A 258,897-nucleotide genomic window follows, 5' to 3' on the forward strand; every position below is an offset into this window, starting at 1 on the left:
GACTGTTCTCTTGAAGTTGCTAATTGACACCCGCAAAGCAAAAAAAACCAACCTCCTAGCAATATTTTATTAGTTGTGTAAGCTCCAGTGCCACAAGACATGATTGGGCACAACTCCCTCTTTTCCTCTATAGATGAGAAGGGGAAAGCCAGCACTGTCCAGCTTCAATTACATAGAGACTATACTTTTGTTTACCCATAATTCCACCTACAGAGTTTTTATTGCTTTGATTGGAATTTGTTTGTTTTGATTGTATAAATGATAAGATGATTATTATTACTGTATTTATGAAAAGGTAAAGGAATTGTGCAGTATATGTCCTGGAATGAGGTGACCACCCTGAAGGTGACTTTGGTTTGGTAATGGAGTCCAGGCTCTACAGAGAGGTAGAGGAAAAGGGCTGTGTCCCAGGAGCAGGGACTCTGTTTAAAAATCCAATTTAAAGAACCCAGTTTTGCTCTGGGTTCCCCTCTTGGAGATTCTGCACTTTCTGTGGAATGAATCTGTGGGACTGGACCAGATCACAGTGGAAGCAGCGATGCACAGTTGACTTTGCAGTTAAGTCTAACTGGGATGTGCGTATTTGATTTCATGGTGAGGTCTGACAAATGGCGGCAGCACTGAAATGCCTTATCAGTGCCCCAGCCCACCAGAAGCAGAAATGATATCATAAATTGGACCAGGAAGCTGCACATAAGAGCAGGTCTTGGCAGTGTGGTTCTTTCTGGACTAGAGCATACTGGCAGAGGAAAGCCATCCCTTGATGCTCTTTTACTACCACTGAATTTAAGTGGACTCATGGGTGGGATTTTAGGTGAGTGGAGGTTGTGGTGGGACTAAGAATGGTAATCTTCATAAACTGGAAAACAATTATTTGGAACTGTGGGGATGATCAAACTGTTGATGCTGGATTTGGGTTGCCCACTTTCTTGTATGTCAATATATCAGGGTTTTGATGTTCCTTGGATTTCCCCTCTTCCCCAAATAAGTTACTTGAGTTTCATGTTCCCAAGGGATTGCTGCATGCTTGTGAGTGGGGTAGAACTACTTGCAAAGGTGACTAGCCAGGTTTTATTTTAATTTCCCAGAGTCTGAAATTAGAGTATCATGCTAGGTAGGGACTCCAGCCATAGGTTTACTTATTTTTAGAGAAAGAACCACTAGACAGAACAAATCCAGCCCTTGTTGCTGCCATGGGCACCCTGTGGAAGGATTACATTTTGGGGATCTCTGAGTTAGTACCCCTTGCAAGCAGAGTCTTGGGCTAGCCCACTAATTAGGGAAAGGATCATTTTGTTGTATTTTGGGAAATTTATATTGGCATTATGGCAGAGTAGGTGTTAGAAGATTGATACAGAAGAATGCATAGACCCAAGCAAGCCCTTTAGCCTGCGTGTGGCTGAAACTTACAATGAGGGCACTGCTGAGACCACCTTGCAGGTAGCTGTAAGGTACCTGGGCAAGTGCAAGGTGTGTGGGTTCATCTTTAGAAGGGAGGAGGAGGATTATACAGCATTGTGTGAGCTGCCAGCATTAATGGAGCACCCATGGGTTTCCACTGAGAAAACAGCTTGTGGAAATCTGTAACCTCTGGATGCCACCCCCTTTCCTCCCTCCTTCCCAGCCCCCCATTTATCCGGGTATAGAGTTTTTAAAGAAAACGTCAGCTTTCTTGGAGAAAGAGAGGCAAAGATTCTGAGATTCTGGCAGTTATGAAGGGCTTGTTGAGCTTTAATTCTCAGACCCATCCATGGGTGCTACTCTGTCACCTGATGAGTTGGCAAAGGCTCTGGAGAAAGCATTAGAGAAGATTATGCAGACCCATTCAGAGATTGTGCCTTATCACAGCAAAGGATATTTACAGCGGATGCTATTGCATTGCCTGGTGAAGAGGGCTTTGACACATGGCTTGAACATGTCTTTAAAAGATTACATCAGTGGCACATGCCAGATGAAGAGAAAAGAAAGCTCCTAGCACAGTGGTTTTCAAACTGCAGGTCGCGACCCAGTACTGGGTCGCAGAATGTAAGGCACTGGGTCGTGGCAGCTCTGGTCAGCGCCGCCGACTGGGCCATTAAAAGTCCCATTGGCGGTGCTGTCCGGCTAAGGCAGACTAGTTCCTACCTGTTCTGACACCGCGCTATGCCCCGGAAGTGGTCAGCAGCAGGTCTGGCTCCTAGGCCGGGGGGCCACGGGGCTCCACACGCTGCCCCCGCCCCAAACACCGGTTCCACACTCCCATTGTGAGCTGGTGGGGGCAGTGCCTGTGGGCGAGAGCCATGCAGAGTGGTTTGCGTGCACCTCTGCCTAGGAGCCAGACCTGCTGCTGGCCGCTTCTGGGGCACAGCACAGTCCGCGGTGCCAGGACAGGCAGGAAGCCTGCCTTAGCACCCGCGCTGCGCCGCTGACCGGGAGCTGCTCAAGGTAAGCCTGTGCCCCAATCCCCTGCCCCAGCTCTAAGCCCCCCAAACCCAAAGGCCCCTCCTACACCCCAAAACCCTCATCCCCAGCCCCACTCCAGAGCCCACACCCCCAGCCCAGAGCCCTGACCCCCTCCCACACCCACACCCCTTGCCCTGCCCTGACACCGCACCATAACAACTCTTACTCAGGAACTAATCCATGCAACAAACCTTGATGCCAACTCTGCCCACATATTTACACCAACAACACCATCACAGGACCTAACCAGATCAGCTACAACATCACTGGTTCATTCACCTGCACGTCCACCAATGTTATACACGCCATCATGTGCCAGCAATGCCCCTCTGCTATGTACATTGGCCAAACTGGACAGTCCCTACGTAAAAGGATAAATGGACACAAGTCAGATATTAGGAATGGCAATATACAAAAACCTGTAGGAGAACACTTCAACCTCCCTGGACGCACAATAGCAGATGTAAAGGTAGCCATCTTACAGCAAAAAAACTTCAGGACCAGACTTCAAAGAGAAAGTTCATTTGCAAATTTGACACCATCAGATCAGGATTAAACAAAGACTGTGAATGGCTAGCCAACTACAAAAGCAGTTTCTCCTCCCTTGGTGTTCACACCTCAACTGCTAGAAGAGGGCCTCACCCTCCCTGATTGAACTAACCTCGTTATCTCCAGACTGATTCTTGCCTGCATATTTATACCTGCCTCTGGAAATTTCCATTACATGAGTCTGACGAAGTGGGCATTCACCCACGAAAGCTTATGCTCCAATACATCTTTAAGGTGCCACAGGACTCTTTGTTGCTTTTTGGTGGACCAAGTTGCTGAACTCCAAAGTCCTGTTATTGCCTCTCAACCTTCAATGTATAGGGAGCCATAAGCTATAGTTACTAGGAAGAAACTACCTGAAAACTTTGTCCTTTGTCCTTCAAGTGTGGCCAATATAAACATATTGTTTTGAGGTGCAAAGATACAGTGAATTCCACCCTGGTATATCAAGGACAAAAGTTTAACTCATCCTGTTAAAACTGGTGTTTGGGCTCCCCAAAGAACCTTTAAGGCTATCTGCTCTCTTTTCATTTTTTTTTTCATTTTCTCTTGATAACCATTAAGTGTAAACAGTTAGCTGACTATTAGAAAGGGCCTCCTCCCTCTTTCCCTAGGTAAGCAGGCTCTGTGGCCCAGTTAGACCCAAAGATTGAAATATTCAGCCCATTTACAGTACAGAAACACCATCCTAGTGACAGATCCAGATATAGCATTAATAGTTACGGGTATTAAAGAACACTTCTGCATTTGTCACAGTCAGATTTTTGTTCAGTGCCATTAGAAGACAACATAAACTTTGGTAAAAACAAATTAAATTATGGCACCTGAATCCTGAACAGAGAGAACTGGTTGCAATGATTTCAGATTTTCCCAACATTCCAAGACATGCTAAAAACCAGCATATTTGATCTTATAAAGAAATGTTGTCATATCAAGAAATAATAAAATTTAACCATTAAAATATTGATTTACTTCCTGACAACTCAGGGGGGAGCATGATTTTAAGTATACTTTCTCAGCTGAGATGAAATGATGTAATAGTTACTGTCGTTGTATGTGTGTATGTGTGTGAGAGAGAGAGAGGGTGTTGTTGAGTCTTTGCAAAAAGAATGTCCAGAGCATTAGTCCAGTAAGGCCACAGCCTCTTAGTCCTTGTAGTGGGCCCCACCCATGTGGACCTGTCTACTTGGTTTATTGGTGGGGGGGAATAAAGGTGCATGTTCAACACAAAACAAGACCATCCTGGGCTCAATAAAAAGCAAAAATGTCTGAGGCACTACCTTAATTCAGAGGTGCCTAGATAGCTGCTTGGTTGGAGTCCTTACTGCTGAGTAGCCAACTCAGTCTTTACCTATTGGGCTTGCCGCTAAGGTTTGCTGGATTCCTCGCAAAGCGAGGGGGGTTCTGGCATGAAGATTCCTTCTGATATTTCAGGAGCCACTCCAATCACTCCCTTCTCAGAGCTCCCCCCTTGCAGACTGCAGCTTCCTCCTTTGAAATCCCTCCTCTCTACCATGCATACTTGGCAGGGCTGGAGGGGCAGGGCTACCTTAGCACACAGAGCCTCCCAAGCTCCTTCCCTGTCAATGTGAGATTCAATACACCCCATTACAGTCCTCTTTTCAAACAAGAATATATTCTGTTCTATAGACGCTCTTGTTTTGCTTTCATCATGGACCTTTTTTCTAACATGAAAGACAAATACATTCTTCATGATAAAAATGTAACAGTGAATAAGGTAGTTATTTTATTTTTCTGTCCTGATGATTGAGAGGAATTTTCAACATGTGCCTATGTTAGTGTCCAAAGGATGAAGGGAATTTATGGGGTGAAGGTTAAGTATTTTCTCTTCTCTGCTATTTCCAACACTCTTTAAAAAAAAAAAAAGGCAGTGTTTGCATACCTCTCAGAAGTCCCAGGTTTTGAACATTTGATCAGATGAGCTAAGAATTGTGGATTCCAAATTTAGATTTTACAGCACAACAGTTTTTGTGTTCTGCAGAACTTAAGCTTTTCATTTAAAAACAAACATAAACAAACAAACAAACAAACAAACACAATCTACTCAACCTTTCTAATTTTTCCTCTCACTGCAAAAAGCTTTTATAATGTAAACTGATGCATTGCTGCCTTGCTAAGCCTTCCTTGCTGGGGAAAAACAAGATCAATTTCCAGTAAAGTCTTACTAGACTGTTACCCTATGTACGTTCCCAGGCCAACAGTACAACCTGTACAGTGGACACTTCTTATAGCAGTGCCCTTCAGAGTGCTCTCATGCAGCCTCTGCCTCTTCCTTCACTATTCCCGAATGTTCCAAGTGAGAGTCTATAAAAAGGGGTGGAGTGCTTTGGCTACCTCAGTTCCTTCCAACCATGGTAGCAGACAGATCAGAAACCTTACCGGGTCAATCCAACACAGATTCATCAGAGTGGATTGTTCTCAATGTCACTTTAGTAAGCTAGTTTTTCCATTTGTTTAGATTATAAAATGTTCTAAAATCTAATCTTATTGTACTTATTACCTTTTGGATTAATTTAACTAGTAAGAATATTGGATCTCGTGCTTCAGCATGGATCCATGGTTTCCATGGTAGAACTGGAGGAAGAGAAGCCAGGGTTCAAGAGGTATACCTCTTGCCCTGCTGTATTCCCTGCCTCAGACACTCATGTACAGTGTCTGGCCTGCTTGGAGGAAGGCTGTTTTCCATCACTCAGCTCCATATGCAGCACTTTGACCTCTAGATCCAGAAAGGAGCAACAGAACTGACTCCAGGCCCTTCTGCTACAAGATGTATGTTCCCAATCTGCCTTTCATCAGGGAAGGGGAAGATACAAAGTCAGGTCAGTCTTGACCTGATTTAGCATTGCATTGTGTATCCAACAGCAGATCTTGCAGGGGAAGGGGGGTCTGAATGGGAGACACTACTGGCCTTGGTAAACAAAGGACTGAGAAGGGTGACAGATATCCATGTACACCTGTACTTAGATAATTGTCTCATTGAGGCATCCTCACAGAAGGAACTAATAAGAGGTATGCTACAAACATGTACCATATTCCAAGAAATAGGGCTCAAGATAAACTTGAAGAAGTTGCATATAGTCCTTACCCATATTATACCTTTTATGCAGGCAGATCTGGATTCTCAACAAGGCAGAGTTTTTCTCTCGCAAGTAAGGTTTCTAAGAATCCTTACAGCAGTAGCAGTATTACAGGAGAAGTTTGCCAAACAGTGATGTTCTTCTTCAAGCTGATGGACCTCATACCTTTGGCCACTTATGAAACCCCATGTGCTTGCCCTAAGATGAGAACTCTTCAGCACTGGCTAGCAAAACACTACCTGCCAAATACACAGAATGTTTATGAAATTGATACTGTGGGTCAGGTGGTGGAGATAGGGGGAGTGCATCTATTCCTCACATGGTAGACTCTAAACGTCATTAGAGGGATAGCATTCAACTCTCCAGCTTTGTTGGCTACCATCCAGCTTCACTGGCTACTAATGCTTCCAATTTGGACTGGGGGAGCTCACTACAAGAACCTGACAATTCATGGTCCTTGGAATCACTGGGATTAAAGTCTGCATATCAATGTACTAGAATCAACAGCTATTTGTTGGGCTTTCTCCCTCATCTGCATAGTCATTTCTCACTCATCTGCACAGCAGAGTGGTACAGCTAGAATCACAGACAATACACTAGCAATGTTCTTTGTGATCAAGCAAGGGGGAATTCTTTTCAGCCACCTAAACAAAGAAGTTATGGCATTGTGGGACTGGTGCAATCAGCATTAAATTAATCCTATAGCTTTCCATATTGAAGTCAAAGGCAAAATTTGTGTGGAACAACTGAGTGAGGATGTTTGAGATCAGCATGAAAAGTGAAGGAAGAACTCTGTGGCAGACAAGATCTTCTCTTTCTGGAACTATCAGAAGATAGAGCTATTTGCAATAAGACATAATTTCAAATGTTGAAGGTTTTGCTCAAAAGCAGGAGCACACAGCCAGTCAATACCAGATGCATTTCTACTGCAGTAAGAGGATAAGTCTTTGTTTATGCATTCTCCCCATATCTTTTCAGAGATTCATCAAGAAGATAACACAAGATGGGCGAAGATTGTTTTGATTGCTCCCATCTAGATGAGACAACAATGGTTTTCAGACCTTCTACAGTTATCACAAGGGATATATCAATCTAGCCTAGTAATCATAGATGTATTGACACAGCAGAACACATACCCACACTCTCTTCACTTGACAGCACAGGCCATAGGACTCTGACTGACCTGGAAATGTCCTGTACAAAAGAAGTTCAGGAGAGTCTTAAACTCCAGGAAACAGTCAACCCACAGATCTCATGATGTTAAGTGGAAAATGCTTTCTCTATGGGCTAATAATATTAACTCACTGTCACCTCCTATTCAATCTATATTGGCATGCCTATTTCATTTAAAATCCTTAGGGCTCTCTATAATGTACATAAGAGTGCATCTTGTAGCTGCCTCAATTCACCACATATGAATTGACTATAAGACTACATTTAGTCATGACAGAAAAAAAGATTCCTGAACTGACTAATAAACATCTATCCTCTAGTCAAAGAACCTACACCAACATGAGATCTCTTACTTGTACCTACTCAGCTGATACCTCCCTTTGAAACTTTGTGAGAATGTTCCCTATTTCACCTTTCAGGTAAGACAGGCCATTACATCTGCTAGAAAAGTAAGCGAGCTACAAGCTTGTCTGGCTAACCTGCCATTTACAGTGTTCCACAAGGATAAAGTGGCCCTCTACCTGCACCCTAAATTCTTCCCATGACGGTAACAGAATTCCATCTCAATCAGTCCATTAACTTGCCAATATCTTTCCCCCAACCTCATTCTCTCCCAGGTGAAGGAAGTTATACATTTTAGAGGCTAAGAGAGCATTAGCATTTATATGAATAGGTATAAGAAATTCAGGAAATCATTGAGGCTGTTTATCTTTTATGTGGACAATAAAAAGAGAGAGGCAACTATATCGAGCTCAATTCATACTGTTTCAAAACACTATTTCCTGGATCTGGTATCCAGAGTAGATGCTCATTTTGGTAAAGCAGTATTACAATTGCTGTTTAACTAGACCCTGGCATCCGTAGACAGGAGTGCTGCTAATCAAACTATCCCAAGAGTGAGAATATGCAGATGCCACTCAAAGAAGAAATGACTATTTGCAAATGGAATTTTTCAAAATGGACTCTGCACATTCACACTCCCCACCCTCCTTTCCTTTTTCCTCATCAGAGTCATAATTTCCATTTTTGGACCTGCGAAGGTCGTGAAAGGAACTGAGGATGCCAAAGCACAGGATCATGTTACAGTCTTGCCTTCAGAATGTGCAGTAAGGGAAGCACAGGAGAGGGCATGCGAAAATTAGGAGTAATGATACTGACCTCCTTTGTAAAATGCTTTGAGATCTACTGATGACAAATGCTATATGAGAGCTAGGTATTATTCTTATTATTTTATTTTGCCCAGGTTAAACAATTAAAAACCATTTAATGGACAGACTTTAGGACCTCCATGCTTTGGAGCAGGGACTTGAGAAGGCAGAAGAGACATCATAGTATCATGGCTGTGGCTTTTGCTGTCCCTGTGAAAATGTGCCCCAATTAGGCCAATTCATAAGTGTCTGAGAAATCTGTTTGCACTTGCTCACTAGAGACTTGTCAGTATGGCAGCTAAATTCTCTGTAGATTTTGTTGGCACTGAGTGTACTCCAATACCTGGCAGCTCCTATATGGTGGCAGACTGTACATGCACTGTCCCCACAGAACAAATAAGCAGGCTCAAGTCCAGGGTTGCAGGGACTTAGCAAGACTTTCCTTCCAGTTGCTGTTCACAGCTGTTGCAGGCCACTGTGGCACCAGGCCCTGAACTGAGAGATTCTCTCCTGTGACCTCAGTGCTCTTGTCAGCCAGGCAACATGTAGGAGAAGGAGGAAGTTGCCTGATTTCAATGCAGAGGAGTGAGGAGTGGGTGCATGAAGGGGAAGAGATGGTGGGCAGGGTCACAGGGGTAGAAGCATGGAGAAGAGAGGGTTTAAGAGTCTAGGAGCGTGGAGAGTTAGAAGCAGGAGCTAGGAGAGGGGTGGCAGTAGCACAGGTTGTGGGGCAGAAGATGTGGGGGGAAGAAAGGAAGGAGAGAGGGGCAGGAGCCAGGGATAGAGGAGGATGGGGGAACATGGAACAGGGAAAACTAAGTAGATAGAGGATGGATAGCAGCAGGAAAGGGGACAAAGAGGAGCTGTGGAAATGGAGATAGGAACAGAAGGTGACAGGAAGACAAGGACAGAAGGGTCTGTAACAACTACAGATCACTTCCCTCCAGAGCCTAGAGTGACCAGATGTCCCGATTTTATAGGGACAGTCCCGATTTTGGGGTCTTTTTCAAATATAGGCTCCTATTACCCCCCGCCCCGTCCTGATTTTTCACACTTGCTGTCTGGTCACCCTACCAGAGCCTGGCATTGAACCCATTATTTCTGAGTCTCCACTTCCCTTTGCTGTCTAGCTAATAGCTGTGGAAACCCATTGGCAAAGTGTCTCATCCCCTTCTAGTGGTTGGTCTGCATAGTAGATAGCCTGATACTCTATCAGTTACTCCATTAGCTCAGGTGGTAGAGGACTGTGGTCTGGATCTAAAGATTCCAATCCTGCCAATGACCCATGTGGAGTGAGGCAATATGATCCCACTGGATGAAATTTTTGTGGTTTTTTTTTCCAATGTTTTTTAAAAACTTAGGAAATTACACACAATAAACTGTCTAAAAAGAACATTATTACGGTTGCAAAGTCAATCCCTGAAAAGTTAGTAAATACCAGAATTAAGGTTGCCTGTGCAACCTGAATTTGGTCTCCTTGTGCATATGTATTATGATTCAGTCTTTAATTACATGATTACATACTGATTTTTCCACAAGTCATCTGCCTCATTCAGTGCACCTACTCTGGGGATGAATCAAGGTTGTGTTATGGAGGATACTGTTGTCTGTAGGACCTCTGTTTCATTTATTGCTATAGACTGCCAAGTACTTTGAAAATCATGCCCTAGGCTTCTTATATTGGGCAGACAAAATTAGTTGACACTTCTTACTTGAGTCTTTGTGTCTCAGTTCCTCTTGTGGTAACGTGGTATTATCCCCATATTATCTTACAGGCATGTTGTGAAGACACATTAATTAATGTTTGTAAAGAAATCAGGACTCATCTGTATGGGGTACAGTCAGGAAAGTTAATCCAAAGTAACTTTCAAAGTGTATTAGTTAAACCACATTAATTCTCTGCGTAGATGCTTTTATTCAGAATTAAAGTTGTCTTGGTTCTGTTTAGCTTAATTCAATGTGATTTTAATTTTAAATAAGAGCATCCACAAAGGGATTTAGTGAGGCGTGGAGAATGTTAGGGTATGGTGTTGTGTTTTATACCATTTTGGGTATATGGGAGGTAAAATATGTGGGTGGAAGTGAGATAGTGGTTTGAAACCTAAAGACACTGTGAGGGCCCAGGGGGTTGCTAGGAGCCATCTGGAATTTTTGTTCAACAGTCAGCGGCTGGTGGGGTGAGGATGGACACTGAAGGTGCTTTGGTCTGGGCTGGCTGATCTTGCTAAGAAAGGTCTCTCCAGACCCCCGAGACTGGTCCATCAGGGATGATCGAGGTCTGGGCTGCTGAGAGAGTGAGACCGGAGTGGGAGAACATCAGACCCTGTGGCTTCTGAAAATGAAGCCTGAACCGGGTAGGAAATAAGACTTTCCAGGGCTTGAAAAGGATAGTGAGCACTCCCAGTGGATCAGTACTGGAGTTCATTCATATGTTAATTGTAAATAATAAATTACAAGTTTATTAATTCAGTCCAGAGTAGACCTGTGGTGAATGGGGATTTCTGCAGTGGCTTGGGGATAAGGTCCTTGCAACAAGGGAGCAAAGGGAGGGGGTGTCCCGAGAGAGAAAATTTCCAGTGAAAAGCTTAGTGTTGGCAGCAGGTAGCAAAGACCAGGTTGTAGTAAACCTGGGGTTGTGACATAAGGTTTAATTAATCCATTCTAAATTCACACCTTTAGTCCATTTGAATTAATTTTCTTGAGTGTCCCTAGATAGCCAAGCTGTAAAATACTACAAGGAGAGTGCTTGGGAAAAGCCCACGAGGAAATCAGTAATTCTTTATGGAGTCTAAGGCTTGGATGCTGTGCAGTAAATGAGGCATGAGACCACACACTAAATGATGGGGATAAAAGATATACATAAAAGATAAAAGAAACAATATATAGTTATCCCTCAGTAATCCAGGTTCCTATGGAAAAAATACTGTTCGGTCATATTATTGATGACTGTATCATACTACTCATGCACAATGGGGCTAAATTTTAAGATGCACAGGCAACCTTATTCTGGCATTTCCTAACTTTTCAGTGCTTGACTCTGCACCCTTAATGTTCTTTGAAAGTAGTTTTTTCGATGTAATGTGATTGTACAGTCCTTGGTTGAGGAACCACATCTTTATCTATAAAGCAAAAAGCATAATGGTGGCACTCCACAAAAATTACCAGAATATATTCTGCACTCTGTAAACAGAATTACCATTCTTTTATTTTCAGTTTCTTAAACCTACATCCTGATTATGCTGCCAGATTAACATATTACTTTCGGGTCAGATTTATGCAGTTCTACTCAAACGTTATCTGACTCACTCATTTGGAGATTCATTTTCAGGGCAATGTTCAAAAGTCTCCCCATCTGATGATGAAAATTTTTGCTATATGAGTAAAAGAACCATTTACAAACTCGCTAACTGTTTTTACTTCAAAGGTCCCCTGCTGAAGCTGCACCCAGAGCATCTTAAAACACACAGCCCTTGTTACTGTGTTGGAAAGATATTGGCAGTGTTATGAAAAATATTTTCTCCTTCATTTTTAACTTTAAATATCTCCTGACCATTGAGAGAAGGTGTGAGGTGAGAGAATGAGAAGAATTTAGGAGGAGACAGAGCACAAGAGGAATATGAAGAAGAGGCGGAGGGGGAGGATGAAGAGAAAGACCAAGAGAAGTTAGAGGGGGAGTCAGACTAAGAGTCAGAAAAATGAGTAAATTGAGGAGCATGAGGATGAGGAAGGAGAGACACAAAAGAATGAGGGGCAAAGGGATAGGAAGTAGGGGAGGGGATCAGAGTAATAATTTTATAAGAGGAGTAGGAGAATGAGGAGGTGGAGGGGAATCACAATGGGGATGAGTGGGAGAAGCTGGAAGATGAGTAGATGGAGAGGATCATGGCGGGGTTGGATAGGAGGAGAAGGACAAGGTGAAGGGGGATGGTAGTGGGGATGGGTACAAGGAGCAGGAGGAGGATGGGTAGGAGGACCAGGAGGGTGGGGAGATGAAGGGGGATCATGGATAATAGCACAGAGAGTACACTTATAAAGTCTGCAGACGATACCAAGCTGGGAGGGGTTGCAACTGCTTTGGAGGACAGGATTAGAACTCAAAATTATCTTGACAAACTGGAGAAATGGTCTGAATTAAATAGAATGAAATTCAATAAGGACAAATGCAAAGTCCTACACTTAGGAAAGAATAATCAATTGCACAAATACAAAATGTGAAATGACTGCCTAGGGAAGTATCAGAGGGGTAGCCGTGTTAGTCTGAATCTGTAAAAAGCAACAGAGGGTCCTGTGGCACCTTTAAGACTAACAGAAGTATTGGGAGCATAAGCTTTCGTGGGTAAGAACCTCACTTCTTCAGATGCAAGCCTTGCAAGCCCTACAAGGCTTGCATCTGAAGAAGTGAGGTTCTTACCCACGAAAGCTTATGCTCCCAATACTTCTGTTAGTCTTAAAGGTGCCACAGGACCCTCTGTTGCTTGCCTAGGGAAGAATATTAAAGAAAAGGATCTGGAGGTTATAGTGGATCACAAACTAAATATGAGTCAACAGTGTAACACTGTCACAAAAAAAGTGAATATCATTCAGGGATGTATTAGTAGGAGTGTTGTAAGCAAGACATGAGAAGTAATTCTTCCACTCTACTTAGCACGGATAAGGCCTCAACTGGAGTATTGTGTCCAGTTCTCGGCACCACACTTCAGGAAAGATGAGGACAAATTGGAGAAAATGCAGAGGCAAGCATCAAAAATGATTAAAGGTCTAGAAAACATGATGTGTAAGGAAAGATTTCAAAAACTGGGTTTGTTTAGTCTGGAGAACACTGAGGGGGGACATACCAGTCTTCAAGTAGGTAACAGGTTGTTATAAAGAGGAAGGTGAAAAGTTGTTCTTATCCATTGAGAACAGGACAAGAGTAATAAGCTTAAATTGCAGCACGGGATATTTAGATTAGACATTAGAAAAAAATTCCTAACTGTAAGGGTAGTTAAGCACCAGAACTTCATCATTGGCAGATTTAAGAACATATTAGACAAACACCTGTCAGACTCTAGATAATACTTAGTCTTGCCTCAATGCAGGGGACTGGACTTGATGGCCTGTCTAGGTCCCTTTCAGTCCTACATTTCTATGCTTTTATGTGCAGATGGGGAGGAGGAGCAGGATAATGAATAGGTGGAGGGGTTCATGGCAGGGAGGGGAAGGAGGAACAGTGGGACCATGGTGTCGATGGATAGGAGGAGCAGGAGGAGGAGGTGGAGAGAGATTGTGGTTGGAATGAGTAGGAGAAGCAGAAAAATGATGAGTGGATAAGGGGGCTTGTGGTAGGGATGAATAGGAAGAGCAGGATGATGATGAGTAGGTGGATGGGGATCCTGGTGGGGATGGGGAGGAGGTAGGGCTGTCAAATGATTAAAAAAAATAATCGCGATTAATCACGCTGTTAAACAACAATAGAATACCATTTATTTTAAATATTTTTGGATGTTAACTACATTTTCAAATATATTAGTTTAAATTACAACACAAAATAGAAAGTGCTCCGTGTTCACTTTATATTTATTTTTTATTACAAATATTTGCACTGTAAAAAAAAATTATTTTTCAATTCACCTCATACAAGTACTGTACTGCAATTTCTTTATCATTAAAGTTGAACTTACAAATGTAGAATTATGTGCAAAAAAACCTACATTCAAAAATAAAACAATGTAAAACTTTAGAGCCTACAGGTCGACTCAGTCCTACTTCTTGATCAGCCAATCACTCAGACAAACAAGGTTGGTTACAATTTGCAGGAGATGCCTACTTCTTGTCTACAATGTCACCTGAACGTAAGAACGGGGGTTTGCATGGCACTGTTGTAGCTGGCGTTGCAAGATATTTACATGCCAGATGCGCTAAAGATTCATCTGTCCCTTCATGCTTCAACCACCATTCCAGAGGACATGCATCCATGCTGATGATGGGTTCTGCTCGATAACGATCCAAAGCAGTGCAGACTGACACATGTTCATTTTCATCAACTGAGTCAGATGCCACCAGCAGAAGGTTGATTTTCTTTTTTGGTGGTTTGGGTTCTGTAGTTTCCGCATCAGAGTGTTGCTCTTTTAAGACTTCTAAAAGCAAGTTCCACACCTCGTCCCTCTCAAATTTTGGACGGCACTTCAGATTCTTAAACCTTGGGTCGAGTGCTGTAGCTATTTTTAGAAATCTCACATTGGTACCTTCTTGCATTTTGTCAAACATGCTGTGAAAGTGTTCTTAAAACGAACATGTGCTGCGTCATCATCTGAGACTGCTATAACATAAAATATATGCAGAATGTGGGTAAAACAGAGCAGGAGACATACAATTCTCCCCCCAAGGAGTGCAGTCAGAAATGTAATTGATGCATTATTTTTTTAACTAGCATCGTCAGCATGAAAGCATGTCCTCTCAAATGGTGGCCAAAGCATGAAGGGGCATACTAATGTTTAGCATATCCGGCATCTAAATATCTTGCAACGCCAGCTACAAAAGTGCCGTGTGAATTCCTGTACTCACTTTCAGGTGACATTGTAAATAAAAAGGCAGCATTGTCTCCTGTCAATGTAAATAAACTTGTTTATCTTAGCGATTGACAGAATAAGAAGTAAGACTAAGTGGACTTGTAGGCTCTAAAGTTTTACACAGTTTCATTTTTGAGTAGTTATGTAATAAAAAAAAATCTACATTTGTAAGTTACACTTTCACGATAAAGAGATTGCACTTCAGTACTTCTATGAGGTGAATTGAAAAATACAATGTTTTTGTTTTTTACAGTGCAAATATTTGTAATCAAAAATAAATATAAAGTGAGCCCTATGCACTTTGTATTCTGTGTTGTAACTGAAATTAATATTGAAAATATAGAAAAATATCCAAAAATATTTAATAAATTTAAATTGGTATTCAATTGTTATAAGTGCAATTAATCACAATTCGTTTTTTTAATCACGATTAATTTTTTTTAGTGAATCGCATGAGTTAACTGCGATTAATTGACAGCCCTAGTAGGAGGAGAAGAAGCATGATGAATAGGTGGATGGGGATCACAGTGGGGATTGGTAGGAGGAGCAGAGGGATGATGAGTAGGTGGATGGGGATCCTGGTAGGGTTGGGTAGGAGGACCAGGAGCATGATGAGTAGCTGGATTGGGAACAAGGTGGGGATGGGTAGAAGGAGCAGGAGGAGGAGGATGAGAAGGTGGATGGGGATCACAGTAGGCATCGGTAGGAGCAGCAGGAGGATGATGAGTAGGTGGATGGGGATCCTTTTGGGGATGGGTAGGAGAAACAGGAGGATGAAGAGTTGGTGGATGGGGATCATGCTGGGGATGGGTAGGAGCAGAAGGATGTGGAGTAGATGGATGGGGATGATGGTGGGGATGGGTAGAAGGAGCAGGAGGAGGATGAGTACGTGGATGGGGATCATGCTGGGGATGGGTAGGAGGAGCAGAAGGATGTGGAGTAGATGGATGGGGATGATGGTGGGGATGGGTAGAAGGAGGAGGAGGAGGAGGAGGATGAGTACGTGGATGGGGATCATGCTGGGGATTGGTAGGAGAAGCAGAGGGATGATGAGTAGGTGGGTGGGGATCCTGGTAGGGATGGGTAAAAGCAGCAGAAAGATGATGAGTAGCTGGTTGGGGATCACGGTGGGGATGGGTAGAAGGAGCAGGAGGAGGAGGATGAGAAGGTGGATGTGGATCATGGTCAGGATGGGTAGGAGGAGCAGGAGGACGATGAGTAGGAAGAGTAGGAGGAGGATGAGTAGGTGGATGGGGATCATGGTGGGGATGAGGAGAATGATGATGATGAGTATGTGTATGAAGATCATGGTGGGGATGGGTAGAAGAAGCAGAAGGAGCATGATGAATAGGTGGATGGGGATCCTAGCGGGGATGAGTAGGAGGAGGAGGGGTAGGTGGATGCGGGTCATAGCGGGGATGAGGAAGTGGATGGGGATCAGTGTGGAGATGGGTAGGAGGAGCAGGAGGAAGATGAGTAGGTGGATGAGGATCATGGTCAGGATGAGTAGGAGGAGCAGGAGTATAATGAATATGTGGATGGAGATCAGTGTGGGGATGGGTAGGAGGAGTAGGAGGAGGATGAATAGGTGGATGAGGATCATGGTGGGAATGAGTAGAAGGAGCAGGCAAATGATGAGTAGGTGAATGGGGATTATGGTGGGGATGGGGAGGAGGAGCAGGAGGAGCATGCTGAGTAGGTGGATGGGGATTACGGTGGGGATGAGTAAGTGGATGGGGATCACTGTCGAGATGGGGAGGAGGAGGATGAGTAGGTGGATGAGGATTATGGTGGGGATGGGTAGTAGGAGCAGAATGATGAGGAGTGGGTGAATGGGGATCATGGTGGGGATGGGTAGGAGGAGCACGAGTATGATGAGTACGTGGTTGCGGATCACGGTGGGGATGGATAGGAGGAGCAGGAGGAGGATGAATAGATGGATGGGTATCATGGTGGGAATGGGTAGGAACAACAGAAGTATGAAGAGTTGGTGGATGGGGATCATGGTCAGGATGGGTAGGAGGAGCAGGAGGATGATGAATAGGTGGATGGGGATCATGGTTTGGATGCGTTGGGGGAGCAGGAGGATGATGAATAGATGGATGGAGATTATGGTGGGATGGGTAGGAAAAACAGGAGCATGAAGACTTGGTGGATGGCAATCATGGTGGGGATGGGTAGGAGGAGCAGAAGGAGGATGAATAGGTGGATTGGGATTATCGTGGGTATAGGTAGGAGTAGCAGGAGGAGGATGAGTAGGTGGATGCGTATGAGGGTGGGGATGAGCAGGAGGATGATGAGTAAAGGGATGGGGGATCATGGTGGGGATGGGTAGGAGGAACAGGAGGATGTTGAATAGGTGGATGGGGATCGTTGTTTGAATTGGTAGGAGGAGCAGGATGATGAATAGGTGGATGGGGATCATGGTGGGGATGTATAGGAGGAACAGGAGGAGGATGGGTAGTTGGATAGGGATCATGGTTGGGATGGGGAGGAGGAGAATGATGAGTAGATGGATGGGGATCATTGTGGGGATGAGTAGGAAGAACAGGAGGAGGATGAATAGGGGGACAGGGATTATGGTGGGGATGAGTAGAAAGAACAGGAGGATGATGAGTAGGTGGATGGGGATTATGGTGGGGATGGGTAGGAGGAGGAGGAGGAGTAGGTGGATGGGGATCATGGTGGGGATGGGGAGAAGGAGGAGGATGAGTAGGTGGATGGGGATCATGGTGGGGATGGGTAGGAGGAGGAGGAGGAGGAGGTGGATGGGGATCATGGTGGGGAAGGGTAGGAGGAGGAGGATGAGTAGGTGGATGGGGATCATGGTGGGGATGGGGAGAAGGAGGAGGATGAGTAGGTGGATTGGGATCATGGTGGGGATGGGTAGGAGAAGGAGGAGGATGAGTAGGTGGATGGAGATCATGGTAGGGAAGGGTAGGAGGAGGGGGATCATGGTGGGGATGGGTAGGAGAAGGATGGTGAGTAGGTGGATGGAGCTCATGGTGGGGATAGGAGGGCGAGAGGGTTTAGCAGGGATCCCGTCTCCTGTGAACTCTGGGACTCCCCACATGGCTTTGCCTCATCTCCCAGGTTGGCTGAGTGTGGCGGCCCCTTTGCCCGGCCCGTCCCTTCCTCCCCAGGACGGTGCCAGTGGGGCACACACATTTTTTCCAGGGCTGGAGCCAGGCAGGCGCCTCAAAGCGCGGAGCCAGCCTATGGCCGCTCTGCCAGGACGTGCCGCGCCCGGCCAGGGAGCTCGCGCGCCTCTCGCCCGCCGCCGCCTCGCGGTGCCCTCCGCCGCGCAGACAATGGGAGATCAAAGGGGGGAGGAGGAGGAGGATGGTGCGAGAGGCGGCTGAAGTCGAGCCGGAGCGGGTTGCGTGTGGCGCTCTCTCTGCGCTCGATTAGTGATCCTGGGGAGCGAGCCGGGGACAGAGGGGTGGGGGTGCGGGGAGCCGCCGTGTGGGTGAGTGTGTGTGAGTGTGACCGGGTGAGTGTGCGAGCGAGTTGCGCAGCTGCTCTGCGCGCAGCCCCCGCCGCCGCAGCAGCGCTGGCATTTCGTGCGGGGAGCGGCGGCCAGTTGCACCGGGGAGCGAGAGGCAGCAGCGCGCAGGAGGAGGAGGAGGAAGAAGAAGGAGGAGGAGGAGGGAGGCCACACAGACACCAACTGAAACAAAGTATCTCCAAACCAGCCCCCAACTCCACCTTGTGAGACTCCCCAGCATGGCTTCCGAGGAACTCTACGAGGTAATGACCCAGAGCACCAGCCCTGCCCCCCACCCCGTCCGTACACACACTGCCCGACCCCCCGCCCTTATTTCGGGGCTGTTTGAAACACTGCAGGCTTGTCACCACACTTGCTCCTGCTGCTGCCCCTTCTCTGCAGGGCCCGGCGGGTGCAGGGTTCCCCCACCCGCCGCCTTCCTCCCCAGTTTTGCTGGAGGAGGACGGAAATATGACTGAAAGGAGGAGACGGTAGAGTGTTACCATTGGCCTGTGCTCCCCCAACAACACTTTGACTCCAGCGGGAGGACGGGGCGGGGGTTGCTGGATGGTGGGGAGTCGCGCTGACAGCAGCGCCCTGTTTAGAGTGCAACACAAAAGTGTGCCGCTTGGTAGTGTGCAAAAATGTGTGCAAAGCCGAGTTATGGCATGTGTTGGGGGAGGAGGGGGTTTCCTTCTGTGTGTATGTGTGTATCGAAGTACCACCCTGTGCCTTGGCCATGCAGCAAGCTCAGGTGATGCAAAATATTAAAATTTAAACTGCTCATCCCAACATGCTTTAACAAGAAGGTTAAAGGTTGTAAGAGAAGCCATGAGAGCCAAAGTTAAGCCTCTGACACACCATCATTCACCGGGTTCTTGAGAAGTGCTTGAAGGGAGCAGTCATGGCATGAGTTGGGGGCTTGGGGTGAGGAGAGGATGAGATGAGATGATAGCCTTAACTTTAAATTTCCTGTCTTTTGATGTTACATCCTTAACACTAATTGAAAAGCAGTATGGTTTCTCTTGGATTTAACTTCCTTGTTTTTATTTTTACAAGAAGCCATCCTTGGGAGTGTAGAACAGTCATTATTCTGGAGCCATTCTGATTTCTTTGATAAATATGTATTCACCTGAGACAACAATGGTTTTGTCTCTTGGGAGAATACATTTTAAGGCAGGTTTAAAAAAAAAAAGACTATTTGTAACCAGAGGTTGGAATTTTGTGTCATTGAGATCAGTTGTAGAAGAGTGCACAGAAAGACATTTTTTTCTCCTGCTGGTGTATATATAAAAATTGCCCGTTAATAGAATTACATATATGCAATGATGGAAGAATAGACACACAGAAACCAATGAAAAGTATCTTGTGTCCACTTAAATTTATAAGTGAGCTTTAGTGGTGCTGAATTGGTAGACCAGAAAACCAAAGGCCTCTATTCCCAAGTCAGATAAATCATAGTTAATAGCTTTTGCAAGTTTTTCCACCTTATTAATGTGGCTCAACTGAGACTTGAAGGGGTCATTTCTAGAAGTAAGAAGATAAATTTAGGGATCAATTTGGGAAATCCTCTATGTGCAAAACTTGCATTGATTTTTGGTGGGTGTTCTGCTGGTAAAAGGATTTGCGGAATTGGGCCCTTAGACTCTATTCTCATTACAGTATTTGTCCTCTTTGGAGCATAAGCATTTCTAATCTGGTATCCTGTCTGATACCAATATCTGATGTCTGAGACTGTCATATAGAGTACCAGTTTTAATAGGTGTCAAAATCAACCAACCTCCCCTGCTCCTTCCATTGCATTCTACTAAGAATTGCATCCAGTCTACAAATTCATACCAAGTGGGCCACTGAGCTCCACTATGATAGTAATACATTTTGGTCACTAGACAATGTGTTTGAAATGGTGTCTTAAGTGAAAGACTCTGTATCTCATTGCCAGTCCTCTGAGCAGTCTAGTTATTCCACCTGTTACTCAAAAGCCTGCTTTTTTCAAAGCACCAAAAGTGGTTGGACCATATCATTATGGATTACTTTTTGTCATTCTTAATCTAAAAATAAAATTAATTCTTTAATTATACAAGTGCAGAGTATCCATAAGGCAACTAAACTTTTATTTTAAAGCTTGTATGACTTATAAATGGACAAACTGTCACTGATTTTTGTAATTTAAAAACAAAATTGCTGTTCAATTTTGCCAAGTTTCTTCTGGAGGAGGAATTTGCATGGCTGTGCCACCAGTCCCTGATGCTGAACCATCAGAAGAGATGAGATGTTGAATGGAACTCATTAAACTACAATGAGTACTTCTAACTCTGCTTCTAATTTTTGTTTTTTGCTTTTTTTGTGAGTTATCTTTTAATTAAGGCGCTATATGATTCTTTGCATTCAGTAATAAGAAGTCCAAAATCATGCTCTATGAAGTGTGATTACAGCCCTGTTTTTCCAGTCTAATCCTGTGTTTTGGTCAAGAGATGATACTCAAATATCTGAGAATGTTAATCAGTCTAACAATGACAGTTAAACATGCTGGTGTCAAAAGACCTCGGTTCTTCTAAAATAGAAACCTGAATTGAGAATTTTGTTGCAAGTAAGATTAAAAATTCAGAAGCATTGGCCATTCAGTCACTGTATTGGAGGATCTTTTTATTTATTTATTTTTTTACTCTTGTTATTGAGAATATTTTCTCTGGTGACCGGAAGAATGGTTATAGGTCAAGATTTGTAATTCAAACGCAGACAACTTGAAAGACCCCAAAACTTTGGAAGAATTACTTTGGATAAGCTGTGGATCCTATCTATTGTTAGTTCATGAGCTTTTATAGGGGCCTTTTTAATGGTAACTAATTGCTCAAGAAAGAATGCATGATCAGAAGAAAATCTTAAGCATTCATTGAGGAGAGACCTCAGAGATCAGTTGTGTTTTGTTTTGGTTTTTTTGCTTTATTTTTTCTCTTCTCTTCTGGACAATAAACCAAAGATGTGATCTTGACTGTATCCATGGTCGCGACAAGTGAGTGTTTTTCCTTCTAAAAGCCTTACCTAATTTTTCAAGTGATATTACAGTTGGGGATGGACCTGGGGCACTTGGTGGACAAGACAAGTGACGGAAAGGTTCCTCTCACTTTTTCCCAAATTTGTCCACATGGGAGGGTTTGACTTGCTCTTTTTTATGGCATCTCCCCTGCCCACCACCCTCCCAATGCACTTACCTTTTAGAAACTCCTGTGCATATTTGCAGCTGTTTAAGCAAAGATTAGGGCTAGTTTCTCCTCTAGTTTGGTTTATTTCACTCTCATCTCTTCAATGTTTATGAAAGACCTTGACCAACTTTCATTGCTTTACTGACACCTGCCTATTGCAAGATGATAATCAGTAGTTTTTGTTGGGTCAGCATGGGAACTAGTGATCCCAAATTATCCAGACAGCTCAACTGCAAAGCAAGTTGCAAGTACTTCATAGTGGTTTGCCTAACCGCTTCTGGCAGAGCTCTGTAGTGGTGATTGGGATTAAAATAATTCCAAATAGTTGGTGGTGTGAGAGATTTGTTTTTGAAACATGAAGGTTATCCCATTTAAATGTTTCGGGTACAATTGCATATTAACAGCTAGCTTAATAACAACAACAAAAGTCTGGCATTTAGTAGGCAGTCCCCCCCCCCCCCCCCCCCCCCGTCCCCCCCCCCACTTGTTGCAATGGGTTTGGAAAACACTGTTTCTAAATTTTTGTGCAGTGGACTTTGTGCAGTGGAAGTGATGTGAATTATTTTGTGGCTTTTGGAGACTGTAGTGTGATTAGATACAAATTGTTTCTATTCTGCCTATAAACATTTCTGTTGATGTTACAGCTCTTTGATTTGTCCCATCGGATGAATTTCTCTTAATGAGTAAACATGGTCCAGGTCTGATTTTGCTTTTGTTAAGCCAATGCTTTTGGGTTTTATCAGGAAGCAACAGAAACCAAATCCACCCGAATTTAACCAATGTGTAACATTCCTGCTTTTCATTTTGTATTTCACTTTGTCATTGTTCGTAAACCTGATCGTCATATGTCTTAACATCTATCAAGTCTTTTTCCATTAAAAATATTAAAGCTTTACATATTTCTGCCAGTGCAGTCCACATTTTCAGACTGACTTTCATGCTTATAGTAAGGAAAGAACAATATTCAGGAGCCTTTTAAAATTATGTTTTCATCCTTAATATATTTCTTGAACATATGTAAGACTTCGCTTAAAAAGACAATATGTAATCTTAAAAAAAAAAAAAAAAAAAAAAAAAAGTAAAAATCTGCACAGGCTTAGTGAAATCACAAGTTGGGGCTCATTACATGAGTAACTGGATGAAATTCTATGGCCTGTGTTATATAAGGGGTCAGACTATATGATTTCTTATCGTTCTAGCCTTAAAATCTCTGAAAAATCACACACTGCATACAATTTTGGTCCTAAGCATAAAATATACTTGGACTACAGAGGACTACTGCTCATATGCTTATTTCCAAAATAGTGTTTTCAAATTTTTTTCTCCTCCATGGGAAATACCTACTTCAACACATGGGGCTTTCCATATATTGTGGTGCATTGGTATCTGGACCATAGTCCAAGTCGATCTGTTTTATCAGGAAATTTAAACCTCTTATATTATTAAAAAATCTCATGAAAATGGCAAAAACCAAAACACACAATATAAACTTTGAGTACTACTGACATTTTTCTTGGTGGTTTGATGAAAAATGAATTGATAGTGAGAATGAGTTACAATCCCCCATTTGGGTGATTTTTTTTTTTCTTCAATGGAGTGTCTCTCACTTTTTTCTCTGCACCCCTCTAGCAAGCAGTATTCTGGCACCTGTCCTTTCGCCACATTGTTGCTCCACATCTGCTGATTCCTAGAATATCAGTTAGGTATTGTTTGTCTGTAAAGTGGTTTACAACCTTCTAGCCATACTGGCAAAATGGTGCACCACGACAGACCAGTCAAATGTTATTTGACAACAAATGTGCTGTGATGGAATTGCCATTTCTCACTTCCAAGGGGGGCAGAGACTTGTTTTCCCATCCTCCAACTAATCAGATACCACTGTAGCCTAGCGGAACAATTCCCAAGCTTGCAAAGAAGACACAAGGTGTTCAAATTTCACCTCTAAGTGCTGTTTAAATTCTTATGTAATTAACTACCCTTATTGTAGATAGCCAACCTAAAAAATAGTTATGGAAGAGCCACTCCTCCCTCCCATTTGTTTAAAGTAAGTTAACAAATAACTACACAATGTGGGTTCTGTGTATACAGTAACATCTCTAACATGACAAACCTGCATCTTATCTACTGCACCACACAGTGGCTAAACCAGTTTGGGTTATCCAATCTCTAACCACTATAATTCACACTCCTCCTCTCCCAGAACAAAGCATGGAATCTAGGATTCCTCTTCCCCAATATTCTACTGCTGACTACTAAATTGTTTTGCAACCCACTGTGAAAGTGTGCCATGCTCTCAAGTAGCTAGCCCAGAAAGGCACTAGCAGTTACTTCTGTGGCTCAAATAGTAAGGGCCTAAGCTAGGATTCTGAAGGTCGAGGGATTCAAATCCTGCTGTTGCTCTGTGGGAGGGTGGTATAGTTACATATGAATCACAAAATGGAAAAACCATGTTAAAACAGTTTTTGTACTTGAAAACAATGTTAATCTGTACATGATATGTATAGCCAAAGTACACATTTCACATTTTATTATTTTGTCACACATTTTCCTTTAGTTACCCCCTAATTTGTATTATGTGCCTCTCTTTGTGCCCAGTCCACAGGGCATGTGAGCCTGTGACTGTTCATGCTCTTTAGCTCAAGTTGTAAGGGCTCCATGTTTTTTGTTCTAGAGGTCACTGGTTCAGTGTTGGTCAAGATGGTGGCCATGATGCTTGCAGATTACATAGACTCTTCACAGAAGTTCATTCCAGCTGATAGGTTATTTTATCATGGAGAGTTGCTGTGGCTATACTTACTTGCATTAACTTTTCAATGAGAATAAAATATTAGAGACACACTATTTACTAAAGCACATCACATCCTGTCATGGTCTTCAGGAGGGTTAGTCAGGAGCAGTTTCAGCAGCTCAGTTTCTTTCTCTGATTACGAGACAGATGCAGCTCTGCTTCTCCCTGACTCTTGGGAGCTATCGATTGAGATACACCAAAGGTGTACCTAAAACCAAACAACCCCTAGGAAATTAGGGGTGGGGAAAAAAACCCTATGTTTAGTGATAGTTAAGGTTGCAGCTGGACATACCCCATCTTCACTGAACATTTTCCCATGCTTTTAAGGTGAAGGGGAAAGACTTGTGTGTTTCTTTCCACGCCCACCCCCCCAGTTGCCTGCAGCACTGTTGATGATACACTCCAAGGCTCCGTAAGACTTTCACTTCCATCGTAAATAGATATCCAAAAGCACAACATACCCAAACCTCAGCAAATTTGCACTCAAACAAAACCTTAAGATTTACCTCAACGGTGTTAAGACAAAATAACTTTCTGAATGTGTGGCAGTCAGATGTGCTGATCTGTTGATATAAAAGCATATAAGGTCACTCTTAAGGTTTTATGTTAGAATGCAAATTGATGGGATGGGGGGGTTATGTATTGCTTTTGGATATCTTGTCAAGATGGAAGTGAAAACCTTATGGAGTGTTGGTATGTTGCCTACCACACTGCCAATAATATGAGGGTGGAAAGGAATGCACAGACCTTTCCCCTTAATGTCTTATTTTCTGTGCTTTTAAGATTTTGGGTGAATGAGATGTCTTGCCACAACCTTAACTGTCACTTTTTCTCTTCTTTCTCTTTCTTTGCTTCCTGTCCATCAATTCCACAGCGACGATGGGTCCGAACAAGGTTATTCTCTGTAAATCCTCCTTGGTCAATGCTATGAGGTCAATATCAACTGTGAATCTAAGGTTATTCACTGTCCTCCCTCCTAGCCTAACTCGTCTCGTTTCATCTCTCAGTGCTACAGACAGTAGTGCTTCCAATACCAAGTTGAATAAATCTGGCGATAATATGCATCCTTGTCTCACTCCTTACTGTCATTCTAAACCAATCCTTCAGCTTCTTGTTTACTCTTGCCACACTCCTGGTCTTGCTGTAGATGTTTTCTATTGACTTGATCAATTTCAGCTCAGGGATGCCATACATTCTTAAGATTTGCCATTACCCTTTCTACAAAATGCTACCAAAAGCCTGTTTGAAGTCTTATAGAATTGTTGTAACAGGTTTGGTTGTGTTCTATATATTTCTCCAATATATGTCTTATCAAAAATAGCTGATCTGTTATACTTCATTCTGGTCTGAATCCTACCTGTTCCTCTGTAAGTCCTGCTTCCACATACCTCTTCACCAGGGCGTTGCAGAGGGGAATGAATGCTTTTTCCTGGAATGCACAATCAGATGATTCCTCTGTGGTTCTTGTGCTCACTCGTATCTCCTTTTTTATAGGTTGGTTCTATTATCACTCCCTCCACCCCCGTTCACTTGGCACTTGCTGTTGCATGTAAATCTTGTCGAATAGCTTGTGCGTTGCCTTAACTGTGTAAAATGTCACTAAACATTTTTTTTGTTTGCTAATTAATACTAAAGATGGACCAGTGTTTCCCTTTGGTATATAGTCTTAAATTTTGTACACACTTTATCTTGTCCTAGAATATTGTTAGTCATTTATGTATCTTTCATGATCAAATGTAGTTTCAGTAGCCATAACACTTAATTTTATGTGTAAATTTTTTTCTTGATGGACTTTTCTTAATATTTACAGAACAATTTGGTATTCTTTGATCTGTTTTCAGTATTAATAGAAAAACAAAACTAGCATAAGACTTTCCGATGCAGGTTGGGCCAATATACTATGAAGACAACAGTATTTACTGTTTTGGTAAACATTCTCAATACACTTGCATGTGCCTCTTTAGAGGTGATCTACTGTAGCTCTTTTGCATTAGATGTTTGTAAAGATGGATTAATACATATGGATATTAATGAAAACTATTCTCTTAACCTAAGGTAGGTTTCTGTTTTTAATGATTTTTATAGCCATTTTGTTAGTATAAAATGTGAAAGAAAATCACTTGCATATTCACTCAATACCTTTTTTAAGTGTCTACTTCTCTTGAATAATGAAACAAAGTAATTACTGTAACTATCAATTTGTTTGTGATGTTTCAGTGACACTTTGTACATTTTAAAACCCGTTGTATAAAATATAATGATAAAATGAGTTAATGACTGTCAGGGTTCTCCTTGCCTCAAGGCCATGTTGCTTTGAATTTAAGTGGCCCAGCCACATTTACGTAGTACACAGCTATGCAGTCCCTTTTAAAAAAACAAACAAACAAAACTCAAAATAAGAAACATCTTAACTTCCAGATTTCCCTGCTTTTGAGACACACATTGAGACCATTTAAGTTTTTCTCAGGACTATTCTGAAATATTGTGTGGGGAAAACGCTAATTTTTTTAACCACATGACTTCTTTTATGCTTCTGGTATCCAGAATTGTGTGTTTTGTTTTGTTTGTTTTTTGCAGACAAGGTAAATTCTTTTTACTATTTTAGTAATCAACAGTTGTACAAGCGGTTGTTTTCTGGAATAAGACTAGCTTGTGTAAATCACTTATTTAATGGCATATTTCAGATTTGGCTTTTGTAGAGAGTGTCATGATTTAAAGTCCAGTTAAAACACCTTTTATAAGATATTTGATGGATCTCGGCAAAAATTTGTCCATAAAAATATTATATAGGTATGCATTTGAGATTACATTAAGCCTAAATTATAAAAACGTTTTAAAACAAAGACTCTGGAGTTGTAATGTGCTGACTGTAGTGAAACAAGGTTCTGTGGCTTTAGATGTGTGTTTTGTTTGTTTTTAAAAGTGTTGTTCTCCTATGAAAAGTAGTTACATAAGTTAATATGATAAAACCTTCATAACAGATATGTTGTCTATTGAAGTAATAGCTGCTTGCTTTAGTGGCAGGAATAACTTTTCCTCCAGTTAGCCCTACAGAATCAAAACAGCTGCAAGAGAGTGAGCTGGATTTTATTCTGGCCTGCTGCTTGTTAAAGTTGTTAACTACATGCAACTGCAGAAGCTGATCCTGCACAATTGTATTCAATGCTAATAACACTTGTCCACCTCTAGACTAGACCACATATAGGTTTGTGTGTCTGTTACTGCTTCTGAGCTAATAGATCTGGGATAAAATTCTGGATCTAATGAAGTCATTGGGATTTTTGTCATTGTCTTCAATGGAACCAAGATTTCATCCTTGCTCCTTTAGCTGAAGCAGTAGAGGTTCACACTTTTAGATGCAGATGTTCTCGGTTCATTCCCGGCCAGTGACCTAGTCAGGGGCAGAGCTTCACAATCCCAGTGAAGACTTGTAAAATTTGCAATTGAGACAAGATTAGTATATGTGATCCGTATAGCAAAATAAGATCTAGCTGTCTTGTATGACCAGACTTTTGGTGTAGCACATACAAATGTCTATCAGAAAATGAAAGAAAAAGGTCATGGGGTTACAGTAAAGCAAATTGTAGTAATGAATTCCAGAATCTATTACTGGGTATTTGAAACTGCCAACCACTATAGTAGATAACCATAAACTTCGATTTTATTATTTATATTTCAGTAAATTAGTCTTCCTTACCTACAATGATAAATGAAAAATTAACTTTGTTTGTTATAGTTTGGGTTTTAAAAAGAAAAAAAGTCATGTCATTTTTTTTTGCCATACAGAAGCCAGGACTTGGAACACATTGGCAGACCAGTACAAATGTTTTCAGGGCCAGTGTGTTTTTTCAAGTGCTTGTCTTGGATCACTGATCAGGAAAGAATTTGATTTCTGATTGGAAACATGTTTTAAAAACAAAACAAACTAGATGCAGTGAAATTTTCATCCTCACGGTTCATTGTATGCTTTTTTTGTGTAGTATGGGAAATACTTGGATAAGACACTAGCTGTGGGCTTCTAAAAATTTTGTAACGTCTTCTGGTTTTCTGGAGGCATGGCTTCAGAATAAATATGTTGAAAAGCTGTATTTTTATCCAAGCTACAGATGATCAATATGAACAAGGGAATTGCATTCCAAGGTACAAATTGCAAATAATTATCTTTTTGTTCTGAAGGATCAGTATAAAAATGTATTTTACTCATGTAAGAGAAATGTCTCTTGGCAAAACTTATGTGAGAAAGATAGCCTTTTACTTCATATTGCAGGATTTTGTTTTTATTTTGTTGTCTGTCATGTTGTGCTCATTGTATCTCTCAAGGTATGCTCTTATTTGGCTTCAATTTCTTAACAAAATATTTGATTTTAAGAAATAAGATATAAATTCAAGTGTTGAAGGACTTTTCTTTGGGACGTGGTGTTCTAAGGCTGTTGACAGAAAGATTGTTGAAATATGGAAGTCGGTGCATCAAGAAGTTGTTTGCTTTGGCAGTTTATGTCCATGACTGCAGAAAAATAGTGATATTAAAGACCTACTATTTCATGTTTTCAAAACCATACACCTAAAACCTGTTTATCAAGTATAGTAGAGTAAAATCTTGCCAATTTGCACATAATTAATCCACCCCTTCCTGGCTTCTTGTCCCAGTTTCCTTGTCCAGCCAATTCTCCCCCTTCCTCCCCCCACCCCCAATTCGGGTCTGACTCTTGTCTTCTCTGCAGTTGATTCAGGCAGCTACCTCCTCCATGCTACCTGGTCATCAACAGGAGGAGGTCATTGAGAGCACAAGAGAGACAGGCTCCCTGTTCTCATTTCTTGGGCTTGGACTTGCCCTGGTGTAATCAGGAACTGTAATTATAGGGAAAGTCCTGCTAGGCCTCCTACAGCCATTGGTTGGAGCATGCTTGGTGGGGATGGAATCTGTGGGAAATGAGGCTACAAAGCTCTATCAAGTCTCTATGGAGTAAGTGCAAATTGCAGTTTTTCAGAAAATTATAAGTTGGCCAAATTTGGGTGGAATTTCATGGGGATGGCAAAAGGTACATCCTTGCTCCACAGGCTATCCCACTGCCAAATTTCAAGTTCTTGTTCCAATGCTTGGGGTTACTAGAGCTTTTCAAAGAAAACCTCACCAGAACAAAACAATATATTTTTCCTCAGACTCATTCTTGGAAGTAGCTGAGCTGTTTTGTCTGAAATTTCCCCCCTCAAATCAGTCTGATGTAGATGCCTTGCCTGGAATGTCTCAGTCCAATAGTTAAAGTTATCAGCAACTGAAAACGGTCTAATAATGGGAAGTGTTGGGCAACCTTATAGGCAGTGCTACCAGTCACATTTATAATAATAATATGGTATATGTATGCACGTGTACAGAGGCAGATTGACTGGGTCACATGCAAGGAAACTGTATCCCAAGCACAAGCCACAACAGAAATTCCTCCTCCCTACCTTTCTCTCTCTCCTCCCCCTCTGCCACTGAGAAATTAGGTATTTGCCATGAAGGCAAATGACCATGCCTTCTATTTCACTCATCTGGTGCAGGATGATCCACCCTTCTATCCACTGCTGGCATGGTCCTGGAGACTGTGGGTGATATTAGTGGATGAATGCAATTGAGTAGAGCTGGTGGTGCTGAAACTTACTGAAAAATTAATGGATCATGAATGCATTCATCCTAATCCCACCAAAATGTTTCCTTGCCTTGGGAAGAGATAAAAAATCTTAACTGATATTTTTAAATCTTTCTTTGTAGTTGAATGTTGGTTAAACTTCAATAGTTTTGGGAAACTTTAAGAAAAGTTAGTATTTGTCCCTCAACTAGTTCTAACTCCCAACAAAATCTGAGAGGACATTGAGTCCCATGTTGATGGTGCCATCACAAGTAGCAGTGCACGTTCAAGAGGAACTACACATCCCAGTGAAGTGGACTTGTATTTTCCCCCTTAAGTCTGATTTTTTTCTTTCACTATAACTTCACTCTTTCATGTGACAGTGGGAAATTTTCAGCAACTTTCAGGACTCATGTGTCTCTGACTCTTTCAGAGCTAAGATGTATAAATGTTAACATTTCCCTGAATTTTGTGTGAAACTATTGAGATACACATAATTAATATTAATTCACCATAAACATTTTAGAAAATAAAGTTTAAAGCATGGTAATCATGTAGTTTATTAAAAGTTCTGGATTTTCCCCATCTTGGAGAACATTACCAGAAATATAAATTTTGCAGATCTGTGAAATCCTACTATATTCCAGTTATGAACTCAGAAACCTCTGCAAACCCAAGGTGAAAACTGTTGGATTGCACAGGTGTAACTAATGGTGCAGTTTGCCCGATAGAGTCTCTGTTACAGGTGGTGATATGCAAGATGGAAAGTACCCAGCTTGGTTTTCCAAGCCGAAGCTGAATTGGCCATGGTGACAGTTTTTCAAAACACATTTTTACTTAAATGCTAGGCATGCTTAGATATGGAAATCATTGATAAATACTGAAGGTGGAATCCCATGATGCGCTTTTTTTTTTTTTACTCACTTTTCAGGGTAGATCCACATTCTAAAAACAAGTAGCTCTAATTACCATCTTGTGTTTTCCCCTCCAATTCATTTCCAGCATCATTTTGGTAGTTTGAGCTTCGGATTATTGTATTCAGAATGTGATTTGAAGTTCTGATTTTTCATGAAGCCCCAGAATAAAAAATATGTTAAACCCAGCTTTCCAGCGATATTCAACTTTCCAGTGTTGTGTAGAACTAATTTCTGGATCTGTGGTCTTGAAATGGTCACTGCTGTGTCACACCAGGCAAAAATATAATTCAGGCTCAAGGTTTCATGAATGGAAAGAATCAAGGTTTCAAGGGATGTAGAGAAAAGAAATTCCTTAATTGCCAGTGTACCAATGATAGAAGCCTGAGTAATGAATACAAAGAATTTCAAGTGCTCATTTATTAAAAAAATAAATTTGACACAATAGATATTACTGAAACATGGTGGGAGGATTCACATGATTGGGATGTTAAAATCTCTGACTACACACCCTATTTAAGAAGACAGAAGACAGAAACAGAGCAGGTGGTATTCTATATCAAAACTACCATTACGTGCTTTAGAATAATTGACAGTTCAGAAATGCAGGAGCTGGCCTGCTTATAGATCAGTGTTCTGACAAATCACACGATGGGGTCCTGTTTGGAATCCATTATAGACTACCAAATCAAACTAGCAAACAGGATGAACCACAAGTAGTAGTAGTAAAACTTCTGTGGAGTTTCTAAAATTTTGATGATTTTCTATCACAAAAAGTATTACATCCTACTTGAGGTAATTCTATATTAGATCTCATTTTGACAAAGATGAAATCTAATGAGAAATTACTGAATGAAAAATTAGTGATTGCCTAGATAAAAGTGATCATGACCTAGTTACATTTGTTATGTCCAAAGAGAAACTAGTCCTGACTAATTTTATATATATATATATATATATATATATATATATATATATATATATATATATATATATATATATATATATATATATATATATATATATATATATAATACACACACACCTGGCATTTTTTAAAAAAGGGTCAACTTCCAGAAGCTGACAATACAACAATGGACAAAATTGATTTTATTTAAATTTTAAATGTGGATGATTGGGAGATTTAAAAAAAAATCTTTATAAGAGGTCCCAAAACCACGATTCTGCTATCAGAACAGAAGTCTTCACCCTGAGTAAGAAGCGAAGTGAAAACAGCAATGAAAAATAAAATCATCTATAACAAATACAAACCGTGTAGGTGACAACAATGGCTATAAATGAGCAGTCATGAATTGGAGACGGTTGATAAGGGAAGTGAAAGGAATTATTGAAAAATCCATGGCCAATAGGGTAAAGGACAATATGAGGGCTTTTTAAAAACTATATCAAGAATAGAAGAAATCCTAGTAATGGTGTAGGTCTGTTGCTAGAAAGGGATGATAAAATTGTCAGTGATGCAGAAAAAGCAGAAGTAGTCAATAAATATTTTTGTTTTGCATTAAGAAAGAAGCTAGATGTATTCAGTTTACAGTGGTAAGGAAATAATTTATATTCCAACAGTAATTAGGGAGGATGGTAAACGGCAATTGCTAAAGATTAACACTTTAAAATCTACGGGACCAGACAGCTTGCATTCAAAAGTTTTAAAAATTGGCTGAGGAGCAGTCTGAAGCTCTGATTGTTGATATTTAACAAAATTTGAAATATTCGGGAAAGTTCCAGAGAACTGGAAAAAAGCAATCTGCGCTCATTCAAATGTGTGTTTTAATACAGCTAAAGGGAAGGTCATGTGTCCAGGAACCAAGATTGTAGGGCACACTTATAAAATGAGGGATTGTATTTGGAAATCCCTAACTCAAAAAAGAATTGAGGGGTCATGATGGAAACCCAACTGAATGTGAGGTTGCCATGTGATTTGGTGGGTAAGAGCGCATGTGCAATCCTTCGATGCATAAGCAGGGATTTTTTAAATTAGAAATGGGGAGATGATGTTATTACTCAGTCTACAGCATTAGTCTGACCATTGTTAGACTGTTGTGTCCAGTCCTGGTGACACAATCTAAAAGGGATGTCGACAAATTGGAAAGGATTCAGAAAAGAACTAGAAGAAGAATCTGAAAAATCTGCCTTACACTGAGAGACTGAAGAAGAAGCTTCCTCTATTTAGCTTAACAAAGAGAAAGTTAAGAGGTGACTAGATCATGGCCTATACGTGGGGACATGATTTCTGATACCAGAGAGCCCTTTAATACAGCAGACAAAGGCATAACATAATCCAGTGGCTGGAAGCGGAACATAGACAAATTCAGACTAGAAATATGGTGAAAATGTTTAACAAGAAGGGTAATTGGCCATTGGAACAGTATACCTGGGGACGTGGTTCTCTAGATTCTCTATTGCTTGAAATCTTGATTTAAATATTGGCTGTGGGTTTGATGCAGGGATTACTGGGTGAAAATCTGTATCCTTTGTTATGCAGAAGGACAGATTGGGTGATCATAATAGTCCCTTCTGGCATTAAAATTTATGAGCCTATGAAAAATACAGGCTGTCTACCAACACTGGCCAAGGTGCTTTCAGCATCTAACACATCCAGGTTTAGTCAAGGGGTGTATATGTGTAAAATATATTTGAATATAGCATTCTATATACACAGCAATCACATAAGATAGAGAAAGGAAAAACTTGGGTGTGCATTTTATAGTGTGTGTGTATTCAAATGAAAGAAAATGTAATACCCCAACCAAAGTGTACATCTTCTGCACATCATTTAGAAAACATTTTCTCATAACAATTGCATAAATTAGTAACCAGCTGGGAACAATATGGTGCTATTTGTTAAGGGAGATGACAATACATTTCTTCCAGACAGGAAAGAATCCACATTGTTAGCAGGTGACCTGATAGTTCAGCTAATTGAAAAGGCAAATATTTTGACCAGGAGAGGAATTCTTCCTGTGTAGCAATGTGAGCGGCAGTATTTAAGTTGTATAGCTAATTTTAACCACCTCAGTTTTTGCATCTAGCCTTATTTACTTTATAAGCAGTGTAAAAAGTTCAAAGTAGGTCTTAATATTTTAGTTGTAGATGTGTCTGCCAAAGGATTTTAGGAAGACAAAGTGGGTGAGGTAATACCTTTTATTAGGCCAACTTCTGTTAGTGAAAGAGACATGCTTTCGAGCTGCACAGAGCTTTTCTTCACAGGATTGTCAGAATCTGTTTTGGTTGCATTTTCTGTGCAGAATCCCACAGAAAGCATAGTGTGTTCTGCTACTTACTCATTTTTAATTGGAATAGACATCCTTTTTATGTCTTATTGCTGGGCATAGGCCATATTCTGTTCTGTTACACTCGAGAAACTTTATTCAAGTCAATGAGTTTACATGGGTGTAACTAAAGGCAAGATTTGGCTCTACATGTGGAGTGAGCAAAGCTTTTTTTGGAGTCAGAGGTTAGTTCTAGTAGTAACTGTACCTTTCTGTTTTAAGTTTAACCCCTGTTTTCTTGGATGTGCAGGGGTCCATGCCTCCAGAAGGAATTTGTAGTTTGGAATTTATACATAGGTTTCAAATATTTTCCTCCCAGTTTCAGATAGTAGCTTACTGAAAAATAGAATTTAAATAGAGTCCTCCTTTTTGCTAAGATGTTCTGCTATATATAGCATTTGAACATCTTATTTTCTTCTTATATGCACTACCTTAGACATCTAAAATGTATATAAGCTTTATTCTAATATTTTGAACTTCTGGGTTTAATTTTTTAGTTTAAGTGACTCGCACTTTGGCTTGGAAAGCTAATAAAGTTTTATATTTGAGTTTTGGACAGATGGATTTTGGACACTGGTATAGCTCTTCTCACTTCTCTTTAGTACCGTTTTCTTTCAATTTAACGTTTTGTAAAATTCTTTATATTATCTTCCATGTTAACGTTATTCAAATTACTAGGGTGCTTGTTAACATACACCTCTACCTCGATATAACGCTGTCCTTGGGAGCCAAAAAATCTTACCGCGTTATAGGTCAAACTGCGTTATATTTAACTTGCTTTGATCCACCGGAGTGCACAGCCCCCCCCCCCTCCCCCGGAGCACTGCTTTACCGTGTTATATCCAAATTCATGTTATATCGGGTCGCGTTATATCGAGGGAGCGGTGTAATTGTTACAAGTTTAAAAAAATTAACAAACTTTAGACAGATGAGGCTCTATTTTCAAGAGGTATGTTTGCCATGTTTTGACACAACCTCAAAGGCTATGTATGGTATTAAAAGGAAACTGTTCATCCTAGCATTTAAAATTGCATATATTAGTAGACAGCATTATGGATTTAGATGATTCTTTGATATTATTGCAAGGTGCAATGTGACTACAAAATGACATTTTAAGTGGTGGTGATTGTGTACTGTTGTGATTGGTGCTTATTGAGGTCTGATTGTGTACTGTTGCTATAATCTAATCTTAATATGATTTATTTGGAATTGTTTCTTACAGTGCACTATAAAATGAATGCTTCTTCCTGTGTATGCATGCATGTGTATATAACTCAGCCCATTGGAAGAAAGTGAGACAAGATGATTTGTTTAATTGCCTCTTAATGAGGTTGAAATTTGTCTCCCTTTCTTGTGCTGTGGGTTTAGTGCACCTTTCCTTCCTTGGTAAGGCCCAGATGGTGTTCTGCACTTCTTTTTTTCCCGAACATCTGTATCTATCAATATGGATAATTTTGTAGTGTACAATTATTTAATTAAGGTAATTACAATCACTAAATAATAAGGTGTGCTCAGCCCTCTGCACCATTCCCCTGCCTTTAAAAGCACATACTAAAGTAGTTGGGGAAACTTAGTGTCTGGAAACATAGAAGGTTAACGTCTTCTTAGGGCTTCTCTACACGTAGAGTGCTTCAGCAGCGCAGCTGCAGTGCTTAGTGAAGATGCTACCTATGCCACTGGGAGAGCTTCTCCCATCGGTGTAAATACTCCACCTCCTCAAGTATCAGGGGGTAGCCGTGTTAGTCTGTATCTACAAAAACAACAAGGAGTCTGGTGGCACCTTAAAGACTAACAGAGTTATTTGGGCATAAGCTTTCGCGGGTAAAAACCTCACTTCTTCAGATGCATAGAGTGAAAGTTACAGATGCAGGCATTATATACTGACACATGGAGAGCAGGGAGTTACTTCGCAAGTGGAGAACCAGTGTTGACAGGGCCAATTCAATCAGGGTGGATGTAGTCCACTCCCAATAATAGATGAGGAGGTGTCAATTCCAGGAGAGGAAAAGCTGCTTCTGTAATTAGCCAGCCACTCCCAGTCCCTATTCAAGCCCAGATTAATGGTGTTAAATTTGCAAATGAATTTTAGTTCTGCTGTTTCTCTTTGAAGTCTGTTTCTGAAGTTTTTTTGTTCAATGATAGTGACTTTTAAATCTGTAATAGAATGACCAGGGAGATTGAAGTATTCACTTACTGGCTTATGTATGTTACCATTCCTGATGTCCGATTTGTGTCCATTTATTCTTTTGCGGAGGGACTGTCCGGTTTGGCCAATGTACATGGCAGAGGGGCATTGCTAGCACATGATGGCATATATAACATTAGTAGATGTGCAGGTGAATGAGCCCTTGATGGTGTGGCTGATGTGGTTGGGTCCTCTGATGGTGTTGCCAGAGTAGATATGGGGACAGAGTAGGCAACGAGGTTTGCTACAGGGATTGGTTCCTGGGTTGGTGTTTCTGTGGTGTGGTGTGTAGTTGCTGGTGAGTATTTGCTTCAGGTTGGGGGGTTGTCTGTAAGCGAGGACTAGCCTGCTTCCCAAGGTCTGTGAGAGTGAGGGATCATTTTCCAGGATAGGTTGTAGATTGTGGATAATGCGCTGGAGAGGTTTTAGCTGGGGGCTGTATGTGATGGCCAGTGGTGTTCTGTTACTCTTCTCCTCAAGAGTCGGCAGCTTTGGTGACAGGAGAAGCGCAACATAGTGCTTTTTACACCGGGAGTCCGTACCCCTGAGCGACATAGTGATACCATCATAAATTGGTAGTGTAGACCAAGCCTTAGTATCTACCTGTATTAAATTTGGTGATATTTTGTTTTAATTATTCATATTTCAGTGGGAAGGTTGAAGATTAGATGTGTGTTATCTCTAATATTCAAGGAAGTCAACTGAAAATTTTAACTTATTCTGAATGTTACTAATGTTGGAGAAACATCTCAGGAGATCATATTAAAACAATTTAAACAATAGTTTCCTTGACACTGTGTATCTGACATTTTTTTTAGTCATTATAAACATAAAAAGTAATTCAGTGCAATTGAAACTGCTGTTAGTCTCTTGTGACATGGTTATTCTATAATGTTTACTCTGCAGTAGTTCAGAGGTTTTGTTCAAGAATACAACACAAAAAAAACCTTTTATGTTTAGATACTTATAACTCAAACAGCACTAAAACTAAGGGATTGATATTTTCAACATGGGTGATTTCCAGTTGTTGCCTACAAGTCAACCACATTTACTAAGGGTATGTCTACACTAGGAAATTTATTGAAATGGTTATTCCAGAGGAAAAGTTGCCCCCTCCCCCAATTTAACTTAATCCATTACCAAAGTGGAATGAGATTGTCCACACTAGAATTCATACCAAAATCATTATTCTGGAATTCTATTTCAGTTAATTTCCAAGTGTAGACAAGCCCTAAGCTACTGCAGAGCAACATAGTCTGACTGCATTGCTTCTGCAGTATAATTTTGAAACTGACATGCCTGTGAATTTCAGAATTATGAGCTTTTCAGAAGAGTCCTCATGCAAGTCTGTCTGTCATTCTCAGTCCCCCTCACTCTTGAAATTACATTAAAAAATATATATATGTTAAAAGACCATTACTTAGGTTGCAGAGTCAAGCATTCAAAAGTCATAGGTTCATAGATTGAGACCGGGAGGGACCATTGTCATCCTCTAGTCTAGTCTAACCTCCTGCATATCACAGGCCAAAGAACTTCCCTGAATTATATCCTGTTTTGAATTACAGCATATCTTCTAGAAAAACATCCTGTCTTGATTTTAATAATTGCCAGTGATGGAGAATCCAACACAAACCTTAGTAAATTTTTCCAGTGGTTAATTACCCTCCATTAAAAATTTGTACCTTATTTCTAATTTGAACTTGTCTAGCTTCAACTTTCAGCAGTTGGATCATGTTATACCTTTTTGCTAGATTGAACAACTCATTTTCAAACTTTTGTTCCCACCTAGGTACCTACCTGCTCTGTAGGGTTAGGTTGATGTAAGCTGCCTTGCGTCAACCTAGCTGTGGAAATGTCTTCACTTAAATTTGGCTCCCACCAGCGTAAATGCCTCTTTACGTCCACTTAATAACACCACCTCCCCGAGCAGCATAGAGGTGTGGTCGATGTAAGTAGGTGGATGCAGTGTCAGTATAGACACTGCATTGCTTACATTGACTGTTACTGGTTTTCAGGAGTCATCCCACAATGCCCCACACTGACAATACAATTGATACAAGTGCTCCTGGTGAGCATGTGCATTTCTGACAAAAGGAGCCAAGTGTGTGCACACACACAAGCGATTTAATAACTGCGGTGGCTGTATGCTGACTTAAGTTGGGTCGACATAATTTTGTAGTGTAGACATGACCTAAGACTGATCAAATTGACCCGCAACCTTCTCTTTGTTAAACTGAATAGATTAAGCTCCTTCAGTTTTTCACTATAAAGTGTGTTTTCTAATCCTTTAATCATTCTGATGGCTCTTCTCTCAACCCTCTCCAATTTATCAACATCTCCCTTGAATTATGGACACCAGAACTGGACACAGTATTCTAGTAGAAGATGCACCAGTGCCAAATATAGAGGTAATATAATCTCCCTACTCCTATTTGATATTCTCCTGTTTATAAATCCAAGGATCACATTTGCCCTTTTGACCACTGCATCGCATTGAGAACTCAGGTTCAATTGATATTCCATGTTCCCAAGTCTTTTTTCTGAGTGGCTGATTGCCAGGATAGAGGCTGCTATCTTGGAAGTGTGGCCTACATTCTTTATTCTTAAATGTATATTTTAACATTTGGCTATATTAAAACACATATTGTTTGCTTGTGCCTAGTTTGTCAAATGATCCAGATCACTCTGTATCTCTTAGCTGTCCTCTTGATTTTTTTTATCCCGCACACATTCTTTGTGTTATGTGCAGACTTTATCACTGATAATTTTATGTTTTCTTCCAGGTCATAATAAAAATGTAAAATAGCATAGAGTCAAGGACTAATCCCTTCAGGACCCTATTAGAAACACACTTTTTTTTATGATGATTCCCCATTTACAATTATATTTTGAGACCTATCAGTTTTTATCCATTTAATATGTGCCATGTTAATTTTATATTGTAGTTTTTAAATCCAAAATGTCATGCATCATCAAATCAAATGCCTGACTGAAGTCTAAGTATATTACATGAACTCTATTACCTGTATCAACCAAAAATGTAATCTCATTTGAGGGGAAAAAAGTTTGACTGGATCTATTTTCCATAAACTCATGTTGATTGGCATTAATTATATTATCCTCCATTAATTCTTTGTTGATCAAGTCCTGTATCTATTTTAAATAAATTTAAATTAATGGAGATATCCTATCTCCTAGAACTGGAAGGGACCTTGAAAGGTCATCGAGTCCAGCCCCCTGCCTTCACTAGCAGGACCAAGTACTGATTTTTTGCTCAAATTCCCTAAGTGGCCCCCTCAAGGATTGAACTCACAACCCTGGGTTTAGCAGGCCAGTGCTCAAACCACTGAGCTATCCCTCCCCCCATTGTCTCCATTATCTTGTCTAGGGTCTGGGCTACACTATGACTTTAATTCGGATTTAGCAGCGTTAAATCGAATTAACCCTGCACCCGTCCACACAACGAAGCCATTTATTTCGAAATAAAGGGCTCTTTAAATTGATTTCTGTACTCCACCTCGATGAGCGGAGTAGCGCCAAAATCGATATTGTCATTTCGAATGAGGGTTAGCGTGGCTGCAATTTGATGATATTGGTCTCCGGGAGCTGTCCCACAGTGCACCATTGTGACCGCTCTGGACAGCAATCTGAACTCGGATGCACTAGCCAGGTAGACAGGAAAAGCCCCACGAACATTTGAATTTCATTTCCTGTTTGCCCAGCGTGGAGAGCACAGGTGACCACAGATAGCTCAGCTCATCAGCACAGGAACCCACGCAGGCCGATAATCGAAAAAGAGCACCAGCATGGACCGTACAGGAGGTACTGGATCTGATCGCTATATGGGGAGAGGATTCAGTGCTAGCAGAACTTCGTTCGAAAAGACGAAATGCCAAAACTTTTGAAAAAATCTCCAAGGGCATGATGGAGAGAGGCCACAATAGGGACTCAGATCAGTGCCACGTGAAAGTCAAGGAACTCAGACAAGCCTATCAAAAAACAAACGAGGCAAATGGTCGCTCTGGGTCAGAGCCGCTGGCATGCCGCTTCTACGCTGAGCTGCATGCAATTCTAGGGGGGGGGGGCCGCCACCACTACCCCACCTCTGACCGTGGATTCCGAGGTGGGGATAATCTCATCAGCTACACCTGAGGATTCTACGGACGGGGAAGAGGCGGAGGAGGAGGACGAGCTTGCGGAGAGCACCCAGCACTCCGTTCTCCCCAAGAGCCAGGATCTTTTTCTCAGCCTGACTGAAGTACCCTCCCAACCCTCCCAAGCCAGTATCCAAGACCACGACCCCATGGAAGGGACCTCAGGTGAGTTTACCTTTTAAAATATAAAACTTGCTTTTAAAACAAGCGTTTTTTAATGATTACTTTCCCCTGAGGACTTGGGATGCATTTGTGGCCAGTACAGCTACTGGAAAAGTCTGTTAACGTGTCTGGAGATGGAGCGGAAATCCTCCAGGGACATCTCCATGAAGCTCTCCTGGAGGTACTCCAAAAGCCTTGCCACAAGGTTTCTGGGCAGTGCAGCCTTATTCCGTCCTCCATGGTACACTTGATCATGCCATGCTTGCAGCAAGTAATCTGGTATCATTGCATTACAAAGCCTGGCAGCGTATAGTCCCGGTGTTTGCTGGCATTCAAGCAACATCCGTTCTTTATCTCGCTGTGTAATCCTCAGGAGAGTGATATCGCTCATGGTAACCTGGTTGAAATATGGGAATTTAATTAAGGGGACAGAGGTGGCCGTTCCTACTGGTCTGTTTGCCTGTGGCTGAAAAGAAATCCTTCCCTGCAGTTAGCCAAGCGCCGGGGGGGGAATTAGCCCTGAGCTTTTTGCGTTTGGCTAGCAGGGATCTTCCCTGTTACCAGCCACGCGGTGGGGGGGGGTACAGCAATCATCCCAGAGAATTGGATGGGGGGCGGGTTAGTTTGTTTGCTGTTGCTGAAGGTTAACAGGAAAACTGCAGCAGTCAACGGGCTTTGCTTGGCATGTGGGAAAGGAGAGCGCAGAAGCCGAAAGACAATGGCTTACCATGGCTGCATGCAAGCTGAATTCTGTTGCCCGGATCTGCGTCTGTAATCTCTAACACCAAAGCCACAGGCACTCAATATTAAGATGGAATATGCGACCTTATACTGAAATCACATGTGCTATGTAATGTGAATAGTGTTGTTCACTATGAAAGTTATAAGCATTGTTCTGTAAAATGTATCATTTAAAAAACTTCTCTCCTTTTTTTCAACCCTCCCTCCAGCAGCTGCAAATTTTTCAAGCCTCCCTCCTCCATCCCGAAGGCTATCTCAGATAAGGCGGCGGAGAAAGAGGACGCGAGACGAGATGTTCACGGAAATAATGGAATGCACCCGCAATGAAAGAGCTCATTTGAATGAGTGGAAGGACACGGTATCTAAATTTAGGAAAGATGCCAGTGAACGTGAGGTCATGAGGGACGTTTGAGATGAGAAGTGGCAGGCTGCAACGCTGGGGCTGCTGCGTGAGCAAACAGACATGCTCCGGCGTCTGGTGGAGCTTCAGGAACGGCAGCAGGATAACAGACTACCACTGCAGCCGCTGTATAACCTCCCTCCCCCCTCACCATGTTCCATATCCTCCTCACCCAGACGTGTAAGAACACTGGGTGGGAGGCTCCGTGCACCCTCCCACTCCACCCCAGTGGACAGCCCAACCAAAAGGCTGTCATTATATTGAATTTTTTCAGTGGCCTTTTACTTCCCTCCTATCCTCCTCCCAAACCTCACCCAGATTACCTTGTCGGTTCTCTCCCTATGTTTATAATCAATTAATAAAGAAAACAGATTTTTAAATGATAGTGACTTTATTTCCTTTGAAAGCAAGCTGTGGGAAGGGGGAGGGTGGGTTCCTTACAGAGAATGAGTCAATAAAGGGGGCGGGTTTTCATCAAGGAGAAAGAAACAGAAATTTCACACTGTAGCCTGGCCAGTCATGAAACTGGTTTTCAAAGCTTCTCTGATGCACAGCGCTTCCTGGTGTGCTCTTCTAATCGCCCTGGTGTCTGGCTGCGCGTAATCAGCAGCCAGGCGATTTGCCTCAGCCTCCCACCCTGCCATAAAGGTCTCCCCCTTACTTTCACAGAGATTGTGGAGCACACAGCAAGCGGAAATAACAATGGGGATATTGGTTTGGCTGAGGTCTGAGCGAGTCAATAACGATCGCCAGCGACCTTTTAAACGGACAAATGCACATTCTACCACCATTGTGCACTTGCTCAGCCTGTAGTTGAACAGCTCCTGACTCCTGTCCAGGCTGCCTGTGTATGGCTTCATGAGCCATGGCATTAAGGGGTAGGCTGGGTCCCCAAGAATAACTATTGGCATTTCAACATCCCCAACGGTCATTTTCTGGTCCAGGAAGTAAGTCCCTTGCTGCAGCCGTTTAAACAGATTAGTGTTCCTGAAGACACGAGCGTCATGAACCCTTCCCGGCCAGCCCACGTTGATGTTGGTGAAACGTCCCTTGTGATCCACAAGTGCTTGCAGCACCATTGAAAAGTACCCCTTGCGGTTTATGTACTGGGTACCCTGGTGCTCCGGTGCCAAGATAGGGATATGGGTTCCATCTATCGCCCCACCACAGTTAGGGAATCCCATTGCAGCAAAGCCATCCGCTATGACCTGCACATTTCCCAGAGTCACTACCTTTCGTAGCAGCACCTCAGTGATTGCTTTGGCTATTTGCATCACAGCAGCCCCCACAGTAGATTTGCCCACTCCAAATTGATTCCCGACTGACCGGTAGCTGTCTGGCGTTGCAAGCTTCCAGAGAGCTATCGCCGCTCGCTTCTCAACTGTGAGGGCTGCTCTCATCTTGGTATTCTGGCGCTTCAGGGCAGGGGAAAGCAAGTCACAAAGTTCCATGAAGGTGCCCTTACGCATGCAAAAGTTTCGCAGCCACTGGGAATCGTCCCACACCTGCAACACTATGCGGTCCCACCAGTCTGTGCTTGTTTCCCGGGCCCAGAATTGGCGCTCCACGGCTATAACCTGCCCCATTAACAGCATGATCTCCAAAGCACCGGGTCCCACGGTTTGATAGAATTCCATGTCCATATCCTCATCACTCTCGCTGCCGTAGCCTACTCCTCACCGCCTGGTTTTGCAGGTTCTGGTTCAGCATAAACTGCATGATAACGCGCGAGGTGTTTACAATGTTCTTGACTGCTGTCTTGAGCTGAGCAGGCTCTATGCTTGCCGTGGTATTGCATCTGCACTATTCACCGAGGAAAAAGGCGCGAAACGGTTGTCTGCCGTTGCTTCCCTGGAGAGGGGGGAGGATATGCCCAGAACCACCCGTGACAATGTTTTTGGCCCCATCAGGCATTGGGATCTCAACCCAGAATTCCAATGGGTGGAGGAGACTGCGGGAACTATGGGATAGCTATGGGATAGCTACCCACAATGCAGTGCTCTAGTACATGGACGCTCACCACCGAATTAATGTGCTTAGCGTGGCCGCATACATTCGACTTTATACAATCTGTTTCCAAAATTCGAATTATATAAATTCGGATTAATCCCGTAGTGTAGACATACCCTAGGATTGATGTCATGCTGACTCGCCTATAATTACCCTGGTCATCCTGTTTACCTTTATAAATATTGGCAGGACATTAGCTTTCTTCCAGTGTTTTGGGATGTCCCAATTTTTCCAAGAGTTATTATAAATCAACACTAATGGTTTAGTGAGTTTCTTGGCCATTTCTTTTAAAACTCCTGGGTGGAAGTTATCTGGAGCTGTTGCTTCAAAAAATCTCACTTTATTAACTGCTGTTTAACATTCTCCTGAGTTACTATTAGAATGGAAAGTGTTTCATCATTTTCATATGACATGATATCATTTGTCCCCCCCCCAACACATAATAAAAATATTTATTAAACACATCTGCCTTTTCTGTGTTGTTATTGACAAATCTCTCATTTCCATCTAGTAATGGACCAATACCATTTCTAGGATTCTTTTTGTTCCTAATATACTTAAAACTTATTCTTATTATAGTTAAGTCTGCTGCCTCTTTGTGTCCTTTTGCTCTTTGTGTTCTTTTGCTTCCCTTATCAATTTTCTACAATTGCTATCAATTTCTCCTTTCTTCCATTTGTCGTATAGTGGGTTTTGATTTTGGGTTGGATTTTTTTTATCACCTCCTTCACTTCTCCTTTAAGCCAGTTTTTTTTTTTTTTTTAACCTGTGAGATCTTCTTTCTCAATTGCTGGACTGTGGTTTTCTGGGCATCTGATAAAATGTTCTTTTTTTAGATCATCCCAATTATCCTTTGTATTTTTCTATTTAAATTATTTCTCCCAACTGATTTGACTCATAATTGTTTCAGCTTTGTAAAATTGGCTCTTTTAAGACACCAAGTATATAAGTTACTGGTTTGGACTTTATTCTGTTTGAACATACAAATGTGGTCAAGTCATGATCATTTATGCATAAGCTACCCCTAATATTTAGTTCTGTGATCATTTCCTCTGTTCATCAAGACAAGGTCTAATGTAGAATTCCCTTGTGTTGGGAAATGCCATGTTGAAGGTTGCCTGTGCAACCTTAATTCTGCCTCTTTGTATACCCATCTTGTGCACTGAATGAGGTCAGAGTCTGGGGGTGGGGGAGAAATACTATATTATCATTAGGGCCCTACCAAATTCACAGTCTGTTTTGGTCAAGTTCAAGGTTATAGGATTTTAAAAATTGTAAATTTCATGATTTCAGCTATTTAAATCTGAAATTTCGTGGTTTTGTAACTGTAGGGTCCTGACCAAAAAGGAGGTTGGGGGGAGGGGGTGTCACAAGGTTATTGTAGGAGGCTTGTAGTATTGCCATCTTTCCTTCTGCACTACTGCTGGCTACAGCGCTGCCTTCAGATCTGGGTAGCCAAAGACCAGTGACTGCTGGCCGGGAGCCCAGCTCTGAAGGTAGCACTACCTCCATCTGCAGCAAGAAGTAAGGGTGGCATGGTATGGTATTGCCAACCTTACTTCTGCACTGCTGCTGGTGAGGTGCTGCCTTCAGAGCTGGGCGCCTGGCCAGCAGCCGCCACTCTCTGGCCACCCAGTCCTGATGGTAGTTCAGAAGTAAAGGTGGCAATATTGTGACCCCTTCCCCATTACCCTGTTTTGGATCAGGACCTCCAGTTTGAGAAACAGTGGTCTCCGCTGTGAAATCTGTATAGTATAGGGTAAAAGTGCACAAAAGACCAGATATCATGGGGGAGACCAGATTTCATGGTCCATGACGCGTTTTACGTGGCTGCGAATTTGGTAGGGCCCTAATTATCACATAAGTAAAGACCATATCATAATGCATTGCACAAGGGGGTTAGAGAAAGCCAAGCCCAGTCAGGCTCTTTCTCTCTGCCCCCTCTCTCATGAGTTGGGGGGCACTCCACAGTGTGGTGCTCCAGAGGGGAGAATGTGTGGCTGAGGCCATTAGCTGAGTGTGGGCTGGGGAGTTTGGCTTGAGTCTGTTCTCCACTCCATTCTCCCTAGCCACTGCAAATGCTCTGACAACTCCCAGGCATTCCCCGTATTATGTGTGCTGCTGCTGTTTTGCTGCTGCTGCTTTTGGCAGTAATATGGGCCTGGCTCTTCAGAATGTTCACACCCAGGTGTCATTTTGACATACTGCCAGAATTTAGAATCATAGAACTATGGGGTTAGAAGGGACCGCAAGGGTCATCTAATCTAACCCCCTGCCAAGATGCAGGATTTGTTGTGTCTAAACCATCCAAGACAGATGGCTATCTAGCCTCTTTTTGAAACCCTACAGTGAAGGAGCATCCACGACTTCCTTAGGCAGTTTGTTCCATGGTCCTACTGTTCTTACAGCTAGGAAGTTTTTCCTGAGATTTACTCTAAATCTGCTATGCTGTAGTTTGAACCCATTGCCTCGTGGCAAGAGAGAACAATTTTTCTCCATCTTTTTAATGGCAGCCTTTCAATTATTTGAAGAGTATCCTGTCCCCCTTTTACTCTACTCTTTCTCCGATCCTTCTCAGCAGTGCATATGCCAAGCCTATTATCTCCCATTCTGTATTTGTGCATTTCGTTTTTTCTTCCCTAAGTGTAGCATCTCACATTTGTCTTTGTTGAATTTAATTTTGTTGTCTATAGCCCAGTTCTCCAATTTATCAAGCACCCTTTGAATTTTAGCTCTATCCTTCAAAGTGTTTGCAACTCCCTTTAGCGTTGTGTCATCAGCAAATTTGATTATTCTTTCTATTCCTACATACAGGTGATTAATAAAGATGTTAAATAACACCGGACCCAGAACAGATCCCTGTGGAACCCCTCTTGTGATACCATTCCATTAATAGTTACTCTTAATTTGCAGTTGTTTAACCACTCATGTATCCATTTAATGGTAGTATTACCGAGCCCACATTTCTCCAGCTTACTTATGAGAAGGTTATGTGGCACTGTGTGAAAAGTCTTGCTAAAGTCCAGGTATATTATGTCCACCGCATTTCCCCTATCCACCAAACCAGTTACCTTGTCAAAGAAGGAAATCAAGCTAGTTTGGCATGATTTGTTCTTACATCGTCAATACCAGGATGGATGTGCTGGAGTGCCGATGAGAAGCGCAGTCAGGAAAGTAACTGAAATACTATCCTCATGGACTGTATTTTCTAAATGGACAACCTACTTAATTCTCAATTACTGAGGGACAATCTCCACTCATTGATATATTTTGCTTTCCACAATCAAATCTCTGTACAACTTTTCATGAGTGATGTACTCAAGTATTCGGATTCTCATATCGAAACTGTATTGTTAAATCTATTCACCTTTGAGTTATTGCGGATTACTGTATGTATCAAAAGACTTTTAAAAAGAAACTTAGTATTTGTGGATAATCTAAACACTATACCCAGATGTACAGGCACTGTTTTCTCAACCTATGTATTATATAATTTTTTTAACATTAGCTTTAATAAAAATTTTATATCCATGCTGGCTGCTAGTGATCACCCCTTCATCCTCCAGGTATTTGCAAATTGAATATTTTATACATTGCTCTAGTAGCTTCCCAGGTATCGAAGTCAGTCTGACTAGTCTGTAGGTCCCCAGCTCTTCCTTTTCCCCCTCTTTAAAAGATGGGCATTACGTTAGCTCTTTTCCAGTCTTCCAGGATATCTCCTGTCATCCATGAGTTTGCAAATCATAGAATCATAGGACTGGAAGGGACCTCGATCGGTCATCTAGCCCAGCCCCCTGCATTCATGGCAGGACTAAGTATTATCTAGACCATCCCTGGCAGGTGTTTGGCTAACCTGCTCTTAAAAATCTCCAAAGATGAAGATTCCGCAACCTCCCAAGGCAGACTGCTTAACCACTCCGACAGGAAGTTTTTCCTAATGTCCAACCTAAACCGCCCTTGCTGCAATTTAAGCCCATCGCTTCTTGTCTTATCCTCAGAAGTTAAGGGAAAAAAATTTCTCCCTCCTCCTTGGAACAGCCTGTTGTGTACTTGAAAACTGTTATGTCTCCTCTCAATCTTCTCTTCTCCAGACTAAACAAACACTTTTTTTTTTCAAACTTTCCTCATAGGTCATGTTTTCTAGACTTTTTAAATCATTTTTGTTGCTCTCCTCTGGGGTTTCTTGAATTTGCCCACATCTTTCCTGAAATGTGGCACCCAGACCTGGACACAATATTCCAGTTGAGGCCTAATCAGCATGCAGTAGAGTGGAAGAATTCCTCTCATGTCTTGCTTACAACACTCCTGCTAGTACAGCCCAGAATGATGTTTGCTATTTTTGCAACAGTGTTACACTGTTGACTCATATTTAGCTTGTGATCCACTATAACCACCAGATCCCTTTCCTCAATATTCCTCCCGAGGCAGGCATTTCCCATTTTGTATGTGTGCAACTGATTGTTCCTTCCTAACTGGAGTACTTTGCATTTGTCCTTATTGAATTTCATCTCATTTACTTCAGACCATTTCTCAAGTTTGTCCAGATCATTTTGAATTTTAATCCTATCCTCCAAAGCATTTGCAACTCCTCCTAGCTTGGTATAGTCCACAAACTTTGAGTCATTGATGAAGATATTGAACAGAACTGGACCCAGAACTGATCCCTGTGGGACCCCACTCGATATGCCCTTCCAGCTTGACTGTGAATCACTGATAACTACTTTTTGGGAATGGTTTTCCAACCAGTTATGCACCCACCTTATAGTAGCTCCATCTAGGTTGTATTTCCCTATTATTGCCAGTGACTCTGAGATTTCTTCAGCTAATTCCTTCAGCACCCTAGGGTGAATAGCATCAGGCCCTGCTCACCTGAATTCATTCAAATTAGTCAGAAGATCTCTGACATGTTCTTTACTTATCCTGATCTGCATCCCTTCCCCTTTAATATCTATGATAACTTTGCTAGTCATCTGGTCACATGTTATTTTTTGTGTGAAAACTGAAGCAAAGTAGGCATTCAGCAGCTCTGCCTTCTTACCGTCTTCCGTTACCAGCTCACCTTCTTTATTGAGCAGTGGACCCACACAGTTTTTGTCTGACACATTTATAGAACCCCTTCATGTTGTCTCTAACATGTCTTTTCAGTTGTAACTCCATTATTTACCTCAGCTTTCCTGATTTTGTCCCTACACATTTGTGCTAATCCCATGCATAATTCAATTTTCTATATGGATCCCTTTTGTTTTTAGATAGCTAAAAAGCTCTTTGTGTAGCCACATTGGTCTCCTGTGACTCTTCTTATGTTTCCTCTGCACTAGAATAGCTTAATGTTGAGCCTCCAGTATTACATCTTTTAGGAACTGCCAGTCCCCTTTGACTCCTTTTCTTCCTAATTAGTTTCTCCATGGGACCTTTCCTACTATTCCTCTGAGTTGGTTGAAATCTGCCTTTTTCGAAGTCTAGTGTCCTTGTTTTGCTGTTCTTGTGTCCTCTTTTCCTTGGGATCTTGAATTCTATCAGATCATGATCACTTCCTCCCAAGTTCCCTACCACCTTCATGTTCTCAACTAATTCATCCCTTTTGGTCAAAACCAGATCCAAAATGGATGACCCCCTAGTTGTTTTCTGAATCAGAAAGTTGTCCCCTACCAATGCTAAAAACTTGTAGGACATATGTTTTGCTATATTAGTCTTCAAACAGATATGAGGGAAGTTAAAATCCCCTATTAATACTAGCTCATGTGTGGTAGCTAATCTTGTTACCTGCTTGAAGAATGACTTATCTACTTTCTCTTCTTGATTTGGTGGTCTATAATAGACCCCAATCATAACATCACTGCTATTCTTTTTCCTTTTGATCCTCACCTAGATACTCTCAGTAGGTCTGCCACTCCCTTCCTCTTGAATCTCAGAGCAAATGTTTATATTCTTGACATACAGTGCAATGTCTCCTTTTTTTCCATACCTATCCTTCTGGAATAACTATATCCCTCAATGCGGGTACTCCAATAATGGGTGTTGTCCCACCAAGTCTCTGTAATTACAATTAAGTCATAACTTTCATGAGTAATGCAAGCAAGAGTAGAGAAATGGTGACTCTTAAGTTTACAATTCAGCCAAACCTGAATAGAAGTACATGAGACAAGTGAAAGGCATGTCTCTATCCCCAGGGCTGTCCTCCTCCCCAAAAAGGCAATATAAACCAACGCAGCCAGGTCAGCTAGTGCAGCCTCAGATCCTCGAAGGGCAGAAGGAGGAAAGGGATGAGAAAGAACAACTTGTTCCCACTACAATCTCCTCATCGTCTCCTGATGAGGAAGTACATCCCTCAATACCTTCAAGGCATTCCAGAGCCCCTACAAGAACACGGCAGAGACTCAAGATATACCTCTTGAAGTGGTTCAGAGGAAACCTCACAAACTGTGCCTGGTAGCATCGTCATGCCTATGAATAAGGGACTTTTGGAGCCTACCAAAGAGCTGTGGCATGTCAGGGTCCATTACAACTACATCCAAGTGAGCTAACAGGATATATCAAGTCCTTCCCAAGGAAGCTGAGTACTTTTATTCCCGCCCAGTACCACGGTCACTTCTGGTAGCTATGGTCCAAGAGAGGTCAAAGCAGCATAGGTCTCCCAATTCTATACGTTGGGAGAAAAATCCCAAAGAGACTGGACTTTTTCGGGTGCAAAGTCTGTTCATCTGCCCACCTCCAGATATGTGTAGCTAATTATTCAGTTCTTCTGTGCAAATACATTTATTTGCATATGACAAACTGTCTCAGTTTGACAGGTTAGCTTCTCTTGGTGGTGTTGAGGTAAAGATTGTCATGTCTAAATGCCATCTGATAGCCTGCATGGTTTGTACATGTCCGAAACAGTGGTGAATATTATGGCTACATCGGTGGCTCTGAGAAGATCTACCTGGTTCTAGTGTTCAGAGGAGTCCAAACAACAAATGAGGACCGTCCCTTTTTGAGGGCAATGAACATTTGATTCAAAGACAGGTAAGGCCCACTCTCTTCCTTTAGGACTTGAGGGTGACTCTACATTCTCTGGACCTCTGTGCTCCGGACACAAGAAGGAAATAAAAGAGATTGTAGATTGCTTTCAGCAGTATTCCTCTACCTAGTACTATTAGACTGGGTCTACACTACCCGCCGGAATCGGCGGGTAGAAATCGACCTCTCGGGGATCGATTTATCGCGTCCCGACGGAACGCGACAATTGATCCCCGAATCGACGCTCTTACTCCACCAGCGGAGGTGGGAGTAAGCGCCGTCGACGGGAAGCCACAGAAGTTGATTTTGCCGCTGTCCCTACAGCGGGGTAAGTCGGCTGCGATACGTCGAATTCAGCTACGCTATTTGCGTAGCTGAATTTGCGTATCTTAAATCGACCCCTCCCGTAGTGTAGATGTAGCCTTAGCAGCCTCCAAAGGACTTTTGAGCCCCTGAGACAGAAACAGATTCCAGCGATGACGACTCTCTGCCTCTTCTTCTTCTGTTGTATAGTCTGTCTTCCACCAAAGCTTTGTGGAACCTCCTAGATGATCTCTTCCCTCCAACCCCTCCCTCCCACTTTGGGAAGCCTGGACTCAGACTTGGATTCAGTAGGTCTTGGAAAATGTAAACAAAGAGAGGATCCTATCTAATTACAGTCTACTCTTTACCCTGCCTTTTACTGTCTCTTTTCAGGGATCCGTGTCATGAGATACTGTGAAGTGGACTCCCTTATACAAGTTGGAGTAATGGAGAAGGTGCTCGGGGAGTTCAGGGTCAGGGATATTTATTCACATTACTTTCTCATCCCAAAGGAGAAAGGGGGTTTGGTCTCCCATGCTGGACTTGACATTTCAAGAAGTTTATCTGTCATTTTAGGTTCAGGATTGTGTCGCTTGCATCCATAATTCCTTTGTTAGATCCTCAAGACTGGTTTGCAACTCTTGACCTCCATGCTGTCTCCCCACCCCCAGCAATGACAAAGGGGGATTTTTGCCTGCTCACCCCCTAAAAGAAGAAAATAGGACTGAACTGTACTCCTGCTATGACATTTTCCCAGGCACATCAGAGATCCACATCGTTATAGGGTCGAATCAAAGCTCCAGGCTACTTCTCCCCTTTATACTGGCCAGCAGATCCTTAGATGTCTGCAGCCAAAGGCACAGCATCCCCTAAAAGGAAGCCTTTAGATTAAGAGTTTGGCAACAGATAAGGATGGGGACATGGCAAAGGCTGATTTCCAGGGCCCTCTCCCCTCCCTCCCTCCAAGTTTGGGTAAGGAGTATTTTTCCCTTAAAGTAACTTCATGGCTCAACCAGATGTTTGTAAGGCTGGCTCTGAGTCTTAGGGTATGTCTACACTACGGGATTAATCCGAATTTATATAATTCGGATTTGAAAAACAGGTTGTATAAAGTCGAAATGTATGCGGCCACACTAAGCACATTAATTCGGTGGTGTGCGTCCAAGTACCGGGGCTAGCGTCGATTTCTGCAGCGTTGCACTGTGGGTAGCTATCCCATAGCTATCCCATAGTTCCCGCAGTCTCCCGCGCCCATTGGAATTGTGGGTTAAGATCCCAGTGCCTGATGGGACAAAAAACATCGTCGCAGGTGGTTCTGGGTACAGCCTCACCTCCTTCCTCCCTCCCTCCCTCACAGCATGAAAGCAACGGACGGCAGACAACCATTTCGCGCCTTTTTTCCTGGGTGGGTGAACACTGCAGACTCCATACCACGGCAAGCATGGAGCCCGCTCAGCTCAAGACAGCAGTCATGAACATTGTAAACACCTCGCGTGTTCTCGTGGAGTTTATGCTCAGCCAGGACCAGAAAAACGAGGCGAGGAGGCAGCGGCGGCGGCAGCGCAGCGACAAGCATGATGAGGACATTGACATGGACATGGACACGGACACGGATACAGAATTCTGTGAAACCACGGGCCCTGGTGCTTTGGAGATCATGTTGTTAATGGGGCAGATTCTATCCATGGAACGCCGATTCTGGGCAAGGGAAACAAGCACAGACTGGTGTGACCGCATAGTGTTGCAGGTGTGGGACGATTCCCAGTGGCTGCGGAACTTTCGCATGCGTAAGGGCACTTTCATGGAACTTTGTGACTTGCTGTCCCCTGCCCTGAAATGCCAGAATACCAAGATGAGAGCAGCCCTCACAGTTGAGAAGCGCGTGGCGATAGCCCTGTGGAAGCTTGCAATGCCAGACAGCTACCGGTCAGTCGGGAATCAATTTGGAGTGGGCAAATCTACTGTGGGGGCTGCTGTGATGCAAGTAGCCAAAGCAATCACTCAGGTGCTGCTACGAAAGTTAGTGACTCTGGGAAATGTGCAGGCCATAGTGGATGGTTTTGCTGCAATGGGATTCCCTAACTGTGGTGGGGCGATAGACGGAACCCATATCCCTATCTTGGCACCGGAGCACCAAGCCACCGAGTACATAAACCGCAAGGGGTACTTTTCAATGGTGCTGCAAGCACTTGTGGATCACAAGGGACGTTTCACCAACATCAACGCGGGCTGGGCGGGAAGGGTTCATGACGCTCGCGTCTTCAGGAACACTACTCTGTTTAAAGGGCTGCAGCAAGGGACTTACTTTCCGGACCAGAAAATAACCGTTGGGGATGTTGAAATGCCAATAGTTATTCTTGGGGACCCAGCCTACCCCTTAATGCCATGGCTCATGAAGCCGTACACAGGCAGCCTGGACAGGAGTCAGGAGCTGTTTAACTACAGGCTAAGCAAGTGCAGAATGGTGGTAGAATGTGCATTTGGCCGTTTAAAAGGTCGCTGGCGATCATTATTGACTCGCTCTGACCTAAGCCAAAGAAATCTCCCGATTGTTATTTCTGCTTGCTGTGTGCTCCACAGTCTCTGTGAAAGTAAGGGGGAGACCTTTATGGCGGGGTGGGAGGCTGAGGCAAATCGCCTGGCTGCTGATTACGCGCAGCCAGACACCAGGGCGATTAGAAGAGCACACCAGGAAGCGCTGTGCATCAGAGAAGCTTTGAAACCAGTTTCATGACTGGCCAGGCTACAGTGTGAAATATCTGTTTGTTTCTCCTTCATGAAAACCCGCCCCCTTTATTGACTGATTTTCTGTAAAGAACCCACCCTCCCCCTTCCCCCAGCTTTCTTTCAAACCAAATAAAGTCACTATCATTTAAAAATCATTTATTCTTTATTAATAGATTAGAAAAAGAGGGAGGGAACCCGGGTGGTATTTGGGAGGAGGATTGCTGGGAAGGAAAAAGCCACTAAGAAAAGGTTAAAAAAATGACAGCCTTTTGCTTGGGCTGTCTACTGGGGTGGAATGGGAAGGTGTACGGAGCCTCCCCCCCGCGTTCTTACACGTCTGGGTGAGGAGGATATGGAACATGTGGACGGGGGAGGGTGGAACAGGGGCTGAAGCGGCAGTCTGTTTTCCTGCAGCCGTTCCTGAAGCTCCACCAGACGCCGGAGCATGTCTGTTTGCTCACGCAGCAGCCCCAGCGTTGCATCCTGCCTCCTCTGATCTTCCTGCCGCCACCTCTCATCTCGAGCGTCTCTCCTCTCCTCACGTTGGTCCCTCCTGTCCTCACGTTGGTCCCTCCTGTCCTCACGTTCACTAGCTTCTTTCCTATACTTTGAAACTGTTTCCTTCCACTCATTCAGATGAGCTCTGTCACTGCGGCTGGATTCCATAATTTCAGAAAACATCTCGTCTCGCGTTCTCTTCTTACGACGCCTTATCTGTGATAACCTTCGGGATGGAGGAGGGAGGCTTGAGGAATTTGCAGCTGCTGTAGGGAGGGGGAAAAAGAGAGAATTGTTTAAAAAGCTACATTTTGCAGAACAATGCTTATACTCTTTCACGGTGACCAACACTATTCACATTACATAGCACATGTGATTTCTGTGCAAGGTCGCATTTTGCCTCTTAATGCTGAGTGCCTGTGGCTTTGCTGCTAGAGATCACAGGTCTGGGCAACAGAATTCGGCTTGCATGCGGCCATGGTAAGCCATTGTCTTACAGCTTCTGCGCCCTCCTTTCCCATATACCAAGCATAGCCTGTAGAGTGCTGCGGTTTTTCTGTTAACATTCAGCAGCAGAAAACAAACTAACCACCCCCCCCCCCTCCCGCCATGAATTCTCTGGGATGATCGCTGTACCCCTCCCCCCACCGCGTGGCTGGTATCAGGGAAGATCCCTGCTAGCCAAACGCGAAAAGCTCAGGGCCAATTTCCCATCTGCGCTTGGCTAACTGCAGGGAAGGATTTATTTTCCGCCACAGGCAAACAGCCCAGTAGGAACGGCCACCTCTGTCCCCTTAATTAAGTTCCCGTATTTCAACCAGGTTACCAGGAGTGATATCACTCTTCTGAGGATTACACAACAAGATAAAGAACGGATGTTGCTTGAATGCCAGCAAACACCGGGACCATACGCTGCCAGGCTTTGTCAGGCAATGATACCAGATTACTTGCTGCAAGCATGGCGTGGTCAAGTGTCCTACCATGGAGGAGGGAATAAGGATGCACTGCCCAGAAACCTTGTGGCAAGGCTTTTGGAGTACCTCCAGGAGAGCTTCATGGAGATGTCCCTGGAGGATTTCCGCTCCATCCCCAGACACGTTAACAGACTTTTCCAGTAGCTGAACTGACCGCGAATGCATCCCAAGTCCTCAGGGCAAAGTAATCATTAAAAACCGTTTGCTTTTAAAACAAGTTTTATATTTTAAAAGGTAAACTCACCTGAGGTCCCTTCCATGGGGTCAGAGTCATGGGTACTGGGTTGGGAGGGTACTTCAGTCAGGGTGAGAAAAAGATCCTGGCTGTTGGGGAGAACGGAGTGCTGTGTGCTCTCTGCAAGCTCCTCCTCCTCCTCCTCCTCTCCCCCATCAGCAGAATCCTCAGGCGTTGCTGATGAGACTATCCCCGACCCAGAATCCACGATCACAGGTGGGGTAGTGGTGGCAGCCCCCCCTAGAATTGCATGCAACTCGGCGTAGAAGCGGCATGTCCGCGGCTCTGACCCGGAGCGACCGTTTGCCTCCTTTGTTTTTTGATAGGCTTGTCTGAGCTCCTTGACTTTCACGCGGCACTGATCTGAGTCCCTATTGTGGCCTCTCTCCATCATACCCTTGGATATTTTTTGAAAAGTTTTTGCATTTCGTCTTTTAGAACGAAGTTCTGCAAGCACTGAATAATCTCCCCATACAGCGATCAGATCCAGTACCTCCCTCACGGTCCATGCTGGTGCTCTTTTTCGATTATCAGCCTGCATGGTTACCTGTGCTGATGAGCTATCTGTGGTCACCTGTGCTCTCCACGCTGGGCAAACAGGAAATGAAATTCAAATGTTCGCGGGGCTTTTCCTGTCTACCTGGCCAGTGCATCCGAGTTTAGATTGCTGTCCAGAGCAGTCACAATGATGCACTGTGGGATAGCTCCCGGAGGCCAATACCATCGAATTGCGGCCACACTATCCCTAATTTGAAATGTTAAAATAGATTTTGGCGCTACTCCGCTCGTCGGGGTGGAGTACAGAAATCGATTTAAAGTGCCCTTTACATCGAAATAAATAGCGTCGTTGTGTGGACGGTTGCAGGGTAAATTCGAATTAAAGCTGATAAATCCGAATTAAAGTCGTAGTGTAGACCAGGCCTTATTCCTTCTTTCTCTGCCTTCCCTAAGAAAGCTTCCTCCCCATGCTGCTTCAGTAGCTCTATCTACAAACAGCTAAGGAGTGTCTGTATCAGTAACATGTTTGTTTACAGTATCCCCAAAGTGTCTCAGCTGAGGAGAGGAGCCTTATTAAGAATATGGTTAAGACTCTTACAATGCAGTCTTTGGTGGAAACGGAAATTACTTGCTTGTAATTGTGCTGCCCTTGAAGATATCCATGCACCTTGGTCTTTGCCCCCAGCCCAAGAGAGCCTGGCAGTTCCCCAGGTCTGGCTCTGAGGCACAGACAGACTGGCTCCATCTGAAACCAACTACCAGCACCTCCATGCCACTTCCCTTTGGGATATTGTTCCAGTTCCTTGGTGAGCAGGAGCAGAGAGCACCCCAAATTCTAAGTATAACAGATGCTCAGATAGTATTTACAATAGTATGACACCATCACAAAAAGCATCAGTCACTGTAAATTCTAATCTTTTTCCTAACTTTGGCCCGTATCTAGTAAAGTTCTTAAGCACATGCTTAACTTTAAGCCTATGAGTAGTCCCATTGAGGTGATGTGCTTAAAAGTTAAGTATGTGCTTAACTAACTTGCTGAACTGGGGCCTCTGAGCAGAAGCAGACAAGTGAGTGTGAATCTAATCAGATAACCACCTTCAGGGCAGTGGAATTACAAGTGAGGCGAGTGTCCCTTCTATACAGATACCATAATACCTGGATTACTACTTCCAGAGACTCAAATGCTCATGGGGAGTCAGCACAAACTCATCGACTCCTTCATGAAGGAACAAAGAAACTGTAGGAGACAGATTCATATGCCCAGAAGTCAAATGGAAACTTCCCAAATCTCTATTTGCAACAGAATGAGGGAGTGTTTGGTGAAATATTGAACAGGTGTAAACACCTAGCCGTAAATCCATGTGGTTCTCAGGATAAAGACGTTATGAGGATTGTATTGCAAGGCAGACATACAGAAGGAAATGCATTCCTTCATATTAACCCTAGCTCAGGCATTGGACCAGATGCTTGCAGAGAGGTCCAGAAGACTTCACTATATCAAACATCATGAAAGGATTGGGAAAGGGCCAAAACAGTTTGTAAGAACATCCTCCCTGAGGGACTGTTTTGAGAGAATATCCTTAAGTAGGATAACCTCATATCTAGCATTTAGATAAAATCCCAGTGTAATTCAATAAATTTAAGCTATGTTCCAATGTAAAAATAATTCTTGCTTACCCTGAGGGAATTGAGAGGAAGAGCTTTAGACCATTTCCTCAGAGTATCTAGAAAAACTTTTCTTTTGGAGGGCTGTCACTCTCAGTCTGATTTTTTTCTTAATACATAAATGAACAGCTGTTAGTGTTGAATGCATATGCAGTAAATACCTCTGGTCAATTAACATTGATATAGGGAAATAAATCCTGTCAAACTAATTTGATTTTGTTTAATGAGATTACATGGTTGGTTGATAAAGGTAATAGTGTTGGTGTAGTATACTTAGAGGTCTGTAAGGTGTTTGACTTGGTTCAGCATGGCATTTGATTAAAAAATCTAGAATGATATAAAACTAACATGGCACACATGAAATGGACTAGAAGCTGGCTAACCGATATAATTCATTTTGAGACCTAAGTGGGGAATCATCATAGAATGGGTAAGTTTTTAGGGGGGGTCCTGTAGAGATTGGTTCTTGGCTCTATGCTACTTTAACATTTTTGTTAATTACCTAGAAGAAAACATTAAATTATCACTGATAAAGGTTGAAGATGATAAAAAATAGGGGAGTGGTAAATAATGAAGAGGACAGCAAACAATACAGAGGGATCTGGATCACTTATTGAACTTGAGGGCAAGCAAACAAACTGGGTTTTAATATGGTTAAATACAAATGTATACATCTAGGAACAAAGGATGTGGGCCATACTTACAGGATGGAGGACTCTATCCTGGGAATCCCTGACTCTGAAAAAGATATAGGAGTCTTGATGGATAATCAGCTGAACACGAGCTCTCAGTGCGATTCTGTAGCCAGGAAGACTATTGTGATTCTTGGACATACAAACAGGAGAATTGCAAGTAGGAGTTCAGAGGTTATTTTATCTCTGTATTTGGCACTGGTGCAACCACTGCTGGAATGCTGTATCCAGTTCTGGTGTCCACAATTCAAAAAGGATATTAATAAAATGGAGACGGTTCAGAGAAGAGCCACAAGAATGTTTTCTAATCCTTTAATCAATCTATTTAGTTTAAGAAAGAGAAGGTTAAGGCGTGACTTGACATGAGGAGCAAATATTTAATAACGGCTTCTTCAGTCTAGCAGAGAAAGCTATAAACGGTGAAACTAGACAACTTCCGATTAGAAATAAGGCATACATTTTTAACAATGAGAATAATTAACCACTGGAACAATTTGCCGAGGGTCATAGTGCATTTTCAATCACTGACAATGTTTAAATCAAGATTTTGCTGTTTTACTAAAATATGTTCTAGGAATTATTTTGGGAAAGTTCTCTGGCCTGTGTTATACAGGAGGTCACATTATATGATAACGAAGGAACATGGTACGCTTAGCAAGAGAGTTTTGAGCTCTGAGACATAAAAGGTGTACAATTGCATCAATCTCTTGATGCGCTTTAATGACTTAATAAAGCGACTGGAGCTCCTCAGCACTTCATCTACATGGAGGGGCTCTGTGCCAGTGCCTTTTATGTTAAAATCCATAACCTTGGTATGCCTTGTGCCAAAATGCTGCTTTGTGTCAACGTGTGGGCTTTAGGTTCAAAGGCGGTTCTGAACTGATGTTCCAAACCTTGAAAACTTCCCACATCAAACTCTCTCTATGAAGCAGAGAAGCAAGGCTGCACATTGGGTTAGTCATCCACATTCTTTCAGGGCACTCCTAGTTAAGGATGATTTGGACTCTCAGTAATCCCATTTAGATTTAGAGTCTCGAAAGAACTTAATTTCTGTGTTATCATCTTGAATCAATGATGTGCTTCGAGGCAAAGACCAGGATACTCAGTGCAACTCTAGACCTGGTAGTTCCACTGTCAACCAGATCTTTACCTTCAGATAAATTCATCCATCTTCTCAAAAAGCTATTAAGCCATGGACAGCACTTATTATAGGCTTCCATTGGGCCTTTGAGTCAGTGCATCGAGCAAGTTTGTGGGATCTGATGAGGCATCTCTGCATCCCTGGGAAGATAGCATCATTTATAAAAGAACTCTATGATAGAATGGAAGTCTGCGTTTGAGTCAGTGGCAGATGCACATCATCATTTCCTACCTCTACAGGAGGTCGGCAAGGTGATGTTCTGTCACCATCATTGTTCAGTATTGGCATTGATCAGTTGATGGATAAGCTTGAAGAAACTGCTGTCGGTGACATCGAGCTGAACACTAGTCCTTTTCAAGATCTTGAATACACTGATGACGTTGTCTTGTTGGTTTAGTTTGAATCAATGCAGCTAATGGCAGTTCTGGTCACACAAGAAGCAGGGTTATCAATCTGGATAAAACTAGGTCCCTGGCCATTACCATGAAACAGCCTCCAGCTCAAGATTACAACCAGCTCAGTATTAACCTGTCCAGATGGGACATCAAGTAGGTGGCAGCTGTCAAATACTTGGGCTGCATCATCAACGATACTGGAGGATGTTTGAAAGATGCAGAAGCTGATATAGCAGAAGCTGATATAGCAGCAGCTGCTGCGATGTTTCGGGCCCTTCGGTGGCCTCTGTTGTGATGACATGACATCAATCTTGCTATAAAGCTGCGGAGTTATATGAACCACAGTTATACCATCTCTGTTGTATGGAAGGGAAATGTGGGCACCGAGGAAAACTAAAGAATACTGGATTGACATTTTTTATACTCCTCGTCAGCTGCTCCATATCAGGTAGCAGTACAAGATCAGAATATATTTAAAGATATATTTAAAGTCAAACCCAGCAGTTGTCTCCATCGGCATTGATTTGGTTCTGGAAGCTTCCTTGGTATGGACATATAAGAATGTAAGACTAACTAATTCTGAAGAGTGTGTATCAAGGAAAGCTGCTACATAGCCAGCAATTATATTGGTGGCAAAAGTTTTGGTGCTGCGACAGGACTGCCAGTGATGGACATAAACTGGACAAAAGTAGGAAGACCAAGGCACAAAATGAGATTAAACTAACTAGAGACACAAAGGATAAGAAGAAAACATTCTACAAATACATTAGAAGTAAGTAGATGACCAAGGACAGGATAGGCCTGTTTTGAGGGGGGAAAACAATAAAAGAAAATATGTAAATTGCAGAAGTGCTAAATTACTTTTTAGTTTGTGTTCACCAAAAAAGTTAATAGCGATTGGACATCTAACATAGTGAATGCCAGTGAAAATGAGGTAGGATCAGAGGTTAAAATAGGAAAAAAACAAGTTAAAATTACTTAGAAAAGATAAACGTCTTGAAGTGACCGGGACCTGATGAAATGCATCCTGAAATACTCAAGGAGCGGACAGAGGAGATAACTAACAGCCGTTAGCAATTATTTTTGAAAAGTCATGGAAGATGGGAGAGATTCCAGAGGAGTGGAAAAGGGAAAATATAGTGCCTATCTATAAAAAAGGAAATAAGGCAAACCCAAGGAATTACAGACCAGTCAGCTTAACTTCAGTACTCGGAAAGATAATGGAGCAAATAATTAAGCAATCCATTTGTGGACACCTAGAAGATAATAAGATAAGTAACAGCATGGATTTGTCAAGAATAAATTGTGTCAAAACAACCTAATAGCTTTCTTTTGACAGGGTAACAAGCCTGGTGGATGGCGGGGCGGGGGAAAAATACTGTAGATATACTATATCTTGACTTTAGTAAGTCAGGCTTTTGTTACTATCTCGCATCATCCTTTCATAAACAAACTAGGGCAGTGGTTCCCAAACTTGTTCCGCCGCTTGTGCAGGGAAAGCCCCTGGCGGGCCGGGCTGGTTTGTTTACCTGCCGCATCCGCAGGTTCGGCCGATCGCGGCTCCTGCTGACCGTGGTTCGCTGCTTGAGGCCAATGGGGGCTGCGGGAAATGGCGCGGGCCGAGGGACATACTGGCCGCCGCTTCCAGCAGCTCCCGTTGGCCTGGAGCAGCGAACTGCGGTCAGCAGGAGCCGCGATCGGCTGAACCTGCGGATGTGGCAGGTAAACAAACCGGCCTGGCCCGCCAGGGGCTTTCCCTGCACAAGCGACGGAACAAGTTTGGTAACCTACTGAACATGGTCTAAGACAGTGATCTTTTAAAGGGAGATTTGATGGCTATTTCCTTTTAGGAGTTTGAAAAGTTGAGGATTTCTTCTTTTCAGCTCATAGACAATTCAGAGAACAGGATGGTGGTTCCACCTGGATCAATTTCCATGTCCCAATCCAAGAATGTTGGCTCCGTACAGGTTCCAGGATCTCCAGGCCACCGCAAACCAGATGCCCCGCCTACACTGGACTGCAAAAATTAGGGATTTCTTAAGTTTTTGGTGTAGTATGTTGAGCTGCACCAACATACTACCCTGGAACTGCTGGAGAATGAAGGCACTGCAGCATTATCTATTCTGACAGTGGTGCCCAGCCCATTCCAGGAGGAAAATGTGATCCAGATTCTCTAATCAGACTGTGGAATAGTGGACATTCCCATGAAACTTTTCCAGATCCTTATCAGGGTGACTCTCAAAATAGATGTCAATTTGAGAAGATGAGGGAACTACAGATTATCTGACTCTTGTGCTAAGAGTGAAAGGTCACAGAGTATAAATCTCTTGGCATTGAAAGCAGTCAAACTTGATGGTCTTGCAGCAGCACCAAACCATATTAGGTAATAAATATCTTCTGGTGAGATATGCCAGTACTATGTTGTTACTGGATATTAACAAGGGAAGGTGCCAGGCATCAGGATTCAGAGGAAAACAATATTTGTTATTTCAGTGACCAGAACATAACGTATGATCCATCAAGGGAGTTCACCATTTTTTGGTCTGAAATACGAAGTAATTTTATGGAATTTTGATCGTGACACCGTGCCATATTTAAAACAAAACAAAAAAAGTAGAGAAGATGAAAAAGATTATCTGAATAGACATACTATAGAGGAGCTTAAAAAAAAAACATGGCTAACGGAATTCAAATAGTGAATGAGTAATCGTGAGGGAAATGCAACATCTGAGTTTGCATAAGTTAAATCTCCATATTTTTTCATTCTGTTCTGACAGGCAAATTGTGTACCCATACCATAACCTTCTCCTGCCTTGAACTATGGCAGTCTTCTCATCTCAGGTTTTTATTCCTTAAGTAATCTTGACCCTTCTCCCCCCCATCCAAAATCATTTTCCTTACTTTTTTTTTTAACTGTTACACCATCACCCCCAACCTCAGTCAATTCCCTAACTCTGTGTTGTTTTGAACATCAAGTGAAAACTACCACTCCTTGCCTTTAAGATCCTACATGCATGCAACCTTTTATCCAACTGATATGGCCTCCTTTTGTATTCTTTGGCTTCTTTGCTTGGTCTGTGGCACCAACCTCCATTTCTTTTTTGCTAGCTTCTTTCATGAAAGTCTGCATGGTTCCCTCCCTTCTGATTGGAACATCCTCCTCTAATCCAGTTTCCCAAGCCACCATCCTTGTTTCATTCAGGTAATTCCAAAAAATGAAAAATGACATCTGTTGTTTCGTCTACAAGAGCTGAAGATGGGTGGCGATGGAGAAGAATAAATTCTTTGCAAGACCTTTACATTTCTCAGTGAGTTTATCTGGTGAGCCTTTTTACTGGCACTCTGTCCTTCCTTTCCCTTCCTTCTTTCCTCACCCTCACTCCCCAGTTTTTGTTTTCTTAAGTCATTTTGGCTACTTGTGTAAATAAGTGCTCACCAATGGGAAGCCGGGCGTGGCAGGGGTCTTTCCACTTCTGTCCCTCCCCCCCCCCCCCCACGTGGGGAGTGGATGCAGTGGTTCTGGTGAGCCTGCTTCACTTCCTGCACTGTTACCTGTGATGCTGGTAGCTGATGTTGAGACACAAGGGGTGCTGCTGTGCTAGCTAGCTATTTGGCCCTCAGGCAGTAAAAAGTAGAGAATATATTGTTGTAGGTGTCACCATATAACGCTGTAATCATAGTCTTTCAATTTCTTTTTCTTAGCACATGAGCAACTGTTCAGTCTTAGGAAGGCATGTTATGTTAGTTTTGTTATGCAAGGTTATGTATAGAAGATGTGTGAACAGCAGGAGAGTTTGGTCTCTGGAATCAATTCTTGAGTCAGATTTACTCTTTGGGAACTGAGCATTGATGTTGGGAGGAGATTTTTCAAGGGAGGGATTACCTGCATGCTGTTTGTGACAACCTGTGTTCCATGTTTGTGGTTATATGGGTAGATGAAAATAATTACGCTTGGAATATGCCTAAAATCTATGTCACTGATTTCTCCTCCACTGGGAAGCCAACATACAAATCCCTAGACATCTGCTGCATCTTAACAGAGAGGAAACAACATTTTGATTTCAGGATGATGATTGTGTTTTTAAATGTCCTCCTGAATTAACTCTTTAATTGTTCAGGTTAAAAATAAAGGACAGATGCTGTCAATGGCTAACATATTATAGGTGCAGGCAACAAGTACAGCCTTCAGGTGTTCTTGACAAAGTATGCATGTTACTTGATGATAATCAAGAGTTGTTCTGAAATTAGATTTTGGTAATAAAATGTCGGTATCAAATTCAAAAACATATGTTGATCTACTGTTATAGATTGTGAATTATAAAAAGTCAGTGGATACAAAAGTTGAGGTTCTCAGAAAAACTTAGTTATCCATGTTGCATATTCTTTTTTCTTTATCCTCCTGCACCCTCAGGTGCATAGACATCCACCAGTTTCCACCATTTATTTCTGTCTTGTGCTGGTCTTTTCATGCTTTGAGTGTCATGTTGATGGATTTAGCTTCTTTCTCTATTGTTCCGCGCACTGTTTTTCTAGGTAGCTCTCCTTTTCTCTTTTCTCCAAATGGTGTCCAAGATACCACCATGTGGAAGTTGCGTTGTTGGCATCCTGAAAGCGTGTCCTATATAAGTCCATTGTCATCTTTCCATGCTTGGTGCTTTATGCTTTAAAAGCTAGCAAACTCTGATAGGTCTCAAAATGTAATTGTAAATGGGTAATCATCTTTGTACAGGTGTGTTTCTAGTGGAGTATAAATGTATACATCTAGGAACAAAGAATGTGTTATACAGGCAATAACACTGTATCAGGAGTGGGCAAACTACGGCCTGCGGGCCACATCCGAGCCCCCGGCCCCGCCCCTGCTATCCCCCTGCAGCCTAAGCTCGCTTGCTCTGCTGCTGGCGCAGTGCTCTGGGCGGCAGGGATGTGAGCTCCTGGGGCAGCGCAGCTGCAGAGCCCAGCCTGACCCGGTGCTCTGTGCTGCGTGGTGGCAGCGGCAGTGTGGCCTGGCTCCAGCTGGGCGGCGCGGCTGTAGTGCCACCAGCCACCAGGCAGCGCGGTAAGGGGGCAGGGAGCAGGGGGCGTTGGATAGAGGACAGGGGAGTTCGTGGTGGTTGTCGGGGTGGGAAGTCTATCATGATTGGGGGGGGGGAAACGGGGTTGAATGGGGGCAGGGGTCCTGGGGGGAAGTCAGGAAGGAGGGGGGGTTGGATGGGATGGCAGGGGGTAGTCGGGGTAGGGGTAGGGGTTCCGGGGGCAGTCAGGGGCAGGGAGAAGGGGTGGTTGGATGGGGCACAGGCCTTGGGGGGGGGGGGCCATCAGGAATGAGAGGAGGGGTTGAATGGGGCAGCGGGGGTCCGGTGGCAGTCAGGGGATAGGGAGCGGGGGCTGGTGGTGGATGGGGCAGGGGTCCCAGAGGGGCTGTCAGGGAACAGGGGGGTTGGATGGGGCAGGAGTCTGGGGGAGGGGGCAGATAGGAGGTGGGGTCCGGGCCATGACCCCCCTCCCCTAACTGGCTCTCCATACAATTTACGAAACCCGATACGGCCCTCTGGACAAAAAGTTTCCCCGCCCCTGCTTTAGATGATTACAATGATCCCTTCTGGCCTTGGAATCTCTGTATTTAATATGAGAGACTTAATTTTTTCATATTTCTAAATTTTTAAAGCTTTACAGTTTCAAATGTAATATTCCTTTGATGTAAGATTTTTTTGTATCTAATTTCCTCATTTAACCCCCACCGCCTCACCATTACAGTAACATGGAGTTGTGTAATTTTTTTCCTACAGCACTACAAACTGCAGCACTTTATTGGATTCACACAAACCCCACCTAAGTAACCTGCAACTTCATAGGTTTTAAACTATACCACCTAAGTATTCCTGCAACTTCATAGGTTTTAAACTATACCACTTCATATATATAGAATACATTTTAATATGACATTGTGTAGTTCTGCAGTATAGTCTTGTAGAGTTGCACAACACTGATTACGCATGACATAAACTTGAGATAAATATTTTAACATAAGAGTGTCCATATTGGGTCAGACCAATGGGCCACCTAGTGTCTTGTCTTCTAATGGTGGCCAGTGCCAGATGCCTGACAGAAAGTTAACAGAACAAGGTAATTATCAAGTGATCCATCCCCTGTTGTCCAGTCCCAGATTTTGGCAAGCAGAGGCTTAGAGACACCCAGAGCATGGAGTTCTGTCCCTGACCATCTTGCCTAATAGCCATTGATGAGCCTATCTACCATGAACTTATCTAATTCTTTTTTGAACCTAGTTATACACAACATCCCCTGGCAACAAATTCCACAGGTTGATTGTTGTGTGAAGAAGTACTTCCTTATGTTTGTTTTAAGCCCGCCTAGTTCTTGTGTTATGCTAAGGGGTAAATAAAACTTCCCTGTTCACTTTCTCCACCACATTCATGATTTTATAAACCTCTGTCATAGGCCCCTTAATTGTCTTTTTTCTAAACTGAATAGTCCATCTTTTTTGATCCATACTCCTGACAGTTTTTGTTGCCCTTCTCTGTACTTTTCCAATTCTAATGTATCTTTTTTGAGGATGTATTGCAAGTATGTGTAAAACTAGCTTTTGATCAAGTCTTTATTTTAAAAATGTTTTCTCAAACTTACCCATAGTCCCTAGCTCAATGCACTTGGGAAGTTTGAATTTTTAAGGTTAAAAATAGTTTGTGTTGTGTGCCGAAATAGTCAGAACATTTTGTTTTTGAAACGTATAAGTTTGTGCACTCCACCTCTTTCATTTCAGTCTGAGGGCTTGTCTACACATACAAATTGCATTGATGTAACTAAATTGGCTTCTAATTAAAGTAACTTCTTAATAAGCTAAATCTTAAACCAGTTTCAGAGTATCCACATAAGGGGGTTGCACTATTTTAATCAAATTGATTTAGAAACCGATTTAACCTGCTGCAATTTCTGATGTGAGACAGGGCCTCAGAACAAGTATTGTAGTCTCTTCTACATTAGGAAAAAGTTGTTTTAAAGTTAACTAACATTTTTAATTAAGTGCGTAAAAAGTGCTTAAAATGGTTTTTAAAAGTGCAAGTACATAGTGTAGGAAAGGTTAATACCTTTAAAATATGTTTGTTGATCATGGTTAATCCTAGAGCGAGTCTATTGAAAAGTGTATAGAAAGGCATAGTTAAGTTTGAATGTACAATTGTGATTCTGCATTTCGTGATTCTTGCATGTTTAATTGCACAACTTTAATATTGCTGCAAATATTCCTTTCCCCCCACTTCCTTGAATAAAACCTTCCTCCACCTGGTAGTAAAGCTCTGGCCTGGCAGAGTAATACTGTTTATAGTCTGTTTTTAAAGAATAACTGAAACCATTTCATACCATCTGGAAGGTCTGTAGTATTGTATTTGTTTAATAGGATTTGATTGGAAATTAAGATGTAAAATATAAAAATATAACTGCTGTTTATTCACAAATAAAATACTTTAAAATTTTTAGTATAAAGAGCAAAAATAGTGTAGCCTTTATAAGCACTAATATTAACCAGAGTGAAAACATTCACTCTCTATATTTCAGTACCTAGCATACAAGAGGTCTGCAAATGCTGATTTTGATAAGTTAGTAGCTATTGATAATCAATTGCTTGTTAGTATTAGGAAGTGTCAAGGTGGTTGTACTACGCCTCAATATATAATATTTAGTGAGGAACTGTTATAGTACTTACTCTCATAGCATTTTATTCTCACACTTGTCATGTCATCATATTTTTGATCTTAAAGAGGTCTTAATCCTAATTGGATTTGTGTAATAGGCTATTAAAAAGCCTCTGAAAAACTTTTATAGTCTAGTCAAACATAATGAACCCTTCTAAATAGTTCCAGATACAACAATTCTGTTATGGCTATAAAAACTACAGAACTGATCCTGCAGCCGTCACCTGTGTAAATAATGCTTACTCATGCAAGTAGTCCCATTGTAAGACTTTGGAAGACTTAGTAAGAGAATTGCAGGATCAGGTCAATGCATTGTTAACTTTATGTATACCTGTATTACAGTGTACAAAGTTTAGAAATAGAAATAATCTATCTACAAATATTAGGTACATTTTATCGTGATAAATGAAGCAAATCATATGTTTTTCCCTGCGTCTGAAAAAGCAGGTTTTTTTTTTTTAAACTAAACCTTATATAATACTGTACTTATACCTGCTGCCCTTTAATGTACTTCCCTAGTTAAACTTCTCATTCCCCAGATTTAAATAGCTGTCACAGCTGTTGGAAATAAATTTATCCCCAACAATGGTCAGGAAGAATGACTGAAATATTGTGACGTTTTTTAATTGAGAATTTGGTCCAAGTTCACTTTAGCCAGTGTTTACCTTTTTATTTATATATATATTTGCTAACATCTCAACAGGCTTTTAAGGTTAAGTGATAAGGCATACTAAATGGTGTATTTTGGAGTAATTATTTCACTGTGGGTAGCTGTCAGAAACCTAAAGCTGAGAAATTTTAACCAGAGATATTTTACCAATGGGATCTACATGGAAGCGACAGAAAAGATGTGGCTTGATGACTCATGAGCCACCAGGCTCAAATAGTTTGAAGAGGTCTTGAATTAGTCAGGGATGAATCTGTTACAGAACAGTGAGATGTGGTGATTAATGCTGATAGTTAAGAAGTAAAACAGAAACTAGGTAGTTGATGAGATTACATAACCTCTGCAAGTCTCTCAGAAACTTTTATATTCTAAATGGGTCAGGTGTATTAAACAGATTAAGGGGTCGGACAGAAATGTACCCTAAAATACAATTCTTACACATCTAAGATAATTTGCTTTCTTTGATTAATCATTTACCAGAGGAGTACGTCCATGAGACAAAAATATTGTGACAGTGGATCAAATGTTTCATGACATACTTTAAGGGAATCTTAAGACTATTTAGGAACTGCAGGAAGTGTAGTGGCGATTGGCTGTCACCATGAGGTGCTGTTTCAGGTTGAGATTACGGGGTTCTGACATGGAATGTTCAAGCAGAAACTGAAGGTTTGCTATTCCAGGGAACAGATCTGTTTAGCAAGAGCTAGATCTGATGCCAGTAAAGATAAAGGACACAAAAGCAACAATAAGGTCTTTGGCTTGACTCAGCTAACATTTGGGAAGAAGACTTTTTCTTTTTATTTGTATAATCTGTTTCTGGAATAACGTGATTTTTATTGCAGAATATTCCATTTATTCTGCAGTAGGTATTCTGGTCAGCTTCCTCATGTAGGCAAGCTCTTAAATTTTAGATTGTACTTCCCATTTCAGTGTATACCCAAGATCAGTTGTGACGCTTCCTGGAGTACCCAGGGTTGTGAGGCATCTTGCTACAACCTGCCTGTCACACTGTCTGGAGTGGTTCATGACCATGAGTGCCAGCCTCAGGGCTGACTGTCTAAAAGCAGGGCAGAGATCCCAAACAGTTGGTATGTTCTATAATTAGATTTCACCAACTCAGTAACAAATGTGAACTCCTGAAGCACTCTAGCAGTATTCCCATGGAGTCACAGACAGTCCCCTTGGGACTCTATCTGGTCACACAAGCAAGCTGGACATAGTGATAGCTGGTTGCCATACACCAAAGCTCACAAAATATTCAGGTTACTTCCAGTACCAAGAGACCAGTCACTAGTCAGTTATCCCATGTTAGTTTGTACCTCAGATTTCACACCAGAGACAATGTTTGTAGCCAATCCTATAGTAAACTAATTAAGGATTTATTAACTAGGAAAAAGAAATGAGAGTGTAATTTACAGGTTAAAGCTGGCAACATATATACACAAATGAGATACAGTCTGTGGTTCCAAAACGTAACAGAATTGTAGTAATCTGTCATCACTGAAAATTTTTGAGGCTAATCCAGTTTTACCTTGGGGATTTCGGTTTGTTTCCTAGCTCCAGCCCTGTGAGAGTCCAAAGAGCAAAAGAGACAGAGAGAGAATTTTCTTGTGTCCCTATTTTATCTATTTGTTCCAGCATTCAAACCAATGGGATGGGCTTTCTTGCAGATAGCCCTCTCACACCGATGAAGGTGCTATTAGCCAAATCTTTGTATCATGACGTTCCATAATGGCTAGCAGGGTTCCCCCCCCACACACTCTGACTCTGGGGTACAGATGTGGGGACCTGCATGAAAGATCCCCATAGCTTATATTTTACCAGCTTAGGTTACAAATTTCCCCAAGGCACAAATTCCTTTCCTTGTCCTTGGACGGTATTGTTGCCACCACCAAGTGATTTATACAAAAAATCAGGGGAGGGTCACTTGGAATCCCTAACCCCCAAAATATCTCCTCAAACCCCTTCACCCCCTTTCCTTGGGATGCTTGAGAATAATATATCAACCAATTGGTTAGCAATGTGAGCACAGACCAAACCCTTTGCCTTTAGGACACTGAAAATCAATCAGGTTCTTAAAAGAAGAACTTTTACTTTTTCTTTATAAATAAAGAATCACACCTGCAAAATCAGGATGGAAGGTAACTTTACAGGGTAAATAAAAAGATTTAAAACAGAGGATTCCCCTCTGGCTCAGCTTCACAGTTACAAAAGAGGAACGAAACTACCTCTTTAGCATAGGGAAATTCACAAGCCAAAACAAAAGATAACCTAATGGATTTCCTTGCCTTACTTACAATTTTTGTAATTTTAGGTGGATCATTTCAGGTACGTTTTCAGGAGATGTGCCTGCCTGGTCGCTCTCGCCATCCGGAGAGGGAACAAACAAAGAGAGCCACAAACAAAACCTCCCAGCAACATAAACATTACCCTTTAGGCCTATCAGGCACTGATCTCTCTCTTCAGGTTAGCGATAGGCACACTCCAGCCCCCAAGCCCTCTGAGCATCTCCGTGGAGTGGCCAGCCCTTGTTGCACTAGACACTCACAGAATTCACAGATTCGCCACTTCCAAAAAAGCAGTACACCCCAGCTTACCAGTTTTACCTCAGATCACTGCTCCACTTAACACATGACACTTAGATATGTTTATAGTGAAAACAAATAAAAGTATATTTAACAAACTATAGAGATTCAGTTCAAGTGGTAGCAAGTAAAAGTATTGAAACAAATAGTTACATATAAAGTAAAATCATAACATGCATGCTAGAACCTAGACTTTATTTAACTAGATACTTTCATTTCTTATAAAGCAACGCTCACCTAAAGTCCTTCCAGCATTTTACAGCCAGGCTGGGCTGTGATCTTCTGTTCATGAGACAAGTCACACTGTCAGTTTGCCTCCTCTGTGAAAGATTCTTGGTGTCTCTTTACAGCCTCAGATATAGCAGAACAATCCACTATCCTTATTCATAAGCAGGATGCCCCCAACAGATTGTTTTTCCCTGTATATTCCTGCCTTGTAGTTGTTGTAATCTTTCCATTAGCATCTGGCTCAGTATGAAAATAGGCATAAATTATAAGAAACATTATAAACAGTGACCAGACAGGGAGATAAGTGTCTCCTGCCACTGACTGAAAAGTATCTGAGACATGTCACCTCCAGGTTACTTGCCTTAAGAACATAATTTTCAGTACAGACACACAACTCCTTAAATATTATCCATACATGTATTTCACTCTGATTGTGCTGACCAGTGGGCTACTGGCTCTCATTAGAGACCTCAGATGCCACCTGTTAGTGAATTGTGCCTATATCTGACCAGAGGATCCTTGTAAAACCCTGTGCCCTCTGCCAGTTGGCACCAGGGTTTTCTCAGTCACATCCGTTTAGGCAAGAGCAGATACTCTTCATGTAGATATTTCAAAACTTCAAACTTGTTAACTCCCACCCACACAAAATGATAATTCACTTAAAAACAAACAACCTAATTCCTAGAAACTTGCAACATATTCCTTTTGTCTTAGTACAGTAGAACCTCAGAGTTACGAACTGACAGGTCAACCACCCACCTCGTTTTGAACTGGAAGTATGCGATCAGGCAGCAGCAGAGACCAAAAAAAAAAAAAAAAAAAAAGCAAAGACATACAGTACAGTACTGTGTTAAATGTAAACTATTAAAAAAATAAAGGGAAAGTTTAAAAAAAAAAAGATTTGAGAGGGTAAGGCAACTTTTTGTGCTTGTTTCATTTAAATTAAGATAGTTAAAAGCAGCATTTTTCTTCTGCATGTTAAAGTTTCAAAACTATATTAAGTCAATGTTCTTTTGAAAGAACAACCATAACATTTTGTTCAGAGTTACAAACATTTCAGAGTTAGGAACAACCTCCATTCCTGAGGTGTTCGTAACTGAGGTTCTACTGTATATTGTTACAGTAATGTTAAAATATACACCAAGCATCCTCTATCTCTTGCTTCAAATATTTCCATAAGCCTACTTTTTTCCCTTTTCGGTTCATCTTGATTCTTACCCTCATTGCCTTCTAACTATTTATATTGCATTCAACCAATTTATATTGCAAGCTTCTTCAGACAAGGGCTCTTTTGTACTTCAAGGTCTTTGACAATTATTTAAAATAAAATCAATCTGGAAGGTGTTGCTAAAGTATCCAGTCATCTTTCAAAAATATCCAAAATTATCTGTATGTCCAAAATGATCAGTGGATAATTTGGACATACTTTTAACAAATAGACTTTTTAAAAAAAGTTTGTATATATCGGTAATTTTTGATGCTACTTTGTGACTGCTTATGACAGTATTTAATATTTTAGCCCCGTTATATTTTACTGTACTAAATTCTGTTCTCAATAACACCAATCTGTAGAGTTACTTAAAATTTACACTAACTCCATTGATTTCATTGGAATTACTTCAGTTTTACACTAGAGCAAATGAGAGCAGAATTTAGCCGCCAAAACAAACAGGTAATTTAGATTCGTTCCAAGGCATTCATAAATTTTAAAGGTCATAACTGGAGACCACACCAAAACTTCTGTACTTTGTCACACAGACCAAGACTCTGCATATCCCAGACACTGCTTCTTCAGTAACACAAAACTCGGGGGTTTTCTCTTGCAAAGCGTACTATTTGCATCAGTGGTAATTTCTCACAGATAAGAGATCAGGGTATGTTCTCTGGTGCTTGGTTCATTGACTTTGACATTAAGATTTTGCTTTTTCACCTATAATGGGAGAAACAAGTCAAGGTTGTCAGTTTGTGGGAGGTCTTTCTGATAACTAATCCCAAATACAAACTTCCAAAGTCTATTGTAAAGTTAGTTGCAGAAATGTTTTCAAAGAGGACATAGATTTTGAGAGACAAACCCTGAACCAAACGATCTCCTGTAGAATATGTGGCAACTTTGAACATAACACTGCTCTACAGCCAAAATGCTTCTGAAATAAATGTAGCCAAACTTTACTAATTCTGGGTCTCTGAGAACAAAAATGATGCTTAAAATTGTTGATTGGCTCTAGTTTTCAAGATATGCTATTGGGTCAGTATATACGACCCTTGACTTGGGAATGGCGGAGGATAAGTGAGTTATAAAGGGAAGGGATCTCAATTTAAACCAGAAATGACTAAAATACATCTTTGACTGGATCTATGAATAAATCTATGACTGGGTTTGGACAGTACTTGCTTTTTAGGCAAAACAATGAATGATGCAATCTGAAGCTGGTATTGCATCATACATGATATGAATTGCATCATATTATTCCTAGAAGTCATGGATGATGCAATCATAACGAAGCTTACATCACTCTGCTGAACAAATTGCCCTATATCAGCTCTAGAAATCATACAGTGTCATGCTCTCTTATTTGTCAGTGTTTGATTTTGCAAAGGGACACATTGCTGTTTAGCCAAAGTGAGCAGAGATGCCTCGTACTTGTGTGAACAGTGCAGATAACTTCTGCTCTGTTTGTGGTGAAGTGACTTTTGCATCACAAAAGCGCAGTATAACCATTATGGTTAAGAAAGTCTATCACCTTTATTTTGGCTGCAAAATTGGAGATCAGGACAAGAGGTGGGTCCCACACATATGCTGCAACACTTGTGCAACAAATCTTCGCCAGTGGTTGAACAGGAAAAGGAAATCTATGCCTCATAAAACAAGGTGAACTGAATGACCTTGGATTTGGAACTACCCAAGAGTAAGGCAGAGCTGTTGGGCTCCAGACTACAGCAGTGGAATCTCCTGGCAGGTGATGTTAGGATTTCCATGTTCCGTGACCGTCAAAAGGATCTTGTCCCATTCTCCTTCATGGAAGGTGATCTTGTAGCCTGCAACAACATCGATGGTGTGATGGCAGCTCTCAACATCGTTCACGATCCAGATGAGTGGAGACTGTTCATTGAGTCATCGAAGACGAGTCTTAAAGCTGTTTTGCTGCATAATGGCAATGTTTTGCCATCAATTCCAGTTGGTCATGCAGTCCATATGAAGGAAACCTATGACAACATGAAACAGTTTTTGAGGTGCATAAACTATGCACAACATCAGTGGCAGCTTTGTGGCGATTTGAAGGTTGTTGCTCTCTTGCTTGGTCTGCAGACTGGATACACAAAGTACTGCTGTTTTCTCTGCGAATGGGATAGTTGTGCAAGAGATTCCCACTACATCAAGAAAGATTGGCCACTCCGACAGTCATTGGAGCCTGGGAGGAAAAGTGTTCAGCATCCACCACTTGTTGAATCAAGGAAGATTTTGTTACCACCCTTACACATCATGCTGGGTCTGATGAAGAACTTTGTCAGGCCATTGACAAAACACAAGCAGCTTTTCAAGTACCTCTGTGGAAAATTTCCAAGCTTAAGTGAAGCTAAGATAAAGGAAGGTGTCTTTGTTGGTCCTCAGATTCGTGAACTTCTTCGAGATGATGCATTTGACCATGCACTGCGTGGCAAGGAAAAGACGGCATGGAAAGCCTTCCAGTTAGTGGCAATAAATTTTCTCGGAAACAACAAGGCAGACAACTACAGGTTGTTGGTGGAAATCCTCCTCAAGGCATACAAAAGCCTTGATTGCAATATGTCACTAAAGATACATTTTTTGCACTCTCATCTAGATATTTTTCCACTGAACTGCGGAGCAGTGAGCGACGAGCACGGCGAGCGATTTCACCAGGACATTGCAACAATGGAGAAACGCTATCAGGGCAAATGGAGCCCATCAGTGCTTGCAGACTATTGCTGGATAGTGACAAGAGGTGCTCCATTTAATGAATACAAGAGACAAGCCAAGAAGCGCCGAGTAGACACTGAATAGGACTAAACTATGTACATAATAGTGTTTTGCCTTTTGTTTCATAATACATTTTATTTATATAACCCTTTTGCTGATTTTTAAAGTGTTACATAAACAGGACAGGTGAAATATTATCATGTAAAGCAACCATAAACACATGAAAAGACCTAGGTTTACAATTTATGATTAAAACTCTATCTACACAATATACATAGACATAAAATGTGTAAACTTAAATATCTTAGAAACAGTAGCCAATCAGTTGTTTTAATTGTCATATTTGAATTCAGCACATCAAAATACATAATAAATAGCACATTTTATCTGTGAAGCAGACGACTTCTCAAAAATTGTAGACCAGTGTAATTGGTCTAAAAATTTTTGTTTTGGGGTGTAGCAGGGTTTTGTCTCTTCAGATGGAATGGATAGGCTTGAAAAACTTAATTCTGAGTTGTGTATTCTTATGATTGGGTACATTTCTATATTACTTTTATCTTTTTAGTCCATGTGCTTCAACTGTTTACCTGAAATCGTAATCCTTTGTTTATGATATCACACTTGATTGCTGTGAGAAAGGTTATTGTGATGTCAAAACAAAGGGTTAGGACTTAATCTGCTCCACTATTTATTTATTCCATACTTGAATGTTTAAAGAACCGAGATCCCATTTTCATGATTTCTACTTTTTTAAAAAAGAAGAGTAAAAAGGATTCGTACTCCTATGCAATAAATATCAGCAGCAATGTTTCTGTGCAGATTAGGACAAATAAAATGCCACTCTATAAAAAGGGGAATAAGGGCAACCCATAGAGTTACAGACAGGGTGGATTTGATTTAAGTCATGATTTAAATCACTAGTCAGGAAGACTTGATTTAATCATGGATTTCTACATAAAAGTGCAGCCCTACATATTCTTCAGAACTCAGAGATAGATGTAGGTTTCATTTTTAGAAGGTACCCACTATACATTTTTAAGTGATTTATTTTGAAAATGTTTCAGATTAGTTTTACAGCTATATCAGAAAATGAATGTTTGTTTGTTTATTTCATTTACCAAACGTAATTGAAGCAGTATTTATGAAGTCACTGGGAGGTGAACTATCTCCAATTCAACAGGTTAATCATTACTATTTGGAGGATTTTCTTGCCATGCTGTATTAGGAGGAGAACATCCCCAGACAGACATTTAAATTCTATTATTTAGCTAAAACAAAAACCTTGTATATTCTGGATCTTTTTCTTCAACAGCAAATATATACTATTTTAACAAAACAAGCATATGAATTTTTGAATTTAGTTAAACATTCAAGTTTTTAAAAATCAGGTTTGGTTTTGCTAAAATTGTTTTAAACTAAAATAGTAAATGAAATATTTGTTTTAAAAAAACAAAAATTCAATCGACTATGTCAGCTAGGTCAACATTAGAAACTTAAAATATTGGATTCTGCAGCTAACTCAGTCGTCTTCACCTTCAATTTCTTGTTTGTTCATAATCAGGACTGGAAAAACAAGCTTTCCTGCTTTTTCAGATCCCAAACCATTTCTCAATTTGGAATGAATTAGTCCAAAGGAAGAAAATATTCTTTCTGCATCGACAGAAGGAGCTACTGCTGTTAAAAGTGAGATTATCACTTCAACAGTCTCTGAATCCAAGTGCTTAAGTGACTTCCACCAGCTCACTGCTGTGACTTTCTTTAAAACATCAGCAAACATATATTTCTTGAATGGTTTATTATAATTGGCATTATGGAGGGATGATTGCTGGATGTCCGTGTCATAGCCAACTCCTCTTCTTCAGCAGTTAAGGTTTGGTACCGAGTATTGAGAATATTTGCAAGAAAATGAGCTGGAGATAATGCTTGTCCCATTCATTTTTTTAATGCTTGTAATTTAACTCTGTCATTGCATATTTCTCTTTTTAAGATCTCACTCAGTTCCTTCCAAATTTAAACAGCATCAGCAAAAACAGCTATTTCCCTGCATTGTGTTCAAGGCTACAGAAACAGACTTCAGGGTACACTGCATGTGTTCAACATTTCTCTTAAGCCCAATGTTGAAAACTTTGGCTGTGACAGTGCCACCTTGCCACCTATTTTTTCACGATTTTGTTCACAAACCATCATCAGATTAGGCCAGTTCTTGATATAGTGCTCAAAACAGTCCACTACTGAGTTTGATAGCATGTCTTGTAGGAGAGGTAGCTTGGTTCTTCCCACTTTTTTCAGAGCAGCTGCTGCAAAGTGGTTGTTACGGAAGTATTTTGCAATTTCAGCAACATTAGCCTTTTATTTCTGGAACACTGAAGTCTTTGGCTAGGAATTGCATCAAATGAGCACTGCAATTGTATGTTATTAGCTTGGGACTCTCTTCTAAATTTCTTTACATCTTGGATACATTTGCAGCATTGTCTGTGACCAAGCTGTGTACTAGACATTTGAATTTTTTTTCACAGTTTGTTATAGGGTGACCAGATGTCCTGATTTTATAGGGACAGTCCCGATTTTTGGGACTTTTTCTTATATAGGCTCCTATTGCCCCCTCACCCCCATTCTGATTTTTCACATTTGCTTTCTGGTCACCCTAATTTGTTATAGCTTTTACTGCTACTTCTTGTAAGTATTCTGCTGTGTGTGCATTTCCTGACGTATCAATTGTTTCTGTAAGGAAGACATTCCCTTCTTCTGTTGTCACACAAGCACATACAACAGGATCATTGTGGAGAGTGCTCCACCCATCAAGACTCAGGTTAACAATTTCACCTTCTAGAGGGATTCTCCTAAGCAAAATAAGTCAATGCAGTTATTTAATTATTATTACCATACTGCTCATTTAGTATTACTCATTGCATTCCCTGACACTCAGTACTACTTTAAAGGAGAAATTGTAAAAGGAAGATCTGCCTATTTCAGCTATTTATTTTTTATCACAACTGCATCTAAAATGATAGTACCATAGAGTAACAACTATATTTTTTGCTCAAACATGAGAATTCAAGAATAGTCCAGAAGGAAGACAGGCAGTCCTGAAGAAAAATGTATGAAATAAAAAAAGTTTACCAATCTGAAGATCCTGCATGTTCAGACATGTTCCTTTCATCATCTTCAACGCAGCTTCCTCCTGAAAAGGAACACTTCTCATGATGTTTCATTCGGGCAACTAGGCCTTGCATTTCTTTGTTGCCATGTTTGCATTTTGCACGCATGCCTGACTTACCCAGAGGTAGAGGAACTTCATTAAAATATTCCCAAACTGGGTCTCTTTTACGGCCTGCTGCCATTATAGGTTTTCCTTTCTAGTGAGAGAATGGTATGGTAGATCTCAAATCAATGCAGGCTATACTCAGAAAGACCCTCAAGGCTTCTGGAATATGCTGCTCAAACAGTTTCACTTTTGTTTCCCTTCCCTCCCTTCCCACATTTACCTCCAGACTTCTTCTACTTGTCCAGATCTATTCCACCCCCAACAATCTTCTATTCATTGAACTTTCTGAAACTTTGCACTTTAGAGAGAGGTAAGGGATTCACTGTGTACAGGAATTTGCAAAGGGGCAATAGGGTTGAGGTCTCTTATTTCTCACCTCTATATATTATTTATTTATTTTAAAACATTTTGCTGTTAACAAGCATGTTATCTCTGGGGACACAAATCCACAGATTGAGAACTGCAAAACTAAGCATCTCTGATGGTATCTTCTAGACTGAGCATTGAGACCCATTGGGTAGATAGAATGATTAACCTAAATAATCTATACAGAAGCCTCTGCAACCCCATAAGACTGGGTCCCTAATCCATGAACTATTGGAACTCATTTACAGAACTTTTCTTAAACATTTCATGAATATATTGTCTCATACTATAGAATTAGAATTTATAATCCCTATTCCATGATGAGATATCTTTGAGCTATAATGTATCTTAATTAAAACTATCTTTAGATTGCTTTTTGAGAAAAAAAGCTTTTTATCAAAAAAATACAATTTAAATTAAAAAAAAATCTGATTTTTTTTTTTTTTAAATCATTGATTTGTATCCACCCTGGTTACAGACCAGTCAGTTTAAATTCAGTGCCCAGAAAGATAATGGAGCAAATAATTAAGCAGTCAGTTTGCAGACACCTAGAACAGTGATTCTCAACCAGGGGTACTTGTACCCCTGAGGGTACGCAGAGGTCTTCCAGGGACTAAATCAACTCATCTACATATTAACAAATTTTACAACAGGCTACATGAAAAGTACTAGCGAAAACAGTACAAACTAACATTTCATACAGACAATGACTTGTTTATACTGCTCTATATACTATACACTGAAATGTAAGTACAACATTTATTTTCCAATTGATTTTTATAACTATATGGTAAAAATGAGAAAGTAAGCAATTTTTCAGTTATAGTGTGTTGTGACACTTTCGTATTTTGTAAGCAAGTGATTTTTAAGTGAGGTGAAACTTGGTGGTACGCAAGACAAATCAGACTCCTGAAAGGGTACAGTAGTCTGGAAAGGTTGAGAGACACTGACCTAGAAGTATAAGGTGATAAGTAACAGCATGGATTTGTCAAGAACAAATCATGTCAAACCAGCCTAATAGCTTTCTTTGACAGGCTAACAAGTCTTGTGGGTGGGGGGATGTGGTAAATCTTGACTTTAATAAAGCTTTTGATACTATCTGGCATGACCTTTTCATAAACAAACTAGGGAAATGTAATCTAGATGGAGTTACTATAAGGTGAGTGCGAAACTGGTTGGAAAACTGCTCCCAGAAAATAGTTATCAGTGGTTCACAGTCAAACTGGAATGGCATAATGAGTGGGGTCCCATAGGGATCAGTTTTGGATCCAGTTCTGTTCAATATCTTCATCAATGATTCAAATAATGGCATAGAGAGTACACTTAGAAAGTTTGCGGATGATACCAAGCTGAGAGGGGTTGCAAGTGCTTTGGAAGATAGGATTAAAATTCAAAATGATCTGGACAAACTGGAGAAATGGTCTGAAGTAAATAGGGTGAAATTCAATAAAGACAAATGTGAAGTACTCCACTTAGGAAGGAACAATCAATTGCACAGAAAATGGGAAATGACTGTCTAGGAAAGACAACTGCAGAATGGGATCGGAGGGTCATAGTGGATCACAAGCTAATTTTGAGTTAACAGTATAACATTGTTGCAAAAAAAGCAAACATCATTCTGAGCTGTATTAGCAGGAGTGTTGTAAGCAAGCATATTTCAGGAAAGATGTGGATAAATTGTAAAAAGTCCAGAGGAGAGCAACAAAAATGATTAAAGGTCTAGAAAACATGACCTCTGAAGGAAGATGGAAAAAATTGGATTTCTTTAGTCTGGAGAAGAGAACACAGAGAGGGGACATAACAGTTTTCAAGTCCATAAAAGGTTGTTACAAGTTGGAGGGAGAAAAATTGTTCTTCTTAACCTCTGAGGATAGGACAAGAAGCAATGGACTTAAATAGCAGCAAGGGCAGTTTAGGTTGGACATTAAGAAAAACTACGTAACTTTCAGGGTGGTTAAGCACCGGAATAAATTGCCTAGGGATGTTGTGGAATCGCCATCGTTGGAGATTTTTAAGAGCAGGTTAGCCAAACACCTGTCAGGGATGGTCTAGATAATACTTAGCCCTGTCTTGAGTGCAGGGGACTGGACTAGAGGACCTCTCAAGGTCCCTTCCCGTCCTATGATTCTTTATCTTAATGTTTTCCACAAACTAAAAATGGGTGTATCAAAATGTTTTCATTTGGATGTAAGTTTTCTTTTGGTTGTAAGTATAATATGTAATTTAACTTGCAATCTCTTTTTTAGGGATTATTATCAAGACATTCAATTTGAAAATGGAAATTCCAGTTTCTGAGCTATGTTCAAAGTTAAATGATTTTATAGTTTTGAAATGGTAGTACATTAGTTGCATCAAAATTAATAAACATAGTAAGCATTATAAACCATGACCACAAAATGTCACTGTTTAGGAGAAAATTTTGTGCTTAATAGTTCATAATGTGGTGTGTGATTTTGAACTCAAAAATTAAAATGTGTTTTTCTTAATTAAGTGTTTCATATGTCTCGCTTTGAGTAAGTTTTGATGCTGTGGAGAGGAGCAGAGAGAGGTTTTGCGAGAAGATTTCCAGAAATATTTTACAATAGTTCAAATGTAATTTTTTTTTTTTAATCAAATGGTGGTTGTATTATGGACAGAACCCATTTCTGCCCCTTCTACACTGGAGGAAAAAACATCAAAAACTCTCTGCATTGCTCAAATATAAAGGAGTGGTGGTATTTGCTAAAAAAATATATATTTTTTCCAGTAATCTAGAAATCAGGGTTTCTTTCTGAAAATGAAAGTCGGGTAAAAGTAACTAACTACTTATCAGAGATTTTTTGTGCCCTAAAGACTGGCCTCTTTTAATATTCCTTATCTTGGAAATGGACACTTTTGCACCATTACACTGAGGAATGTGGAAGAAGGCGGCAAATTTAAAAAAAAAAATCAGAGTGCAAATGTTATGGATTGTGCCTCCTTGCAGTTCAGCACTATGGGAATGATGTTTTCCCCCTGTGTTGAGGAGCCTGCAAAACCAACTTGGAAGTGTAGTGTGCACTTGTAGAGAAGACAAGCCTCCTTCCAGTGTCTAATAGTCTTCATTAAATTGATTTTGCCTGACTCCTTTTATCCCAAAGCATTGATAAATGAGATGCTTGCGTCTTTCATTGTGCCTTCAAAGTTTCAAAGGCTCTAACACTCCATATAGGTTCAGGCTAATAAAGCAGTCGTGGTATCCAGTTTACAGCCCACGCTACCATTTTCTCCCCCCTCTCACCATGTTGCCCAACAAGGTCTCCATCTACATCAGAAGGCTGTTCACAGGGCTTCTGTGAGGAACCTTTCCATTTGAAGCAACCTGTATATTCACAGAGGAACGTACTATTTCACGTGAGCTCCATCCCTTTGGCTAATGAGGTTCTTTGCTGGTGTGGTGAAGATGCCGTTTATATTATGAAATTGCTCATCAAAACTATATTTAACATCTCCTTCGTGAATAAACTGAGGTGTGAAGAAGTGGGGGTTTAGTTCAAAACAAGGTTGCAAAAGTTGGAACAGGAGGTGTTTTATTTTTTTGAAAGTGGGGAAAAAAGTTCTTTCTTGCTTAAAAAAAAAAAAGTACTAAATCATATTTGTTCATATGAAACAAAAAATCTTCCAGGCAGTAACCAAGCCTGGAGAATTTCATCTTGAAAGATGAGATTTAGGAAGCTAAGAGTAACTGAAAATGGGTGATTATAATAGAGACAGTTTTGTATCTTTACCTATAGTGTTCACTGCCACACCTGCCATAGTAAGAACTAATATGAAAATAAAAGAGACTGCTTCCAGACAATTAGTAATTAGAGGCATCTAATGTGTGTGGGAGGGAAGGGGCAGTATTTTTCATTTTTGTTCTTAAACCAGACAACTAAATATAAAATAAATTTGAGATTCCCTGGGTGAAAGAACAAATCTTAAAGAATGAAATGGAGCAATTCTGGAATAATATGAAGATTTTTATCAAGACTCCTTCCCAGACTAGTAATTGATGTTCAGGAATTACTGACTCCCTTTAAGAATGTAATAGTGTTTGTATATAAAGGAAAGAAATGTCTGTGTTTGTAATTTAGTTGGAAAAAATGCCTAGATGGCTGAAAAAGTATCTGTAATCAGCTGTGTCTACAGGGGGTGGGGAACAGAAATAAATATCTTTTTTACTTAGAAATATGAAGTCTTAAATGGCACCTTTATTAATAGCATACAGGGAAGTTTATAAATAATTCTGATGCTTTGGTATAGTCCGGAATAGTAGATAACCTTGGATATACTAACTATTAGAAAGCTGAGTTTATCTCTGGTGGCACTTGTGAGGGGGTGGGGGAAGGGAAAATAAACAAGAGACCAAAACATTCTTTAAGTAAAAGATAATATAAAACAACATCATGTGTGTAAATTGTTGACCACTTCCTTCCCAGGAGCAGATTTTAACAAGTTGAGTCAGAGTATCGCACTGTTTCAACCTGAACAAAGACTTTAGCCACTTGCATAGGAAGGACAAGACTCTGCTTTTCTTCTGAATGTCATAGGCACCAGCACAGATCATAGAATTGAAGAAATATTTCCTTAAACTTCAACCATGATCTTGCAAGAATCCATCTCCTTTGAGGGCAATTTTCCAGATTTCAATGGCTGCTTCATGCTAGAGCTAACTTTGAGGTATTGTTTTCAAACAAGAAGGTGGGAAGGGTACAGCAGGCGTAGAGAATAAATACCTGATTCAGAAAATTTAAGGTCTATGGCAGGGGTCGGCAACCTTACAGAAGTGGTGTGCCGAGTCTTCATTTATTCACTCTAATTTAAGGTTTTGCGTGCCAGTAATACATTTTAACGTTTTTAGAAGGTCTCTTTCTATAAGTCTATAATATATAACTAAACTATTGATGTATCTAAAGTAAATAAGGTTTTTAAAATGTTTAAGAAGCTTCATTTAAAATTAAATTAAAATGCAGAGCCCCCCAGACCGGTGGCCAGGACCCGGGCAGTGTGAGTGCCACTGAAAATCAGCTTGCGTGCTGCCTTTGGCATGCGTGCCATAGGTTGCCTGCCCCAGGTCTATGGCAAGTCAGTTTTTTGTTCCTTACCTGGATTGAATTTGTGAAGTTAATAAATAAATTAATAAATAAAAAATTACTCTGAAGCATATTTAAGGAATTTGTTCAAGACTATTTGTTAATGTAAAAAAAGTGTTTTCTGTTCAGCTCTCTCTCTTTTTTTATTAATTGTTTGAAATAAGTAGGAGAATTATCTAAACAGTCTGCTGTTACTGAAGCTGCCATTTCCGGTGTCCAAAAAACACTTCTGTCACATTCTTTACTCCTGATGCCAATGCACACACAATTTTGAGATGGGACGGGGCATATTCTACCAGTTAACATCAGAATAATCAGTCTAACTTCCAAAAACTGCTGCGCCCTAAGGAAACTGATGATGGAGAAGAAGAAGAAATGCAGCTGCTGTATAGCAATGAAGTTATAAAGAGGGACATGTCCAAAATGATAGAAGTGTAGACGAAAATCCTATAGACATCAGAACTTCTTTGTAATTCAGGATCTTTAATCTTAAGTGCAATGAATATAATTAATATTCTGTTAAATGAGAAGACATGAATGACTGATTTTGAGAGTGACTGATTTTTGGAGAGTAAAAAAAAAACCTATATTGTGTCTAATATATCAGCAGCTTTTTAAGGAACAGTTAATTTAAGTGAAAATATACCTATAGTAATTCTGCCAAGGACCCATGCGCTTTCTATACCATTGCAATACATGCCAGTCATATTATTGGACAGTTGACCATAATAAACGAAAATGTGTGTTTGGGGGAAGGAAGAGTGTGTAAATTTGAAGTACAGCATACCAAAACCTCCACCCAAAATCCACTATTGTGGGTACCTGACCATGACTGAAGTACACAGATTTGATTTCTAAGCCATTCAGAATACAGAAGGTCAACAACTGTACCATGATCTACTGTTACCTTAACGTACAAATTAGATAAAATATTTTGAATCTGTATCAGTCATTTGATTTTATAAAAATAGTAATTGTATTTAAAAATTGTTGCAGGATCAGTGTCTCTTGCTTTGGAAGCAAGTGTCTTCTTTGTCTTGATATTTGATTTTGATGAATTCTTCAGCTGCCTCTCAGCAAGAGACCATAACAATATTTTTATTAACATTATTTCTTACGTAAGTGCAAGTCTTGTAATTTAAAGTTGTCTTTTCTGTCTGTGGGACAGCTTTAATATATGTACCAAATGTTATCAAATCATCACATCCTGAGAGATGGACTTATTTGAATCTATGATTCTTGTTACCATGGTCATCTGTATTGCAAGACTATACTTTTCAATACTGTTTGCTTTGTTTTGTTTTTCCAGTGGAACAGTATTTGTTGTTCTGTGCCTCTGGCCTGAGCCCTCCATGTTGCAGTAGAGAGATGTGGGAACAGCAGGATTTTGACCCTTAGAGAGAATATTTGCCTATGAAGGAAGAGAAAAACTAGTGTTATGAGCAATAAAAAGCCAAGTGAATTGAATCATCTTATGTTCTCTGGAGCACAGATTTCACTAATGAATTTAAGATGGGAAGAATTTCCTGAGGGATTTTGTATATTGGTGATGAGATCCTTGGGTAACTGGTGATGAGAGAACTTGATAACTTAATGCGTATAGCACATTAATAGGTAAGCCTTCTGGTCTGCTCCAACCTACTGCATACCTGAAAGGAAAGAGTGGTAATTTTAAGAACTTCATTCTAATAAGAATACTGTCATTTAAGAGATCAAGCTTATTTAATGCTAATTTAACAGTCTTCCTTTTTATCTTTATTTTTAATAGAATAAAATGATACATAGCTTTTTTTTGTACAGTGTACCATTGTTAACCATATATTATTGATTATATAAATATGTAGAAATGTATTCAGATGTTATCTATACATTTTTACATATATTATAAGATTATATCCTACAACATATTTATTTTTGCTACATTGTTGTGGAAATAAATAAGTTTTAACTGTTCCTAACTGAGGGTTAGGTCAGTCACGAACATCAACATGAAGAGTAAGAGGTTGTATTTGTTCAAAAAGGAACATCTAGATAAATACAATTAATGTAAGTTTCTTGATAAAATGATTCTGCAGTAGGTTTTCATTTAGTTATGCCACTACAATTTTGAGTGATAATTTCTGTGTTAACCCTAAACAGGAAAAAGCAAGAGAGAGTCCTGTGGCACCTTTAAGACTAACAGATGTATTGGAGCATAAGATTTCGTGGGTGAATGCCCACTTCCTAAATAGGAAGATTATCTGCCATGAAGACATTTAATGTGAGTTTAAAAGGGTGACTTGTAAAAGAGTAAACGTTGGGGAAAGATGCTTCTCAATAAGGAAATTCACTAAATAAGAATGGTTACTTTACCACAGGTTTCTGTTACATTCTCTAGCATTTCTAGTGTGCCTTTCCTGCAAAAGGCTTCCAAAGACCTTTTCTTGTATTATGGCTGGCATTTTCAGAGGAGCCTAAAGGAATTAGGCGTCCATTGAAATTCAGTGAGAGCATGGTGCCTGACTCCCTCCACTTTGAAAATCCCAGCCTATATACAGAACAGGTGCAACATGAGCAGCAGCCAGGCAATCTGTCAGTGGGCCTCAATTATGATTTCAGTGCTGGAGGGAGCACTAATGCTGGTGAGAGGGCACAATAGTACAGTTTCTATTATTCCATAATCTCTGTTTAGACCTCCAACAGATCCCAATTGTGATGGTGCATTACAAACTTGACTGAGAGAGTCATCTCAGGCACTCAGTTTCTACATGATGAGGTCCATTATAAGCACCTAAATCAGGGGTTTGAAACTTGTGAAGAGGGCTGAGTTTAAATTATAGCTATGGTCTGTGGTACAGGCTATAAAATGTAGGCTTTCATAACCCTCTCAATCCACAGTAGAACTTCAATTAATAGAAGCTGATGGGGTGGAGAACAATATGGAAAATATAATATCCTTATATAATTCAGTGGTGTGCTTCACTTAGAATGCCATGTACAATACTGGTCACACTGTCTGGAAAAGTATATTCCAGTATTATAGGGGGTTCAGAGATGGGTGATGAGAAAGATAAGAGACGAGGAAAACTCTCATACTAAGAGAGACTGAAAAGACTGGGATAGCTTACATTAATAGGGAGATGAATAAAAGGGAACATAAAAGTGTATAAAATAATAGTCTAGAAAAGTGGATCAGGAAGTTCTGTTCTCCCTCTCTCATAACACAAAAACAAGGGGCATTCAATGAAGTCAAAAGGTGGTAAATTTAAAACTGATAAAAGACCATACATTTTCACACAGCTGGCAATTAGCCTGTGGAACTCATTGCCGCAGGATGTCTTTGAGGCCAATAATTTAACCATATAACTGTCCAGCTCCTTTCTGACTCTTACTGAGAAGAATATTAAGCATTGTAATAGTTGTTGCTAACAAAAAAGGTTGGTTGGGATATTAAACCTCATGTGTCATGTCTTAAACCAATCTGTAACTATAAGGGATTTTGAGGAGACCTCTATGTTGGGAAGTTGCTTACTGCAGGGCTCTTGTGCCCTGCTCAGAAATACCTAGTACTGGCCATTACTAGAGAGAGGATACTGGAGTAGATAGGAACTGCCATTCTGGATTTAAGTTCTATGTACTGATGATGTAGTAGGGAGGCTTACACAGAGATCAATGGTGGAGTATGGCCTTTATGTAATAACTAAGGCTAAGATTTTGTCCGTGACTTTTACTAAAAATATCTAGGACAGGTCACTGGCAAAAAAGAAAGGTCACGACTTTCGTGAATTTGTCTGTGACCTTTACTAAAAATATCCAGGACAAAATGGGGATCTGCAGATCCTCAAACCACTTGAAGGGTGGCAGCTGCACAGGGGCCAGGAGCTGTGGGGTACCCCCACCACCCACAGCTCCGGGGGCCCTGGGAGCTGTATGGGATTCCCCGCTGCTCCCAAGAGCAGGGGGGTTCCCCCACTGCTTGTGAAGGCCAGGAGCTCAGGGGTTCCCCTGCCGCCCTGGAGTTCCCCCGGCGGCCGGGAGTTGTGGGGGCTGCCAGAGGCAGCGGGGGTACCCTGCAGCTCCCCGTGGGCAGCAGGGGACTCTGCAGCTTCCCACCTCTGAAGTCACAGAGGTCACTGGAAGACACGGATTCCATGACTTCCACGACCTCCATGACTAAATCATAGGAATTCGTTCAGTGCCTTATTGTTAAGTTCAGCTTCAGTCAGTCAGAAAATATGCTCCCCTATAAGACCACCGCTGTTTCTATTCTTTTCTTCCCTTCCTTCCCCATCCTGATTTCTCTCCCCCTTTTTAGTCTGTGTTCCCTCTGTTTTTATATCTTCATTTCCTTTCCTGCAGTAGCACCCAGTTTTCATTTCTCCTGGCTTTCAGTCCTACCTACTCCTCCATTCCATCCACTAAAATAATCTGCAACGAAATAGTTAAAGTTGATATTAAAATATAACTGTTGGGTCTTAGAGTTGACACCCCTATTAGGTTACAGGGCCTGGGTTTGATCACATTTCTCACAGCTATTATTTCAGGCTGTCTTGCAGATTCAGGCAGACCTCACTGCATTGGTTTACACTCAATTCACATTTATCTTTGCAACCAGGAGATCTAAAATCTTGGTTTTTAAAAAGTAAACACACAGATTCTGCAGAATATGAATCTTTCATGCAGGCCACATAGATGCATCAAGCAGGCCTGATTTGTCCTGTGAGCTCCGTGTTTGACAATAGCCATCAGATTAGAACTGAATGAATAGGTGGACAGGAGTGGCAAACAGGAAAGTTTTGGAGGGAGTAGCTGCAGATCCTGTACTTGTAGGTAAAGGGACTTGGTGAGTTTTGTGTTTGACTGTTTGTCTACAGGAGGACCATAGGGCTGGGGGTTAGAGCCTCTGATTGGCCATATGAGAAATGTCTGCTTGTTTCTTTGTGAGGACCTTGTGGCTGGAACCCTGGAGTCTTTGATCTGACCGAGTATTTAAAGTCTCTGATGGTATGTCTACCCTGCAAAAAAACAAACCAAAACCAAAAAATATCTACAGCAGGGAGTCTCAATGAGTCAACTGACTCAGGCTCATGGGGCTCACGCTACAGGCTAAAAATAGCCATGCAGGTGTTCATGCTCAGGCTGGAACCTGGGCTCTGAAACCCAGTGATGGGGGTTGGGTGTCAGAGCCTGTGTTCCTGCCCAGGCCCGACATTTACACTGCTGTTTTTAGCCAGCACTAGCCCAGAGAGCCTGAGGTTGTTGACCTGGGCTCTGAGTCTACCATGGGTCTTTTTTTGTGTGTGTAGATATACCCGGAGTGGTTAATCCCCCTCTCTCTACTATACTATGTACTAAGCCTCTTTGCATAGCATCACCTCCTCACTGCCAACCAAACAGGTAAGCAGGGAACAGGAGCAGCAAACAGTGGTGTTTTGGAGGTCATTTATAGGAGGGAATATGATTGCTTCTGTTTTAGGTATAGCTCTATACCAGATAGCAGATATGGATGATGAGACCCGTGGCCTGCCTTATACATGCCTGAAGACAGAAGAGATTTTCACCAGGTACTGATAACCTTCACCAGTACCCCTCCTAATCTTTGCTAGCTAGCAATTAATCCATATGCTTTCAAGATTCTGCAGTTCAGAGTTATAAGTAACTCTAAAACAGGTAATGATGTCTTTACCTTGGAGTGCCATACAACCCCACCTCTTTTATCCACTCCATCCTTTCTAAGTAGGTTGGCAACTAGAGATTAACATTCCAATCATGTGAATCATCCAACCATGTTTTAGTAATACCAATTATACCAAACATTCTTACAAATGAGAATTTCATATTCCTCTTGCTTATTACCCAGCGTTAATATATGACGAGTTGTGCAACTAGGGACAAAAAGAAGATTTTAAAGTATATTAGGAACAAAATAATCCTGATGGCATAGGCCCATTATTAGAAGGAGATGGTAAAATTGTTAATAATAATGCAGAAGTGTTCAAGAAATATTTTCGTTCAGTATTTGGAAAGAAGCAGGATGTTGAAGTACTGTTTAGTCCATTAGCAGCTAATGAGGATTTACTAGCTATAAACATTTTTCAGTCAGCAGGTCCTGATAACTTCTGCCTAAGAGTACTAAAATAATTGGCTGATGATGTTTCTGGCCTGCTGACTTGAATTTTTAATACGTCTTAGTCTGCTAAGGTAGTTCCAGAAGACTGGCAGGGTGCTAATGTTGTGCTGATATTTGAAAAAGGACAAATGGGATGACCTGGGCAATTATAGGCTGGTTAGCCTGACATCAGTCCTGGGGGAAATTATTAATAAACTTGTATCTGATTCAATCAATACAGAATTAAAGGATGGGAATATAATTAATGCCAGTTGACATGGTTTTATTGAAATAGATCTCGTGAAGCAAACCTGATCGCATTTTTTTTATGAGATTAAAAATTCAATTCAGGGAGATAACTGCATAGCTGTAATATATGTAGACTTTTGTAAGGCATTTGACTTAGTACTGCAGGATATTCTTATTAAAAAAAATTAGTACTATGCAATATCAATATAGCGCACATTAAATGGACTAAGTAAGAACTGGCTAACTGATAAACCTCAATGGGGAATCCTCATTGTTTCTAGTGGGGTTCTGCAGGGGTTGATTCTAAGTGTGAGGCTCTTCAGATCATTGATAAAAATATTGGAAGTAAATAGAAAAATCACTGCGGATAATATTTGTAGATGACACAAAGATTGGCAGAGTGGCAAATGATTATGAAAAAAACAAGGAGTCTGGTGGCACCTTAAAGACTAACAGAGTTATTTGGGCATAAGCTTTCGTGGGTAAAAACCTCACTTCTTCAGATGCATAGAGTGAAAGTTACAGATGCAGGCATTATATACTGACACATGGAGAGCAGGGAGTTACTTCGCAAATGGAGAACCGGTGTTGACAGGGCCAATTCAATCAGGGTGGATGTAGTCCACTCCCAATAATAGATGAGGAGGTGTCAATTCCAGGAGAGGAAAAGCTGCTTCTGTAATGAGCCAGCCACTCCCAGTCCCTATTCAGGCGCAGATTAATGGTGTTAAATTTGCAAATGAATTTTAGTTCTGCTGTTTCTCTTTGAAGTCTGTTTCTGAAGTTTTTTTGTTCAATGATAGTGACTTTTAAATCTGTAATAGAATGACCAGGGAGATTGAAGTGTTCACTTACTGGCTTATGTATGTTACCATTCCTGATGTCCGATTTGTGTCCATTTATTCTTTTGCGGAGGGACTGTCCGATTTGGCCAATGCACATAATGGCATATATAACATTAGTGGATGTGCAGGTGAATGAGCCCTTGATGGTGTGGCTGATGTGGTTGGGTCCTCTGATGGTGTCGCCAGAATAGATATGGGGACAGAGTAGGCAACGAGGTTTGCTACAGGGATTGGTTCCTGGGTTGGTGTTTCTGTGGTGTGATATGTAGTTGCTGGTGAGTATTTGCTTCAGGTTGGAGGGTTGTCTGTAAGCGAGGACTGGCCTGCTTCCCAAGGTCTGTGAGAGTGAGGGATCATTTTCCAGGATACAATACCAACCTTCCACACAAACTTCCATATGGCTGGACTTTAAAAAAATGAGACAAGCCATTTACAATGCACACTTCACTTCTCTACAGAGGAAAAAAGGACAGTAAGCTATCTAAACTCCTACCTGCCACAGGGGGCTACAACAGTGGTACCCTCAACTCATCTAACAACATTGTCAATCTTTCCAACCACACACTTAGCCCAGCAGAAGAGTCTGTCCTATCTCAGGAACTCTCTTTCTGTCCCACCATCCCCACGAACACGATACAGCTCTGCGGTGATCTGGAAGCCTACTTTCGTTGTCTCCTACTGAAGGAATATTTTCAGCGCACCACTGAACAGTGCACTGACCCACAGGAACCCTCCTACCAACACTACAAGAAGAAGAACTCTGCGTGGACACCTCCTGACGGTCGAAATGACAGACTGGACCTCTACATAGAGTGCTTCCACAGACGTGCACAGGCTGAAATTGTGGACAAACAACATCACTTGTCCCATAACCTCAGCGGTACAGAACGCAATGCCATCCACAGCCTCAGAAACAACTCTGACATTATCATCAAAGGGGCTGACAAAGGAGGTGCTGTAGTCATAATGAACAGGTCGGATTATGAACAGGAGGCTGCCAGGCAACTCTCCAAGACCACATTCCTCTGAACCCATTGAGGAATACCAAAAGAAACTACACCATCTGCTCAAGAAATTCCCAGCTACAGTACGGGAACAAATCTACATGGACACACCCCCAGAACCCCGACCAGGGGTATTCTATCTGCTACCCAAGATCCATAAACCCGGAAACCCTGGACGCCCCATCATCTCAGGCATTGGCACTCTTACAGCAGGATTATCTGGCTATTTGGACTCTCTCCTCAGACCCTACGCTACCAGCATTCCCAGCTATCTTCGAGACACCACCGACTTCCTGAGGAAACTACAATTCATTGGTGTTCTTCCTGAAAACACCATCCTGGCCACCATGGATGTAGAAGCACTTTACACCAATATTCCACATGAGGATGGACTACAAGCTGTCAGGAACAGTATTCCTGATGAGGCCACAGCACGCCTAGTGGCTGAGCTTTGCGACTTTGTTCTCACCCACAACCACTTCAGATTTGGGGACAACTTATACCTTCAAGTCAGTGGCACTGCTATGGGTACCCGCATGGCCCCACAGTATGCCAACATTTTTATGGCTGACTTAGAACAATGCTTCCTCAGCTCTTGTCCCCTAGTGCCCCTCTTCTACTTGCGCTACATTGATGACATCATCATCATATGGACCCACGGAAAGGAGGCCCTTGAAGAATTCCACCTGGACTTCAATAATTTCCACCCCACCATCCAACCTCAGCCTGGACCAGTCCACACAAGAGATCCACTTCCTGGACACTACAGTGCAAATAAGTGATGGTCACATAAACACCACCCTATACCGGAAACCTACTGACCGCTATATGTACCTACATGCCTCCAGCTTACATCCAAGAGACATCACACGATCCAATGTCTACAGCCAAGCCTTAAGATATAACCGAATTTGCTCCAACCCCTCAGACAGAGACAAACACCTACAAGATCTTTATCAAGCATTCATAAAACTACAATACCCACCTGGGGAAGTGAGGAAACAGATTGACAGAGCAAGACGGGTACCCAGAAATCACCTACTACAGGACAGGCCCAACAAGGACAATAACAGAACACCACTGGCCATCACATACAGCCCCCAGCTAAAACCTCTCCAGCGCATTATCCACGATCTACAACCTATCCTGGAAAATGATCCCTCACTCTCACAGACCTTGGGAGGCAGGCCAGTCCTCGCTTACAGACAACCCCCCAACCTGAAGCAAATACTCACCAGCAACTACACACCACACCACAGAAACACCAACCCAGGAACCAATCCCTGTAGCAAACCTCGTTGCCTACTCTGTCCCCATAATCTACTCTGGCGACACCTTCAGAGGACCCAACCACATCAGCCACACCATCAAGGGTTCATTCACCTGCACATCCACTAATGTGCCAGCAATGCCCCTCTGCCATGTATGTTGGCCAAACCGGACAGTCCCTCCGCAAAAGAATAAATGGACACAAATCGGACATCAGGAATGGTAACATACATAAGCCAGTAAGTGAACACTTCAATCTCCCTGGTCATTCTATTACAGATTTAAAAGTCACTATCCTTGAATAAAAAAACTTCAGAAACAGACTTCAAAGAAAAACAGCAGAACTAAAATTCATTTGCAAATTTAACACCATTAATCTGGGCTTGAATAGGGACTGGGAGTGGCTGGCTCATTACAGAAGCAGCTTTTCCTCTCCTGGAATTGACACCTCCTCATTTATTATTGGGAGTGGACTACATCCACCCTGATTGAATTGGCCCTGTCAACACCGGTTCTCCACTTGCGAAGTAACTCCCTGCTCTCCATGTGTCAGTATATAATGCCTGCATCTGTAACTTTCACTCTATGCATCTGAAGAAGTGAGGTTTTTACCCACGAAAGCTTATGCCCAAATAACTCTGTTAGTCTTTAAGGTGCCACCAGACTCCTTGTTGTTTTTGTAGGTACAGACTAACGTGGCTACCCCCTGTGACAGACCCAGACCAGTGGGGTACAGGAGTCTAGTAGAGGGCAAATATACTGGTCACTGGATGAGTAATTTTCTGTTCCCTGAGTGACCAGAGCAGGGGCTGCACTAGAGTAATCAGGAACCTGCTAGAACCAGTTAAGACAGACAGGCTAATTAGGACACCTGGAGCCAATTAAGAAGAAGCTGCTAGAATCAATTAAGGCAGGCTAATCAAGGCACCTGGATTTTAAAGGAACTCACTTCAGTTTGTGGTGTGAGTGTGAGGAGCTGGGAGCAAGAGGCGCAAGGAGCTGAGAGTGAGAGGGTGTGCTGCTGGAGGACTGAGGAGCACAAGCGTTATCAGACACCAGGAGGAAGGTCCTGTGGTGAGAATAAGGAAGGTGTTTGGAGGAGGCCATGGGGAAGTAGCCCAGGGAGTTGTAGCTGTCATGCAGCTGTTACAGGAGGCACTATAGACAGCTGCAGTCCACAGGGCCCTGGGCTGGAACCCGGAGTAGAGGGCGGGTCCTGGTTCCCCCCAAACCTCCCAATTGACCTGGACTGTGGGTTCTTCCAGAGGGGAATGTCTCTGGGCTGTTCCCCAACCCACATGGTGAATCTCTGAGGCAAGAAAATCCGCCAATAGGCGCAGGATCCACCAAGATAGAGGAGGAACTTTGTCACACTCCTGATAAATGATTACGAAGATAGGGTAGTCATACAGAGCAATCTGGGTCACTTGGTAAGCGAGACTATTCAAAGAATATGCACTTTAATACAGGGGTTCTCAGGACAATTTTTTTGGTGGCCACACTCTGAGGCCACAACTCTTGCTGATGGCTGCTCTCTCGCTTTTTCCTAAAATACACCTCTACCTCGATATAAAGCAGACTTTGGGAGCCGAAAAATCTTACCACGTTATAGGTGAAACCGTGTTATATTGAACTTGCATTGATCCGCCAGAGCACTGCTTTACCGCGTTATATCTGAATTCGTGTTATATCGGGTCGCGTTATATCGAGGTAGCGGTGTACTTGATTAGCTTTAGGATAACCAAATAAATATGCACATATACATCTCCAAATCATTGTAATTTATTTATTGCTAGCTAGTAAATCTGTTGTGAAAAGTGATATTAACAAACATACGCATATCACTTTTCACAGCAGACTTAATCAGCCCTGTCAAGCCTGGGGACAAATTAAGCCATTGATGGAGGGTTGGGGGAGGCAGTGGGGGCCAGGGGAGATGGGCTGGGGCAGGCAGTGGGGGGCTGGAGTCCTGCAGCCAGAGCCCAAAGCCCCATGGCCAGAGGATGGCGTCCAGGGAGAGAGCCTGAAGCCATGTGGCTGGAGCCTGGGGCCTGCCACTGCGCAGCCAGAGCCCAGGGCTGGAGCCTGAAGCCCCACGGACAGAGCTTGCTGCCCTGCTGCCCCAGGGCTGTAGTCCAAAGCCTGAGCCTTGCCACCATGGGAAGGTGAGAACTTGCTGGCTGCCTGCTCCAACAGCGTTGTGCCCCAGGTGACTCCAGAAGGTGGGCAGGGCCCAACCCCTGCTGTTGGCCCCAGCATCCAGGAGCAACAGGGAGAGGGAAGGGTCTCTACTTTGCCCTCCCCCTCCATCACAGCCCAGGAGGCTGTGACTGCAAGAAAAGCCCCTGGTGGCTGCATGCAGCCACGGTGGCCGCATTTGAGAAACACTGCTTTAATACCACCAAATGGTTGGTCATACATCTAGGAACAAAGAATGCAGGAGTATATGAAAAGGATTCAGGGGTCATAATGGACAAACATCTAAACATGCACTCCCAGGGTCACACTGTGACAAAAAAGAGCTAATATGATCCTTGGATGTATAAATGGGGGAGTAGTGAATAAGAACAGGGAAGTGATTTTTACCTCTGTCTACAGCATTGGTGAGACCGATACTAGAATACTGCATTCAGTTCTGGTATCTGCCTTTCAAAAAGGATGTTGAAATTTGGAGAGGGTTCAGAAAAGAGTCACTAAATGATTCGAGGGCTGGAGAAAATGCCTTATAGTAATCCCTTAAATAGCTCAATCTGTTTAGTTTATCAAAAAGAAGATTGAGATGTGACTTGATTACAGTGTGTAAGTACATTCACAGGGAGAAAATACCAGGTACTAAAGGGCTCTTTAATCTAGATGAGAAAGGCATAATAAGAACCAATGAAGCTGGAAGCCGAAGCCAGACCAATTCAAATTAGAAATAAGGCACAAGTTTTTAACAGTGAAGGTGATTAACCCTTGGAACAAACTACCAAGGGACGTGATGAACTCTGTCATAAGAATATAAGAACAGCCATACTAGGTCAGACCAATGTTACGTCTAGCCCAGTATCCTGTCTCCAACAGTGACCCATACCAGAACTTCAGGGAGAGTGTACAGAGCAGGACCATTGGCGAATACAGAGGACAACCTGGTCTTCCCTTCCTGGCTTCTGACAATCAGAGGTTTAGGGTCACCTTGAGCATGGGATTGAATCCTTGATGATCTTGGCTAATAGTCTTTGATAGGCCTATGCTCCCTGAATTTACCGAGTTCTTGTTATAACCCAATTATACTTCTGGCAATCACAGCATCCCATGACAAGGAGTTCCACAGGTTAATTGTGTGTTTTGTGAAGAAGTACTTCCTCTTGATTGTATTAAACCTGCTGCCTATTAATTTCATCGGGTGACCCCTGGGTTTTTGTATTGTGGGAAAAGATAAATAACATTTTTTTCTACACCATTCATGATTTTATAGACCTATATCATATTCTCCCTGAGTCTTCTCTTTTCTAAGCTGAACAGCTGTAATCCTTTTAGTCTCTCCTCATTTGGAAGCCATTCTGTACCCTTGATCATCTTTGTTTCTCTTCTCTGAACCCTTTCCAAGTTCTACTGTATGCTTTTTGAAATGGGGCAATCAGAACTGGACACTCTTATTCAAGGTGTGGGCTCACCATGGATTTATATAATGGCATGATGTTAGTTCAGTCTTATTTTCCATCCTTTTCTAATATTTTTTAATATCTTCAAGTCAAGATAGAATGCCTTTCTGAAAGATAGATGCTTTAATCAAGCCCAATGTATAGGGCTTAATATGAGGTAATGGGGTAAAACTGAATGACTTCTGGTATGCAAGAGGTCAACCTAGAGATGTAAGAGTCCCGTTTTGCCTTAAAATCTATGAATCTCTGAAAATACAGGGAGAAAAAGGGGGAGGGGGAATTGAAAAATGCTATTTGTGCCTACTGAGTCAAAAGCCTTTGTAAGATTTATGAAGGCCTTGTAGAGAGGTTTTCCTTGTTCTTGACACTTTTCTTTTGATTGCCGTTGTGCAAAGTCCATGTCAATAGTTGATCTAATGTCTCAGAAGCCCCACTGACTCCCTGGATACACACATTTGGCAAGAACTTGCAGTCTTTTGAGAATCATCCGTGCAAATGCCTTGCCAGCAACTTTAAGAAGAGAGATTCTTCTGTAGTCGTTAGTCACTTCAATCTTCTTTGTCTTTATACAGTGTTACGATGGTGGCATCAGTCATGTCTTGTGGTACTCCTCTCCTGCAGCAGGGAAGCAGGACATTGTGCAGATGTTTAAGCACAATCTATCCTTCTTGTTTCAGTACTTTAGCTGGAATTCCGTCTTTTCCTGTGGCCTTTCCTGGTGCTAGGAGACAATTGCCTTTTCAAGTTTGTTTATAGATGGTTCTATATTAAGTTCTTTGATAGTCTGTGTGACAGTCAGGTACCCAGGACTGAGAGGAACCTTGTTACCCCCGACCTCCAGTGAGAGGGAGTCTTGCCTGTGGTAGCAGAGTGTTAGCTCCCTGACACCACCAACCTGTCAGCCACTCAAGCACTCTCCTCTTGGCTATGCCGGCACTATCTTTGTCTTGCAGGTTAACAAGAGATGCACCTGAGACCCCTTGAAGCATTCCCCTGTGATATCCAGACCCTGACACTCTCAAAAATCCCAGAGTCTCTGCTCCCAGAGGAGCAGTATACCCCAGTTTATTGGTTTTACCTTGAATCGTCACTCCTGTATAACATACAGCACTTGTAAGCACTTTTAATAAAACAAAAGAAAGTTTATTTAAGATAGGTTCCACTAGAAACAAGAAAGAGTGATGTAAACTTTACAATATGAAACAAAACCATAAAAAGTGTACTAGGACCTACACTTATTAGTATTACCTTTTCAATCTAATAAAGTAGGTTCCCCCCCCCCCCCAGAATTCAGTTCCCAGGAACCAGAATCCAGTCTTTTGTGAAACATCCGTGCTCAGCAAGATGTGTCCTGAGTGAACAGATGGAGTGTCTTTCCCTAACCCGTGAATCAGTCTTTTGTCTTTATTTCCTGACAGGGCACTCCGCTGTCTGTTATAATGTTCCTTTTTACCTGCAAGTGGCTTTGATGTTTGTACTTTATCTTTGATGGTTTTCCATTGACCTTTCTGTGTTGTTGCAACAGTGGACAATTGTTCAATACATTACATAATTGGCTAGCCAGCGAGGGGTGACAATTGCATTTTCAAGTTTGTTTATAGATGGTTATACATTAAGGTCTTCAATAGTGTGTATGACAATCCCCAGTTACCCATCGAGATATATGATTCCCTGGAAACTAACTTTTAATCCAAGACTATAAGGCATAGTTTTCAAATATAGTTATATTATTCTTTAAATCTTCTTTCGCATGGAAATAGCAACATTTACAAGTTAATAGAAAGGTTGAAACTTGAGAGGTCCACTTGAGAGCTTCAGGAACTGCTGAGTGTACCTTTGCCCCATCTCCTGGAAATGAAAAGATGGAACGCTCGGTTCACAATGTATTGGATGGTTTGGAGGTCTCCGTGTTCACATTGTGGTGAATCCTTGATTCTCCATTTGTGCGTTGTGTACTCCTCTTCCATGTAACGTGCTAACATGGTTGATGGTTGTCCACTGTCTTCAGCAGAGCAAGAAACCTGGCAGTTCGATGGTAGGGTCATCTATGCGGTGCTTGTTGTTTACATCAGAGCCTGCCCATTGCACCTACCAGGTGTCTTCCAAGTTGAAGTTGGACGACAGAAGAGCTTCTCCAGCTGTCCAGAATGGTTGGCAGGACTTAAGGCAAGTGTGAAGCGAGTGAATGAGGTTGTCATGGAGCGCAAGCTCCTGGTTAGCGATCGCTTTCTTGTACTCACACAACATAGTCCTCTCTCACTGGATGGTTGGGGGAAGGATGCTTGCAAGGAGTGATGGTGGCAACCTTCACATGGTCCTCCATATTCAGTATACTTTAATCTGTGTACACAAACTATTGCCACTGCGTTGGAGACTGAAAGATCATTCATTGACCTCCTGGTCACAATTCCTTAAATATTACCCATACACACACCTCACAATAATTGTGTATTGATTACTTACAAGCATGCGGTAGGGACCTGGCGTGCTACCTTCATGGATAAATACCATAAAATTGCTGTATTAAGTGTAGTGAGTTTGTCAGGTCTGACAGGAGTTGCTTGTAAAGAACAGTGAACCCTTTCTGTCTTGGCACCCATGAGCCTCTATATCACAATCTGGAACTTCGGGATCATGTTTTAGTACTGCTTCAGAAACAGTGGTTTCACATTAATAGCATTCATGACAATTCCACCCAGCATTGCATCTGTTTGTTTCTGTCAATTGTGATGTCTCCATTTAGAGATTTGAGTGGGACAGTCTTCTCAGTTGAAGGACTGGTTGCTTTCTTGATTCTATTATACATACCTCTTAGATTTCTATTCTGAAAGAACGTTTGTATTTTCTTGCATAGTTAGAGCCAGTATGAGCACATTGAATAAATATTAATAATCATTTGCAGCAAAAGTGCTATCATGAACACACCCAAAAGCTTTTTTTATGTGCACTTTGGTGACAAATATTTGCATAGTGATCAATGTGCAGACAAACTGTAGGCTAAAATTTCTTCTCACAAACTATTTATTGAACAATTGTGAATAATGAATATATTTGCTAAAATTGTGGGATGTTTGTGGATAATTCAGAAACAGAAAAAAGAATTAAACTCATATGACATTCATAGTGAATAATTTGTCCAGTTATATACTTCAGCCAAATATTACTTTTTTGTCTCTCTTACTTTGGTCTTGGTGACTTAAAGGCTAATTCAACAATTTAACAATTCCCTGAGCAGTTCATCTGTCAATCAGGTTTTTACATCTTGTCCAAACACCAGCACCTTCACCAAGGTTGAACTGCAACTAGCTGACCCAATGCTGACTTGTGTAGACTGACCAGTCAGACATGGTCAGCATTATGTCAGCTGATTCGGCTCTTGACAATTATGTTGGAACAATTTAAACGCAATACAATTTCCTGGGAAAGTGCTACGTAAAGTAAATGCTATGGAGACTAGATGAAAATCAAAAGGTGGAAAGCTAAGCAATTTAGGAAGGGAAGTTATTTTTTTTAATAAGACTGTTTCAGAGTCTTTGCTTTTTGTTTATTGTTAACATCTATGTAGTTAAAATGACTAATGTGAATGCTTTAGAGATGTTGTGTTTGTTAAAGGTTCAACTCCATCCTTCTGTTACCAAGGAAGAGCTCACAATAAGCATCCTTGAAAGCTGAGAACCACCACTTCAAGGGAAAGAAGACTTGACGTTCTTGATTATTATAAGGTTTTAAAAAAAAATCCTTGCAGGGGTGAGGATGAGAGAAGTGTGTGTGTGTCAGGAGGGAACTTTCATCATAAAAACTAGGAAAAAAGGGTCCAGAACCATTTACAAAATATTTTGCAGTCCATCCTGAAATACTGTCCTATAAAATGTGGCCTAGAATCCTTGTGCTTATATTTCTTGTGCAAGCAATCTCTTTTTAAAAGGTGCATTAATATTTAAATTTCAAATATTAGAACAACCTGCTGCTTAACTTTTAATAAGTCTGATTGTAGTGAAATTCTGATTCAGTGACTGAAAGTTGATCTAAAGTGCCAAAAAGTTGCTGGTAGAGATCCAAAATGACCTGTCAGTTTACAAGACTCAGTGATTAAATTTCATTTATCTAACCACTTGAGCTGATACAAATAACTCTGAGGTTGTATCATTTTGCATTTCTTCAAGATTATTTGTAATAAGTAAATTGTCAATTGTTTGTTTTGTTTTGTAAATTTGTTTTGGCCTTTAGTGACTTGTGTTTATGTACCTTTGCCCAGTGATCTTCTTACGCAACTAATTTATGCCATAAACAGGAATTTAAGGATCATCCCAAAAAGCTGTGCTAAATAGTGTCAAGCAGGAGACCTGGATTCAGCTGGTAACGAGATTCTGCTTCCCAAGTTGACTGAGTGTGTTGGAGCCAGAAGCTCAACACCCAAGTTGGATGTAGCAGTGTGCCACTGTGTGTGCAGCCTTTTTTGTCTGCGGTGTGGGGAAGCATTCGCTAGAATTCGGAATTTCTTTCTTTAGCCAGCAATACTAAGTCTAGTGACTGGCAGTTGCAATTGGGGGGAACATAATTACTTTTTTCATGGTGTAGGCTGAAGCACCCAAGCAAGGTTGATTTCTATGGCTAAAAATGTCTTTTCCTTAATACCTTTGAGGTAAAAATTGGGACCTCCTATCGCGCAAATCTGCCTACTACATATTATGACAAGTTTACAGATGGGAAAACTGAGACACAGAGGTTAAGTGGCCTGCCTAAAGCCACAGATGTGTGCTGTCAGAGCTGGGATTAGAACTCAGGTGTTCCTGTGCTCTGGCTATTAGAACATGCCTCTCTTTATATAACAGTGTACATTAATACCTCAAACTGAAACTGAATTGTGAGTGGTGGGGAAGGATAATTTAATATGTGTAAAAATAAATAAAACTAGGAAGTGTGCCTGTTGCCACCCATATCATGTTGCTTGTTTGATACATACCTTTCCTGCCCCCACCTTTAGTCTATCTTTGTCTTTTTAGAATATATATATTCTCTTCAGCGCAAAGACTGGATCTTCTACTTGGTGTTTGGAAGCCAATCTTCGGTACCACATTTTGGGCACTACAGCAATCTAAATAATAGCTATTCATAGATTCTAGGACTGGAAGGGACCTCGAGAGGTCATCCAGTCCAGTCCCCTGCCCTCATGGCAGGACCAAATACTGTCTAGACCATCCCTGATAGACATTTATCTAACCTACTCTTAAATATCTCCAGAGATGGAGATTCCACAACCTCCCTAGGCAATTTATTCCAGTGTTTAACCACCCTGACAGTTAGGAACTTTTTCCTAATGTCCAACCTAAACCTCCCTTGCTGCAGTTTAAGCCCATTGCTTCTTGTTCTATCCTTAGAGGCTAAGGTGAACACATTTTCTCCCTCCTCCTTATGACACCCTTTTAGATACCTGAAAACTGCTATCATGTCCCCTCTCAGTTTTCTCTTTTCCAAACTAAACAAACCCAATTCTTTCAGCCTTCCTTCCTAGATCATGTTCTCAAGACCTTTAATCATTCTTGTTGCTCTTTTCTGGACCCTCTCCAATTTCTCCACATCTTTCTTGAAATGCGGTGTCCAGAACTGGACACAATACTCCAGTTGAGGCCTAACTAGAGCAGAGTAGAGCGGAAGAATGACTTCTTGTGTCTTGCTCACACCACACCTGTTAATACATCCCAGAATCATGTTTGCTTTTTTTTGCAACAGCATCAAACTGTTGACTCATATTTAGCTTGTGGTCCACTATAACCCCTAGATCCCTTTCTGGCGTACTCCTTCCTAGACAGTCTCTTCCCATCCTGTATGTGTGAAACTGATTTTTCCTTCCTAAGTGGAACACTTTGCATTTGTCTTTGTTAAACTTCATCCTGTTTACCTCAGACCATTTCTCCAATTTGTCCAGATCATTTTGAATTATGACCCTGTCCTCCAAAGCAGTTGCAATCCCTCCCAGTTTGGTATCATCTGTAAACTTAATAAGCGTACTTTCTATGCCAATATCTAAGTCGTTAATGAAGATATTGAACAGAGCCGGTCCCAAAACAGACCCCTGCGGAACCCCACTTGTTATGCCTTTCCAGCAGGATTGGGAACCATTAATAACAACTCTCTGAGTATGGTTATCCAGCCAGTTATGCACCCACCTTATAGTAGCCCCATCTAAATTGTATTTGTCTAGTTTATCGATAAGAATATCATGCGAGACCGTATCAGATGCCTTACTAAAGTCTAGGTATACCACATCCACCGCTTCTCCCTTATCCACAAGACTTGTTATCCTATCAAAGAAAGCTATCAGATTGGTTTGACATGATTTGTTCTTTACAAATCCATGCTGGCTATTCCCTATCATCTTTTTGTTTGAAGATGATTTCCTTAATTACTTGCTCCATTATCTTCCCTGGCACAGAAGTTAAACTAACTGGTCTGTAGTTTCCTGGGTTGTTTTTATTTCCCTTTTTATAGATGGGCACTATATTTGCCCATTTCCAGGCTTCTGGAATATCTCCCGTCTCCCATGATTTTCCAAAGATAGTAGCTAGAGGCTCAGATACCTCTTCTATTAGCTCCTTGAGTATTCTAGGATGCATTTCATCAGGCCCTGGTGACTTGCAGGCATCTAACTTTTCTAAGTGATGTTTAACTTGTTCTTTTTTTATTTTATCTGCTAAACCTACCCCCTTCCCATTAGCATTCACTATGTTAGGCATTCCTTCAGACTTCTCGGTTAAGACCGAAACAAAGAAATCATTAAGCATCTCTGCCATTTCCAAGTTTCCTGTTACTGTTTCTCCCTCTTCACTGAGCAGTGGGCCTACCCTGTCCTTGGTCTTCCTCTTGCTTCTAATGTATTGATAAAAAGTCTTCTTGTTTCCCTTTATTCCTGTAGCTAGTTTGAGCTCATTTTGTGCCTTTGCCTTTCTAATCTTGCCCCTGCATTCCTGTGTTGTTTGCCTACATTCATCCTTTGTAATCTGTCCTAGTTTCCATTTTTTATATGACTCCTTTTTATTTTTTAGATCATGCAAGATCTCATGGTTAAGCCAAGGTGGTCTTTTGCCACATTTTCTATCTTTCCTGACCAGCGGAATAGCTTGCTTTTGGGCCCTTAATAGTGTCCCTTTGAAAAACTGCCAACTCTCCTCAAAAAGCAACAGAGGGTCCTGTGGCACCTTTAAGACTAACAGAAGTATTGGGAGCATAAGCTTTCGTGGGTAAGAACCTCGCTTCTTCAGATGCAAGTAATGGAAATTTCTAGAGGCAGGTATAAATCAGTATGGAGATAACGAGGTTAGTTCAATCAGGGAGGGTGAGGTGCTCTGCTAGCAGTTGAGGTGTGAACACCAAGGGAGGAGAAACTGCTTCTGTAGTTGGATAGCCATTCACAGTCTTTGTTTAATCCTGATCTGATGGTGTCAAATTTGCAAATGAACTGGAGCTCAGCAGTTTCTCTTTGGAATCTGGTCCTGAAGTTTTTTTGCTGTAAGATGGTTACCTTTACATCTGCTATTGTGTGGCCAGGGAGGTTGAAGTGTTCTCCTACAGGTTTTTGTATATTGCCATTCCTGATATCTGACTTGTGTCCATTTATCCTTTTACGTAGTGACTGTCCAGTTTGGCCAATGTACATAGCAGAGGGGCATTGCTGGCACATGATGGCATATATAACGTTGGTGGATGTGCAGGTGAATGAGCCGGTGATGTTGTAGCTGATCTGGTTAGGTCCTGTGATGGTGTTGCTGGTGTAGATATGTGGGCAGAGTTGGCATCGAGGTTTGTTGCATGGGTTGGTTCCTGAGTTAAAGTTGTTATGGTGCGGTGCGTGGTTGCTGGTGAGAATATGCTTAAGGTTGGCGGGTTGTCTGTGGGCGAGCACTGGCCTGCCTCCCAAGGTCTGTGAAAGTGAGGGATCATTGTCCAGGATGGGTTGTAGATCACTGATGATGCGTTGGAGAGGTTTAAGCCGAGTACTGTAGGTGATGGCCAGGGGAGTTCTGTTGGTTTCTTTTTTGGGCCTGTCTTGTAGCAGGAGGTTTCTGGGTACACGTCTGGCTCTGTTGATTTGTCTCTTTATTTCCTTGTGTGGGTATCGTAGTTTTGAGAATGCTTGGTGAAGATCTTGTAGGTGTTGGTCTCTGTCTGAGGGGTTGGAGCAGATGCGGTTGTAACCCCTGCTCCAACCCCTCAGACAGAGACCAACATTCAAGACAGGTTTTTAAAATGTTTAAGAAGCTTCATTTAAAACTAAATTAAAATGCAGAGACCTTCAGACTAGTGGCTAGGACCCAAGCAGTGTGAATGCCACTGAAAATCAGCTTGCGTGTCGCCTTTGGCACGCGTGCCATAGGTTGCCTACCCCTGATCTAGCATTTGTTAGGCAAGTAGGGAACTGTGACTTCTGCCTTTCTGCCCAACTCTGTTGATCCGGACACACTGGTGAAATGAGGACAGACACATGGATGCATTTTAAGCAGTAGGCATTTAAGTGGTTTCCATGTCGGAGTTATAAGGCTCCAACTATATAACCCATAATTCAAGGTAGGCACTTCTCACTCTACATCCAGGACTCACTTCATTCTGAGTCCTACCACACATCGACATTGTGAGGGGGACAGAGGTTGCAGAAAGGTGGTGAGCTCAGCCTGCAAGGGCCACAAGGTCTGAACTCTTCTTCCCAATACACCCATATCCTGTCTGTCTGCCTGTCTTTCTTGTCCACCTGCTATGGCTTGTCTGGCATCGAGATATTAGGCTCTCTGAGGTAGATACTGTTTTCTATTGCTTGTCTTTACGGTGCCCTAATCTTTGATTGAGATTTATAGGCATTATCATAATATAAATACAATAGACCATCAGAGTTATGAACACCAGTGTTATGACTGACCGGTCAATCACACACCTCATTTGGAACCAGACTTACACAACCAGGCAGCAGCAGAGATTAAAAATACATTTTTAAAAAGCAAATACAGTACAGTGCTGTGTTACACGTAAACTACTCAAAAATAAAGAGAAAGTTTAAAAAAAATTTTTTTTGACAAGGTAAGAAAACTGTTTCTGTGCTTGTTTTCATTTGAATTGACATGGTTAAAAGCAGCATTTTCTTCTTCAAAGCTGTATTAAGTCAATGTTCAGTTGTAAACTTTTGAAAGAGCAACCATAACATTTTGTTCAGAGTTCTTTTCATGCCTTTGCTGCGTCTGTTCTACAAATCATCTGGATAGGAAAAAAATTTGTATTTATTGTTCAGCAGTTTATCTGTTATGTCTTTGAGGTGTCTCTTTGTATGCAGGTGTAATTGCCTACTACTTTAAAAGAGCGTGTACTTAGTAATGGGTCATCCTTGAAAGATATAGCCCCTATTAGGTGTGTGCATTATGAAGATTTGAGTTAGAGAATATAAATTTCCTTACCGCTATTTGTAGCTCATCTTCTCTGAGGTTAGTGCTTTTTTTATCTTTGTTTTAGAAGCACAAGAGAAAGATGGAGATAGGAAGACAGAGTCATCATCACTACTCTCTGACAATACAAGACCAAGATTCTGGTGTTTTTGTGTTCTTTCATCTTGCTTTTAATTTAACATTTTTGGTTTACACGGACAAGCACTTCTAGGCAGTCTGTGTCTTAACAATAGTTCTTGATAGCTTGTTCTTCCTTACATCCATATGGTAAACTTTCTATTCATTCACTCTGAGACAACATTTTTGTTCAGGCTGGTTTCCATATATTGTTTTATGGAAAAGCGAATGCCTTGATTTTATATTCTGATGTCTAGCCCATTCTCCATCAGTCCCATGAATATATAAAAGAGTAATATAATCAGCTCTAAAATAAATTATAAATATTTCAAGTTTTCTTTGTTTAGCCATTAGAAAATGTCACCAGTTACATGTTTTGACAATTTATTTTTCACAAATTTTGTTTCAGTGTATTGAAATAGTAGTACCATATATTTGAACAGTAAAGTAATGTTTATTAAGGGAATTCTGGTAAAAAGTTTCTATTAGCTTTAGTCGAATGCAAATAAGTAAGAATGCTGGGTCAGATCAATGGTCCATCTAGACCAGAGCAAATCCAGTCCAGAACAGGGAAATTGAGTGATCCATCCCCTGTTGTCCAGTTTTAGCTTTTGTCAGTCAGAAGTTTAGGGACAGCCAGAGCATGGAGTTGCGTCTCTGACCGTCTTGGCTAGTAGCCATTGATGGACCTATCCTCCATGAACTTACCTAATTCTTTTTTGAACCCAGTTATACGTTTGGCCTTTGTAACATCCCGGTGGTTGGATATTTATGGTAGAGTACCTGCGGTCTATCACAAAGGTCTGTTACAGCAGGTCACATAGATTTTACTGTAGCTGAAGTTAAAATAATTATGTAGTCTAAATGAAACAAACATTTGAAGTTCAATACAATACACAAACATGCAATTTTAAATACATAAATTCAAAACTAAGAGGTACATTTAACACAATTTGTTGTCAGTAGCAATATGATTCAACAATAATGTTTGCACTTGTATATTGCCCTCCATTCTTCTAATCACTCCATAGACATTAATTTAGCTTAACCACACACTTGTGAATTAGATGTGTAGAAGTATCCTTCAGAGATAATCCTAGATACCTGCATTCAGTATGGTCATATATGGGAGCCCCTTGCTCATGATGTGTCAAAGCAGTAAAGTAAGAGTCCCTTTTAAAAAACAAAACATATAAACAAAAACAAGGAGAACATGGAAGAAAGGGGAGCAGCAGGAGCATCATAACAAAAATAGGAGAGGATGGAAGGGGTGAGCAACCTGTGAGCAACCACTTCCTGTGGGGGAAGTGGAACAGAAGAAACTGATAATCCTGTGGCTGTTCTTGCATTGCCTATAAAAGTACGATATAATACTGTCCATTCCCATTCGGAGGCACAGTGATTTGCTCAGGGACACACACAAGTCTGGCAGAGCCAGGATCAGGACCAGTTCTCCTGATCCTCAGTTATTTGTCTTTGCCAGAAGAAAAGCCTTCCTCATGTAATGGCACATATCCTCCCTTGATTCCTGAGCTATACAGTGTCCTTGATCACCAAAGAATATATCATTAGGACCAATAACTTCACACCTGACTCATGCTAAATAAATAGATGATCAAACAATATTAAACCAATATGTTTTGTAAAATAAACAGTTTGCTATCTAAACATTCTGTCTAAACATATTAAGACATTTTTTCCTTGAAGTTAAAAGGACTCTGGCCCCATCAAAGTTAGTGGCGAAACATCTCTTGATTCCAGTGAGGCCAAGATTTCACTCAAAGTGGTAACTGAGATATGCTAGATTCAGATTCATGTACATACAAAATATTTTCTGAATCAGAACATTTTTGATATTCCAGACAGCTTTTATCAGATCGAAGTAACGAGCTGAGGTACATTAAACTGCGTTGCCAGTCAGCAGTGGAAGAATACAATCTCACGGTAGAATCATAAAAATACTTTAATCTATATTCCTGTAAAAGTGTTCCATGTGCATCTAATACCATGTGCAATTGCTCTCTCATATTTTTTCCTCTTTACATCTAAATCCATGTTTAACTTTTAATTTGCCTTTCAACAGGTAGAGAGAATTGTCGACAAGAGGAAAAACAAGAAGGGAAAAATAGAATATTTGGTGCGATGGAAAGGATATGAGAGTGAAGATGACACCTGGGAACCTGAACAGCACCTTGTAAATTGTGAGGAATATATACATGAATTTAATAGGCGTCACAATGAAAAGCAAAAAGAAAGCACATTAACCAGGACAAACAGGACCTCTCCAAATAATGCCAGAAAACAAATTTCTAGATCTACCAATAGCTCTTTTTCAAAGACGTCACCTAAATCTTTAGTGATTGGCAAAGACCAGGAGTCAAAAAATAATCAATTGTTTACTGCCACGCAGAAGTTCCGGAAAAACAATTCACCATCTCTTTCTGGCAGGAAAAATATGGACCTTGCAAAATCAGGTATTAAAATCCTTGTTCCCAAAAGTCCTATTAAAAGCAGGACAGCAGTTGATGACTTTCAAAATGAAAGCCCTGATAAATTGGACCACATAGAACAGGATCAAGAAGACTCTGTCGCACCAGAAGTGGCAGCAGAAAAACCGGTGGGAGCTTTATTAGGACCTGGTGCAGAGCGTGCTAGGATGGGGAGCCGGCCAAGAATACATCCATTAGTGCCACAACTACCAGTGCCAGTAACAGCCACAATTGCATCAGCATTAACGATAAATGGAAAAGGTAAGTGTATACGTTTGACACTTTTATGTAGATTAGCCTTTTGGCTGGACTCTTTTTTGTTATTTGTCATATGCAAACAATTACTTGTTCAGCTGACCTGTTTGAGCAGTATATTGATTGATTGAGAGAATAACTGCTGTACTAAACCAAATCTGGAGAATTTCGCAATTGCTTTATTTTAAAATAACTGTGACTGTAGAAGCCTTTGAGAGGTTTGCCAGCTTTTGCTTTCTTCACTGAATTCCACTGGCATTTGTGTTTTAAAAATCAATATAAGATACATCTGTGTTTGACTTGACATCAGTGTACCATTCCCAAAGATTACATCATTGCTTTAAATTTCTCTAAATAGGTGAGACTCAAATTTGTCATGAATGCTAGGAATATAAATGATGGAAATAGTCACGTAATTTTTAGTAGGAGTTCTTTACAGTGGTTCTCTCTCTTTTGGTTTACATATCTTTTTGCCTAACTGTTGCTTGGATTAAAGCCATCAGAATTATATGGTTTAAATAATAATGTTCTTATGGTTGGTTTCTGTGCAAATTTGAGCCAATTGGGCAGATATATGCACTTTCTGAACTGAATTCTGTCTTGCATTTTGATTATATTTAGCAGTATTTGGCTGTATATAATTCACTTTACATTGAAAGTTCATTTAGATTAAAGACCAAATTTACTAATATCTCAATGACCTACTATGAATTTATTCAAATGGTTTTACAAAACTTGTAACACCATAAAAGGACAAACTGCTTTTTAATAATTGAAACCTGTTTAAAAACTTCATGTTCATCCCTTTGGTTTCCCAAGTCTTTATTCTTTAAAGGGGAAGAATAACTGTAAACATATTTAGACTGTTCTGTACAATTGTAAATATTCTTGTGAGTGCACTTTTAGGGCTACATTTTCTAAAGTGTAAAATTGCATCTGCAAATGTGATGCAGAGGCCAAAATCTGCAGGTGTACTATTGAGGTTGAAGGGATGACAAAAATGTTTTGGAAACTAAGAATTGGGCCTCGCAAACATAGCAGCTACAGGCACAACAGATGGGCACAAAAGAGATTGTTCTGAGGACTTCACTTCCGCCTGTAGCTCATACACATTGTTGCTCCTATTCAGAGTTTCTGAAAACCCAGGCATAATAGGAGAGTTTGGAACGCAGTGGGCAGTGAGGAACTCATTCTAGGAGCTGTGGTGTCAGGTCACAAATTAATCCACTGTGCTTCAGATGAACTAGGGCATCATTTTAATGCACGCTTTGGTGACAGGACTATCTCTTGCTGTGCATGGGCTGAATGTGGAATGTGAACCTCAAAGGACACAAACAGAAGCTGGAGATAAACATAAGAGACTGCAATGTATGAAACTTACTGTCAATAAGTCGCTGATGTAGATGAACTAGAGGTGTGTGCACATGCAATGGTTTTGTGATAACTGATATGGTGAGAAAGTGTTGTATGGATGCCCACTGTGAACTGACAAATGTACTCTCTCTTCAGTGTAGTTGCCTCCTAGCATCCAGAGAAAGAAACAGAGGAAACAAGGAACCTTGTCAGGCAAATCACTGGCCACGAATGACAAAACCATTTCCAAAATCCAGTCCTTCTGCATTAGTAGCATTGGCAATATAGGGAATAGTACAGTGCCTCCAGTGAAAGTGGAGAGAGGAGAATTGCATGGAGTCTCACATGAATAGAAATGAAGGATGTTTCAGTCATGTAGAGGATAAGTGGTATTGTGTCAGGTGCTTATACCTGTATATTTGCTAAGGTGTCACTGTTTCTCTAACTGCTGTCATGCATTTCAGAAGATGTAGATACACTGGCCAGGTAGTCAATATACTGTCATGTCAACCAAACATCATCTCAGGAATGTCTTCAAAAGCCCACCTATTAACACTTAGGATTGTGGCACTGTGTGAATGTTCTGGCTCTTCTTCACAGGTGCAGATACAGTAGGACAAAAAGGAGGGGGGAGAAGGGAATGTAGTCAGGAGGACTAAACCATGTGATATTTTCAAAACAAACTTATTATTCGAGCTGGTTGGGAATTTTTCCCCAAAGCGTTTTTTGTTGGAAAATGCCAGATTGTTGAAACTGAAACTGTGGGAAATGGTCGGTTTTTAACAAATATCTGGTTTCAAAAAGTTTTTGGAAAAAAGTTTCAGATTTGTCAGAGTGGGACGTTTTGACATTTTTCAAAACAAAACATTCAATTTTTTCAGTTCATAACTACTTTTAGTTTTAAAATTTAAGCTAATTATAGTAAAACATTAAATCACTACGCTGAAGTAAAAATTAAATACTTCCAAATTATGGACACAAAAGGTTTCGATTGACTTGTACCAAAATAATTTTCAGATTGTCAGTTCATGAAAATCTTTTGACCTTTTGGGATGGGAAAACCATTTACCCACCCAGCTCTACTTATCTAATGTACATTGAGAGCACACACCTTGAAACAATGCATGTGCAGAGGAAACCCAGGGCCTAGATCATCATTATTATTAATAATTTTATTTATTTGCATTACTGTAGCAGCTAGGATCACTAGTCATGGACCAGGGCCCCATTGTGCTAGGCGCTGTAGAAACACAGAACAAAAGATGGTCCCTGCACCAGAGAGCTTACAGTCTAAGAATATGGCAAGAGACAACAGATGGATACAGACAGATGGGGGAGTGTGAGGAAAGAATGAGACAATATTGGTCAGCATGATAGGCAGTGGTCTCAGAACATAGCTGTTACCAAGTTTTTTGTAGAAATCATGGACAAAGAAGAAAGGGATGTGAAGGAGGATAATGAGGCACCTTTGTGGGTGTTTATGGGCAATTCCTCCCAAGCATGAGGGATGGCATGCGAGGAAGCACAATAATGCTTGTTTGAAAATTTAATAAGTGCCCAATGGAGGCTGGCAACGGGGGCCGATCCAAGGCAGGAGTCAACATCTCTGTAGCAAGTGAGAGATTATGGGTATGGTGGGGAAAGTCTGTAAAGGGCCTTGAAAGTGAAGACAAATAGCTCCTGTTTGATGTGCAATAAAGAAGAGAGTTGGTGGAGAAATGCAAAGGGGGTGATATGATCAAAATGTCAAGCTAGCAAAATGATCTTTGCAGCAGCATTCTAAATAGATATGAGTGGGACAAGCTTGCATTTGTCAAGTTGTCACCGTGCCTCAGTGAGTCACAGCTGAGAATACCAGATTTAGGACAAACTGCTGAGAAATGGGGCAGACCCACCCCAAACTGGTGCTTGTTCTTCCATAAGATATACCAAGCCAGTAACAAAAGTAAACTTCTGTCTCACGACACTGGTTAACTAGAAGTCAGAAATGCAATCTCTTTAAGTATCCCAGCCTTTGTTTTACCATCTAGACACTAGACTTAATGATGTGTGGTTATTGAAAACCAATTTAATCAAACAGGTTCTTCTAATCTCACAAGATCAGCCAGATAGCCAAGTCAATATGAAACTCAGATCTGACCCAATAATCACGCTGTTACCAATCCTTTAGTATCTAATATCTAAAAGTTCATTTATAAGCAAAAAGGAGGAGGAGAGAGTTAAAATGGTAAAAGGAATCAAATACATACAACCATTGCATAGTTCTTGTATCAGGTTTGAAGCAGTGATGGATTAAACTGCTGGCTTGTAAAATCTCTGGTAACTTCGAAAAGATTTAAAGGTCCTCAGTCCATTGGTTGGAATACTTCTTTTAGTGTAAATCCATAATCCAGAGATCAGAGCAGGAAAGAGGCAAAATGGAGATGCTTCCAGGGTTTTTTATACCTTCTCCCATGTGGAGGGACTGCTCTCAGTCATGGTTTGTGGAAAATTACAAGCACAAGATGGAGCCCAGGGTCACATGAGCAAGTGACATGCCCTTGAATGCTTTGATGAGTCATAGGATCAGCTGTTACTCACCCATATTCTGGCTAAGGTGTCCAAAGGAAGACTCACTGCTTTTTCTATGGCCCATTGTGTTAGTTAATGGTCCATTCACGGTGTGCTGGCTAGACAGTATGTAAATTACCTGGTGGGGGTTACCCCAGGAGCAAATACATTTGAAATACTGGTACACAGTCAATATTCATAACTTCAGATACAAAAATGATACATGCATTACCAAGAGGATAATCATATTCAGTAAATCATAACTTTTCCATTGACACCTTACATGATATACCTTGTACAAGATTTGTTGCAGTTGACTAACAGTGGCAATATTAATGATATAACTGGTCATGTTTCAATCATACAGCATCACACAAGTCCAGAGAAAAGAAAGTTGCTGTAATTGATAAGTGAGATGGTGAGAGCCTGGATAAGGTTTTAGTTCTGTGGATGGATTGGAAAGGCTGTGCCTTTCAGCGGTTATGCAGAAAGAATCTGCAGGATTTAGACATAGCCTGGATGTGAGGACCTAATGAGAGGTTTGAGTTAAAGATGATGCTTAGGTTAATGGCCTGACTGACAGGCAGGATGGTGGTGGTGTCCACAGTGATCAAGAAAGGAGGTAGGGGTGAAGATTAAGAGCTCCGTTTTAGCCATGTTGTACTCTAGCTAATGGGTAGACATCCACAAGCAGATGTTAGAGGAACAGGCCAAGATTTTATTTTGGTCAGACGGAATAGGTCTGGAGTAGAGAGGTCAGCATAGAGGTGGAAGCTGAATTTGTGTTTGTGGATGAGAGAACCCAGAGGTTAAGTGTAAAGTCAGAAGACCGGCGGACCAAGGACAGAACCCTGTGGAACCTCCACAGAAAGCTATCAGGGAGGATGAGGAGGAATCTCTGAAGGACACACTGAAGGCGCAATTAGCGAGGTAGGAGGAGAACCAGGAGAGGAGAGAGTAGCAGAAGCCAACAGAAGACAAGATTTAAGAAGAAAAACATGATCAAGTCTGTCAAAGACAGCCAGTAGGGTCAAGGAAAAGGAGGATGGGTATTCCTTCTGAGTTTCAGCTAGGAAGAGGTCATTAAAGAATTTGGTGAGAGCAATTTCAGTGGAGTGGAAGGAGCAAAAGTCAAATTGTAGAGGTTGTAGGATGGTATAGAAAGAAAGGAACTCTCTTTTTTTTTTCCCCCTCCCCCTCAGAATATAAACATGCTTTAGTCTCTTCCATCTTTTTTTTTTTTTAAAGGCAACCCACACTTGACCTCGCTTCCATCTCCACCTACTTTCCCATCTCCCTTTCATCTCTAAGTTCATTGAACATGCTGTCTACAATTGCTGTCTGGAATCCCTCTCCTCCAATTCCATTGAGGAGGTGGGATCCAGTCAAGTAGGAGAAATAGAGTTGTTTAGCCAGGAAAATGGCAGAACTGAAGGAGGAAAGAATGAATTTATAGTGGAGAAAATCAGGCTGGTCATGGGATTTCTGCCAGAGATGCTCTGCAAAGACAGAGCAGGAGCAGAGGAGGAGATGTTGGGGGTTTCCTAGGGTTGGGGATTGGCAAGGAGGACTTTGTTATGGGAAAGGGGCAAAAGGGTGAAGGAGAGTGAATCATGGGAGAGAATCAATATAAGAACGGCCATACTGGGACAGACCAAAGTCCATCTAGCCTAGTATCCTGTCTTCTGACAGTGGCCAATGACGTGTCCCAGAGGAAATCAACAGAACAGGTAATCATCAAATGATCCATTCCTTGTTGCCCATTCCCAGCTTCTGGCAAACAGAGGCTAGAGACACCATTGCTGTCCATCCTGGCTAATAGCCATTACTGGACCTACACTCCATGAACTTATCTAGTTCTTTTTTGAACACTGTTATAGTCTTGGCCTTCACAACATCCTCTGGCAATGAGTTCCACAGGTTGACTGTGCGTTGTGTGAAAAAAATACTTCCTTTTGTTTGTTTTAAACCTGCTACCTATTAATTTCATTTGGTGACCCCTAGTTCTTGTGTTCTGAGTAGGAGTAAATAACACTTTCTTATTTACTTCCTCCACACCAGTCATGATTTTATAGACTTCTTTCATATCTCTCCTTAGTCGTCTCTTTTTCAAGCTGAAAAGTCCCACTTTTATTAATCGCTCCTCATATGGAAGCCGTTCCATACCCCTAATCATTTTTTTTGTCGTTTTCTGAGCCTTTTGCAATTCTAATACATCTTTTTTGAGATGGGGTGTGCAGATGTGGTCGCCCCAGTATTCCAGATGCGGGCATACCATGGATTTATATAGAGGCAATATGATATTTTCTGTCTGATTATCTATCCCTTTCTTAATGATTCCCAGCATTCTGTTTGCTTTTTTTGAATGCCGCTGCACATTGAGTGGATGTTTTCAGAGAACTATCCACAATGACTCCAAAATCTCTTTCTTGAGTGGTAACTGCTAATTTAGACCCATCATTTTATATGTATAGTTGGGATTATGTTTAACTATGTGCATTACTTTGCATTTATCAACATTGAAATTCATCTGTCATTTTGTTGCCTAGTCACCCAGTTTTCTGAGATCCTTTTGTAGCTCTTCGCAGTCTGCTTAGGACTTAACTATCTTGAGTAGTTTTATATCACCTCAAAATTTTGCCACCTCATTGTTTACCCCTTTTTCCAGATCCGTTATGAATATGTTGAATAGAACTGGTCCCAGTACAGACCCCTGGGGGACACCACTATTTACCTCTATCCAGTCCAAGAACTGACCGTTTATTTCTATCCTTTGTTTCCTATCTTTTAACCAGTTACCAATCCATGAGAGGACCTTCCCTCTTACTCCATGAAAGCTTACTTTGCTTAAGAGCCTTTGGTGAGGGACCTTGTCAAAGGCTTTCTGAAAATCCAAGTACACTATAACCACTGGATCCCCCTTGTCCACATGCTTGTTGACCTCCCTCAAACAATTCTAGTAGATTGGTGAGGCATGATTTCTCTTTACAAAAAGCATGTTGACTCTTTCCCAACAAATTATGTTCATCTATGTATCTGACAATTTTGTTCTTTACTATAGTTTCAACCAGTTTGCCTGGTACTGAAGTCAGGTTTACCAGCCTGTAATTGCCAGAATCACCTCTGAAGCCCTTTTAAAAAATTGGTATCATATTAGCTGTCCTCCAGTCATTTGGTATAGAAACTGATTTAAATGATACGTTACAAACTACCATTAGTAGTTCTGCAATTTCACATTTGAGTTCCTTCAGAACTCTTGGGTGAATACCATCTGGTCCTGGTGACTTATTACTGTTTAGTTTATCAGTTTGTTCCAAAACCTCCTCTAATGACACCTCAATCTGGGACAGTTCCTCAGATTTGTCACCTAAAAAGAATGGCTCAGGTTTGGAAATTTCCCTCACATCCTCAGCTGTGAAGATCAATGCAAAGAATTCAGTTAGCTTCTCTGCAATGGCCTTATTGTCCTTGAGTGCTCCTTTAGCATCTCGATCGTCCAGTGGCCCCACTGGTTGTTTACCAGGCTTCCTGCTTCTGATGTACTTACTTTTTTTTTTTCGCTATTACTTTTTGAGTCTTTGGTTAACAGTTCTTCAAATTCTTTTTTGGCCTTCCTAATTATACTTTTACACTTCATTTGCCAGAGTTTATGCTCCTTTCTATTTTTAATCTTTTCTATCAATGATAGAAAGGGAAGAGAGGGCTCAGAGCAATCAAAGTCATCAACACTGATGTTCCGGAAGTCAGAGAAAGGCTGAGATATCTGGGCAAATGTCCCAGCTGTCGCTAACGAAAGTGATAAACAATAGAAATTGTGTTCATCCCATGGCATCCCAGTGAGTTTTGTCTATAATATGAACATGTTCACTGATTGTATGTAATGAAAAGAGGCTATTAAGGAGAGTACAAACAGTCTGAAAAGCCTCCTAAAACTCCTTAAATCTGTGATACCCATATCAGACAGAAATGTCTGGGATGTTGGCCTGTTAGTCTATGAGAGGGAGAATCTGCCCGAGGGTCTCATGGACAAACTGCTTCTTCATTGTCTATTGGGGAAAGGAGGCAGGTGTAATGTTTGGCTGTGTGCCTTCATGATTCCCTCACAGAGTAGAGAGGAAAACGGTACTAAATGATAAAACATATTTATTCAACTCCCACTAGACTTCTGTTTCCTTGCAGCCTTCAGACATGCTGCCTTGGTCTGCTCTCTGCTGTTCCCTAGAGGCATCCAACTTGCCTGTTGTGTAATTGGCATTTGTCCACACACGTGATTGCACAATTCCTGTCAATTTCTTTGTTTCTTATGGCCCATATTAACATTTGGAGTATTTCCAAATGGCAACCATATTCACTATGAAATAAGGTTTTAATGAATGCTGAAATAATTTGGGTCTGCAAAAAGAAGTAGCACCTGTGAGGACCTGTTGTCAAAAGTATAATTTAGAGTATATGTATGTGGCTATATTGCAGCTAGGAGTGAGTCTCCCTGCCCAGGTAGACAGACTTGTGCTAGTGGGGCTTGAGCTAACACACTAAACATAGCAATGTGGATTTTGCAGCTCAGGCTCTCAAGACCACCAGACCCCCCTCGGCTTGATAGCCCAAGCTCCAGCCCAAAGCACAAGGTCACTGTTACTCTTAGGGTATGTCTACACTACGAGAGTAGTTCTATTGTACTTAAATCGAATATGTGGAATCAATATTACAAAGTCGAACATGTGTATCCACACTAAGGACAGTAATTCGACTTTGTGAGTCCACACTAACGGGGCAAGCGTCGACATTGGAAGCAGTGCACTGTGGGCAGCTATCCCACAGTTCCCGCAGTCCCCGCTGCCCATTGGAATTCTGGGTCGAGCCCCAATGTCTGCTGGGGAAAAAAATGTGTCGAGGGTGGTTTTGGGTAACTGTCGTCATCCAACCGTCACTACCGCCCTCCCTCCCTGAAAGTGCCGGCGGGCAATCAGTTCGCGCACTTTTCTGCTAAGTGACATCGCGGACGCCACAGCACTGCGAGCATGGAGCCCGCTGCGACCATCGCTGCAGTTATGGCCGTTGTCAACACCTCGCACCTTATCAGCCACCTTTTCCAGAGGCAGATGTTCAGAAATCGGGCGAGGAGGCTACGGCAGCGCGATGAGGACATGAAGTCTGAGAGTGGCACAGACCGGTCACAAAGCACGGGACCCCGCGCCGTGGACATCATGGTGGCAATGGGTCATGTTGATGCCGTGGAACGGCGATTCTGGGCACATGAAACAAGCACTGACTGGTGGGACCGCATAGTGCTGCAAGTCTGGGATGAATCCCAGTGGCTGAGAAACTTTCGCATGCGGAAGGGAACTTTCCTTGAACTTTGTGAGTTGCTGTCCCCTGCCCTGAAGCGCAAGGACACCCGGATGCGAGCAGCCCTGACTGTCCAGAAGCGAGTGGCCATAGCCCTCTGGAAACTTGCCACGCCAGACAGCTACCGGTCAGTCGCGAACCACTTTGGTGTGGGCAAATCTACCGTGGGGGTTGTTGTGATGCAAGTAGCCAAGGCAATCGTTGATGTACTGCTGTCAAAGGTAGTGACCCTGGGAAACGTGGAGGCGATCATAGATGGCTTCGCAGCGATGGGATTCCCAAACTGCGGTGGGGCCATAGATGGAACTCACATCCCTATCCTGGGACCGGACCACCAGGCCAGCCAGTACATTAAAGGGCTACTTTTCCATGGTGTTGCAAGCACTGGTGGACCACAGGGGACGTTTTACCAACATCTACGTCGGATGGCCGGGCAAGGTTCATGACGCTCGTGTTTTCAGGAACTCTGGTCTGTTTAGACGGCTGCAGGAGGGTACTTACTTCCCGGACCACAAAATAACTGTTGGGGATGTCGAGATGCCTATAGTGATCCTCGGGGACCCAGCCTACCCGCTAATGCCCTGGCTCATGAAGCCCTATACAGGCACCCTGGACAGTGAAAAGGAACTCTTCAACTACCGTCTGAGCAAGTGCAGAATGGTGGTGGAGTGTGCTTTTGGACGTCTCAAGGGGAGATGGAGAAGCTTATTGACTCGCTCCGATCTCAGCGAAACCAATATCCCCATTGTTATTGCAGCTTGCTGTGTGCTCCACAATCTCTGTGAGAGCAAGGGGGAAACCTTTATGGCGGGGTGGGAGGTTGAGGCAAATTGCCTGGCTGCTGATTACGCCCAGCCAGACAGCCGTGCGATTAGAAGAGCCCAGCGGGACGCGCTGTGCATCCGGGAGGCTTTGAAAGCTAGGTTCCTGAGTGAGCAGGGTCACCTGTGACAATTTTGTTGGTTTACAGAGCAGCTGAACCTGCCCCCGTTTCTTTACCCAGTGACTGTTCACAATCCTCTCCAGTTTCATACCCCGTTCACCCCCTTCCAACCCACATTTAAAAATAAAATCACTGATAATTTGTTAATGAACAACGTTTTATTTATTACTGTTTTCGCGGGAAAGTGTTGAAACTGGGACGCAGACTGTGGTGGGGAGCGGGTGTAGTGTACTCATGCAAAGGACGCTTCTAAACTCGAGGAATGCCAGGCTCCTGCTTCTACAGTGGTCCGCACTGGCGGACTGATTGTTTGAACGGAGCCTGCCACCTGTTCGGGACTCTGTGTGTGGGGGCTATGTGACTTTGTGGCAGGGGGAGGACGGTTACAGATTCCCTGCTGCGTGGCTCTGTGATCCAGGATAAGGACCGCTGCATAAGATCTGTAACCGCCCTGCCACCGCCAAAAAATCTCATAGCCCCCCGCCCCCAACAGACAATGAAAACCACCTCCCAGACTGACCAGGGTGCCTAGTGACTGCACTGTGTGTGTGACCTGCTGCTGAACCTGCCCCTGTGTCTGTACCAACCACCTTTCCCCCCCTTAAAACAGACTGTCATCTAAAAAAAACATGATGGAAACAGCAATTAACAGAAACGTATTTTTTATTAGCAAATGGACAGTTAGGGGATGAAACTGGGATGGGGGATTGGGTGATGCGGGAAGGAAAGGACTCATTAAATTTTGGGGAATGACAGCCTCCTGCCACTTTAGCAGTCTGCAGGGGTAGAGTGACAGTTTTCACGGGCTCTGCAGCCCCTCCTTCTTGGTACTTTCGGTGAGGGGGGTATGGGACTTTGTGGCGGGGGACGGTGGTTACACATAGACTGCAGCGGGGCTCTGTCCTCTTGCCTCCGGTCCTGCAGAACATCCACAAGGCGCCGGAGCGTGTCCGTTTGCTCCCTCATTAGTCCAAGCAGTGTTTGAGTCGCCTGATGGTCTTCCTGCCGCCACCTCTCCTCCCGTTCGCTGTGTGCTCGCTGGTATTGGGACATGTTCTCCCTCCACTGACTCTGCAGGGTTGCCTCGGCTCGGGAGCAGCCCATAAGTTCGTCCCGTGTCCTTTTAAGTCTATGCCTAATCTGCGACAGCCTCTGGGAGTCTGATGACAGGGTAGGTCGGGAGACAGCCACAGCTGTGGGATGGGAAAAAGGGAGTGAATTCCTCAGAAAGATAAATTTTTGGGTGAACAAAGAAAATAGTCTTTCTCTGTGAAAAAGACCATTCACAGCACCTATCACATGCGCACTCAGGACAAGGCTGAATTTTCGCCCTTCGCATTCAGTCCCTGGGGTCCTGCAGTGCAGATCGCAGAATCGGAACAGCACAGCAGAATTTGGGTAGCGGGCTGACATGGTAAGCCGTAGACTTGTGGCAGCTTAAAACTTTCATAATAGCACTGCCCTACTTTCACGTTCAAAGCAATGCTCCTAGCGTTGGCCAGTTCCTGCTGCCAGCAATCCGGCAAGCATGAACTCTGCCCCTGTCCCACCCCCTCGCGGCTGTCCCCGGGAAAGATCCCTCTATGCTGCCCCTCTCCCGCCTCCACCGCATGGCTGTAAACCGGCGGTTACAGTTCTGTAAAGGAACAGGGAAGCAGTCCCAATACTAACATTGCCCTAATTCAAAGCAGGGGACCATGAGCGACATCACTCTGATGCGTATTTCTGACAGCGAGAAAGAACGCATGCTTTGGGAAAGCCTCCAAAGACCAGAGCCGTATGCCGCCATGCTGTGCAAGGCAATGATCCCGGAGTACTTGATGGTAGCCTGGCGCGGAAACGTTTCCTACTACGGAGGACACAACAAGGCCGCTCTCCCAAGGAACCTCATGCAAAGGCTTTCCAATTACCTCCAGGAGAGCTTCATGGAGATGTCCCATGAGGATTTCTGCTCTATCCCCGGATATATTGACCGAATTTTACTGTAGCTGCACTGGCAAGGGCTAAACACTACAGCGCCTAGGGCAAACCAATCAAGATTTACCGGACATTGTTAGATTTTTTTGCAGCGGTTGCACTGCCAAAGACTAGAACTTTAAGTGCCTAGGACAATCTAATCATGAAAAAGCCACAGTTAATATTTATATTCTTTTATAAAGAAATGTTTACATGTTTAAACCACTTACCGGCTGATCCTTCCCCTGATTCTGGGTCCGGGTTAACGCCTGGGGACGGTTGGTACGGGATTTCTGTGAGGGTGATGAAGAGACCCTGGCTGTCTGGGAAATCAGCGTTGTAAGCGCTGTCGACTGCCTCGTCCTCCTCATCTCCTTCCTCTTCTTCCCCGTCCACTACCATCTCAGAGGAAGCGGGCGTGGACAATATCCCATCCTCAGAGTCCACGGTCAGTGGTGGGGTAGTGGTGGCGGCCGCACCGAGGATGGAATGCAGTGCCTCGTAGAAACGGCATGTCTGCGGCTGGGATCTGGAGCGTCCGTTTGCCTCTTTGGTTTTCTGGTAGCCTTGTCTCAGCTCCTTGATTTTCACGCGGCACTGCGTTGCATCCCGGCTGTATCCTCTCTCTGTCATTGCTTTGGAGATCTTCTCATAGATCTTTGCATTCCGTCTTTTCGATCGCAGCTCTGAAAGCACGGACTCATCGCCCCACACAGCGATCAGATCCAAGACTTCCCGATCAGTCCATGCCGGGGCCCTCTTTCTATTCTGAGATTGCATGGCCATCTCTGCTGGAGAGCTCTGCATCGTTGCCAGTGCTGCTGAGCTCGCCACGATGTCCAAACAGGAAATGAGATTCAAACTGCCCAGACAGGAAAAGGAATTCAAATTTTCCCGGGGCTTTTCCTGAGGGCTGGTCAGAGCATCTGAGCTCTGACTGCTGTCCAGAGCGTCAACAGAGTGGTGCACTGTGGGATAGCTCCCGGAGCTATTAGCGTCGATTTCCATCCACACCTAGCCTAATTCGACATGGCCATGTCGAATTTAGCGCTACTCCCCTCGTTGGGGAGGAGTACAGAAGTCGAATTTAGGAGACCTCTATGTCGAACTAAATAGCTTTGTTGTGTGGACGGGTGCAGAGTTAATTCGATTTAGCGCTGCTAAATTCGACATAACCTGCTAGTGTAGACCAGGCCTTAGAGAACTAGCTTGAGCCCCGCTCGCTCCCAGTTGCAGTGTAAACATACATTATGTAGGTTGCAGTTTTCAGTACAGAAAGCAATTTTAGCCTTAATTCTTTTCCACTCATTTAACACTAAGATAAAGAAAATTCTACCAACCCCAGGCCTTGAAGGTGACTCACCACAATTACTGATACAGACAGGCAGCCAGCCTACACTTCTACTGCAAGATACCCTTCCATACAGTTAGAAAAGTGGGATCCAGAATCATCTTAAACAGTACCAAACCAGAACATTCAAGGGCATAGCTCAAGTGTCAGTCATGGCATACAATAGAGCAGGTTGGTTATCAGTGCATATTCCAACTGGTTGTCTGCTACACACAGCTGGATGTGCTGAGCCTAAAGCATGCAGGAATTATACATGGAGTTCACTGCTTCCCACCCTTCCATAAATAAGTGTGTACAGAATATAAAAGCATCATTTTAACACTATGCACCTCTGTTATTGCAAGTGATTGTCTTCCCCATAAAGAAGGCTGAGCATTTTTAAAACAGTGTATGACTCAAATAATTTTAAGTCTGTGGTGAATTCAATATCACTTGTCCCTGAAGTGTCTCACTGTCCTATTTCCACACTGAGTGAAACAGACAAGGCTTATGGGGGTTTTGTTGTGATTATTAATGTTAATTAATTAACATTAATAAGAAGTGGGAAAGTGGTAGTACGAGGTGTTTAGCAGGATGCACAACCTTTAAGGCTGACAGGGACTGGCTTCCACCAGTTAAGCACCTACCACCTGGTGCAGATCAGTCCTGGCCTATGTGACACTGCCTTAATTGACTCCTCACTGGAGTTGGCTCATCCAGAGACACGATGATCAAGTGGGACTACGTCACTGGCTCCAGTACCTGTGACTGTGGTAGAGAGCTTCAAAATATGAATCATCTCCTGTGATGCCTGCTGCTTGAGCATGAATGTTCTTCCAGTGACCTGGCACAGTGCAATACTCAGACAATCATAGGTGCACGGATGTGGCGGGAAACAGTATGAGGACAGGATAAAAAGGTTAGCTTTAATAACATTCAGACACAGCTGTATTGTGAAGAAACTTGGGAGTCAAAATACTGCATATTAATTTGGGCATTATTCACACTAAAACACAACATGTAATGAAAAATGTATTACTAGGAAAATACTAGGCAGCAGAAAATATTGGCTTAGCAACTCTGAAATATCCCATGTAATATACGGTCTAATGCAAAAACTACTGTTTTGCCACCATTCCACTGACCCTAGTAGTTTGAAATTATTTTTTTATTTAATTGCAAAGCAAAAAAAATCATCATCCAAAAATCAAACCTATAAACCTATCTAGAACATAAGTCAGTTATTTTACACTAGGCAGAAAAAACAGCTGCAGACAACAGCTCACAATGTGACTATCACAGAATCAAATAGGGCAGCATCTGGGAGATATAAAGAGACTTTTGAGTTAAAAATTATATATATAAAAATCTCTTGTCTTTACAGTGTCTCAGTTTAGTAGGAAATAAGACAGCCATGATAAAGTGCACAGACATAAAATTACCATGAAGAAAAGTAACCTTTCTCCAAGCTTGAGGAACCTTGGCTACATCAGCAAATAAGTGTATTCTTTGCTCTTTATAAGGAATTACTTCTTTTTCCCTATACACAATTCATCAATCTCTGCCAAATCAATAGATGTGTCATAAGAAACAATAATAATAGAAAGTAAAGTCAGGGAAGTAGTTTTCAGTGTTACCTAGGCCCACTAATATTCAGAGGCTTCTTATGCAGATCAGATGACCAACCTTACCTACTCTTGCAAGGAGACAGAGATTTTTCAGATAGGTGGTGATGTGCTACAGATTGGCAACACATTATAACGATTTTCCAATGTGTTCCAGACTATCATTTCAAGATCCTCTCAGACAAAACAGCCCTTTAAATGTCCACACAAGACTATGCAATTGCCTTCAGCTATTTTGTTTTGCCATATTTTCCAAAGTTATTTTCAACCTGATTACACCCTTCTTTGAAAATGCTTAGCTGGTACAAATTTTATTTGCACCTGTTACTACAGACATTAGTGCCTTAGTGGCACAATGCCTAGGAAAATGGAATCCTTATTTCTCTCAATGTGTGCAAAATGTGCTGGATTTTTTAAGTTTGATGTTTAGGTAACAGCTCCAGACATCTTACAATCATTAAATTTGACATTTTGAGTTGTTATTATTTCAGTGTGATTCTATTTGTAGTAACACAAGTAATGGAAAACCTCCACTACCTTAAATGCTTTAAATGACTTGCTAAAAAAAGCCTATATTTTGGTTTTCAAATTTAAATATTAGATGCAATATGTTTGAAAATTTGGTAAATTTGGACTAGAAATAGATATCGTGGTGACCTTTTATGTAAGTAATTCAGGCTAAATAGGCAATTATAGATGGTATAGTATATTAGATAAGGGAGTCATTGTTCACCTTTCTCTTTCTTAGAAATGATCATGTAAAATTGAAGCAACATACTTATTTCAAAAATACAAATTGATCCAAATCCTTTATTTTTTTTTTAATATTAATATACTTAACGGATGGGTCCAAAGCAAAATCCCAGATCTGAACATTCCTTCACTTTTATGATTCATGACTATATCTACTGTGCACTGGGGTCCTGATCAAAAGACCTTTGAAGTCAATGGAAAGACTCCATTGGCTTTGGAACAGACCCTAGATGTGTTTTTAGAGGATATCATTTCAATAAAACAATAAAAATATTGTTTGTGGATATAAAATAAGCGGACAATATGATTTATTGTCAAATTGTCCACTTATTTCATATCCACAAAAACAGTATACAGTAAGCAGGTACATACAGATGTACAGTAGATACATACATTTTCACTAAGAACTGTTCACAAATACCGTATTTTCTTCATGCTTTTCATATCTTGCCTCCATTATGAAGAGAATCTGTCAGCACTACTAGTGTTTTCATATTAAATGTTGAATAGTTCCTCATTTCTGTTCCCTGCTCTGCCACCAGTTTGTCATATAATCTAAGACATGTCATTTAATTTAACTGTACCTCCATTTACCCAATTATAATAAGATTAAACTTCTTCCCCACCTGTTTGGTGTGTTGTGAGTCTGAATGATATGTAAATCATTTTGAGATACTTGGATGAAAATCACTACTCAGTCTAAAGTGTTTATTGTGTATATTTGGCTAATGAATTTATTCATTCAAGCGTGTGATAAAATCTTCAATTCAAAGATGTAATATTTTTATAGTAGTATGGTCTCTTTTTGGATTATAATTTTTTGGGGGGCTGGGACTGTCATTTTCTCTGTTTGTACAGTACAGCGGGGCTCTGACCTGGTTGGCCTCAATATAACTATTTAATGATAAAGTAGTTTAGACACACATTTCATCTGCTATGAATTGAATTAAAATCTATTGAGTAAAGTCATCTTGGTTTGGTTTGGTTTTTACTTTCACCATTTTTGTCAAAAATATAATAGTATATGCTCCTGTGTATTCTCCGTTGTCTGTGTGATAGCACTTAACTAATTCATCTAGAGCTGAATGAGCAAAAGTCCACAATGATGCCCAGGTCTTCTTCCTGAGTGGTTGCAGTTCATTTAGAACCCAGCGATGTGTTTGAATAGTTCAAATTATTCCTTCCAGTGTGCAGTGCATTGCAGCATTTTAAATCTGCCATCCAGCTTGTCCGTTCACCTGTCTTTGTTAGGTCACTCTGAAGTTTTTCAGCTTTTTCTGTTCTTAACGAGAATAAAATGTGGTCCTGAAATGTTGCAACCACCTTGTTCACATTCGCTATTCAGTTAATTAATAAATGTATTAAACAACACGGACAGTCAGCCGTTGTCATGCTGAAAATTAACAGTGTAGAATTAATTAAACAGTGAAAATGAACTGTTTGTTTTCTGTTGTTTAACCAGTTTCTAATCCAGGATGTAATGTTATTTAACACCTCACCAAGGGTCTAAGAGCCTTTTAGAAGAGCCTTTGTCAAGGGTATGGTAACTTGGAGCTATACCCTTAACATGCATTTAATGAGAGCGGTTAAGACAGAGATGCACAATAGTTGGAAACAGTGTCTGAAGAGAAGAAGGCTGGCTTGCTGAAGGTTTTGTTTTGCTGGCACCCTGGAAGTATGTGGGTGGGTGGAGGGGTGTAGATTTTTCAGCTACTTTCCCTGTTTTTTATCCAAATTTGATAAACAAATTAATAGGAACTATATACATATTGTAAATAAAAATAGATTCAGAAAGATTATTCTGAAGTTTATTTTCATGAAAGAGGAATGTGTGGACACAATCCAGGGGAGAAATCCTAGACTTATTGAAGTCAATAGCAAAGATTTGGGGAGAACCAACTTTAATGGGACATAGACCACCTGATTTTTTTAATTGATTTAAAAAAAAATCCAGTTTCTGATAACCAGTTAAACAGTACGTCCAAGAATGTTTTTTAAATAAATATTTAAAAGGGGGTTTTCTACTCTACCGTTTGTTTACAAAGGCCCTTTCATCAAGGGAGAAACTTCCTGATTATACTGGACACAATGAAACTGACTATACACTAAGTGCTGTCAAATCCACAAAGTAAAGAAATGGGAAAATATATCCTTTTCCCCAACTTTCAGTTGTGTTAATCATAACTATAACTTGATGCTATACTAGATACATTATTTTCAAACAAATAGGATTTTCAGATTGATGGTGCATCTTTATAAATGTGTTGTCAAATGATTTTTAAAAATTGCAAGATTAAAAAAAGTCACAATTAATCATAATTTTAATTGCACTGTTAAACAATAATAGAATACCAATTTAAATTCTGCATGGAAGCGTGTCCTCCGGAATGGTGGTTGAAGCATGAAGGGGCATATGAATGTTTAGCACATCTGCCACATAAATACCTTGCAACATCGGCTATAAAAATGCCATGTGAATGCCTGTTCTCTTTCAGGTGACCTTGTAAAACAGAAATGAGCAGCATTATCTCCCATGAATGTAAAGAAACTTGTTTACTTTAGCAATTGGCTGAACAAGCAGTAGGACTGAGTGGATTTGTAGGCTTTAAAGTTTTACATTGTTTTGTTTTTAGTGCAGTTATGTAACAAAAAATCTATATTTGTAAGTTGCACTTTCAAGATAGAGATTGCACTACAGAACTTGTATGAGGTGAATTGAAAAATACTATTTCTTTTGTTCTTTTTTACAGTGCAAATATTTGTAATCAAAAATAATAAAGTGAGCACTGTACACTTTGTATTCTGTGTTGTAATTGAAATCAATATATTTGAAAATATAGAAAAACATCCAAAAATATTGATGATAAATTTTAATTGGTATTCTATTATTGTTTAATAGTGTGATTAAAACTGTGATTAGTCACGACTATTTTTTAATCTAGTTAATTTGTTTTGTGTTAATCACTTGAGTTAACTGTGATTAATTAACAGCCCTCGTTTACATATACAGACACAATGAAAAGGGATAATTCTTTAAGTCAATTTTCTTGTAATACACTGTTCTTCAAAGCACCGGACTACTAGTTTGAATTTTAACCTGTTATTTGGCAAAAGAAAAACAAACAAGCAAACATAGAAATCCCAAACAAAGAACACTATGCAATCTCCTGTACTTGTAGTTTTAAGAAAAACAACAACAAAAAACAATATTGTTTAAAATCCCATTACTTTCACCTTCATTACATTAAACTCTCTTCCTTACGTTAATTTAAGAAAAAAGGCTTCTAGTCTTTCTATTGATGGTTGCTTTACTCTAAAGAAGTGCTTCAGGCAGTTCAGGATCATTAATCTTGGAAGGAAAACCCACCACATGTGCCCATCAGAATAATTTTTTCTAAATGTTGAATAACTATTCAAATATTAATTATGGAAATACACTAATCTTACCATAGATAAGGTTGTAATCAGCTTCTCAGTATTAGCCTGATTTTGGCCCACCTCTGTATTCCTCAAAAAAAGATCCTTTGCATTTGAAATTTAGTATGTTCTTTTTCGAAAGGATGATGTGTGGGATTTGGGGGTTCTCCCCCACCCCCAAATTTGAAGGGAATCTGTTCACAGGCATTTTCATGTTATGACACATATAACAAAAGGAAAAAAGAAAGTAAGTGGTGGGTTTTGCTTTTTAAAAAATCTTCCAGTGCTTTTTTGTTGGGTCATCTTTCACTGATACTTGCTTGTCTTAGACTCTCTTTCCTAAGAGCCTGATAAAAGGTCCATACATAGACCTAGTTTGCAAAGCCTAAAGTGTTTAGTTTCAGAGTTAATTCCTTGGAGTTTAGAAACCTGCCTTTAAGTTCCAACACTGTATATATTTATTCAAATTTCCAATTCCTTCTCCTCTTCTCCTCCCCTCCCTCCCCCTCCAAATAAAGTTAGATTTCAGACTGCAGGGTTTTGTGAAATTTGTTTGCCATTGAAGCCTATAATAGTATATTAAAAGCTCTTAATCAGTCTCTACAGAACCTACAAACTCAGAGTTGGCAGGATACACAGGCTTTAGGTATTTCAAAGATCTGGCAGACTTTAGACAGTCAGAGGTCTCAATTCTGTACTATGCTTTGATTGCTTAGCATTGACCCACAACTGCAATGTGGTTCTAAATTGGACACATCTGCCCTGAGAAGATCTTCCCTCTATAGGAGGATTCTTTTTACAGAGTTGCCATAAATCTGCTTCCATGCCAGCCCTTGCTTCTGAGGATGACGTAGGGTGTATGTTCAAAGTGGCATGGGGCTGATAACATCTGGTGTAGAAGAGTGAATTGGGTGCAAAGCAGCCCCATAATTAAAGAAGTATGAAGGATTTATATCCCTTCCAAATGCTTTTAAAGAAATTGCTACTCTAACTCTGGAATTTTTTTAAAATCCATATAAATGCCTGAGCCTTTTTTCAATCCTGCTGTGCTCTTAGCCTCTGATATACTGTAGTAATGAATGCTAGAGACTAATTGGAAGCTGTGTGGAAAAAATATTTCCTTTTTGAGAGTTTTGAATTTGGCACCTTTCAATTTGTTTGAATGCCTCTTGTCCTGTTCACCCTTATTCAAAACACAAGATGTTTCTGATCTACTTTCTCTCTACCATTCATTATTTTATCATGGCCCTTCTTATTTGTCTCTTTTCTAAAGCAATCCATTGCAGTCTTTTCAATTTCTCTTATATAAAAAGTTTTTCCATGCCCCAATAATTCCTGTTGTCATCTCTGACCAATGGCTTGTCCTAGATTCTCCAAATATGTTTTAATCTAGGAGTCAATTCAGAGATCTCACACACAGGACTAGTGTAGAGAGTGTTCAATTTCTGAATGCCGGCTAATGCTACTATAGCCTTTTTGAGATGGGGTAACTGAACACATTGATTTATTGTGATTATATTTTCCATATCAATCTCCATCACAATCCTTATAGAATCACAGAAATGTAGGACTGGAAGGCACCTCAGTCGGTTTTCTTATACATCCCCTCGTGCTGAGGCAGGATTTCATATACTGAGACTATCCCTAATAGGTGTCTGTCTAACTTTTAAGTGGGATAACAAGCTTAGTGGATGGGGGGAAGCAGTAGACATGATCTATCTAATTCTAGTGACATCATCATAGGACCTAATCACATCAGCCATACCATCAGGGGCTCGTTCACCTGCACATCTACCAATGTGATATATGCCATCATGTGCCAGCAATGCCCCTCTGCCATGTACATTGGCCAAACCGGACAGTCTCTACGCAAAAGAATTAATGGACACAAATCTGACATCAGGAATCAAAATACTCAAAAACCAGTGGGAGAACACTTTAACCTGTCTGGTCATTCAGTGACAGACCTGCGGGTGGCTATATTACAACAGAAAAACTTCAAAAACAGACTCCAACGAGAAACTGCTGAGCTAGAATTGATATGCAAACTAGACACAATCAACTCCGGTTTAAATAAGGACTGGGAATGGTTGAGCCATTACAAACATTGAATCTCTCACACTTGTTATCTAACTGTCTGTCTGTACTCGGCTAGCTTGATTATCACTTCAAAAGTTTTTTTTCTCTTAATTAATTGGCCTCTCAGAGGTGGTAAGACAACTCCCACCTATTTATGCTCTCTGTATGTGTGTATATATATCTCCTCAATATATGTTCCATTCTATATGCATCCGAAGAAGTGGGCTGTAGTCCACGAAAGCTTATGCTCTAATAAATTTGTTAGTCTCTAAGGTGCCACAAGTCCTCCTGTTCTTCTTTTATCTAATTCTAGACCTTGTATTTTGTTTGCTTTTTTTAACTGCTGTTGCATATTGAGTAGAAGTATTGATTGAGTTGTCTAGTCGTTTTTCTGAGCAGAGAGTTAATTTAGAATCTAGAAAGGTATATGAGTAGTTCAAATTATTTCCTCCATTGTATATTACTTTTCATTTAACATTCAATTTCATCTTCCATTATGTTGTTCACCCTAACTCAGTTAAGTTCTTCTGAATTTTTTAACAGTATTCTCTAATCTTAAGTAACCCCTAAGTAAGGCGATATGTGTAAGGCTGACCTCTGTGAGTTGAACATGTGGTAAAACTGAATGCCTTGTCTTCACTGTATTTTTACTTTAGGATAGTTCACATGTGTTAGCTACCCTGAAGTAAAAACCACACCTTTTTAGCAGTGAATACAAAGCACAAATTGTAACATTTGGATTATAGCATATACAAAATTTAGAAACATTTTACAAATAAAATGAGAATTTGCAGAATGCAGCAATATTTGTGTAGAGACTAAAATCTCAGAACCTATATATGATTTTAGGTCAGTATGTAATGATTTTGTCATGCCTTTTGCTTCATTGAGTCATTGCTATCTCTCTCAAGTAAAGTGCTCGGAGGACAGCAACCCATTTCCTGTCAGGCTGAACAGGAAGTATGGACATTACAGAGGAATAAAAAATAAGGGAGTTTCATTAGGCTCTGCTAAACAAAAATATCTCAGCAGCTATCAATAAAACATAAGTCAATTTAAAAGTGTTCTAAACTATTATCATACCTTTTGTTTTAAAACCACTTGCTTGTGGATGTTCTTCACTATTAGAATTTTTAGTTCTGTTTTAAAATAGCTGTATTCATTTTTATGAAGAAGGTGGGCAACTTTTCCTCAGCCTCTCTAAACTCAAATATGAACTAAGAGGCTGAACAGATTTTCTTCACATCTTCCATTACTATTCACTGGGCTGGGACTACGCATAGATAATTTAACCTGGGAAGATTGAATTTGCAGCCATTGTGAGTTGTCCTGAATAACTTTCTTCATATTTATTTGACTGAAAAAAAATCATCTTTTTTGATTGACAGTCCACTTTCCATGGCTTTGGGCATAGGTGTAACATACAAGAATCAGGATGCAAATTTTTTTAAAATTTAAAATTATCTACCAAAGTTTCTTCTACAAAGTATGTTGTAATCCAGGGGTCAGCAACCTTTCAGAAGTAGTTTATTCACTCTAATTTAAGATTTCGTGTACCAGTAATACATTTTAACATTTTTATAAGGTCTCTTTCTATAAGTCTATCTTATTTATGGTGAATCTGAATTCAGACATGACCAAATACTCAGATTACTGGACAAGACAAACAGTCCCTAGCAAAGCAAGTAGGTGACAGAGAGATTTGCAGTGATGTTGATGCATTAACAGTTCCTGAGAGCTATTTTAATTTTTGCTTTCCAGAGGTTGTAACAGGAATTTGTCTGCTATAAAAACACTTATCTTTGGGAAGAGTAAGCCGTTCTATACCTGACTGGAGCCAAACAGGGTATTCCCCCATTGATAGCTAGAGCCCCGCGTGGATACAAAATTTGTATCCGCATTCGATCTGTGCTCCACAAACGGTCTACAGATAGCCACATCCATGGATTTAAAGCAGATATCTACGATTTGCAGGGCTCTACATATAAAATTTGGATCTGTATCCAGAATCCGCAAACATGTTCAATGAATATAAAGTGGATAGCCACAGATTTGCAGAGCTCTATGGATAGCTTCCCCCACATTGTTTCCCCAAGGAGCCTTATCTTTGCCATTATTTCATTTTCTGTTGGTTTCTCCCCTTACAAACGCCTTTGGTTTAACTGGGCATTGAGGCAGGTTAATATAAACGGATAACCTGATGGACATATGATAGTTATAAAAAAAAAAAATGCTACACAACTCCCATATTCTCCGCATCCTGTATTAGGAGAACTATAACACATGAACATTTTTATTCCAAGTTTTCCAATTAGTGACACTGCCCCTTGGAATATATAGAACTCTCAGTAATCCAATCAGTGAAAAGGTCTGTAAGTCAACTCTTCCTCCTCCATCACAATAAAACTGCTTCGTTAATCTGGTAATTTGATTAATACTGTCACTTAACTGTGCCTGACTAATGTGAATGGGCTCTATGGCACCAGTAAATTGCAAGCACAAAAACATTGTTATATCAATTGTAGGGTTTTACAACAACTTCTGTTTTCTGCAAAACCTAAGCTTTAATTAAAACAAAAGCACAATAAGAAATAAACTTACACACCTCCCTAACTTTTCCTCCCACACTGCAGAAAGCCTTCATAACAACCAAAGTTAGCTAATAAAAAGATTGGAGTATAATTCAATAATATCTGAAAATATCTGGGAATACCTCTGAAGTGAGGGACAAGCAAAGGTGCATAGTAGACTGGTTACTAACAGAGAAAAAGGTGTGAAAAGCACAACAGCTATTAGACAAAAGGAATTAAATACGCTATATAGCTAGTAAGCCATAAAATGATACCTTTAATTATTATAATACCTCATATTGAAAGAAAATGTAACTACTATAGATACTCATTAAATACTTAACAATCATGAATATACAGATGGAGACACTAAAATTCTGCTTGAAAGGGAGAAAGAAGAAATGAGAACTGCAATTAAAATTATTCAAGTAAGTAAAACATGAAGCATTCAGGAGGCTGGAGGGGACGGGGGAAGAGCTTCACAAACACCATTGCTGAGTATAGTATTAAATTGCTTGTTTAAAATTGTTTAAAACTTATACTTTTTATGTATATAATGCTTTTTGTCTGGCAAAAAAAATTTCCTTGGAACTTAACCCCCCCATTTACATTAAATCTTATGGGAAATTTGGATTCATTTAACATCGTTTCACTTAAAGTCGCATTTTTCAGGAACATAACTACAATGTTAAGTGAGGAGTTACTGTAAAATATTTTGTAAACATCTAATAAACCATGGACCTGTCTTTAATGATTCACGTGTCAGCTACTAACCACCTAATAAATTTAATCTATTCAATCAGAAGATTACATTTCAATCAGCACAATACTAATGAAGTACAAAAAGAGAATGGTCACCCATTAAGTAAGATTCTGTTGTGTCAGAGAAGTAGGATGGTTCTTAGTATAACTGGTATAGTTATGTAACTCAGGGGTATAGAAAATCTGATCTATCCCCCAGTGTAAACAGTGCTACTCCTGTGGACAGGAGGCCTTCTCCTGTTGACATAGCTACTGCTTTTTAGGAAGGTGGATTACCTACGCCGACGGGAGAAGTTCTCCCATCAGGGTATGTAGCATCTTCGCTAAGAATTAAAGTGGCACCGCTGCACTGCTGTAAGTGTAGACAAACCCTTATTTTCTTCATCTGTAAAATAAGGACATTACCTTATTTGGAACGTTGTATAGATAGAAGATGGTTTTCATCTTCAAAGAGTATTTGACTTAGAGTATTAAAATGAATTTTAGGTTATTCTTTTCTGTGAAAAGTCAGAGGAAAAACTTTTGAATGCTGTACAAGGGGAGAAGAAACACTAAAATTCATTAGTATGCCATCATCCAGTAGCCTCCAAACTCCTGAGTAATTGTGCTGGGGTGGAGGAGGAGGTGGGGAAATGTGCTTATTGTTCTGCCTTTCCTTTCTCCAGTTGTGACTTTCTCTTCACCAATTTAACTGCCAGCTCCCCAGTTGGCCATCAGAAGTGGCTGCCTCTCATCCTTGTCGGGGACCAATTGAGAGGTTAACGGGCTGGGAAACGGCTGCCTGCAGCTTGCAGATCAACAGCCAGTAGGAGCCTTTGGGGGAGTCAGAAATGTCGGATTAGAAGGGACCTCAATAGGTCATCTAATCAAGTCCCTGCTCTGAGGCAAGACTAAGTAGTATTCTAGACCATCCCTGACTGGTGTTTGTCTAACTTGCTCTTAAAAACCTCCAATGACAGAGATTCCACAACCTCCCTGGGTAATTTGTTCCAGTAACCTTACAGATAGGAAGGAGTTTTTTCCTAATGTCTAACCTAAATCTCCCTTACTGAAATTTAAGCCCATTACTTCATGTCCTGTCTTTAATGGATAAGGAGAGGAATTTTTCACCCTCCTCATTATGACAACCAATTACGTACTTGAAGACTGTTATCGTGTCCCCCATCAGTGTTCTCTTCTCCAGATTAAAACCCATTTTTTTTCAGTGTTTCCTTGCACATCATGTTTTCTTGAACTTTAATAATTTTTGTTGCTCTCCTCTGGACTTTCTCCAATTTATCCTAATCTTCCCAGAACTTGATCCAGTACTCCAGTTGAGGCCTTACTGGTGCTGAGTAGAGTGGAAGAATTACTTTTCATGTCTTGCTTACAACACTCCTGCAAATTCATTCCACAATGATGTTCACTTTTTTGCAATAGTATTACCTTATTGACTCATATTTAGTTTGTGATCCACTGTAACCCCCAAATCCTTTTCTGGCATACTCTTTCATAGGAAGTCATTCCCCATTTTGTATTTGTGCAATTGATGATTTTGTCCAAAGTGTAGTACTTTGCATTTGTCCTTATTGATTTTCATCCTATTTATTTTAGACCATGTCTCCTATTTAAGAACCTTTTGAATTCTAATCCTGTTCAACAAAGTGCTTACAACCCCTCCCAGCTTGGTATCATTCACAAACTTTATAAACGTATTCTCTGTCATTATCCAGATAATTTATGAAGATATTGAATAAAACCAGACCCAGGACAGATCCCGGCAGGACCCCACTCTATATCCCTTCCAACTTGACTGTGAATTATTGATAACTACTCTTGAGTATGGTTTTCCAACCTATTATATACCCACCTTATTATAGGTTCATCTAGGCTATTGTAGGTTCATCTAGGCTATATTTCCCTAGTTTGGTTATGAGAAGGTCATGTGAGACAGTATCAAAAGCCTTACTAAAGTCAAGATATATCTCATCTACTTCTTCCCCACATCCACAAGGCATTAGATCTCCAGCATATGTCTCCCACCAAAGTGAACACATATAACATATTTAGCATGTAACAACACACTTTTTCTCTCCACACATTACAGATAGGTGAACTAAAGTAATAAGTAACGTATCCTGTTTTCTAGTTTGATATGGAGGTTTGTAACAGACCTTCACCAGAACCCCTCCTGTGTTTTGCTAGCTAGCACGTTGATCCACGTGTATTCAAGATTCTGCAGTTCTGAGTTAGCTTTAGACATCATTATCCACTTTAGAGTTATGTCTGTACCATAGCAGCGCAGCTGCACTGCTGTAGTGCTTCTTGTGAAGATGCTTTAAGGCGACGGGAGAGAGCTCTCCCATCGGCTTAACTCCTGCCTCCATGAGAGTCAGTAGCTATGTCGGCGGGAGAAGCTCTCCCACTGACATACCGCTGTCCACACCGGTGCTTACGTCAATATAACTTATGTCACTCAGGGGTGTGGATTAGTTATACTGAAATAATTCATAGTGTAGTCATAGTCACTTAGGCACTTCTGAAAATTTTACCACAAATCCTCAGTCCTTATTCAGGCAAAACTCCTAATGACACAAGTGTGAGTTTTGTCTGTGTAAGGAGTGCAGGATTCACATTATACTTACTTTCTTTTTCTTTTTATAAGTTTATTTAGAAAATGGGGAAGGAGAAGCTTGTTGGTTTGTGGTTTGATTGAGGTCATTGAGACGATGGATATTGACATGTCTTATAGCACAAGTGTGAATTTTGTTGATTTAATCATTCATCATCATCATAGAAACTGAGGATTCTTTGTACAAGTCTCCTTGTGGATGCAGATTTGTTGTTGTTTGTTACAACTTTTTGACCATCTTTAATTGTGTAGTGTATCACAAACAGAAATTATTTGAATTAACACTGAATTAACTTAGCATGTCTTCATATAAAAATATAAACAAGAGATTCTTAAATTATTGTTAAATATTAGAACTATGCACGTTCTTCAAACTGAAACGATAAAAATACTTGGTGTATGTGGGAGTGCCTTACAATTTTAATTATGTGTTGTATGTGGGTATAATGGGAGGATGACTCACTTGTGGTGCACTGCATTATACTTTCATGTGATAAATTAATCTCTTTGTATCAATACATGAGGATATATGTGACTTATTTTTTTCAATTAAAAATAAACTGCTTCCTGATAGATTTAATAGACATTACATCATCTCATGGAAGTGGTAAAGATGTTGAGCAGGATCAAGAGTGCTTGACTTCCTGAAACCATTTGATTTCATTTTTAAATTAAGTGTGTAGTAATAGCATTTTTTCCGTAAGAACATCATGACATTTTATATCCATTTTCTATACTTGGCAATACCTACGGGTTAAAATGACATTAGATCTAATAGGAATACTATGAAAACAATGTGAAAATTATCAACATTCATGTTCATGCAGCAAAGTAATTTACACAGTAGTATTACTAATGTACAAGGATAGGGGGTTTTTTTCCCCCTCTCTCTTCAGTTGCACTAGTACAAGTGTAAAAAGTTGCACCTGATGAGAAACACAACTTTGACTAACCTTAGGTCATAAGTAGGGCCCTACTAAATTCCTGGCCCTGAAAAACATGTCACGGACCGTGAAAATCTGGATTCCCCTTGTGAAGTCTGGTCTTTTGTGTGCTTTTACCCTATACTGTACAGATTTCATAGAGGAGGCCAGCATTTCTCCAGATGGGGAGTCCTGACCCAAAAGGGAGTTGCAGGGGGGTTACAGGGTTATTTTAGGTGGGGTCGCAGTATTGCCACCCTTACTCCTGCACTGCCTCAGATCTGGGTGGCTGGAGAGTGGTGGCTGTTTGCCTTCAGAGCTGGCTGTCCAGCTATGTCCCACCAGCAGCCGTGCAGAAGTAACGGTGCCAATACCATACCATGCCATCCTTAATTCTGCGCTGCTGCTGGCAGTGGCGCTGCCTTCAGAGCTGGGCTCCCGGCCAGCAGCCACTGCTCTCCAGCTGCCCAGCTCTGAAGGCAGCGCTGCCACCAGCAGCAGCAGCAGCGAAGTAAGGGTAGCAGTACTGCAACCCTCCCTACAATAACCTTGCAACTCTCCTCCCCCACCAACTCCTTTATGGGTCAGGACCCCTAAAATTACGCACTGTGAAAATTCCAATTTAAATAGCTGAAACAAGGAAATTTACTAATTTTTTTAATTGTATGACCGTGAAATTGACCAAAATGGACCACGAATTTGGTAGGGCCCTAGTCATGAGATTTGCCCATCAAATGTGTCTTTTTAAAGCTGAGACTGTGCTTTTTAAAATGTTAGTACTTTTTTCTTTAACATCTTCTGTAGCTTTCAAGATGCTTGGGTATGATTCCTCTTTGCCAGCACACAGTAACAGTACATTGATACTTCTGGTGATGTCATTTCCTACAGTGGCTTTCCTTCTCCATTAGCTGTTTCTCTCTTCATGATATGGAGCATTAGAACCCTTTTCATCAGAGGAAAAGGGAACAGAATGGAGGAGAAAATGGAGTAGACCTCAGAGGATATCCAGGCAAACCCTGGTGTGCAGTTAACTTTGCAGCATCACATGAGGTACCTGCAGGCTATCTCTCCCATGCATAAAAGGAAGAATGGAGTAGTCCTAGAAGTGCAAGAGGAGTAGACCTGAGAAGTTTTCATGGTATAAAACATGGACTTGTACAGCTGCCTCTGAAGCATCATGTGAGGCATCAGCAGTTTATGGGCCTTCAGTCCCACATGCATTGAGCCAGGACTGCAGCTTGAACAATTCCTGCAGGGGCTTCAGAACCAGGATGTGCCCATGCTACTAAGTTTTTATACACAAAGCAGGCATCTACACTGGGTCCCTCCTTGGCCCACGCCACTCTTTGTGGAAGTAAGAGATCTGGGACAGTAAGGAAGACTCTCCTCCTGAGAAAATGAAATAGGACTCAGAGGATTTTAAACAGGCCTGCAAAGTACCCTGGAACCCCCCAGAGCCAAGGTCCTGGCAGAAAAGGAAAAATTCTCTCTTTTAAATAGGGTTTGTGTTGCCTTCACCATGGACTGATAGTCTCCCCCTGCTTTCTAAAGGCACTTCTGCCCCTAGCATTCCAGCTCCTCCAAGATAGCCAGTCCATGCTCCTTCCCCGTCTAAGGTCTTACGCCCCCCATCTGAGCATCTCTCACAAGAGCATTGTCTCCAGTTCCCAAGTGGTAGAGAATAGTAAAGTCACAGAGAGTTGGTTTCTTCATTGAACAAAGAACTTTATTAGAATGAGGAAAAAAGTGACATCTCTGAAACATCTCTGTCTCATCCATAAGAGGCATAAGCAGAGTAAGCGATTACTAAGGGCCCTGAGCAGCTCAAGGGGGCCCCCTATTCACTTCTTATTATAAGAACTTGTCTGTTTTAGGATTGGGGGAGTAAGAGGACATTGTTGCTTAGGACTCCCAATAGGCTAGCACTACACTGCTGCTCTCACCTCACTGTACAGCTTTTCTAGAATCTTTTCCAGCCCCTCCTGCCTTGTGTCCTGGTACAGAATTAAAGAAATGATACCCAATCCTAACATCTCTGTTCTGTGCCCCCCGTATACCTTCTTTTTTCCTGTGTAAGCAAGCAGAGTCATGTCGGAAGATTTACCTCCAAGGTAGACAGCATTGTTCTGACCTATCAGCCCACAAACAGCAAAGCTGGGGTTACTCCAATGTGAAAGTTGCACTATAGATCAGCTGAGCGAATATAGGGTTTGTCTACCATTCAAGCTGGAGCTGTGATTCCCAGCTCAAGGAGACATACCCGCGCTAGCTCTCGTTGAACTACCATGCTAAAAATAGTCTAGTTGTGGCAGAGTGAGCAGCAGCATGGGCTAGCCACCCCAAGTATGTACCCATCTGAGACTCTAGGCACACTTTCATGGCAGTTAGCCCATCCCTTCACTCCTAGTGTTGCAGCTACAGTCTGTTTTTAGCATGGTAGCTTGATGCGAGCTAGCATGAGTAAGCTTCCTTGAGCTAGGAGTCACATCGTCAGCTCATAGCGTAGACATACCCATAGGTTCTTTTTAGGTGTAGAATTTTCTGAGCAATCTGTACTTCTCTTTTTCATGGCTGATGCTCTCACTACAGAATTGCACATCGAGTTTGATATTAGCCATTTTATTGTTTTGATGGAAAGTGGTCACCATATTTTTGGTTTTTTCAGCATTGGAAATAATCCAGTCATTGTGCTAAGGTTAGGGTTGGGCTAGGGGTGCAGCTGATGGTTTGGAGGCTTGTGTGCTGAACAACTAGAGCAATGTCATCCACATACATGAATTTCCTCAACTCTGTCGGTAGTATATCCACAGTGTATAGATTAAAAAGTATCGGGGCCAGGACAAAGCCCTGAGGGGTGCCCGAGTTAAGAGTTCTTTGTCTACTGATCTGGCCATTAAGGTGTACCTTAAAGTGGCGGTCCCCGGGCAACACTGCCAAGAGACTGATTGTTCATCAGCAGTAAATGACGCAGGAGATTTTGAGGAGGAGGCCTCTCTCTAGATGATGCATATGCCGAGGTCAAATCAACAAGGGCGATCCCTGTCTTCAATTTATGTTAGAATCCTGTCTCAGTGTGGCTGGTGAGTGAAGCTACTTGGTCACAGCAGTTCCTCTTTGGGCAAAATCCTGCCTGCTCCGCTGGGAGGATATCTGTGATAATGTCAGACATACAACGGAGCAGTGCCCATTCCATGAACTTTCCGGTGGTTGAGAGGAGAGAGATGAGGCGATAGCTGGCTGCAGTTTTCCAGGGTTTCCCAGGCTTCAGTAGGACAAACACCGTTGTTTGTCACCATTCCCATCCCCATCTCCCCAGGTTCTTGAGAAACTCTGGAGGAATTACATCAACTCCTGCAGCTTTGCGGCTTTTGGCTTCCAAGAACGCAACGTTGATCTCCTCTACAGAGTACAGAGAGAAGAGTGGAGATTCCTCCAGGCATTGGTGAAGGTTTTTGCGGAATTCCCACTTGATCTCCTGGCATGTAATCTTGTTAGCGGCTTGCTATTAGAAAGAAGATGAGAGGCGACAGCATTTTGCGGTCACCTTTGCAGGGACTCGCATTACTGGCTGGGATCCTCCAAGTTGCCACAAAAGAGCCCATGCCTTGTGGCTTGAATGTGTGAAATCAAGGCTTTCAACAGTCTCTTCCCAGGTGCACTGAATGCAAGGACTCGAGCAGCACAGTGGCTTTATCTGGGTCATCACTTCTTTCATATTCCCTCAGGAGGGACTCGGATTCTTTTGTTCAGCAGCGGATGAAAGCTTGTGGTGACTGCACAGAATACTTCTTAGCGGTCGATTTTAGGATGCTTGTAAAACTGCCAAAGTTTCTAGGTATCCGTTCGAGCTGTGGGATCCAGTGTTCTGTTTCTGAAGCATAGGCAGGTCAGTCAGCCTTGTGGAAATTCCAAAGTGGCTTTGGCACCAACTGCAGAAGAGGCACTTCCAGGCCAGTCTGGAGGATAATTGGGCCACATTAGCTATGCGGGAAGTGACTCAAGATGGTTCTTGTTGTGGCCAGTAGGATACCTGTGTTGTTACAGGTCACTAAACACAGGCCAGGGTTGTGATCCATTGTCCACCCTGAAGACCGAAAAGATCTGCAATGCTTTGGATCATAGAGCTGGTGGAGATCTTTAAGGAAGGTCCATTCTGTGATCTGTTCCCCGGCTGTGTCGTTTGAGCAGTATCCCCAGTCTTCATGATGGCTGTTGAAGTCACCTATGTAGATGGCCGGATGAAGAAGGGAAGGGAAGATGGGATCAGGCCACATGATATTAGATTGCTTGTATATATTTACTAAAATGATGTCCCTGATTCTAACTCAGGAGTGGGCAAACTACGACCCGCGGGCTGCATCCGGCCCGTAAGGGCTTTGGATCCGGCCTGCGGGATTCCCACCCCCGTGGCACCACGGGCCCGGCACCACTCCCGGAAGTGGCCAGCACCACATCCCTGAGGCCCCTGGGAGGGGTGGGGGAGAGAGCTCCACATGCTGCCTTCACCTGCAGGCACCGCTCCCCGCAGTTCCCATTGGTCGGGAACTGCAGCCAATGAGAGTTTCGGGGGAGGTACCCGCAGGTGACAGCAACACGCGGACCCTCTGTCCCCTCTTTCCCCAGGGGCCACAGGGACGTGGTGCTGGCCGCTTCCGGGTGCGGTGCGGGGCGAGGACAGGCAGACAGCTTGCCTGAGCCCCGCTGCGTACCACTGCCACCCCAGAGCTGCTCCAGGTAAACGGCACCGGGCCGGATCCTGCACCCCACACCCCTCCTGCACCCTAACTCCCTGCCCTGAGCCCCCTGCTGCACCCTGCACCCCTCCTGCACCCCAACCCTCTGCCCTGAGTCCCCTTGTACACCCCGCACTCCTCCTGCACCCCAACCCTCTGCCCTGAGTCCCCTTGTACACCCCGCACTCCTCCTCCGCCCCAACCAACCCTTTGCCCTGAGCCCCCTCATACACCCCGCACTCCCTCCAGCACCCCAACCCCCTGCCCCAGCCCTACATTCATGGCCTTGAATGCAATTTCCCCACCCAGATGTGGCCCTTGGGCCAAAAAGTTTGCCCACCCCTGTTCTAACTAAAGTATCTCAGCATTACACTGGACCGGAGTTTCACCTTTCGACAACACCTTGAGAACACCTGTGATAAGGTCAGGACTTGTGCCGCGCTTATCAGGAAATTGGCCGGAACATCATGGGGCTCCAGTCCACGGACCTTACGAACCGCAATAATTGCCTTGGTATATTCTGCGGCTGAATATTGTACACCAGTGTTTTCTCACAGCAGTCACACTAAACTCCTTTGTACTCAACTCAATAACACCATGGGCAGAGTGTCAGGGACCCTCAAATCTACTGCAATCAGTTGGCTTCCCGTCCTTTCGCACATCCAGCCTCCACAGATTGGAAGAGCTGCCCAGACATCTTGCTTTCTCAACCATGTCAATGCAAACATGAGGATCCTGTTGCACAACAACCTGCAGAACCTGCCAAAGACAAGATTAAAATCCCACAACCCTCTATGGAACCTCATCAAGACTCTTACATTCAACTTCAACACTGAGGTTCAATAGAGAGCCACGTGGAGTGTTTTGAGCTCTCAAAACAAACTTCTCATTAACCCTACCGAGGAACCAATGTGTTTTGATTTATGTCGGAGAGACTGGTGCAGATTGAATCACATCAGGACATCTCATGGGAGATGTGGACAAACCCTCTTTAAATGGAAAATCAGGCAAACACCTGTATACGACTGTGGTCACCAGGCACAAATGATGGAGCACATCATATCTGAGTGTCCCCTTCATCCTTTCACCGGTGGCCTGAAAAACATTCACCAGCTCACTGCTGCGGCAATGTGCTGGCTATCAAATCTAGATATAAATTTGTAATCGTTGCTACAACCCAAGCCATACGGAAGAAGAAGACTGCTCTCTCTCCAGTAAGCCATTCCCTTGTGGGTGATAGTAAGTAATATGCTTGAAATCATACTCAATCCCGAAAGGTAGAAATTCAGACCTGGCAAACTGTGGGTTGTGGTCAGTGACACTTTCTTCTGGAATGCACCAATGAGAAAAGTCTTTTTAACTTCAATAGACCTACATGTCAACCCCAGATGACAAAAAAATAGAATTTCTACAGCTCTAGAAATCCAGTGGCTATAGGACAAATACGTCCTTGTTTTTCATACAACTCTAATACAATTTTTTCCAAGGTCTACAAGATAGATGTTTCCTGTGTGTGCTTTCTCTTTCTAGGCAGACATCATCCATTTGAATGTCTTTTATAGCACGTTATTCTCACATTTTGACCAGGAAACACAATTCTTAGGGTTTTGTTTTGTTTTTTGGAGGTGATAGGACTAGTTATGTTGCTTCTCTGTTTCCTGTGGAATTTTTTTGCTACTACTTCCTGCACTTGGCTATTTTACTTCCTTGCTGCATGACTTGCATTTTCATTAGCTCACATTGCTGGGTCAGTCACACTGCCTGTTCCAGAGGAGACATAGACATTAACAGTAATTTTTCAGAAAGTTTCTTGATTAAAATCCAAATGATTAGACAGTCTTTTATTAGTTCTTTCTTGTTCATATCAATACTTTTCTCTTTCACATACGTTAGCATAGAAACTACTATATGAGTCCTTTCTCCAGGCTGGTGCATCCTTTGGTAAAAGCATGTTCCTTTGCCTACTACATTCCTTTTTGGAAGGAAATGCTCACCCTGCTTTTAAGACACTGCCATCGCTATTTTTGTCTCCTTCCTCAGTGAAGGTAAATGATTTATAAATATTTTCAGTTTCAATCCCTATTGCATAAATTAGTAACTTGGCCAGTACTTCAGCTTTCTCTAAATTAAGATTTCTTGTGATTCAGAATATTGGGAAGCACTCCTTCTGTGCAGGCTATTCCAGGAGCTTATCATATTTGAAAAGTTTGTGGATGGATGAACTTCAGCATAATTTTGCTTTTATACTGATTCCAAATGAGCCAACTTCTGGCACCGTATTATGTGTTACTGGTAAAGAATTGCAGAAAAAAACTGCATTTTTCTAAGACTGAACAAAAAAACTTTGAACAGGAAAAACAATATTAGACCAGATTCATCTGTTGTAAATAGATGTAGTTCCAGTCATATTAATTTCTGCCTAGAACTTTTCCCACCAATATTCTGTCTGGCTTTCTGCTATAAACTTAAAGAAACAGTACACACACCCTCATAACCTGTTGACTTTTGACCCAAAAGCAGAAGTCCTTTTCAATATAAACCTGCATGGTAGTGATTGTCTGTATTTCCTACTGAAATGCCTTAAGCAATGAATCACTAGGTTAAGACCTCATGAATAACCTCTGTAGATATAAAACATAAGTGTAACGATAACTAAAGCCATGTTCAGGAAAGTAAGAAACTCATTTGACCTTTATTTTTAGTCTGTAAATACTTGATTAAGATGAAATTTAGGGCTTGTGTACACGAACATTTCATTTGCAGCAAGCTGGTGTTAATCAGTCCCTTAGTAGCCTGCCAATCACTAACTGTGTGTGTAGACCCTGCTGATGCTCACTAACAGTTCCTTAATGCGCTTCAATCTAGTCGCATTTTAAAGTGGGGCATGTTAAAGCACACTACGCTGCTTGTAATGCACGGCAGCAGGGTCTACATTGACACTTAGCATGCAGTAAGCTTGTGTGGGGTTTGTTTATACCCCAGCTTTCAGCAAACTAAATGTTCATGCAGACAAGTGTATAGTATTAAAATTATTGCTCAGGCAAACTCATTAGTAATTTGTTGTCCGTCTTTTACTTTATTTTCTGTTCATTCTGTCATTCTAAATGTTTCATGTCTGCTGCTATTGGTTCAAGATACTGATCTGGTTTTAGTGGTTCTGAAACACTACAGTTATATAAATGCTAATACAAATGTGGCAGTAATACTAGCTGTTGTAGTTAATAGACTTGGAACTTCGCAGATGTTTGAGAGAAGGCTTTAGTGCGAATCCCAGCAAAGCTCACCCAACTGCAATTATGTTTGTCACTCTTCAGCTCTTGGACAGATTAAGATGCATAATTTAATATAATTTCAAACATTATTACAAACATACTCTTCAGCCTGTAGCCACACAGTACAATTTAGACTTCCTTATGAGGCTTGTTAGAAAAGTGGGAGGGCACAGTGTCAAGGCAATTTTCCTTTAAAAAGTATATGCTTTGTACACCCTAGGAATAATGCAGTGCAGAGTGGGACTTGCGACACCTTTTTAAGAAGGTCCCAGCAAAGGTATCCCAACTCATTGTGGAAACAGAAGACATATCCTAGCACACAGTCTGTCCAGAAACACCCATTCTGGTGCTTTTCATAGTTGTAGGCAATATTAGCTGGTCCGCCAGTTCCAGGAGACATTATGCCTGGTCCTGTGTAAGTACACTGTGGTGTGGTAAAGTTCCTTTCCCCTTCAAGTGCACCTATGTAGAAAAAGTCCTACTTTAGTGCATGACATGTAAATTTTCTGTGGAGAAGTTTTTGTTTTATTGATAGTTGATATATGTGCACACAGTAATGCAGTTGTGGGTAAGACCCTGTATTATTCAATGATGGGGGCAGTAGAGAGAACACATGAAAAATATACATGATACTGTACATTCTGTTACTGAATTTGAAATGTTTGTTGGGTAAATGGAATGCTAAAATACAATTGTTTAAAAAATTTTCAGCTTGCTGTAGTCACTTGGTTTACACAGTGCTGGGCAGGTATACTAAAATGCACTAAAACTCCTTCAAGGCAGTTACGTATAATCACATAGGTAGCAGGGCTTTCTGTTAAGTGTTCTTTAGGTACAAATCTTCAAGGAGACTCCTCTGCAGTCAGTGTCTTTACACCAACTGATACTGACTGACATACAGAAAGATAAGCTATACCCATGATGTAGTAGTAAACATTGTATTGATCAGTTATGGGACTTTAGGGGTAGTGACAACTGAGAAGTTATTATATCAGAAAAATACAAATGGCAATGTGGAACTTTAAAAGTAGTTTTTCATATTATCAGAAACTTTAAATCACAAATAACTCAGTTTAGTGTCCAGTTATTTTTTGCAAATCTTTTTATTTTAAAACCAGTCCAGCAGTCTGGAGGAACTCCTGAGTAACCCAGAATTTAGGCAACTGTGCAGATACCTCTGCTAGACAGTTTTATGTCAGTTAGTCCATACTTTATTATTTTTATTTGACTTGCTTCTTCTGCAGGTCCCAGTAAAGATTTGGGCCCCATTCTGCTAGACACTGTGGAAAAACAGTAAAAAATGGTTCTTGCCCAGAAGAGTTTGTAGTCTCATTAAGACAAGATGTAGCAAGTGGGTACATCCAAATATCCCCACAGATCATACTTCCGTTCACTCTTGCAGTTTGTGCAATGTGCTATGATTCCCTTATCTACTGTGCTATCTTCCATAGCAGCTTTTCTCTTTAAACTTACTAATGCTTGTCACATTTTATTTTTCTTGCTGCCCCCTTCCCATGGTCCTTTTCATTTTTCATATTCTTTGACATTCTGCTGAACAAGCCAATGTAGTTTGTATTGTGTCCCTAATAATGTATTCCAGCATTGCTCCTGATTTTCTGAAGTTGCACCGTGAGTTTGTAAAGCACTTTGGAAGCATAATGCCACAGATCCTCTCTGAGCAGCTGGTTTTCCTCAAACAAGCCAATGAAAAAGGCGGCCTCCAAAGGAGACGCAGACAAACAGTCAGTAGGGATATCTACAAATGTTATTTCTCCAACTAAAATGCGGTCACTTATATTCAAACCTGAAAGAAACAAAGTGGGTGAAGTAATATCTTTTATTGGACCAACTTCTTTTGATGAAAGAGACAAGCTTTCGAGTGACACAGAGCTCTTCTTCAGGTCTGGGAATGGTAATCAGAGTGTCACATATCCTGGGGCCGACATGGCTGGAACACTGCAAACACTCAACATTGAAGTCAATCGCTTGAGAGACTCCTGCTATGGGAACCCATTGATGGTCCTCGTTTTTTCTCTAATCAAACTCTGGAGTGTTTGTGATCTTCCCCCTAAAAGATAAGGTTAAAAATAAGTCCTTAAATTTTCTTTATCTAAGTCAAATGAGATGTTCTCCCTTTCAGCATTTTTCTACTCTGTTTATACCCACTGTAATAGGCATTTGTCCATAGAATGAACTGGCCAAGCTGTAGAATAAGGTATATTCTACCTGGTCTATGAAGAACCAGTTTCTGAATCTACTGTAAAGGATTTCTGGCAAATCTCTAGAGGTAGGGATAATATTCCCTTGGAGAATGGTATTGACTTTATTTGGTCCCTCCTTCAGAAGGAAAAAATCCCTAAGAGGTCTCTCCAGAATTAATAAATCTGCCAAGATTTTTGCATTTCCTCTGTTAATGCTTGCTAAAATACCATAGTTTACATGTAAAAATCCCTGGAGACTGTGCACAATGGCATGGAAAATCTGCTTTAAAAGGACCCATGAATCTAGTAACCTATTTTATAGTGCTCAGTGTGGTCATGCCAGAGACCCAAGTTCCATTTAAAGTTCCAGATGGCTTCTCGGTCTGCCAAAGCCTGGGAATGCTGCAAAGGCTTTGTTTATTTCTTAGAGTTTGGTAGTAGGAGTGCCTCATTCACTGAAGAGTAATTCTAGTTGCTTACCAATGAGCGTTGTAGCCATGTATTCTTTTTTTCTCCCATTGGGATCTTCATGGTTTTAACCAGGCACTTCTGTCTCCTGCCAAAGCCTATTTTACAGGATAGTAAGCACTCTGGAAATAACTTTGGTGCCTCCAAAATATTGACATTTCAGTGCAAAGAGCGTTTATAAATTGGTTTATATATCTGAATGCATTTACTCTCAGCCTTTTAATCTTCAGATACTATGTCAGAATAGTCTGGGGGAGCCACAAAATCCAGTATTAGAATTACACTGGTCTACAATTTTTGAGAAGTCATCTGCTTCAGAGATAAAATGTGCTATTTATTATGTATTTTGATGTGCTAAATTCAAATATGACAATTAAAACAACTGATTGGCTACTGTTTCTAAGATATTTAAGTTTTTTTTACATTTTATGTCTATGTATATTGTGTAGATAGAGTTTTAATCATAAATTGTAAACCTAGGTCTTTCCATGTGTTTATGGTTGCTTTACATGATAATATTTCACCTGTCCTGTTTATGTAACACTTTAAAAATCAGCAAAAGGGTTATATAAATAAAATGTATTATGAAACAAAAGGCAAAAAACTATGATGTACATAGTTTAGTCCTATTCAGTGTCTACTTGGCTTGTCTCTTGTATTCATTAAATGGAGCATCTCTTGTCACTGTCCAGCAATAGTCTGCAAGCATTGATGGGCTCCATTTGCCTTGATAGCATTTCTCCATTGTTGCAATGTCCTGGTGAAATCGCTCGCCATGCTCGTCGCTCACTGCTCCGCAGTTCAGTGGAAAAATATCTAGATGAGAGTGCAAAAAATGTATCTTTAGTGACATGTTGCAACCAAGGCTTTTGTATGCCTTGAGGAGGTTTTCCACCAACAACCTGTAGTTGTCTGCCTTGTTGTTTCTGAGAAAATTTATTGCCACTAACTGGAAGGCTTTCCATGCAGTCTTTTCCTTGTCACGCAGTGCGTGGTCAAATGCATCATCTCGAAGAAGTTCACGAATCTGAGGACCAACAAAGACACCTTCCTTTATCTTAGCTTCACTTAACCTTGGAAATTTTCCACGGAGGTACTTGAAAGCTGCTTGTGTTTTGTCAATGGCCTTGACAAAGTTCTTCATCAGGCCCAGCTTGATGTGTAAGGGTGGTAACAAAAGCTTCCTTGATTCAACAAGTGGTGGATGCTGGGAGGATACTTTTCCTCCCAGGCTCCAATGACTGTCGGAGTGGCCAGTCTTTCTTGATGTAGTGGGAATCTCTTGCACGACTATCCCATTTGCAGAGAAAACAGCAGTACTTTGTGTATCCAGTCTGCAGACCAAGCAAGAGAGCAACAACCTTCAAATTGCCACAAAGCTGCCACTGATGTTGGTCATAGTTTATGCACTTCAAAAGTTGTTTCATGTTGTCATAGGTTTCCTTCATATGGACTGCATGACCAACTGGAATTGATGGCAAAACATTGCCATTATGCAGTAAAACAGCTTTAAGACTCGTCTTCGATGAATCAATGAACAGTCTCCACTCATCTGGATCGTGAACGATGTTGAGGGCTGCCATCACATCATCGATGTTGTTGCAGGCTTCAAGATCACCTTCCATGAAGAAGAATGGGACAAGATCCTTTTGACGGTCACGGAACATGGAAACCCTAACATCACCTGCCAGGAGATTCCACTGCTGTAGTCTGGAGCCCAACAGCTCTGCCTTACTCTTGGGTAGTTCCAAATCCCTGACAAGGTCATTCAGTTCACCTTGTGTTATGAGGTGTGGTTCAGAGGAGGAGGATGGGAGAAAATGTGGGTCCTGTGACATTGATGGTTCAGGACCAGAAGTTTCATCCTCTTCCTCGTCTGACTCAAGTGAGAATGATTCTGGTGCATCAGGAACCGGCAGTCTTTCTCTGTGGGGTACTGGGCGTATAGCTGATGGAATGTTTGAATAATGCACAGTCCACTTTTTCTTCTTTGACACACCTTTCCCAACTGGAGGCACCATGCAGAAGTAACAATTACTGGTATTATCTGTTGGCTCTCTCCAAATCATTGGAACTGCAAAAGGCATAGATTTCCTTTTCCTGTTCAACCACTGGCGAAGATTTGCTGCACAAGTATTGCAGCATATGTGTGGGGCACACCTCTTGTCCTGATCTCCAATTTTGCAGCCAAAATAAAGGTGATAGGCTTTCTTAACCATAGTGGTTATACTGCGCTTTTGTGATGCAAAAGTCACTTTACCACAAACAGAGCAGAAGTTATCTGCACTGTTCACACAAGTACGAGGCATCTCTGCTCACTTTGGCTAAACAGCAATGTGTCCCTTTGCAAAATCAAACACTGACAAATAAGAGAGCACGACACTGTATGATTTCTAGAGCTGATATAGGGCAATTTGTTCAGCAGAGTGATGTAAGCTTCGTTATGATTGCATCATCCATGACTTCTAGGAATAACATGATGAAATTCATATCGTGTATGACGCAATACCAGCTACAGATTGCATCATTCATTGTTTTGCCTAAAAAGCAAGGTACTGTCCAAACCCAGTCATAGATTTATTCATAGATCCAGTCAAAGATGTATTTTAGTCATTTCTGGTTTAAATTGAGATCCCTTCCCTTTATAACTCACTTATCCTCCGCCATTCCCAAGTCCAGGGTCATATATACTGACCCAATAGCATATCTTGAAAACTAGAGCCAATCAACAATTTTAAGCATCATTTTCGTTCTCAGAGACCCAGAATTAGTAAAGTTTGACTACATTTATTTCAGAAGCATTTTGGCTGCAGAGCAGTGTTATCAGGGTTTGCTACCTGACATTTCTAATACGTGAGACTGCAGGTCTGGAATCGCATTTACACTTGGGCACTTTACACTGGTAAATGAGAATCCTGCCCGAATACCTGTATGACAGAAATGTGATCATCTCCCCGTACTCTACTCCACACCAGGGACGTTGGGTTTGAAAGCGTTGGTGATAGAAGAAAAAAGTTTGACAAGATTTCTGTAGTCTAAAAGAAGTCCCAGGGCCAAAGTTTCTCAACTATTTCTGGATGAACTTTTTCAGGTGACTCATGTCTTGTTGTATGATTTGCTCACAAAATATCTCCAGTGACTGTCCTTGAGTTAGATTAATTAGATGCTGAATGCAGATTGCCCCTTGGGGGTTGGAGCATTGCCAGCCTCTCTTTCTACAGCACAGATCACATAATTGGCACTCTAAATCTTTAAGGAGATTTCTTCTGATAATCTGCAGTAATAGTTAAATTTTAGAACTCTTAAGATTCAGATTTCTCTCTTTGGATATTTACAGCTAACCAAATATGCAGGCCACATTGCTTTTTCACAATCACATTGCTAGTTGCGTGTTGCTTGTTTTTGTGTGTGTTTATTTCTTTAAGGCTTTTAATCATCTTTTGAAGTGAGATTTTAAATGGGAATGATTTTACCCCATGTAATGAGTGTACATTCATGTCAATGGCAGGTGTTTGTGCTTTCTGATTATTAAAGTTGCTGTTATTCTTGTATTACTTAGGTGCTTTTCAGTCAAGTAGATAGTTCACCGTGCTCTGACCTCTTCCTATTAGAGAGCTACTGTACCTTCATATTTTTTAATGAAGTTGTGCTTAACTTCTGGAACAAACACAGAAGATGTAATTTTTATTTTAGTTAGTTTTTGTCTTTTATGCTTCTGACAGAGACTATAATGTCCAAAAACGGTTTGGTGTGATTTACTAGGTAAGCTGGAGTAGATTTTTAAGGGGTTGGGGTTTTAGGTTTTATAATTTGGGAGAGTCTGCAGTGGAAACACAATCTCGCTCTCTATTTTGTGAGGGGGATAGTGTTAAGTTCTCATCTTAAAATTTTTTTAATTGAGACTAGAATCTAGGTTTCCTGACTCCCAGTCCTGTGCTTTAACAAGATCACCTTTTCCTCTCAAGAAGCTGAGAGTAAATGTGAGCTGCATCGCTTACGTGGAATACCGTCTGTCAGGTGTAATAGAAATTTTTTTTTGTTTTGGGATTTTTTTCAGTTATACAGCCTGCGCCCTTCTTTAACTAGAAATGACCTCACAACAGCACATGCCATTGTGACCATAAAGTTCTGTCACAGCAAAACAGGAAATTACAGAGCTTATGAGGCAGCCCTATTGCTGGTAACTTCTTCAGTAACCTATTTGCTCATTGGTTGGAACAACTGTGATCAGATTACACCATATTGAATTCTTTACACTGGCACACCGATTTTAAGTTGGTACTGTTGGATTTGAAAACTCTAAGTGACATTAGCCCTCTCACTGTTCAAGACCACCTGCTTGTGAGCCTTTTTTGATGGGTGCTTCTGCTCTAATACCTACCCACATTATAGGAATCCCACCATTATGTGTCAGGTAGGCAGGGCATGGCACCTTACTATGTTGGCCCTTATGTTATGGTAATTACTGCCCACAACAGTTCATCTCTCCACTACAAAACAACTACAAAAAACAATATCTCATGCTTTCCCCTATTTTTTATTTGATCCTTTTATTAAGCTTTTTTTTTACTGCTAAGTGTGTTTTTAATGTTGCATTTTTATTTGTTGTGTTACCCAGTTTCCCAAGTTCCAAGAGGTGAAAGTTTATACATTATTATTATTTTATTATATAGTATTAGCCTAAGTGAAATCTGCAGAAAACTAGATGCTCTTTTCAGTCTATTTCTAGCTCATTCAAAAGAGTTCTAAAGCTTCAAAAATCTACAATCTCTAAAAAGGTAAGGAGCAGTTTATTAAAGAGGTATATGTTTAAATCTAGCAAATCTTCACCCTATGGTATTAAATCTCATTCCCCAAGATCCATTTCAACTTCTTGGGAAGAGCAGAATTGAGCATCATCTAATGAGATCTGCAGGGCAGTAACCTGAGCTTCATCTCATCCCAGCATAAAGTATTATAAAGAAGCTGTTTCTTCCTTAACTAAGGTAGTTTGGTCTTTCAGGCAGCAGTTCAGTGTTTGAAATGTTTAGCTTTCTTTAGTATATCTACACTTGTTTTCTTTCCTTCCCTCTCTGGATGCTTTTGCTACAGCTATTGTGGGGTGTTTTAAACTGGTGAACCACATTTACAGGTAAAGAGAAAACATGTACTTTTTTAAACTTAAAATGAATTGATCTTCTTGTAACTTCATAAATTCCTTAGCATTGTACATTTGAATAAAACTAAGGAAGTAAAGTTCTACAGGCAAGCGGTTTAGGTGTCCAAAAAGGCTTTTAACTGAACTGTTCGTATGCACAATTTTGGTTCTTTAATTTTATTCCGATGATTGCAAAGAGAAGTAATAGAATTACTGTGTAAAGTGTGTCAGTAGGAAGTTGACTTTTTAGCTGATCAAACTCAATTGTGCAACTTGTAAATTGCTTTCGTGCAAGTACTTACTGTATTTTCTTAATAACTTAAAAGGGTATATTTTCACTATGGATGGCTACCTACCCTCTCATTTTGTACTTGTAGATTGTGGTTGCCAAGTAAGAGACTGGTTTGATACCCCTTTGAAGCTTTGGCGAGGTACTTTGAATGTTACTTATTTCCTTAGAGCCATATTATTGTGCCTGTAACAAGCCTGAGTTATCAGGCACTGCACAATGTTTCTCTGGAGACTCCTCCCCCCGCTCATCCCTTGGTTTTGGAATATTTGCACAGTTATTCCATGTCCACTACTGCAACGTTGGGGCTCCCATAGGATCTGTGCTCACAGCCTACAATATGTAGTGGGTTTGGCTCACAGATTCACTCTATTGAAGATATGTATTGTATTTTGTAAAACAAATGAAGTCTTAATGTGATCAAATTACTGCACTTTCCTGTTAAATATTTGCTGAGAAATGAGGAAAAGACATTTTTGAATACAAATTATGGGGTGTGCAAATTAGAGACATAGATATTAGCAAGGTTTCATAACGGGGATAATACCAAAGTCCACATGGTAAAATAATCAATTACACTGGCATAAAAACTAATAGTGAATTGAGTATAACTGACTCTCCTGAATCATAAATGCATGTGAGATAAGAGGATGAGAGAGAGAGAGAGAGAGTGTGTGTGTGTGTGTGTGTGTGTGTGTGTGTGTGTGTAAGTAAAAAAGTGAAATATCATTTAATCATTGCTTAGTCATTACCTTGAAGAATAAGGGTAATCCACAAATGACCCTTGTTACCAACAGCAAAATTGTTTTACACTCTGTACTTAGCATATCTATCAAGTGGACAGAAATACTTGACAGGGACTGGGTGCCTGAACCAAGAACAGGAAGCCAGTCTCTGTCCTGTGCTCTGAGTGATCCCTATGCGTTGTGGAGATGGAAGCTGCCTGATTTCAAATGCAGAGGAGACAAGAGCCAGACAGGGGTGCTGGAACAATTTGTATAGTGGGGGTGCTGAGAGCCATTGAACCAAACTATAAACCAGGGGTCGGCAACCTACGGCACATGTGCCAAAGGCGGCACCAGCCAATTTTTACTGGCACGCTGCTGCCAGCTGGGGTCCCGGCCACTGGCCCGGCTCAGCCCGCTGCCTGCCTGGGTGAACGGAATCCTAGGCCAGCAGGGGGCTAAGCAGGGCCGACGGCCAGGACCCTGGCTGGCAGGAGCCAGCGGCCAGAACTCCAGACCGTCAGCTGGCTGAGCCGCTCAGCCCGCTGCCGGTCTGGGGTTCCAGCTGCTGGCCCCTTGCCAGCCATGGTCTCGGCCAGGACCCCGGTTGGCAGAGGCCGGCGGACAGAACCCCAGACCAGCAGTGCGGGTGGCAGACGGAACCCCAGACCGACAGCGTGCTCAGCCCGCTGCTGGTCTGGGGTTCCGTCTGCCGACCCCTGCCACCCGGGGTCCCTGATGCCAGTGCCGCTCAGTCCGCTGCCAGTCTGGGGTTCTGTTGGGGGCCCCTGTAAATGTAAAATTTATTACTGGCACGCGAAACCTTAAATTACTGAAGACTTGGCACGCCACTTCTCAAAGGTTGCTGACCCCTGCTATAAACCCTTTATATAATGGAAACCACTTCAAGCCAGGGGGTGCGGTAGCACCCCTAGTTCCAGCACCTATGGAGCCAGACCTGCAAGAGGGGGAAATGGGGTGAATAGATTGGGGCAATGAGCCTTGGTTAGAGGAGACTGGGACTGGCTGGTTAAGAAAACTGGATCTGGGAAACAGAGGAGGTGGGTGTGGAGTGAGTCTGAGTCAGGGAGGCGGAAAGGGGTGCAAGGTATCTACCTGTTGTGAATACTGGGGCGGGTGGGCCTATGCCTACCCAGAAGTAAAGGCCCACCCCCTCACCCAAGGGAAGGAACCACTAAAACTCAGGCCACAACTGATGTTTTGGGGCAACAAATTAAAAAAAAAAAAAAAACAGGAAAGGGAGTGAGGATCGAGGGTTAAAAATCAGGGAACCGGAAAGGCACAGTGAGCAAAGAACCTCAGACAGCTCCCACTGCTCTTCAAAGGCATCTAAGGAGTCCTGGAACATGTATAGGGAATGAGGCAGGGAATTGCAGGAAGAGAAAGATGGTCTCACAGTTAAGGCAGTTGAATGCCACCCTGGAGTTTTAGATTCTACACCTGGCTCTGTGATGCAGGGTAAGTCATTTAAGCTTTGCTCAGGTTGTCACTAATTGCGTATTCCTAACTTTCTGGATGCCTGACTTGAGTTTCTGGGATCTGATTTGTAGAAATACTAAGCACTCACAACTGTAACTGAAATCAGTGGAAGATACAATTTGAACATATAAATGCTATATAGTGCTCAGAAGTCTGGAAAATCAAGTCCTGCATAGCTCATATTGAGCACTTAAAATTAGTAGATACTTTTGACCTTTCTCTCTCTTTTTTTCAGTTCTCAACATATAAAATGGGGATAATAATTCCCTCTCATTTCACAGGTTTGTGAAAATTAATTCATTAATATTTATGAATCACTCAGATACTATATTGATAAAGTTAATAAATTTCCTCCTGGGTTTTTCTGTCTTGAGAGCATGGTTTGAATAGAGTGCTGTAAATAAGGCAAGGCTCACAAGGTGAAAACAAAATATCGAATAGCTGCTCATTAAGTGAGCACCATCCATCCTGTGTAGTGAATATGAAAAAAACAGTGTGTAATCATGTAATTAAAGACTGTCTCATAATGCATAGGCACAGAGGAACTGAATTAAGGTTACAAAGTCAACCTAAATTCTGGCATTTCCTAACTTTTGAGTGACTTTGCAACCTTAATAATGTTTTTTTTAACTAATACATCAGAGCCAGATCATGCAGCTGTTTACTATATGTAATGCTAACTACCAGTATAGGAAGGAGTCCCTTGATTTTAATTAAGCTCCTCAACATATAAGCACTACATCTGGGAGGGGCATGTCCTCTGATTTGCTGCCTCTCTACTGATTGGACCAGAGGCACCTGGAGCTGTGTCTCTGGGCAAGTTAGGGTTATGGGGTAAAGAGGAATGGGCTGCTCATCAAATTACTACCAGCTGTGTCTACTCCAATAGCAGGCAGCTAGGAACTCAGTTTATATTTTATTTCTCTGCTCCCTTGCCAACTTTTCTGTGATGTCTTTATGCTCCCACCTCTTTTCCTTTCCTACAGAGCAGAATTTCCCACCCTCTGCCTGCTATTTTAGGCCAGCATCTACAAAATGGTAGATGGCCCAAAGCATAGCCAGTGCCAGGGACCCTTCCTCAACTCTTGTTCAGTTATTGAATGCTGCTTTGGGTCACAGAGAAGCTCCCCTGACAAAGTACTGCTTGAGTTGAGGGAAAAGGAGCAACTTGAAGCCTTCCAAGAGGGAACTAGCTCTGCAGTTGCTGAGTCTTGTGAAGAAACTGGTAGTCTGCTAAAATTTGCTGCGGAGGAGCAAGTCAGTGCGGGAGCCAGAGCTACTACAGTGGTAGAGAGCAGTGCTGAGGGAGAGAGGCAGCTGCAGTACCACCAGAAACCCAAGAAGGGAAAGAAGCGCTCCAATCCAGGTAAAACCTCCCCTTTAGGGGGAAATCCGGGAAGGCAGCTTCCCCTTTAGCATAACTAGATGCTAATAAACTTCAACCTTCCTCCATTGCAGTTGTCCCACTAGCAGTTATCACTGCTTTCCTTCCTTTGTGGTCCTCATTTGGATAGTGGTTTGGGGAGAAATAGGCTAACTTCACCTCTAGTGCTCCACCCCTGCCAAACACCAAACTAACACAAGAGTCTGGGGAAGGTCACCTCAGAGAACCATTCCACCAGCACCTATATTCTTAACAAGGTCAAAAGCTGTCTTGGGAAGTCCGAAAAGGAGTCGCATAAAAGGGCTTGAGCCCTTTCATCTGAATCCTCACAGAAGTCATCCAATAGTGATAGTGATACGTCAAAATGCTATTTAAAAAAAAAAACTACATGAGAGAGAGCAAGAAAGTGCTTGTCGCCTTCCTCTAATGAATGACTCTTGTGAGAGAGGGGAATTGAGAATCTGAATCTGATCAATGAGAAGTTTCCTCAGAGCACAGCTATTTTCCCACCGTTATTTTGAAATGACCGTAAGGAGAGTAATTCTAGTTTGGGGCCTGGTCACAGAATCCAGTTTCTCAAGTAGGAAACTTTCCATCCAGCTCAAAAACTGAAACTGGTTTTCCCATTTGCATGCATTGCAGAAGTGATCTGTTCAGAATGAAAACAACAATCAAAAGGAAAGTGCCTTAGACAAGATAATGTACATTTCAGAAAAAAGTCCAAGTGCGGGACAACCTAACACAGTTGTGGTTAATGGTCTTCAGGCAAAAGAATCAGTTGTACCCACTGAAGAGGATATTTTACCCATGGCCAGGTGTGACATCATGGAGCTTGCTATGTAATAATCTAAGAGTACTAATATGTAACCTAATTATTGAGAGCGACTGTATAACTTACACTGGAGGTAGTGGAGTGTTTAATTAAACCTATAATGCTTTAATTCAGTGGGGACTGTGCAGGAGGGTGACACAAGCTCCCCAGATAAGAACGTCCTGGCACACACTTGAAAGACAATTTGGAAAGCTACTGACTTGGAGGATCCTATATCCTGTCTCCAGCAAAGATGCAAGCCTTGTTTTGTTAGGCTGGCAGCCTAGAGATCAAAAGGAAATAAAACAGTCAAAGGCTCTTGGAGGAGAAGAGAGGGCATTGTCAGTTGCCAGGGGCTGTCCATGAAGACAAGCTGACACAAAGAGAGGCTTATGGAGGAGTCTATAGGAAATTAGATCTACCAAGGCCTGCTTGTGGAATATGGTTAGACCCCTCATAAACTAGACCTGTGTACAGTTTGCTTATTGTTTTAAGATCTGTTTTCTCTTAAATGCTTTGGCTCTAAATAAATAATACTTTGCATTAAAAAGGCTGTTTGGTTACTGAATATCACTGTCAGTACTTCTGGAGGGAACAGAACTCCAAGGTCTGACTTTCAATCAGGCCTGTGTAGCTAATCATGGTTAGTAGCAGGGGACTGCAGCCAGGGCCTGTACTGAAAGTGGGAGAATCATGTGATTCCATCCCAAGATAGGTGATGGCTAGTAGTCTGAGATCTGAGATGCATTACACTCAAAGAGATCAGCAGGTATCAGAGGTGCTGTTAGCCCAGGAACCGTGACACCAAGTGAATAAGAAAAGAGAATTCTCACTGCAGAGGAATTATGAAGCTGCAGATGAGTCTGTTCAGTGCTCTGCTTCAGCTACCTTTTTTGCTTGAGCTTCCCTAGCTTGGTGCAGGGAACTATGGTAACTGCATCTAGCCAAGGATAAAGAGAGACAAACCTTACTTTACAGTACTTGCATCATCTTTCATTGCAGATGCTACTGTTGATTGTCCAGTTCTCCTCCTGGTCAATATCAAGTGTAGTTATTTGGTGACCTGTGTGGCACCATATCTATAGAGTAGACCAATTAGCAAAACAGATGGCTAGAGGCTTTTGTTTTTAAATCCTTAAACACCATGATCAGAGAATTCTGAAAAGTAGAAGGAATCTCTCCCTTGCTCCTTTGAAGTAGCAAAAAAGATTTCAGAAAATTCAGTAAGGTCAACAATCTTCTATTTACTCCTGTAGGTGTTTCAGGAACAGCAGAAGAGATGAGATACCAAACGGGAAGATATTGGAAAAGAAATTTCAGTGAAGGAAAATCCCATTGAAAACAACATGGTTATACAGGTGTCGCTGAAGGCATAATTTAGCCTGCTGAACCTTAAATTATTAGTGCTAGTGTGGAAAATGGAAACAATCCAGCTTGATTGTTAGAGCCTAGGTTGAGTTTGTGAGCCTGGAAGTTAGAAAAAATATTGTTACTTGTAGACTAAGGACATTTGGTACAGAAATAATCGAGGTGCAGTAAACTGGGAATTCCACAGTTCAGTCACTTTTTACAGTAGAACTGCATTTAAGCCATGACCTAACAAATCTCTTAAGCACAGTGACTTCAATGGGACTGTTAAAGCTATTCACTTGTCTTAGTGCTTTACTGGATCAGGGCCTTAAAACTCATTTCTCAAGGCTGTGTTTTGCTAATAACATACTATTTCACACTGCATTGCTGGTATATGACTTTAACACAACCTTATTCCTTGGCTTATTTGCTGGTGGGCAGGGACTGAATGTGATTATCACCAGAGAGAATATTTAGTATCATTGGATTGGGTGATCAGAAGTAATGGTGAGGGTGAGTTGTTTTCTTGATCCTATGTGATGTCAGCCGTTTTGTGGGTTTGTGGGTTTTTTGTTTTTGTTTTTTTGTTTTTTTAATTCTTATAAATTCGCTCTGCTATGACAAAGATGGTGTGGTATTTACTTCAGAATAAATCACCCGTAGATGACTTATCTAGATCAGTGGCTCTCAACCTTTCCAGACTACTGTATCCCTTTCAGGAGTCTGATTTGTCTTGCGTACCCAACATTTCTTGCATACCTCACTTTAAAAACTACTTGCTTACAAAATCAGACATAACAATACAAAAGTGTCACAGCACACTTTTACTGAAAAATGCTTAATTTCTCATTTTTACAATATAATTATAAAATAAATCAATTGGAATATAAATATTGTACTTACATTTCAGTGTATAGTATATAGAGCAGTATAAACAAGTCATTGTATAAAACTTTTTAGTTTAAACTGACTTTGCTAGTGCTTTTTATGTAGCCTGTTGTAAAACTAGACAAATACCTCTGAGAGTTGATGTACCCCCTGGAAGACCTCTGCATATAACCCAGACCTGGTTGAGAACCACTGGTCTAGCTATCATTTAAAGAAATAAACATCTGTCCTATCCTAACCTCGTAACAACAAGCTTATTGGATTGGAAAAAAATAATGTAGGTTTTGCAAATCCTCCACTGATTCTTTTTATGCTTTTGTATAAAGTATGTGCTTTTATACAGCTTAGGCATTTATATTGTTCTTTCTAGCTTAATTCTTTAAGTATGATAGCGGTTTTGAATAATGTTTTACAGGTAAATATTGGAGTATTTAATGATAATAAATAAAATACAAATGAAAACTTACTTGATCCAGTGTCTGGACCTGATCTAGTGTTCATTAAAATCAAGATCCATTGAAAAACTATGCCCACAACCATCAGACCTAAATTTGTCATTTGGTTCAAGAGTTAAAAATAGTATGTACTTCCAGCTGAATATTTTTTTAATTCTCCTTTTTACTAGTTAGCCTTCAAGACAGTAAACAAATGTGAGTAGTAGCTATGTGTGTAAACTGTTCATTTGCAACTTTTTGATCATTATTGCAGTTTCAGATTTATTGATTTATAACATGGCAAGTACATTCATGCTTTGGAAGAGTGAAGGGTTGTATACCAACGAGGGAAGGGAGAGGATGCATAACTTGAGACAGCTCAATAAAGAGGAATTCAAAATTGTGAATGCAACTTGGAATTAAATTACCAGCCTGACATGAAACAAGAACATTTAACAGGAGTATATTGTCTTGAATCCCCAGGCAGTGGGTCTTTAATTCAGGAAACAATTTTAGGGCCATATTGTGAATCCCCAAATCATTGGTGAGCAAGTTACTCACATAAGTAGTTTTATTAACTTCAAAGAAAATACTCCTGAGCAACCATTCACCTATGTGAGTAAGTGGTTAACAAACTTGCCGTTAAGATTTACTATATTGCCAGTATTGAAAATCTTTGCAATACTTGAAAATGAAATATGCAACCTGAGAAAAATATAAGGAGGTAAGTAGTGTTTGTCTCATGTTATTCACATAATACTGCACATAAATTTCATAAGGACTCATGCTCCAGGTAAAGAGCATACAGGTTCTTTTTCTCTTAGTGTGTCCTAGGTTTTAATGTACATTTTCTCTTCTGAGTCTTTTTTGATACAAGGTAAGGATCAAAAATAAAGTAGACCATGCAGAGCCATTGTAGTATAACCAGCATGTACTTGACTGGCTCAGTATGCCAGTCAAGTACAAATCTCTTTCAGAAATATGTGGCTGCTGAAGCAGTTTCCAAACAGTCTGTCTGAGGGAACCAATCTGTCATCTGAATCTGTAGGCTGTTGACAAGGGTGGTGTGAGATGAGGTTGTGGGTATGTTATTTCAGTCTGCAAGAACATCTAACTAAAAGTTTATTCCTACGTTTAGAAAAATATTTTCTGTTTTGATAAGGCTAGGAACATAGAAAGGACTTCATAACTCAGATGCTGATCTTCCTGCGGGAAGGGCTGGTTAAGTATACCTCCATATTATTTAGGTCCACAATACCTCACTTTCCCCTTGACTCCATTAATAGGAACCCAGTGAAGACCCATCTCTTCAATAGTACATTGCTTAGAGAAGTGACATTATCTTGCTAGATCTATTGTACTGTTGAGAGTTAATGTAATGTTCCTCTTTTTCAAACTTGTCTATGTCACTGAGCCCTGGTCTACACTACAAACTTAAGTCAGTATAACTATGTCACTCAGGGGTGTAGAAAATCCACATCCCAAGTGATGCAATTATATGGATCTAACTCCTGGTGTAGACAGCACTATGTTGGTGGGAGGGCTTCTCCCATTGACATCGCTCCTGTCTCTTGGGGAGGTGGAGTACCTACGCCAATGGGAGAAGCTCTCACATCAGCATAGGTGGCAGCACTGTAAGGCTATGTCTACTAGCACTTTTGGCAGTAAAACTTTTGTCGGTCAGGGGTGTGAAAAAACCACATCCCTGACTGACATACGTCACATCAATAGATGCGCCGGTGTGGACAGCACTACATTAGTGGAAGACGCTCTCCTGCCAACATAGCTACAGCCGCTTGTTGGGGGTGGTTTAATTATGCTGATGGGAGAGCTCTCTCTCGTCGGCATAGAGCAGCTACACGGGAGATCTTACAGTGACGCAGCTGTACAGCTCTGCTGCTGTAAGGTCTCTAGAGTAGACATGGCCTAAGTGTAGAAAAGCCCTTTGATTCTTAACTGTCAAGATCATTTTCTTGATTGCTATTTTGTCAGCTCACAGTGTCAGTTAAAACGTTGACACATAACCTCCTTTCTTGATTTTTTTTCCAGAATAAGGTTGTAGTATACACAGTTCATTTCTTTTCATATCTGTTTGAACCAGGAAATATTTTTTTGTCCCAATCCATTTTCAAATAAGGACTATGTCTGGCATTAGGCGAGCAATGAAATAAAATCTAGGTAGGGTCCTTTATCATCTGTTCATCCTCTTAAGTATCATGGAGGATGCCAAGCATCTAAAGTTATAGTTGCGTAGGGCTCAAACTTGCACCATTTGTAGTCAGTGGCAAAACTTTCGTTGACTTCAGTGGTTCAGGATCAGGCATTTAGTAAGTATTGCATTTCTGAATCTCATTCGCAAAGGGTGTCTCCTGCTCTTTGAATGTTAATAGTAATACTTAACCTATTTGTCTGTTTGAATTACTGTACCTCAGCTGCAGAAATAGGACTTTTACCTGAAAATGCTTTTTTGTAATATAATCCATATAGAGTGGTTGTCAGATTTTTCTCACTCAGTGAAAATTGTATCCAAAGGTGGTATTTTAGCTGCTTATGTTAATATTCACTAACAGCTATGTGACATTTTAATCAAGGCAGTCCTTCATTTGTTCAGGTGGGGTGCAGGGAACAGGAAAAAGAGAAAATGGAATATGTTGTCTTGTTGCTTCACAAGTTCTAACTTGTAACTCTTATTTACTCACTCCCCTTTGCATCCTTTAAATATTGTGCCTGACACCTTTATATTTGTTAAACACCAGTGTGCCATAAATGGTAAAGAAGAAAGCTATTTCTTAAAAAAATAACTGAAATGTAAAATCTTGCCAAATTACCTCTGTTCTCATGTAAATGTTGTTGTCATTGATACATTCTGAGTAAATACATTTCAAACATATTCTCCTGTTCACTTCCTAAACAAATTTTGAGTTATGCTAAAGCCTTTATAAACTGATTTTAAAATACTTTTCTATGACATTTATTAATATAATAAATTAATACCTCGTCTTCAAAATCCATTCCCTGCTTTCTAATATTGTTGGTGAGTTCTCTTTACTCACATGGTGTGGCGTAGTACTCTTTGAAGTAAGTTTCTACAATACCACTAAATTTGAGTGATTTTATTTTCTTACCTACCAGCACAGAAATCCTGTTGCATACAGTTGTGTGGGATGGTATGGGATTATAGTCTTATTCACTTGGTCAGCCAATATAAAATATTAGCTTCTTCCCCCCACCCCCTCACTAGAACATGTATTCACATATACATACATACCTATATTCCTTTTCTGGTTCATGTATGTGATTTAATATAGTTGTCATTTTCTATAATTTCCAAATTATATCCAAGTGCAAATAGATGATAAACCACCTTTTCTAATTTTAATAAGAAGCTCCAAAGATATAAAGGGATTGATTAAGTGTTCCATAATTTCTCTTACATTTATGGAGTCCCATTTTACTGGAGTTCAGGAATATTGTCAAATGAAGGCATATAACACCAGAATCGATGTGACTTTAACACCCAGTTTCTTTTCAGATACCTTTAGTTTATCATGAATTTGCATAATAAGAGTTTCCTGAAGGGAAAAATTCAGCATGTTGATTACAATGAGAAAATGAGCCCAAATACTCACTGCAATTTTGCCGATCAGTTCTCTGGAGTCCTCTGTAAAAGTTAACATTGATGTGTCTAAGGTTAAAACACCATGTTAACACGTTTGTTGTGCATGTAATTATTGTATTACTACACAGGGCAGTAAGTTTCAGTCTTTTAACCCATTAAGTGAATGCCAGAACTAAGATGAATGATAGGGAGACTTCAGGGATTGTTATTACGCGGGATTTGGCTTTTGAAATACAGAGTGAAGATATTTGAACACTTGAGAGATTATACCTTCAATTGCCAATTCTCTCAGATTTATTGTGTTCCATATATGTGGGATGATCATCCAAGCAAAAAACAAATTTTCTCCAAATCTCTTCAGAGTGAAGAAAATCGAGAGCAAGCAAGGGAGTTCAAGAAAGAATGTAGAAAGGAAAAGGATCATTTTGAGCATTGAATTGCCAGCTGTGATTGAGAGATGGCTGTTTGGATTTGTCAGTCACACTTAAGCAAATATGTGATTCCAATCTCCTAGGTTCAGAACTAGTAAGGTTTATTAGGCAGGCTTTAAATTAGGTAGGAAGATATATAGGGAGGTCTCTCATAACTTAAATATCTGGCATGAGGTACCAATTTTTTTAATTCAGTGGTATGTCTAAGGGAGGATTATGTACTTGAAAGTTGCTCCGCATGTTTACTTGCTGCCAGATAGGTGAAATTCATACGACAGTATAACAACTTGGAAGAGAACAGAGCAAAGACCTTTTTTGGTGTCCCTAATTAACTCTTCTGGCCAATCACTAATCTTGGAGAGGGAAGGGACTTGAGACCCTACCCTTGGAAACATTGTCTTTACTAGAAAAAGGTGTATTTTTAATTTTTTGTATGGTCAAGGTAAACCCTAGGGTCTCTGTTACAAATACAACTGACCTGTGACGATTATGATCTTCTAGTCTGACCTCCTGCACAACGCAGGCCACAGAATCTCACCCACCCACTCCTGTAACAAACTCCTGACCTATGTCTGAGCTATTGAAGTCCTCAACTTGTGGTTTAAAGACTTCAAGGTGCAGAGAATCCTCCAGCAAGTGACCCATGCCCCACACTGCAGAGGAAGGCGAAAAACCTCCAGGGCCTCTGCCAATCTGCCCTGGAGGAAAATTCCTTCCCGAACCCAAATATGGCGATCAGCTAAACCCTGAACATGTGGGCAAGACTCGCCAGCCAGACACCCAGGAAAGAATTCTCTGTAGTAACTCAGATCCCAACCTAGCTAATGTCCCACCACAGGCCATTGGGTATATTTACCGCTAATAGTCAAAGATCAATTAATTGCCAAAATTAGGCTATACCATCATACCATCCCTTCCATAAACTTATCAGTCTTGGTCTTGAAGCCAGATATGTCTTTTGCCTCTACTGCTCCCCTTGGAAGGCTATTCCAGAACTTCACTCCTCCAATGGTTAGAAACCTTCGTTTAATTTCAAGTCTAAACTTCCTGATGGCCAGTTTATATCCATTTGTTCTTGTGTCCACATTGGTACTGGGCTTAAATAATTCCTCTCCCTCCCTGGTATTTATCCCTCTGATATATTTATAGAGAGCAATCATATCTCCCCTCAGCCTTCTTTTGAGCCTCCTTGAGTCTCCTTTCATAAGACAGGTTTTCCATTCCTCGGATCATCCTAGTAGCCCTTCTCTGTACCTGATCCAGTTTGAATTCATCCTTCTTAAATATGGGAGACCAGAACTGCACACAATATTCCAGATGAGGTCTCACCAATGCCTTGTAGAACGGTACTAACACCTCCTTATCTCTACTGGAATTACCTCTCCTGATGCATCCCAAAACCTCATTAGCTTTCTTCACAGCCATATCACATTGGCGGCTCATAGTCATCCTGCGATCAACCAATACTCCGAGGTCCTTCTCCTCCTCAAAAATTCTTGTTATTAATCCCTAAATGCATGACCTTGCACTTTTTACTATTAAATTTCATCCTATTACTATTACTCCAGTTTACAAGGTCATCCAGATCTTCCTGTAGGATATCCCGGTCCCTCTCTGTATTGGCAATACCTCCCAGCTCCGTGTCATCCACAAACTTTATTAGCACATTCCCACTTTTTGTGCTGAGGTCAGTAATAAAAAGATTAAATAAGATTGGTCCCAAAACCGATCCCTGAGGAACTCCACTAGTAACCTCCTTCCAGCCTGACAGTTGACCTTTCAGTACGACCCATTGTAGTCTCCCCTTTAACCAGTTCCTTATCCACTTTTCAATTTTCATATCGATCCCCATCTTTTCCAATTTAGCTAATAATTCCCCATGTGGAACCGTATCAAATGCCTTACTGAAATCGAGGTAAATTATATCCACTGCGTTTCCTTTGTCTAAAAAAATCTGTTACCTTCTCAAAGGAGGAGATCAGGTTGGTTTGGCACGAGCTACCTTTTGTAAAACCATGTTGTATTTTGTCCCAATTACCATTGACCTCAATGTCCTTAACTACTTTCTCCTTCAAAAATTTTTCCAAGATCTTGCATGCTACAGATGTCAAACTAACAGGTCTGTACTTACCCAGATCACCTTTTTTTTTTGTCCCCTTTCTTAAAAATAGGGACTATGTTAGCAATTCTCCAGTCATACGGTACAACCCCTGAGTTTACAGATTCATTAAAAATTCTTGCTAACGGGCTTGAAATTTCATGTGCCAATTCCTTTAATATTCTTGGATGAAGGTTATCTGGGCCCCCCGATTTAGTCCCATTAACCTGTTCGAGTTTGGCTTCTACCTTGGATGTGGTAATATCTACCTCCATATCCTCATTCCTATTTGTCATCCTACCATTATCCCTAAACTCCTCATTAGCCTCATTGAAGACTGAGGCAAAGTATTTGTTTAGATATTGGGCCATACCTAGATTATCCCTAACCTCCACTCCATCCTCAGTGTTTAGCAGTCCCACTTCTTCTTTCTTTGTTTTCTTCTTATTAAAATGGCTATAGAACCTTTTACTGTTGGTTTTAATTCCCTTTGCAAGGTCCAATTCTACATGGCATTTGGCCTTTCTCACTTTATCCCTACATGTTCTGACCTCAATAAGGTAGCTTTCCTTGCTGATGCCTCCCATCTTCCACTCCTTGTAGGTTTTCTGCTTTTTCTTAATCACCTCTCTGAGATGTTTGCTCATCCAGCTTGGTCTACAACTCCTGCCTATGAGTTTTTCCCCCTTTCTTGGGATGCAGGCTTCTGATAGTTTCTGCAACTTTGACTTGAAGTAATTCCAGGCCTCCTCCACCTTTAGATCCACAAGTTCTTCAGTCCAATCCACTTCCCTAACTAATTTCCTTAATTTTTTTAAAGTTAGCCCTTTTTAAATCAAAAACCCTAGTCACAGATCTATTTTTGTTCATCCTTCCATTTAGTTTGAACTGAATTAACTCATGATCGCTCAAGGTTGTCCCCTACAACCATTTCTTCTATGAGGTCCTCACTACTCACTAAAACCAAATCTAAAATGGCATCCCCTCTTGTTGGTTCAGCAACTACTTGGTGAAGGAATCCATCAGCTATCACATCCAGGAAACGCTGAGCCCTATTAGTACTACTAGCACTTGTCCTCCAGTCTATATCTGGGAAGTTAAAGTCTCCCAGGATCACACAATTCCCAGTAGTATTTACTTCATTAAAAACATTAAAGAGGTCTCTATCCATATCTAAATCGGATCCTGGCAGTCTATAGCACACCCCAAGCACTATCCCAGAGGAGGCTCCAGTAGCTTTCTTCCCCAATGTGATTTTTGCCCAGACAGACTCTGTCTTATCCATTCCATCGCTTATTTCTTTACAGTCTGCCTCATCATAGTTCAGAAATGGAAAAACAAAAGGCTTTTTTCCCCCTCCTGTATCAAAATTTGTATTAAATTCCAGCATAGCTCAGAGTGAACCACACATGTGCAACAGTTTCCATTTTGCAGCAGGATCAAAATAAAACTTTAGGATAGTCCAAATAACTTCAGTAGGCTCTAGCAACAGGCAAATGGATTGTTCTCAAAGATTCACTAATAGATCTCAGTTGTGTGGCTTTTTCTCACAAGAAGAAAACTGTTTCACTACTCAGTAGTTTTCAAAATTCAGATTTCCTAGATGTCTACAATGGATTAGGGTCTGTAGTTTGCTGGGCTCCAACTACAAGGGTTTCTCCTTTCATTCTCCTCCCCGTTTCCCATCCCCCCATCCTTTCTGGAATACATAAAGAACAGGCTTTGGTCCTGCTATTAGGACTTTACTGACCATGTTCTGTTCTCATGAGTTGGGCATGTCCAACATCAATAACTCTCTCTTGAAACATAGTGACTGATTCAACAGAAGTTACTGTTTTCTTTTTATCGCTTTAATGGCATAGTCAGCCATTACCTCCCACCCCCCAGCAGTGCTAAATGATGTTCCAGTTTATCACAAGACCTAGCCCTTAAGTTCAAGTCTAGCAGCAGCCCACCCTCTTCTAATCATATTTCTCACTTCTTTGTAGTCTGTAGCTCATGATCACCTACTTCTAAAGCAACATGGTAACCCCAGCAACCGTGATGTGTCTATTTCTCAACTCTGTCCATTTCCCTAAGGTTTGATGAGCAGAGACTGTTTTGTTTAATTGTAGACTATTACTTTCAACAGTCTGGATGAGGTGGTTCACATATCAGTTCTGGGCTTCCCTGCTTAGATCACAGAACTCCACCTAAAGCGTATGAGCTTCTTTTTCAGACATAAGCCTTCCATATCTTAAAAATACATTTTTAAATCTTGGAAAATGGTCCGGACAATGTTTTTATCTAAAACATTCTAATCTGTGGAACAAGTCTGATAACGTTTTTGTTTAACAGTCTCATGAAAAAGTATGGTACACTCAAAGTCCACTTTTGCCTGAGGAATGAAATGCTTCCATTTCCCAGGCAGTCATAGAATCTTCTTTGGGATTTTGGGGATCATTTTGCTTATATATAAATATATGAGAAACATTTTGCATGGAGAAGCATCATCTCTTTAAAAAAGAAACCTTTTACAAAGCTGCTAACTGGTCATCAATAAATTCTTTAAGCATTACAGAAATGTGGTGTTATCCTCTTTGGATGCAATTGTCAGGAAACAAATCTGAACAGATCAGACTGTTCTCAGAGTTTCAGGATGCAGAGGTATATTATTAAAAATGGTATATTATCTCTCTGTGTGTGTGTATGGAGAGAGAGAGTGAGTGAGTGTAAAAATTATTCCTTGTGGGAAGCTGTTATTTTTCAGTACATAGCTAATGAACAGTATTAACAGCACTTTTAAATCTCAGATTAATTCTGGCTGTAAGGAATTTTCAATGATAGTTTGTCTGACTCCTGGTCACATATATTTGTAGTGACTTTTTGCATTTGATCATTCTTATTACCCACTTCTTGCGACTTTTCATAAATTATTACTTCTGTTCAGAACGATGGTTCCAATGCAGAAAGAAGGCAAAATCATTTTTTTCCCTTTAAATTTGTTTCCTCAACTATGGATCAGAATGTTAAATGGGGGCAAAAAGTCATGACATCAGTACAATGGGCATGTTTTTCTTCCATTTAAATTGTAATAATTGTTCTAGTTTTGTGTTGCAACAGAAGAGACCAAATTTACAAGCAATCCCTCCACCCCCAAATTTCCCTTTCCTTAAACTATATTACTGCTTTAGGGCCAGGTTGTATCACAGCTTGTACAGCCCCCTTTTATTCCCTTGCACCGGTTACCTAGATTGCAGGCGGCAGCTCAGCGAGAAGAGCAGCCTCTGTAAGGCTAGTGTTGCCCCTTCCGCCCAAGTGGGCAGGACTGTGGAGAATTGAAGGAACCTTGTCTGAATCCACAAACATGCCGGCTAGTATAACAATGCCAGCATGCTGATGGAAGTACGCTGCCTTGAGTGTAGAACTGGTGAAGGGTACTTCCCCCTTGCTGTGAGGGGAAACTCAGAAAACAGATTGCAGCTCTGAGTCACAATCTGTGCTGGTCTGCTCCAGGGTCCTCGTAGCAGTTTGCTGCTCCTTGCTCGGGGCTCATGGCAAAGCAATCTCTTAACTAGGAAAAAAAGATTTCTATATCAAACAAATTAAATGTCATATGAATTGGAGAGCGAGAGGGGGAAATTCAACAACTATGTTTTGTTGATTGTAATGATTTAAAACAATACATTGTGATTTCAAAGCAGTTCATATGTTTTCAATAGAGTTTAACTGAGCTGTGGGAAAGTAAGTTTGATAATGCAGTGTTTTTTGTGAGTTATTCAGTCATATAGTGACATTTGTCTTTGTACGTTGTGCAGTTGAGCAGCAATAGACATTTTATGTAGTCACAAGAACTTCTATGTAATTACATGCACAAAGAGTGTATTTTATGTGGAAAGTCTCTCTTTATGTTCTCTTGCTATTTTCTGTAAACTGAAGTCTTTGCTGCAGAATTGTTTGGTGATTTTGTAGAGACACAGGAACATTCCCTGAATGTGAATCAGAAAGCTGTGATGCCGAGTTTGGTAAAGCTCTGTAGAATCAAACTTTCAATAAAAGTGGATGTTACTAATCTTGTAAATGTCATTGAACCATACAGTATTTTTGAAATGGTAATTATGCTCCTGTGTAGCATTACTACATCTCTAGTTACTCTACATACTTCGCTGTGTTCATTCTTAAAAAAAACAACATGCACACATTCCCCCATTGAGAATATCTGAGATTCTCTAAATGAAAAAAAATTGCTGTGTGATAGCTGCTTTGAATTTTTTATGCTGTCATCAGTAGGCTACAAATAGTAAATTGAGTTGACAGTGTCCATAATGTGAGATTTTCATACTCCGTAAAGTCCCTTATTATATGTGCATTTTGTAATAATATAAATTGAAGGGTTATCTGTCCTCATTGCCTTTACCTTTCTCAACCTGGAATTTTGAATGTAGTTATCTTCAGCTTTCCTGTGTTTTTAAAAAACTAAATGATGGTAATGCTTAGATTAATTTTATATTACCATATATTAATTATGGTTTTCTAGACTTTATGTTCAGTGAGTTCCTTAAGTTAATTAAAATCGATAAAAGCAAGGAAATTTAGAGGGCTGAATTTGACTTTTTAGTAGATGAAGTAATACTGTAGAACAGCAGGACTAAACCAGTGGCTTTCAAGGCTTCACATGCAGCTATGAATCTACAAGTCTGATGCCCGTGACCCAGAGCAGCACTATGAAAATTCAGGCCTACCTCCCAACTTAGTCATGTTTCTAATGTGTGGGCTGGTCTGTACACTGTGTTAACATTTGCTCCAAGTGTAATTGGTTGGGATCGAGGCTACTGGAACAAAAGGTAGGGAAGCAGGTTGGCTCAACCAAGTGAAGTCAACAGACCAAAGTATTAGACTTGTCATTTCTGGTTGGATAGTCCCACTTTTATCCTAGTGTCTTGCTCTAGTGGTGCTCATGAAGGGGAATCCACCAAATGCTATTGATTTGTATGTGTAGAACCATGAATGTAGGAATACAAAAACAGCTCAGAGGGGAAAAGGAATGGATTCAGGTCTTATTTTGCAGAGGTCCCTGCAAATCTAGTTGTGTATATGCACAATCCCCAGCCTGCATGTGTTTTATGGGCTATTGCATACTGAAGTCAGGCACTTTCTAAAGTAGTCGGGCTCTTTTGCAAAATCTGTCCTCTTTGTCAAAAGTTGTATGTTACTTGTAATCAGGTTTACCAGCATGAGCAGTAGGCTCAATGATGTGTGTTTAATTTATTAAAACTTTACATTATCAAATATATTTCATATTTTATTCAAATTAATATTCTAGCCATATAATTTCAGATTTCTATGCTGAGCAAAATAGGGGCAGTTTTTCGATTGAAGACATTTAAAAACAAAAACTGAACTATATCAGAGATAAGTGTGGAATATTTAATATAAATTCATGAGTGGCGTGGAGAAAGTGAATAAGGAAAAGTTATTTACTTGTTCCCATAATATAAGAACTAGGGGCCACCAAATGAAATTAATGAGCAGTGGGTTTAAAACAAATAAAAGGAAGTTCTTCTTCACACAGCGCACAGTCAACCTGTGGAACTGCTTGCCTGAGGAGGTTGTGAAGGCTAGGACTATAACAGAGTTTCAAAGAGAACTAGATAAATTCATGGAGGTTAAGTTCATTAATGGCTATTAGCCATGATGGGTAAGGAATGGTGTCCCTAGCCTCTGTTTGTCAGAGGATGGAGATAGATGGCAGGAGAGAGATCACTTGATCATTACCTGTTAGGTTCATTCCCTCTGGGGCACCTGCCATTGGCCACTGTCGGCAGACAGGATACTGGGCTGGATGGACCTTTGGTCTGACCCGGTACGGCCATTCTTATGTTCTTAATATAGAAAACTCTGATTTAATACACATATGTAATGGTATAAAATTACACAAATACTGAGGAAAATGAACTGTTGGAAAAGGATGAAAATTCTCCACTCCAGCCAAGATGGCTGTCTTGGATATTGCTCTTGACTGCTTTTCTGCACCCAGTAGGTCTTAATATTAATAGAGCTCTATTAAACATGACTTTATGAAAGCAGTTTTGAAAACAAATAAACTTCAGTTTTTAGGGTACTTTCTCCACTCTGTCTGAAATTATATCTGTGCTAATCAGAATTATATTACAGAAGATACCATTCAAGCTTGCTTGTCAGCAGCTTGAATTATTTTACTTATAACCAAAGATGGACAAGTTTTTTCCATGTAGGATATCATGTTTGTGTGCTTCTAGTCGTACTATAAATAAGCAATTTTGCCATATTGCAGCATTGTATCGTGTGTGTGTGTGTGTGTGTGTGTACACACACAGAGTATATTTTTTATTCAGTGTATATCCCTTTTGTTTCTTAAGGCTTGTCATTTTTTCTTTATTTTTTTAATCCACATATGTAACTTTTGTATTCCATTTCAATCTTATTTTCTGTCTCAATCTTCTTTCACTTATCTCTTATTTTGTTTCATAGGAAAAAAATTGTGTTTTAGCATCTGTAACTATGTATATTTCAAAGTTTTTGCATTTCTAACACTCCTCTTTATCTGTTTTAGCATCTCCCTGTATTCTTCCCAGTGTTCTTTACTACTTATTTTCTTGTAAGTATGGCATATTCTATTTCCCCCCTCAGTTTCTTACTGACCTGTTTAACGATGTGGAGTTCATTAAAGCTGCATCTGACTTCTGAAGAATATATTGTAATTACCATCTACATTTAGTCAGACCTTTTTCCCCCTATGACTGGAGTACCTGATATTTGTCTAAAACCATTTTGTGTAATATCCTTTCACATCTTCAGTTATCTAAAATTGCACAGTTTTGTTCTGATAGTAATTAAATTTGATTTCCACATCACATTTAATCATATTGTGGCCTCTTGACAGTATTGTCCTATTTCTGGTTTATTTATTCTGCTCTCTTCAGTGTTTGGAAACTGATCTAGACAGGTTGATCCTTGACAAGTTTCAGGAAGCAATCATTTAATTCATCCATCATTGTCTCATCCATACTACATTTTGAAATGGGTTCCAAATGAAAATTGGACTAACAATTATGCATATACTCAGTCTTGTTATATGTGCATGTACAACTTTTATCCTATTAAATAGCAATTCTTATATCTCACTTTTAGATAGGGCCCTTTCTAAACCCTGTTTTGGTTTCTTGGCTAAGCTCAATTTAACTGTTTCTCAGGGAGGGACTATCCTCAGAAACCATGTACTGAATGTGCAGCTACACAGTGCCTGTGGGCTTTGCTGGTCCTGTTCTGTGAATAACCTCCCCCTTCCCACCTCCACACAGACCTTTATGAACTCAATTGATGGGCTGTCATGATTCCCCTACTATCTCAAATGATCAGATTAGGGACCCAAACCCTCCTTTGCCTCCCAGTGACAGGATCTCCAAGACTACCTCTGTACCAGCAGCCAAAACTCTTTCTGGTTTCCCAATGACAGTTGCACCAATACCACTCCCACTTTGAAAAAATTGCTCCTGCTCCTTCGCCCAAAGAGTCATATTAACTTTACCCTCCCACCCCCAACTAAAAACATTCTATACAAGTTACAGAAGTCTGTCTCTTTGAGGCTGCTGTTCACCTACTTTGTTCCACAGAACCTCTTGTAGTAGCGAAGCCCAGTCTCAGGGTTTAAAACCTATCACCATAGGCTCCTAAGCCCTGTTTTAGGAGTTAACTTTTGTTTTTCTTTTCTTTCTGGAATTTGCCCTAACCCCTGTTTTTCTCTACCATCTGTTTTTCCCCAATTTCTTGTTTACCAATGAGTATCTCTGCAAGGTTATGTTCTTAATATTGTACTACTTAGCCACTACAATTTCATATTTAGTTCATTATTATTGTGTAAATACGGTACATTCCCTTTAAATATCATGGGGCGGGGTGGGGGGGTAGTTCATGTGTCATCTCCTTGCTGTTTCTTCAACTATAAATACATATTGGCTAGTGATACAGTCTTAGTATTTCCAGTAGGTACGTATTTAATTTAGATGCATACAGTTTCTTACTCCAGGAGACTATTCCAGTAGTCCACAAAACCAACAGCTGCTTCTGGAGAAGAGTAGTGTATTGGACTAGGAACCAGGCCATCCACAGGTCTAATCCTGGCTTTGATATTGACTTGATCTTTGAACATGGGCAGTTTTATACTATAGAATTTCTGGGGAGGAGGCATCACATTTGTTAACATAGTAGGGTTCAGACCATGTTATCTGTTGAGTCCTACCTACGGTTACCATATTTGAACATTGAAAAAAGAGGACACTCCACGTGGGCCCCAAGAGGAGAGAGGGGCATTGGGTAGGGTTATCATATGTCCGTATTTTCCGGACGTTTTTATATATTTTAAAAATCCTCCCGGACGGCAATTAACAACTAAAAAGCCGGACATGTCGGGAAAATACGGACATATGGTAATCCTAGTCCTACCAGTGTGAGATCAATCCCACTAGATCTGTATATGTATCTCCTCGTTTCTGTGAAGAAAGGGGGTTTTAGCCATTACTGAGTATCTATGCAGTGTCAGGGTAGATATGCTAAATACATTTCTCTACTCCAGTCCCTTCACTGCTGGGCACCAAGCAGGAATTGGCTAATAAGAAAGTATGCACTTAAATTGTACAATGTTTTTTCTGAAGAGATTTCTCTCGCAGCTGTAGAACCGACATGGACTTGCATACCTTTGATGGATGAGGGTCAGGGTAGTAGCCGGCCCTTGCAGCATGGATCCATTGATGGTATGGTGGCCATAGGACCCAGTGTAGAAGCTCTTGTCATCCATGCAGATAGCCCAGGTTATGGGGGCTGATCCTCCTTGTTCTTTACATGGTAATAGGGATTAATTTTTGCTCTCGCTCCCAAAGGAGTGATGGGGGGGGGGGGGGAAATCAATGACTTGAAGCTCCTGGAGTTTTCCTTCCCCCTGGTTCTCTTGTACTGATTTCCATTTGGAGTGGGGAGTGAGGTAGCCCTATGTTATAATCTCTGTATCTGGAATTAATAGAACTGGTGATGTGAGGGCTATTTAATTAATGTTTGGAAAAATACTTTGAAGATATAAAGTGTTTCAAGTATTAGGTATTATCATTATTGTTCAATTAGTCATTCATTTACAGTATGTGTTTTTAACCCCCATTTGGCTTGCTTTCCTTCTTCACAACTATGACATTCTGGGGTGCAACCCAGACCGGTAAGGGGCTGTTAGTACCTGCCCTGCAACCTGGGGTGCCTCACAATGCTTTGTTGCTGTAACTTTCAACAAACAGCCAAAGAGCATTCACACCCTGAATGTCTGTGTATAGCCACAGCATTGGGCCAGCAACTCTGACCCCAGGAGCCTGTCAGCATACAATGGCCAGACTTTGGCTTCCAGCAGCCTTGGTTACTATTTTCAGGGTGACCCTAACACACTCCCAATGTGTTTCCCCCTCAAAACTATGTGTTTCTGCACTGTCCAGCCCTCTCCTGAGCAGTCCAGATATATTAGGTTTGTTACCTCTCTAAGGGAATCAATGTACAGCAGTTTGCTACCCTAAATGGAGTTACCCACGCAGTTCAAAACACTTGATTAGTTATGATTAAAAAATAAAACAAGCTTAATTAACTACAAAGAGAGAGATTTTAAATGAGTACAAGTATAAGGCATTAAAGTCAAAAATGGTTACAAAAGAAATAAAGATAAAATGCTTTCTAAACTTAACAAACGAGACTTGGGTCAAGGTGAAATTCTTACCCCAGGTTCCCAGTAACGCTGCGGACCAAGTTTCAAGTCAGGATCTTCTCCCAAAATCCATAGGCTGTTTCTTGTATCTTTAGGTGGAAAAGAGAGAGATGGATAGGGAGAGCCCTTGTGGTGTTTTTACCCCTCACCTTTATAGTTCATTCCCTCTTTGAGATGCATTTTCCTGAAGATTACCCCTCATCAAAGTTTATTCAAACAATAAAGGAGACATGGTGTCTGAGGGTAAAAGAGGTTACATGCTGTTTCTTCTCACCTCTGTTTGCAGATTTTCCTTGTCTCCTTTCTTCCCCCTCTTTCTGCCTGAGGACCCTATTTACAACTTATATGTAAATTGAGGTAAACACACATTCCTTTGTTTAAGACCTGCTTGCTCGGTTCTGCCTAATCAGGGCTATGTGGATTTGAACATATGCTACAATTATCATTGATGTGGCATTCATAACTTTACATAGAATGTTGCTACACACATTTCATCATGATATTATTGACCCGAGAGTTATTAGTTTTCAGATGGTGCCTCAGAAGGCATATTTTGTACAAAGTGTATAGGGTGAGAATATAGAGGTGCATTCCATCACACCTCCCCTCTTGTAAAGTTGGCTGACTTGGGGGCAGAGGGTCAGAGCCCTCTTTCCTGTACAGGGCATCTGCCACCATGTTTTCTTTTCCCTTTGTATGCACAATTTCCATAACCCCCTACAGAGTGTCCCAAATAAGGAATTTTGGCTACTCCAATTTTATAGAGGCTTTTGTAGTCAGGCCTGCCTCTTCGAGTTTTTACAATGCAATTCCCAAGTGTGTTGCTGAACACCTGTATCTCATTGACACAGACCCTCACAAAGTCCTGTAAACCTTTTTTACACTTGGTGGACCAGCCTCTGAAAAGTGGCTCCTGCATTAACTAACCCAAATGGTAACACTTTGAATTCATATAATCCCATATTAATAACAAAAACAGATTTTTTTTCTGTGCATCATCATCTAAAGGTATCTGTCAGTACCTCTTAACTAAATTAAAAGAACAGAGGTATTTAGCTTTGCTTAAGATATCCATCATATCATTGATTCTCGGCATAGGATAAGCTTTATGTCTGTTTACATGTACCAGTTGTGAGATAGCATTACCATGAGGCTTTTAAACATATGTATCTTCATTCACCGATTCTATCGCCTGAAAAGGTCATTCCCAAGAATTTTGCATTTTGTATTTTTCCCCCAGAGCTTAACACTAACACCAAGTCACCTATTTCAAAAGAGTGGTTACAAGTATGTTCAGTCAGAGTGGATGTGGTCCACTCCCAATAATTGATGAGGAGGTGTCAGTACCAAGGGAGTGGACCACATTCACCCTGACTGAATTGGCCTTGTCAGCACTGATTCTCCACTTGTAAGGTAACTCCCTTCTCTTCATGTGCCAGTATATTTATTCCTGTATCTGTAATTTTCACTCCATGCAACTGAAGAAATGGGGTTTTTTACCCATGAAAGCTTATGACCAAATAAATCTGTTAGTCTTTAAGGTGCCACCAGACTCCTCGTAGGTATTCAGTTACTGGCTCTCCCACTGCCTTAGTGTCCCTTTCCTGTGAGTCTCTGATGAAATCTAGGGGTCCCTCACTTTCCTTCCAGATAGAAGGTGAGATGGGGAGAAGCTGATTGACTCTTGGGGCACCTCCCTATAAGCTAATAGCAAATATGGTAATATTTCATCCCAGTCTTGCTCTCTTATTTTCATACATTTCCAGCATAGATTTTAGAGTTTCACTGAACCCTTGCACCAGACCATTTGTCTCTGGGCAATATGGGGCAGCTTTTAGTTGTTTCATTCCACGCAACTTGCAGAACTCACTGAATAGCTGAAACATGAGATTTGACCTACAGTCCGATAAAATCTCTTTAGGGAAACCCACTCTGCTAAAAACAGTGAAAAGGGCTGTTGCCCCAGAACCAGCTTCTGTGTGGGTTAGAGCAACTGCTTCAGGATATCTGGTGGCAAAATCCACTTCCACCAGGATATGTTTCTTCCCCCTCTGAGTAGGACATGCCATAGATCCCACAGGGCGCATTGCTAATTCCCCACGTGCTGGGCAGGCACAACAAGCTGCTTATAGGATTTTCCAGGGCTCTTATCATTTCTCATGGGAGCTTCCCTGTACAATCTCCCTTTCTCTTCAAAAAACCTTTCCCCATTTTCCGTCTTTTGGGCTCCCTTTAAGCCATATCCCCTTCTGCACTCTAGAGTGGGGTCTGCAAAACACTGGCAGCTGATAACTTCAGTAACAGGGATTAATTCTCCCTCGCCCCCAGCACTGAGGACCTGCTTCTTTCGTCTGCCATAGAGAAGATGACCTTGGGCTCTCCCACACCTGGAAACACAGTGATTTCTCCTGCTGCAGAGATTGTGGCAGGACCTTCCCCTCCTCTCTTAACAGTTTTACGGTCTTTACCGTTTTCCTCTGGAATCCCAACACACTCTTCCCTTTTACTATGGGTTAAAACATTAACAGCCTTAGCCATATGCAAAATATCATTCCCCATGAGGACTTCCATAGGGATACTATTCAGAATATCAAGTCACCCTCTGAGCCTTCCCATTCTGAATGAACCTTAACCCAAGGCGCAAGGAATTTTGTTTCCCCAGTGCCAGAAGCTCTAACTCCTGATCAGATAACAGGTCAGTCTTCTGGAGCACGCTTTCCCTGACCAGAGAGATGTGAGCACCAGTCTCTCCACCCTATATGTTCTTTGCAATTAACCTTGGTGACTTTAATAAATTCCATATCTACTCCCCAGGGTCAGACCTCACAAAATTCAATAGAGCCTCTGCAGGTACCTTTTGGGGTTGTGTGTTAAGGATAGTTACTTCATTCTGGGCTGGATGAGACGTGGGCTTACTTTCTTTTTAGCGGAGGGCAATGATTTCTTAGGCGCTCAGTGAAGTTACACTAGAAGCACCTTCTGTCGCCATGCCTGGTATAGCGGAGAGGGCCAATCTCAGGTCAGACTATCAAAAAACTGGGCAGACTCCCCCACTCTGGTGGTATATTCTATATATACCACAAGCAACAAATGTGTGCTCCTGGATCGCTATACTAGCTTAACATGGAGCCACCGACAATCCCCTTAGACACTCCGGCCTATCTTTACCACCCAGACAAACTGGACTTCTGTGATGACAGGTTATTAAACCAAAACTCACCACACATTAGGTTCTTCCAGCCCGAGGGGGCCAGTCACTTACTCAGGTTCTCAGGACCTTAAACTAAAGACAATGCTGTAGTCAGTCCTTTAGTAAACTAACTAAAGATTTATTAACTAAGAAAAAGAGATGAGTTACTAAAAGGTTAAAGCAAATAAAATACATTACAGTTGGATCAAAGTAGATAGTCCAAAATGGTAGCAGGGATGTTAAATCTGCTCGTTTTCTAAAAGTCTCTCTGGGTTGCCCAAATAGTTTTTGGGAACCTCAGTCCTTTTGTTCGAAATTTCCCATCAGAATTCATCAGTCCAGAGATGGGGTAGGGAAGAGGTGGCCAGGGCCTTTGTTCTCCCTCTTTATATCGTGATCCTTTTTTGCTGGAAAAATCCTTGCTGTGTCATGGGGGCAAGCAGTCCCATGGTTTACGTGCTTTGCCACCAGTTCTTCATATGAATTGCACATTTTTGCTTGCACATTCTGCATATGTGCCATTTGAGGTATCTTTGGACATGACATGCAGGGACTCTTGTTTACAGTTCCTTTGTTATCCTTGAAGAGCTAACCTGTGGGCGTTTCTCAGACTCACAAAATGTTTGAATTACAAACATATAGCAAAATCTCATAATTACACACACAATGTCGATATACACATTATAACCAGATAATAATACTCAGCGGGTTACAACTTTTCCAGTACCTCACAAGGCATACTTTTACAAAATTGTGATAAATCTTGTATAAAGTGGTGACCGTGAGAGAGTAGACGGTCATCTTCCCCTTTAGACAGCATCACACCTTCTTGGACCATTTTTTTGCACAGGAGGTCTGTGATAGAGATTTCTAGGAGTGGAATTCTGGGGAGATATGTGCCTGGGCTCCCAGCACCCTCTTTCCTGGGGGTGAAATGGGATCCCCCATTTACGCTGGGTTTGTGTCCCTTCTTCTGTGTCTTGCACTCATTAGATATTCAGGCTTGCACAAAGGAATCAGGCAGGATGGCCATTTTCTGTACAGAATTTAAAGATTTATCCCATAATGCATCTCTGACCTCATCAGAACATATACTTAGGAAATGTTCTTGAGCAAAAAGACCAAGTAATCGGTCATAGTTCTTAGCCCCCTTCCCTTTGCCCATTTTTTTCATTGTCACACATTTTGTAGACATACTGTGACGCATGCCAACGCTTTTCCTATGATTTCTACGTTTCAACCTATACACTTCAGGGGTGATTTGAAACCTTTGCAAAACAGCACTTTAAAATTCAGGATATTTCAAAGCCTCTTCAATTGGCATTTTATTAAATCCATTTAAAGCTTTACCAGAGAGTTTTGCGATCAGTGTGGGGAATTTCTTGTCCTCTGGAACCTTTTGAATCTCACATAGCCTTTCAAAAGTGGTAAAGTATTCTTCAATACAGTTTGTTTCCTTGTATGCAAGCCACAACTTGTCACAATTGAGTGTTCCTTGTATGAAGGGAGCGACTGGAAACTCTGGGATTTGTCCTTGCCTTCGTGTCCAGAATATACTGTCTCTCCTTTTCCTTTCTTAGGGCTTCTTTGTCTTTCAGCACCGTGGCTCACTGGTGTGAGTCTTCCTGCTGTTGTCTTTCTGGCTCCCTCTCCTTGGCTTTCATCTCTGTTTACCACGTTTGGTGTTCACAATCTTTGTCTTTCTGTTCTTGCTCCAACCTGGTCAGTTATAGCTGCTTTGTTGGCACTCATATGTATGCTTTACTGTTTCTATTTCCCTTGCCCGAAATAAGCAAGCAGAAAACAACAAACTAACCTTTCTTTGACTGTTCCCAGCCAACACATTCGAGATTCACTTGAAACTCTTTCACCAGTGCTAAAAGAGTAAATCTCATGTAGAATAGCAAGCTGTGTATAAATCCTGTTTAGACTAAGCCACTCTGATATTCTGGGGTACAATCCAGACCAGTGAGAGGCTGTGTTACCACCTGCCCTGCAACTTGGTGTGACTCACAAACAGCCAAACAGCATTCAGGCCACACCCTGTGTGTCTGGTCCAGTAACTCTGATCCCAGCATCATGTCAGCAAACACCAGCCACGCTTTGGCTTCCAGCAGCCGTGGTTACTACTTGCAGGGTGATCCTAACACACTCCCAGTTCCAGGTTTCCCCCCAAAAATGTGTTTCTGCATTGTCCAGCCCACTCCTGGATAGTCCAGATATATTAGGTTTGTTGCCTCTCTAAGGGGATCACTATACAGTTTTCTACCCTAAATGGAGTCACCCACACAGTTTAAAGCACTGGATTAGTTTGTAGGGTTTAAATACAGAGGTGCATTTCATCACAACTACTACCACTCAACTTTTAGACCTAACTGCCAAATCTCTCTCTAAATTTTACATTATTTTAGCACTGAAATCATTTTTTGTTTGTTTGTTTCTTGTGTATCCCTACTAGCCTTGTGGATGCAGATAATGCAAAGTAACACAGTCCTAAAATCACGGTTGGTCTGAATCTACCACAAATACTGTTAATCCATATGTGCCATCCATTTTAGAGTAATTTACTATTAGAGTTCCTTAAGGAACAGATGCTTGCATAGTTCAAAGTTCTAGCCTCAGAAACTGAAACTTAAAAATCCTACAATTGCGTAATGCAAAGAGATTCTTAAATTGTCCTCCATGGAGCCCCTGGTTCTGATCTGCTGAGACTTGGCTGGTAACAGTGCTAGCTGCTCCTTCTTATTTCCAGCTACTAAATGACATTAAAATATAGCTGAAAATACACTCATTACTGTCTTCATATTTCTTTTCTGTGTAGTAGCCACAGGCATATGTGTGCAACTGTGAACAGAAGAGAAGATGTCCTTGACACAAAGTGAGACTCTGTGCTGAGCAGCCCAAGGATTGGTGGGGAAGGGAACACTAAGGAACTAAGGATTTTCATTTCTGGGATGCTCCAGGGGCTTGAGCAGTTCTGGGCCAGTTCCCAGCTGCTTTGGAATAACAGTGGTTCCACCCCTTACCATCCCTCCCACCCCCTGCCACACCCACTACAATTCTCTCCCAGGCACATTAGGGCTTTTAGAGCCACTTTACAACTGCTTCTTACCCAGAGGCTGGAGCAACCATGAGAATCTCACTCATAATCTCTATATTAAAATCTTATCCATACGACAAGAAACAGCTCCTGGTATAATTCTTGTTCCTGGGAGAGCAAATGTCAGAAGTATTTACAATACACTTTGATATGGGCCAAAAGTGTTTACCTATGACATACAGGTGGGATTTCTTGTAATGATTATACACTCTTTTTTAGAATAGCCAATAGTATTTTGATAGTTGTTCTAAATCACAGTTACCAACTTTCATGTGGTAAATAAGCACCCCGATTTTCACAATAAATCAAAAATCAAGGTAATCCCATTTCAAAACAAGCCAATCCCTAAGAACCCCAACACTATGTGACTAGATCCCCCCAGCATGCACTCTGGGACTGTGGTGGGCCCGCTGTGCACCCCTGACTTTCTTGACCCTGCTTGCCAGGAGCCTATCCCCCCCCCCCCCCCCCCCCCCCGAAAAGGCAACAAGTTACAAGCCAAAAACTAGCCAACAAGCAACTCACAAGCCAGTTAAGCCAAAAACAAGCCCAATTTCTGCATTTTTTCCACAGGTTTGGCATGTCTGTTCTAAATCTCTTGTTTCAGCTAAATTGCCAAACAGTAAATTTAAAACCTAGTAAAAGAGAGGTGAAAAATTGCCTATGTGCCTTACTGGCATTAGTAAAGGGCAGAGTCTTGTGGTTTGAACAATTTGGACTACTTATTTTCTCTTTAAAATTTGAAAATAAATGAATCATACAATGAGTGATTGGTACATTTTGATAATCTAGCAGGCACAATTCTTAGAGGTGTGTTTATTTTTCATGTAAAATAACTTGTAGAGAAGTCATTAAGTAGCTTATGCATGAAAATGTATAATTCTGTTTCTGAGTTAGTAAAATTATTCCAGGTCAATTTTTAGGAACTTCATTCTCAAACTGTGTTAATACCATCAGTCCTGCTGTTTTTATGGGCATAATACTACTAAGTGTCTGTCTAATATACTGTATGGTAATTTAATTAAAACAAAAAAGTATGTAACTGTTTCAATTCTATTATTTCCACCAATGAAATTTAAAATGCCCAAACTCTGATCTAAATTTAAGGTGAGGAAATGATGTACGTCTTCTGCCAGATGACCATCTTGTGGGTGTTCAGGAAAGCTCTGGTTAACCTCCTTTCTAGTAGAGAAATGTGTGGAAATAGACTGTTTTTATTTATACAATATGCACATTGCTCCCATTATTGTTTTGAGAAGGAATGACATTAAACAGCAAATGCAGCAATATAGGCTACAAGATACTGATAGCAAAGGCAAGCAATAAGGCTGGTATCATTAAAATTGTGAAGATATTATATTGATACTGTGATGTAATCAGAGAGAAAATAATTTCCCACCTGTACATTGAGTCTGTACACTAGTGTATTGCGTCCTGATACAGAACCTAATACTCTAAATATGGCATGAGAGTCAAAATAAAAATTGGTGCAGGACATGAATCAGAATTCTCTGCCTGGAAAATATTTCTTCTTTTACACCTACACTTAGGTTCACTTTGTCTTCACCCAGTTCCAAAGTAATACTTTATAAAAATATAGACTTTAGAAAACGCTTTATTCCACAGTAATGTTGTTTAAATTTCACACCCATACAAAACATACAGAAGAGAAAAGAAATCTGTCACATGTATTTCCATAATGTTTCCTGAGGAAACCAATTCCATAGAAATTAAGATGGAAATGGCCAATTAATTAAATCATCCAGCCAGTGCAAGATTATCTTAATTGTGTAATATTTACTTAGGAATTGCTGCTATTTTTATAAAGTACTCCCACAAAATTTTCCCGCTTACTCTGTGACGAATCCAATGTATGGGATTCTAGGTGGCATGTTTGCAGAAAGAATGGCTGAGGGACCAGGGTATGTATTAGGGTTTAAACAAAAACACTTTCTCAAAAATATAATTAAGGAAGGAGACAACACAATATGGAAACATCCGTTTGCTGCCCATCTTTACACCTTGTTTCTGAAAGCTATACTGAGTGTGGATTGACAAGGTAATATAATATTCAGTTTTGTATAATTTGAAGGAGTATTTTTGTGCGTTGTCTTTGACAGAGATGATTGGGGTGAACATCTCAAGCTTCTCTTCTGTTTGGTGGCTGTATTTTAACATGCGGTTCCTTCAGAATGTTACTGGTTGTATAGGTATTTTGTGCACTATGCCAATACCAATATGCTGGAACAATACACGTATTAGTACAAACTGTATTTACATACATGACTGACCAACTTTTGCTGATCACTCTTCCAGAACAAAACATTGATTTTTGCCAAAAATATACAATAAAAATTGTAATTTCATTTTGTTTTCACTTATACAAGTTGCTTTATAATGGCATATTAAAGGAAAATTGTTAACACATTTGGGGACTAAACGTTATAAATAATGAGGCTTTCTTAGACTAAAAATGTTGCAGACATACAATGTAGGTCTTTTAGGAAGTGGAAGATATTGATAGCTTCTGATATATTTTTGAGTGGTTTGTGGAACCAGCTGTGCAAATTCCTAGAACCTATTCAAATATTTTTAAAAAGTATTTGCTTTGTAATTTATTCAAGTACTTTGAAGAAAGCATAGACAGAAAGATGACTCTGGCATATATTATTATTTATTTACATTACAATAGTACCTTTTGAGATTGGGCCCCATTGGGTTAAACTATATAAACACTTAGTAAAAGATAGTCCCTGACCTGAAGATCTTTTAGTCTACGTAGATAAGACAGGAAAAGGAAGAAAGAAAGTGGACCATGTATACACAGTGGTGACCCATAAAGCTTTCCAATCTGGGCTTGGATCATGTTACCTCTGTACTTGCGCAATTCTGTATACTAGGTCTAGGGAATATTTCAGATACCAACATGTAATTATCTAGTTACCCAAGGCTAAAATGGAAAAGGTTTAATGGTGACCTGAGTAAAATTGTGGATTGGTGATGCATGTAGACCCGGGGCAAAAGGACACTTTCTTGGAGGAAGAGGAGCATTAGTAACAGCAGTATGAGTTGGAGAGCTGGGTGTTTGAGTCTCATATACTGGAGCTGTAAAATGATACAAGTATAGACAGAGAATTGTTTTTGTTTGTGTTCACCCAAAACAGTCATTTCACATAAAATACAAGGATTATTTTTAACACTGAATTTTTTTTACATCAGTCTTTCACAACTGCCCTTCATGCCTACCACTCAGTTTCTGTTTCTTTGGAAAACTGCTGATCTGTGCTGAAACATGCCTATCTTTAAAGTTACACAGGTTTCTCGGATTTGCCTGCAGTCATTGGAAAGCTAAGATTCTTTACTTTAAAAGTACCGTATATACTCGTTCATTAGCCCGTTTGTTTATAAGCTGATCCCACAAGATGGTTAGGTAAAAATAGCATAAACTGTCTGACCCTTTCATAAGCCGATCCTATATTTCAGGGGTCGGCAAACTTTGGCTCCTGGCCCTTTAGGGTAAGCCGCTAGCAGGCCTGGATGTTTTGTTTACCTGGAGCGTTCGCCGGCACGGAGCCCTCAGTCCCAGTGGCCGCGGTTTGCCATTCCCAGTCAATGGAAGCTGCGGGAAGTGGCGCCACTTCCCGCAGCTCCCATTGTCTGGGAATGGCGAACCGCAGCCACAGGGAGCTGAGGGACTCCATGCCTGCGGACGCTCCAGGTAAACAAAATGACAATGTGTTAGATATTCAGTTCAATAATTCCATAGAGTTTAAAATCATCAAATTTTGGTGTAGACCCGTTTATAAGCCGACCCCCGCTCTTCGATGCTTATCAAAAATATTTGGCTTATCAACATGTATATACGGTAATACTGCACAAGTTTCAAGCAGAAATAAGAGTTATATTTGTGTAAATAGCTTTTTTAAAAAGCTTAGTGATGATGGTGTTTGTCCTGGATTCTTAATTCAGTTATTCAAAAAGAGGGCTTCTGATTAACAACCCTTATTCAGATATAATTATTTCAGTTCCCTTTAGTTTTAGTTTCTCTAGTATGTATGTACTGAAAATTACTGTGTGGGGAAAAAAAGATTGTTTGGCTCTCAGTGTTACTGTATATTTATGTGTCCTATATTACATTCTTAATTCGCTTTTAATCACGGAGAAAATACTAGACTCCAGCCAGCCATATAAGTAAACCTACAAGTCAAGAGATGGATATGAAAGGGGATGGCACCACCAGCAAGGTCGAGGGGCTTCCAGTGGCTGGTATGAAGGATGAAAGTCCTGGGATTTTACCCTGAGCACTGTCATGGCATCCTCTTTTGGTTCTTTTTTCCAGTATCACTCTCTGGCTAGCAGGTATCTGAAATGTTTCAATTGCCACTCCCTCTAGATACCACAAAGGAAGAGTTTTTTCTTTTGTCCCTACTTCAAAGTTTCTTGGCTATGGTAAAAATAAGAGCAAGGAATGGGGAAGAGATCTCTGCTACTCTGTCCCCTTCCAACTTCTGTATATTGGGTCATCTTTCCCCATGAATAATACCTGTGCCTGGCTTTGCTGATGCTCATAGTTTTTCTGTCAGCAGCAGCTGAATGAAAATGGAGGTTCTTTGCTGCTGCTGAGTTCTGAGCAGTAGCTGTGAAACTGATAGTCTTGTTAATTTCACTCTGCCTTTGCATTGCAAAGCTTTAAGCTGCAGAGACAGCACTGAAGCAACACTCTATTTACATTTACCCATCAGGGTTAGAATTTTTTTTTTTTTTAATGCTTTCTCATATATTTTTCAAAGAATTGAAATGGAGAGAATATCTTTCTGTTTGCCTTTTGGTGAAAAACAAATTCAGAATTTGTGGTTTAAATATTGGTATGGTATTAAATTACTTGGAACTAAGTGACTGACATCTCATGTTAATTATGCAAATACAATTCTAAGATTTGTCCATATATATTTGTTTGATTCTTTTATGCTCATTTGCTGCAACAAAAATCTGAGACTACTTCAGGACTGTGGTGTAACTTGACTAATGCATGTGTATTTTTACTTGACATAATGTAGTGCTTTACATCGAATTTCTGTAATTCTTTTCTTCAGTTTTATGACTAAAAGCCATGAGAAACTGTACACTACATTTCAAGGTCCAGTAAATCCTATTATGTACCGTGGTGGTCCTGTAACCAACATGTGTTAATAGATACTGATCCAGTATTCTTGATCTATGAATGTAATTTTCTGATTAAAAGAAATTGGCTGAAATTCCTTGCCAGAAAAATATGCACTTTTTTCTTAAGTCAGCAAGTCTGTGGCCCTGGTCCATTAATATAGTCAGAATGTTTGTTTGTTTTCAGCGATTAAAAGTGAACAACTATTTAAACCAGTGCTTCTCAAACTTGGGCCGCCGCTTGTTCAGGGAAAGCCTCTGGCAGGCCAGGCCGGTTTGTTTACCCTGCCGCGTCCACAGGTTCGGCCAATTGCAGCTCCCACTGGCCGCGGTTCGCCGCTCCAGGCTAATGGGGGCTGTGGGAAGGGCGGCCAGCACGTCCCCCAACCCGCGCCGCTTCCTGCAGCCCCATTGGCCTGAAGCGGCAAACCGCGGCCAGTGGGAGCCACGATCGGCCAAACCTGTGGACGCGGCAGGTAAACAAACCAGCCCGCCCCGCCAGGGGCTTTCCCTGAACAAGCGGCGTCCCAAGTTTGGGAAACACTGATTTAAACCATAGATCTCCTTCCATTTAAGTGCAGCTGCCCAGTTGTATTTTATCTTAGGTTTTGAACTATACCTACCATCCAGTGCTGTAATATATGTGTGCACTTACTCGTGTGTGTTGTCCGATAAGCAGGGAAATTGCTCTCTGACCTTTATATCTTGGTCTACCTTGACAAAGAAGGCTTGAGGTTTTGGGTTTTTTTTTAGGGGGGGGGGTGATGTTAAGTATCTCATTGCTTCTAGAATCTCTAAAGCAGTTATTTGATACAAGAGGACATCTTTAGTAGTATAAGTTATGAGCAAAAACCTAAGTTCTCTACAGTTTTCCTGAATGTTGTAATTTTTGCAGTTCTGTCATGACCTCCTAAGTCTCAAAGTAGAGGTGATTTGAATTGTATTGATATACCCTTCATAATGAAAACCAAATCATTGCAAAAACTAATGCCACTTCATCTTCAGTTGCTAATGAAAAACAGAATATTGTGTTCTTGCAACTTCTCCACTATAGCAGTGGTTCTCAACTGTGGGTCTATGGACCCCAGGGGATCTGTGAAGCAGGATCAGTGTAAGATTGGCTGAGGACCAGGGCAGAAAGCTCAGAGCCCAAGCTGTGGCACCCTGCAGCTGAAGCCCCAAGCACTGGCACCCTGTGGGTAGGATGTCAGAGCACTGGAGACCCACAGGGCAGAAGCCCTGAGGCGCCCCGCACACACACACACTCCCCTCACTGAAGCCCGAGGCCCCCCACGGCTGAAGCTCTGAGTCCTTCCTCCCCACAGCCCTGGAATTTTTATAACATGGTGGGGGGCCCTCAGAAAGAAAAAGGTTGAGAGCCCCTGTTCTATAGAACTATGATCATCCCTGTTGTGTTTTAAAAAGAGAAAAATATCTGATGTGAACTCCTACAAGCAATTTCAAATTTTGTATTCATTATTAAGTTTTATTTATTCTGCTGAAGTGAAAGAGAATTTGATAAACTGGAAAATATAGGAATAAATGTGAATCTTCTATGACAACATAAAATAACATCAATCTTCCACATTACTTTTCTCCCTCTATCTTCTTTGAAAAAAATGGATTCAGTTTGTGGACCATTCTCAATCTCTTCCCTTTAAATGACTGTGGAAAAACCTTGAATTCTCTTTATCTTCTCCATACAAATTGTTATAGAGAGAGAGCAGTAGATTATTAATGCTATAAGTCAGAGGATATAAAAGATACTAAAAAGTAAAATAAAATTTTTCAATTGAATTGACAATTTACATAATTAATCATCTTATGGGATTTTTAATCAGAAGTACTTTTATTTGCAAATGCATTACATACGAAGTGCTACATTTATTTTTTTAAGGGTTCTGTTTGTTTGAAAGAGAAAAGTAACAAAGTAAATGTTAGAGAAACTGATGCACTCTCAAAGTTTATTTTATTTGAAATATCTTTTTATTAGTGCAGTGTAATTCCTAATTCAAATCTGGCCAAAAATAACAAGTAATATCCCAATTACAGTAATAGTGTAGCAAACTATTTAGGTAAACGTACATAATGTCCTCATGGGACCCACAAGTCTCCCACACACACTCTTTTAAAGTGACAGCACTATACATTAGTCACAGTTTTTAAATATCTCATGTAGCTACTTCAGCTAAACAGGATGAATTATTCCAAGGGAAATTACAGTAATTAAACAAGATCCACCACTGTTTTGTTTTGTTTTGTTTTTTATTAAGGCTTGTCTATAAGTTTCATTTTAGCTATCTTTAAGATATAATATGTACAATTATGGGTCCTGGGGATCCCATTGAGGGATCAGGGCCATAGTTAATCTTTAAATATTTGACAAATGGGCTCTCATCTTTTGTTAAACATGAAAATATGAAAAAAAAAAACAGATTTGTGGTTTAGCCTGGTAGTACACCTTTCCAGTGTTTCTCCTCTTCATATTTGAATTGCAGCTTTACACAGGTTTCAGATGGCAACATGCAAATCTCTACTGAGAAATGTCCCTTTATCTATTGGAGAGACAAGGTAGGTGAGGTAATATCTTTTATTGGACCACAGGCACCAACTTCTAGTTTACCCTGGGGGTGCTCCTCCCCAAGTCCCGCCCTCGCCCTGCCTCTTCCCTCCCCCGGGGCCCTGCCCTCACTCCATCTCTTCCTCAAGGTCCCCATCCATCACTCTCCACCCTCCCCCAAGCTCGTCCACAAGCCACCAAACAGCTGTGGCTGATAGGTGCTGAGCACGGGGTCGGCATCTATATATTGGACCTCCTTCTGTTGATGAAAGAGATGCGCTTTCTAGCAACACAGAGCTCTTCTTCAGGTCTGGGAAAAATACTCAAAGTGTGAGCTAAAGGTGGAACAGATTGTTTAGCATAAGTCATTAACACACATTGCCAGAGACCAATCAAAATGAACTGGCCCATTAACACCTCTGCTGCCATAGAACAAAAAAGGGAAGTTAGTGATTAAAGATTGTTGTAATAAGTCATAAATACAGTGTCTTAAGACCATGAGTTTTAGTGTTTAGGAAAGTTATGAATTTAAGCTCTAAGGCTTGTCTTTTAAGGTGTTGAGCAGGGTTTCTTTGAGGACAAGGGCTGAGAGGTCAGCTATGGAGCGATCGTTTTGTGAAAAGCATTTGCCCACGGGTGATACAATGTTTTTGTCTTTTATCATTTTTCTGTGTGAATTCCTTCAAGAGTGTAGTGATTGGTTTCACCAACATAGTTGTTATTGGGAAATGTAGTGCACTGGATGAGGGTACACCACATTTTGTGATAGGTACGTGTAGGACCCATGGATCTTGAAAGGTGTGTAAGCACCTTTATCTACTGGACATGAATATCTCTCATAATGTTCTTTGCACCTCCCATAAATGTTAATTTAGACAATATTACATTCACAACATGGAATGTAGAAAAAAACCTGATACTTTCTGTGACTCTCTGGGTGGCTTGTTCACTTGCATTCTTTGAAATTCCACCAATTAAAATTTTCATAGACTCTCAGATTCCAAGGCCAGAAGGGACCATTGTGATCATCTAGGCTGACCTCCTGTGTCACACAGGCTATAGAACTTCCCCAAAATAATCCCCATATAAAGAACAGATCTTTTAGGAAAACATGCAGTACTGATTTTAAAATTGTTAGTGATGGAGAATCCACCACAACCCTTGGTAAATTGTTCCAATGGTTAATTACTCTTACTGTTAAAAAAATGTACACCTTCGTTCCAGTTTGAACTTGTCTAGCTTCAACTTCCAGCCATTGGATCCTGTTAGATGAAGAGCCCCATTATTAAATATTTTATCCCCATGTAGGTACTAATTGACTATAATCAAGTCACATGTTAACCTTATCTCTGTTAAGCTAAGATCACTTTGAGCAAGATCAGAAAGGCAAAGTATTAATGGAAATAATTATGTAGGTCAAGAAGGGCCATATTTCCATGTCTCCCATTACACCCTTCCACTTCAGAGATTGATTCTGTATCTTTCACTAAGACTGTCCTGTGTTCCCTGTTCCTACCTTTCTATAAACATTCATATACTCTATATGGTCTTGTTAGTCCAACTCTTTTACTTGATTTTTGTCAAAGGTGTGAGTTTGGTCAGGAGTTTGAGTTCCCACTTTTAGTTAAAACAAAGTCCTTCACTTTCTCTTTTGTATATGGTTTTGAAGATTTTAGGCCACTTAGAGGAGGGGAAAAGCAAATTTCCTCAGGTAGTGCATCTTTGTCATTTCTTTTATTTTAATATATTTCTAAAAATGTCTTAATTGTACTACTGGTAGGATCCCCAAGTAAAGAGTTTTCCAGTTTTAGGAATAATCAGATAAAAGAAGAATGGGCAAAAATTATTCCATTTAAAAATTTCTTTTCTCATAGCCTTAAAATTCATGCTTCAAGTATTTCATCCTTTGCAGTATTTTGCTTTCAGGTTTGGTTCCATGTACAATTTTTTTAAATGTTTGCCAAATGGCAGAGAACAAAGGCACTTGTTTTTGTATATTGTCATAGTATGCTTTGACTGACATGTCTCCATGATAAGAGATTTTCCAGCTATAGAACTAAATTAATAGAACACTGTTGTTTCAAACTCTTTACAGGTACCTTTATTGAAGCATTAGCAGCCAACGGTACAACCAACATACAAACATCTGTAACAGGAGTGACAGCCAGCAAAAGGAGATTTATTGATGATAGGAGAGACCAACCTTTTGACAAGAGGCTACGTTTCAGCGTGAGACAAACTGAAAGTGCTTACCGGTATAGAGACATTGTTGTCAGGAAACAAGACGGATTCACGCACGTTTTGCTATCAACAAAATCATCTGACAACAACTCACTAAATCCAGAGGTTAGAATGTTTGTTTTATGTGGTTTGATTTGTTTGTTTGCTTGCTTTTTGGGGGTGGTGGTACAAATATTTTCAATAATTACAGTATTATTATTAATCACAGAAATATGAAAAAACAACTTATAGTTCAGTAGGTTCCAGAAAAGTCATACTAGTGCATTTAAAGTATTATAAATGTGTAAATATTATACTTTCTTGCCTTTTAAAATCTGAATCTTAGTATGTTTCGGTTTTATTTATTAACACTGTACAATACACTACATTATCTGAATATTTAGAGTTGCAGCCTTTCATAATAAACTTAGTGGTTTATTAAGTGTGACTTGAAATAAACTTCAGCTTAAATTCAAGTCATTTTTCTGAACTGGTTGCATATGCCACCTGGTGTTCAAATTACAGAAATACTGAGAGAGTGCTATAGCAACAGATGCAGGCTGCTGGATTTCTTCCTAATGGTTACATTATCTCAGTGTAATCATATTTGTGATCTGCACATTTTTTAACATACATTACTAGACTCTCTTTTCCTTTGGACAATGAAAAATTTGAATGTGTTTAAACAAACACCTGCAGCAGAATTTGCAAGTATCCCAGATACTAGGGAATACACAGGAATGTAAAAGTTCAGATTCAGACCTGTCAAAAAAGAACAACAGTTTGTTACTTTTTAATAACACAATAAAAAGAGTCTGACGAATTTAATTCCTGCTGATTTTCAGGTAATGAAGGAAGTCCAAAGTGCACTGAATACAGCAGCTGCAGATGACAGTAAACTTGTGCTGCTCAGTGCAGTTGGTAGTGTCTTCTGCTGTGGTCTTGATTTTATTTATTTTATACGACGTTTAACAGATGATAGAAAAAGGGAAAGCACTAAGATGGCAGAAGCTATTAGGTATGTAAAATTGTTTTCAGTCATTTAAGTGTTGATTTTTTTCATTGTCTAAACTAGTTTATTTTTAATTTATCTCATAAAAGATCTAACTATATTCTTCTTAGTAGGAATTTAGTGTGGTCAAACGTTCAGTTTTGATAATATACAGTGTGCATAACTTGTTTATATTACTTGTACCTTTCTGTTCAAGTTGACATTTTATTCATAGCTTTTTACTCCATTTTTGCCATGTTGAATTAGAGCCCCTGTGTCTGATAAAAACTTAGCATGATAGTGTTCCTAATATAAACAACACAGACCTGAGAAATGCTTTTAAAAGATTATTTTAAATGTATTGTTCAAAAGCAGTACAAACAATATATAAATGTGCTGAAACAATAGATTGAACAAAGTCCATATAAATAAGGTAGAATGACAGACATTCTAAAGGGATGGCTTAATCTTTGTGAGCAACATCCTAGCTAGCTGTCAAATTCCATATTCAAATAAATGAACTTAATTGTCTTATAAAGCATAATTTTTAATGAAAGAAACATGCCGCTGAGATGGACACTGTGCCTGTGTTGGATTATAAGCATTTAATGTGTACCTCTTACAATATCTCAAGGATATTTTTCCCCATGTAACTTGTAAACTGGTTTCCTATTACATTTTGATTACCTGAATGTTTACATGTAGCATAAATATCCAAAAATATAGATGGAAGAACTAATGCTCATAATTCACTCTTAGCTTTCTTGAAAAAAGATAAAAGGTTTCAAGTGTTCATTGATTATGTAAGTGGTGAAGCCATTTGAAACAAGTGGCTAATAAGGGCTTGCCTACATGGGGAAATTATGCCTAGAAAAGGTAGAGTGAGAATTTAAAGTGCTAAAGCTGTTCCAGAATTACTCTCTGTTTGGAGACTTTTTTATTCTAGAATAAGAATATCTTTTTCCAGTTTTAACTTAATCCACTTCAGGTCATATTTTATTGTCTAATAGAAATAGCTATTCCTGTCAGTTTCCCCAGGAGACAAGCTCTAAACCCAGCTCCTCAAAGGTATTTAGCACCTAACTCTCCAAGAACTAGCTTCTTTTTAGATAGGGTTTCTTTGTTAGTTTCACCAGTAGTGCGAAAGTTTTCCCACAATTCTGTCTGGCAGGAACATCAGGGGTTAAAAATCACTCAATACTGGGAACACCTGACCTTACAAATGTAGGTGTATTTGTGAGTTCTTTTAGTTTAAAACATTTCCTAAAAAAATACTGTTGATGCCAGATTCTTAAGCTCTGTATGGGCCTGATCCATCTTCCATTAGAGTCTCTGGGAATCTTTTCATTTACTTAAATGGATGTTAAATCAGGCCTTCGGTTTTAAAGGTTGCCCTTCTATCTTTTAGTGAGGAAAAAATTTGATATTGCCTGCTATTCTGAGATTCTTGAATAGCTGAAATAAGAAATTTCAATACAATGTTTATTCTAAATGGGCAGGCAGAAGAAGCTACAGAAATGCAAAGAGAAAACAAAGGGTGTCAAAATACAGGAACTCACTACCTACTTAGCATTAAACTATTACAAGAAAGAATAGGTTATAGAAGGCTAACTATAACCTAACTACAGTAGGACGGTTCGTTGTTTTCCAACAACTGCATTATGTTGATGAAACGCTGTAGCTATGGCCCAAATTCTCAAATTTTTACAAACATTTTATCTTCTATTTTTTTTAATTATGAAGCAAAAAGGAGCTCCTGTACAATTCTACCAGCTGAAAATTGGAGAAAACCATTGAGGTGAAGGGGGCAATCTCCATTCTGCCTTATTTAAGTCATATAAAATCTATTACAACTTTTGTTCTGGAATCATGGACTTTAAGCACAACGTGACCTGAGACTAATTAGATAAAAGGGGTAGAAATGCCAACCCTAAGAGACAGTTTTTCTGCCCTTCCCTCTAGGATAGTGATTTTTTGCTCTAAGGAAGGGGCATATAGGCTCAGCCTTCTAAAACCCTCTTCTGTTAAGCTGTTTCTGAGCCCAGTCTGCTGGCTAGCTGTTGTGGTCAGTATGTATTACATGGCCAAAAATGTTTTCAGCTGAGTTCATTGACATTAAGATGCCTTGCTCCTCCAAGAAAGCCAAATTAGAAGCAATAACACAAGATAATGGTTCATTTGTGACTAAGTTTTGCGTCCTCTGCTGAAAATGATAGCTAGCAACACAGTGACCAAGAGAAGTGTTTTATGGCCTAGAATAGTGCGTTTTCCTTCAGAATTTGTACTGATGTTCATACCAGTCAGGGACCACCATCTGATAGGACAAGACCTTAATCAGATACCATACTGGGCCAAAAGGTCTTCCCTTTCCCTACCATCCTAAGCTGCCTTCCTCATATTTTCCTCCTGAGATGAGGAGGCTTTAGAAAATATCTGAAATTCAAATCCTGTCTTAAACTCACCAGGTAACACCCTTTCTGACAGCAAAGGAGTAACAGCCCAGTCTGTGCATTCCAAAACATCTTAAAGAAAGCTTTGGCACTTTGCTGCCTACTTCTCGGCTCTTAGGGCTTTGTTCTAAGGAATAGATTTTTTTTATTTTTATAGTGGGAAGAAAATCAAACTAAGGAAATATAGGTACTTTTTTAATATCAGTAGGTTTCTCCACAGAATTCTTTTAATGTCAGACCCCCCTTCTGTCTTGAGACAGAGGAGGTTACTTACCTGTAACTGGAGGGTCTTTGAAATGTGTGGTCCCATTTTGGATTCCAAAAGTAGGTGCTCAGGCGTGCCATGCGCCGGAGCTAGAAGGTTTTCGTAGCACTGCCCGTTGACCCACATGTGCATCATGCATCATCCTCTTGTTTGCAGCCAGGGCTATAATAGGATGTGTGAGTCGATGCCACTCCAGTATTCCTCTTACCACTAAGTAGTCTAGGCCAAAGCAGAGGGGATGGAGGGTGGGTCTTGGAATCCAAATAGAGACCACACATCTCAAAGAGCCTTCCGTTACAGGTAAGTGATCAGCATGGAGGTGGGTGTGAGGAAGTGTGATCTGGAGTACAACACGGCCTATAACTGCATCTGCAGCTGGTGCCAGGACAATGGCATAGTGAGACGTGAAACTGTGAACGAAGCGCCATGCTGTGCGGCAGATGTCTTGCCACAGAACATCCATGAAACAGGCAAATGTGGTTGCTGAGCGCTCAAGTTAGAGTGCACCCGTGAATCCAGGAGGTGGGGGATATGTAACATTCATGAATGCACCCTGAAATCCACTTGGAGATTCGCTGTCAGAGGGCTAGACCTTTGCATCCATCGGCAATGGTGATAAAGACTGTTGGTGATACCCAAAAGGCATGGGTGCATTGTAGGTAGAGCGCCAGCGCATGTTGAACGTTGAGGGAATGCAGTGTTCTAGCACATGGGAGGCGTAGGTTTAGGATAGAAGAGTGGGAGGTGAATGCTCTGATTCAAGTGGACTTCTGCTTCCACCTTTAGGAAGAAATTGGGGCGCAGCCACAGCAAAACTTTAACTTTTTGTGGAAGACCGTGTAAGGAGGGGGTCAGCTATTGTGGCCATAAGGTTGCTGACCATCTTGCTGAGGTAATGGCAGCTAAGAAGATAACCTTCATGGAGAGGTGGGAGAGAGAGCATGTGGTGAGGGCTCGAAGGGCGGTTTTGTGAGCGTGGAGAGGACCAGGTTACAGTCCAATGAAGGTGGGAGTTTGAGCACCCACGAGAAGGTATTAAGCAGACCTTTTAGGAAGTGTACAGTAGTAGGGTGTATGGACACAGAAATGGGGGAAAAGGGCAGTAAGCGCTGCCAGATGGACCCGTATGGAACTGATGGTGAGGTCCAACATTTAAAGTTCAAGGAAGTAATCAAGGATGATGAGTATGGAGATCGTCTCCAGTGGGTGGCGATGGCGGTGCACGGATAAGGCGAAGCACTTCTACTGCTCCCAGTAGCAGGTGGTGGACACCCTCCTGCTTTGCATAAGGATATGGCACACTAGGGTCAAAAACCTCTTGTCTATCCCCAAGCTCCATCCAAAAACCAGGTTGTGAGGTGGATAGGGCCTGGATTGGGATGGCGCTGAGTGAGGAGATTCAGGCATGTGCAGAGTCAGAGTGGTGTACGAGCGGAGAGGCGGAAGAGGTCTGTGAACCAATACTAACGAGGCCAGAATGGAGCTACCAGGATCGCCGTAGCTCGGTTCTTGCAAATTTTGCCTAAGACTTGTGGGAGGAGGGGAATGGGGAGAAAGGCATAGCAGAGATCACCCATCCAGGGGAGGAGAAGGGCATCTCCCTGTGAGTCGCCGCCCATGGCCCTCTCTGAAGCAATAAAGGAGCAGTTTGTGATTCTCTGTGGTCCCAAAGAGGTCCCAATGGGGGATGCCCCCGCTGCTGAAGAGCTATTGGAGAGTGGCGTTGTGCAACTCCCACTCGTGGTTCACGTGAAAGGACCTGTTGAGCGTGTCTGCGAGGGAGTTTTGGGTGCCTAGGAGGTATGTGGCCTGGAGTGTGACTTGGTGTTTGATGCACCAGTTCCACAGATGGATGGACCCCACACAGAGGGAGGGAGACTTGGCCCTGCCCTACTTGTTAATATAAACAATTGCTGCGATGTTGTCTGAGAGCAGTTGAATGTGGCAGGACCATATGAGGGGAAGGAAGGCACGGCATGCAAAACAGACCGCTCTCAGCTCCAAGATGTTGATATGCATCTTGGCACTGGGCTCTGTGGTGAGCCACGTGGGCCCCCTAGCCTGTGAGGGAGGCATCTGTAGTGATGGTGGCTTGCGGGGTAGGAGGAGAAAAAAGGGGAACCAGTCATGACCTTGGAGGGGTCAGTCCACCATGTAAAGAAGACTAGTACCGTCTGGGAAAGTCGAACTCTGTCAGTATGGTTTCTGTATGGTCTGTAGATGGAGAGGAGTCACATCTGAAGACACCGCATGTGGAGGCGGGCATGGGGCATTACGTCGGTGCAGGCTGCCATATGTCCCAGAAGGGAGAGACAGTAGCAGATGGTGGTGCGGGATTGGCAGCGTAAGTTCATGATTGAGGAATTGAACATAGTGAAGTGGTCCTCTGGGAGCAAGGCATGTGCCACGATTCAATCCAGTCAGGCCCCAATAAGGTTGATCATCTGGGAAGGGACGAAGACTGACTTCTCCTTGTTGATGCAAATGCCAAGGGAGGTAAGAAGGGTGCGAAGAGGTAGGATGGCTACGATGAGGACTTGGGAAAGTGCAATGAGGAGCCAGTTGTCTAGGTAAGGAAACATGGGGTAGCCCAGGCATCGCATGTGTGCGACTTTTGTGAGGACTCATGGAGCTATAACTGTACTGAAGGGGAGCACTCAGAATTGGTAATGGTGGTGTCCCACCATGAACTGAAGAAACTTACGGTGGGCCAGGTGAGTATCAATGTGGAAATAGACATCCTTCATGTCGAGACCTGCGAACCAGGCTCCCTAGTGGGGAGAGAGGATAATCAACGTGAGCCTCACCATGCAAACTTTGGATTTCATAATGAATCTGTTGAGTACTCAGAGGTCCAGGACAGGTCTCTAGCCTCTGCCTTTCTGCGGGATGAGGAAGTATGCAGAGTAAAAGCCATATTCCCTGTAGTGAAACAGGACAAGCTTTATGGCGCCCTTGAGGAGAAGAGCATTGGCTTCTTGTTGGAGGAGGGATTAATGGGATGGGTCCCCCCGGGGGTCCAGGGTGATGAAGAAACAAGAAGAATTCTGTGGAGTTTCCATGATAGATGACCTCCAGTACCCGTGGTGATCTTTCCCCAATTGTGGGAGAATGGGGCAAGATGGCCCCCTAAGATGATATGGGGTGCCGCAGTAGGGATTGGGAGTGGTTTGTAGATCTTGACTAATGTGTCAAAACTGCTGTTTTGACTGCTGCTGGGTCAAGGAGGTAGTTGTGGCAGAGGCCATATATTGTGGCCTGTGTGACTATTGACCTCAACGTTGTGGTTCCTTTTACTGCTGATAATAGGGTGGGTAGGAGGCGAGTGATCGGGGGCAGAACAATTGTTTCTACCTGCACCTCAGGGCTGGGGCATAGATGCCGAGGAAGTGGAGGATAGCTCACGAATCCTTTAGGGAATGGAGAGAGTCATCCATTTTTTTTTGTTTTTGTTGAATTGTTTTCGTGTATCGAAAAGGAGGTCTTCAGTGGTGGTTTGGACCTCCTGCGGGAAACCAAAGAACTACAGCCATGCGTCTCTGCAGAGCACAACACCAGTTGCCAGTGCCTGAGAGGCTGTGTCGGCCGCATCCACAGCAACTTGGAGGCCAACTTTGCCCTGAGTTTCCCCTCATCCAAGAGAATTTGGAACTGCTGTTGCTTGTCTGCTGGCAGTTGATCTTTAAACTCAGCGTGTTTTGAGAAGTTAAGAAAATCATATTTCGCAAGCAGGGCTTGATAGTTCGCGATGTAATATTGGAGCTCTGCTGAAGAGTAGACCTTCCTGCTGAGCAGGTCAATCTTTTTTGCCCCTCTGTCCGGGGGAGTGGAGCATTGGGGTTGCTGGTGGACCCACTTCATTGCTGGGTGGATCACTAGAGAGTTGGGAGATGGGTGGGTGAAGAGCAAGTCTGCACCCGTGGTGGGGATGAAGTATCTCTATTCAGCCCTTTTGGGAGTGGGAGCACAGGAGGTGGGGTATGCCAGACCGCTTGTGCTGGCTGTAAAATAGCCTCGTTGACAGGAAGGGTCATGCAAGAGGGTCCCTGCAGTTGGAGGATGTCCAGTAATTGATGGTGTGTGTCCTGGATTTCCTACGCCAGGATTCCCAGAGCCATTGCCACCCGCTGGAGCAGTTCCTGCTACAGACGCCCTCCAGGTTACGCAAACCCGACTTACTCAAATCCGCACTTACGGGAAAAGTTCCGTAAGCTAGAGATAGGAGGGTTTGTTTGTTTGTTGTTTTGGGGGGGGTGTGTTTTTGTTTTTTTGCATAATTGTCGGGTATACGTTTCCGACTTATGCAAAATTCGAATTACGCAAGGCATTCCGGAACGGAATGCTTGTGTAAGTTGGGGAGCGTCTGTATTGACAGTAGTTGTCAGGTGGGGCGAGCAAGGAAGGGATAAGCGCCTCATCCAGGGAAGAGGAGGCCACAGACAACGTCTGGTTTGTCTTCCTCGTAAACAGAGGTTGCCAGATGAGGAGCTGGGGGATGGGTGATGGGAGTTGAGTTTGGATCACAGGGCAGCCTATAAGGCCCGAAGTAAGGGTCTCTGCCTGTCAGCAGGTCCCAGGGGTGAGTGGAGAGGAGCGGTGACCTCAGTAGAGAGCAGTGGGTCTAGGCGACCAGAGCTGTGGGGTGTCGTGAGGTGGCCCCGAGGGTCCAGGCGGCATTAGGTGAGCTGGTGGGATGGGCGGTAAACGCAATGGGGAGAGCACCGGCGTGGGCACAGGTGGAGCCGACAGTACCATTGGATCGTGTTTCTTTTTTGCCTTACCCTCAAGTCTGGGATCCTTAGGCGGTGGAGTGGTCAGGTCAGTGCACGACTTGGCACGACTCAGGGAGGGAACGCGGCGTCCTGGTCAGGGATCTGCTCTTGTGGCCAGGGCTGTGCTTTTTCCCCTCATGGCTTCTCCGACAGTCACGGGACCAGTGGATCCGGTGCTTGGAGGAGCGCTGGTCACCGGTTATGGAGGGAGGGGGTGTGTGTGCACCACCAGTTCTGCCAGTTCCAGGTCTGAATGCACACACGGGCACATGGCCTCCTCTATGAGGAATTTCCTGTGGTGATGATCTCAAGGCCCTTGCATTCAGGCCTGGAACACTTTGCAAATGCTGCAATGGATGGCAACATGGGCCTCTCTGAGGCAATACAAGCAGTGTTGCTGCTCGTCGCTCACCAAAAATGAGCATGGGCACAATGCACAGTTCTTAAAGCCAGCCTCACAGGGCATGGTCCCTGTATTTGGGTGGCGGGGACGTGGGGATGGGGGTTTGCCCTCCAAAGAGGGAGAAAACTACACTAACTCTACTAACTGCAAGGAAAAACAAACTATTTACAACTATATACAGATAAAAGGGCAAAGATCACTCTCTCAGCGGAGCTAAGAGCGTAGAGGAACGGGGGTTCCAACTCCAGTCATGCAGCAGTAGGAGGGAACTGGAACAGCATTGACCCACACAGCCTATTATAGCCTCAGCTGCAAACACAAGGGAATGCACGATGCACGTGTGGGTCAACGGGCACTGCTACGAAAAACTTCTGGCTCTGGTACATGGCACACCTGCACATCCACGTTTACAATCCGTATATGGACCATCACTCAAAGAAGCAGCAAGATTATATACAGATGTGGAAATTGATTTGCCACTATTTTACAACTACTATATTTCACTGTTTCAAAACATTTGTGGTTTCAGACAGTACAATGCCTAATCAAGCCTGTTTCCTTTTGTCTCATCATGTTCATTTTTGTCTCCATCCTTTTTGGCCTGATTAAACAATAATATGTTGACTTTGCTGAATTTTTCTAGCATAAACAATGCCAACACTTTTGGAAGTGCTTGCTGTACTTGTACCGCACCTCGGCAATAGTGCATGAGGATAGCCAGCACCATTGCAGGGCTATTGTGAACAGAAAGCTGCACCAGTATAATGCGTTCATGCAGTACTCCTACCCCAGGCAGTCACACCTTTGAAAGTGTTGGTGGTGGTGTTCTCTACTGCAGACAAGACTACTCAGCTTTTTCAAGTCTATCCCAGACCTTCTCACTTAGGAGTCATTTTTAATGCAAAGCCAGAATCAGCGAGCTAAACAGAAAGGGCTGTTGTCCTGAGATGTTTACATACTTGAGGGTTGCATGCTTTGTTGCACATATGAGAGGCTCCTTGCATCCCTCCATTTCTCCCCCATCCCCACAAGTTCCGTGTGTGTCATCCTCCCATTCCCCTCTATTTCAGGAACTCCCTACAACCCCTCCCTCATGCCAGGGGCTCTCTTGCCCCCTCCCCACAATATAATCCCCCATCTTCCCTTCCCAATTCTAAATTAGGTCTCAAAAATATTACACATTTCAATGTAATAGTTGCTTGAAGGTGCTTCGTGTTTGTGAGGTAATCAAGTTTGGAATAAACTTTGGATATGGGAAGAGAGAAAATTTCACCAAATCCAAATTATGTGATATGTTGAGAAGTATTCTGAGCTGTTACCCTATAAACATAAACATTTAAATGGCCACTGTCACCCCCGGGCTCTCAATATTTTATTCCCTCTTCATTGCCATTTCTTGTGATTGATTGCATGCTTCTGTCTTATCCAGATGGCACTTATGGTACACATTTGAACTCCACAATTCTACATGGAATCCCATGCGTTATCCAAGCTTTTGACACCATTGGGCACTGAAATAAACTGATGTTGTTCTGGGTGGCTAAAGGAAGATGAGTTTGCTTATCCTTAAGGCACCTAGACCTCTGAGGATCATGATGAACATGGAAGATCAAGGGATGAAGGGGAGAAGGTTTTAAAGATCTGTGATTGATAATGGGGCTGAAGTTATTGATGGATCTTTTCCCACTTGTTTCCAAAAAGCAGATTTGTTTTTTCAGGGAAGGCTCCCCTTCCTCTCTCTGGGAATGCTGTCTGAGCATACTCAGTAATGGTCTGCTACCAATGGTGTCAACTGCCACACACAACCACTCCATAAGGACCAGGTAGGTTCGTCGGAGGTCTGCAGATACCCAGTGGTTGTGTTCTGCAGAGGGTGAGGGAGTAGAGCAGGTTCTTGAAATGTTGTTTACAACTAGTTGCTGTGGAGACTGTTTATTACTGAGTGCTGAGTGGCTGATACGTTTTGCTGCTAAAATGTGTAGTGATGGAGTGTTCATTTCTTTTCAGGAATTTTGTGAATACTTTTATTCAGTTTAAGAAGCCCATCATTGTAGCAGTAAATGGCCCAGCCATTGGACTTGGAGCATCAATATTATCTCTCTGTGATGTGGTTTGGGCTAATGAGAAGGCTTGGTTTCAGACACCGTACACTACTTTTGGACAGAGTCCAGATGGATGTTCATCCCTCACATTTCCTAGGATAATGGGCCTGGCTTCTGTAAGTAACTTTAATAAAAATAAATAATCAGCTTTCTGCCCCGTTAGTGCTTTATCTACCGTGATCCTGTCATGTTTTCATTGGTGCGTGGATTGTAATTGTTTTATGAAAATGGTTCATGAGAAATAAATATATTTTTTGCTTATCTACTCTGAGTAGACTGTGACGAGGCCTCCATGGGTATATAAAAGAGGAGCGAGAGGGTGCATGGGCTAATTATAACCCTTCTCCTTGTGCAAGGCTAACTGGTTGTAGTGGCAGAGGTCTCCCCAAAAGGGAAGGAGAAGGGAAAACTGGGCCACAAACATGCTTCCTCTCCCTCCATATTAGCCAGCAGATCTAGGCCAGCACATGAGGGATTACATGCTACATCCTGTAAAGGCGGGAGGCAGAGACTGCTCTGTTCCCCCAGTGCTCCTAAAGGCATAATGCCTAAGTCAAGCACAACCATACTGGAATATTGCATTTTTAGCTGCCACCCATAGTTGCTTACTTCCCACAATCTTACCCTAATGTGTAAAATATATCCATGTATTTTCTCTGTTTCTCTCATGAGTAGCCTCGTCAAACTTTCCTAAGATGCACATATCAGTTGAAGTGGCTTTGTTTAATATTAACATATTAATATCCTGATATTTTATTTCTCAAGTGTTCCAATAAGACACTTTTGTTTGTCACTCCTAAGTGTTATGCCAGGGAAGTGTGTAGTCTGTAGGATCAGTAGGTTAAAAACATGTTCCCATTTCATGTTACTGCTGAAACTGCATTTACATACAGCTTAAAAAAAAAAAAATCAAGTGAAGGGGCAAAGTTTAAAAAAAGCTGAAAAAAGCCACAGTTACCTGCATTATTTTTCATTTTGCTTCATACTACTGTGCATTTTATTTCATAATATATGCATCCTTCTGAGCAGCATTTGATGTTAGACCTGCAGCCTAAGCCAGTATGAAATTGACTAGCAGCTCCATGAAGCAAGTGCCTAGGGCTGCCTGAATTTTTTTTTTCTAGAACCCTCTCCACCCCCTCCCCCTCCCCCCCCCCCCCCCACACAAACAGATGCACTTACTGATTGATTTAGAAGGAACTTTAAATTTTAGTTTACTAGTGTAATTAAAGTTTGAATAGATTTCATAACTAATTAACAGACCTCATTGTGAGACTGCCAGATACAGTTCTTTAATAGAAAAATTTAAATGTTAGATTAATAATTTTTTCATGCTGGTGTCTACTCTGTGAGCAGTCATTCCTTTCCATTTGTATTTGGTTTCTAGTTTTGAGAAACTTTGTGACTGATAATTTTTTAGGAAGTTTGAGTTTAGATTGCATGAACTTTACATGTTCCTTGGGGAATGTATTGATTTTTCTACTTGTAGCAAAAATTATTCTTAAATTAGCTGGTTCTGGATAGCCAGAGACTGAATACTGGACTAGATGGACCATTGGTCAGATCCAGTATAGAAATTCCTATATTGTTGGGTTTTTTTAAAAATAACCACGTTCTAGAATATATTGTCCCCTAGTATCATGTTTATAACCTGTTGGGAGAGGGGATCACGTGCTAATTGGCTTTTTTAAAAATAAGGACAAAATGGATAGAGGAATTGGAACAGAATGAGAAGGAATGAAGGAACAGTACGTCTGTCTGCATGGCAAAAAAGCCCCATGGCAGCGCATCTCAGAGCCCGGCTCTATAGCCTTGGGCTTGCGCTATAGTGCTAAAAATAGCCATGTAGCCATTTGGGTTTGGGCTCTATATCTTCAGGAGAAAGGGGCTTTCAGAGCCTGAGCCTGAACGCCTAGAGTTATTCATAGCACCATAACTCAACCCTGAGTCTAGAGCCCTGGGCTCAGACTCAATGCTGTTTTGTTTTGTGTAGACATACCCAAAAGCGAACTTACCACTCAGAGTGTTAGTGAAATGTATTGTGTTATTACTTTTTACATTTTATTCTATTTCTATGGGAAATGGCCAATAGCGCTGTCAATTTTCAAAGCAGAAAAACAGGGGTTGGTTGCAGAATATTGTTGACAGCAGGACTCTGGTCAAATTGCTGTTAATGTTTTGGCATGTATTGGAGCTAGATCAAGAGCTAAGTGCCAGCAGAAAGCATTCCCCTTCAAAACCTGTCAAACCATAACACTACTGAGTGCTTACTTCAAGTTGGAGAGGCTCTGCTGTTTTGTAGCTTGTAAATGAGATTTAACATGACCACAACATTTTTCATTACAGTTCTTTATAATATTTCTTGTTGAAAGAGCTCAGCCAGATCTATCAGGTTCTAAAGGAATAAAAAGTCACTCTGGCATTCATACACTCCTACAGATGATAAATAATTAGACAAATTACGTTTATAAACTCCCAAGGAGATTTGTAATTACAAAAAGTAAATTCAGTGTTGGTTCAGAAGTTCTTCGCTTTGTACCTTCTCGCAAAAGATACTTCCTTTTCCTGATGTGTTCACTTGACATCAAGTGCGTATAAGATAGTCCATGATGCAACATTCTTATAACTCTGTTTACCTACAATTTTGTCAATTAACAGCTATCACAAATATACTTTCCAATTTTGCAAACAGGTTCATAAACTTTTTGTTAAATTTTTTACACAAGGTGGATTTATAGGTGGATCTACCCAACACTTTCTCTTTTTGTACATGATTCATAGCTTCCTTTCTGCAACTTGAGATGGAAATCTATTTACAGTGTCTTCCTTTGGATCTGCAAATACAGTGAAACTATTCTATGAAACCTCTCAATACATGGTGTAGTCTGTGTGTTTAGTGGACTGGGCATCAGTAACTTTATTTGTTAGCAAGAACTCAGATATTTTATTTCACTGTATCATTAAGTCACTTAATCACGCTGGGCCTTAAGTTTCCCCATCTGTAAAATGGGGATAGTTATTTGAGATCCTTGGATGAAAGGCTAAGTGCCAAGCATTATTCAATTGCTTATCTTAAAAAAGGCTAAATCTGTCAGATCCGTCTCATATTTCTTCTCTGTATTCCATGAGCTATGATACAATGGTCTTGTCATTGAGTAATGTTTCAGTTGCAAATAAATTTACTGAATAGCCTTGTGATTTCCTTTAATGTAGAAAGTAGCAACTCGGTATTAAAGAAAGACTATCGATGCAGTAGCTACTAAGAATGGAATAGAATGTTAAAAGATAGAAATATTTGTGCTTAAAGTTAAGGGCAAATAATACATTTTACCATGTTAGCATAGGTGTATTTAACATTAGAAAATAATACATATTATTTATAATAGTGCACTAACTCCTGCATGAGAGAATTATCTTGCACTCCAATATATTTTCTCATTCCATGCCTATAATCCATTTCATAAAAATACTATTTAAAACTAGGCCTCAAAGATTCAGAAAGAACAGAAGCTCTATCCACCTACTCAAAACAACTGTTTTTAAATTAAGTATTAAAACAACATATGTCTGAGGTTAATAGAAAGGAGGAAATACTATGAACCGGATCAAAAGTTCATTCAAGTTGCTGTAAAAACTCCTACTGACTTCAGTGGACTTTGGGATCAGGCCCTGTGAGAATATCACATTTTAAATATTTAAAGTCTCAGTGGTAAAATTTTTAAGCTGCAAAATCTGTTGCTGCATGACTTTTAAATATGCTTTCTTCCAACACAGAAAATGAGTCAACTGAGTGGTGATCTGTGGAGGAATGTTACTGTTTGTTAGTGCTGCAGAAGTCAAAATTAAACCACTAAAACTAATCAAACACAGGAGATGCATCAAACTGCTATTTGTAATCACTTCCATCTATTTTCCAGATTTTTTTTTAATGTTGCAATCTAATTATGATTTATTTTTAGTATGAGTTATAAATAGCACTATTTCAAGTGAATTACATCTTAACCATTCATGAATGGAAAAAGTGTGACTTTTCTCAAGTATTTATCTGGTGATTTCTTATTTAATCAGACACATCTCTGATTAACTACTGAGTTATGATAGTTGGCAACACAACAATTTTAACATCTATTTTCTTTTTATATATTACTGATGTATTTGGATTAACACTGGAGAGCTACAGTACAACCAAGCATCTCAACTAGTGCAGGCATTTTATTAACATTTTCCTTTAAACTTTTCTTTTGTCATTACATTTCATATCAGAAATAACTTTTTATCCCCTCAGGCAAATGAAATGTTATTCAGTGGAAGGAAGTTGACTGCGCAGGAAGCTTGTGCAAAAGGATTGGTATCTCAAGTGTTTTGGCCGGGAACATTCACACAGGAAGTAATGGTTCGAATTAAGGAACTTGTCACATGTAATTCAGTTGTAAGTTTCATTTTATTTTCTTCCATTTTATAAATAGATTAATAATGAACGACATCATTCACTCATCTTTCTAGAAACAATTTGCATGGCATACTTGAGATAAATTTATGTAGATTGGAGCACAAAGTTTTAATAACGCATTCCAATATTATTAGGCTCATCATTAAAGAATAAAGAGGTCAAGGAGAGAGGCACCTCTCAAATTATCACATGCTGTAATAGATTCTAGGATTGATAACACAAGGCAAAATCTAAGTTAAGAGTATACTCCACATAAAAAGAGACTAATACTAACTCACTCCAAATTAAAATAGTTGTTGCCATAAGAACTGAGCAGAAATACAGAAATGAATGGCAGGTGTATTTGGGGGGGAGGGAGGAGGGGAGGAAGAGAAGAGTCTTTGCTTTAACACCACAGTGTGGCTAACTCCTCTGTGTTTAACAGTAGCAATAGTGTAGTCCAGGGGTAGGCAACCTATGGCATGCACGCTGAAGGCGGCACGTGAGCTGCATTTTAATTTAATTTTAAATGAAGCTTCTTAAACATTTTAAAAACCTTATTTACTTTACATACAAAATAGTTTAGTTCTATATTATAGACTTGGAGAAAGAGACCTTCTAAAAACGTTAAAATGTATTACTGGCACGCGAAACCTTAAATTAGAGTGAATAAATGTAGACTCGGCACACCACTTCTGAAAGGTTGCCGACCCCTGGTGTAGTCAATAAAATCAGTCAAAAAACAAACAACACTGAAGTTTCCAAATTTGGATGGAAAATAATCCATGATTTTTCCTTCATCTCAACAGCTGGCTATAAATACTAATAAAACCAGGGTGGGGTGGGGTGGGGGAGGAGAATTTTTTAATCATATTTAAGTACTAATAGTCTCAGTCTCTTAATGACATACCTGCTCAAAGTAGCTTTTGGGGTCAGCACTTCATTTGCCCTAGAAAGAAAGAACAGACTCCGCCACTTTCACATCAAAGAACCACTTACACAATGTAACTTAAATATTTACCAACATTTTCATCACACATCAAGAGACTAATATAAATATACCTGTACCTAAGAACCATGAGTATAAAATTCTGGACACTCCGTTAAATTAGGTTTAAATTCTCAGAGATGCACATAGTAAGAAGATATAGGAGCCATTCTGCTCCTGCCCACAGGTGGCAGTTGCTCTCCTGCCAGCTGGAGTTTTACCAAAACGTAAAGTATGTTTTAAACTACTGGATAGTCACAATCTTCACAACAAATCAACATCAGTTTCTGCTCTTATGAAGTCTTTGTTTTCGGAGGAGGGCAAAAGAATTGTCTAAAAATCATCAATTTTAGCATTTAAAAGCAGCCTATGAAATTTTACTTGAAAATTAAAAAAGCTATTTTTTAGATGTAAGGTCTACCAGGTTATAATTCGGACAATCCTGGAAAACACAGTGTTGTGATCAGAATTTACCAAGTTGTTATAATGACTTCTGTCTCTTTTAATACCATCTATAAAATCTGGTTCATACTCAAATATTTCCACTTTTATCTGGCACAGAATGAAGAAGCTCCTGTATTTACTTTATGGAAAAGTAACTGTTCAATGTGGGACATATTGTCCCCTAGATTCATGTGCATAATTTCTCTTAGCAATATTGGGATTTGCCCACGTACATCTACAGGTGACTATTCCACTTTACTAACAAACATTTAGCACACAGATTACTAATATCATTTGTGGTTTTTGTGTTACAGGTGCTTGAAGAATCCAAAGCTTTAGTCCGTAATATCATGAAGGTGGACTTAGAACAAGCAAATGACAAGGAGTGTGAAGCTTTAAAGAAAATCTGGGGCTCTGCACAAGGGATGGACTCTATGTTAAAATACCTGCAAAGGAAAATCGATGAATTCTGATGAGATGTGCACTGACACTGGAATTGTATTTACCTGGACATCTGGGGCATAAAAATGCCCCAATTTTATTTTGAAAACCTGTTACCAAGTCACCCATAGCTCAAAGCTTGGGGATGGGATTGGAAAGACCCTCACGCTTATTGTCAAGGGGTTGTAAAGTACTGTATCTTAAAAAAGAAATGAACAAAAAAACTCTCCCTATATATATATATATATATATATCTTTATATACACAAACTAAAAATTATAATGGAGTGCACTACCAAACATCTCTTTGAGGCTCTAGTTTTTGTTATCATTGGCTAGTACTGTATCAGAAAGAATGCGGGGGGGGAATGAATTGTGTTGTATTATTTTCTGTGTGGCAGGGAAGTCTGAATAATGCTTCCCCCCCTTCACTAAAATACAGAATTGAAACGGGTATTAGCCAGCCCCTACTTTCACGGCCCAACAAGTGGCTTCAGATAAGGCATTGTCTTGATCTCAGAAGAAGGTTGAAATACCTCAACTAATGGAACATTCTAATTTTGTTTTGTTTTGTTTGAGAATAAAACCCTATAATGAAAGATTTAATTAGATAAATATCCCAAAAAGAGTGTGCTCAGGAGCTATGCTAAGAAAACACTCAACCCCTTTTTGGGGGGAGGGACATGTCTAATTCTTACTTAGATAGCATAAAGAAACCACTGTCTCTTGGGGGGGGGGGGGGGGGGGAAGCTTGTTTTGCAGTATTAGTGAATCACTGAATATCTTATGTATATGAATATCCTAAGTTATAAGTTAGTTTTAGTGTTTTTTTAAATAGTTTTGATTTTTTTTAATAACTACATAAGTGCTTCTGTTGCTGGGTGAGAATACTACTTTCTACACAGTATGGTTTTTTTTCTATGTGCTGGATTAATTGATGTATTTCACCAAAAATGCATTTTAGGTTCACTTAGAATATATTTTATTTAAATAAGTTAAAATTCTTTTGGCACACTATTACATACAAAAACTCCTTTTATAAAAAACTACCTTATAGTAGATGTTTAATGTTCTTTGTCTATGCTTTTTTATTATTTTAAATATACACTATATATACACAATATGGTGTAAAAGAGTGCCCTCTGTAAATAGACCTATTTTGCATTCCTTTCAGGACTGGTTACTGATTCCTGACTGCAGATATCTACTATTACTTGGGTATCTGTGCTTGCAATCTTATTGAATGTATTATGAAGAATGAAAAATCAAACCTTATTTTTGTACAGTTTTGAAGTTTATACTTGGAACTGACCACCTCCCTTCCTAGTGGAGAGCTGTACAGTATGTAAATTGCTTTTACCTTGGATTGGTACAGTATTTTTGCATCTGTGGGACCTACTTTTGTTCTGGTAGTTTGAACTATATATAAACTGTACAATCTGTAAAGTTTTTATAGAATAAATATTCAGCTGTGAAAATTGGTTAAAATAAAACTAATATTTCTTAACACATTTTAAATGGGTTTCTCTCTCTGTCCTCTTTTTCAAAGATAAGCTTCCAAGATAAAGGAGTCTCCTCTTTTTAACAAACCCTGTAAGTGATGGTATTACAGCAATGAAAGGTTAATGCTTTAATCTATTACATTTTCCCCTCAGTGTCAAGTGGAAAGTTGAGTCTATGCTGTAAATCATTCTCTTAGAATACATGAAGCTATTCTGTTTTCCCTCTATCTCCAAAAGACTAATCTGTTTATGGTAGGTTCTCCTCCCAGGCATTTCAAAAGGGTAGAATACAGTTTTTCCCACTAGTTCTACAAACCAGTAACTGAAATTTGTTTGGAAGTGATCATATTGAAGGGAGAGAGGAAGCCCAGCATGCTAGACCAGATTCTGATGTGTAGAATTTCAGCCAGATACTCATGACACCCCTCTCTCATTCTAAATAAGCCTTACGGTGAGTATATATTGCACCTATATCCACTTTCATGCTCCTTTATGCTGCCATGGCATTGTAAAGGGGCCTTAATGTAAATAAGGATCAGGTCAGTAATTCTTCCAACATGCTCATGCAGGCAAGTCAAATGGAAAGGAATCCCCCTTTTGCTACAGCATAGTAATCAACGAACTCAAAAAAGCCCCAACCTCTGCTGGATAGGGTGACCAACCTGTCAACATCCTGTATGCCCATGTGCGCGCACATTCGCCAGGCTGCCTGCAGAACTTTATCTAATCATGCTGGTCATGTGTACAACCTGTTTCACATACATACGATTACAAACCTGACCCTTTATTCTGTGGGATGCTTCCCTAACCTTCATTATATTCTGACCATGTGTCCCCCTTTTTTTTATTAAGAACCACAAGAAAATGAATGATCATATAATGTGACCCATAAAAGAAAACCCTGAAATTGAGATGTGATTAAAATAATTAAAGCGAGATTAAATTGACGCTCAAATCCAGCTCTCCAAGATCTGTTTGGGGATTAATGGGTTCTGGCTATTCGATGTCACAAGCAGCACCTACACATAAACTGTCAAGGGTCATCAAAAAAACATGCTTTTATACTTTGAGATAGGCAACATTGTTATGTACCAAACTAGATAGAAAAAAAGCTTTCGCTGCTAGGTTGATTCTTCTCTCCCTTCAGAGAAACTCCATTAAAGCCTGTGGAGTTACGCTGATGTAAAACCTGGGAGAGAATGGAGACAGACGCAATCTAACATTTAGATGTAGATTTCCCTCTGTATGTATGTATTGGATAGTGCACTAAATTTGCCAGTAACTTAAAAAAAACCACTATTGGACCCATAGGTTTTGCATGTGCAAATGTTAACACCTGCACACATATAAGTGCATGTGTAGACAGAGGCTGGGCACTGCAGATGTACCTCCTAAGAATCAACAAATTATTACAAAAATGGAATTTGATACACTATTTTTTGAAGGTTAGCTTTTGAAAAAGATTGCAAATTAACGATTTGGGGCAAGTTCCAGCTTAGAAATAGATTTTTTCCTCTTGTGCATTTGCCTCCAAATCAAAAGCTTGTAGGTACTTACACACCTTGAGCTTTTCCTCCTTGTGCTTTATAACGAGTGCCTCAATTATTAAATGAATCTAAATTCAAAGTCATATCCAGCAAAGCGGCACCCTTCTTTCCCCACTTGTTTAATGACACTCGGGGGGGGAGGGAGCGGTTGACACAGACACTTCAAGGCATGTGTTTTTTCAGAAGTATCACCGGTTCCTCACAAAACTGGACTGGTGCTCAAAGTGTGGATCAGTTTAGGACTGTGGTTTTCAAAGCCGGTCCGCCGCTTGTTCAGGGAAAGCCCTTGGCGGGCCAGGCCGGTTTGTTTACCTGCCACCTCCGCAGGTTCGACAGATCACAGCTCCCATAGATTCATAGAGTCTAGGACTGGAAGGGACCTCGAGAGGTCATAGAGTCCAGTCCCCTGCCCTCATGGCAGGACCAAATACTGTCTAGACCATCCCTGATAGACATTTATCTAACCTACTCTTAAATATCTCCAGAGATGGAGATTCCACAACCTCCCTAGGGAATTTATTCCAGTGTTTAACCACCCTGACAGGAACTTTTTCCCAATGTTCAACCTAAACCTCCCTTGCTGCAGTTTAAGCCCATTGCTTCTTGTTCTATCCTTAGAGGCTAAGATGAACAAGTTTTCTCCCTCCTCCTTATGACACCCTTTTAGATACCTGAAAACTGCTATCATGTCCCCTCTCAGTCTTCTCTTTTCCAAACTAAACAACCCAATTCTTTCAGCCTTCCTTCATAGGTCATGTTCTCAAGACCTTTAATCATTCTTGTTGCTCTTCTCTGGACCCTCTCCAATTTCTCCACATCTTTCTTGAAATGCGGTGCCCAGAACTGGACACAATACTCCAGTTGAGGCCTAACCAGCGCAGAGTAGAGTGGAAGAATGACTTCTCGTGTCTTGCTCACAACACACCTGTTAATACATCCCAGAAGGATGTTTGCTTTTTTTGCAACAGCATCACTCTGTTGACTCATATTTAGCTTGTGGTCCACTAGAGGCTCAGATACCTCCTCTATTAGCTCCTTGAGTATTCTAGGATGCATTTCATCAGGCCCTGGTGACTTACAGGCATCTAACTTTTCTAAGTGCTTTTTAACTTGTTCTTTTTTTATTTTATCTGCTAAACCTATTCCCTTCCCATTAGCATTCACTATGTTAGGCATTCCTTCTGACTTCTCGGTGAACACCGAAACAAAGAAGTCATTAAGCATCTCTGCCATTTCCAAGTTTCCTGTTTCTCCCTCTTCACTGAGCAGTGGGCCTACCCTGTCCTTGGTCTTCCTCTTGCTTCTAATGTATTGATAAAAAGTCTTCTTGTTTCCCTTTATTCCTGTAGCTAGTTTGAGCTAATTTTGTGCCTTTTGCCTTTCTGATCTTGCCCCTGCATTCCTGTGTTGTTTGCTTATATTCATCCTTTGTAATCTGTCCTAGTTTTCATTTTTTATATAACTCCTTTTTTATTTTTTAGATCATGCAAGATCTCGTGGTTAAGCCACGGTGGTCTTTTGCCACATTTTCTATCTTTCCTAACCAGCGGAATAGCTTGCTTTTGGGCCCTTAATAGTGTCCCTTTGAAAAACTGCCAACTCTCCTCAGTTGTTTCTCCCTTCAGTCTTGATTCCCATGGGACCTCACCTATCAGCTCTCTGAGCTTACCAAAATCCACCTTCCTGAAATCCATTGTCTCTATTTTGCTGTACTCTCTTCTACTCTTCCTTAGAATTGCAAACTCTATGATTTCATGATCACTTTCACACAAGCTGCCTTCTACTTTCAAATTCTCAATGAGTTCCTCCCTATTTGTTAAAATCAAGTCTCGAACAGCTCCCCCCCCCCCAGTAGCTTTTTCAACCTTCTGAAATTAAAAGTTGTCTGCAATGCAGTCCAAGAATTTAGGCTCTAGGCCAATGGGGGCTGCGGAAAGGGCGGCCAACACATCCCTTGGCCCGCGCCACTTCCTGCAGCCCCTATTAGCCTGGACCAGCGAACCGTGGCCACTGGGAACCACGATTGACCGAACCTGCGGACGCGGCAGGTAAACAAACCGGCCCGGCCCGCTAGGGGCTTTCCCTTAACAAGCGGTGGACCGGCTTTGAGAACCACTGGTTTAGGAGACATCTCAGCACAGTAAGCCTGGGGCCTCTTTTCCCACAGAACCTCTCTCTAATCCTATTAAGAGTTTGCCAGAAACACCTGTTTCTTTGGGAGACTTTTCAATAGTGAGTGAGTTTTCTAGCCTTCTGCAAGAATTGTTTGATTCATTCTTTGTTTGCAAGGAGACGTGTGCAAGATTAGTTTTCCAGCCAATATTCCCCAGCAGGTATTTGAATTCAAGTTGGCCTAATCTAGAGTTTTACCTTTAACTAAACTATTCTGAAAAATCTCTATCTTGGCTTATTTCCCAGCAAGTCTCCACAGCAAATCATTCAGGAACCCATACCATCTAATAAAGCTGATCAAAGCAGGGTTTGTTCTCCTATGTAAAAAACACTGCAAAGAAACAGCGAACTGGTAGCTGTGAGGACAGAGACATCCTCCTAGTTTGCATAAACCAGGTATAGCGTGTAAAAAGTGACCAAGATATTTTAAATCTGTTTTCTCCATGCATTCCTCTTTTGGTAATGATGCCTTCTTTCTCTAGCATACATTTTACCTATTTTTGTAAAGCTGTGTATGTATGTACAGTGGTAGATTAATCTCAAACAACAATAAATTCCCTGAGTCTGAAGCTTCAGATTTAGCTTCTAAGGGCCACATTCAAGTTTTGCTTCACTTCCAGTGAACTACAGAAAGAATGGTTATGTAGCTTGCAGTAACTTCTGTGCTTGATGTTTTGCTCACTCCAAATGTGCATATACCTCATGCACATTGAGATTGGAGTCTCTGAACATCAGTGTCCCTTGGGCCAAACCTGCTCCCTCCACCTCTCCCGTAACTGCTACCTGAGGGCATGAAAGGCAGAGTGGCTCAACAGTCCCTTGCATCTTTCTGAATTTCAACAAACAAACAAAGAATGGGGATGGAGGGCAGGTCATGGTATCCCCACTGACAACATCTCAAAGAACCACGGTTACTGCAAAGGTAAGTAACTTTTTGTTGTTCTTCATTAGTGTGGATCCCACTCTAGGTGACGGGAAAGCAGGTGGCAGTGAGGTAGGTGGGACTGAAGAGTCTCATCGGCCACTAATTAACTACTGTGACTCTTTGTCACCATCCTGAATCTGAGAGTGTATATACTTGTTCAGTCTTCTCAGGATAAAGATCTGCTTTTTTCTTTGGAATAAGGAAATATGGGAAGTAGAAATCATTTTCTGAATCGCAGAGGTACCTTCTCTAGGGTTCCTTTTCAGTTTATCGTGAAAAGGGTCCCTCAAGAGGGACAGGGAACGGGCCGTGACGCAAAGACTGGAAATGAATATAGTACTCATGGGGAGACAACTTCTAATGCCTATTTGCCAGTGATTATTCTAGGCAAAGATGGCATTCAAAGATAAGGTTTGGGAATGGCTCCAGTATGGCCATCACATTGCAGCGTGGTAGTGACGGAGAATATGGGTCTCTTTTTCTAAGGATGATCACTGTTCTTTGTTTGGTCTGAGAATGGGACCAGAAGGACTTCCATCTTGAGGCCAAGATATCAATGCTTAGTGATCCCAAAGTAGCCATAGAGTCTCTTAAGGAATGTAGGGCCTGTTCTGTGTGGCTGCTTAATAGGTCAGTGTTCTCAAAGAGTAGCTCTTCTGTAATATTTTGTACCCTGGTGGAGCTACCCCAGGCCTGTAGCCCTCCTTGCTGTGATTGGTAATTCAAGATGTGAAGCAGGGAGTAAACTTTTGTCCCAGAGATCCAGCTTTTTAGGGTCTTTATCTCAGAGAGTAGCTTTTGATTGTCCAGGCTGTCCAGCTTTCTCCTGGATTGTAGAGACCAGCAGAGATCCATGGAATGTGTGTAGATGCCCTTCTGTAGGATTTGATCTGTTTTACGCTTGCTTGCTAGTTGCAGCAAGGATCGTAAGGTTGTTAGCTGGCTCCAAATTGTCTTCATTAACAGGTATTGCTAACCTTCCCAGAGCAGAAGATATCAAGTTATTTATGGGCCTTTTCCCTTAATCAGTGAGGTCTAAATCTCCAGTGTGTCAGTAATTTGTGAGAGCAGCTCCTGAAAGGCTCTGAAATCATCCAGCACTTGTAGCAGAGGGGAAAGGCGTAGATAGGGTTGTTTTGGTTTTTGGGGTGGGGGAGGTCTTTAATAAAAGTAAGGAAAAGTTTTTAGAAGAAAAACATGAGGGGGGTATATAGGGAATTCACTATATATTCACCCTAGTTATGAAAATTTATAGCAAAGAGCTAAGGGGTAGCAGGTAGACACACTCTGGCTCTATCTCACTACCACAGATAGAGGGAATTAAGGGACAGTTGCAGCTGCCTTTTATATCCACAGGGGGCAGGCATGGCCCAACTTCATACCTGTTCGAAGATTACCAGTTTGGCTGCGTGAGGCTCATGCACATTTAGAATAGGATCCACACCCCTACTCAGTGAAAAGCTTGCAGTGGCTTTTCGTTCCATAACCCAACCCCCTGCTTTTGTGCAACTATGCAGGGGCCAGCTCCAATCTAGCCCTAAAGACGGGTGTTTTCTTTTGTTGGATGGGGGGATACAGAAGAGGGGAGTTAGTAGATACCAACAAGTGATGCTGTGGATTGAACTAAAAAAAGCCTTGTGCCATTTTTGAATTAGTGTCTGGCTGCCAACACCGCCTCAACAGCGTGCCACACCACTCCCCAGCGGCTGCGGGGGCTGTATTACAGCAATCAAAGCTGGCTCGACTCAGCATTGGACTTTGCTTAATGCACCACTGAGCAGATGATGCAGGAGCAGGACAATATTCTAGAGCAGCTGTTGCTCTTAAAGCCACCATCCATAACCACCACAAGAGTAAGGGCTAGAGGCGGCAAGTCACCATTCTCCTTCTGTCTAGGACTGTAATGTCCTGAAGCATGTGCACAATCTATAACAACCCCAAGCAATTTGATCAATAATTTCTTAGGGCTGGGCTATAAACGAAGCAGAGCCAGCACCTCCAAGAGAGAAGATTGTCTGTTCCCTACTTCATTTTTGTTTTTTAAAGCAAGATACCCAGCATCTGCTTCTTTGAGCTCCATGGCCAGCACAAGCACTCTGCAGGTCATGAATTTGGCTCCTTTAATCTCTCTTGCTTTAGGGAATTTCAGCTCCTAGGCACAAGTTTCCAGATCCTTGAAAGACTGGACGTATAACATATGTGGTTTGTCTCCCAGCAGGACTATTTTCAGTATCTCACAGAGGCTGCTAAAAGGTCCTTACAGTTGTGATTTCATAAAGAGCAGGGCTAGGCCTAGATTTGTCCTGTATCCATATTTGGACAGCTCGTAACAGTCTATTCCTGGAAACAAGCAAACACTTAACCCCAAATCAATCTAATGCTTCTGAAAGGCGCCGCTGGCATTAGAAGCGGAGAAGTCATGTTGTCTCCACAAAACAATTGTAGCACAGGTTGTACCTGCAGTGCACGTTCCCTACAATGCAGCACCAATGCACCTCAAACCAAGTAGAGGTTATGAAGCAGGTTAGTTTCAACACCCATTCAATTCTTGTCTTCTCTGCTGTGAGGGAGGTGCAAGTAAAGTGAATGGTTATCAGCACTTTTGTTTTTAAACATGAGCCTCACCTCTGCCTCTGTTACACTTACACATTAAACACACTGACATCTGCTGCATCAGTCAGAAGGAAATAGCCTGAGGTGCATACACAAGTTGAGGATGAGAGGACAATGCACATGCTGTGAATGTCATTTCAGCCAGATAGTTGTCCTTATTACAAGGGACAAAATAAGATTACAGAGGAGTACCCCACAATCAGGGAGATAGCAACCACTGCAAATAAAATCCTTTAATTGGGTTGATTCCTTTAAGCAACTAAATGCCACTTGAAGATGGAAAGATGACTAATCTAAAAGTACGTAACAATATTTAGCATGAAAATCCTATCCAGATAAGATCTACTCCCTCAGAGAAATTCTTCTAACAATTTCTGGGCTAAGGCAATGTCCCAAAACAAACAAATACATCTGTTTCCATGAATAAGCCATCCAGGAATAGGCTGGACACAGAACTAAAAAATGATTTCATTAACAAGGGTATGTTGGCTTCAGTGAGAAATGTGGATGTGCAAGCCACACAGTAAGTGTGAGCCTATATTTTATTTAAAATGGAAGAGGGAAAAGTATAGCACACTTTTTTCTGTATAAAGGCATGATGAACAACAATCACCATGTACATCACCTTGCACTCCACCTATGGACAGAGGTGTTATATCCTGAAGTGTACCCATCACATTTTTTGCTGGTTGCACATAAACTAATTTTTAGACAATACAAGTTGATCAGTGTCACAACATTAATAGACTGACTCAATCTCAGAATGAAAGTAAAAATACACCCCTCATCAATTCCTCAGGTATCAGCTTGAGTAAATAGCTGGATTTTACACTGTATCTTGTGGTTAACAGATTAAGAGCATCAGGCCCCTGAGGAAGACTAATTCTCTGGTAAAAGTGGCTGCCTGCCATCATCACAGCCACCTCTATTGACACTTAGTGAGAGAGTATCAGATGAGCCAGCCATCAGACAATGCTAAGGGTGGTTTCTCCTGTAGATAGAATGTATACATATTATAGAGCAGTGATTCCAAATGTGTGGGTCACAACCTCTTGGAGGGTTTTGGTGTATCAAAAAGGAGAGCACAGTTTTTTCAAAAATGGGATTTTATCTATTAAAAAAATGGAAAGTTTCCCAGCACCTACTTCAATCAGATATATTTCTTGTATTCTGGAAAACAGGCACATGGTATAATCAAACAGTGGTGGTGCAAGAGAATACACTAACTGACCCGCTAACCAAATAGAGCTGGTGACATGAGCATTACAAGAGCTCTACTGAACTGGAGAACTGTAGTCTCCATCATCCCTAAAATAAGAGGACTCTGCTAGTTCCACCGTCACATCCCCCACCTTACTAGCTTTGTATTAGCCATTGAAAGCGCCAATTACATAGTTACTAGAGAATCATGCCGAGCAGTATAACAGGAAAAGAGGATTGGAAGCTGTCCTGAAGGAGAACAAAGCTCCCTTCTGTTGGGATGAGCATGACTGGTTCAGGGATGTGCCACTTTTCACAGCCCTATGCTAGCTTTGCTGAATTTAGCCATTGTTTGATAGATATTTATAAAAATTTAAGCATCCATAATGGGATTTCATGCATTTGTTCAAAGGAGCCTAGAGGGGTATGAGCAGCTATCCAATGAAACCTACTGGAAATCTCTTGAGAGGGAAAGTAGAACTACACAAGCAAGCCTGTCATAAAGCTTTATAGAACTGTTAAAAACAAGTTGTCAACATCACGTCACAATATACAAAGTAAATATCCTGAAATCAAACTCTAAATAAGTTCTCAAGCAATTTTTCTTACTTTGCCTATCTGTGAATTTCACTTATCACTGATGAAAATATTTTGTCAGTTTCCATGTGTGGTGAAATCAACATTTACTGATAATGTAATCCTTTCAAGTCCAATTATAACAAACCTCCCTGTCTGGGTTTCTCTATACTTAAAATGAATGGCATTTTAAAATGTCTTAACTAAGAAGTTCTTAAAATACCACTTAGGGATAATCATAACCTGTTCATACTTAAAAACAAAAAACAACTATGGCTGACTGTGTCTACACTAGGTGCTAATTAAAATATATGTTTAGTTAGCACTAGAATTGGTTTGATTTCTCAATGCAAAAATAATTAACTTTTCACACAAATTGTGAAAAATCCATCATTTAAACATTTCAAAGCCTGAAGATGACAGGAGGGAAAAAACGTTTTTCCCCCCCTCTCCTTTTTATAAAACCAGCCCTAGTTAACACACTTTAAAGCGCCACTCTGTTTCCCAGGATAGGCAAACACTTCAGTTATATTCCCCACGAGCAGAACTGGTCCAGCACAAAGCTCCTGCAACAAGCCCAGTAACTCTGAGTAAAACTGGCTGAAACTCAGTCAAATGTGTGGTGTTTGTTCCCTCTAAACAATTCTCAGCCTACAGAAATAGTAATCAATCTATTGCTCTGTACAAGGGAAGCTACAAATCAGCTTTTTTAAATTTAGTCACTTTTCTTCTTAAAAATAAACCTGTTTACCATGAAATCTGAATTTGATACAAAATATTTTAAGGCCTAAACTACTTATAATCTCTTAAAATATTTAATTTAAATCTGCGGGGTCCATAAACCTCTATCAAAAACTGAGTTAAAGGCTGCTTTTCTCTATAAAGAAAGGGTTAGAGGGAAGACATCTAATTTTTGAGGTCTAGGTTTATAAACATGGCACAATATGTCATTTACTCTATTAAGGGCTTGACTCTGTGGGACCATGCTAGTAGATGTGCGACCCAGCCTCCAATTACAGGAGATACCACCATGTACCTCATCAGGATCATCTACTGAGCCCACCTGGGTGGTCTCATACTCCTAGTTTATAGCTTCTCCCTACCTGAACTCTGATTGACTCAGTTCTCAAAATTATTAATATTTTAACTCCGCACACCATACTCTCCAGCTTTCGTCTTTTTTTTTTGCGTAATTGTCGGAGATACGTTCCCGACTTACGCAAAATTCGACTTACACAAGGCGTTCCAGAACACTTGCGTAAGTCGGGCAACGTCTGCATTTTCCCTATAAAACTGGGTTTAGAATAAACTATCATTTAAACTGTGGCACAAACAGCTGTAGTAGAATGAATCCTTCATTTACAATCTCTCTCTTTTTTTTTTTAAAGCAGTGCACTGACTAATACTCTGTGAGTCAGTGACTTACCATTGTGTGTCAGGGTCCAGCTTAACATATGAGGTTATGAATGTCCATCATCTGCAATGTCTACAACTTCAGAGAGTCATCTGCAGGAACCACCAGAAGTGCTGCAATTAAACATCAGACAGTAAGTTACCTGTATCCAAAAGACTTTCATTATCATCATCCAGTATGAACTTATCCATGGTTTTAATCAGGACCAGCAAATTCCAGCAAGACTCCACAAACAAAAGATCCTTTGGTTAATTTACACAACAAATTCTCCCTTTTGTCTTGTTCAGAACAAACATTTAATTGACATGATTCAATCATTACGACCAGGCTACACTCCAAGAGCAGAGCAGACATTGCTGGATACAGTGTATGAGAAGGAGATTGAACAAATGTGCAAAAAGCATTAACAGGAAACAGGGCCTGCTCCAGGCACCAGCCCACCAAGCTTGTGCTTGGGGCGGCACCTGGAGGGGGGCGGCACGGTGCGGCGCTCCGGCCGCCGGGGAGAGCGGAGCCCCGGCCGGGCTCGCCGCCCTCCCCCCGGCGCTCTGGGATGGCAAAAAAGCCAGAGCCGGCCCTGACAGGAAATTCATCAGTCAGTATTGACAGAGCAATGTACACAGCAATCCAATAAGTGCTTGTGTGACAACAGAAGATGGGGTTGTGTAGCTTACAGAAACAATTCATAAATCTGGAAATGCTCACTGTGACACTTCCTCAAGGAACCCAGAACCATAAGCCATTGTGTTAACCCTCAGCCTCACCAAGGGAGAGCTTTGCAGCTGCATGTCAGCTCTCTGACACTCCATCCTGTCTGCCTTGCCCCCAAAACTCCTCCTACCTCTGCCATTCTAAACCTTGCCCTGCAAGTAACACCCAGTGAACTCCAGTTCCTGAGTTCCCCAGCAATGTCTCTCTATAGTGTCCAGTCTGTCTCACTGGACACTCAGAGAAATTAAGTGTGCTGTCTCCAAAGAGACTGAGTACACACTTGCCTGTTCGGTCAGCCGAGGATTCACTCTTATACTTCAATATAACAGCACTCAGATGGGTTATAGTAAAACTAAGAATAAGTTTATTAAAGAACAGATCTAAGCAAGAGTGAGAGAGACAGGAATGGTTACAAACAAAACATCACACTCTTTCTAGTGAGTACAATTTTTAGCAACTTACAATCTTTGCCTGAATAGTTTTTCCTGATTTACGCCAAATTACCGGGTCGCTATTCCTGCAGGCCCAGGGATCCAACTTTTTGCTCTCCTTCTATTTCTCCAAAATCGATAGTCTTTGCCTCAGGAGTCAGGAAGACTTGTTGGGCGTGCAGACACTCTTTGCTGGTGTGCTCACTTAGCTCCTTTACACTTGATTGCTTTGTTTACCTCATCTGTAATCTGCCAAGCAATTAAAAAAATTAATCACTATTAATCGTGCTGTTAAACAAAAGAATACATAGAATGTTAAACCATAATAGGAAAACATCCAAAATATTTAAGCAATTTCAATTGGTATTCTATTGATTAACAGTGCGAGTAAAGCTGTGATTAATCGCGATTAATTTTTTTTAGTTAATCTCATGAGTTAACTGCGATTAATCGACAGCCCTACTCATATGTAAATATACTTTCATCAAGCAATGATATTTGGGACTAGTATGTCACCAATTTACATATAATACCTTACAGGATACCTTTTGGATACCTATGGCAGCAAAATGTTGGGGGCAGGGCCGGCTCTAGGCACCAGCAAAACAACCTGGTGCTTGGGGCGGCACATTTTTAGGGGCGGCATGGCCAGCGCCAGAATGCCACCCCTAAAAATGCGCCCCGGCCGCCCTAGCTCACCTCCGCTGCTGCCGCTGATTCGCGCACCACTACTCGCCCTCCCTCCCAGGCTCTCAAACCTGGAAGGGAGGGGGAGATCCCGAGCGGCCGCAGCGCGCGAAATAGCTGATTCGCGCGCTGCTGCTCACCCTCCTTCCCTCCCTCTCAGGCTTGAGAGCCTGGAGGGAGGAGGCAGGGCTGGGGATTTCGGGAAGGGGCAGAGTTGAGGCAGGGCCGGGGGGTAGGGTAAGAAAAAAACGGGGGCGGGGGGGGCGGCCAAAATTGATTTTGCTTGGGGCGGCAAAAATCCTAGGGCCGGCCCTAGTTGGGGGATAGTGTGTGTGTCAAGCCTGATATTGTAATAAGAGGCCTGGACTTGACATGACTTTCAGCCTATGGACTTAGCATAACCTACAACCATCTGCTATGTTCAGCCACCATAAGTTGGAAACAAAACAAAAAAACTACGGAGTCAGGAGAATTCGGCCTTGATGTAGGCAGGCAGATAGGAATGCTACAGCGGATACTTTTCTATCAGGGATAGATATATATTCACAAAGTCATGAGAATGGAAAAGCTAGCCTTGAGTTTCTGCAGCTTCTTCCTGATAATAAAAAGTATAAGGCTTTGCTGTTTCAAATGTATTCCACTAACAAAGCATAAATTCAGAAATTTTAATAACCATGAAAAATACAAAAGTTAATGAGTAGGCTGTCTTCGGCATATGAACCCCTGTATAGTGAAAATGATTGGTTAGTGTTTTTGCATAGATATGCTTTGAGTAAAATAATTGGATAAGGTATTGATAAGAAGAACTCTCATTTTAACAATATAATGAGCATCAGGAAACACGCTCCTTGGAACTTAACTCCGAGATACAGCTCAAGACCAGCCCTTGTAGGATTTTTAACCCCTGCATGACTGGATTCTGTGGAAGCTGGAGCCCTGGATGGGATCAAATTGTGACTGGCCATTGGGAGACATCAGTCTGTTTTATGGGGATTGGTGAGCATTAGATGTTTGGTGTGTGTATTCTGTTGATTGACTGTTAATTACTAAAATACATGTGCATATTTAAGAATATTTTCTATGTGATAAAGGCTCCTTTACTGGGACAAGGTCCCATTAACCTGTGGAGGGCCATTGGGCCCTGGAAAGGGGGTGGGAGCCCCAAAGTTGTGTGGGTAACAATATGAGTGGGCCTTCTGCCAGTTGACATTGAGGAGCTCTTAGAATTACATTCATACAGCAGAATATTTAAAAGTAGTAGCAGTAAAAGCGGTAAACTATGAACAATAATAGCTTTGTCAGGGGTAATGCTGCAAATTAGGGCTGTCAAGCAATTAAAAAAATTAACCGTGATTAATCGCACTGTTAAACATTAATAGAATACCATTTAAATAGTTTTGGATGTTTTCTACATTTTCAAATATATTGATTTCAATCACAACACAGAATACAAAGTATACAGTGCTCACTTAATATTTATTTTTATCACAAGTATTTGCACTGTAAAAAAACAAGAAATAGTATTTTTCAATGCCCCTAATACAATTTCTTTATCATGAAAGTTGAACTTACAAATGTAGAATTATGTACAAATAAAACTGCATTAAAAAATAAAACAATGTAAAATTTTAGACCCTGCAAGTCCACTCAGTCCTACTTCTTGTTGCTCTTTCACAACAAAGAGATTGCACTACAGTACTTGTCTGAGGTGAATTTAAAAATACTATTTCTTTATCATTTTTACAGTGCAAATATTTGTAATCCAAAATATACACTTTCATTTCAGTTACAACACAGAATACAATATAAATGAAATGTAGAAAAATATCCAAAATATAGTATTTATTAAATTTCAATTGATATTTTATTGTTTAACAGTGCGATTAATCGCGATTAATTTTTTTACTCACGATTAATTTTTTTGAGTTAACCACGTGAATTAACTGCAATGAATCGGCAGTCCTACTGCCAATGTAATAAATGTGAGAAGAAATCTAGAAAAAGATAATTGAGGGAAACTGAAACTTATAGCAGAGGGGTGCAGTGCTAATTTCATGCACCTTTTAGCCAAAGATGTAACTACAATTCCAGAAATAAAAGAAAATGCTGTTGAAATTGAAAAATCTTTCCATAACAGTCACTTCACTTCAGCTTTGCTGAAGGAAACAGGAGCAAGATGTATAATAGATTTCAGCGGCGGACTGTTTTGAGCTATTTATTAAAAGCTGGCCTATTCTGATGACAATTTGTGAAGAAAATCATCACAAAATAGAATTTTCAAGATGGAACTTCACAACCAAACTAATCAACTCAGACTAAAGAGAAAAGTAGACAATATGCTAATATACTAAAACCTATTTCCATAGCCTTGGACAAACTGTAGAAAGATTGCGGCTGTATTGCTGATGCTGTTGAAATTTGGCAAGAACATCAAGAGACACTGAAGAAAGAAATACCCAATAACAGTTTTACATTGCAGGCAGTAAAGAAGCAGATGGATCAAGTACTTACTCCACCTCGTTTTCTTGGCAATATTCTCAACCCAAAGTACCAGGGTGGATTCCTAACTGCTGAACAAGACGCTGCAGCTATGACACGACCATCTATTAGTCACCCATAATAAATTTCAGTGCTGGAGGTGAACCATTCAAGCAGTACCTGTTTGCTGGTGATAGTTACTTTAAAGAAAGTCACACCGCTGAATTGGTGGAAGTCACTAGCTAAGCACCTGGAAACAGAGTTTGTGACATGCTAAACCAGTTTTGACAGCAGTAGCATCTTCTGCAGGCACAGAAAGAATATTTTCTTCATTTGGACTAATTCACTCAGAGTTGGGAAAAAAACAAACAGGAAAACTTTTCCAGTCCATGAATAATAAACAAGGAAGGGAACGAGATCTACTAGTTTTAAAAGTTTGCAGGATAGAAGTCTCCTAAATTGTGTAGGCTCTCATTTTCCAGAGACTTAGGCAGGTAGGAATATAATCTCCAGTCACTTTCACTTATGCATATTTTCTCAGGCTGATATGAAATAATCAGTTTAATTTACTGATAGTTAATCTCTCTGTTCCATTAATAACTCATTTAGTTTTAATAAGAGAAGTTTATGTATCCCAAACATTTAAGGTTGTTTTGTTTAATCAAAATAATTTTCATATGCTGTTGTGCATGTTTAAGTCAATTCCGTTACCATCCTAATGCAGCTTGACACAAATCAGCAAAATGTTAATTATCTAGTAAATAAGCAATATCTCATTCACCATTTTCTAACATACTAAAGATGTACAAGTAATAAGAATCTGAAAATATTAAGCTACATAATTGCTTAAATGTATATGTAGTTACAGGGTACCCTCGTAGGTAGCAAAAAAGATGTGCCAAAGCTAATGTAATGACTCTATTTAGCTGTAAATCAACCTATTTTAAGGGTTATATCAACCAATGAGAATGCACTTTTCTTTAGCAAATAACTGAAGTACAAATGGAAAAGCGCATTAAAATGGATTATTCAGCTTGATTTAAATCAATCCACCCTGTTCATCAGTGATGAGTCACTGATCTTTAGCAAGTCAGTTATCTCTGTGCTTCAATTTTCCCATCTGTAAAGTAGTGGTAATGCTTATACACCTTTGTAAAGCTCTTGAAACAAAAAGCGCTTCACTACTGCTAACTATCGTTGTGGTTATTTGTTGACTTTATTAGAGTAATAAGCCATGCAACAAGCATTCCAGAGAGCATGTGTGAAAAGGACGATTGGATTAGACTAAAACAAGCTTTGTTTGCATGCTTGCCTGCTGGCTAGCCACTATCTGCCTTTAGACTCTGATACTTTACACTGGTATGACTTGATCTGCGAGCAGCTCTCTGCTACATTCCTGGACATGCCCTTAGTCTTGCTCCTGCCAGTGTGTAGTGTAGACAAATGACATCGTTAGGAAGACATAAACTGCCTTTTGTCAGCATAACTCTGTAATGTAGACCAAGCCTTAGAGTGAGAGGCAGTAACAAGATAACCATGGTTTTCTCTTTCTTGCAGCATGACTGGAATTCACAAAGTGAAAAACTTTTTTGGGGGGTGAATATATTCTGCTCCTCATACCATCATAAGGATATACAACCCATACCTATCTCACAACATAACATAAGACAGTTGCTGAGCTGAGGGTGACAGTTGAGATTAAGGACATTTTACATTCATTTGAGCTATAGCATAAAATAGAAGCTTTGTTCTAAAGGCTTCACTGAGAAGGCTGTACTTTTCCTATTCCTGGATTACTGCCATATTCCACTCTGCAAATCACTGATGATAAAATACCAGCACATATTTTAGCTAAAATTACAGCACACCAAATTCATTCAATAGATCAATGCACTATCTCCACCTTCCAGACATTCTAATGAATCCAGCTGTGATGTCTTGACTTGGCTGTGTAGATAAATCTCTAATAATTTTCATATGACTTTACATTGTGCCTCTTCATATAACCTTGTGGTGGGTCTACCCACGTGTGACCTCTGTTTTCATGGGACTTTGTATCAAAGCCTCATTTAGAAACTTTGCATTGCCCTTGGTATAATATTATAGCCCCTAAGGATAGAATAAAATAAAAGAAAATTTCTTTTTGCTAGCAGTAGAACAAGAACTCCCCTCCTCCACTCTTAATCAATTGCCCTGTTGAATGAATGAGGTGTGAATGAGCAAGGCATGGAAGGCAGCACCTCCAGACAGCCTCAACTGTTGGAGAGGGGCTGGGAGCCAGACCCAAGGACAATAAAACGTGTCAAGTGGGCTCATTAAAGACAAGCAGACATACCGAGGGCCTCGGGGGGGGGGGGGGGGGGGAGGGGGGGGGGGGTTTAAAAGCAAGCACCTTCTTTTGGAAACACCCTCTTTGCAGCATTGGGACAACACTCAAAAAAAAAGCAGCACAAAGAACCAATAAACACAGACACAGAGTTTGAATCTGGTATAGATTTGCATAAAAAAAAAGCTGCTATAAAAGTGAGGTGTCTTGCAGAGAACCCCGGGTTTCATCTTGTCAACATGGGAGCATCGATCCAGATCGGCAGAAGCCCGGCTCCACCCCCTCCCCCATCTAACTCACCTGGCCAGTGAAGTTAAGGGGAGCAACTAATTGGTAACAACAAGACGGAGTGTGTTTGTGTGAGTGTAAGGGTAATATATTATATGCATATAATACAGTGTTAATGAATACATGTATTACTAATAAATGTGGTGTTTTGTCTTATTCCCCCTGAAAAGATCCTGTGCAGTACTTTAAGTACAACAGCTGTCCACTTGAAAATTCACACTCAACTTGCTCTGCCTGGTAGCCAGCACCCAGGGTGCTGTAACCCTCATGTGTGTGTGTCTACCTGGTGGCTACAACAACAATATGATGCACGCACATTAGAAGAGTTGGAGGTGGCTTTTCTAGCAGACTAACAGAAAGATGTGGTCTTTTCCCTGTGGAACTGGATGGACATTTAAAGAGAAAGTTATCCTCCAATCCTCTCAAGATACACAGCAGCAAACAGAACCTTGCTTGCATGCTAGGTCACAGGTCCTCAAACTGTGGCCCACACAGCACATGTTCGTGGTCCACACACAGCTGGCTGGTCACACAGTGCTAGGGTTACCAACTTTGAAATGCAAAAAACCTAGCACCTCCCTTCCCGCACAAGGCAAGCCCACTGCAACCCCAACTCTGCAAGCCCCCCTTCAACAGTCACTTATAGTATCTAGAGAGAGAACACATATAGATAAGAGTGATAACATTTTCTTACTTAAACTGCAGAAGTGGGAACACTGCAACATCTTTAGCTGGAAACGGAAACGTAACGTTAGGTAGCCCAGTGTACTGTGATAATAATGCAAATCTTTAGACCCATGTCAAAAAAAACCTGGCAAATTAAATTATTTTTCTGGCAACTGGCAAATCTATTTATTAAAAAAAAAAAAAAAAAAAAAAAAAAAAAACAGCTAGGCCTGTCAAGTACTGGTCAGGTAGTAACCCTACATGGTGCTAGCTCTTCCCCCAACCCTCCCTTTTAACCTACATTAGAAGGTCACTTACAGTTACATTATATGTTTTTCTAGCATTACTTTTCGTGGTGAGCATTTCTGCAGCAACTGCTTATATGATCATGAATGGGAGGGGAGGTGGACCATGTGATTACAAAGGCATTTAACTGGGATTCACATCAGATGAAAAAAGTTTGAGACCCCTGGTGCTACACAGGCAGATGGAGTGTGTTGACCTGGTAGATGTCTTAATGATAATACCCTGTTCCACAGGAAATTCCTGGTTCCCATCTTAAACCCCTCAGGCCAGCGAGGGATGTCAATCCTGGGGGAAAGGAGTGCCTCACACTGCTTCCCAGTGAGGTCTCTGTGTAAGCTTAAGTGTGGAATTGGTGCCAAAAAAGAGTTGGGTGGAAAAGGAGTCACTGTGACTACAACCACACCCTTGAGGTTTGTGAAGTGCAGTGTGGGAACCCGCTAAGGAGAAATTAAGGGGCTCCTCAGGATTCTGACAGGAAAATGGAGGACTTCCTTGAGGGGAAAAAAGAAAGAAGGCAGAGGAAATGGGATGAGAACTGTAACTATTCCTAACAATGGTAATTGCAGTTTTTAAGATTAGCCTGGCTAGAAGCCCAGGATGGTAAACACCACTGAGTCAGTTCAACTGACAAGCATATTATAGTTTGCAATTTGGAAGGAAAACAGCCCTCTGAAGCAATTCAAAAAGAAATGGGTCATTTTGAAAGTGTTAAAAAAAAGTTTGCAAAAAGCATATTTATTACCTTTTTCATTTAAATAAAAATGTAATTAAACCTAAACAGCTCTAGGATCATAATTTAGGATGGAATTTTCAAAAGTGCCTAAGGGAGTTAGACATCCACCTCCCAGTGAAAGCAAAGGTCCAGATTTCAAAATAAAAACCAAAACACTTCAGTATGTATCTGCTAAATACACACATGGTGTGCAAATAAAGAATTGTGTGTGCAAGATATGTAGTGGTATCATCCAATTTTGAATGCACAATTACCTGTTTGTGATCCTTGCATGTATATTTTGCACAGACAGCTTATACAACCATTTTCCAAAATTTTGCACCTAACTTCTGTAGGTGCTGCTGAAAATCCCACCCCTTAAGTAATATTTCATTAATTTTTTGTGTTGCTAACAAGCCTCGCAACCATTCCTAATTATTAGGGTGACCATACATCCCACTTTGGCTAGGACAGTCCCTTTTTTAAGCCCTGTCCTGGCCATCCCAACTTTTTGGCAAAAGTGGGCATTTGTCCTGTTTGCTCTTGCCAACTGATAGTTGACAAGAGCAAAGAGGACAAATGCCCACTTTTGCAAAAAAAAGTGGAAAAGTGGGGTGCGGCGGAACATGCCGGGAGCAGGGGTGAGTGGTGAATCCAGTCCTGAACAGAGGGGAGGCAGGGCTCAGGCGAGCAGCGATGCCAGCTCCGCACAGGGAGGGGGGCTCAGGTGAGTGGCTTGGACCAGCCCTGTGGGGAGGGAGCTTGGGCTAATGGGTTGGGCCAGCCCCAAGCGTGGCAGGGGTGGGGGCTCAGGCTAGCCCTATGCGATGCCCCATTTTCCATTTGGGAAATATGTTCACCCTACTTATGTAAAGCATCTCAGTTTAGACACAATTTTATCTTCACATCACACTGAGCTAATGTTGTTACCATCTCAATGGGATTTGTTCAGCACCTCCGAAGATTAGAACTCTGACTTAGGTACCTAACAATGGACTTGAATGCCAAAAAGTTGGGCTCCTCTTTCTAAAAGTCTTGGTCTAAGATTACAGGCAATGTGGAGATTTTCAGACACACCACTGGTAATTGGGTTCTCAACTCCCATTGCATTTATTTGATGTGCTTTATTCTAACCTCAAAATTAAATTTTCAGCAGTTTAAAATAGGAAGCGGGGATATGCAAAAGTTCAGCATTATTTTTATTTGAACTGTTTTGCCTCACCTTAAAAATTAAGCCTGAATATTTGCTTTGTTTATTAGCTGGGATATTTATTCCCTGGTCAGACTCACTGAAGTAATCTGAATAACTGTATTATTAATTTCTATTTATGTAATGCCATTTGCCCCCTTTTGTTGTGTTATCTTTAATCTACATCTGTAACTCATGGTAGCAGAATCCTACAGGAGCAGTTCTTCACAACAATATATAAAATTACTCAACATCCGGTGAACTCAGCAATCTCTGATCAACAACATTTGGGGATTGAAGGAGGCCTGGTGGCCTGTCTAGGTCAATCCACCTATCTAGCAACTAGCATTACTAGGTCAATCCACCTGTTGAGGGTGAGAAGCCCCGGTGGGCCAGCCTATATTCCACCCTGGCCCCGAGGCCTGCCGGGGATATCAGCTGGCGGCTCCTTCATGGGGCTGTGAGCACGGGCGTGTACTTGGCGCGGTTTACCCCTGTCCCAAACACCTGTCCTTTCTGCGGCGTGAGGGAGACCCTGGCTCACGTTTACTTGGAGTGTGCCAGGGTGCAGCCCCTATACCGGCTCCTCACCAATATTATGTTGCGTTTTTGGTTGCACTTTTCCCCTCATCTTCTCATTTACGCACTCCCTATCCCTGGCCCCACTAAGTCATGGGACCTTCTGGTCAACTTCCTCTTGGCCCTGGCTAAACAGGTCATCTATAAAACCAGGGAGAGGAGGTTGGCCAATGGAAGCTCTTGTGACTGTGGGCCTGTTTCCGGTCCTCTGTCCGTTCCCGTATCCGGGCAGAGTTCCTCTGGGTGGCGTCCACTGGCTCCCTTGACACCTTTGAGGAGCAGTGGGCGCTGTCCGGGGTTCTCTGCTCGGTGTCCCCGTCAGGTTCCCTTCTTTTGACCCTTTGACCGCACTCCTGTCCCTGTTTTTACATTTGTTGTCCCCCATAATAATAATAATAATAAAAAACTAGCATTACACCCTGCAGTGTTTCCTTCCTTTTAAGCATGAGTTTAATTCTTAAACTACATCCACTATTACTGCTTTGATAGTTAGAGTCTGGACCTTTTCTGCTTTCATTTCTGTCCCTTTATGAACTTGTTAGCTGCTCAGATAGGTTTTTGACACCCACCTTATGTATCTTAAGAGCTGTGTAGAACTCAGTCACATCCCCATATCTAATTAACCTCTTGTCTAATATATGGCCCCTTTCTAGACTAACTTTTGCAAGTTACTGCTATTGACTGTCATTGAGTTACATCTGATCTATACAGGTATCTGGACCACAGCATAATTTTTTTGGCCTGTCCCCTTAACTTTCAGGCCCTTTGTCATTCCTGATACCCTCGGCTGTACCCTTCACACGAATTTATCCTGATGCCCCTGGTTTAGTCTCACTGGCTCATTGTATACTACTATAATAACCTCTTTTGCTCTGTTTTTTTCCTTTTTACATCCCAATACTTTATTTACTCTCCTGTCTTCTGCCAAACACTGAAGTAATGGTTTATATTTTCTGTCCACTCTCACCTCCGCTCCTTTTCCTAGTGCACACACATATCCCATCATGTCTGAGTAACTTGGCCTTTTAGACACATGCAGTACATTTACATAAGAGAACTTAATGGCTTATTTTCATATTTACCTCCCACTAAAAATTGGCAGATCGCTCTGCAGAGTCATTTAACATGAGCACGTCATGCTGGAAAATCTGGACCTCACAGTGGTCCAAGAATAAAAGAAACATGAGCTTATGTTGGCTCTGCTGCCATTCATATTCATAGCAGCCAACTTGCTTCTTCCAAAATGTCATTTTTTCAGTAAACCCCCCTGGTTTCAAAACTTTAATTCATCCTAAAACTACATGCAGATGAATGGGCTTCAGCCAGCTCTTTCTTGCTTTAGAGCCAATATGCTGATACAGCTCCATTCTGCTTTCAGACGCCTCACTCCAGGCTAATTAATATAACACTCCAGTTAGAATCATAGAATATCAGGGTTGGAAGGGACCTCAGGAGGTCATCTAGTCCAACCCCTTGCTCAAAGCAGGACCAATTCCCAACTAAATCATCCCAGCCAGGGCTTTGTCAAGCCGGGCCATAAAAACCTCCAAGGAAGGAGACTCCACCACCTCCCTAGGTAACGCATTCCAGTGCTTCACCACCCTCCTACTGAAATAGTGTTTCCTAATATCCAACCTAGACCTCCCCCACTGCAACTTGAGACCATTGCTCCTTGTTCTGTCATCTGCCACCACTGAGAACAGCCGAGCTCCATCCTCTTTAGAACCCTCCCTCAGGTAGTTGAAAGCAGCTATCAAATCCCCCCTCATTCTTCTCTTCTGGAGACTAAACAATCCCAGTTCCCTCAGCCTCTCCTCATAAGTCATGTGCTCCAGACCCCTAATCAGTTCTCTCTTGTTGGCTTTGATTCTCTCTGAAAATCTCCCCTTGGTCTTTGCAATACCTTGGAACTGGTTTTCATAATCTGAAAACTTTGTCATCATTATTGACAGTTGATCAAAAGGGTTGATCAACTGTAAAGCCTACAGTGTGATTTAGATGCTTTCATTAGGGAAGAAGGAAAAATGAGAGAGATGAGAGTCTTTTGGACAACATACATCAGCTGTCAGTTGGTAATAACATACTCTGAGCAGTAACGGGGGTATAGAACAATGAAAACAAATCTAAACATGCTACCATGAAATAAGGTCAATTTTTAAAAACTTTTCTCCAAAAATTAAGTACTTAGATTCCTATTTAGGCACCCAAATAAGTAGCCTGATTTAGACAGATCCTAAGTATCCACCGTTCCCAGAGAAGTCAATGGGAGCTGTGATTCTCAGCACTCCCGAAAGTCAAGCGATTGCAGTGCCCAGTCTTAGGCAGACAAGTCTGAAAACATGCATAAATTAACTTCAGAATGTAGTCCTTTTCTTCCCACTCTCATGCTTTTTCCTTGACAATTATTATTTAAATAAAAAAAGTACAGTGTAATCATTTTAAAGTATTGGCCTAAATCTATATAAAGATGGAGGAAAGAGTCCGTAAGCGTGTGATCAGTTGTTTTGTTCAGATGAAAACAGAACAAATTAATTCCTGGTGTAACTTTACTGCAGCCACTGGAATTACATCCGGGATGAATTTGGCTCTGCCTGTTTCAAAACTTTACTTCCTTCACTCATGAATGTTTCCAGGGCGTTTTTATGTTGCATCACCACCTTGAAGAGTCAAATTCTGAGAACTGAGCCCCACACTGTTTACAGCATCTGTAAGGATGCTAAAGTTCTAGATAGTCTTGATGTCAACAGTCCTGCTGCTAATAGGCAGCAGCATTAAGGTAGCTCTTAGATTGTGCCAGACACTGTATAAACACACATAGTAAGTCAGACCCTGGCCCAAAGAGCTTACAGTCTAAATAAACAAGACACAGGCCAGGAAACTGAGGCATGAAAAGATAAGGGCCAGATATTCAGTTGCTGAGACCCAACACACTGAGACTTTTTCAAAATCTGGCTGCTTTATTTGGTGCCTAAATGGGAGCAGAGTTCTTTTGAAAAGTTGGCCCCACATCCCTTGCTGAAGGTCACCAGAAAGTCTGTGGCAGAGCTGGTAAAGGAGCGAAGATCTTCCAAGTTCCAGTCCCTCAACCACAAGACCATCCTTCTCTCACGAGTACGCATTATTCAAATTATATTCATTCATAATCTGCAAAAGAAAAACAAGCTTCCTGCTTTTTCAAGTCCCAAACGATTTCTCAATTTGGAATGAATTAGTCCAAAGGAAGAAAATATTCTTTCTACACCAGCAGAAAAAGCTACTGCTGTTAAAAGAGAGATTATCACTTCAACAGTCTCTGAATCCAAGTGCTTAAGTGACTTCCACCAGTTCACTGGTGTAACTTTCTTTAAAACATCATCGGCAAGCATATTTCTTGAATGGTTCTTATTCCCAAACTTATTCTCTTTTATGGCCTGCTGCCATTATAGGTTTTCCCTTCTAGTTAGAGAATGGTATGGTAGATCTCAAATCCCTTGCTGCTCAAACAGTTTCACTTTTGTTTCTACTGCCTGTCCCTCCCTTCCCACATTTACCTCCAGACTTCTTCTCCTTGTCCAGATCTATTCTGCCCCCAACAATCTTCTATTGTTGAACTTTTTGAAGCTTTGCACTTTTAGAGCGAGGTAAGGGAGGTAAGGTACTCAGTGTACACAAATTTGCAAAGGGACAATTGGGTTGAGGTTGTTATTTCTCACCTCTCTATATTTATTTAAAAACATTTTTGCTGTTAACAAACATGTCATCTCTGGAGAGACAAATCCACAGTTTGAGAACTGCAAAACTAAGCATCTCTGATGGTATCTTGTAGACCAGAGGTCGGCAACCTTTCAGAAGTGGTGTGCCGTGTCTTCATTTATTCACTCTAATTTAAGGTTTCGTGTGACAGTAAAACATTTTAACGTTTTAGAAGGTCTCTTTCTCTAAGTCTATAATATAGAACTAAACGATTGTTGCATGTAAAGTAAATAAGGTTTTTAAAATGTTTAAGAAGCTTCATTTAAAATTAAATTAAAATGCAGAGCCCCCCAGACCGGTGGCCAGGACCCGGGCAGTGTGAGTGCCACTGAAAAATCAGCTCGCGTGCCGCCTTTGGCATGCATGCCATAGGTTGCCTACCCCTATTCTAGATTGAGCACTGAATCCCATTGGGCAGATAAAACAATTAACCTAAATAATCTATACAGAAGCCCCTGGAACCCCATAAGATTGGGTCACTAATCCATGAACTATTGGAACTAATTTACAAAACTTTTCTTAAGCATTACATGAATATATTATGCTCATACTATAGAAATAGAATTTATAATCCCTATTCCATGATGAGATATCTTTGAGCTATAATGTAGTTTAATTAAGATATCTTTAGATAAAATGCTTTTTGAGGAAAAAAAACTTATAAAAAATCTGATTTAAATAATAATTTAAAAAAAAACAGATTTTTATCCACCCTGGTTCCAGGTAGTCCTAGGTCTGATGTTCATAACAATTCCCTCCACTGGTGCCTTTCACACCATCTTGGCTGGATGTGGAATTCTAGCAAAAAGGTCCTCTTAGGTATTTGGCCAGCTGAGTTATTTAAACCACAGTTCTCATTAGGGATGGAAGAATTTGTTTTGCCAAGTTTAACACCGTGGACATTCAGAGAACTTTCTACAGTTTTGTCTGGACTTTCTCTGCCCTGTGTTGATTGGCCATTTGCTGCAACCCTCTCTCTCCATCACAGCTTCCCACCACACCTGCCTCATCTCCTCATCTCCCTTGCCTCCCCATTCAGCATATCCCCTCCTAACTAAACTCACCAAAAAAACAAAATTGGGGAACTGAGACATTTGCTACCAACACATTGTTTACACTGCTGGTGTGTTAGACGCCTCCCTGCACCCTGTGCCCGTCTTGTCTGTTTAGATTGTGAGCCCTTCCTGGCAGGGACTGTTTACTACTGTGTTTGTACAGTGCCTAGTGAATGGGACATCAATTCTTGGTTGGAATAAACATGAACACCACCACCACTCAACGGGTCCCTTACATGCAGCAGAGACCACCTCCACAGGGACTCTCTCTGTCTCAGCAGGGAGATTTAGAAAGGGGCAGGTAACTCAATGGTTATTTGAATCCACTGAACAAATCCCACCCAGTCATATAGGGCGACGGGGCGGCAACAGGAACAGAACCTGCTGCATCTCTCAGGTTGCAGTAGTGACCATGGATAGGGTCTGCATGGCCATTTCACAGCCCTCATGAACATTCCTTTCTTCCCTCAGCCATTCTTCCTGGAGAGCCTCAGCACAGGGCCTAGATAGTCAGGCTGTGTACTGATGGGAGGATTCAACCTTTTGGATTTGAGGGAGTAAAGGATTGTCTCCAGTTCAGTTAAAACATAGGGCGAGGTCCATTTTCAGACCTGAGGGAAGGAAAGCTCCACAAAAGCAAGTTGTTCTGCTGGATGGAGGGGTTTACTGAAGAACGTTTAGCAATTCTGCTCCAGGGTCAGGAAGAAGCCAGAGCTATTTACGTGGACACCATGTGATTGCACAAGGGCTCTGGCGCACTATGGCTACGCACCTAGCTCCCAGTTCCATAGGAATTGTGCAAACAGGGCTTCCCAGGCTCAGCAGTACCTCAGGAACCTGAAAGGCAGTGAAAGGCATGTTGTTCCATAAGTGAAAGATGCATGCACTTCTCTCTGAGGCGGTTTCTAGCACAAAGGGGCCAGAGATGCAAGCACTAAGAGGGGGTGGCTTGAGTCCTGAATATTTTCTCCAAGTTTTATTTTGGCCTCAGCTGAATCCCGCTGCTCCAAATTACAAAACCTCTGTGCAGGGGGATTAAGCTTTTGATCTGGGTCTGATGTCACCTTAACTTGTCTGTATTTAAGTGCCTAGATATTATGTAGAATAGCGCTCTACAAATACCAGGCATGGATGGATGAGCAGATGGGGGGGGGGGGGGGGGGGAGAGAAGAAGGCCTGATTTTCAAGCAGCACAGGGGGGCCAGAAAACCTGAGACCTTGTTCCTAAGAGTATGATCCTGCAAGCCCATGAAATTTCTATTGATAGAGCCCTCTCTTTCAAGCCCTGACATATGAATGAGACAAGGAATAGAGCCTTGGCAACTTGATACTAACCACATCAGTTTCTGCTGAGGCTAAACATGACTGACATTATCAACTAATTATGGCTTATATTATAAGTGTCTTTTGACAAAGCAGCAAAAGGGAATTTAGCCCTCTCTCTCCACTTGGTATCAACTGGCACCACACAGCTAAAACCCCAGCTGAGTGGTGCAATTATGGAATCCAGGCCAGCCTTGTTTGGCAGCCTCCAAAACAACATGGTTACTAATCTGTTCCTAAGTGGAAAATACTAGCTGCCTAAGGTTTTAAAAGTAAATTCTGTAAGCCAAAAATAAGTAATAATCTGTAGGCCTCAAAGTACTTTACAAAAGAGGCAAGCATCATTATGCCCATTTCACAGAGGGGGAACCACTAAGCAATACTGTCTCCATATATCTAAAATCCCATCAAAGCAGATTAAGAGAGGACATGGTTGAAATGCCATATATAAAATTCTAAGGGATGTATTAAAATCAGAGTGAAATACTAGCAATTCTTCGTTAATCCAGGAGCAGTTTACTGTCTGTGTTCTTTCCTGGTTCAGTTAGTACAGCAAGAACTATTATTTTTTTCAGGAGAACTTTTATAAAGGGGGAAGTACACTTCACGTTATAGAACGTGAATACATTTTTAAATTATGAAAGACACCTTTAGTTTCCTTTCAAGTAATTGCATAATTCTTTAGATCTTGAAAACTTGTTTCTCCTTCCCCTTGACCCTCCTGCATTAGGCACCTGCACAGATTGATCTCTCATTGTTGGGCAAGTCAGGTGTGCTGAGTAGAGCAATTTTTGTTTTGTTCGTGAAGAGCAATTCCATATATATATATATATACACACACACACACACACACACAAAATTACAGTTTGCTAACTGATTTAAGGGGATGAAGGGGAGAAGAGAGGGCAGCGTTCTAATACACTGAGAACATTCACCTTCCCAGACATTTCCATTCATGGCCAGATAACAGGCTCACCAGTTTGTCCTTTCATAGTTTAAGAGGATACTGGTGTAAGCTTGCGTCCAATTAAATGGAGCTGACATTGGCATAAGTTATAGCCAGGTCGGCCTTAGCAGATCCAAGTTTGGGTTTGTATGGCTGCTCTGACCTGCCATCCTGTGTATTTCAAATTTCCTCTCAAAATGCCTGAAGTTCTTAGCTGCTGAGCCCTCACAAGTCCCACTGGAATCCAATAACAGCTGTGGAGGTTCAGCATCTATCAGGATCTAGCCTATAATCAGCTGTGTTTCTACTTCACCCTGGAGTGAGCCCCTTGTAGGAATGAGGAATGCTTCAATCAGGGGCAGCCTTAGGGAAAATAGCATCCTGGGCACACTTGTATTTTGGCACCCTAAGCCCCACTGATGCCCCGGACACCCCCCACCCCATTGCCCCCAGCCCCTGCTGCCTCCCCCCACCTTCCACAGCTTGCACCCCAGGCCCACCCTGCTCCTTGCCTCTTGACCCCACCTTCACCCCCAACCACAGCACCCTGGGCGGTTGCCCACTCGTAAGGCCAGCCCTGACTTCAATGCCAGAAAAGATTTTATCATCATGGAAGTGCTGGGGTAAGCTATGTTGGCCCAATTACAGTTGCTTATATTTCTTGCTTCAGGGCCTAGTTCAGATATGAGATTGCTTCAGTGTCAGGTGTATATTCCTGAAGATATTTTCTAACGAAATAGGAGCCTTACTCATTACTTAGATCCTTCAATAGCATCCTATTATAAATTACATGGCTGATCTGGTAGTACAACAGCTGCAACAAAAAAACTGAGACTGAGAAGATTAGAAACTCCTGCCCATGCAATGAATCAGTTAACATAAGAACATGCTCAGTTTTCCACCTACCAAAAAAAAAAAAAAAAAAAAAAAAAAAAAAAAAAAAAAGATTTCCCCTACACCACCACATCGGGGCACAATATTAGTTTGTTGGTCTCTACTGAATATAGGCATCTAGCCCAGATGTTAACAATGGAGATAATTATATGATCTCTATTTTCTCTTTGTTTCTTTTTTAAAAAAACACTAGAATAGATTTATGAAGCTAGACTACTCTCCAATTGAATAGCTATTATGTGTCTATAGTAGAACAATCAAGACTCAACTGTGTTTGAGCAGCTAGCTAACAAAGTTGTCACAGTTATGCCATTTTCACTCTGAGAGTCAGAAGAATTTTGTAATTTGCTCTAGCTCCCCTTTTAGCTCCAATACATGAAACTAGTAAATTTAAACTAAAATCCTTTTAGGAACATTTGGTAGCATACTTCAAAAGAGGGTGAGTAAACAGAGGCAATAGACATTTTCTAGTGTTTATCCTAGTAGTAGAGATGATCTTTGAGAGCTTGCCACAGTTTATACTGGAGTTTTCTGAAGTTCTTGTTACTACTCATAAAGACCAAATATTTAAATACTCCAACATTTGAAGAACATTCAAGCTCTATTCTGAGAATATGTATGAAATAGATCAAGGAAAACACTTCAGTTTGTCCCAATATTTCTTTGGCATAAAGAAATGGTAATGATAGAGCTGAGAGCCTATGTTAATAATATGGTTAACAACATCAGAAGCAGGATAGGCTTTGTAGCTAGGGCACTGGACTACATGCAATGAGACCTTGGTTCTAATTTCAACTTCACCACTGACCTTAGGAAAGTCACTTCATCTCTTTGTGCCTCTGTCTTCCCCCCTTTGTCTGTCTTTCCTGTTTACATTGTAAGCTTGTCTCTTACTGTGTGTTTGTTTGGTTAGGCCTCCAAGTGTTAGTACAATACAAACAACAGTTAATTAGTTTACCACAAAACAGTATTTTGGCTGGACTAAGTTTTGGCTGGTTCTGAAATGTGCTGCCAGAGGCTGTGCAGCTGGGGGTGGGGCAGGCGAAGCAGCCTACTATAGGGCAAAATAAGGGAGCAGGCCTTATTTCAGAAAAAGACTACTACACCCTATCTTTAGGAAATTTCAATCACTGAGATGATTTTTACTACTACCATCTCCATACCAGTGACTTGGGAATCTACTGGTTCCAGACTTTTCTCCATCCACTCAATCCTGAATCTCATTCAATCTCTCCAACATCTGCTGGATGTTTCACCACCAATTTAAATTTAACATGGACAAACCCAAACTTGTTTTCTTCTCTACCACATCCTCGGTTACCTCCAGTTCCCGTCACAGGCAACATCATCCCCCCTCCCCCCCACCTTAATTAACTGCTATAACTTGTGGAGTATCTTTGACTCTTTCTTTTGCCCCCTATATCTAAACCATGCCAAATCCTGCTGCTTCTACCTCCACGACATCTGTCTTGTTCTGTCCCTTCAGTAGACTCTTCTTCAATTCATCTCCTTTTTGATCTCCCCCATACCCACATCATCCCACACAAAAAACACTACAACTAAAACTCTCTCCATTAGCTCTCATACTTACTGACAAAACACTGGTCCATTCTAATTAGCATTCAGGTGCATAAAAGGCATTATCTGATAGTCTTATACACCCCAGCTTTCATTTAGTCCAACCCACCTATTATTACTCTCTCCCCAGAGAGCGCTTATTCAGCTCCTAGCCCCATTCATTCCCCACCCACACTGCACTGAATGCGCACAGCCACTCCTTCCCGCCCTCACCACACCCACCCATTCTGCACACGTCCAATCAACCCCAAATGCAGCTCAGCGGCTGAGGCTCTCGAGCCAGCCCTCCCTCCCATCGCCTACCCCAGCTGCAAGGGAGAGGGTGGAAGAACACGTGCCTTCCTATGATAAGCAGAGCTCACAGGGGGAGGAAGGGGGGCTCCATAAGTGCAGAGTCCCTATCCCCTCTCAGTCACCACTCCAAACCCCCTGGCTCCTATGCCTGCCTCCCCTCCCCCTGGTAAACAAGCCCCGTGTGCCTCATACAACCAATTCTTCCCAAGCTTGAATCTAACCAGTCAATCATGTGGCATCCCTTCCCGCGGTCAGAAAACCACTCCCCAGCGTCCCGACTGCTCGCTGAGCGCTCACCCCTTTGATCTCAGCGCAGCAGCTGTTCCCTGCCGGACAGCCAGCTCCTCCCCACGCTCCGCATTCTCCTGCCGCCTCCCCGTAGGTCAGGAGGTGGGGGAAAGAAACCAGCAGTACCTGCCCTTCCACTCCGAGCCCCTCATATAAAGGGCAAGTTAGGAGTGAAGCTTACTACATATGTCACCCACCCACCCACTCTTCCATGTACCACTCCCCACCATGCCACTGCCCCCACACTTGCTCCCAGCGCCTTTCCACCCCCTCACCTACCAGAGGAGTCTTCTTAGGGCACCCGTGATCTCTCCCATCTCAGCAGGAGACTAGCTGGAGCACTTTTGGACAGGCAGGGATCTTAGCAATCCTCTTCCCCTGAAGAGCTGAGTGCTTTAGAGGGGTGGGGAAGCAGGTAGTTGCCCTCAGTGGTGGTATTCCCTAGGGTTGAAAGGAGAGGAAGAGGCTAACAACCCACTCCTGCAGATGTCAGAAGGGGTGTGTGTGTGGGGAATACTATCAGTCCTTTTCTTACAGAAAACTCCCATAGTAAGAGGGAGCAAGCTGGGTGCATGGTGGTCAGGTGTTATGGGAAGGCAGCTACACCAGCACAGAGAGGGATTGGTGTGGGGTGAGCAGTGCTAGTATCTTCACTAGTGAATGGTAAGAATGGCTAGAGAGGGGGTGGGGAGCTGCAGAGCCAGTAGGAATTAGCCACACCCTAGTGGCTCTCTGCCCAAAGGGCTGAGCTCTGGTAGTGCTCCCAGTCCTTTGTTTACACAGCTAAACGGTATGGAGAACTAGTGGCCAATCTGAAGGGAATTTTCCTGCAGACCATAAAAGAGTCTGAAAACCCAGAGTCTATGGAGAAGATCAGCGCAGTTAGCAGGGCTGAGGTTCTAAGGTTGTTGTCCTTCCATTGTAAGCTCTACATAATGCTGCTTCCACTGCTTATCCATCCTTGTTCTGCATTGCTAGTCTGGTCCACCTGATTGACAGCTATGCCCACCTCCCCTCCTGAGATCAGCTGCAAAGCCACTTCCTTCTCCATTCAGATCCTTCCTGAAGATCCACTTCTGGTGTTATGCCTATAGAAACTAGTTGATGGCTAATGGAGAGTTTGAGTCATTAACATTTATATATTTAGCCACCTTGTCTGTAGACATTGTATTGCTTCCTTTGTCCATTTCTTTTTTTAAAACACAGTTAGAGCTCTTTAGGGCTGGGACTATTCCTTTCTTTTGTTTAGAAAATAATTAGCACACTGGGGGCAGTTACTGGAAAGAAATAATTCTGAGAGGTATAGCAGAGCAGGGTTTGGTAGCAGCCTTTTTAGCTAGTTACAAAACACTTTCCCTGCTAAGCATTGGTTTTCAAATGCTTGTAACTCTCCAAGAAGATCAAACTCTTACCCTTAAGCCTTTCTATGCTTGATCTCTTGCTGAAGATGAATTTTCCAGCAAGGCCTGAGCCAAATCCTTTTAGCCACTTGACTTAAAGGAGAGGGCAGGGAAAAAACAAACACTTTTCCTACTAAAGAAAAATTCAATCTTTTGTGACGACAGAAACAGGTGAAAGTTGAAACGTGGCACCACCTAGTCCTAAACAAAGGACTTATAAAGCCGGGTCATGGTAGACTTATCCAACAACTGCAGCAGTTTGCACAGATGCATGCATAACAAAATAAAACATCCAATAAAGCTTCTGTCAAGTGAGCCAGCCATATACAATATTTATAGGAGCTAAGAACTTTCCCAGGCTGCAGACCCCTTGTTGCTGCTTTAAATTTCTTTCTGTGTTGGAAGGTGGAATTTCTGTTCCTGGTATCTGATTAGTGGAGGGTGTGCTGTTTGTTTGTTGTTGTTTTTAACACAGAAGGCCATGATTTAGAAAACCATTTATCATTTTGTCAAGATTACACATTTGTAGAATATGTAACAAGATTTCTAAGGAACAGATGTTTCACTTTTTATTAAAAATAGATATGACAAAAATACACATTCCAGTAAACAAGACTTCTCCAGTTGTCACGTGGAAGCAATAAGATGCTAACATGAAAAACTTCCTATATACATAGATCCTTTCAATGGCTAATTAATTGTCTGATATTTTTGTAAGCACATCTCAGATAATTCTTTTTAAGAAACTTTCCTATAGGCAGAACTTTTAAGGTGGGCAATCATCATTTGCTCCAACAGCCATTTGAAGCCAATAGTCCAGGTTCCTAAAAACAACAAAATTGTACAAGTTCTCTCCTCCCTTTTGGAAACCATGTTCACTTTCTCTCCAGGAAACAGGGCTGTCTGCAAAGCCATGCACGGTTAAGGTCACCCACTGCGCCAATTTTGGTTCATCAAAATAGCAACTGGAAAAGAAAAATACATTAACTGCTAATTAGAATGGAACAATAAGTTATGTTGAAGAACACCAGAATGGAATTAGAGACCTAACTACTTAACTGAAATGTATAACTAAAGGAGTTAAAAATCACTTTTTACTGAAATGTGGGACACCCAGTAGTGTAATGAGAAATTCCAACTGCTGTCACATCATTTTAGAAGGTACATACGGAGAGCACAAAGGGTTGTAGTTTTCCTGCTGAGACACTAGCATTCCTTCAGACCCTTAATACTGCCTTAAATTAAAATATTTATGAGACTGCTCAGTTTAAATATTTTAATGTTAACTGTTTATGTAAAACTGAACGAAAAACAAAAGAAATGGGACCAAATGGCATTTCACAATGAAGAACTTCACCCCTGAAGATTTATATTGTATTATGTACTTTGACACATGTAACTGAGCTGTACTTTAATTAGAAATACTTGTTGTTTTTAATAAAACTAGCTTTTCTGAGCTGCCTCTGGCAGCCACCATCTTGCAGGGAATTGGCATTATTTGTGACTAGGATAATAGAACAATCCAATGTCAGAGTGGAAGACATATGGAAAGAAAATCTGGTGAACGGACTCTTTTTGTGGATTAGTATTTCAGCAACCAGAAGGGAACCAGACTACAAATCATAAACTAATATTAATAAAGACCAGGCTTTGTCCAGTGGTCTTAAGACTGGGAGCCAGAACATCTGTGTTTTAATCAAAGCTCAGTGTGACTTGCTTTAGGAGTTGAAAATTTGGCTGTGACTTGTCCAATATGACATACAGTGGGCCTGATTTTCAAAAATGCTGAGCTCCCACAGCTGCCATAACTTCAGCGAGAGCTGTGGCTGCTTAACACTAAAAAAACCAAACAACAAGACTAGAATATCTCAAAGTTGGGTCCCCCAAAGCTGAGGTATTCAAAATCAGTTGTCACTGTTGATAATTGTGGCCTTAACCTCTTTGCTTCAGTTTCCCTATATGTAAATTGGGGAGGATATCCTTTACTCACCTCTGTGGGGTGCTGAAGATTAGTCTTTGTAAAACACTTTGAAGGGGAAAAGTATTAAAATTGTAAATATGTTATAATAATGTAACTCTGATCGCCCTTACCATAGCTGTTCCAATAACTGAATTATCTTCTCTGGGACTATAAAGCCAGTGATTGTGCACAAATAGGCTTGCTCCACTACTGTGCTGGGCTGAGGACAGCAATAGGTTGATAAGAAGCTAAATGACTTGTTGTCTCTGAAAACAGAAATAATCTGGATGAGGTACACTGCGTATTTTCTATACCAAGGCTACCATTTTCAGAGTTGTGCATCAACCATGAAGCACCTAAATACATATTTAGGCCTCTAAATAAATGGTCCACTTTTCGGAAGTGCTGAGCACCTGTGAAAAATCAAGTCACTTATTTAAGGTACCTAAAGACTGAAGTGCCTACTGTCAGGCATCAAAGGCAGTAAATTATGGCTTATGTTTTTTAAAAAATATTTAAGATGAAGGCAAGTTCAGACACTTACAAACCAACTTTGTTGCAAACGGCACCTAGCCATTCAAACAGTTCCTGTGCACTGCATGACTCTTCCAGCTTTCCTTGCAGTTCATTACTATGGAACACTGGACACTGCAAATTTCTTAATGTGCTGAATGTTGTTTTTGGCTGATGGGCTTGTATTTGGTTTTTGGAAAAGTATGACATCAGTGTTGATCCTTCTGCACCTAACAACACAGACCACAAAGTTGTTATAAAACTGCAACAACAAAGGAACACTGAGTATCAAACTAAACTGAAACCTTTACATGCATCTGTAAAGAAAAGATGTGTGAGATGCTCTATATGATGAATTGAAATTAAAACTGCTTACATGCTATTTATCTACCTAAGCCAGAGCCCTAGATTTTATATCTTCTCCTCTTTTCTTGGAAATGAAGTACAGTTTCAGATCCAGCAAGCTCAGAAACCTTATTGAGCCATATTTGTATAGTTCAATTTGTCATTAGCAACAGTTATAGCAAAATAAAAATTAAACTCATGTATTACAGAACATCTTCAAGGATGAGTGTTTGTTTAATGTTTCCGAATAAATAGCCACAGGAAAGGAAAAATTATGCTTTTCCACTTGTTCTTTCTCTATAAGAATGCAAATGGAGAATCTGATCATCCCACTGAAACGTTAACCAGATTTGGAGGCTTAGATGACAGTTTATTACAAATAAACTATATTCAGGTGATGATGTTCTATCACTAACATTATGTTTTGAGTCTGTCCTCTTTTCTCCCACACCATCTCTTCAAGATATATTAACAGACTCAAAAACAAGATATCCAATTGGTAAAAAGCAATTTTTATAATGTCCCTGCCTACACTTTGAAATCATTGGATGAAAGGAGAAAAACAATACTAAGTCTCCTTCTGAAAAAGACAGTGGCAGGCTGTTCCTGAAGAGATGTTCTATATAGGCCACCAACAAGAGAGCTTGTACTCTGCATGTCAGAAGAACAGCATAGAGCTGCTTGAAAAATGGTCACTTTTCCCCATGGAAAATTTCAATTTTTCAGCAAAAATTCAAAACATAAAACATTTATGTGGAAAACCAAACTTTTTTGACTTGGAAATACTGCTGCAGTGCCTTGTGCTCCTTTATAGGCCAGGCTTCCTGGTTGATGTTGGACAACTCCTATAATGTACCACAGTTTCCCCTTTTGGAGAGGGGAGGCAGTGGATCATGACAGATGAAGCCAGGACAAGGAGCCTGGCCTATAGAGGAAAACGGGGACATGAGGCAAACAAACTACAACTCCCATGAGGCACCACTGCAGCACTTCCAAATCAAAATGTTTTGTTGTTTTTTTTTTGATGAAGAAAAAAAAAAAACAAAACCTGTAAAAAAAAAAAAGTTTCAATGGAAATTTTTTAACCAGCCTCACAAAAGGCCCAATAACAGGACATACAATGGTTGTACGTTAATTTCAAAATCAAACAGCAATTGCAGTTTTCTTCCTGATCAATTTTACTTCATGTCACTGCACCTTTGAGGTGCCATCAACAAGAGTTTGTTCTTTAAGTAACAAAATTTCACTATATTACAAGTTTACAACCCAAATAAGAATGATATCTAATTATTGGTGTATGCATTGTTGTTGCAGCCATATTGGTCCCAGGATATTAGAGAGACGAGTTGGGTGAGGTAATATCTTTTACTGGACCAACTTCTGTTGGTGAGACAGACAAGCGTTCTAGCTTACAGAACTCTTCACACAGCCCAGACCTGAGGAAGAGCTCTTTGTAAGCTCAAAAGCTTGTTTCTTTCACCAGCAGAAGTTGGTCCAATAAAAGATATTACCTCACCCATCTAATTTTATGTCATCCATAGTAATATTTGAATATTCTTCTAATATTACAGTTCATTCTTATTACCTGTGTTATACCAGGACAGCAGGAAATCAAATTCTAAAGGTTTCTTCTCTTTCAAGGCCCAAAGCACTCTTTTATGTTTCTTACTATCAGGATCAAAGGCCGAGTCAGTCAAGTCAATGGTAACAACTGTAAAAGATGAAAGGGCAAATTTTACTCAACTGAGCTCAGCTTTAATATTCAGATTCTATAAGAATTATCAGAGTACTAGAAGACTTTGTCAACTACTTTTTTATGGAGACACTTTGTTTTTCCTTTTAAGTTAACCCTCCACGCCTTGTAGCATTCTCTCAAAATCTTAGTCATATAGCTGTTGCTCTCCATTTTGCAAATGAAGATTTTTCTCTCTTTATTCTGATGTAGAAGACGTTACAACTGCTGCATTTTGTTAACTTCTCTGTTGTGTCTCAGCTTCACTGTGCAGAAATCAAGGGAAAGTTGTGGGATTTTGTTTGTTTGGTGTTTTTTTTGTTTGTTTGTTTTTAAGTTAACTGCTTTCTAAAAACCAGCAATGAGCAGCTCACTTTTGTGAGGGAAATGAGAAAAGGGGGGCTGTCATGCCAAAATAGTGGCTTTCAAAAAAAATACTGGCAACAGACCATTGGTATTTAAGAAAAAAGCTGCAGCTTACAGTACCAGGAAAAGCCATACTTATGGCTTCAGCACTGTTTCCATTATGAGCCTGTTTTCCCACACCCATTGGTCCCAGTTCAAAGATGAATTAAAAAAAAAAACTGAAGAAATTGTATTGAGCCATTTTTAAGTTTGATGAATTAGCATTATGTCCTATTTTGCTACCAGTTGTTTTTATTCAGATAACTTAAAGCCAACAGAACTCTGAAAGTTCATCTTTGCTTGTAATTAGCTTTCAATATGTACGGCCCTTATAGGTTTGTGGGGGGGAGGATATGAACTAAAAGAGTTAGTGATTTGTAAAAAATCAGTCATAAGCATGTCCACAGGATATCTGCCAAGAACTGCAAATTTTCTTTACAGTGTGCAAGGCACGGAGGCTACTGAAAGGACAATTTGCCTGAGAAAGATTTTAAGTGTCTCAAACAAACAGCACAAAATCCTCTCTCTCTCTCTCTCTCTCTCTCAACAAAAGGGGTCTCTCAAATTTAGTTTTTTCTTTGCAGTTTCTGCAGCATTCTGCAAGGTGTAAGCTTTCATTTAAAAAAAGATTAAGGTTTTTTGTTTTTCTGCTGTGAAGATACAGAGATTGCATACAATATATAAAATGCAAAAATGCTCACATCCTACATTATTGCAATAAAAGGGATATATAATTAAAAATAAATCAAGAAATGCAAAAATTAAGTTCTTACAATATCAACAAAATATTAAATGTATATGTTCTATTTGTGCTCTTCTTGTTACTTGTGTAGTTTACATATTTCTCTCAATACGTGTATAGTGTGTGTACACAGGGAGAAAACATCCCAGAGATTAACCAAATTTAGAGGAATCAAAGCTTAAACTGAGAGAGTTTGGTGTCCTATTAAGACACTTTATAAATGGATATTATTATTAGAATAGGTGCTGTTAGTGTAAACAATACTTACTATATCTCATGACTTTTTTACCAGAATACTGAGATGGACGACCTTGTAGTCCAAGCTCCTCATATGTATCCTTGTCTACTGATATAATTAGTTTTCCTATGAACAGAAAGGATTTTTGTTAGTACCAGTTATCTCTTCCATAGCTCCCTTTAAAATCTTTGAGAGTCTCATGCTGCATAAAGTTAAACCTGGATCACTAGGTGTTAGTAATGTAATCCAGGCTCCTTCAGTTTCAGTTTAATGGATCACAAAGAGACACCCAGGAAAATCTTAACAGTAGATTATTGTTGGTTGTCAAAATATGTCTTATGAATTAGCATGAGTGAACCCTAAATAACATAATTCCTGAGTTGTGCAATTACCCTATGTAACTTTGCCATGTTACTTCTGTCACCCATATCTTCCCTCCTCCCAGCTATTCCCTAGTGTTTGTTATATTCATTTGTTGAATCTTGTGTTGAGTTAGGCCCTGATTCTGCAAACACTCGCATATGCTTGAAGCTACTGCTGTGCTTTAAACTTCTGACTTCAATGGGCCTACTCAGGTGAGTAAAGTTAAGCACATACTTAAGTGTCTGAAGGTTTGCAGCTTAGATTGAAAACACTTTGGTGCATTCACGGCGACATCCTTTGCCACTACAGCATTTAGCACAATGGAGCCCTTGATCCTGACTGGGGTCTTTGGACACTACCACAAAATAATAATAATGAGTGTCAAAAAGGACTGAACTGTGATATCACCCAGTGCCTAAATCATGGACTCCAGAATGGCTGTGAATATTATTTTGACAGATTTACACATTGCTAGCACTCAGAGACCACAATCAGGATCAGATTTCCGTTGGGTTAGTGGCTGTATATACATACAAATGATGATATCCCTGCCGCAAAGAGCTTACATGAAGAATTTCAGTTTACTTGTGCTCTGCCAAACACTTGCTTTTTTTGGAGGGGGGGGGGGGGGCAACTGGGTTATGACAATTAGCAAATGAGACCAAAAATAAAAGGATATGAAAAGATTTACATTTTTACTGTAATTGCTGTGATATGTATTGTGTAATATGTTGAAATCTCAAGACGTTTGGAAAACAGTGAATCAAAACAAAGCTCTCCATTACTCTCATGTGTGAAATGCTTAATTATACTTTGAGAGAAGTATTAGTCAGTACTTTTAAGAACTAAATATACTAAAACCACCTGACCCATATTTTTTAAAGAGGGCAGGGTCAACTTAAAATGGTTTAGATTTTAGAGTTTGTAAAAAGCAGCCTTCAATAAAGTTTCAGACCAACAGAAATGCTTGTTTTTTAATTCCAATGAAAACAGTTTTTACACAAACATTCCTCTACAACATTAGCAACCCAAGGTTTGCAGCACTGACCATTTGAAATAAGTAAAAGTGAAACTGACTTAGTTGAGTTTACTTTCCATGATGTAAGAAATGAAATAAATCGTGAGCATTAACAACAGAGTAACTTTCATTTTTTTTAATATTTCATTTTAATAATTACTAGTAAATATAGGTAAAGAAATGTACTCATGATTTTTCCAGTTGACAGTACCCCTTTCAAAATCCCAAGTAAAAACAAAACACTCAAAGGCATTAGTTAATGTCTATGTATAATGAATAGTATGAATTCATACCAGTCGGTAGTAGAGCAGCAGAATTATCTTGATCAATTTTTGTGTTGTATGTAAGAGCATAGCATGAACCTTTAACACAAAGGAACAGTACAATCTGAGGTTATACAGTTCGCAAAAGATATACTGGCAATATTTAAGTTAGACTCATCTCAAGATAAATAAATCAGTCAGTTGCTGTTTAGATCCTGCTTGATTTCTGCACTTCAACTAACTAGCCTTCTCCCACTATGGTACTTTCATGTTACCTCTACAAATCTGACAGTGACATTTTCAGGGTTTTATAACCCAGATGAAATTCATTCCAGGCCCAAAATTGAAACACTTTATTTCACCCTGGAAGTGATTCTTTTCACCAAATTAGAAAAAAAATTGGTCCAACCATTTTTCAGATATTGGGTCACATTGAAAAACAGAGAGGACGCTGTTGTTATTGTGGACATTTTTGTTCAGTCATATCCCACAACCACCTTCATCTTCTAAAATCAAGAGCCCAGTCCTGTAATCTTGGCACATGAGTGGTCCCATTGCTTGAATAGGAACTGTTGGCACAAGTACTATTCAAGAGAATAAGAGCAGTAAGAAAGAGGGTCCTAAATTTAGCAAGTAATTAATCCTTAATGGAGGGACAACTACTTTCCTTTTAAAACAGCTCATTTGAAAAAATCCTTTGCTACACGATTGAGTCCTCAGTGATAGGGAACTTTTTGGCATCAACAAAGTGGTGGATGTCCCTGGATGTCTGCCATCAACATGCCTTTTCTTCAGAGTGTTAAATATCAAAGGCAGGAGACACGTTGTTCCATCTTTAATGTTCAAGATGGAAGAAGGACCAGAGGGAGAAACCATTTCTATGTGCAGATTTACATGCCCTCTTTGGAACTCGCAGATTTTATTCATAATTACTATCTCTATAATGACATTTAACGAAAGACCCAGAACTTCACAAGATGATTACAAACTATATGGAGAAGAATCACGTCACTAATATCTGAAATGCAGTTACCTCTAGGCTGGAAGATAGCTGTGATTAAACAACAGCAACACATCACTACAGTTCAGGACATAAAGCAAAGCATAAATCATACCCAATTGAAAGTGCAAGGAGAATTCAGGAATTCAGGTAGGCAGATTGTAATTACTCAAATGGAACTGAGCTAGAGCACCAGGGCTAACCTTCCCTCATTCCATTCCTGTAAAGAATGCCACAGGCCTTACACATGTTCACCTATTGAGATCACAAACCTTAATAAGACTTTTGATTTTAACATCTTGCTTCTCCCTTCACCCATGTACAAACACATTTCAATGCTTGCTGTACCTTAGTGCAATGGTTTTCAACCTTTTTTTCTGGGGACCCAGTTGAAGAAAATTGTTGATGCCCGCAACCCAGGGCAGGGGGTTGGGGCACCGGAAGGGGTCAGGGCTCAGGGCTGGGGGTGCAGGCTCTGGGGTAGGGCTGGGGATGAGGGGCTTGGGGTGCAGGAAGGGGCTCTGGGTGAGTGTGTGGGGGCTGGGGTAGGGCTGGGGCGCCTCAGGGCTGGGGCAGAGGATTGGGGCGTGGGGTTGGGGCACGGGCTTACCTCCGGCAGCTCCCAGTCAGCAGCGTAGCTCTGGGGTGCAGAGGCAGGCTTTCCTGTCCTGGCACCGTGGACTGCGCTGTGCCTTGGAAGCGGCCACCAACAGGTCTGGCTCCTAGGCAGAGGCACGCAAGCGGCTTCGCGCGATTCTTGCCCGCAGGCACCTATCCCCCCTTCCTCCTCAGCTACCATTGGCTGGTTTCTGGCCAATGGGAGTACAGAGCCAGTGCTCGGGGTTGGGGCAGCATGCAGAGCCCCGTGGCCCCCCTTCCTAGAAGATGAACCCGCTGCTGGCCGCTTCTGGGGTGCAGTGCGGTGTCGGAAAAGGTAGGCACTAGCCTGCCTTTGCTGGGCAGCACCACCAACTGGACTTTTAATGTCCCAGTGGTGCCTTACATGCCGTGACCCAGTACTGGGTCGCAACCCACGGTTTGAAAAACACTACCATATAGTGTATGTCTACACTACAAAAAAGGTGTGTTAACTTGGATTAGTTACCCTGTGGTAGCTAACTTGTGTTAAAATATCAGTGAAGATACAGCAACTTGGCTTTTAAATTGGGTTAGCAGTTAGGGTCCTCTTCCTATAGATTTTAATTTGAGCTGCTAACCTGAGTAAAAGCCAAGATGCTGTGTCTTAACTGCTATTTTCACACAAATTAGCTATTGCAGTTGGCTAATCCAAGTTAAGAACACTTTTTTTTGCACTGTAGACACACCCTAAATAACTAACTGTTACCTCAAGCCCTCTAGAGCTAGAATCCAAAAAATATCATTCTGAAATCTTGGAATTATTGCTTTCAAATGTTTAACGCTTTACTCTCTAGCTAGTGGTTTATGAGATCATTCCTGTTAAGAATTATGTGGGGAAAGCTGTTGTAAAGGTAAACGTTGTCAGGAGCAGTGTACATTTTCAGGCATTTGTCCAAAAACTCTAACGAGGAAGAGAATAAACTGATCCGAGTGTACTACAGGATTCCCTTTATTTAGTTCTCCCACCCTTAAAAAAAATATGGAAATTCAATTTAAAAAAAAACCACAGTGACCTTGCTCTCTCCCCACATTTTCTGTCCATCCTCCACCATTTCTTCTACCACTAATCTTTCTCCTCTGCACTATAACAGGTATAATAGCCCATTTACCAGGGACAGAGAGAAGAGAAGAGTGATGCAGACTTCTCTATTTGTTCGTCTCTTCCAAATGCCAAGAATGTCACAGTACAAAAAACTCATAGAAAAAAAACAAAACAAAACCTGATGTTATCACAAGCACTTTTTACTATTCCAGGAAGCACTGGCAAGACATTTGGTTTCATTCATATTCACTGTATGTATTTTTAGCTCCCCCTTACCTTTCTTCACGAATGTATTGATAAATTCATGCGTAACCAATTCATGAAGGGATAAATTCTTCACCAAATAATACTCTCCAATGTCTGTGATAACACTTTTCAGTGCTTCTGGAAGAATTCCACATTCAGGGATCAAAAATGACACCTATTCAGACCATATTTGTAATGCAAATTAGATCTTACATATAAACATAGATAATCGAAATTACAAAACTGGGCTGAAGAAATAAGCAAACAAAAATTCAGCTCCTCAAAGAGATTAGCACATAAAATTAAAGAGTTAAAGGTATCTGAAGATGGGTGAGTGCCCCAAATAGCAAGAGGCGAATTCAGCACATAACTAATTTTAAGATAGCCCCACTCCAGATGCCCTTGAGTTTCACAATTACTAAACCTTATTGTTAGGACTCAGTTCTCTATTTTGCATCGTTCATACACAGTACAGTGCCATTTAAAGCACTACAGAAAGGGATATTATTGCACAGCATGGTTTTGCAAAGGGTATGGTTTTAAGACAAAATAAAGGTTAGTTTAAAATCTGTTTTGAATGCTTACCTTTGCTATTTGGGGCATTTACCACATAATGGGTTAGATCTGTCCTTAGTTATGCCCATGCATGAATGGAAATCAGGGTAGGATTTGGTCCATTTTTAAAATGAATACATTCCATGGTGCAAGACACAGATTTACACCCCCCCCCTCAAATTAAGCCTGCTTGATCCATAAAAACTCAGATGAGATCAGGTGCATTCAATGTAGTTTGGCTATTCTCCCAAATTCAAGCAGATTAAGGCCTAATGTGTTTCTTATGAGAATGAACGAGGCAAGCTCTCAATGCTACACAAGACAATCAAAGGAGAAGGTGTTGCTGCTGTCTTCCTTGTGACCAGTGGTTAGAGCACTCACCCAGGATGAGGGAGACCCAGGTTCAAAATTCCCCCCATCTACCAGGATTTAAACAGGGGTCTCCCACTTCTCAGGCAAGTGCTCTACCCACTGAGCTATGGGATAATCTGATACAGCGCTCCCTCAATCTCTCATGCTGAAGCTGTTTCACTGCAGCTAAATAATTAAAGAGAGTCAATGGAGCAGGGGGACTGGACGCTGGGTCTTCCACCTCCTGGGTGAGTGCTCTAACCACTGGCCTAAAAGTTATAACCAAACACTAGATTTTGAATAGTCTCTGAGCACACCTACTGGATCAAGCTCCACCAGCAAGTTAGGCAGGTGAACACCTATCTTCCCCCGTTCATAAATTGCTCTGGAGCTTAGGCAGGAGACAGGATTCCAGATAGTTAGAGCAAGGCAGCAGTGCACAGGCCCAGAGGCAGAAACGTAAGTAGCTATGGAATTTTTACCCTGAAAATTTAGGTGCTGAGTGAGTTTAAGGGCCTACAGGGTTCAGCTGGAGTTTTGTGAATTGCATTAGAACCTAAAACTGGGACTTAGGTGCCAAAGTCTGATATTTAGGTGTCTACATACCTTTGTGCATCTAGTCCTCAGCTACTAAGGTGATGAACCTAGTATAAGAACCCATACAGAAGAGAATACACGGGAGCTGGGAATAGGCTGAGTCTGACATGGCAGCATTGAGCTGCCCTTTGGATGAGAGTGAGATAGACCTTAACACAAAAGTAGTGCTTTGGAAAAGGGAGGGGGTGAGACTCGGGAGAAGTGTATTGCTGAGAATGTCTGACGCTGAGCCTCAGTTAAAATGTTTTATCCATTAATTTTCTAATCAGGGTGTGATGCTTCCGTTGGGGTACCCAGAACTATAAGCCACTGTGCTACCCCCTCTCAGACCCAGCAAGCGAGAGCTTTGCTGCTGCTAAGTAATGTGTCAGAGGCCTGGCACACCAGCTTTTCTTCTTCACCAGCAAACGCTACAGGATTCTGCCAGTCCAAAACTTCCTTTGCATGTAACAACCAGTGAACCCCAATTCCCAAGTTCCACAGAGACATCTCTTTGCCGAATCCAGACCCTCTCACTGGACATTCCCAGAAATTATTAAGTTTGCTGCCTCCAAAAAAGACCGCATGCATATCAGTCTGTTAGGTTAGCTGAAGATTCACTCTCCAATTTAATACACAGCACTGACATGGTTTTGTAATAAAAGAAGAATAAGTTTGTTAACAAAGAACAAATTTAAGTGATAATAAATAAGAATAAAAAAAAAACAGGTATGGTTACAAGTAAAACAAAACAAAATATGCTTTCTTGTGGCAAACAATTTCAGCAAGTTCCCTTTTCTAAGCAGGTTTTTCACCTATAGTCAGTTTCCAGATACTCTTGCCTTCTAGGCCAAGAGAGCTTTCATAGGCTCAGAGGACACTGAACCCTAAATTCCCTCAATGACAGATGACTCAAATCTCTCGTTGTCCCCCTTATATTACCCCAAAGTTCATTGTCTCTGTTTCAAGAGCCAGGAAGGTACAGACTCCATCCCCCATCGTGATCATTAAGTGATCATCTCCCCACTTGCTAGTTTGATGGCTTTGTTTACCTTATATGTAAATATACTTTTCATTGTCCTCTGTGATCAAGCTGGCCAGACAAGTAAAAACACATTCCTTAGTCTAGGGCAGGCTGGGCTTTATGTGCTGCCTGCCAAACAAACATATTTTCAGCACACATTTCTAACTCTTTGTACACACCCCGTACATATATCATGCAATGATTTTCAGGACCAACATGTTAACAGTTTGCATATGATACTTTACACAACATCATTTAGATACAGTTTATGACCACAGTATGTTGGGGCAATGAGAGCATCAGGCCTGATGTGACTTATGGTATGTTGTGCTCTCTGCTAGTTGGCACTGAGGGTTGCACAGGGGGCTGTGGTGACAAGGGAGGGGACAGAGTGGATTTGGGTTTTTCAGCAACATTCATATGGTTTAACTGCAGTTATTAAACTTTGACAGAAAGGCAAGTGACCATTTAATTTTGCAGCCAAACCAGAGGAGGCTTAGTAAACTCAACTACAATTTGCTTACTTGCTGCTGCAAAATGCAACTCAATTTGATTCTAAGAGAGAAGCGCTCTCTTTCCAATCTTTTGTTACAAATGTTTGCATGCAATCTTAGGCCCCATTCCAGATAATGCTCTATGTGACCACTGGGGTCCACCCCCAAGGAGTCACTTGTAGGATTGGTACCTTTAATCTTCAGACACAATTCTGCACCCTTACACCCACATGGAGCTCCACTGATTTCAATGGGGTTCTGGCTGTGTGCAGCAGTTTGTAGGATCTGGGCTTTAGGTACTGCTGCAGCCAGGAAGATTAATTTACAAATAACTTACACACGAATAAGTCTAAAATCTATACTGTGACCCTAAGAGGCACTCAGTGCCAATGGGAGAGGGTCCACTGTTCTGTAACTCCTATCAGGTCTGACATAAAGAACGGCCATACTGGGTCAGACCAAAGGCCCATCTAGCCCAGTATCCTGTCTTCTGACAGTGGCCAATGCCAGGTGCTTCAGAGGGAATGAACAGGTAATCATCAAGCAATCCATTCCGTTGCCCATTCCCAGCTTCAGGCAAACAGAGGCTCAGGACAACATCCCTGTCCATCCTGGCTAATAGCCATTGATGGATCTATCTTCCATGAACTTATCTAGTTCCTTTTTGAACCCTGTTATAGTCTTGGCATTCACAACATCCTCAGGCAAGGACTGCTACAGTTTTACTGTGCGTTGTGTGAAGAAATACTTCCTTTTGTTTGTTTTAAACCTGCTGCTTCTTAATTTCATTTGGTGACCCCTAGTTCTTGTGTTATGAGGAGTAAATAACACTTCCTTATTTACTTTCTCCACACCAGTCATTATTTTATAGACCTCTGTCATATCCCCCCTTAGTCGTCTCTTTTCCAAGCTGAAAAGTCCCAGTCTTTTTAATCTCTCCTCCTATGGAAGCTATTCCATACCCTTAATTTTTGTTGCCCTTGTCTGTACCTTTTCCAATTCCAATATACCAATTCCAATGACGCACTCATTACATCTACCACATTGCTATCATGTTATTTTCTGCAAAGAGTGTTCTGTGAAGTATCAAGTGAAAGCTGGTGACACACTAGTCATTAATATCATTGCATGATGATGCATGGATGCAGTATAAAGAGTTATGTATGTGTGCTGGAAATATGTTTCTATAATAAGTTCTGGGGGCAGATTTGATCATGTTTGTCCTAGACAAAGGGAATGTTGATTCGCCTGTGTCTATAATGTAAACAGAGCACAGGGTTGCCAGAGACAATGGACCATTCATTTGCATCTAAGGAAAACACCAGTTATCAAGAGGATGAGGCAATAGCATGGCATCAGCACACACCAGAGGACACCTCATAATGTGAACCACAGGGAGTCAGCCTGACTCTTGGGACAAAGACTATGAACTTTGGGGAATATAAGCAGCAAAAGGACATATTGCTACTCATAACTGAG

General features: G+C 41.1%; 2 protein-coding genes and 1 long non-coding RNA gene across 8 annotated transcripts in view; 1 reads left to right on the plus strand and 2 right to left on the minus strand.

The window, feature by feature from the left end:
• The first annotated feature begins 18,388 nt into the window (after window positions 1–18,388).
• Window positions 18,389–211,598, plus strand: CDYL (chromodomain Y like). 2 transcript variants are annotated; one of them, XM_005305978.5, is made up of 7 exons: window positions 18,389–18,708; window positions 108,597–109,263; window positions 192,672–192,922; window positions 193,642–193,814; window positions 203,685–203,895; window positions 208,065–208,208; window positions 209,955–211,598. In XM_005305978.5, exons 1-7 carry the CDS (start codon window positions 18,685–18,687, stop codon window positions 210,111–210,113), a joined length of 1,629 nt encoding a protein of 542 aa, XP_005306035.1. In that variant the 5' UTR covers window positions 18,389–18,684; the 3' UTR covers window positions 210,114–211,598. The 2 variants fall into 2 exon arrangements, with proteins under 2 accessions (XP_005306035.1, XP_065440989.1); XM_065584917.1 differs by lacking the exons at window positions 18,389–18,708; window positions 108,597–109,263 and adding an exon at window positions 155,580–157,166.
• LOC101938866 (uncharacterized) lies at window positions 208,204–242,690 on the minus strand. 4 transcript variants are annotated; one of them, XR_010598732.1, is made up of 5 exons: window positions 241,944–242,147; window positions 237,962–238,026; window positions 223,203–223,420; window positions 222,042–222,142; window positions 208,204–209,157 (listed from the first exon to the last, which is right to left on the minus strand). It is a non-coding gene; the product is annotated as an uncharacterized LOC101938866 (long non-coding RNA). The 4 variants fall into 4 exon arrangements; XR_010598733.1 differs by lacking the exons at window positions 237,962–238,026; window positions 241,944–242,147 and adding an exon at window positions 242,522–242,690; XR_256692.3 differs by lacking the exon at window positions 237,962–238,026 and having other exon boundaries at window positions 241,944–242,137.
• A 1,778-nt stretch (window positions 242,691–244,468) lies between these two features.
• RPP40 (ribonuclease P/MRP subunit p40) overlaps window positions 244,469–258,897 on the minus strand; it is an 18,306-nt gene continuing 3,877 nt past the window's right edge. Inside the window, exons 2-8 of one of the 2 annotated variants that reach the window (XM_005305977.5) lie at window positions 254,449–254,593; window positions 251,522–251,590; window positions 249,878–249,973; window positions 248,316–248,441; window positions 246,417–246,615; window positions 246,004–246,138; window positions 244,469–244,877 (exon numbers count right to left, since the gene is read on the minus strand). In XM_005305977.5, coding sequence (XP_005306034.2) covers window positions 244,679–244,877; window positions 246,004–246,138; window positions 246,417–246,615; window positions 248,316–248,441; window positions 249,878–249,973; window positions 251,522–251,590; window positions 254,449–254,593 — 969 coding nt within the window. In that variant the 3' untranslated portion in view covers window positions 244,469–244,678. The remainder of the gene's footprint in view (window positions 244,878–246,003; window positions 246,139–246,416; window positions 246,616–248,315; window positions 248,442–249,877; window positions 249,974–251,521; window positions 251,591–254,448; window positions 254,594–258,897) is intronic. The other variant, XM_042860575.2, reaches the window with a different exon arrangement.

Source organism: Chrysemys picta, chromosome 2 (assembly GCF_011386835.1).
Source record: "Chrysemys picta bellii isolate R12L10 chromosome 2, ASM1138683v2, whole genome shotgun sequence".
In the NCBI taxonomy this organism is placed as follows: Eukaryota; Metazoa; Chordata; order Testudines; family Emydidae; genus Chrysemys; species Chrysemys picta.

Bases quoted from the DNA above. Each gene is read 5' to 3' on its own strand.
- CDYL (XM_005305978.5), top strand. From the start codon at position 18,685: ATGGCTTCCGAGGAACTCTACGAG. The intron at 18,709-108,596 runs GTAATGACCCAG...GCCTTTCAACAG, and splicing joins CTTCCGAGGAACTCTACGAG to GTAGAGAGAATTGTCGACAA. The intron at 193,815-203,684 runs GTATGTAAAATT...ATTTCTTTTCAG, and splicing joins AAGATGGCAGAAGCTATTAG to GAATTTTGTGAATACTTTTA.